At 41.4% G+C, this 231817-nt stretch overlaps 2 protein-coding genes and 1 long non-coding RNA gene across 16 annotated transcripts; 1 reads left to right on the forward strand and 2 right to left on the reverse strand.

The window, feature by feature from the left end:
- Positions 1-18298: 18298 nt before the first annotated feature.
- Positions 18299-72879, reverse strand: rabgef1 (RAB guanine nucleotide exchange factor (GEF) 1). 5 transcript variants are annotated; one of them, XM_068010350.1, is made up of 10 exons: positions 72743-72879; positions 62797-62924; positions 57214-57396; positions 56310-56467; positions 42610-42779; positions 39526-39613; positions 34182-34314; positions 28872-28963; positions 24203-24459; positions 18299-21216 (listed from the first exon to the last, which is right to left on the reverse strand). In XM_068010350.1, exons 2-10 carry the CDS (start codon positions 62913-62915, stop codon positions 20818-20820), a joined length of 1599 nt encoding a protein of 532 aa, XP_067866451.1. In that variant the 5' UTR covers positions 62916-62924; positions 72743-72879; the 3' UTR covers positions 18299-20817. The 5 variants fall into 5 exon arrangements, with proteins under 5 accessions (XP_067866451.1, XP_067866453.1, XP_067866454.1 ...); XM_068010352.1 differs by lacking the exon at positions 62797-62924; XM_068010353.1 differs by lacking the exons at positions 62797-62924; positions 72743-72879 and adding an exon at positions 72572-72716.
- A 4921-nt stretch (positions 72880-77800) lies between these two features.
- On the reverse strand, positions 77801-205930 carry LOC137346674 (protein-tyrosine sulfotransferase 1-like). Of its 10 annotated transcripts, XM_068010340.1 has the most exons (8): positions 205768-205930; positions 201924-202013; positions 179945-180399; positions 176651-177597; positions 164019-164217; positions 92321-92490; positions 87662-87840; positions 77819-79347 (listed from the first exon to the last, which is right to left on the reverse strand). In XM_068010340.1, the coding sequence occupies exons 4-8, from the start codon at positions 177505-177507 to the stop codon at positions 78971-78973; spliced, it is 1782 nt and encodes a 593-aa protein (XP_067866441.1). In that variant the 5' UTR covers positions 177508-177597; positions 179945-180399; positions 201924-202013; positions 205768-205930; the 3' UTR covers positions 77819-78970. The 10 variants fall into 10 exon arrangements, with proteins under 10 accessions (XP_067866450.1, XP_067866441.1, XP_067866442.1 ...); XM_068010341.1 differs by lacking the exon at positions 201924-202013; XM_068010343.1 differs by lacking the exon at positions 179945-180399.
- Positions 147978-174242, forward strand: LOC137346676 (uncharacterized). The gene is made up of 3 exons (XR_010968748.1): positions 147978-148050; positions 167303-167439; positions 172455-174242. It is a non-coding gene; the product is annotated as an uncharacterized lncRNA (long non-coding RNA).
- Positions 205931-231817: the final 25887 nt, after the last annotated feature.

Here is a 231817-nt window from a genome sequence, read left to right on the forward strand (position 1 = left end):
CTGGGAGTAAGAAATCAAGCAGACTTTTCTCATGCAAGACGTAATTAAGTTGCAGAATAAATTAACAGGCAGTATCGATGGGGTCAAGAGACAAATTGGTGCATTTTTGGGGAAGGGAAGGACACACACACACAAGATTGGGATATGTTGAGGAGACTAAATGCCATGGATCTACGTTTAAAAAAATCTTCTATTCCCAACAAGTCTTTCACTCTTGAATTCAAACAACTCTCAGATTCTAGATATAAAAATAGAAAATGCTGGGAATACTCAGTGGGTCAGGCTCCATCTATGGAGAGAGAAAAAGAATTAATGTTTTAGGTCAATGACCCTTTGTCAGATGAGTTATTGTAATTTTCTTTATGAATGTAAACTTAAAATTTTAGGTCAATTTAATTAGGCAACCAGTAATACTTATGTAAACTGATTAATACAAGAGCATTTATTGTAAATAGATACTAGGAATAAGGTTAATTGTTAAAACAATCACAACATAGAAGAAATTACATATATTATGTAGGGGAAATATACTTTAGAAGACTTAGATCATGACATAGACAAGTAATTGTTAAAAAAAAGAGCACTGGAACTTTAAGTATCATAATGATAATTAATTTTCTGTATAAATAACAACCTCATGACATTGCTAGAAAAAGAATATGTGGATAAACCGTTTTCAGCCAAGTTTTAGCTGTCAGAGTAAATAATGCATACATAAGGATGAAGCCACATTTTTGTGATACAAAGCCAGCTTTAACAAACATAAATAGTTTAAGAAAATAAAGAACAAACATGTATTTAGATAGTGCCTTATTATATCTTTCGAATGTCCAAAGAGCGACAGCTTGATCAACAAACAGCAAATGAGTAAATAACTAAATAATCTGATTTTGTGATGTTGCTTGAGGGCAGAATGTTGGCCAAGACTACAGAAGAACTTAATCAAATAGTGCATTAAAATGAATAAAAACAGAAAATACTGGAAATACTCAGCAGGTCTGGCAGCACCTATATAGAGAGACGCAGAGTTAATGGTTCAGGTCTGTAACCTTTCATCAAGAGTTCTAAAGAAAGGTCACAGACCTGAAACGTTAACTCTGCGTCTCTCTCCATAGATACTGCCTGACCTGCTGAGTATTTACAGTGCTTTGTTTTTATTTCCGATTTCCAGCATCTGCAGAATTTTGCTTTTATTTTAGTGCATTAAAATTAGTTGGCAAACAGCCTTAGCTTAACGTCTCATTTGAAAGACAAGACCTCCAACAATGCAATTCTGTTTTAGAATGACACTGAAGTGTCAGCCTAAATTATGGTGTTCAAGTTTTTAATGAGGGGTTTGAACCCACAACCTTTTGATTCGGAGGCAGGAATACTACCACCTGAAGCAAGGTAACATTCAAATAACAATTAAATAAAATCTACATAGCTTGGCATTTATTCAATATTTATAGACTTAAAGTGAAGTAAATGGAAACTTCTTAAAGATTAATCAGTATAATTTTATTATATCCATGGGAAAAATATTGTATTTAATATAGTGTTTGTGCAAAAAAAAAAAAGTAGACTTGCTCACTAACACCATTTAAAAAATGTAAAACAATAAGGGGACCTCATATGGAAATATATTTTTCACATGATAGAGAGAATGGTTAGCAAAGCATATGGGATCTTGGGCTTTATAAATAGAGGTAAAGTACAAAAGCTGGGAAGTTATGCTGAACCTTTATAAAGCTCTGGTTGGGCCACAACTAGAGTATTGCGTCCAGTTCTGGTCACCACACTTTAAGAGGAATGTGAGGGTCCTTGATAGGGTGCAGAGGAGATTTACCAGAATGGTTCCAAGGATATAGGATTTCAGCTACAAGGTTAGGTTGGAGAAGCTGGAGTTGTTCTCCTTGGAGCGAAAGGAGAACGAGAGGAGATTTGATAGAGGTGTACAAGATTATGACAGGTTTGGACAGAGTAGACAAAGCAAAGCTGTTCCCATTAGCTGATAAATCTGTGTCCCCTAGTCCATGTACTAAGATTTTAGGCAAGAAATGCATGATGTGAGGAAGAACTTGTTAACACAGCAAGTGGTAATGACCTGGAACTTCTTGCCTATGAGGGTGGTGGAAGTAGAGATGATGAATGATTTCAAAAGGAAATTCATTGGGCACTTGAGGGAAATAAACTTGCAGGGCTACTTGGATAGTGACGGGGAATGGGACTGACTAGATTGTTCTACAGAGAGTCAGCATGGACTCAATGGGCCAAAGAGCCTCCTTATACGAACATACGAATTAGGAGCAGAAGTAGACCACTTGACCCCTCGAGCCTGCTCTGCCATTAAAGATGATCATGGCTGATCTGATTGTAGCCGCAACTCCATATTCCCGCCTACCCCCGATAACCTTTCACCCCTTGCTCATCAAGAATCTAGCTCTGCTTTAAAAATATTCAAAGACTCTGCTTCCACCGTCTTTTGAGGAAGAGAGTTCCAAAGGCTCATGACCATCTGAGAGAAAAAATGTATCCCCATCTCTGTCATAAATGGGTGATCCCTTACTTTTAAACAGTGACCCCTCTTTCTAGATTCTCCCACAAGAGGAAACATCCTTTCCACATCCACCCTGTCATGACCCCTCATGACAAAGCCTGGCTACCCAACCCGAACCCAACTAGACTCTACTACATGTGTCGGGTTCGAGTCGGGTCGAAATTCCGAGTCCAGCATTCGGGCTCAGATCGGGTTGGGCTGGACAGTGCTGCTTCCGGGAAGTCACGGGATCAGGTTTACCCATGATACCCCACAAGTCCAGCTGCAGGAATAGCCTGCTACCGGACCGGATGAAGGATATTCATGTTGGGTCGGGCATGAAATAAAATTAAGAGGACTTGGGCCTGGGTAAGGTTCAGGCTGGCTGTGGTCAGTTTGGGCCTGGGTTGGGTTTTAATTATATACCCGAGCCAGGCTTTACCTCAGTATCTTATATGTTTCAATCAAGTCGCCTCTTACTCTTTTGAATTCCAACGGATACAAGCCTAGCCTGCCCAATCTTTCCTCATAAGACAGCCCGTCCATTCCAGGTATTAGTCTAGTAAACCTTCTCTGTACTGCCTTCAACACATTTACATCCTTCTTTAAATAAGGAGACCAATACTGTACACAGTACTCCAGATGTGGTCTCACCAATGCCTTGTATAGCTGAAGCATAACCTCCCTACTTTTGTATTCAATTCCCCTCGCAATAAATAATAACATTGTATTAGCTTTCCGAATTACGTGCTGTACCTGCATACTAACCTTTTGCGATTCATGCACTAGGATACCCTGATCGCTCTGCATCTCAGAGCTCTGCAATCTTTCTCCATTTAGATAATGTTTTTTTTTTATTCTTCCTGCCAAAGTGGACAATTTCCCACTTTCCCACATTATACTCCATTTGCCAGGTCTTTGCCCACTCACTTAACCTATCTATATCCCTTTGTAGCCTTATGTCCTCTTCACAACTTACTTTCCTTTTAGCAACCATACCTTCGGTCCCTTCATCCAAATCATTTATATAAACTGTAAAAGGTTGAGGCCCCAGCACTGATCCCTATGGCACATCACTCGTTATATCTTGCCAGTCAGAAAATGACCCATTTATGCCTACTTTCTGTTTCTGGTTAGCTAGCTAATCTTCTATGCATGCCAAAATATTACCCCCTACATCATGAGCTTTTATTTTACGCAATAACCTTTGATGTGGCACCTTATCAAATGCTTTCTGGAAATCCAAGTATGGTACATCCACTGGCTCCCCTTTATCCACAGCACACATTACTTCTTCAAAGAACTCCAGTAAATTGGCTAAACAGGATTTCCCTTTCACAAAACCATGTTGACTCTCCCTGATTACCTTGAATTTTTCTAAGCGCCCTTCTATAACATCTTTAATAATAGTTTCTAACATTTTCCCTATGACAGACATTAAGCTATCTGTCCAAAGTTTCCTGCTTTCTGTCTCTCTTTCTTTTTGAATAAAGGAGTTACATTCGCTATTTTCCAATCTAATGGAACCTTCCCAGAATCTAGGGAATTTTAGAAAATTAAATCCAATGCATCAACTATCTCACAAGCCACTTCTTTTAACACCCTACGATGAAGTCCATCAGGACCTGGGGACTTGTCAGTCTGCAGCTCCAACAATTTGTTCAGTACCACTTCCCTGGTGATTATAATTTTCTTGAGTTCCTCCCTCCCTTCCATTTCCTGATTTACATCTATTGCTGGGATGTTACTTGTATCCTCTATGGTGGAGGCTGATGCAAAATACCTGTTCAATTCATCTGCCATCTCCTTATGTTCCATTATTAATTCCTCAGACTCACTTTCTGTAGGACTAACGCTCACTTTTTAAAATATCTGTAAAAACTTGTTATCTGTTTTTATATTTCTAGCCAGCTTTCTCTCACTCTAATTTTCCCTCCTTAATCTTTTAGTCGTTCTTCACTGCTTTTTATATTCTGTCCAATCTTCTGACCTGCCAACCACCTTTGCATAAATATATGCTTTTTCTTTAAGTTTGATACGATCTTTAATTTTTTTTTAGTTAACCATGGATGGTGGGTCCCACCCTTCGAATTTTTCTTTCTCGTTGGAATGTATCTATTCTGTGTATTCTGAAATATCCCCTTAAATGTCAGTGCATCTCTATTGACCTATCCCTTAACCTAATTTGCCAGTTCACTTTTGCTAGCTCAGCTTTCATGCCCTCATAATTGCCTTTATTTAAGTTTAAAATACTACTCTTGGACTTATTCTTCTCTCCCTCAAACTGAATGTAAAATTCAATCATATTATGATTGCTGCTGCCTAGGAGCGCCTTCACTATGAAGTCTTTAATTAATCCTAACTCATTGCATAATACCAGGTCAAGTATAGCCTGTTCTCTGGTTGGCTCCAAAATGTGCTGTTCTAAGAAACTATCCCGAAAACATTCTATGAACTCCTCATCTAGGCTACCTTTGCCCATCTGATTTTTCCAGACTATATGTAGATTAAAATCCCCCATAATTATTGCTGTACCTTTCTGACAAGCACCCATTATTTTTCCCTTTATACTGCATTCTACCATGTGGTTACTGTTAGGGGGCCCACACACCACTCACACAAGTGACTTCTTGCCTTTATCATTTCTCATCTTGACCCAAACCACTTCTACATCCTGGTTTCCTGAACATAGGACATCCCTCTCTGTTGTGCTAACACCATCATTAATTAACAGAGCCACCCCTGCACCTTTTCCTCACTGTCCTTCCTAAATGTCATGTACCCTTTAATATTCAGGTCCCAATCTATGCCATCCTGCAGCCATGTCTCTATAATGGCTATCACATTGTACTTATTTATTTCTATTTGCACTATCAGTTCATCTGTTTGTTTCAAATGCTACTGGCATTCAGATAGAGACTTTAGTTTGTCCTTTTATTATTTCTGTAACCTCTAGCCTGGTCTGCTGATTTATTCTTAGATTTGTAATCACTGTCCCTTCCTGTCACAGTCTGTTTATCTATTGCCACATTAATACCTTTCTCTCTCACCTTGTCTCTACTCTTTGATTTGCCACATCTTCCCAAATTTGATCCCTTGCCCCCACTATTTAGTTTAAAACCCTCTCTACTTCCCTAGTTATGCAGCTTGCTAGAACACTGGTCCCAGCACAGTTCAGGTGTGTGCTGTCCCATTGGTACAGCCACCACTTTCCCCAATGCTGTTGCCCATGCCCCACGAACCAGAACCCACTTCTACCACACAAGTCTTCGAGCCATGCATCCATTTCTCTAATCTGCCCTACTCCAATTTGCACATGGCTCAGGTAATAATCCAGAGATTACCACCTTTGAGGTTCTGCTTCTTAATTTGGCTCCTAACTCCTCATCCTGACTACGCAGAACCTCTTTCCTTGTACTACCTATGTTGGTACCTACATGGACTATGATGATGAAATCCTCTCCCTCCCACTGCAAGTTCCTCTCCAGCCCTGAGCAGAAGTCCCAAACCCTGGCACCGGGCAGGGAACACAGCCTTCTGGATTCTCGCTCTTTGCTGCAGAGAACAGTGTCAATCCCTCTCACTATACTGTCCCCTACTACCACTACCTTCATTTTTGCTCCCCCCGCTTGAACGGCTTCCTGTACCTATGCCATGGTCAGTCTGTTCTTCCACACTACAGCCCTCGCTCTTGTCCATACAAGCTGCAAGAACCTCAAATTTGTTGCTCAATTGCAAGAGCTGAGGCTTCTCCACTCCCACCTGCTCGATCCCCTTACCTGTCTGACTTGCAGTCACACCTTCCTGTCCATAACCACTGACCAAAACGGATGACCCTATCCCAAGGGGTGTGACTGCCTTCTGCATTAAAGTGTCCGGGTAACCTTCCCACCTCCGTGATGCATCACAATGTTTGCAGCTCAGCCTCTCGCTCAATGACTCTGAGCCGAAGGTCCTCAAGCCACAGACGTGGTTGCATGGATTGCTGTGACATCCAAGAGTTCCCACATACTGCAGCTGCGACACATCACCTGTCCTGCCATCTTTATTGTGTTAATTTAATTTAATCATTTCTTGTTTTTGTTTCCCACCTTACCAAACTCCCTTCTTTGAACTCTATGCCCTCCAACAGCACTCAATGTCAACAAACAGCACTCAGCATCCCCAGAATTTATACTCTCTGAAAACAAATGTAGTGGCTTTGCTAGAGCTCAGAAACCAGTTTAAGCTAGTGTTACCAGAGGTTTTATTTTTGTACTAAAATCTTAGAATTCTGCATGTTTTTTTAAAAAACTGAGGAAAGGATTTTTGCTCAGTGGACATTGACCTGCAAATAGCTGAAATTTTTGGATGTCGACTCTGTACAAAAGAAACGGGCAATTTCAAAGAAACAAAAAGGAGTTTTGACCTCCTAAGAACAACACTTTTGAATGACGGCGGAGACTCTGTCTGGCCATGTGATCTGCTCAGCAAGGCTTTTGCTTTCATTTTGGACTTTTAAAAACCAGAGTTGGACAAAAACTTAGACCTGACCTGCCTGGAGTCTAGAGCAGAAAACCTCTCTCTGTAAAGGAAACCTGACTCTCTTGCAAAGAGATCCTGTATTTGAAAGGTGGCAGATTCCTATTGCCTCCTGTCTCTGAAGAATTTTTACATCCAGTGTGGTTCCTGTTGCCTCCTGGAGCCTGAAGAAAGCTTTTACTGCTATACAGCTACTGTGAGTCCTAAGCAGACCTGTTACTACACCCCTGCTGAAAGGGCTATGTGCCACCTCCCGTAGCCAAATTGAACACCTACCCATCATAGATTGTTCATCAACCTCGCCTGGGGAGACTTGGAGTGGCATCTGCCTATTCGACTCTGGGACATCTTAATGACCTGAAAACAACCTACCAAAATGTGACACACTCAATTATTTTATTTTTCCTTTTTATTCCTAAGAAACAGCTGTAAACCGAAAAATCCTTTTCCCTTGGTTAACCGGTTTTTGAATGTAGGGTTTAAAAAATCTTTTTGTATCTAGATTCATCTCATTATAGTTTAAGACTTAGTTTATTAATAAATAGTTAATTTGTTGATTAAAAAAACTGGTTGGTGTGCTTTATTCTGGGGACAAATAGTATGTGTAAGTGGCTATTCTTTGGTAGGTGGGAAAAAGTTAGATATCATGTGACCCATGGAGAAGTGGGACTGAAGTAACGGTGCATTTCTCACACCTTGGTCGTAACACTAGCTACCTAATTAACTAGCTACAACTACTCTCAGAGCTTGTATACCCCTGTTTAAAACTAAGAAAAATAATTGCCTCTTAAACAGTAATTTCAGTTAATTGCAAAATATAAACAAAAAAAAAAACTAGACTCAAGTGAGATTAACCCTTAAAATCCTCTCACTTACCAAACTCCCTTCTTCACACTCTGTTCCCTCCAGCAGCACTCAGTGCAGACAAGCAGCACGGAGAGTCTCCTTCTGTGTCGTTATGACTCTGTATTCAAGTACGTATGATAATAAAATCTTTGGAAGGTTTGGTTGCACCAAAACAGGGAAAACAGAGTGGCATTTGAAGAGAGACAAAAATGGTTGCAGCGAAAGCACATTCTAATAAATTACTACACTAGAACCAATATATGACAAATGCAATATACTACATACTATGAGAGGAGGAGAAAAAAAAATTACCTTCCAAATTTCCTTTTATTAGAACATTAGGAATTGGCATAGTTTGATAATTGGCTGGCTAGCAGAACAAATGATTTTTACTCACCCATCTACAATATATAATGATCCTTAGATATAGTTGACTTCATTCTTGGAATGAAGGTACCATCTACTTGGGTAGGTAGTTTATTCAACCAAACAAACCACAAGAACATCTGCCACTCTACAAGGATTTATGAAACACCACATGACATCAGTTCCTACATAATGCTGTTGTCTATTCTCTGGTGGGCAATTCATTTCTTTTTGACTGCAAAACAAATCAAGTTTTTGTGTGATTGCCATCAAGAAAGCAGATGAGATATTAGGCTTTTTAGAATGGAACAACATATACATTGAAATGGATAATCTTGCCTTTATAAAAAAAAGTGTGGCATATAATTCTGAACTCTCATTACAGTAAGGGATCTAGCCAAGCTGGAAAAGGTGCAGGCAGTGCTACTAGGATGATTAGGGAACTAGAGAATACAACATTTGAGGATAGATGTACAGAACTGGGACTGTTGTTTAAGGTGGAAAATGAGATATTCAAATTATTACAACTTAAGGATGTAGAAGATGAGCCACAGGGGCAGTGGCACCTGAAACCCAGCATCAGAATGATCCTCTGTTGGTGGAAATTACTATCCCAATTGCTAAGGAAATAGGTGGTCTGGTTACTAAGATATTGTCATAGAAATTACAGTACTACCCAGACAACACATCAAACATCTAGCCAAATAGTTCCATCCTTTCACATGAACATCAGATTTTGGATATCTTATACAAATTGGGCCAATTCATTCCTACCAAAATGTAAACATCAACATCGATGAGTAGAGTTCATTTTCAATTCAAAGTTTTATTCAGGACAGTCTTTGTGATAGAAATTGTAGGAGTAACACGTCTAGTGTGTGGAGAATGAGGAGTGGAATTTCTCCCATGACGGTTTGGAGGTGGAGAGAGCATAAAATGGGGTGGGTGGTTCCTGCCACGATCCCGCCTCCGCTGAAATTTAGCCCGAGGTGGGAAGGCCTGTGAATGGCCTTCCCACTCCACCAATTGAAGCCCTTAACTGGGTAATTAACCCCCAATAAAGGGCTTCTTCCAGCCGCAGTCACAATTACTTGTGCCGCGGGGGTCCCTGTTGCCGCATAGGAAGCGCGGCAAGAAAAAACATGTCAGCTGCTTTCCAGCTCAGGGCGGGGCCTGGGGGTACCTTGTTCAAAGACACAGTGCCTGAACAAGAGACATGGCCTCGGGAGGGGGTAGGGGCGGCCCGCTGAGGGCCACCACACTGCCCTTGCTGCCAACCCACTCCCCACCCCGCGAGACTCCTCCCGCCCGGCTCTACCTGAGGTCTGAGTCCAGAGACAATCCTTGGCCTCCTGGATGGTCATCTGCAGCAGCCACCACTTCCATGCTGGCACTGAGCTGAAGGCCAATCAGGGCATAAAATCAGATGGGATGGGATGGGATGGTATGGTCTGATTGGCCAGCAGCTCTCCAAGGGCAAGACTCCTGATGGAAGGCCTGTCCCTGAAAAACTTGTGCCTGATTGGCACTAATTTGGGCAGGTCTTCTGGAAAAAGAGGCAACGCAGAGATTGCGGCATTGGTTTCCCCCCCCACCCGGCATCAATACACCCGCCGCCAGCATAAAATTCTCCCCCACCCTGTCTCTGTAAAATCAGTATGTACATCTCTAACAGAATGTGCCATAAGTTAAAATTGCATGTCTATACCAGCCAGAAATAGGCAGATATAAATGAGCCACTTGGATTTTCCCTGAGAACAAAGTAGATGAGCATTTAGGCTTAAGCCAGCTAGTCCTAGGATGTAGTTCTAAACAGCAAAAACCAGAATTTGAAATTGGGTCTATAAATGGACAAACAGGTTGCCTGCCTGCACGAAACAAGATGCTACTTAAATATGCAAATCAGGGTCCTGTGCCAATTGTAGGATGCCAACTGCAAAATTCAAGCAAAAATAAGTTGAGCAGGCATCGAGTAAGCTCCACCCAGTTACACCAGGCATTGACTGGCCTAACTATTGGTCCCTAAGCCACTCAGAAAAGGACCCAGGAAATTGAGCTTTTATTTTTGTTGGCCGCAAGCAACAGCAACACTCCTCCTTGTTCAATCTCTCTATACCTACATCCAACACCAGGACAATCTGAGGGCTTTCCATTTCTTCCTTGAACAGAAGCCCAAACAAACAGTCCCAATCCACCCACACCCTCTTCCACCTGACTGAACTTGCTCTCACATTGAACAAATTCTCCTTTAACTCCACTCACTTACTCCAAATAAAAGGTGTTCCTATAGGAATCCATATCTTCTTTGGCCTCCTCGTCTCGGGAGACAATGGGTAAGCGCATGCAGGTGGTCAGTGGTTTGTGAAGCAGCGCCTGGAGTGGCTATAAAGGCCAATACTAGAGTACAAAGAAGAAAGAAAATTACAGCACAGGAACAGGCCCTTCGGCCCTCCAAGCCTGCACCGATCCAGATCCTCTATCTAAACATGACGCCCATTTTCTAAGGGTCTGTATCTCTTTCCTTCCTGCCCATTCATGTATCTGTCTAGATACATCTTAAAAGACGCTATCGTGCCCGCGTCTACCACCTCCGCTGGCAACGCGTTCCAGGCACCCACCACCCTCTGCGTAAAGAACTTTCCACGCATATCCCCCCCTAAACCTTTCCCCTTTCACTTTGAACTCGTGACCCCTAGTAATTGAATCCCCCACTCTGGGAAAAAGCTTCTTGCTATCCAACCTGTCTATACCTCATGATTTTGTACACCTCAATCAGGTCCCCCCTCAACCTCCGTCTTTCTAATGAAAATAATCCTAATCTACTCAACCTCTCTTCATAGCTAGCGCCCTCCATACCAGGCAACATCCTGGTGAACCTCCTCTGCACCCTCTCCAAAGCATCTACATCCTTTTGGTAATGTGGCAACCAGAACTGCACGCAGTATTCCAAATGTGGCCGAACCAAAGTCCTATACAACTGTAACATGACCTGCCAACTCTTGTACTCAATACCCCGTCCGATGAAGGAAAGCATGCCATATGCCTTCTTGACCACTCTATTGACCTGCGTTGCCACCTTCAGGGAACAATGGACCTGAACACCCAAATCTCTCTGTACATCAATTTTCCCCAGGACTTTTCCATTTACTGTATAGTTCACTCTTGAATTGGATCTTCCAAAATGCATCACCTCGCATTTGCCCTGATTGAACTCCATCTGCCATTTCTCTGCCCAACTCTCCAATCTATCTATATTCTGCTGTATTCTCTGACAGTCCCCTTCACTATCTGCTACTCCACCAATCTTCGTGTCGTCTGCAAACTTGCTAATCAGACCACCTATACTTTCCTCCAAATCATTTATGTATATCACAAACAACAGTGGTCCCAGCACGGATCCCTGTGGAACACCACTGGTCACACGTCTCCATTTTGAGAAACTCCCTTCCACTGCTACTCTCTGTCTCCTGTTGCCCAGCCAGTTCTTTATCCATCTAGCTAGTACACCCTGGACCCCATGCGACTTCACTTTCTCCATCAGCCTACCAGGGGATATGGGGAACCTTATCAAACACCTTACTGAAGTCCATGTATATGACATCTACAGCCCTTCCCTCATCAATCAACTTTGTCACTTCCTCAAAGAATTCTATTGTTGGTAAGACATGACCTTCCCTGCACAAAACCATGTTGCCTATCACTGATAAGCCCATTTTCTTCCAAATGGGAATAGATCCTATCCCTCAGTAACTTCTCCAGCAGCTTCCCTACCACTGTCAGGCTCACTGGTCTATAATTACTTGGATTTTCCCTGCTACCCTTCTTAAACAAGGGGACAACATTAGCAATTCTCCAGTCCTCCGGGACCTCACCCGTGTTTAAGGATGCTGCAAAGATATCGGTTAAGGCCCCAGCTATTTCCTCTCTCGCTTCCCACAGTAACCTGGGATAGATCCCATCCGGACCTGGGGACTTGTCCACCTTAATGCCCTTTAGAATACCCAACACTTCCTCCCTCCTTATGCCGACTTGACCTAGAGTAATCAAACATCTGTTCCTAACCTCAACATCCTTCATGTCCCTCTCCTCGGTGAATACCGATGCAAAGTACTCGTTTAGAATCTCACCCATTTTCTCTGACTCCACACATAACTTTCCTCCTTTGTCCTAGAGTGGGCCAATCCTTTCTCTAGTTACCCTCTTGCTCCTTCTATATGAATAAAAGGCTTTGGGATTTTCCTTAACCTTGTTTGCTAAAGATATTTCATGACCCCTTTTAGCCCTCTTAATTCCTCGTTTCAGATTGGTCCTACATTCCCGATATTCTTTCAAAGCTTCGTCTTTCTTCAGCCACCGAGACCTTATGTATGCTTCCTTGTTCCTCTTAGCTAGTCTCACAATTTCACCTGTCATCCATGGTTCCCTAATCTTGCCATTTCTATCCCTCATTTTCACAAGAACATGTCGTCTCTCCTGCACGCTAATCAACCTCTCTTTAAAAGCCTCCCACATATCACATGTGGATTTACCTTCAAACAGCTGCTTCCAATCTACATTCCCCAGCTCCTGCCGAATTTTGGTATAGTTGGCCTTCCCCCAATTTAGCACTCTTCCTTTAGGACCACTCTCGTCTTTGTCCATGAGTATTTTAACAGACTCTTCCACAGGTGCTGCAGATAAAATTGGTTGTCAGGGCTGTTACACAGTTGGATCACCCCTTGCGCTTGTCTTTTTTCCTGCCAACTGCTAAGTCTCTTCGACTCGCCACACTTTAGCCCCGCCTTTATGGCTGCCCGCCAGCTCTGGCGAACGCTGGCAACTGACTCCCACGACTTGCGATCAATGTCACAGGACTTCATGTCGTGTTTGCAGACGTCTTTAAAGCGGAGACATGGACGGCTGGTGGGTCGGATACCAGTGACGAGCTCGCTGTACAATGTGTCCTTGGGGATCCTGCCATCTTCCATGCGGCTCACATGGCCAAGCCATCTCAAGTGCCGCTGGCTCAGTAGGGTGTATAAGCTAGGGCTGTTGGCTGCCTCGAGGACTTCTGCGTTGGAGATGCGGTCCTACCACCTGATGCCAAGGATTCTCCGGAGGCAGCGAAGATGGAATGAATTGAGACGTTGCTCTTGGCCGACATACGTTGTCCAGGCCTCGCTGCCGTAGAGCAAGGTACTGAGGACACAGGCTTGATACACTCGGACTTTTGTGTTCCGTGTCAATGCGCCATTTTCCCCACACTCTCTTGGCCAGTCTGGACATAGCAGTGGAAGCCTTTCCCATGCGCTTGTTGATTTCTGCATCGAGAGACAGGTTACTGGTGATAGTTGAGCCTAGGTAGGTGAACTCTTGAACCACTTCCAGAGCATGTCTGCCGATATTGATGGATGGAGCATTACTGACGTCCTATCCCATGATGTTAGTTTTCTTGAGGCTGATGGTTAGGCCAAATTCGTTGCAGGCAGCCACAAACCTGTCGATGAGATTCTGCAAACACTCTTCAGTGTGAGATGTTATTGCAGCATAGTCAGCAAAGAGGAGTTCCCTGATGAGGACTTTCCGTACTTTGGTCTTCGCTCTTAGACGGGCAAGGTTGAACAACCTGCCACCTGATCTTGTGTGGAGGAAAATTCCTTCTGAAGACTTGAACGCATGAGAGAGCAGCAGGGAGAAGAAAAGCCCAAACAGTGTAGGTGCAAGAACACAGCCCTGTTTCACGCCACTCAGGATAGGAAAGGGGTCTGATGAGGCGCCGCTAGGCTGAATTGTGCCTTTCATATCGTCATGGAATGAGGTGATGATACTTAGTAGCTTTGGTGGATATCCGATCTTTTCTAGTCGTCTGAAGAGACCACGTCTGCTGACGAGGTCAAAGGCTTTGTTGAGATCAATGAAAGCAACGTAGAGGGGCATCTGTTGTTTGCGGCATTTCTCCTGTAGCTGAAGGGAGAACAGCATGTCAATGGTTGATCTCTCTGCTCTAAAGCCACACTGTGCCTCAGGGTAGACACACTCGGCCAGCTTCTGGAGCCTGTTTAAAGCGACTCGAGCGAAGACTTTCCTAGCTGTGCCTGCCTTTTTCTGGGATACGTGAAACATTCTTTGTTCCATTTCTACTCAGGACCTCTCCTTCACCTCTTTTTCCAATACATTGATGACTGTATTGGTGCCTTTTCCAGCTCCTGTCCTAAACTAGAAAATTATATCAACAATGATTCCAATTTTCACCCTTCCTTCGCCTTCACATGATCCATTGCTGACTCTTCCCATCCCTTCCTCGACTTCTCTACCTGCACTTCTGGGGATAGGCTTTCCACCAATATCCAATATAAACTCTAACTCCCACAGCTACCTTGACTACACTTCATGCCCTGTAAAGACTCTATTCCATTCTTCGTTTCTCCACCTCTGTTGCATCTGTTCTGACGATGCAACCTTCCATACCAGCACTTCCGATGTCTTCCTTTCTCCCCAACCAAGGATTGACAGGGTCCTCAACCATGTCCATTCCCCACACTTCTGCTCTCACCCCTTGCCCCAAATCGCAAAACCGATAGGATTCCCCTTGTCCTTACTTTTTACCCCACCAGCTTCCATATTCAAAGCATCATCCTCCGCCATCTCCAGAGCAATGCCACCACCAAACACATCTTCCCCTCCCCTGTTCTTCCAGTATTCCAGAGAGAATTCCTTCCTTGACACCCTAGACTACTCCTCAATTACACCTAATACCCATGGCACGTTCCTATGCTAGCGCAGATGTTGCACCCACCTTTTTCCTTCCCCATTTCTCACTGTCCAAGGCCCTAAGACTACTTCCAGGTGAAATAGCAATTTACTTGTACTTCTATTTAGTATATTGTATTCACTGCTCATGACGCGGTCTCATCGGGGAGACTAAATACGGATTAGGCAATCACTTTGCGGAGCACCTCTGTTCAGTTCGCAAGTGTGACCCCAAGTGTCCAGTTGACTCATTTTAATTCTCCACTCCGACCTCAGCCTCCAACATTGTTGCAATGAAGCTCAATGTAAACTGAGGAAAAGCATTTCATCTTTTCATTTGGCAATTTACAGCCTTCTGCACTCGCTGAATTCGACAATTTCAGATTATAACCTCTGCTCCCATTTTTTTTTTGTTTTTGGATAGCAGCTGTTGGTAATGATTCCACACTTTCCCATTAACTCCTCTAGACAACTTTTACTTCTTTAGTTGTCCCATTACCATCCCCTTTTACCTTGCACCATTTCTTGTCATTTAATCTCTCCTGTCTTCCTTCTCATCACAGACCTTCTCTTATGTTCATTTCCTCCCCTCCCCTTTTTCTCCACCTCTACACTTACTTTAAACATGTTACATCTCCCACTTTTTCCAGTTCTGATGAAAGGTTATCGACCTGAAATGTTAACGGTTTCTCTCTCCACTGATACTGCAGACCTGCTGAGTACTTGCATTGTGTTTTTATTTCAGAGCTCCTTCCAGGCACACAAAAACACTCCAGTCCATTGAAATCCTGATGAAAAAAAAATTCACTTACCTGATGGCATTCCAAGAAGCTGCTGTCACAGTACGTTGCTGCAGACTTTTATATCCTTCAGTGGCACATTTCTCCCTGCCATCCAGCCCCTCCTGAGGCATTGTGCTGCTGGCCTGCCATGCAATATGCAAAAGAGCTGACCCACACATTCCTACAGGGCAGCTGTACACATCACAGATGAGTGGAAGTGCCATCACACCAGTATTTCAACCTCCCCCAATAGGCCCCAAGGAAATTCAGGTCCCTTGGTTTTAAACATAGTAAGTGCCCAAGAACATAATTATCCAGAACCAATTTGGATAGGCTGCACTTTGTGTGTGTGGAGGATATCATTTTTCAAATACTTTATCACAAAATAGAACAGCACTAACAGTTCAAAGATTTTTTTTGTAAAGCAAATAACCCAGTATCTGATGTGAGGATAATTCCGAAGTTTTCTGTAATGGCGAGTTGATGTTATTGAGCTGGAAAGCAAGCATTGACTAGATGTAAATCACCCATGACAGATCCTACCATATGCTTCTTCCAGTATGTTTAGGGCAGGCAGCGCGTGGAAAGAGAAGTTTCGTAAAATGTTTGAGGAAAGAAAATGGGGAATATTGAACTCCATTTCAGAAAACATTCCACTTTGTTAAAGAATGGAAAAACATAGCTATGAATCATTACCTTTCCATTCCAATAAAATAGGTTAATAATTAGCTGTTGCTTCAAAGATACAATGATGTGATGGTAATGTGTAATGATGCACTGTTCTGTAGGAGCTTTTAAAAGGGGTATGCCAAATTAATCAAACAGAAACCCTAATCAAAATTGTTAATTCAATTATCAAATGGACGCTTTCCAAAAGTCATTTGCATTTGTCAAACACCATTTAATTTTTGTTATGGCAATATTGAACCATATTCTTCAAATAGAATTTCAAAGATTACACGTGGTTCAAACATTTCCAACTATTTTCACAGACATTAAACCAAAGTTATTATACACTTTAAATATTGAAATAGGTGAAGTCTAAATACTATAGACTGCAATTCATCCTCTAAGAAACTGTCATTGCTTAATCATTTAAAAATCAGGTACACTCAAAATGTGTTCTGCTTGGAGTCATACAGATTATTGTAGTAACACTTCATGTTAATTACTAAAATGGAACAGGCATATTTAATATAGATGACATTTTTAATCACAACATTGATTTTAACTACAGAAAAAAGTTCAGTAGAAAAGAAATAAACTCCAGTTGTACCAATTCACCAGATTTTTAGGATTCTCATTTGAGCTTTGAGGAGCTGACCTGCTTTTGAATTACCAAACTCAATAGATGGATAGGAAACCAACAACTGTTAATAATCATCTTGATGTATCAGTGCTAGATAAGACTGTGGTACCCAAACTGTGACTCAGCCAAAATTCAGCCCACTTAGAGATTTTATTCAGCATATTGCTACCTGAACCTGGTTCAATTTGTTCTACCCCTTCCCTGCTCAAAATGGTTACAGCAGGGTGCACAACTCATTCCATGGAGAGGAAAAGCAAAGCAATCTCACCAACTCATACACAGACCTGCCAGCAAGTTCAAAAAAATTAAACCATTGCTTGATCAGCTGGCACACAAGTTAGTAAGTGCAGGTGGCAGAACACTCCCTCACTGCCACTTTATCAGCTGGCATGTAAGCAAATATGACTTACAAGTACTTCTAATTTTATATTTTTCCAGCATTTGTGAATGTGGTCATGAGCTGGTGTTCACTGTATTGTTCTGCTTATTCTTCCCAACATTTTCCACAAAATTTGAGAATTGTACATGCCTGCTTTTCTTGCCCTAGACTCCAAATCTTGGGGTATTATCCGAGAGTTTGAGAAACTGCTCTTCTACAAATGAAATGCAGTACAAGAAATGATGAAAAATTAGTTTTAATATTTACTTGTTAATTTTGAAAGATGTAGAGCAAGTGGTATGATTGATCAGAATTTAAAATAGTCAAGGGAGAACAGCACACAGGGCATTGCCAAAACTAACAATTCACTTAGGTGGAGAGTAATTTTTGGAAGGACTTTTAAAACTTTAATGTACATATTTCATTCTAGAAATCTAATCATGTAGCTTTCTCCATACTTTTATCAGTTGTGTGAGTAAGCACAGTGAAAATAAAAGAAACTGTCGAGTAATTTGGGAGAATTGGAAAAGGTAAAAGGAAGAACAGTCCTTGTAATGATTTTGCATTCCAAAGTAGCAAGTGATATAAACAGAATATTTCTGACATGCATGCTGAAGAAGAGTTCAGAGTGAAGAAAAAAAAAAATACACCTGCTAGGGCAAGAAATGCGTCTCCAATAAATATGGAACATTGTTCTAAACATGTTGCTGGACTTGTTGTTTAAACCCAATTTTCCGTTCCAAAAGCAATTGTGATCCTTTTCTGCCCATTCCCTAGACGGGACTATAGATGCAGCCCTTTGCTCCAAGAAGTTAGACATGCAAAACAGAAAGACTGGCTTTCACAAATTAATAGCAATATCCTTTAATTGCAAGAGCTCAAAATAAGCTTAAAATTTTAAACAATCACAGAAGCCATCAAGCTGTGCATGAAGTGCAGTTATTTTATGTAGAGATTAAAACCTATGCTATAGCACTAGACCAGTTTAATTCCTTTAATAATGTGTGGCAAATATGCCAAGTCTATTGCACTTCACTGATTAAGTTACTGAATTATTAGCTATCACAAAATATTATGAATGTATTTAGATCAAGTTCAAAGTTATTTCAAGTTGCAAATATTAGGGTTCCACGTGTTACTCCTAAACTATATTAAATTCTCTGCAACTCACAAATGATAATTTGGTTTCAAAGCAGTGCCAGTTCCCTGCATCATAAATGAGAATATATTTAACTGCCTCTATGGGAAGAGTGGATGAATTCTGGAAAGGTATTTTGTGCACCCACTGGTATAATGTGATTCATTAATTAGCAACATTTCATCTCAGTGCTCACTGTTTACAATTATATGCAAAAGACATCAACCATAAATGAAAATGTATCCTTTCCCAAAAATTAAAATCTGTACATTTTTTTTCCTCTTTTAGGAAGAGGAAAGTGGACAGTTCTCCTTTGGTTATTGCTAGTATTTTCAGCTTAAAGTGGATTGAAAAGCTCAGGAAGCAGTTTTAATAAAATTTACAAATATCCTGTACATGAAAGCTATATGGAGCATTGGAACAGGTATAACTGTTAGATGTCAGTAATACTAATGTTCAACCCTCCAGTACCTCACCACAGTGGTAAATTTTTATGCAAGTCTAGGTGTCAAGAATCAGCACACTATTTGACAGTGGGCACATCATAGCAAAGGTTAACCCTGCTCTCATCAGCCAACCACATAGCACACATTCCAGCAGGGCTAATGGACAACAAACAGGATTGTAAATATCAGCTTATGCCAGGATACTGAAGTCAACTGTCAAGTTTTGTTGCTTCAGTAGAGCAGCTAATTCAGCTTAGACTAGAAAGTGGAAAAACTTGCATTTATATAGCACCTTTCACAACCTCAGGACTGCCCAAAAGTACTTTACGGCCACAGAAGTACAGGGAACTGATCATATAACCTGGAGGGTTCCATAATGTATATCTACCCATACTGAGTAGAGAAGCAATCAAATCAATAGTTCTGAAGTAAAAAAAAGTTAATTGTGGAGTCATGGAGCTTTGATTTAATGTGAAGCAGTGCAACAACTGCCGACTATATTTTACTCTTTGAACATAAGGCTATACAATGCCAAAGTTTAGATAGCTAAGTACTGTTGCCATTAATATATTGTTAGAATATGCTTCCAAGTATGTAAATTGTTCTGGAGACTAAAAAAATAACAGGCATTCAGATGATTTAAGTCAGCAATCAAGGTGATAAATGGGGAGGAGACAATTGGGAAAATTTAACAGCTAAAACTATTGAAAGATAGCTAAAGTGTATTCTGTACCGCTATAATAGTTTCTATCAAAGTAATGTATGACCTCTGCTTGAATTTCAACATCCAACCACCACATTCAGGTTAAATTATGTAACAGAATAATGCAATAAGACCTTAAGATTCATAGCTGGGCCACACCAGGACAACCTCCGACTAGGTCATTTTTATTACAGATTTGTTTTCAAAACGAAATAAAAGGAGTCGGTCAATGTGACAAATTTAAATAGCCTATTTCTTTATGCATTATATACTGGAGATAAAAGTGAAAAATGGAATTCTTTGTCCTTTACTCTAAGGGATCCCCGACACTATGTGCCAAATTATCAATCTGTAGTGCAATGAGGAAAAAAATTATCTTTACAATGAATGAAACATTGTGTTCAGGTAAGATTACTAAAGAAATATTAACAATACTCCTGTTTTAAGTTTATCCCTAATTCTAAAAGACCAAATCATGAACTGGATCCCTAAAACACTGGTGAAAATCCTGGAATTGCATATATTAAACAAAATTTCACTTACTCAATAACTTAAAACTAGAAATCCTGAATATGATCGGTTTTCATTGATGGCATCAAGAACAAAAAACTGTTGCAGAGAACTTAGCAGGTACAAATCATACCTTGAAATTTGAGAGCTAGATTTAAAAAGAGAAGAAGAGCAAAGCACACACCGGATTCTGGAAATCTAAAATGAAAACAGAAGATGCCAGAAACACTCAGCTGGTTAGGCTACATCTGACTGACTGAAGACTCTGCAGGTGCTGTCCGAAACCCTGAGGATTTCAATCATTTTCACATTAAAAAGTATCATAACTTTACAATGTTGATCTTAAAAAAAATTCAGAGGTCAAGCATTAACTTTTGAAGTAGCCTTTGTTATGAATCTCAGATTTACACCTTAGACCTGAACTACAAAGATTACTTCAAGTATTTCACAACATCATTTGCTTGAATACAGTTGCACTTCCATTGTGCATTTGTGCCAGAACCATAGTTGCCAGTCAACATATTAAACTCAGAGCAGAGTATGCTCAGGTTTAACATTGTTTAAATTCTTTCAGCCAACAAACATTTGTGGCTGGATTGGTGGTGGAAGCTTGTCATTTTCTACATTGTCAGAATCAATTGAAGCCACTGGCTGACCTCTAGGTTTGATATCTAGTGGATATTTCTCGATAATGTCTTCAACCTCTTTGGTGACACCTTCGCTCCAATCAATTAGATCTTTTTCAAGCTGCTTTGCATCTGACAGAATTTTTTGCTGTCTGTCATTCAGCTGTGAAATAAGATTTAAGTTTTTGTACATTTGTTTCAGTCCTGGGCATGTGTCAGAAGACCACTCCTCAGAGTCCTGTTTCTTAGGTGATGCTTGACCAGACATGTAGCGATCAAAATCTTCCTGAGTCAGGTTCAAAGACTGGGCATCCAATTTTTCAATAAAGGCAACTGCACAACACTGCAAATAAAATAGGCACCATACATTTAAAAATAAGCTAAAATATAATTTAAACATTAATATTTTAACTTTTTTGTAAATCATGTTAACCTTTTTTGGGAAGCACCATACAGTCACTCACTCACTTATTAAAAGGTTCTTGCCCAAGATTTAATAACACTGTTCAATATAGTGTCATTATTTAGATATACCAAAGTTTGGGGTTTAATCTCAAATCTGCAATTTGTCACAAGTTCACCATCTTAATTGCATACTTATCTAATGGGAAGTACACAAGCATTGAACAGATGATATTCATTCGTACACAATTTTATTTTAAAGGTTGTTAACCCATACTGATCTTGCACCCTTCAGCAGACAATTATGGATATTGCTGGAAGGGACTTGGGACTAGATCATTTACTTCCCCCCGCCCAGTATTCAAGGAACTAGTTCATGAAATGGCAGAAACCCATCACAGGACATCATTGCTGAAAATGAGGTTTGAATCCAAAGGAACGGATTTCCCTTCACAACCAACCCTTTCTCTTGAAAATTCACATATAATGTTGGATAGCTAATATTACCCAGAAGATATCTCTTATTGCATTAGGATCCCAGGTCACATATTTAGGATATGGTAATTGCTTTTCTTCCAGGGACAAAAGAAGCTGATCACTGCTGAATTACAACTCCCCTACTGATTTGCATGATTTGTGTATGAAGATGCCTTTGTGGCCATCCCACATTCCACTGCTAGACTACATTTCCATACCGTGGTGCAGCAATTAGATAGCAATAATTCAACTCAATTTTACAAGTTGGAGTTGTTAAAAGATTTTGCTCAAGTTGTAAAAGTCAAAGAGCTAACGATTGCGACAACCCAAATTCTCCACAGAAAATACTTTGTTTTAAATTAAAACTAGGGATAATTGAAATCATCAATGGGTTCATAACACTGATACATAATTTATTGAAACAATTCACATGCAGTTGCATCAGCCAAATACCTTTTAAAAAAAAAAATTGTTCTTGGGATGAGCATGTCACTGGCAAGGTCAGCACTTATTTCCCATTCCAATTGCCCTTGAGAAGGTGGTGGTGAGCCACCTTCTTGAACCATTGCAGTCCATGTGGTGCAAGTACACCCACAGGGCTGTTAATGAGGGAATTCCAGGTTTTTGACCAAACAATAGTGAAGGAACAGCAATATAGCTCCAAGTCAAGATGAATGACTTGGAGGGGAAACTTACAGTTGGTGGTATTCCCACGCATTTGCTGCCCTTGTCCTTCTAGGTGGTAAAGGCCACGGGTTTGGAATGTGCTGTCGAAAGAGCCTTGGCGAGTTGCTGCAGTGCATTTTAAATCGAGGGTACACACTGCTGCCACTGTGTGCCTGTGGCGGATGGAGTGCTGATCAAATGGGCTGCTTTGGCCTGGATGGTGTCAAGCTTAGTTTGGAGCTGCACACATCCAGGTAAGTGGAGAATATGCCCCGACACTCCTAACTTGCGCCTAGTAGATGATGGCCAGGCTTTGGAGAGTCAGGACGTGAGACATTCACCGCAGAATTCCCAGCCTCTGACCTGCTTTTGTAGCCACAGTATTTATATAGCTGGTCCAGTTAAGTTTCTGGTCAATGGTAACCTCCAGAATGTTGACGGAGGAGTATTCAGAGATGGTAATGCCATTGAATATCAAGGGGCAATGGTTAGATTCTCTCTTGTTGGAGATGGTCATTGCCCGGCACTTCTTTAGCACAAATGTTAGTTGACATTTATCAGCCCAAGCCAGAATGTTGTCAAGGTCTTGCTTGTAGGCATGGACTGCTTCAGCATCTAAAAGGGGTTGCAAACGGTACTGTACAGTGTGCGATCAGCAAACATTTCCACTTCTAACCTCGTGATGGAGGGAAGACCGTTGATGAAGCAGTTGAAGATGGTTGGGCCTAGGACACTACCCTGAGGAATTCCTGCAGCAATATCCTGGGGCTAAGATGTTCAGCCTTGAACAACCACAACCATCTTCCTTTGTGCTCTGTATTCCCCCAACTAGTGGGAAGATTTCCCTCGATTTCCATTGACAATTTTGCTAGGGCTCCTTGATGCCATACTTGGTCAAATGCTGCCTTGATGTCAAGGGCAGTCACTCACACCTCTCTTCTGAAATTCAGCTCTTTGGCCATTTTTGGACCAAGGCTGTAATGAGGTCTGGCCCTGGCAGATCCCAAACTGTACAACTTGTTGCTGAGTGCTGTTTGATAGCACTGTTAATAACATTTTCCATTACTTTGCTGATGGAGAGTAGACGGATGGGGTGTAACTGAGGAATTGGATTTGTCCTGCTTTTTGTGGACAGGATATACCTGGGCAACTTTCCGCATTGTCAGGTAATGCCAATGTCTTAAGCTCTACTGGAACAGCTTGACTAAGGGAGGCTAGTTCTGGAGTACAATTCTTCAGTACTACAGCCAGATGTTATCAAGCCCCATAGCCTTTGCTGTATCCAGTGTCTTCAGCCATATCTTGATATCACGTGGAGTGAATCAAATTGTCTGAAGACTGGCATTTATGATGGCGGAGACTTCAGGAGGTGCCGAAATGGATCATCCACTTGACACTTCTGGCTGAAGGTAGCTGCAAATGATTCAGCCTCATCTTTTGCACAAACATGCTGGGCTCCCCAATCATCGATGGGGATTTTTTGGAGCCTCCTCCTCCAGTTAGTTGTTTAGTTATCCACCACCATTCACGACTGGATGGGGCAGGACTGCAGAGCTTTGATCTGACCTGCTGGTTCTGGGATTGCCCAGCTTGGTCTATAGCATGCTGTTTGTCCTGTGTTGTAGCTTCACCAGGTTGGCACCTCTTTTTTTTTTAAGGTATGCCTGGTGAGGCTCTTGGCTTGCTCTCCTACACTGCTCATTGAACGTGGCTTTATCAAACAGTAAAGCATCACTGGCCATTTTAAGAGGATTATAAATGCAATTTTTTGTCAGAACACTTACTAAATTTGTGAAGTAATATCCATCTTCACCAGTCATCAGCCTGCTTGGATTGCAGAATCGTGTAATATACTGGATGTTTGACTGTAAGCGAGGTGGATTAGCCTTCAAAACAATGTAGATAAGTGTGGGTAAGAAGTCATCAGCAGAAGCAGGTTCATTTTTGGTGATCTTTATGGCATTGAATATTTGCTTGCTGCATTTTGTGATACAGGTCAACTTTTCACGTGGAACACGTCTTGAATCCATTTCGATAACAGCTGTATAAAAATTCACAAAATTACTTACATTATTAAATCAGATTTACCTTAGTCTCCTTAAGTTTCATTTTGTTCCTTTAAAAAAAAGCTATATAATCAATGCATGTTTTGAACATTGGGTGGCGCCAAATCTCAACTCATGAGGACATGGCAGGCATTGGATTGGCCACCCAATATACACAACGCCTGACAAACAATTCCACTGACTGCAGTGGATCTGATACCACTGTTTTTTGCACCACCACCAGCGATGAAGTCCTACCCCCAAAATTCTCCTTAGTAATAAAAAATTAAACGTGAATTTCTATTTAACAGCAATATATGAAGATTGTTCTGTCAATCAAGAATAGAAATCGATATTTTCAGATCTGGTTATTTGGTTGGCTTCATGAGTTGTCTCTAGTCTATTTATATGAATGCGATTATTTTACATTAATTTGTGGACAAATCTGCAGCCTTGGGGGGGCAGTGACTACATTCATGCCATGACAGCTGCCAACCGATCGCCTAATGCGGTCAATCATCATCTCCATCAATCTGGCTCCTAAGCAGTGATGGTAACAGATACACTGCTGCAAAAAAATCAACATCGAAAGTCTCAAGGATCCCACAAAGGTAGCTCTGCTCAGCCAGCCAGGCAACCTCTCGCCTCATGACCAACAGGAGCTGCAGTGTCCACAGTGCTTGGTCCACGCTAAAGTCCACCATAATCAACACTTGTGAAGAGGTTCTTGACTTCTCTACCAGGAAACAGACTGGTTCGATGAGAATGACAGAGCTAATCAAGCATAAGCGCAAAGCTTTCATAGACTGGAAACATCACTACACTTCAAGAGAATAGCAATAGACTTAAGGAAGTGCTTGAAGGCGGCGGTACAACAAAAAAAACCCCGAGATAAAAAGAGCAAATAGTGGGTTAAAAAAAAAGTACAGGACATCCAACAGCTTGCTGACAACTACGACACATAGCTCGTCAGCATTGCCAAGACTGTCTGTGGCCCAAATACTTTTGGGTTTATCCTGCTGAGAGCCAAGATAGCCATCAAAGACAAAGAGGCAGTCAGTGCCCACTGGAGGGAACATTTCGGACAGCTCCTCAATTGAGTCTCTGTCTTTGACCAGTGTCCAGAATTCCATCCCTCAGTATGGCTCAGTCTCGGCACTACCCCAGCCTGGAATGAAGTCGAAAAAGCCATTCATCAGCTGAAAAACAACAAAGCCTTGGGAGATGGAATCCTTGCTGAAATCCTAAAATGTGGGAGATACACACTCTTGGAACAATTGCACAACCCAATACCCTGTATCTGGGAGGAGGAGCACATGCCAGGGGATCTCAGGGACACTGTAATTGTAACCATCTTCAAGAAAGGAGATAAGTCAGATTCTGATAATTACTGGGGAATCTCCCCGCTATCTGCCACAGGGTAGATCACTGCAAGGATCCTCCTCAACCACCTCCTCCCAGTGGCCGAAGAGCTCCTCCCAGAGTTGTAATGCAGATTTTGCCCACTGAGAGGCACTACAGACAATCATTGCGTGGCGAGTCCAGAGAAAATAAAGGAGCAGCACCAACCGCTGTACGTGGCATTTTCCAAACTCACAAAAGCCTTTGACTCAATCATGAGGATTTATGGAGAACTCAACACAAACTTGGCTGCCCTCAAATACATCAGGATCCTTTGCCTCCTACATGATGGCACGCAAGCCGTGATTCTTACTTATTTCTTACAGACCCCGTCTCAGTGAAGACTGGGGTCAAACAAGGCTGTATCATCACATCCACCCTCTTTGCAATTCTGCACCTCACTTCCAGCAAGCACCCAACAGGAGTGGAAATGACAAGATGGATGGAAAATGATTCAACCTTCGTCGCCTCCACTCCAAAAGCAAGGTCATTCCAACCTTGTGCTTCAACATTCTGATGACGTTAGTGTATGGGCTCCCTTGGAGACAGAGCTCCAAGTTATCATTGACTCCTTTGCCAAAGCATACGAGAGCATGGACTTTACTTTAAATCACCCGTAAAGCCAAGATCCTAATCAAGATCCATGATGAGATCCTCGAAAATGCGGGCCACTTTCCATATCTCAGGAGCCTCCTCTCAATGAAAGCAGACATAGATGACAGTGGTCCACATTTTGGGGAGAGATCTTTGGTTCATTTACAATTATTTTTGCTTTAAAAAAAAAGATAGCTTTTACAACTCGTGGGGAGCTTGCTGGAAGTGATGATATTGTAAACAATGAGATCAAAGCTTCAAATGTCAGTTATATAATTAAAAATTAGATTAATTCCAATTTTAACTATATAGAATATATACATAATAGCTTTTGTAAAAAACAGACCAATTTTCTCCAACTCCCCCATTTCTCCTCTAATCAAGGTATGTTTATCTTGAGGACGCGGGAGGGAGGAGCTTCTGTTGCAAGAGACATTGATTGCCCTCTGCTATCTCTCCCCATCACTCATTATTCATTTAGCGATCTTGATGGTGGATGCTGAAGCCTGTCTGACTGCAGTGAGCGTACAGCTGAAACCAGCCCTGATTCAATATCCACACATACAACCTTCCAGTAGGGGTACCTAGATAGTGATGAGGAGCAGGAACTGATTTTACCCTCACAGGCTCTGAAGCCAATGAATGCATCCTCACAGTTGCCTCAGCTGACATCAGCATTGGTCAGAGCTCAACTCAGAACTTCCTGGTCTATATGGCCCAGCAACTCTGAGCTATTAGGAAATCCTCACCGTTTGTACAGTTATCCAAGTGTTGAGTGTGCAAGAGCAGCAACATGACGTATAAGCATAGGTTTGCTCATGTGATATTCTGATCACATGGCCAGACAGCATGTTAGTCCAATCACATGAATGGCCTACTCCTGCTCATATTTCCTACCTGATTAGGACTTCTACAAACGTTATTGCATTTACCTTATAAAAAAGGTTGGGCGCCCTGTAGTTGAATGGTTTTGCCCCAGAGGCCATTGTGTGGCAAGTTCCAAGAGACACGTGATTTACCCCGAAACCATAGCCCAAATCACTCTGCACAGCACAAGATGCAGTGAATCTCCCCCAGTTGGCCAATTTTAACAGGCCCAATCTCTCTCCCCATCACCTTGGTTCTGTGTGAAGCAACAACTCTGAACTAGGAACCTCAGTTGAAGCTGATCTGTACTCTGATTTCACATGTCAAAAATGGGGGCGAGGGCAAGACAGAGGCCAATCTGAGAGATAACAGTGGGCTCAGTGTTTGGGAGCCATCTCAAGATGCACTGCCCTAAACTCAGCTCAACGCCAATATTTCTAAATGATTCCCTGAGCTTGAACTTGATAAGGGAATGTTTTCATAGAAATATAGAAGTTACAGTGCAAGAGAATGCCATTTGGTCCCCACCAGTGCTAGCACTCCTGTAACCCCATTCTCCACCTCCCAAGATCGTTTTACATTCTTCCTTTGCAAATATATATCCCATTCAAATTAAATTTTAGTCTTTAATTGCCATGTGGTGCAGCCATGGTCTAATATTCCTCAGTTCAAGAACTATCCTCCTCCCTTCCACCAGTTCATTCCAGTGAGAATCCATATTTTCCATTCGCAAGTTCCCGTTTGCCCACCAATGGAAATAATCTTTCACTATTTACCTGCACCAAGGACTCTGGGTTTCATTTACCCCTTTACTGGCTGCTCCTTTCTCAGTGCCGCTCCCACTCGCCACCTTTCAGCTGCCGCTCCTGGCTCTGTGGGTAACGCTGGTCCCTATGCCCACCCCCAACCCATTCCCCCCAGCCTCAATTCCTGGTCACAAGTTCCCTTCTCTGCCACAACCTCCCATCCCCCAATTCCCCCTCTCCTTCTGAGCCCCCATTCCCTTGACTCCATCTTTCCCTACGATTCCCCCATTTCTCTAGCTCTCTCCTTGAGCCCCCATTCCCTAGTCTGCATATTTTCCCAATCCCCATCTTCTCTACTCCAAGCCCAATTCTTTTTGATTCACTTTCTCTTATGCCTCATTCTCAAGCCCCCCCCACCTACCCGATTGCAGACCTCCCTCAAGCCTGGTGAGCTCAGCGACACCTAGAGTTTCTGAACCTCCAGCTTCCTGCCAACTGCACGCCACACGGTCATGGCTCTCTGTGGTGGTGGTCGGGTGACATTACCAAGCCTGAGGCTTCAATAGCAGCCCATGATAAAAGGTCATCAATCTGAAATGTTAACTCTGTTTCTGTCTCCACAGACGCTGCCAGACATGCTGAGTATTTTCAGCATTTTCTTTTCTTATTTCACATTTCCAGCATGAGTATTTTGCTTCTGCAGAAAACACAACTTTATTTTGTAATAGTAAATTCAAATTGTTTTGGTGACAAGAAAAATTTATTTTTTCCATATTAATCATAATTAGAAAAACACAAACCTGTAATTGCTTTCACAACTAATTCATAAACTTCAGGGATTTCTTCATTCACTGGAACACACAGCATTTCAAGAGTCACCCAGTGCAATGCCCTGGAGGTCAGAAGATAACATGGGGGCAAAAAATAGTCAGCTTAGAATTGCAGAACCTCACATTTGTTAGGGCAGAATTGGCTAGAAGAACTTTTAAATCGGAACTTACTAAAACATGCTTTTATTTAATCGTGAAAGATACTTAATCCTGTCCATTTGCCTCCAACTGGGCCACCTCTACAAGATTGTAGTTCTTGCTGGCAAACATTTTAACACATTTTAATGGTGCTGTCAAAGATGGAGCCAAGTAGCCTCAAATTCTGGTGAACCACTAGACGAGGGTTGTCCAGCCCACAGTTGTACACAGTAGTCGGGGCCGATCCTCACCCTCACCAGGCACCCGTGACTAAAGATGAGAAATTTCCCACTGTTAGACCAGCTTTTAAAAGAGATCACAAGTCAGTTGCACAGCTGCTTCTGAACTTTGGAAAGATTCTGGGTTTTCTGGTCAGTTCGGACTGCTGTTTTTAAAAAAGCCTGCAGCTCAGAAACCACTGTTGCCGATGTCAATAGCCGTCAGCTGTGAAACTGACTAACCACCTGCTGAGTGTTCCCCCTCACTGTCAGGGGGTGACCGACCTACAGCGAGACAATTCTGCATTGCTACATCAAGTGTGCAGGCTAACACTGACTGCTTGTGCAAGCACAAAAATGCCAGTTATCTCACTAAATCGGTGTCCAAAATAATGACAAAGTCAGTAAATTAATCTTCTCCTTTAAAGCTCCTTCACAAAAATGTTTGTTGTTTTGATTTACAGCAAGATACATTTTTAACGCCTTTATTTTTCCGAAATTGTCTCACCAACCCCCCATTTCAGACAAAATGTGTTATGTGGCCCCCTGTCCCCATGCAAAGAGGTTGGACAATCCTGCTCAGCACCAAAAAAAAAATTTTTTCTCCAAAAATATCAGGAGGAAACTATACAATGTCTACAATAGAAGGACAGCAAGGTTTTGAGGTTCTAAAACAGCAGTGGGAATAATTAACTTTTAAGATGCAATTTATTACAGGTTTCCTGAAATGTCTATATTTAAATTGAAAGACTATGGCTGAGTATTTTCTACTTTTAGCACCAAGTACTGGCTGGCGTTAAACACTTCCAAATTGGGTACAACAGAGGCCAACAATAGGCCTCAACTCCAACACCAGAAACAGTTCATACACCATTTGACCCGCTTTCCCACACCAGCTGTTCTTATAATATCAGAGAAGATTGCTAACTTTATTGCAATTTATGTTCATTGAGGGCAGCTCAATGCACTGAATTTAGACCAGATTAGCTTGGAACTTCCCAACCTTTTGCCTTTAGGATATTAAAACATGATAAGCATCAGGCAAAAGACACTTTTGTCCCTTCAGTCTGCAATGGAAGAATGGACATCCAGTGCCTCCTGCCAAAGGAACAAGTAGATTTGTATAATTTCAAAAAATCATTGGGGATATGTGGAGGAGTATTGCTTTTTACTGAGAAAAAGTTTTTGTTTTGAACACAAGACCTTCACTAAATCCTATTTAGCCATCACCTCTGCACTCGCTGACCTACACTGGCTCCTGGTCCGACCAGCGCCTCAAATTTAAAGTTCTCATTGACATGTTTAAATCCCTTCATTTCCTCACTCTTCCTTAACTCTAACCTTTAGTCTTTCAGTCTGCTAAACTATGGCATCTGGTGAATATCTTCCTTACCTTCACCTCACCATTGGTGGCCGCAATATCAACTAACTTGGTCCCATGCTCGAGAATTTCCACCTCCAGTTCTGCTACTTCCCTCTCCTTCTTTAAGACTCCCCTTAAAACCCACTTCTTTGAACAAGGTTCTGGTCACCCCTAATAGCTCCTTCACTGGCTCATCGTCCTTTTTTTCCCCCCTAGTTAAATGCCTTCAAATTTTTTCCTATGGCTGGTAAGATGGGCAGAGCAGTGGCAAATGGAATTTAACCCTGAGAAAAGTGTGAAGTGTTGCATTTTGGGAGGACAAGGGAATATACAATAGGTGATAGGACCCTTGGGATAAAGAGGGTCAGAGGGACCTTGGTGTACTTGTCCACAGATCACTGAAGGCAACAGTACAGGTAGATAAGGTGGTTAGGAAGGCATATGGGATACCTGTCTTTAGCCGAGGCATAGAATATAAGAGCAGAGAGGTTATGATGGAACTGTATAAAACACTAGTCAGGCCACAGCTGGAGTATGATGTACAGTTCTGGGCACCACACTTTAGGAAGGATGTGATTGCACTGGAGAGGGTGCAGAGGAGATTCACTAGGATGTTGGCTGGGCTGGAGCATTTCAGCTATGAAAAGAGACCAAGAAGGCTAGGGTTGTTTTCCTTAGACCAGAGAAGGCGGAGAGGTTGGGGGGGGGGGGGGGGGGGTGGGTACCTGATTGAGGTATACAAAATTATGAGGGGCATAGATAGGAAGAAACTTTTCCCCTTAGTGGAGGGGTCAATAACCAGGGGGCACAGATTTAAGGTAAGGTGGAGGTTTAGAGGGGATTTGAGGAAAAAAAAAAAAAACTTTCCACCCAGAGGGTGGTGGGAATCTGGAACGCACTGCCTGAAGAGGTGGTCGAGGCAGGAACCCTCACAACATTTAAGAAGTATTTAGATGAGCACTTGAAACTTCATAGCATACAAGGCTACGGGCCAAGTGCTGGAAAATGGGATTAGAATAGTTAGGTGCTTGATGGCCGGCACAGATACGGTGGACAAAAGGGTCGGTTTCTGTGCTGTATAACTATGACTAAGACAAAGCCTAAATGCATATTCCTCTCCTTTTAAATACTTTAAGTATAAACATTGGAAGTTGGATTATCAAATTTCACGATGAAAAATATTGCAGCTCCCAATTAAACATGAATTGGACAAGATTACAATTAGAATAAAATTAATCTGAATGATATACAGATGCTGGCCTTCTATTGTTTGAAACACAAAAAGTTCCTCACAGAAAACAAAAACTGCTGTCTTAGTCAAAAAGTGCTGTTATCTATGCTATGTTATGGAACAGTTCACCTAATTACACCTTGTGAAATGTTTGAGTGTACATTGCTTGGATAACAAAATCAGTCTCACGGACCACAAACATTTTGCAAAGTACGAAGTCAGTTTCACACTTGGTATTACAATCTGAAGCAAAGAATATAGCATATATTTTGGATTAGTGTCTCTGAATCAATCTGGAGAATTCCAATTTTAGTTGCCCTTTTGGCACAATCAAACCTGAATGGGAAAAAAATCTGATTAAGGGTAGTAAACAATAGGCATTTGTTAAAGGATGGTCAAGCTGGGGCTCCAGAGCTTGGTATGGAAACCATTACTATTGCGAAGTTAGATCAATAACTTGGATTCAAGAATTCAATGCAATTTGTTCAATTTGCATACAATACCAAACTCGGAAAGACAGCAGAATTGAAGGAGGCAGCTCAGAAATACAGAATGAGAGAAACGAGATATATAAGTGGGATGAACAATGGCTGGAGGCAGTGCAAAGACGCAAGGCTGATTCCTAGGGATGACTATTCCTGACCCCACGGAGATGGGGTTACAAGTAAAGGAGTGTCCCATTGGGGCAGCTCCCTGACGCATTCCGCCTTGAGGGGAACCTCCCAGGGACAGGCAGGGAAGAAAGGTCGGCAGTCTGCTCCAACAAGGCAGGCAGCCAATTACGGCACTTAAGGACCTGATCAGGGGCCATTTTTCGATGAAGACCAAATCTTCCCGCTATCAGAGAGGACCCCACCAGCTCTCAAGTGGCCGCCCAGTAGCAGACCGCAGCAGCCCATCGATGCCTCCTTGAAATGCTCCCCCTCCCGGAGCCACGGTGATCCTCGGGCGCAGCTCACCCGGCGTTCTAAATTGGACCAGGCTCCCGGAGGCAGCGTGTTAATTGGCCTTCTCTGGGACGATCGCGCAGGTGGGCGAGACTTGGACACCATCTGCTGGAAAATTCTGCCCCTTGTGTCAAGAATCAGAATAGTTACAGCACAGGAGCCCGCCATTCAGCCAGACGAGTTCGTGCTGGCTCTCTGCAACAGCAACTCAGCTAATCCCATTCCCACACCCTTTTCCCCCTAGCCCTGCAATTTTTTTCTATTCAAGTACTTATCCAGTTGCCTTTTGAAAGCCACAACTGAATCTACCTCCACCACACTCTCTGGCAATGCATTCCAAATCCTAACCGCTCGCTGCATAAACAAAGTGTTTCCTCATGTCATCATTGGTTCTTTTGCCATTCACCTTTAATCTGTCCCCTCCGGCTCTCGACCCTTCCGCCAATGGGAATAGTTTCTCTCTATCCGCTCTGTCTAAACCCTTCATGGTTTTGAGCATCTCTAGCAAATCTCCTCTCAATCTTTTATCTAGGGAGAAGAACCCCAGCTTCTCCAACCGATCCTGGTAACTGAAGTCACTCAAATCTTTTCTGCACCCTCTCTAAAAGGAGTTGGAGTTACAGAAACACTGGAAATCTTGAGTTTCTCAGCTTGGAAAGGAAGCATTCAACAGCTGATTTTATAGAGGTATACAAGATAGTAAAGGTTAATCTGGAATTTTACTTTAATTTATACTGTGAGGGTAGGACAAAGAATCACAGGTTCACACACTAAAAGATAATCTTTTTATTTATTTAGAGATACAGCACTGAGACAGGCCCTTCGGCCCACTGAGTCTGTGCCGACCAACAACCACCCATTTATACTAACCCTACAGCAATCCCATATTCCCTACCACCTACCTACACTAAGGTAAATTGGCCATTGTAAATTGCCCCATCACCTGCAAGTCTTTGACGGTGGGAGGAAACCGGAGTACCCGGCGAAAACCCACGCAGACACAGGGAGAACTTGCAAACTCCGCACAGGCAGCACCCAGAATTGAACCCGGGTCCCTGAAGCTGTGAGGCTGCGGTGCTAACCACTGCGCCACCCTTAGTAGCGATATCAATATGTTCTTCAGAGAGAGTGTGATTAGAACAGAGTGAAGATACCAAAAATCCTAGATTTGTGAAATGATTAAATGCAGCAATGGAGGAAACATGGTGTAATTCCAGATGGACAAATTAGTATGGGAAAATGGCCTTCCTCAACTAGAATTATTTGAGATATTGTGAACAGGTTTAGAATTGATTTTACATTCTTTGAAGTACCTGGAAAAATCTTTTACCTGATGTCTAGCCTCACTTGAAATTTAAGTCCAACAAATGCAAGTATCTTCACCTGATTCTTTTCTGAATTGCAAGGTCTTTCTTCTCATCATCAGTTGTCTCTGGACAAAACACATTTTTGTACAGTCGTGTCATGATGTAGTTTTCAATCTGGTCCATTACCTTCTCTATCCGTTCAGAGGAACCTGAAACAGCCATTGTTAGATATATAAAAACTTGTCTAAGGAACAAAGAAGATTTTATCAACAGAAAATGCATTTGTACAACCTAAATTGAGACCATTGTCTCTAAAGCTACATTTTTATAATGTGACTATTTTACAAATGAACAGTAAAGCACTTGTGATTTTGTTGCAAATCGTGACAAAGTAACTGAACAAACTTAAAATAAAACTTTGCTTCTGAAGGTCAACCACTTATGAGCAAAACATTAACATACAGCCCTGTGATTCAACCTCTCCACCTAGTTGAAAATCAAGCACCCAACCATTTAGTTATGAAGCATTCACAAGCATTACTACTTACTTTCAAATCCTGGCAGACAGGGTTGAGGAATATAATTTGATCTTCCAAGAGGGCAGAACAGAGAGAAGGATTGCCTAAGACAAAGCCATGATGGCATTTTGCTTACTTCATGTTGATTTTGTTTGCCAGCAGACATATTTGCAACTTTTCTTGATAATTTATAACTTTTCCTCATTTTCTCTGCAAGGCATACTCCTGGCTATCCCAAGTAGCTATTATTCACAAGGTGAGACTTAACAGTAAACATTAGCAGGCAACTTGGACTGTGGTGGATGGAGATCACAATAAAGGCCTGCTACCCAACCTGAACCCGCGACATGCGGCTCTGACATCACCACGCTCATGCTGTAGCTTCCTGAAGATTGGGAGTCGCAAGGTAAGTAAAGGGAACATTCCAGTGGTTGGGGTCGGGTTTTTCCCCCTGACCTGAGCAGGCCTTTAGATCACAGCTACACCCAATCTTGTCCTCAGCCTGTATCACATGCATGCCTTTCCAGCTAGGGTCACTGGAGAATGATTAGGAATGGGAGCACTGGTCATTTACTCTCTTTAAAGCAGAAACAGAGACCCACTCATCATGTTCTTATTCTTACACCTGCTACAATCAATTAACTTGAGACAAGGCATTGAAGTTGGAACATTCCTGGTCACTGTAATGCAACCTTTCACTGAATAAACACATCATTGAGGATTGTTATTTTTCTCCCTTTGAATGGAACCATAACAAGTTTAACAAATTCCATTTAATTCCTTAAAAAGGAAAAAGGAAATTTTAAAGGGAGTGCAGGAACAGACACCTGGGATGGATGCACATAAATCTTCGAAGATGGTAGGGCAAGTTTAGAAGGCTATTTAAAAAAAGCATATGGGATCCTTATTAATATTGAATACAAAAGCAAAGAAGAAATTCTAAACCTTCATAAAACACTGGTTCGGCTACAACTGGAGTATTGTGCCCAATTCTGGACACTGCATCTTAGGAAAGATGTAAAGGCTTCAAAGAGGGTGCAGAAAAGATTCAAAAGAATGGTTCCAGGAATGAGGAACTTCCAATTATGTGGAGGCGCTGGAGAAGTTGGTGGTGTTCTTAGAAAAGAGGAGATCTGATAGAGATGTTCAAAATCATGAAAGACTAAATAAAGAGAACCTGGTTCCAGTAGCAGTAGGGCTGGTAACTATGGACACATTTTTACAAATTGGTAAAAAAAAACCCAGCAGCAATTTTAAAAAAAAATACACGAGTTGTTGTGAGCTGGAATGCACTGCCTGAAAGGATAATGCTAGCAGATTCAATAGCAACATTCAAAAAAAGAGAATTGGATAAATACTTTAAAAGGAAATAAAATTACAGGGCTTTGGGGAAAAAAGTCAGGAGTGTGGGACTAATTGGATAACTGCACCAAAGCATTGACACAGGCACCAGGGCTGAATGATACAGCAGAGAAGGTGGCCATTCTAGGAGTCAGAATCAATGGTTTTAACTTTGTTCACTTAATAAGATAATAGCTGAACAAGTTTTGAAGAATTATAATAAATGCATGATGCAAAGATTATGACCTTATACAAGAACAAGAGCAACCACAGCAACTGCAACAACCATCAAGGATGAACATTGTGGGACAAGTATTTGTCCTTGTTGCCCTGGTCAGGCTGCAGATCCTATCCCAAATCCCAATGTGGTTTCAGAACAGAAAGATCCACAATCAATGTGACCTTCTCAGTGCAGCAGCTGCTAACAGAAATGTCGGGAACAACGGAGGATACTATATATTGCCTTCATCAACCTAATCAAGGCATTCAATAAGGCAAGAAGTGATCTATTTAAACTGAATGTCATGACCTGGTGAGAAAGGGGGTCTAGGGGTTCCCTCTCAGCCTTTTCCTGGTTTGAACGCAACAGGGTTTAATTTTTTTAAAACACCATGTTTTTAGCTTGTTCATTGCTCGCGAATTGCATTGCAGACAGGTTTTCTTAGATTTAAACAAGAAAGGTGTAAGTTTGGTAACCTTAAAACTCTAATTCGGTTAAAATGACTAAATATGTGATGCGACCACGCTAGCATGCATACGCGATAAACACAGACGCAGATAGCGACAGAAAAGGAGAAAAAAAATCAAGGGGAAAGGTTTGAAGCAATAGCTGGAGTTCATTTACTGTTTTTCTGAGTTTGATGTAAAGTCTTTGATTGCAGTTCAATCTTGTTATCTCGTTAAGGCCCAGTACACTCTTTCAAACTTGTTTCGATGGTTTTCTGTATTCTTGAAATCCAATTACAGTTTCTTCTTTTCGTGAAAGAGTGCGTGAGACAGGGAGATCCTGTCTTCCTTCAAGTTCAGCTGCAGTCTGACCCAAACTGTTCTGTGAACACAATTCAAAACAAACCTGGGCCAGCAGGTTCATGTGACTAGCTTTTTGAAAAAAAAAAAACCACCTGCCCGGCAGTTTTGTGGGATTCTTTCATTCTTAGTAGACATCCTCAGTAGGGGGCTGGAATGCTGCCTTTCACACAGTCAATGTTTTCTGATCAAAATCCATATGGTTAATTGAACCAGGGAGCAGTTCCATTGTCTTTGCCAGGCAACTGTCTTCTAGAATGCAAATAAGCAGTATGTTTTCAGCCACTGCTGTGATCTCTTTAAACAAGTCACCTTTTCAGTCCAGCAACAGTTTAAAATTAATGTTCCATATGACAAAAATAATATGACTCATTCTTGGCAGGTGCGGTTTTTATCACAAAGAAAAATGACGGGCAACATCAGAACCCTTTGAGATTCGCAGTGGGGTCAAACAGGGTTGTGTGCTGGTGGCGACACCCTTTGGCATATTCTTCTCTTTGCTGCTGTCATATGCCTTCAGTTTCTCCATAGGAGGTGTCTACTTACATACCAGAACTGATGGAAATCTGTTCAGCCTTGTCCACCTGAGATCCAAGACAAAAGTGTATCAAGTCCTCAAGAAGATTTACTCTATACCGATGATGCCGCACTCACAATCCACACTGAGCAACACTTTCTCTGGCAAGTGGACAGACTCTCACCAGTGAAGAGTTTGGTTTGACCATCATCAGTATGATGAATGTCATGGTCCAGGATTTGGCCATACCATCATCAATCAGCATTGATAATGTGAAGCTGGAAGGCGCTGACTGTGAAGCCTCAATATGGGAATCTTTCACTTGATGGTGAAATCAACATATGCATTGCAAAAGCTGCAGCTGTTATGTTCAAGCTGAGAAACAAAGTGGTACAGCAGCAACCTGACAGAGAATGCCAAACTGCAAGGCTACTAGACCTGTGTCCTTAGTGCACTCTGCTCCATTAGTGAGACCTGGAGAACATACACTAGGCAGGAAAAAAGGCTGAACTGTTTCCACCTTCGCTGTCTCAAGACGTGTCCTCTAGATCTCTTGGCGAGACTAGATCACCAACTCAGAGATCCTGGAGGGTGCTAATTCCATCAGCATACATTACTAAGCCAATGATGTCTGCGATGGCTCAGCTATGTTCATTGGATTGATGACTGACATATACCCAAGACCTTGGTCACAACCTGCTGGACGTCCATACCTCCACTACAAAGACACCTGCAAGCAAGATATGAAGCTGGCAGACATCAACACAGACAGCTGGGAGACTGTTGCTAGGACTTCTGGAGGCCGACTATTCAGAATGGCATAGGAAGAGGCAAGGGAAAATGGAAGCTCAGTTGGCTGGCAATTCGGCCCAGGCAAGACAGAGGCCAGGAAATCCTGCACCTTCTCAGTCCACTGCCTTCATCTGCAGTAAGTGTGACAGAGACTGCCATGCCAGAGTGGGGCCCCAGAGCAACACCAGGTGATGTTTAATGGAGTTGACCAGCAAGGTGCAAACCATCATGTCATGAGACAGAAGGCTGCTAAGAACTCAGATTCTAAGTAATTTATTTATAGAAATCAATTGGGTAGAGTAGAAAGTAAAAGTATTTGAAAACTGAAATTTACAAAATCGGTTTTGGTTTTTGGAACAATAGTAGCAGATGATCACATTAGAAACTTCACAAAGCATAGACAGAATAGCCATCAGGGCAGTCAACAGAATGAGTCTATGTGAACAATTGCAAATCATAAATTCAGTCCACAATTAAGATACTTGAATTTAACTTCCATCTTACATGAGGAAAGGTACCAAGTAGTTCTACAAATAATCAAACTGTAAAAAACCCATCTGGTTGTGTTGTGTGCATCTAAAAAATTGTATAAATTAGTTACACTTCATTGCTGCTTTTTAAAAAAAAGCTTGCATGTTCCAGCACAACATAAAAGTGAAGAGAAAATAAATTTATTTTTTGGACTAATTTAACATAAATGCTCAACCTGCTTTCACAATACTCTATAGTGAAGGTATGTGTATTGTATTAGTGTAAAACTTTGGGCAGTTAAAACAAATATGGTCCAATACAAAAATACATTCAAAAATAAGCTATATCCCAGAAGGTGAAATATTACAGTAATTACTGATGCATAGAATTTTGGATTTTTGAACATTGTACTTGCGAGGACCAAGCAAAGTCAAGTCCTCTATGATGATATATGTTCTTATATACTGCAGACACCATTTCCATTTTCAGGACACAAGCATACTTAAAAATGAAATCTGTCCAAAAACAAAACCCTTACAAACCAATGAGCAGCCCAATCCCCTAAGTAGGTGTTGGTAGTGACAGGCAATGTAAACTCAGAATACAACCACTCAGAGCTGAAGTGAAAAGAAAAGAAATGAATTATGGCAACAAGTATCGACACTATAAAAGTACTGGAGTACCAAAATCTATTGGTCAATTTCATGTCATAGGCTTGGTTTAAAAAAAAAAAGAGGTTGCCCAGAGCAAGGTACCTTTAAAACTGGAGTGAGTCTGCAGTCGGTCAACCATGTTTTGATAGAAGTCCTGGACACACTCAGACTGCTCCTCAATGCTTAATTCCTAAGAATGAAGAAGTTGGAATATAACAATTTTAGTTAAGTTTTTCACTGCAAGTGAAATCCATTTGATATAATCATTGCAAAAATATAACCATAAATATGCAGTTACAAATGGAACAACTTGCATTTCTATAGTGCCTTAAATGTAATAACACAACCCAAAATACTTCACAGTGGCATTACGGTCAAGTGAGGGGCTGAAGGGCTTCCCTCTTTTTCCTCTCCTTGTTAGACCACAACAGGTTTAATTCTTTCTTAAAGTGGATGTACTGGACATTTCAGTAGGTGTTTGATTACTTACTTGCTATGATCATAAGAACCAATTGGACAGGTTTTCTTGTGTTAACAAAGAAAGAGGTTAACTTTATTGTACCTAAACCAAATAAAATAATGCACTAACTTTCACACACGCACACAAATAAGTTACAGAGTGCAGAAAAGTAGAGATTGGCTGAGTTAGAATCCATTATAAAAAGGTATACATTCTGTGAAGTTTGGTGATTTGACTGGCTTCTAACTGAATTCAGTGGTCCTGAGGCTTTTAGTTTGAAGAGGTAGATGACTGGTTTGGTGAGTCTCTTGGAGATAGTGATGTGGATGATTTCCTCCAACAGGGTTTCTGATTGTAGCTGGAGTATGCAAAGGTGGTCAACCAGCAGGACTTGAAAGCTTTCAAGCTGGAATGGGTGGGGGAAAGAGGGGAGGGAGGTAGGGTGACCCCCACTTAGGGTCTGCTCATGTCAGAGTCCAGTTGCTTCTCCTCCAGAGAAAACACCAGTTTAAAACCACAGATGGGGAGGGGCTTGTCACATGACACTGATTCAAATATAGCACTTAGCAGTATTTCTTAAAAAAAAAGTTCCTATAAATTTCCTGGGTCTTGGTTATTGCTGGGAAACAGACATTTCATCTCCCTCAACACAGTCCTTTGCAATGTAGGATACAGTGTTGCAAACTAGGTGATCTTAAACTGAAAGGATGACTTTAATCTGTAGTTAGTGGACCAAAGATAAATTTCAACACAACACATTGGCGTAACAGTGGCAATAATACACAGCAACGTGTATAGAGCGAGAGCGAGGAAGGTGACCAAAGGCATGTTCAGAAGTAGGTTCTGCTGAGCATCGTATAGTAGGGCGTTACCAAAATCATGAGCTAATGAAAGTGTTCCAGAAAGTGTGCAATCAAGATGGCTAGAAGGTGACAAGGCATGCATGAAAGTTTCAGCAGCAGCTGGAGTGAGATGGGGACAGGGGCAGTCACTGACAGCGTCATATCACTGCCAATAAGAACAATGGCATAATTGCACCTTTGAGACTTGGAAACTTCACAGGATTCAACAAATTTTAAAAGTATAGATTTCTTATCCAAGTACTACGGAGCCTTTCTTAACCTTAATATTGGAGAGCCACTCTTGACTAGCTAGCTGGTTAAGACATGGGTGTCTTGTATAGACATAACCTTGGACGAAACAAAACCTTCAACACCAGTTTTAGTTGCCTTACAGTAGGAAGGATAGCAAGGCCATGGAGACAGTATAGAAAAGATTTACAAACAATACTAGGGATGTTAAGAGGAGAGCCTACAGGCTAGAGAAATTAGAACTTTTTTTTCATTAGAACAAAGAGATATGGTCAGCAAAGTTATAATTAGAGGGCATAAATTTAAGATCACCAAAAAGCAAAAGGGGAATATTGGGGAAAATGTATTTTACGCAGAGCGTTCTTAGGACTTAGAATGTCCTGCCAAAGACAGTGATGGAAGCAGAATTTATAACAGCTTTAAAAAAAAAAAGGGGGTGGATAAATATTTGACAAAGGAAAAACAAACATTTTCACTAAAAATTGATAATCTGGTCATATATCTCAGTGCTGTTTGGTGGACCTTGCTGTGGGCAAATTGGCTATGTTTCCCTACATTCCAACAGTGACCAACTCTTCAAAAATACTTCACTGGCTGTAAAGTGCTTTCGGACACCCTAAAAGGCACTAAAAAATACCAAGCCCTTCCCTTTTCTTTAAGCCCTATTCCTTTTTAATGTTTAGATGTCTAATATTTTAGAATTGTGATCACCAAGTATAATATTAGAAAGACTATTAATCATGGAGCTTTTATTGATCTCAATTACACAATCATTGAAGGTAGCAATTCTATGGAGACTAAACTGACCTCCATATCTTCTCAAATCCAAAACTGTATATATTTATAGTCAATTTTGAATATACCTACATACAACTTTAATAAGACCTCAATTAGAGTTGAGTGTATAGTACTGGACTCCACACTATAGGAAGGAACTTGAGTGAGGGAAAGATTTAGTTAGTGTAGTCTAATATGAGGAAATTCAAATATCAAATCTGGGTCTTTGTTCATTAGAACAACATTGATAACAGAGCAATATGAAAGAAGTGTTTAAGTATGAAAGGATGGGACAGGGTAGACAAAAGCAGATGGTTTCCAGTAGTGCACGGGTCAAGAACAATGGGTTATGGAAATACAATTAAATGCAAGATTTAGGAGAAAAGAAAAACTGCAGAGTTATGAGACTGTGGAATTCACTTCAAGGTTAGTGGTTGAGACAGCAGGTATGTTTATATTCTAGATTAAATTAGAAAGAGGAATAAAAGGAAAAAATAGTTGAAGGCATATGGGAACAGAGTGGGTAAATATGGTTTTGACTATTTACTTGTTTGGAGGATATATGCCAGATTGGCTGAGCCAAATCACCTGTTTCCTGGCTGTAACTTACTTGTGTTTGTATGAACACAATTTTTAAAAAATGTTAGAAAGTTTGCTTTGTACAATCTTAAACAAACCTTATGGGCCCTATTACAGTTAAAAATCTGAGCATTTTAAAAATGCTAATAATTATAATATTTCAGTTAACTCAAGATTAGATTACATGCAATTCTAATATCTGTAGCCATTAGATATGATTTTTCATTTTTATTTCCAACGACAAAGGACACGCTGAAACAAACTCCTTTCAAATCTTACCTTTTTATGTTGCATAGACTCAATAAATCCTCTGCATTGTTTTAGGATATCTTGACCAGGCTTGCGAAAGCTCTTGATGAAATCCATAAAATCCTTAGATGCTCGTTCTGTTTCTAGGCTGGCTTGCCTATTTATGGATGGACTTGAGGCTCTGACTTCCTGGCTGTCTGCTATTTTTAATAAAATTGCAGAAATGAGAAACTCAGTGATCAAATATCATTAGTTTGTTTTACTTAGCATTTAGTTTGTCTCAAGGCATAATGTAACCTTTTTACAACATACTGCGCTCAAGTATAAAATATGCAACAACATCGGATATGTTACTTCAGGAATCCAGTACTGAGGAATGGATTTAAAACTTTGCAACTTTAAGAGTAGGCCATTCAGCCCATTGAGACTGCTCCACCATTCAATTAGACCGTGGCTGATCATTTCCCTCTACGCCACTTTCCCGCACTATCCCCATATCCCTTGATGCCATTAATATCCAGATAGCCATCGATTTGTTTTGAACATGTTCAGTGATTGAGCTTCCACAGCCCCTTGGAGTAGAGAATTCTAAAGCTTCACCACCCTCTGAATAAAGAAATTCCTCCTCATCTCAGTCTTAAATGGCCTGAGACTATGTCCCTTGGTTCTAGACTCACCAGCCAGGGGAAGCATCCTATCGAAATCCAGCCTGTCACGCCCTGTAAGAATTTTGTAAGTTTCAAATGAGATCACCTCTCATTCTTCAAAACTCGAGAGAATACAGGCCCAGTTTCCTCAACATCTCAAGACAATCACGCCAGGGATTAGTCTGGTGAACCTCTGTTGCACTCCCTCTATGGCAAGTATATCCTTCCTTAGATGAAGGGCTGAATTTTACTACCCTTCTGACATCAGGGGTTGTGGCGGAGGGCCTGGAAAACTCCTCCAAGAGAGAGGCCTGTCTCGACCCAAGGCCGAGAAGGCCCTACTGCATTTCACTGGCAACAGCGAGGCTGCAGTGTGCACCCCCACCCCACCACCGCATGGCGGCGGAGCCTTCATTTGCATATTAAAATTAATTCAAATGAATGTTAATGAACTTACCTGGACCAGGCAGCCATTCCACGCCGATATTCTAGCTGGTGGCCGGAAGTTCCGCACCTTCGAATCCCTGTTTGACGAACCGAAAAGACACACTGGTGGGGCGGGGCAAGGAGTGTAATTTTCAGGCTGGGCGGGGGTGGGGGGAGCGGAGCGGAGAAAACTGATTCCATTGGTTGAGCAGATGGTGAGAAGGGGTTGAAGGGCAAAGATCATAAAGCTTGGGGAAAATGGTTTTTCGGCAGGGGTGGGTGGGAAGGAGAGAAAGCAGGAAATAAATTTATCCTTTAATGATGGGGGGGGTGGGTGGGGGGCGGGGTGAGTGGAACAGGGTCTTTAATGTGAACTTTACGGTTTTTATTTAAATTAAAAGGTAATGTTCTCTTTAAACATTCAAACGATCGGTCAGGGCTTGAAGCCCTTTAAAAATGGCGCCGGCGCCTGTGCAGTGGCACCAGATGCTGTTGCCAGAGCGGCCACCCGCTTTTAGTCATTGGGGGCAGCCGCTCCGCCCCCTCCATTTAAATGAGCCCCCGCGCGAACTATCGTGGGGGTTAAGTGGCGCACAAGTCGTGCCTGCTTTCTTTCAAGCTCGCCGCTGAGAACACCGGCAAGCTTATAATATTCAGCCAGAGGAGACCAAAACTGTACACAATGCTCCAGGTGTGGTCTCACCAAGGCTCTATACAACTGCAAGACTTCTTTACTCCTGCATTCAAAACCATTATAGCACAGGAGGCCGCCATTTAGCCCATCGTGTCTGCACCGGCTCTCTGAAACAGCAACTCCCTCAGTTCCATTCCCCTGCCTTCTTCCCATAACACTGCACATTCTTCCTTTTCATTTAACTGTCCAATTCCCTTTTGAATACTTCAATTGAACCCGTCTCCACCACATTCTCGGGCAGCGTATTCCAGAGTTTAACCACTTGCTGCGTGAAAAAGTTTTTCCTCATGTCACATTTGCTTCTCTTACCAAAAACTTTAAATCTGTGCCCTCTCGTTCTTTTCACAAATGGCAACAGTTTGTCTGTTTACTCTGTCCAGACCCCTCATGATTTTGAATACCTCTATCAAATCACCTCTCAGCCTTCTCTTCTCCAAGGAAAACAGTCCGAACTTCTCCAATCTATCTTCATAACTGAAATTCCTCATCCCTAGAACCATTCCCATGAATCATTTCTGCACTCTCTCCAATGCCCTTGCGTCTTTCCTCAAGCGCGGCACCCAGATTTGGACGCAATACTCCAGCTGAGGATGAACTAGTGTCTTATACAAGTTCAACATTACCTCCTTCCTCATGTACTCTATGCCCCTATTAATAAAGCCCAGGATAATATATGCTTTATTAACCGCTCTCAACCTGTCCTGCCACCTTTAATTAATTATGCAAATATACACCTAGGTCCCTCTGCTCCTACACCCCCTTTAGAATTGCACCCTTTATTGCCTTAATTGCTTGCTGCACCTGCATGCTAGCTTTCAGAGTCAGAGATACAGCACAGAAACCGGCCCTTTGCCTTTTAGTGACTCATGAATAAGGATACCCAGGTCCCTTTGGACATCAACACTTCCCAACCTCTCACCATTTAAGAAATACTCTGTTTTTCTACCAAAGTGGATAACTTCAGACTTATTCACATTATATCCCATCTCCCAAGTTTTGCCTATTTAGGTCCCCTTGAAGCCACCTTGCATCCTCTTCACAATTAACATTCCCACCTAGTTTTGCATCATCAGCAAATTTGTAAATATTACATTTGGTCCCCACATCCAAATCATTTACATAGATAGTGAACAGCTGTGGCCCCAGCACTGATATTTGCAGTACCCCACTAGTAACAGCCTGCCATCTTGAGAACGACCCATTTATTCCTACTTTGTTTTCTCTGTTAACCAATTCTCAGTCCATGCCAGTATATTACCCCCAATCCCATGTGCTCTAATTTTGTTTACTAACAAACTCCTTCAAAAGCCTTCTGCAAATCCAAATACATCACATCCACTGGTTCTCCTTTATCTATGTTACAAGTAACAGCCCAAAAAACTCCAACAGGTTTGTCAAACATAATTTCCCTTTCACAAATCCATATTGACTCTGTCCAATCACATTTTCTAAGTGTCTAGTTATCATATCCTTTATAATAGATTCTAACATATTCCCTACTATTGATGTCAAACTAATGGGTCTGTAGTTCCCCGTTTTCTCTCTCATTCCTTTAAGTAGTGGGGTTACATTTGTTACTTTCCAGAATCTATAGAATTTTGAAAACACCAATGCATCCATTATCTCTACAGCCACCTCCTTCAACATTCTGGGATGTAGCTCATCTGGCCAAGGGTATTTATCAACTTTCAATCCAATTAATTTTGAGTACTACCTCTTTATTAATACTCATTTCTTTCAGTTCCTTATTTTCACAAGTCCCTTGGTTCCCTAGTATTTCTGGGAGCTTTTCTATATCTTACTCCACGAAAACAGATATAAAGCAATTGTTCAGTTTCTCCACCATTTCCCTATTCTTAATTATAAATTTTCCTGTCTCCGCCTGTAATGGACCTACATCTGTCCTTGCTAATCTTTTCCTTTTTACCTACCTAAAGAAGCTTTTACAGTCCACCTTTATATTTCTTGCTAGCTTACATTCATATTCTCTTTTCCCTTTATCAGCTTCTTGGTCATCCTTTGCTGGATTCCAAATTGCTCCCAATCCTTGGGCTTACCACTTTTTCTGGCAATCTCATAAGCCACTTTCTCTGATCTAATGCAATTGTTAACTTCTTTTGTTAGCCACAGTTGTTTCATAGAAACAAAAAGGAGCAAGAATAGGCCATTCAGCCCATTGAGCCTGCTCCGCCATTCAATACAATCATGGCTGATCATCCACTTCAATGCCTTTTTCCTACACTATCCCCATATCCCTTGGACATTGGCATTTAGAAATCTGTCAATCTCTGCTTTAAACATACTCAGTGACCGAGCTTCCACAGCCCTCTGGGGTAGAGAATTCCAAAGATTCACAACCCTTGGAGTAAAGAAATTTCTCCTCATCTCTGCCCTAAGTGGCTTCCCCCTTATTTTGAAATTGTGCCCCCTGATTCTAGACTCCCCAAACACAGGAAACATCTTACTTGCATCTACCCTGTTGATCCCTTTAAGCATTTTGTAAGTTTCAATGAGATCACCCCTCATTCTTTGAATCTCGACAGAATATAGGCCCAGTTTCCCCAATCGCTCTTCATTGGGCAGTCCTGCCATCTCAGGAACAAGGCTTTCATCTTTCCTGTTGGGTTTTTGAGTCTCAAAGGAATTTATATTTGTTGTAGACCATGTAATACTTCTTTAAATACTAGCCATTGCCTGTCTACTGTCCAAATTTTTCTAGTGCATTTTCCCAATCCGCCATAGCCAACTTGCTCCTCAGACCTTCATAGCTTCCTTTGTTCAGATTGAAGACCCTAGTTTCAGAATGAACGATATCACTTTCAAACTTAATGTAAAATTTTATCATATGGTCACTATTTCCCAAAGGTACCTTTACAGCAAAGTTATTAATTAGCCCCTTCGCATTACATAATACTAAATCTAAAACAGCCCAATCCCTAGTTGGTTCTTCAACGTACTGTTCCAGAAACCCATCTTGCACACAGTACAGGAATTCATCCTCCACAGCATTACTGCTGATTAGGCTTGCCCAGTCTGTGTGTAAATTGAAGCCACCCATTATTACTGTATTGCCCATGTTACATGCACCTCTAACTTCCTGATTTATACTATGTCCAACATCACCACTACTATTTAGTGACTATGAACAACTCCAAACGTTTGCTGCCCCTTGAGGTTTCTCAGTTCCACCCCAAATTGATTCTACATCTTGATCCTTCAATCGAAGATCCTTTCTCACTAATGTACTGATCTCGTCCCTTAACAGCACTACCCATCTCCTTTTTCTTTTTGCCTATCCTTCCTAAATGACGAACATTTTTGAATAGTGTGACCCTGTACCCACATCTCCAAGGGCAATTAAAATCATACCCATTTACCTCTATTTGTGCCTTCAAATCATCTACCTTGTTGCGAATGCTGCATGCATTCAGATAAAGTGCCCTTAACTTTGTCTTTTTAACATTATTCTGCATTCTGATCCTATTTGATACTTGCCTTTGCTTTGTCTTCTAATTTCGCTTAGTACTTTTCTACTTCCTGTTACCAGTTTTGCTTCCCTCCAATCTTCCCTTCCGGTCACACTCAGATTATCAATTCCTTTATTGCTACTTTGCTCTCTTGCCTTCTCCTCTCTTTAAATTATCGCATCATTCCTCACTTGATCCCTTGCCACACTAGTTAGTTTAAAGCCCTCTCTACCACCCTAATTATATGACTCGCCCAGAACACTGGTCAGGTGAAGACCGTCCCAATGGTACAGCTCCCACTTTCCCCAGTACCGGTACCAGTGCCCCATGAATTGAAACCCATTTCACAGCCACACATTTAACTCCAATCTATTTACCCTACGTCAATTTGCTCATGGCTCAGGTAATAATCCAGAGACCATTACCTTTGAGGTTCCACTTTTTAAATTTAGCCCCAGCTGCTTATACTCCCAATGCAGAACATCTTCCCTAGGCCTGTGTAGGTACCTACGTGGACCATGACAACTGGATCCTCCCCCTCCCACTGCAAGTTCCTCTTCATCCCTGAGCAGAGGTCCCCAACCCTGGCACTGGGCTGGCAACACAGCCTTCCAGACTCTCTCTTGGCCGCGGAGAATGGTGTCTAAACTTTGTTTCTGGATACTTACTGTACTTTTCCTAATTGTTGTCAAAAGGTCTGTACAACAAGAGCAAAACCAAAACACCAGCCATCACAAGTGACTGAGCATCTCTGCCTCCAACAATTATTACCGGCGCACTAAATAATAACACTTACGTTGATCTCAGATACTCCAGAAACCTTACCACCTCTTTCTTGCTCTGTGCTGACAGAAATCTCAGTAAAACACCTGAAGCAATGTAGTTTCCAGTACCCAACAGCCACTTTTTTTTTTTAAATTTGAAAAATGTAATTTGTCAAATCAATAATCAAGCAGTATTAGCAGACTAACATGTTCATAGGACATTCCCAGCTATTTTTAAAACTTGGTTTAAAACAAACAGATTAATGTTGACATATAATAGCAGACATAGGAATGCATGGTATTCATCCATCACCAACTGCAAATTCTACCCTTATTTTTGCAGCTGAAAATTATAATTCAATACCAATAACATTTTGAAGCAATTAAAAGGCTATACAAATATTTAAAGAACTGAATATTTCACATGTTTAATACAACATTTCAAAGTTGAGCTTCTGGCACAGAATTATATCAAGCATGAAATAAGGAATAAACCCCTACTAAATGGCCTCTAGACTATAGAAAGAAATACTACAATAATGGAAATTACTACTAAAACTAGAGACAAAGAGCTCAAAACTGTTACTGATTTTGATTTCAGATTAAACGAAAATAGCCAGAGTTAACTCCAAGGAAGAAACCAGAGATAGAACTTTTTTTTTCCTTTTTTTTTAAAAAAGGAACAAATTTCAAATTGTATCAGAGTTCGAAAGCCTTATTTGAGGTATATCGTAAGAGTAAAAACATACAGAAGTAATTTTTATTGAAGACTGAAATGTGAGAAACCAAAGTGTCATTTTAAACCCCCACTTTATTAACATGGCCATTTAAAAAAAAAGCTTTTCAATTGCTAAGTATACTATATAATCTCAACATTCAGAAAAACCTCAGCTACAATTAGAGTTCTGCAGCAGTAGCAAATTTCTCTTAAAATTACATTATTTTTATGCTATTTTAAAAGATTTACTCATGGTCCTTGTAGAAAAACAAACAATGAAATAAAATTTTATTTTCCTTATTTTGAAGCAGAAATTAGTGTTTACAAACCTGATAAAAGTAAATTAAAACAAAATTAAGTTATTTAGTATTACCAGATTAACTGATGCATTTATTTTGTAATTAAAGGCTGATCACAAACTTGTGCTGTGCACAAGAGTTGGGAACATTTTACTCAGCCATGCAATTATAGCACAACTTTTGTACTTTTGCACAGATATTAGATATTCATTGTTTTGTTTTGCAGGATGATACTGGCTGGATAATGAAATAATGCACATGTCTCATCAACACCCTTTCCTCTCACTGAAAATTGCAGGACAGTGTATAAAGACGTCCTACCCTACTTAAGATGCTTCTTTCACACGAAGTCAAACTTATCCTGGGAGGTATTACAATTGTTCTAGTTAATGAAAGACTATAACCTTGTATTATAGACTGAAGGTTTATATCTAGTGTTTACTTTTTACTGAATGCAACACAAAAACTCAGATTGTTATGCAAGTTCTGTAACAATTTTGAGCCCAATGATAAATTGGCTAGTACCCACCTCGCAATTTGCCAGCAAATACTGTAGTGAAATGAGGGGCAAAAGTTTACAAAATGAACACAAAGCACAATGAAAACAGGTAAAGAGGCACACATTTCCCAAACACATGCATATGTAAAATGATAGAGAAATGGAAGTGATTTTATATATAATTTTTTTTTTTTTTTAAAGTGTCACTTTTGCTTTCCACCAAGATGAAAGTAGTTTTGCAGAAATGCAGTGTTTAAAAATCAGAGTTTGTGTTATAGTAATAATTAGACAATATTACAATTTCTAATTTAAGTGGCATTTGTAGGCCTCAAAATGAAGTTTCCTCTATTTATCACTTACATGTACTATCAACCAATTCAATAGGGTATAATCACTCTGTTGCATTACTGATATTTTTCCCCAAACATGGCATCCTCTAGCCTCCCTGAGGTACAGTTTAGTACTGTGATCCATGCTCACTAAGAACTGGACTAATTCTGCCCAAACTCACTTCACACTTAACTCTTATGGTGCATCTCTGAATGGCTGATTCAGATCCCCAAGGCGAAGGCCAATCTCGAATCAACTTCAGCAGTCAATTACTGGAGATTAGAATTAGATTTTACTTAATTGGCAAAATGTATATTAGATATATGTTAGATAACCTTCAGGTCATATTTTCATAAGGACTTCTCCTGAAATGTTAATTGTCATGCAGGCCCCCACCTGCTAAGAATGAGACATTAATTTTGCCACATGAAGATTGATTTTTAAACTGTTACTGGAGTAAAGAAAGAATTTGTTCAAAACAAAAACACCAGATCCTGGACTGGAAAGATATTTGCATAGTAAAAGACAGTACTTGGAAAGGACAAAAGGGGCCACTCCCTGCTCCAATTTAATCCACAATGGACTTTAGACTACCAGACACGAGGATGGAGAGGCTAGCATTCCAGGTTAACTGCTAAGATGGCCGAATAGAAAAACAGACAGACATTGTCAGATCAGTTTAGTCACATGACTAACTGGCTGTTGGAGTTTTTGAATTTGAACTTGCCAGAGTTTTAAAACTCAAAACTGAAAGTTCCTAACGCCTGGATTGAGAACATCTCTGCCTGCTCTCATCTTTCTCTCACGGAACTGAAGACCCATGAACCCCAAGAGAGAAAAGTCTCCTGCAGCAAACAAGGTTTAAGAAGAATACTGAGCCCCAATGAAAAGCAGGACCATATCTTCAAATCGAGGACTCTACAGCGAGCACAGTATCAAAGCCCCGTCAGAGATTGCCTCAAACCTTTTCACTTTACATCTCTGTCCCCATTTGCATGTGTGTATCGCACGTGCATGCTAGTGTGGGGTGCAGCCTGTATCCAGAAGCATTAACCGAATTAGAGTTTAAGTTTTAATAAATTTCACTTTTCTTCTTGTAAACCCAAAAGAGCCTGTTTGTGCTCATTTCTTTGCCTTGTAATTGAAAAGCGGTAAAACAAGGATTCACCATGGGGCAGCTCAAACACACCGTTTAAACAAAACCCTATTACAAGACGACCAGGTGAAGGCTGAAAGAGACCCCTAAATACCTTTCTCACCTGGCCATAACAATGAATAACCTTCTTTACCTAGAGGGTTTGTAGAATGGATGTATAGAGCACCAGGGAAACCAGTGAATATAAAACAACCCAAATTATTCAACTCAAATTGTAACTTCAATAATTCTCAACATGTTTTACATGCATATCACATTGAAAATAAAGCTCACCAGAGTAGAGGCTAAAAGCCCTGTCCTAGTGTATTAATAAATAGTTGGCAGAAGTGGATCTGTGACCAACTTGGGGTGTTAAGTGCACTCTAAACTTTCTGCCTTGAATAAAAAGTTCTAAAATTAAAAATGTAATAAGTTTCTTTTCGGTCAGACACTGGGGGAAGTGAATGGATCCTTATATTTATATTTAAAAAAAAGTGTTGGATTGCTGTATACCAGGGTGCTTGTAATGCATTTGCAAGCATATAGCATCGTTGGTTATATCATAGTTAGCATGGACCAAATATGCACAAACTGCACCATTTATTTCCTTACCCTTTTTTAAAAAAAATTCCCTCACACCCCCAAATTCTGATTTTGTAGGGCAGAGTGCAAGCAGCACTGACTTGCATTGCATCAAACCTCAGAATGCATGATACTGATGCAGTTTCCAGAAGTGGAAGTATTCCATTCACAGCACTAGCATGCCTCACCTCGATATAGTTAGCTTTCTATATCTCTGTTCTACCTTCTTTCCTCTATTAGTGCTGCCATGAGAGATGAGCTAGCTAAAATTAGTTTGCTGTAATGAATAAATGGAACAGCACAACTCATCTTCAAGTCCATATTGTGTATCAATACCCCATAAAGCTTATAGTCCCTGAATGTGAAACAGCACCACTTCTAAGATTTCCTGAAGCTTTTGTGTGCTCAAGGTGAGCCTTCAAATTTCACCAGTCTGCATTGAATTTTTGAATATAAACTGCAAATCAAAGTTAGGAACAGGAAGAATTCTAGCAGTGAATCTTGCACTTGCTTTCACTCAACACTGTCCCTCACCCAAATATAATTTATTTAACATACATTATTGTTTCCAACTATCCTCTACCCAATTTGTCAGTTCACACGTCTTATCCTGAATCCCCAACTCTATGGGCTTGTCTTTCCCATTTAACAGAAAACATTAACAGTTACAGGGAACTTTAATCTCCCAGCTTTACGAGAGGTAACAGCTCATTCACCTCTACAGCAGTTGAGACATTTATTTTCCTATTCCCCCCCAACTACACTGCATTAAATATCAGCAGTAAATCACTGTTGCTACTGACATTTCAGTTTATATAACTATTGTAGCTGTGGACAGAGAAGGGAAGATTAAAATCAGCTTGGGAAAGTAAAAATTTAATTAGCCCCTCCAAAAAAACCACAGTGCCTCAATGAACTGGAAAAATATTCTGATTTTAAATGTAATTGAGCGGATACTTATTTTTGCTGTACTTTCTGCCAAACAACAGTTTAAAATTTTATTTAAAATCATAGACGGCTTATAGGTCAAATTTGAATTTGTATTTATTGGTGGATTGAAAAAAGTTGCAAGAAGGTTTTTTACTTCAATTACTTGCTCCTAAAAATGGAAAAAGGTATGGCAACTTGAGAATACTTATGGTATAAAAAGTGCTTACTTTTTTTTTAAAAAACAGATTGGATTATACATTTTTCTAAATTCAGAATATATGTTAAAGGACTTGATAACACTACATTATAATGCAATAATTTTAGTCATCTTGGTATCATTCAGAAAGAGCTCCTCTGAATAAGCTGTATATTCCAAATAAGCAATGAAGAGAAATTTAGGGTGGTGGAATATACACACATAAATATGTGTTTCAAAATAAAGGAGAGCAGGGGTTACATTTTTTAGCAGCCATAGTTGTTCAAAATTAAAAGCACACAAATTAACTCACTTACAGTAATTTGTATGATTTCCTTCTTTTCTTGGTTAAAAAATACTTTTCTCCATGGGCATAAGCATAAAAGGGGAAAAAGCTGTAGAAAATTTTCAATTTATTCCAATCCAAAAATTCAATGATACTTCATGTTTCTGACTCACTACCCTGGAACAGGCTTAAAGGCAATTTCATTAACACCTTCAGCAAGTGAAGATACTGTGCCAACCTAATTAGTAGGCAGATCTGGCACTATTAAGCACATAACACATTTGTGCACTAAATGGCAGGATTTCAAAACACAAGCTCCTGATTATGGAGGGGAGGCATTTCTCTAAAGGGAGGAGGAGCAACCCATTGTACTCTCACACATCTCATAGCACTGGTTACAAAACTCAAATAGTGCTTGCTGGAGAAGAACAGAAGCTTGGGGGCAGGGAGGGCGAGAACACGTTGCTTATATAGTAAAAACAGACAGCAGACTTAGTCCCAGGTAACTTTATAACATTTGGATGTAGAGATTTATAGAAACCATAGTATACTTGGTACAATGTGGAAGGTATTTTAACTTGTATATCATAGTGTAAGAAATAAAAATGAAACCAGACTTCTGAAACATTGTTTTTTTTTTACATACCAGAATGCGAACAAAAATGGAAAGTTAATTATAAAATAAAAGTGTTTTGATTTGAATGAATTACCTAAATTAGTTGCTCAACAACTATGGGCAGTAAAAGTAACCCCAGTTACCCAAGCAGAGGTAACTCACGATACCAGTCAGCACAAGCAGACAGCTTAGTGGCTGTGCTGCATTACCTTCAGTAGGAGAAGCCAGTTCCCATGGTGGAGTAAAAATCTCCTTCAAATCCCTAAGAATGTTATCCACATTGCACTCCCTCCCACCTATTCCATGCTTAAGAACTTCATCTTGATTCACTAAATGCAGATGCAAAAAAGAGGAGGCAAGAGACAAGTAGGAGAACAGCATGAATGGAAAAAAAGGAAAATCACAAAACGCATATTATTCAGACCATGTTCATACAGTACAAGACACAATGAAAATTAGATAACAGCTGTTAGATATCCTCATGCTGTGTCAAGTGACAAGAAAACACTGAAAAGCAAGAAATGAAATAATGTTTTTTTTTCTCTGTTTATGCTTTAGTCTATTATTCCATGAACAACTTCCATAGGACAGCTATGATTAGTTTAGGGAAAATGTAACATTGCAATTTGAAGGTCAAGGTGCATGTAACCTTAATATAAAAACATTAGACTCCTAAGCTGCTCCCACCCCAACCTGTGTTACTTGGCCAAAGGTGCAACAAAAAGTCTGTTTATGCACGTAGGTGGGGTTTCTGCCACATTTCCAGCTAAGTAGCACCAGCCAATAAGTTTGCATTTTATTTTTAAGTTTTTTTCAAATTGTATTTAGGCACAAGAAAATAGGAGATCCCCCGAAAGAAAATGCAACACTTCTTTTTAATTAGAATTGTTCGTATTTTCGTACCAATATGAACTGTATACTTCGAGTCCAAATGCAAATTGAGCCCAAAGATGGAAAATGTCTTATGATATGCAGTTATAAAGTAAATGCACTGTTACCAAACCATCTGATGCAAAGTCATTGCTTCAGATGAAATAGTATCAAATTAAACCATTTATGTATTTTCAATGCAACTTTTAGCAAATGGAGTCAATTAGCCTTGAACTAACACATTAAGCAGTGTTTTGTCCTATCGCATAATTAAATTCAAAGTTTAGCGTGGGGCATGAGAAGGCTTCTACCAAGCTGCATTTTCATACAAAGCAGCATACTTCCATGTCTGAAGTAGTTGTCCAAAGATTTTTTCTGGGTTGCGTGCAATTCAACAGCTAGTTTATGTAGCAATCTTATTGGTGACCACAGATAAAGGACATAAAGCAAAAAACTTCAGATGCTGAAAATCTGAAGTGAAAAAATGCTGGATACACTCAGCAAATAAAAGTTAAGGAAATGCTTGGTATTACTATCAGAATGTTTTTCAAAGCAGGCATGTGTAAAATTGAAGTATGATCAATTGATACCTTTTAATGCTTATTGTATTTTGAGGTTAAAATATTTGTTGTAGATGACGTAAAGTAAGAACTAGCTTTTAAAATCACAGAATCCAGAAGATGACATAATTTTATTAGAACTATGTCATTTAGGTCTGAAATCAGAAGCACATTTTCACAAAGGATAGTGGAAATCTGGAACTCACTCCCCCAAAGCACTGTGGATGCTGACTCAAAGAAAAGTTTAAGATTGAGATGCATGAAATTTTGTTGGACAAGGGTATTGAGGGATATAAAACAAAGATGAATAAATGGAGTTGAGGTACAGATCAACCATTATTGAACTGAATGGCTCGAGGGGCTGAATTGCCTACATTCCCATTTCTATGGGATTAAACATCAAAAAAGAGCTTGATAGAAAAGAGATCTTACAAATCAATGGTCAATATTCATTCTCACAAAAAACTCTGAATAGTTTCTCTTCCTGATTCTCATTCACGTGATGACCCCATGTTTTTCCACATGGAATTCTGCATACCACACTAACACAATAATTACTTTTGTTTTAAAATCTGTACGACACAAGCTTTATACCAGTGCTTGAAATCAGGAATACTTTGCAAACACAAGGGTGAAATGTTGAACACATCTGTTCTCTGAAAAATATAGAAAAATCCTTATGTTCAGCCACAACATTTCCAAGGTATTTACCTTTCTTTGGTGCAGCCCGAGATGATGGGCTGAAGAACTTTTTGACAGTCTGGACTTTTCTTTTTGTCTCATTTGTTTTTTTCTCCTCAAATTTAGAAAAAGTGAGTGATGGAGCCCCTTGACTGCTAGCATAAGCAGCTTCCTCTTCACGCTGTAAACTTTGGATCAAAAATATACTGTTTTAGATTAGTATGCAATATAGAAGCAAATATTCAGTTCATTCTGCAGAGGGCCTGAAAACTTGTATGGTAAACTAACCTGCTTTAGTAGATTTTATCTGTATGAAATCTTTTGAACCTATTGGTGACAGTTAGTCAGAAAGTTCCACTTCAATTCAAAAAAAGGAGTTTCAATTACAGACATTAGAAAAAAAAGTGTATCTAAGAATTGCATGAGAAGGAAAAGGAGAGACACAGATTGAAAAAAAAAAAAAACTGAAAAGGACAGATGAGAGAAAGCAATATCAAAGAAACAGCTGGATGGATGTAATGGGAACATTAGTACAAACTTCACCAATATGCACAAGAATTTATTTTGGTGCCCAAAATGTTATCATATTGCACTTCACATAATGTGGAATGTATTTCATCCACTTAATTCCTCCTTTTATTGCATCGGTAGTATGGCAGCATAAACCAGGCTCTTGACCCAGAACACTTGTTCTGTATGGCCAAGAACCACATTGCATTTAGCATATACAGATGGAGACTTTTATTTGGAGGGGGTGGTGGGTTGTGTTGTTCAAGGGATAATTTTCTTTTTAAATACATTATGGACAAGAAAAAAAAGTTGGTTGGGCAGAATGGATGCCTTGCTTGACTAAAAAGGTTTATATATTGACAGTCTGAGAATGTGTAATGGATATTCCCAGTAAAGTACGATATAATCAAATTGGAAGCATTACCGTTCTGCAAGCTCCCAGTCTTCCTGAATCTGTCGCTGTCTCGCTTTGCTGTACTCTTCTCTCCAGCACTTGGAACAAAATCCTTGCCAAGCAGGATTTCCATAGTAACCACAGCCCTTCTTACACAAAAGCTCCGACTGGTCCACATGGATTCCTCTACGCTCCGATTTCAAGCTCATCTTTCTATTAGGAGACAAAGCAAAATTATAGTAAAGACAAAATTGCTCCCTAAAGCCGGAAAGCTCCAGTCATGCATAAAACAGCTACATAAATCTGACCGAGGCCATTAAATGTATTCAATATTACCCCTTTTGACTTTTCAAAAAAATAATTTTAATATGGCTCATTAGATAGGATATGCTCATTCTTCCTAAAAAAATAGTTTAATTTGTTCAGATAACACTAGTCATCGTTGACTATTTTTTCCTCTTCCTTGTAGCTCTGTTAGAAATATATACACATTCCGTATACTTTCAAAATGAACATCTTAATGCTTTAATTGTTTTTACTAAAATGGATAGCATTTTAATCTTACCATGCTAGCGCTTCACATACACAATTACTTGCAGAGGTTGTAAAAGAGCATCAAAAGTTGAAACCTTTACAATGCTAAGATTGTTATGCTGCTTTAGAACATTATAAGCTGACAATATCAAATTATTTTGCCAGCACCTCGCTGCCATTTCTCAGGCAGTGCTAATTTTAATAACCAGGTCTTTATCAACATTAATAATGTAAAGTTGGACCAGCAAACCAACTGGATTATTTTTAAATTTTAAAAAAAGATTTCAGAAAGTTCACTCTGCAGCAGATGCAGTTATATTGGTGGGGCAGTCGAAGTATTGAGATGACCTGAAGGCATTCTTCACACTATTTACCAATGTTCAAGTTATCCTCACATCAGCAACATGAAACCAATTATACCACTTTACATTGATACAGAAACTGCAGGGTATCTGGCCCTTTAAAGATAATTACAGATAAGATTACTTAAGGTTGAGGAAGCAAGGATCAGACAGGGCTCTAGAGGGTTACAAGGTAGCCAGGAAGGAACTGAAGAATGGACTTAGGAGAGCTAGAAGGGGACATGAAAAAGTCTTGGCGGGTAGGATTAAGGAAAATCCCAAGGCGTTCTACGCTTATGTGAGAAACAAGAGGATGGCCAGAGTGAGGGTAGGGCTGATCAGGGATAGTGGAGGGAACTTGTGCCTTGAGTCGGAGGAGATAGGGGAGGTCCTAAATGAATACTTCGCTTCAGTATTCACCCAGTGAGAGGGACCTGGTCGTTTGTGAGGACAGCGTGGAACAGGCTGATATGCTCGAACAGGTTGAGGTTAAGAGGGAGGATGTGCTGGAAATTTTGAATGATATGAGGACAGATAAGTCCCCGGGGCCAGACGGGATATACCCAAGGATATTACAGGAAGCGAGGGAAGAGATTGCTGCGCCTTTGGCGATGATCTTTGCGTCTTCACTGTCCACTGGAGTTGTGCCGGATGATTGGAGGGTGGCAAATGTTGTTCCCTTGTTCAAGAAAGGGAATAGGGATAACCCTGGGAATTATAGACCAGTCAGTCTTACGTCGGTAGTGGGTAAATTATTGGAGAGGATTCTGAGACAGAGGATTTATGATTATTTGGAAAAGCATATTTTGATTAGAGACAGTCATCATGGCTTTGTGAGGGGCAGGTCATGCCTCACAAGCCTTATTGAATTCTTTGAAGATGTGACAAAACACATTGATGAAGGAAGAGCAGTGGATGTGGTGTATGTGGATTTTAGCAAGGCGTTTGATAAGGTTCCCCATGGTAGGCTCATTCAGAAAGTAAGGAGGCATGGGATACAGGGAAGTTGGCTGTCTGGATACAGAATTGGCTGGCCCATAGAAGACAGAGGGTGATAGTAGATGGAAAGTATTCAGCCTGGAGCTCGGTGACCAGTGGTGTTCCACAAGGATCTGTTCTGGGACCTCTGCTCTTTGTGATTTTTATAAATGACTTGGATGAGGAAGTGGAAGGCTGGGTTAGCAAGTTTGCCAATGACACGAAGGTTGCTGGAGTTGTGGATAGTGTGGAAGGCTGTTGTAGGTTGCAACGGGACATTGACAGGATGCAGAGCTGAGCTGAGAAGTGGCAGATGGAGTTCAACCTGGAAAAGTGTGAAGTGATTCATTTTGGAAGGTCGAATTTGAATGCGGAATACAGGCTTAAAGACAGGATTCTTGGTAGTGTGGAGGAGCAGAGGGATCTTGGGGTCCATGTCCATAGATCACTAAAAGTTGCCACCCAAGTTGATAGGGTTAAGAAGGCGTATGGCGTGTTGGCTTTCATTAACAGGGGGATTGAGTTTAAGAGCCGCGAGGTTATGCTGCAGCTCTATAAGGCCCTGGTTCGACCACACTTGGAATATTGTGTTCAGTTCTGGTCACCTCATTATAGGAAGGATGTGGAAGCTTTAGAGAGGGTGCAGAGGAGATTTACCAGGATGCTGCCTGGACTGGAGGGCATGTCCTATGAAGAAAGATTGAGGGAGCTGGGGCTTTTCTCATTGGAGCAAAGAAGGATGAGAGGTGACTTGATAGAGGGGTACAAGATGATGAGAGGCATAGATAGAGTGGATGGCCAGAGACTTTTTCCCAGGGTGGAAAGGGCCATCACCAGGGGGCATAATTTTAAGGTGACTGGAGGAAGGTTTCGGGGAGATGTCAGAGGTAGGTTCTTTACAGAGTGGTGGGTGCGTGGAATGCACTGCCAGTGGTAGGAGTAGCAGATACATTAGGGGCATTTAAGCGACTCCTGGATAGGAACATGGATGATAGTAGAATGAAGGGTAAGTAGTTAGTTTGATCTTAGAGTAGGTTAAAGGTTCGGCACAACATCGTGGGCCGAAGGGCCTGTACTGTGCTGTACTGTTCTATGTTCTATTATTTGGCTGATCTAAATTCATCCACCCAGAGAGATCATTATTCCCTCCCTCCCCCTTTTAAACATTTCCAGGGTGAAGAACAAGAGCGGTCAAAGACAAATAGAATAAAGTTCATGGTAGTAGATAAATCCAATTGGCTCAGGGCTGAAACATGATCAGAAACTGTTAACTACTATTCAGGGGACAGAAGACTGCCAGCGGCAATGAGGCTAAATTCAATGGCTCCTGAAACCAGGTATGAGGATTGCAATGTACAATTAACCCCTGATGTTGACTGTAATACAGACAGCATGCCAACTTCATGTGGTTTTAAATCATTTCAGCGTGTAGCCACCAGTGGAGGCCAGTATTGAGTGGCGAGCAGTAGTTAAAGTTAGCCTGATCCTCAAAGTGGAGGTGCAGCATGGCTGGAGCAGGTACTAGCAGTTGCGCAGGAACTGAATCTGGCCTGTGAAAACACTGAATAATGGCATAACATGGGAGAGTGAGCTACAAGTTTTTCAGATTCTGCCTTGGTGGTGGAAGTTGAGGGGGGGGGGGGGGCGGGCGGGAAGATATCCTGAATCCGCTTCAGTCAGAGTGGGAGCAGATAGTCATGAAAGACAATGCTTTGGAGTCAAGCACCGCCCCCTCCCCCCACCCAGAGGGCCCGAATGCAGTGCCACACGAAGTTCAATGACATCACACTAACAGTCAAGGTCAGTGAATGCCTCTTCGAATGCTATACTGTACCAAATGCACCATCAGCCTCAGCCACTGCTCAATTCACAACATCACCGTCACTCACCCATTTACCATCTCTATCAATCACGACTCAGACTTGACATTCCTATACTCCACAGGACCCTCACACACTTAGCACTGCTGCAAGCCTCACACCCACACCTCAGTTGCACATACTGCCATCTTTTCAACCACGGCCATGTTAGTCAAACAGATTACATGACACTCTTCCCCCTCTCTAATGGGCAGAGTTGACATGCAGAGCCCACAAAATGATGTGCATGCAGTCAATGACACCTTGCAAAATGGGGAAGTCTGCAATCCTAGCGAAGTTGCACGCTCACTCTGCCTGCTTCCCTGTGGCAAGAGAGAATAAAATGTAGTTAGTACTCTGTGAATACAGTGCATCAGTTTCCCCTCTCATGCAACAGATGTGAAACTGTGGACGTTGCAAATATCTCCAGCTCCAGTCCAGAAGGAACGAGATGCATAAAAGTTCATTGCCACAGTCATCTTCATAGCCATTGGAATGCAATCCTTCCCCTACTCTAAAGTTGCAGTCGTGGCTGCAACAGGCAGCAGATTTTTAGTGAAGACATCCTTACCGAAGGACAGACATCAAACGCATTGCCCTTCAGTGAGGTTCAGAATTGCTCCCCAAATAGCAGGAAGCGATATTCACCCAGGATGAGTATCCTTCTCCCCTGCTTCCTCTTTCAACAGCTTGTCCTGCTCTGCATGGCATCTGTTCATTCGCCAAGTCATACTGTACTCCAAGGGGAATGGCATGCCGTGGACACCATTTTGGATACCATACAACATCCACAGTAACCAAACAGGTGTTACTGATCCAAATTTTGCACCGAAAATATCCTAATCTGTCCTGTTCTGAATCACAGTATCTCAAAGAATTTACTGAATCAGGAAGATTCTCAGGACCTGCAACTATGCCCATCAAAACATACTGAAACAGAATGCTTGCAGTACTGATCATGGTTCCAGTTCAGCATTAGCATATTAGTTCAAATGCTCCTTTCAAAACTGAAGCAGAAACCAGACTTAGATGTCAACACAACCACTAACACACACACAAAAAAGGTGAAAAGAGACCATCAGGCCCATTGATGCTTTCACCCTATCCATTGGATGATGCAACCTATACATTGCTCTCCTGAACTGTTAAGGTCTAGATAGAGGGTGGGAGGGAGAAACTAGTTAATTTCAGACAAGTGCTGGGAAATCTTTCCCCAATTAAATAACACAAACAGGAGATGTTATTCACTCATGACACAAAACTAAGCAAATGTTAGTATTCCATAAACTTCAAGTACATGCTGATGTCTTCTTCCTTCAGGAACTGATCAAATGCCTTGCTAAAGAACTGTAATATTTGTATTTACCGTTCCCATCAATAACATTTTCCAGAAGGCAACAACTTTATCAAAAAGAATTCCCAGCATTTAACCTGACCTGACGCTTTCCAATTCTACCATCACCTTCCATTTCAAATTCTTAGCTCATTCTGTCATAAAAATCTTAATTATATCCCAAGTATTCACTTCAGCAACTAACTAGTTAACACTCCAAGTCCAATTCATAATTCAGGAATCCAAGTGCAAGTATCCTCTGTTTTTCTCCTCTGCACTTTTCTAGAGGTTCAATATTCATAATTAGATGTAAGGACCAATACTTCTGGTCCACCAGTAACAGATGGTAGCATACGGATAATGTTGCTGGACTAGTGATCCAGAGGCCCAGACTAATGCTCCAAAGAAATGAGCTCAAATTCCACCACGGCAGCTAGGGGAAGGTAAATTCAATGAATCTGGAGTAAAATACCAGCCTCATGAATAACAATCATGAAACTACCGGATTATTTCATAAACCCATCTGGTTCACTGAAGTCCTTCAGGGGAGGAAATCTGCTGTCCTTACCCAGTCTGGCTGACATGCGACTCCAGAACCACAGCAACGTGTTTGACTTTGGAATGGCCTAGCAAGCCCTTACAGAAAAGTTGAAGGTGAATAAAACCAGATGGACCAACCAGCAACATCTCAGGCACCTGAAAAACAAAGGCACACCCTGCCCAATCGACCCTGCAAAGTCCTCCTCAGTAACATCTGGGGATATGTGCCAAAATTGGGACAGCTGCCCACAGAACAGATCCAAGCAACAGCCTGACAATTATACTCACCAAATCATACTGGCAATGTTCCAGACTCCAACACCACCCCTAGATATATATCCCCGGCAGGAATCATGGGTGACTTTCAGCTACATATAAACTGGAAAAATCAGATTGGCAATAGTAGCCTGGATGAGGAGTTCATAGAATGCTTTCGAGATAGCTTCTTAGAGCAGCACATTCTGGAACCAGAGAGCAGTTTATCTTAGACTTGGCATTGTGTAACATGACAGGATTAATTAATGACCTCAGAGTAAAGGCACCTCTAGGTAGCAGTGACCACAATATGATAGAATTTTACATCCAGTTTGAAAGAGAGAAGAGTGGGTCTAAGACTAGTAATTTAAACTTGAAAATGGGCAACTATGTGGGCATGAAAGCTTAGCTAATTGAAGTGAACTGGGTTACTAGGCTAGGAGATAGATCAATAGAAAAGCAGTGTCAGACATTCAAAGGGATATTTCAGAATATTTAGAAGAATATTCTGACTATAAAAGAAAAATCCGTGGTTAACTAAAGTTAAGGAAAAAGCACATAATTGTGCAAAGTGGCAGGTCAGAATACCAACAGCAGAGCATGCCTAAAAGGTTAATCAGGAGAAAGAAATTAGAGTATGAGAGGAAGCTAGCCAGAAATGTAAAAACAGATAGCAAGAGTTTCTACAGGTATTTTTAAAAAAAAAAGAGTAAGCAAAGTGAGCCCTCTAGAGAGTGAAAATGGGGAGCTAAATAGTAGATAATAAGGAAATGGCGGATGAAATGAACAAATATTTTGCTTCTGTCTTCGCTATAGAAGATACAAAATATATTCCAATAATAGCTGTAAATCAGGAGGTGAAAGGAGGGGAGAGGAACTTGATGAAATTACAATCACCAGGGAAGCGGTATTGACCAAACTGATGGAGCTGCAGGCTGACAAGTCCCTGGGTCCTGATGGGCTTCATCCTAGGGTCTTAAAAGAGGTGGCTAGTGAGGCAGTAGATGCATTGGTGTTAATTTTTCAAAATTTGCTCGATTCTGGAAAGGTTCCATCAGACTGGAAAGTAACAAATATAACCCCTCTATTCAAGAAGGGGGGTTGGAGAGGCAGAAAACGGCCAGTTAGCTTGACATCTGGCATGGGGAAGGTGTTAGAATCCGTTAAAGAGGCTACAGCTGGGCACTTAGAAAAACTCAAGGTAATTGGGAATAGTCAGCATGGTTTTGTGAAAGGGAAATCATGTTGAACCAATTTATTGGCGTTCTCTGAAGGAGTAACATGCGCTGTCAATAAAGGGGATTTCCAGAAGGCATTTGACAAGGTGCCACATAAAAAGTTATTGCGCAAGAGTAGGAGCTCATGGTGTAGGGGGTAACATATTAGGATGGATAGAAGATTGGCTGGCTGGCAGAAAACAGTATGCATAAATGGGTCCTTTCCTGATCTGTGCTGGGGTCTCAACTTTTACAATTTATATCAATGATGTAGATGAGGGGAGCGATGGCATGGTCACTAAATTTGCAGATGACACAAAATGTAGGGAGGAAAATATGTTGTGAAGAGGACATAAGGAGGTTGCAGACTGATCTTGGTTGGTTGAGTGAGTGGGCAAAAATCTGGCAGATGGAGTATAATCTGGGAAAATGTGAAGTTGTTCACTTTGGCAGGAAGAATTTTTTAAAAAAAAAAAGAGTATTTCTTAAACGGGGAACAACTGCAGAATTCTAAGGTGCAGAGAGATCTAGGTGTTCTAGTGCATGAGTCACAAAAGGTTAGTATGCAGGGTACAGCAAGTAATAAAGAAGGCTAATGAAATGCAATCCTTTATTACAAGAGGAATTGAAAATAAAAGTAAAGATGTTATGCTTCAGTTATACAGGGCACTGGCGAGGTCACATCCAGAGTACTGTGTGCAGTTTTGGTCTCCTTATTTAAGGAAGGATGTGAACGCGTTGGAGGCAGTTCAGAGGAGGTTTACTAGATTGATACCTGGAATGAGCGGGTTATCTTATAAGGAAAGGTTAGATAGACTGGGCTTGTTTTCACTGGAGTTTACAAGAGTGAGGGGAGACTTGATTGAAGTATATATGATCCTGAATGGTCTTGATAGGGTGAATATGGAGGGGATGTTTCCTATTGTGGATGAGTCCAGAACTATGGGACACTGTTTGAAAATTAGGGTCATCCTTTTAGGACAGAGAGGAGAAATTTTTTTTTGAGGGTTGTGCAACTTTGGAATTATCTGCCTGAGAAGGTGATAGAGGCAGGGTTGTTGAATATTTTTAAGGCCGAGGTAGATTGATTCTCTTGCCTAACAAGAATCTAAGATTAGCTGGGGTAGATGGGAGTTTGGAACTCTTGACAGAAACAGATCAGCCATGATCTTATTAAATGGCGGAGCAGGCTCAACTGGCTGAATGGCCTACTTCTGCTCCTAATTCGTATGGTCATATGGTATACCTTGTCCCACTGGCAGGACAGACCCACAGAAATGGCAGCACAGTGGTACAGAGTCAGGAGGAAGGGGCAGAAAGAAAGCCAAAAAGATCTAAGCAGTTTATTTGTAAGATGAGTGTTCACCCAAGTGTCTGCACAAAATTAGCTCAAAAGGGGTATTTTAAAAAAAAAAAATACCCTGATTATCATACTATTAGACAGTAGGCAGTATGGGCCCATTCCTGAACACGGGACACTGACTGCTGATGGGAGCAATTAGTACCACTGAACCAGACAGAATGTGTAATATAAACCTGAAATTTGTAACACTGATCGTAAAAATGTGCTGAAGGGGCAGCCACCACCTCAGAGTTAAAGGTTTATATTGTAGTTGTCACTTAAATCAAGATGCTTGTTAGAACTATGAAAGCAGAAACCAGCCTTTGCCCTCAGAATACATACTGCGGAAAATACATGGTAACAGAGGCATCTCAGCATTTGCCAACACTAAAGCATTAGAGGACAAGCAACAAGTTCATGTTTAAAAAAAAAAGTTTCCAATTTTCTGGAGGAGGCCTGCAGCCAAACATTGTAAACTAGAATGCAGTCACCTTAAAATACTTTGATACATGCGCAGATAGAACTTAAATAACAAGATAAAAAATAGCCTGCTAATTTTCCACATGATCCAATCTGCCTTTTAGGGCCAACATAAACACTAGAAATTTCCATGGCTCCTATATTATAATGTAGACGCTGCCCAATGCCAAGCGCACTTCTGAATAAAAGGTACTGTGACATACAAGAGACAGATCTTGAACCAGTGAATCTTGACCAGGACAGTGATTTAGAGTCAACAATTGGGAAAGAGAAGTGAATTTATTTGCGGAAATCAGTTGAGGACAGGATGCGGCTCAAATGTTCCCCATGCCAGTGCTCATTATCTCTGGCCACACGAGGACTGTGGCTGTGTATTTCTGAATTCCAGCATTTACAATTTTTCACATCAGTTAATTTCACGGCTGGATTTTGCAGTCAGCGGCAAATAGAACATAAAAAAAAAAAGGAGGCGGCCATTCAGCACCTTGAGCCTGCTCCACCATTCAGTAAGATCATAGCTGATCTGATCATGGCCTCAACTCCACTTTCCTGCCTGCCCCCCATAATCCTGGATTCCCTTGTAGATCAATAATCTAACTCAGCCTTGAATATATTCAATGAATGACTCAGCCTCCATTGTTCTGTGGTAAAGAATTCCAAAGATTAACCACCCTCAAAGAAACTCCTCATCTCAGTCTTAAGTGGGAGAGGCCTAATTCTGAACCTGTGCCTCCTAGTTCTAGATTCCCCCACAAGGGGCAACACCCTCACAGCATTTACCTTGTCAAACCCCTCAGAATGTAACGAGTGTAAATCAACGTAATGAACCTTCTCTGAACTGCCTCCAATGCAGTAACATTCCTCCTTAAATAAGGAGACCAAAACAGTTCACAGTACTCTAGGTGTGGTCTCACCAACACCCTGTACAGTTGTAGCAGGACTTCCCCTACTTTTATACTTCATTCCCTCGGCAATAAAAGGCCAACATTCAATTTGCCTTCCTAATTATTTGTTGTACCCGCAAGCCAATTTTTTTTTTTTAATGACTCATTACAAGGACACCCAGATCCCCCTGTACCGCAGAATTCTGTAGTCTCTCCATTTAAATAAAATTCCATATTTCTATTCTTCCTACTTAAGTGGATAACCTCACATTTTCCTACATTATACTCCACCTGCCAAATTTTTGACCACTGACAACATATCTATATTCCTTTGCAGCTGTTTATTACACTTGCCCACAGACTTTCTATGGTTTTTTCACAGGAACTTGGTGATTATAAATCTATTTCAGCATGGCACCCTTTACAGGGGTTCTGGGACCTACGTGAACAGAGCAAGCAATCACATATCGCCTTAACCAATCAGGATGAAGAATGATTAATGAGTCACGCAGAGTCTGAACCAGAAGGTCAGTCAGAATTGTTAATTAAATGCCAAATCATGTACAGAAAGCAAAATAGAGAAAAAGACAGATGTAAAAAAAAGAGATAAAAGACAAAAAGTTAAAAAAGTTATTGAAATTTTATTAAATCTTCAAAAATAATTAAAATCGGAGGGGATGAGACTCCACACTTGTAAAAATTAACTTTCAGTGCCAGAGAGGTTGTTTGACAATTAAGACTTATCATGCCATATAAATTTACTTACACTAGTAGACAAACCCTAAACTTTTCTGGTGGTTTAGTGGGTATCTTTTATGCAAGTAATGAAACTTCATGCCCTTCTATGCCAGATTTCTCAAGTCATACCAGCATGGCGAAGCTGCTGGAGGAGCATGTCAACACTGACAGCAACTACCCGTTTTCAGTGTTAAACTGTGCATGTACGGTTGGCGGAAATTGTTGTACGAATTACTTTTTAAATGAGTGCGTGCTGACATCCTCACCATTACTTTTACTCTAAACTCTGGGCCAGTCTTTTCATTGCCTTGTTGATGATTTGTAAACATCCTTCAGTTTTCATCTCTTTCTACCTTTTCAATAAAACTTGTTTGCATACTCAAGCCAATCTGACATCAGAACAGTGACTATACGACAAAAGTACTATGTTGGTGGTGAAGCACTTTGGGACGCTCTAAAAGTACTACATAAAATGTACACTTTCTTCTCAAAATCTTTCAACCCCATTATGTTATTTTGTTCAGTTAAATACAATGTTTATCTTCAGTTCCGGTTCTGGTGTGGGATTCGCACTTGAAATGTTAACATGCTTTTTCTCATTACATTTTGAGCCTTACAGTATTTTGTGCCTTGTCTTCAGAACTAAACAGTTACATGCTCTTTGAACATGGTTCACAAAGTACATACCATAGTGCATATTTCAAGGTATTGCAAGTAAATGCAATGAGGATCATACGTAGTTATACAATCCTGAATATTAAGGCGGGGTGGGGGGGATGAAGAGCTGTAATAGGTTACATCAACAGATCCTCGTTGCTATTGTTGCACCTGTCTCCTTAGCTGGCAATTCTAATGCTGATCCGGTTGTGGAAGATGGGCCCACATATCTTATGGTATTTCCGCTGTTCCTTGCGGAATGCCATACATTACTCACACCGACTGGCAGATTCAAAATTGCAACATATGAGCTTGAAGACAACCTGAAAGGCTTAAAGCAAATAAATCCCCAGGGTGCGATGATATCAATTCCAGAGTGCAAGGACAAGAGACTAGCGAGGAGACATGCAAGGCACTGATGATTGTTACGCTGGTGTCAGTGCACCAATGAAGTAACAAAAGATTGGAAATCGGTTAATGTGATGCCCATATTCAAAAAATGTGACAAAACAGACAAGTAATTATAGATTCATTTGTCTAACTTCCATAGAAAATAGTGGAATCAGTTATTAAGGCTAAGTGTTCAGATGACCGAGTGAATAGCAGTCAAAATGACTTTAGACAATGAAGATCCTGCCTGACCCAAGGTTATGGGGAATTGGGGAAAAACTAATGGTATAGATAAGAAACTTGTTAAAGGGTAGAAAAGCAACAGATACTGGTGAAAGGGCTGATGTTAGGGTGAGGATGTGGAGAAAGCACTGAGTGGGGTGCCTTAGGACTAGGAGGAATGCACTTTCTAATTTAGATCTGTAACTTGGAATCAGAAACTCATTGCAAATTGGTTACATTTGCAGATAAAAATCAAATTAGCAAGGGCAATGGAATCAGAAGAACTTCATTCCTTTATCTTAAACTTAATACTCTCTAGTTCACTAACTCCAAATTACCTACTCAAAAACCCTCAATTTTGACCACTTCTATCAGATCTCCTTTAACCTTCTTTGTTCTCATAAAAAAGAGCCCCAAATTCTCTGCACTCACCGCATAACTAGCGCCTCATTTATTTTTGAATCTTAATTATATTTGAGATATGGTACCATCTTTGCTGTCCTACTTTGATCCATCACCAAGGCATCAACATCTTTCCTATAGAAAGATAAATCAATATTCCACGTAGTAATCCAGATGGAATCTAGCCAATACCTTCTCTTCTGGCTCATGTATTGGAATCTATGCTAGAAAATATTAATGTTTTGTTAATTAGAAATAGGAATGCCAATAAGCCGACTGACACTTGAAATAAGTGAAACATTTTCAGTACAACTCGCTTCGAATATAATCTATTGCATTCATATTTATTATTTTATTTATTTAGAGATACAGCACTGAAACAGGGCCTTCGGCCCACTGAGTCTGTGCCGACCAAGAACCACCTATTTATACTAACCCGACAGTATATTTATACTAACCCATGACAATATGAAAAGGCACAATCCAACATGGTGGCTCATCAGACCCCTTTCCTATCCCGAGTGGTGTGAAACGGCTGTGTTCTCGCACCCACACTTTCCGGGATTTTCTTCTCCCTGCTGCTTTCACATGCGTTCAAGTCTTCAGAAGAAGAAATTTTCCTCCACACAAGATCAGGGGGCAGGTTGTTCAACCTTGCCCGTCTAAGAGCGAAGTCCAAAGTACGGAAAGTCCTCATCAGGGAACTCCTCTTTGCTGACGATGCTGCTTTAACATCTCACACTGAAGAGTGCCTGCAGAGTCTCATCGACAGGTTTGCGGCTGCCTGCAATGAATTTGGCCTAACCATCAGCCTCAAGAAAACGATCATGGGGCAGGACGTCAGAAATGCTCCATCCATCAATATTGGTGACCACGCTCTGGAAGTGGTTCAAGAGTTCACCTACCTAGGCTCAACTATCACCAGTAACCTGTCTCTAGATGCAGAAATCAACAAGCGCATGGGAAAGGCTTCCACTGCTACGTCCAGACTGGCCAAGAGAGTGTGGGAAAATGGCGCACTGACACGGAACACAAAAGTCCGAGTGTATCAGGCCTGTGTCCTCAGTACCTTGCTCTATGGCAGCGAGGCCTGGACAACATATGTCAGCCAAGAGCGACGTCTCAATTCATTCCATCTTCGCTGCCTCCGGAGAATACTTGGCATCAGGTGGCAGGACCGTATCTCCAACACAGAAGTCCTTGAGGCGGCCAACATCCCCAGCTTATACACACTACTGAGTCAGCGGCGCTTGAGATGGCTTGGCCATGTGAGCCGCATGGAAGATGGCAGGATCCCCAAAGACACATTGTACAGCGAGCTCGCCACTGGTATCAGACCCACCGGCCGTCCATGTCTCTGCTTTAAAGACTTCTGCAAACGCAACATGAAGTCCTGTGACATTGATCACAAGTCGTGGGAGTCAGTTGCCAGCTTTCGCCAGAGCTGGCGGGCAGCCATAAAGGCAGGGCTAAAGTGTGGCGAGTCGAAGAGACTTAGCAGTTGGCAGGAAAAAAGACAGAGGCGCAAGGGGAGAGCCAACTGTGTAACAGCCCCGACAAACAAATTACATAAAAATCAAAAACAAAGATAAAAAAGGAAGACAAGAAAATGAAATAAAGGGAATAAAAGGTCAGCAACTTAAGTAAAAATGTGAGAGAAAGGAAGAAGTGGAACTGAAACCAAGCGAAGAAGGGTCACTGACCCGAAAGGTTAACTCTGCTTCTCTTTTCACGGATGCTGTCAGACCTGCTGAGTGGTTCCAGCATTTCTTGTTTTTATTTCAGATTTCCAGCATCGCAGTATTTTGCTTTTATATTATTGAATATTTGCCTTGTTGGCCTCCCATTCTCCAGATTATGAAAAGCTCCGCTGCTTGCTTCATTTTCCCCACTATCCATATTGCTGCTGAACCACAATAGCTTTGCAGATCCTGTGAAATCTCGATTTAAAATTCTTGTTCTTTAAACCCATCCACAGCCTCAGCTCTATATTTCCAGCCTTCTGGCCTCTTGTGCATTATTCCCTACTCACCCATCATTTAGCCACCCAGGCCTCACTGAAATTATCTCCCTAAACCCTTCCACTTCTCCCTCCTTAAAACCCACATCTTTATTATAGATGTATATAACCTTGCGCAAAAAAGGTGGAATTTCTGAATAAAAAAAAGTGTACTTCCACACACTTTGCCGCTGCTTTAAGATGAGAACAGATACTGAAGTAGAAATCAGTAACGGTTTATGATTATATGCTTCCTGTCAGCTGACACCTTATCATGTGTCTTTAACCTAAAAAAAGATCCGTTATGGTAGCAATTAACTTGGCAGCAACAGTACAAACTCCAAACAGAAAAACTTAAAAATGGGTGCATCCGCTTTATTATGTCTCTTGATTAGGAACTTCTCAAGAGAAACAGACAGCAAAACAAAGTCACGGACTGACTAGCTGGCACGTTACAACGTTTTGCAGAAGCATCTCAAAAGTACTCGAGAAAAGAATAAATGTATCCCAGCCCGACTTTTTCAGTTGGCTAGAGAGAAAACTGAGCGATGAATTCTATCTGTAATTTTCATCTTGAGGAAAAAAACAAGCACATGCATTTATAAAGCGCCTTTCGCGACCTCAAGATATTCCAAAGTACTTCACAGCCTACTTTGCAAGTACCTACTGTTGAAATTGAAAGCAATGCACCAGCCAATTTGAGATGATTTGTTTTAAGTGATGTTGGTTAAATGTTGGCAAGAACACGAGAACAGAGAACAACTCCTCTGATTTTCAAATAGTGCCACGGGATCCTGATATCCAGAGAAGGTGGGGCAGGGTTTCAGTTTAAATGTCTCATCCAACAATATGGCACCTCCTCAGTACTGCACTGGATTATCAGCCTCCATTTATTTATGTGCTCATGTCTCTGGAATGCAACTTGAACCCACCTCCTGACTAAGAAGTGGCGTATTATCCAGCTGAACCACGGGACAAAGCTTGGCACTTGGGATATGAGGATATTTAAACACCAGCCACATTAAAGGGGTCTTGGCTTTTCTCAAACATGTTCTGGGGCAGACGGTGGTCCTTCATTCCAGCTCAGTGAGTATGCACCAGCCCAAGACGACGCACGGCACTGTATCCAAAACCGCGCCCTCCCTTTCCCGACAGCCACTGATGAAAAACATAAACAGTAACAGTCGCAAGGCCCTCAGTCCGTCCTTCCTTCCTACCTCCCGGCCGGCGGTGCAGGCAGCTGTCAGTGCCCGACCACCAACCGCCACTCCCCAGCTTCGCACCGGCACTACCGCATTCCAGACTCGAGCTCTGAAGATCGAACTGACAATCAGTCTAACACCGCCGCCTTTTGTGTTAAATAATCACAGGCCAAGTCCAGGCCTTACCTGGCTTGGTCGCCGAATCTCTCTCCTGCTATCTGCCTCCAACTCCTCCTCCGTCGCCCACCGGGATTTTATTTTCTCTCTTCACCAACTGCTGACCCGCGCGCCGCTGGAGGACCCCGGCGTCATTGCGTCACCACGCACAGAGCGATGCAGTGACGTAACCGGGGCGCAACGGTTATTTGGTGACGTCACGCCGCCGGGTAAACTTTTCACCGCAGGGTTGGCAACTTTTGCAACTCTGAGCAAGTCGGCGTGAACATGCGGAGCTTCAAGGATTTTCCGTCCCCTAATTTAAAATGAAATAGTCCGAGAGTTCCTGACCAGTGCTACTTGTGATCCGGGAATTTAGCCTTAAATTATGGAGGGCACTGTGAATTGGAGGATTTCTGTCCGTCGTTCTCCGCCTACGATCAGTAAACTTAAAAATGCATATCTCTATTCCTTCATCTACATCATTTATAAATATAGTGAAAAGCTAAAGCCCAGTACAGATCCCTGAGAGACACCACTGCCAATTTGCATACATACTCATTATCCTTACTCTCTGCCTCCTACCTCCTAACCAATTCTCTATCCAAGCCAATAGGCTATCTCCAGTTCCATGTGCTCTGAGTTTTGGTAACAGTCCCTTTAAGGAATCTTATTGAATGCCTTCTGGAAGTCCATATAAATAACATCCATAGATACAAACTCCCCCATTCAAAAAAGTTTTCCATTTCAAGATATGAAAAAAGTAAATCTGGAATATTACTTCAAATTAAATTTTCCATGTAGGACATAGTTCAAACTAGTAAAAGGTAACTTCAGGACTGATGTCAGGAAGTTTGTCTTCTTCCAGAGAGTGATAAACACTTGGAATACACTTCATGATAGAATGGTGGAGGTAAAACCCCTGGTCAGAGTTAAGAAACAAGTTAATACTGCAATGGAGGGACTGTTCAGGATGGATGAACTAATATGTGCCAAATGGTCCTGCTGAAATGTAGTATGCATAAGAATACATAAGAAATTACCCTTATTGCTTCTGTAAGGGTGTTGACTCAGGCTGGGCTGCAGCTTCTCTCCTATCGTGTACACAGAAAATCTGGCCATTCTAAACTATACTACAGGAGTCTTGGGAAAATAAAAACAAATTCTGAGTGAGCTGAGACACAAACAGAAGACTCAGACATCTTATTGTTGTCAGGTCTCTCAAATTAATGCTGGTTTCAGCTTCAACTAAAGTTTTAACTAATTTATATGTTGTGGTTCTTGCTCAGATAAGAGTCATGCACTAGGAAGAATGTTTGGTATCCCCATATGAGAAGAAGCATTTCTCAATTTTATTTATGGCCTTGGGAAAGGAAAGGAGTGCTGCATCTAAATGAAGTCCTGTTCTTCAAATTAGTTAAAATCTGCTAATTATGGTATCTGATAGGTGCTATTCATCTAGAAGTACACTTTTCAAAGGATTCACGTGACAGTACCATGATGATAAGTTCTGTCATTTAAGGGGAATTAAAAAGTTAAATTAGAAAGTTACAGAAAATTCAAGAAGGTTTTCAGGAAGGATAGCAAGTTAAAGGGATTTGTGAAGGACTCGGATCATGTTTTCAAGAAGAGAGAAAGTGTTGAGAGTGAAAGTATCCAATCAAACAAACAAAATTGTAAAGTGCATCACCATTATTTAATAGCTTAAGTCTCTGAATCGGAGAGTAAAATAACATACCAATACAAAGAAATACATGTGAAAAGTTTAGTTAAACTAAACTAGGACAAGAAGATGACTGAAGAAAGAAGACAAAACCATGGAAAGAGACTCATAGCTAGTGTCTCCAAGGTGAAGGCAAGCATCTCTGAGGAAGGCAGAATCATTCAATTCTACAATAGTCAACCGACTGAAAGGATAAGGTTGTACAATTTATCGTCATATCACAAAGGAATAATCAAATACTGGAAATGTAACCATGATGCACTGTATATAAACTGTAAAGTTAGCCTTGCTAAGTATACTGTAATCTTGAATGTAACTGTTAAGTGTCGCTAAGCAAAACCCAGGCAAAAATTAGATGTGATTCTCTTTAAACTACTGTTGTGTATATAATTTGAATGTCATCAATTGATAGTAAGTATCCAATTATACATCATCTTCAACACTACACCTTGTGTTGGCATCTTGTTATCATTGATATTATTCAATAAGATACTGTTAGTTAAAGCACCTGTGTCATAACTTCATCCTTAATTAAACATCACTCCACATTGTACTGTGCTCTGTTGTGACTGAATAACTATCGAGAGAATTTGTACTGCATTATCTGGAATGGTCTAAATGCAAACTAATTGAGGCATCTTATAAGTCTTAATTGATGTTTCTTGTAAACTGCATGCGTGTGGCCACGCTGCAACCTGGAAGGTACTGATTAGGCCACTCACAAGCTTTCCTCTTGAAGATACTGCACAGGAAATTTTAAAGAAACCGCGCACTGAACTGAACAGGCCCCACCCAATGAAAATAATTAAGAGGGGACAGTGGACGTGATGGGTAGATTCCAATCCAATTTTCCAATGTGTACGCATTAGCAAAGGGAAGAATAGATCGGTCTAACACACTTCGCCTAATATCAATTACCTATTGGCATTTTAGATGTAAATGGGGTAGATTTTCAGATTGAGTCCGTCACCTGTCTAATGGAAGTGGTGGGAGGCCTGAACCACTTTCATAGTTCGGCCTCATTTAGTTGAGCTGCCTGTATTAAAAGGTGTGCTGATTGTTAGCTCACCATTTGGAGAGGGTGAAAAAAACTGGCAGTACTCAATTCAGCCAACAGCTTGCGGTAAGTAAAATTGAAAGGAGGGAAATCATCCCTGGGGAGAAAGCGATCCTCGGAGAGGGCCATAGAGAGCCGAGCATCAGAGGGCGTGGAGCCAAGAGAAGCATTAATAGTCCTCCTCGTGCCACAAAAATAATTTTAAAAACTTACCTCTGTGGTTTTTGGAGTGGCCTCCAGCAGTCCTTTTAAATGTGGTCTGTGCATGTTCTGCCCTTAGTACTTCAAAATTGGATCAGAAACCTACTGATGGCATTCGACTCTAATCTTCGCAGGCTAATTAGGCATTTGACTATTTCTGCTCGCCGCCTGGGCCACCTATCTTAAGGGCACCCACTAAAATGGCTGTCCAGAGCAGCAGAAGGATCAAGGTGATATGTGTTGTGTTGTGCTTTCAATCACGCTACCACCAAGTGGTGGATACAAAGTTCAGCTACAATATTTCCGACATATTTTATGGTATTTATCAGCCATGTATCATGCACTTGCATCACACACTGTTTATACTTTTGGCTATATACTAATGTGAGCTCAGTATCCATTTCAATACTGGTATAAAGCTAAAAATCTGAAAAAAGGTTACAGGCTGGATCTCTCATGAAAAATGTAGCTTTTGCTCTAGAAAATGTATGTGCTGTGACAATCCTAATCATTCTTTATGCCAAACCAGTTTAGTTAAAAGTTTACCCTTCTGTCTTCTAGATCACCTTTGTATTACAGCTCGATGGAATTATGGATGAATCGCTGTTACAACCCTATGAGAAAGAGGTCTAGGGTTCCCTTTCAGCCTTCACCTGGTCTTACCGTAACAGGGTTTAATTTTAAACACACCATGTTTTTAGCTCCTCCTTGGTGAATCCTTGTTCACCGCTTTCCAATTATAAGGCAAAAAAACCAGCACAAACAGGTTTTCTTAGGATTAAAGAAAAGAAGGTTGAAATTTATTAAACTTAAACTCTAATTCAGTTGATGCCTACGGATACATGATGCGCCCACGCTAGCATGCATACGCGATACACACATGCAAATAGAGACAGAAAAGAGAAGAAAAATAAAGTGGAAAAATTTGAGGCAATATCTGAAGAGTTTTTGTTATGGTTCTTCGAGCTCACTGTAGAGTCCTTGTTGTAGGTAGATCTTGCTTTTCGTTGGGGCCCAGTATTCTTCTTAAACCTTGTTCGCTGTAGGAGACTTCTCTCTTTTGGGGTTCATGTGTCTTCAGTGGATTCAGAGGCTTGTGAGAAAGAGATGGGAGCAGACAGGAAAGATCTACTTAGTCCAGGAGCAAACGGTCTTACTCTCTGTGGCCAGTTCAAAAGAAAACCCTAGAATAGCCAGTTAGTCATGCGACCAGCTGGTCTAACCAGTACTGGCCCTTGTGGATTGTAACCTCCTTAGCAGGCCCTGGAGTTCGCTTCCTCACCTTTGATGTCTGTTAGTATGTAAATGTTTTTTTCCAGCCACGGCTGATCTGTTTAACAAGTCACTTCCTCGCTCCAATAACAGTTAAAAATCAATGTTCATGACAAAATGAATGTGCCTCATTCTTGGCAGGTGGGGGCCTAGCATGACAATTGCACAGTCTGTAATGTTGGGATGGTCCAGTAACCTTAGGCATAAGTATAACAGCATGTTGTACAATAGAACTTCAGGACATGCGCAGGTTTGTGATCTCGGATTCAAGGAGCATACACATGACGGTGGGAGAAGGAACAGCATGAACCTATCAATGTACAACACTTACAAAACAACAACATTGACAAGGTCTTGAGAGCATATCAGCAGCCATTCTCACTATCATAAAAGGGTGTACTGGGGAAAAAAATCAATTTCAAAAATCCGGTTGATACTACCTACACTGTAGATCACTCTTGTAAATAGAGGGTCAAAATACAGTTTTTGTCACTATTTGAAGATTTTTTAAATGCTTCAGTCAACTGCTCAGCCTAGTCTGCCTCCAGGTTATTTCAAAGCATGTTAACAATATAATAAATACCTTTTAAGTTTATGCTTGCTAAATTTTAGCTCTTTTAACATGAATAAAAATGGAATTATTCCTAAATGTCGTTAAAATACTAGGGCCCTGAAATTCTATGAAGATTCTACCAGACTCCTGCCATAATTGATGGAGATACACAGAACCTCCAGAGAAACAGTGAAAATGACTGAACGCTGCCATTGCTCCGGGGATTCCATTTGTATCAACGAGAGAATGGGAGAACCCCCGCACCCCCCGACCCCCCCCACCACTCCACAGAATTTCAGGGCCAGAAATTATATTGTATCAAATTTTGGTTATTGGTCTATATGAGAACACAAAACACAAATTGAAACTGATATTCTCATTTAACGGTTTACAAAATTTTGTGTGAATTCATCTTTTCTATGAATAAATAATTTCCAGCAAAACTGACAGACTCTGGTTTTAGGCATCTTTGTGTCTGCAGCCAAATGACATTTGTAATAGGGAGGTGGGAGGAACTAGCTGAATCAAAATCATTAACTGCTACATTTTTCTCCATTTGTTGAAATTAGCAAACAGCATAGAGCAGGGAACACTGCTTTATCCTTTTCCAAATATTAAAAAACAAAAGAAACTATATTCGTAAACTATTGCAGTATTTGCATCCTACAAGTAAGGCTGTGGGTTTGAGGACAACTTCTGGCTGTCACTCACATTCTGTCTAAGCTTGTAAGGAATTTTTATTTTTACACGATGAAGTGCACACAGAGTCAGAAAATTCCAGCTTCAAACCAGAAAACTTCACACCATTACTGTGGTTTCCGATCACTTAACCTGATTGAGGTCAATGGTAGAAAAAATTTTGACCCCAGACTATTCCACCACCTAATTTGAAAAGGTTTCATAGTGGAGAGTAGCCTGTGCAGGGAAAAAAATGAAAAATCTATGATTATAATTATACACGATAGTATATATACACATACACTCTAATTATGTGGAGAAATATGACCAAAATGTTTAAATTGATCAAGATAAATAAATGCATTAAATAGTGGAAAGTGACTGTTAAGTGCGTCTGCATCATGAAGTAATGCACCAAGGACTTGTTCATGCCAACAAGTCAGATTTTGTATTAATAAATCTGACTTGTCAGCATCAAAAATGCCACAATATTCCAAAATTCCAGGTTACAAATGTACCTATCAATCCCTGACTCGCTATAAGACACTGTGGACTTTTAGCTGCTAAACACATCTACTGATGAAAGGTCACAGACCTGAAACATTAACTCTGTTTCTCTCTCCACAGATCCTGGCAGACCTGCTGATTGTTTCCAGCATTTTCTGTCTTTCTTACAGTTTTGCTGGTGTCATTAATGAGTTAAATTGCAGAAATATTCCCATCATCATGTTTTGTCAAATAAATAAGGAAGCTCAAAATAATTATAAAAGTTAGTTACCACCAGGTAATCTTGAATTCATAAATTGGGCGTTTGCAGTAGTAATAGTTTATGAGATGCTTATCACAAACACCTATGCACTGGTGATCCACTGTAATTCCTCTGTCTGCTAAGTCTGTCACAATGCAATGAAGAAGGTCATATACATCAGCAATGGCTTCCCAGGGGCCAAAGGACACATCGACTTCACAGTGATGTTCAAAGAGTTTTGTCTCATTCTCACTTCTATCAAAACGTAGTGAGTTGTACAGAGGGCGTTCATATGGTGTGACCGGCATTTCCTCCTTATAAACGCAAATTTTCAACTTTGCAAATCTTGCCTTTCTTTGAATTGCTCTTTGTTTTGCAATTTCAATTATCCTTTCCAAATTCTCTGTTGATGAAAGGAAACATAAATGAAAAAAACTGAAAGTATATGACTCAATCTTAGTCATAGTTCTTTTAGAGTTTAAAAAAAGGTATTACCATCACCACTATATTCTAGGAGACAGAGAAAGAACTTGCATTTATAATTTTCATAAGCAGTGATTAAAGCCAGTTGTTAAGAGAGGGCACTCATTCCCAAACTTGTGTGACCTTTCACCCATCCCACAACCTTTATCCACATTACTTATATGATAAATCAAAGAGCAATTTATTGACCATCTGGGAAATATAATCAACTTTTCTTCTGTTACAATGTATATTTTTCAGAAATACTTGTACAAATCTAAAATTCCTAATAATGTTTGTTTCACATGTTCAAAATTTTAAACTCAAGTTTCTTTGTCCCTTTCACTGCACCTCTGCCCCTCCTAACCACAAAGAAATCTTAGGAAAATTCTAAAATTTGAAGTTACTTGGGTCTGTTCTGGCCTGATACCAGCTTTCTCTGGTGGCTCCTGGAATGTGCGTGATTGTGCGCATTTTACATCATCGGACCTTAACATTTAATCATTTATGAGACCCCCTTGTGTTGCAACAGGCAGCCTCAGTGCCCCGAAAGCAGTAGGGTAGACCTGGCTACAATTTTAAATCCCCAACAGGTAGCTAAGGTTAAAATGGGCCTTTGGAGTCTCCTACATTCTCTGACAGGAACTGGGACAGGGTCTTTCTTACAAAGTCTTTCTTGGTGTCCTTCTCCCAGGGTCTCTAAGGTACTCACTCTTGGATTAATGGATTCACGAACTGAACCAGGAGCAGCTTTATCACTACCAGGGTTTAATCTCACAAAACCAAACATCAGCCTTTCTTCTTAATATTGCAACTTTACATTAATTTATTCATAATTGAACCAGAAATAGATGGTTTTATGCATTCATACAGGCATGCTTGCTGCACTAAGATTCATAGATTTATATATTTAGGGAAGGGGTATCAATTTTAGTTCAAATATACTGAAATGAACCACATTTGCGGGGTGTATTCTGTATGGGAATTAATTGGATATTAGTTCTGTACACAAAAGATAATGAATATTCCTCTCTCTGTTGGGTAATTAATGAGGCCAGCATCATGGAGAGCAACGGTAGAGCTCAGCGGTGCTAAGTGGAGTGCCGTGACATTCAGATCGATAACTGGGGAAAGTAGTAGCAATGAAACTGGTGCCAAGGGAGAATGATAGTAGTGAGATCCGAACTCAAAGAGAGCAATAAGGCTGGTGGCAAGGCTGAATAGTGATAGCAAAAGCTGCAATGAGAAGAGTGCCCAGGTGGAATGGCAACGAGTAGGCAGTGGTAGATCTCGAGTAATATCAGTGAAACCAGTGCCCAGGAAAAATGCCAAAATAAAAAAAAAAATGACCTCAATTCCTAAATAGGGGAATGTGGTCTGGGAGCACACTGCAATCAGTCACACTCTCTGAACATAAAAGAAATGCAAGAGTGAAGCAGGTGCAGAGAAGACTGGAGGGCATGCTCAGAAGACATATTCAGTCATTTGTTAATCATGCAAGATTTTGAAACAACAAAGACCAATTTATAAATGTAGTGAGAAGATTAAATGCTGGTCTAAAAGTAGCAGTGATACTGCATTACCATTCCCAAAATAGCAGTTAGGCCAGAGAAGGATAAGGAGGAAAGCAATTGACATTCCTTCTATCATGACTTTCTACTTTAATGCTTAAACTGGCCTAGATAAACTCATTTTATGTAAATGAAGAATTGAATGCAATACATGAGTCTGCTCAACTGAGTTCATTCTAGTCTACATTAAATACTCCTTTTGATGTGATCAGCATACCACTAGCATAAATCAAAAAAAGTTAAACCTAAAATAGAGCAGTAATAGCCTACATCAATAACCTAATACTCTGCAGCATAAACAAATAGATCTGGCTTCCTGTCCAGGATCCTCGATTGATTGTGTGGAACAAGGTGCTTTCCCAAAGGGAGCAGTAAAAATAAACAAAAGGAGGCATAGCCTCACATACACACTAACAGCTAATTTCAAAGATAATGTGAGCAGAGGTCTGGAAGCAATCTGTTTTTAAATCAGTTGGAGATAATGTGCAGAAACCTCAAAAAGGGAAAGGAAAGAAAATACCTATTAAAACAATTACACCCTTTAAAAGGGATTTAAAAATATTTAACACCTGGGCCTGGATTTTGCAGCCTCAATGATGGTGAAACTGTCAGTTTTCACCATCATTACTCCACTGAAACTGACAGCAACCTGAGGAGTTCACACATGTGCAGAATAATGTGGAAATGCAGAAGCTGTGGTCAGTGATTCTACACTCTTCCATAGGGTGTGGTCTACAATTGCCATGCAATAATGATTTGACAAAAACTTCCACTTCTATGCTGTTAAATCTCACTGTAAAAACCCTTGAAAAAGTTACATCTTGTTGAATGTGGTGTAGCCCATTTCTAACAGCATACCAACTTCATAATTACTGTTAAACACCCTTACTGGCCCTGAAAAGCTAATTTTATATTTGTGGAATGTCGAATTTCTCCATTATTATAAAAGAATTCCACATTTTAACTTTATAAATAGAGGCATAAAGTACAAAAGCAAGAAAGTTATGATAAACATTTATAGAACAAAGAACAAAGAAGAAAATTACAGCACAGGAACAGGCCCTTCGGCCCTCCAAGCCTGCGCCGATCCAGATCCTCTATCTAAACATGTCGCCTATTTTCTAAGGGTCTGTATCTCTTTTCTTCCTGCCCATTCATGTATCTGTCTAGATACATCTTAAAAGACGTCATCGTGCCTGCATCTACCACCTCCGCTGGCAACGCGTTCCAGGCACACACCACCCTCTGCGTAAAGAACTTTCCACGCATATCCCCCCTAAACTTTTCCCCTTTCACTTTGAACTCGTGTCCTCTAGTAATTGAATCCCGCACTCTGGGAAAAAGCCTCTTGCTATCCACCCTGTCTATACCTCTCATGATTTTGTACACCTCAATCAGGTCCCCCCTCAACCTCCGTCTTTCTAATGAAAATAATCCTAATCTACTCAACCTCTCTTCATAGCTAGCGCCCTCCATACCAGGCAATATCCTGGTGAACCTCCTCTGCACCCTCTCCAAAGCATCCACATCCTTTTGGTAATGTGGCGACCAGAACTGCACGCAGTATTCCAAATGTGGCCGAACCAAAGTCCTATACAACTGTAACATGACCTGCCAACTCTTGTACTCAATACCCCGTCCGATGAAGGAAAGCATGCCGTATGCCTTCTTGACCACTCTATTTACCTGCGTTGCCACCTTCAGGGAACAGTGGACCTGAACACCCAAATCTCTCTGTACATCAATTTTCCCCAGGACTTTTAGTGTATAGTTCACTCTTGAATTGGATCTTCCAAAATGCATCACCTCGCATTTGCCCTGATTGAATTCCATCTGCCATTTCTCTGCCCAACTCTCCAATCTATCTATATTCTGCTGTATTCTCTGACAGTCCCCTTCACTATCTGCTACTCCACCAATCTTAGTGTCGTCTGCAAACTTGCTAATCAGTCCACCTATACTTTCCTCCAAATTATTAATATATATCACAAACAACAGTGGTCCCAGCACGGATCCCTGTGGAACACCACTGGTCACACGTCTCCATTTTGAGAAACTCCCCTCTACTGCTACTCTCTGTCTCCTGTTTATAAAACACTGGTTCAGCCTAAACTGGAGTATTATTCCCAATTCTGGGCATGCAGGATGTGAAGGCTTTAGAGAGGGTTCAGAGAAGATTTTCGAGAGTGGTTCTAAGAATGAGGGACTTCAGTTACCTGGATAGATTGGAGAAGCTGATGTTGTTCTCGCTAGAGCAGAGAAGGTGTTAAGAGGAAATTTGATAGAGCTGTTCAAAATTGTGACAGTCTTGATAGAGTAAATAAGGAGAAACTGTTTCTAGTGGCAGCAGAGCTGGTAACCAGAGGACTCAGATTTTAAAAAGGTGATTGCTAAAAGAACGAGCGGTAACATTTTTAAGAATACACAATTGTTGTGATCTGGAAGATACTGCCTGAAAGGATAGTGGCAGCAGATTCAATATTCAATGGCAACATTCAAAAGAGAATTGGATAATTACCTTAAAGGGAAGAACAATTACAGAGCTTTGGGGGGAAAAGCAGGGAGTACAACTCATTGGATAGCTCTACCAAAGAGCTGGCACATGCACGATGAACTGAGTGGCCCTGTTCTTTGCTGTATCATTCTATGATTCTAAATCAATGATTTGAACTCTGTTTATTTCATAAGATAATGGATGAACAATTTTTGCAAAATTATTAAAAAGTGGAGGTTGTTCCCTTTAAAGAGAAGGTTGAGAGGAGATTTGATAGAGGTGTTCAGAATCATGAGGGTTTTAGAAAGAGTAGATAGAGAGAGAAACTGTTCTCATTGGCAGAAGGGTTGAGAATCAGAGGGCATAGATTTAAAGTGATTGGCAAAAGGACCAAAGGCAAAATGAGTGGTTACAATCTAGCACGAACTGCCTGAAAGGGCGGTGGAGACAGATTCAATCGTGGCCTTCAAAAGGGAGTTGGATAAGCACCTGGGAAGGGAAAAAAATTGCAGGGAAAAGGCAGGAGAGTGGGACTAGCTAAACTGCTCTTGCAGAGAGCTGGTATTGGCTTGTTAGGCCTAATGGCCTCCTTCTCTGCTGTAATCATTCTATGATTCTATTTGTAGAATTTTTCTAAAATTTGTTTATATTGATATTTTAGCTACTATCTAAATCCAATCATAATCATTTATTTTACTTTCTGAAAATTTAAATTAAAAGTGAAGGGATTTTGTGATTTTAACTTCCTGGTTGCTGTGTGTGAATACTTCAATGTGATTGGCTGCTTACTTGTTTGCTGACACGACTGTTGCTGTATGTCTGGTGATCCCCTTGACTTGGCGCCAGATTTAAACTGCTGTCGGAAAAGAGGAAAACCACGCCAGAGATCACTAGATCTTTGTAGGCATCTTTCTTCAAGGTCAATGGCAAAATCCAGCCCAAGATTTTGATACCAATTAAATTATTTAAGTCTTAACAACCATTTCAAAGTTTCTTTAGCCAAGCTTGAGATTAAAACTGCAAGACTATTAGACAGCTGGTTCTGTGGCCAATAAAGCTGATTAATGTACAAAAATCCCACTGGTCTTACAGAAACTTTAAATGTACACAATGGACCAATCAAACTATGATGGGGTTAATTCCATCAATGCACTTGTTTTACCATATCAATTAACATGTTAGCGTTAAATCTGCTTGGGTTATTGTCCGTGTTAAAGTTGTGTGGACAAAATATGGGTTAAAAGTATGTTAAAAATAGACACATAAGGCAATAGAATCATTGAATCATTAAACAGGAAATTAGAGAAGCATGTGACAAAGGAACATCTGTAATTATGGGTGACTTTAATCTGCATATAGATTGGGCAAATCAAATTAGTCACAATACTATAGAGGAGGAATTCATGGCTTGTATACGGGATTGTTTTCTGGACCAACTAGAGAACAGGCCATGCCAGACTGGGTATCGTATAATGAGAGAGGAATAATTGACAATCTAGTTGTGCGAGACCCCTTGGGGATGAGCGACCATAATATGATAGAATTCTTCTTCAAGATAGAGAGTGACATAGTTGATTCTGAGACTAGGGTCCTGAATCTTAATAAAGAAAACTACAAAGGTATGAGGCGCGAGTTGGCTACGATGGATTGGGAAACGTTACTTAAAGGGATGACGGTGGATAGGCAATGGCAAACATTCAAAGAGTGCATGGATGAACTGCAACAATTGTTTATTCCTGTCTGGCGCAAAAGTAAAATGGGAAAGGTAGCCAAACCATGGCTTACAAGGGAAATTAGAGACAGCATTAGATCCAAGGAAGAGGCATACAAATTTGCCAGAAAAAACAACAGACCTGAGGATTGGGAGCCGTTTATAATTCAGCAAAGGAAGACCAAGGGATTAATTAAGAAGAGAAAAATAGAGTACGAGAGTAAGCTTGCAGGGAACATAAAAATTGACAGTAAAAGTTTCTATAGGTATGTGAAGAGAAAAAGATTGGTGAAGACAAATGTAGGTCCCTTACAGTCAGAAACAGGGGAATTTAATGGAGAATAAAGAAATGGCTGACCAATTAAATGCATACTTTGGTTCTGTCTTCACAAAGGAGGACACAAATATCATAACAGAAATGTTGGGGAACACAAGGTTTAGTGAGAGGGAGGAACTGAAGGAAATCAGTATTAGTAGAGAAATGGTGTTGGGGAAATTGATGGGATTGAAGGCTGATAAATCACCAGCCCTGATAATCTACAACCCAGAGTACTTAAGGAAGTGGCCCTAGAAATAGTGGATGCATTGGTGGCCATCTTCCAAGATCCTATAGACTCTGGAACAGTTCCTACAGATTGGAGGGTAGCTAATGTAACCCCACCATTTAAAAAGGGAGGTAGAGAGAAAACAGGAAATTATAGACCAGTCAGCCTGACGTCAGTAGTGGGGAAAATTCTAGAGTCCATTATCAAAGATTTTATAGCAGAGCACTTGGAGAACAGTGGTAGAATTGGACAGAGTCAGCATGGATTTATGAAGGGGAAATCATACTTGACAAATCTACTAGAATTCTTCGAGGATGTAACTAGTAGAGTTGATGAGGGACAGCCAGTGGATGTGGTTTATTTGGACTTTCATAAGGCTTTCGACAAAGTCCCACTTAAGAGATTAACGTGTAAAATTAAAGTGCATGGGATTGGGGGTAGTGTATTGCGATGGACAGAAAATTGGTTGGCAGACAGGAAACAAAGAGTAGGACTAAACGGGTCTTTTTCTGAATGGCAGGCAGTGACTAGTGGGGTACCGCAGGGATTGGTGCTAGGACCCCAGCTATTCACAATATATATTAATGATTTAGATGAGGGAATTAAATGTAATATCTCCAAATCTGCAGATGACACAATACTGGGTGGGAGGGCGAGTTGTGAGGAGGATGCAGAGAGGCTTCAGGGTGATTTGGACAAGTTGAGTGACAGGGCAAATGCATGGCAGATGCAGTATAATGTGGATAAATGTGAGGTTATCCACTTTGGTAGAAAAAACAGGAAGGCAGATTATTATCTGAACAGCTATAAACTGAGAGAGTGGAATATGCAATGAGACCTGGGTGTTCTCGTACACCAGTCGCTGAAGGTAAGCATGCAGGTGCAACAGGCAGTTAAAAATGGTATATTGGCCTTCATAGCGAGAGGATTCGAGTACAGGAGCAGGGATGTCTTGCTGCAATTATACAGGGCCTTGGTGAGGCCACACTTGGAATATTGTGTGCAGTTTTGGTCTCCTTATCTAAGGAAGGATATTCTTGCTATGGAGGGAGTGCAGCGAAGGTTTACCAGACTGATTCCTGGGATGGCGGGACTGACGTATGAGGAGAGATTGAGTTGGATAGGATTATATTCGCTGGAGTTCAGAAGAGTGAGGGGGGGATCTCATAGAAACCTATAGAATTCTAACAGGACTTGACAGGGTAGATGCAGGAAGGATGTTCCCGATGGTGGAGGAGTCCAGAACCAGGACTTCGTCTAAGGTTACGGGATAAACCTTTCAGGACTGAGATGAGGAGAAATTTCTTCACCCAGAAAGTGGTGAGCCTGTGGAATTCGCTACCACAGAAAGCAGTTGAGGCCAAAACATTGCATGTTTTCAACAAGGAGTTTGATATAGTTCTTGGGGTAAAAGGGATCAAATGATATGGGGGGAAAGTAGGAACAGGTTACTGACTTGAATGATCAGCCATGATCATAATGAATGGCAGAGCAGGCTCGAAGGGCCGAATGGCCTACTCCTGTCCCTATCTTTTATGTTTCTACTGTTCAAAATTAAAATTACTGGGGGCGGGGGAGGGGGGGTGAATTTCCACAGGGATCTCCTGCTTGTCCACTGTAACTGGCAGAATCTATGCTATTTCTTCTGTGACTCATCTGTCAAAGTTACAACAGACAATTGGGAGAACCCTGTGTATATTCATCCCCCTGGTCTCAGTATTTAAACCAAACCTTATTTTGAGCCCAAAAAAATCATGCTCACGTTTATATATTTCGGAATACAGGAACAGGAGTTGGTCATATAGCCCCTTGAGCCTTTTCTGCCATGCAATGAGATCATGGATGATCTGCAACCTAACTCCATTTACTGGGGTGTTTGTCATTAACTGTTTTTGCAAGAAAAGTGGATAAATGGTTTCAGTAGGCAGCATTACCCTTGTAATATGGCAGCAAGTCCAAAAATGCCTTCCTGACTTTTTCACTGGCCAAAGGCTGTAGCTCATCCAGACACTCGAGAAGTGGTCCAATAGAATAATACTGTGCTTCTTTGTAAACCGTTCTCACTCGCTCACGAGGTGGTAGGTCATCACTCCGTAAAAAATTGAGAATGTCTCTGAAAAGAGAAGGAAGGTAATATATTAGTTCAGTGTATGATTATATCTATAATAGTATAATGGTGGACCTTAATGTACATCATCTTCACATAACATCTATTGCACCTAATTTTGTCATTGTTCAAATATCACTGTCGGTGTTAACTGTGCTTAAAAGTGCATAAGTGCAATGTGCTTCTACAAAGACCTTTCCTGAATCTTCCCTCATCTTCACCTAAGGCTGGCAACGCATTCCAGTTTATAGTTCCATGGACACCAACAGCCTTCCATTGCCTATTCCAAGTGGCCAGTTCTTCAAGCTTGAGGTGTGTTTATCAGCAAAAGCTAATAGACGTGTTGTTGAAATGTGACATTGACAGTAAAGATGTGAGATTTATCCACAGCCTATATTGGGACTGTTATGAACAGGTGAGAAAGGTGTCTCAGGGTCCCTTTTAGCCTTCACCTGGTCTTATTGTAACAGGGTTTTGTTTTTAAACACATTGGTGTTTTGACCTTCCCCTTGGTAAATCCTTGTTCACTGCTTTCCAATTATAAGGCAAATAAATGAGCACAAACAGGCTTTCTTAGGTTTAAAGAAGAAAATGGAAATTTATTAAAACTTAATAAATTTGCTGTACAGAACCTTAGTTAGGCCACACTTAGAATATTGCGTGCAATTCTGGTCGCCACACTACCAGAAGGACGTGGAGGCTTTGGAGAGGGTACAGAGGAGGTTTACCAGGATAAAAACAAGAAATGCTGGAACCACTCAGCAGGTCTGGCAGCATCTGTGAAAAGAGAAGCAGAGTTAACGTTTCGGGTCAGTGACCCTTCTTCGGAACTGACAAATATTAGAAAAGTCACAGGTTATAAGCAAGTGAGGCGGGGGTGGGGCAAGAGATAACAAAGGAGGTGTAGATCGGACCAGGCCACATAGCTGACCAAAAGTTCATGGAGCAAAGACAAACAATATGTTAATGGTGTGTTGAATGGTGTCTTTCAACACACCATTAACATATTGTTTGCCTTTGCTCCATGACCTTTTGGTCAGCTATGTGGCCTGGTCCAATCTACACCTCCTTTGTTATCTCTTGCCCCACCCCCGTCTCACTTGCTTATAACCTGTGACTTTTCTAATATTTGTCAGTTCCGAAGAAGGGTCACTGACCCGAAACGTTAACTCTGCTTCTCTTTTCACAGATGCTGCCAGACCTGCTGAGTCGTTCCAGCATTTCTTGTTTTTATTTCAGATTTCCAGCATCTGCAAATTTTGCTTTTATTTTAGGTTTACCAGGATGTTGCCTGGTCTGGAGGGCATTAGCTATGAGGAGAGGTTGGAAAAACTGGGATTATTTTCACTGGAACGACGGAGGTGGAGGGGCGACATGATAGAGGTTTACAAAGTTATGAGCGGCATGGACAGAGTGGATAGTCAGAAGCTTTTTCCCAGGGTGGAAGAGTCAGTTACTAGGGGACATAGGTTTAAGGTGCGAGGGGCAAAGTTTAGAGGTGATGTGTGAGGCAAGTTTTTTTTACACAGAGGGTGGTGAGTGCCTGGAACTTGCTGCCAGGGGAGGTGGTGGAAGCAGATACATTAGCGACGTTTAAGAGACATCTTGACAAATACATGAATAGGAAGGGAATAGAGGGATATGGGCCCCGGAAGCGCAGAAAGTGTTAGTTTAGGCAGGCATCAAGATCGGCGTAGGCTTGGAGGGCCGAATGGCCTGTTCCTGTGCTGTACTGTTCTTTGTTCTTTGTTCAACTTAATCTCTAATTCGGATAACGCCTAGGGATACACGCCGCGCCCCACGCTAGCATGCACATGCGATACGCACATGCAAATAGAGACAGAAAAGAGAAGAAAAATAAAGTAGAGAGGTTTGAGGCAATCTCTGATGAGGGATTTTTGTTGCTGTGCTTCAAGCTCGCAGTAGTCCTTGCTTGTAGGTAGATTGTGTTTTTTGTTGGGGCCCAGTATTCTTCTTAAACCTTGTTCACTGTAGGAGACGTTTCTCACTTGGGGTTCATAGGTCTTCAATGGTTTCCAAAGCTGGTGAGAGTGAGATGAGAGCAAACAGGAGAAAGGTCTTTTCAGTCCAGGAACAAACAACTTTCTCAGTTTTAAAAACTCTGTGGCAAGTTCAAATTCAAAAAATTCCAACAGCCAGTTAGTCATGTGACTAAACTGGTCTGACCATGTTGGTTTGTATATTCGGACATCTTAGCAGCTAACCTGGAATGCTAGCTTCTTCACCTTCAACGTCTGGTAATCAAAAGTCCATTGTCGGTTTAATTGGAGCAGGGAGTGGCCCCTTTGTCCTTTCCAAGCACTGTCTGTTACTATGCAAATGTCTTTCTAGTAAAGGGTCTGGTGTTTTTTTTTAAACAAGTTCTTTCTTTACTCCAGTAACAGTTTAAAAATCAATGTTCATGTGGCAAAATTAATGTGTCTCATTCTTGGCAGGTGGGGGCCTGCATGACAGGGACCAAATAGCAAGCATCAGGTTAGAAGATGGACAATCAGATATGTTTCAAATGAAGAAATGAGTATGACAAGGCTGTTTACTATTACCAAAATTATTCAATCTGTACACAGAACAAATATTGAGAATTAGATGTACTTCCAAGTGTAAAGATTGGAGGTAAGAATATATACGTTCGGTACATTGACGACACAGCGTTACTTGCAGAATCAGAAGAAACCCTACAAAATATCGTAGATCAAGTAAAATCTAGAAGTTTAGAATATGGATTGAGTATGAACACCAAAAAGACAAAAACAATGGTGGTTAGAAGGAATACATTATAAGAAACCAGAGTGAAGATCGAGTGAATGGTGTCACAATGGAACAAGTACATAAGTTTGTCTATTTAGGATAAATGATAACAGAAGATGGTAGGTGCGATGTCAAAGTCAGAAGAAGGACAGAGATAGCCAGAAGTAATTTTTTGAAGATGGAGGATGTGTTAACAACAAGAAAGCTCAAGCTTTTAACAAGGAAAAAACTCAAAGATGCTACATTCTATCCACTTTCCTATATGCCTCAGAACCCTGGGCAATAAGTAACAATCTGTGGAAGAAAACAGAGGCCTTTGAAATGTGAACATATGCTTAAAATTCCTATACAGACCATAAGACAAATGAAGAGGTGCTTGAAATTGCAAGAGCAAAAAGAACTCTAAAACGTGAAGTCCAAAAAAGAAAATGTCAGCATTTTGGCCATTGCTGAAAAGCTACAGAGATCTCTTCTAGAGGGAAAAGTGGAAGGCAGCAGAAACAGGCGTCAACCTAGGTGTAGTTGGATGATGGACATCACAGAGCGGTTGCAGATGTGCCACAGCGGATGTGTGAGGATAGCGCAAGATAGACGAACGTGACATACCATGACAGCAGATCTCCTGGTAGGAGTAACTACAAGCAGCAGCAGAAGCTGAGGCGAGATAGTGTGTCACAGGAACAGAAGTATCCATTCAATGTCTCGAACCAGTTCTGCATTCAATTTGGCCGTTTTGCACATTAATTCCATTTATCCGCCTTGATACTCTTCCAACAAAAATCTATCAATCTTGGTTTAGAAAATTTCAATTGGCCCAGCATATTTTGGAGAGCGAGTGAGAGGGAATTCCAGATTATACTTACATATTCATGAAAAAAATGTTTCCTGATTTCACTCCCAAATGGCCTAGCTCTAACTTTAAGATTATGCCCTTGTTCTGGATTCCCCCATCATGTATCTACCCAAGGTATTGTTTTATCATTTTAAACACTTCAATTAGATCACATATAACTTCAAGGGAATACAAGCCAATTTTATGCAATCTGGCCCCATAATTCAATCCTGTAAGTCCTGGTAAACCATTTTGGTAAATCTGGGCTGTACCCCTTCCAAGGCTGAGATGCAGTGCCCAAAACTGAAAGCAATTTTCCAGATGGAATCTGACCAAGGATCTGTACAACTGAAGCATAATTTCTTCATATTTCAGCATGCAACTTGATCACATGGGCATCACAACAAAGCCTGATTCCGTCCTCATTGAGCATTCATATGCATGCATTTTTCAGCAAGTGTCAGTGGCTAGTGAAGATGAGAAAGATCTCTGCCTGATTTACCTTTCCCCCTTATCCTCAACTTATTAATTGTAATAATTCTGCTGCCATCCCAGCTAGGATTAGCTAGCTCAGTAACAACCATAGATATTGGTACCTTCTCAGTTTGTGTGGCACAGCAACACACCATGGAGTGTATTTACCAAAAGAACTACAGACCTACATTTCCAGTTATCATCCTTACATCTAATGTTACTGGCAAACCCTTTAAATATATTTCTTTCTCTTTACAATATATTGCTACAGCATTCTATACATTGTCCTATTCAACTTATTTAACTATTTGTATCTAGCACTTTTAGATTGAATATATCAAGCAATATTACAGTAGTTAGCAGTTTTTTTTAATAAGGTATTTCAAAAACAATCATGATATCATTACCTACCCAAAGTAGGTCCCATCTCTGTCAATAAAGAAACGCCCCTCTGAATCTGTAGGAATATGATGCCGGCCACTGAACATTGCTGCTAGCATAGTGTCTTCATAGCGCCTCAAAGTGGATAGTCTTGTAGTAAAATACATGCCTCCTACATTCAGCGGAACAACCTCTGGGAACTACAGAGGCAAAGAGTAATATTGTTGGAAAACACTTTAACTATCAAGAGTTTTTTTTGAACCGCCATGATTATTTTACTTGTTGTTTGATTATTGTAATTATTTCTATCAAATAAATACAACCTGATAAATACAACCTGCTTATTAGGTGGGAAACGAAAAAATACATTTTCTTCTGTGCCAAATATATTGTAGATTCACACTATCAACTCATCTGCTGCACTTTGTAATATATCTGGCTCATATACGGTACACTTCATCTGACAATATCAATTTACTTATGATCGAGACAATACAGTAATAGTGTCACTTTCAACAGAATAAGCTTAGTACAACTCAAATTATGTTCACCAGCACATTTCTCATAGAAAAGCAAATAAAATGTGAAGATGTAAGCTGGCCCATTGCCTCAGTTTCCACTGGATTCTCTAGCAAGACTGGGCAAGGAAAATATCTAGAAATTACATTTGGTTAAAAAAAAAGTGTAAATATGTTCAAATTTACTGAAAAAAAACTTTCAGAAATGCTTACAACCACCACCATAGCAACTCTACCTAGATCACAGTATGTTTGCTTAGATTTATCCAGAAGAAAATATTTGCAATTTTTCTTACATAAAAAGAGACAAAGAATGATTTTTAAAAGTCCGACAGACGCAGAGATGATGAAAGTCATGCGAAAGCCAAACAGAGCAATGGAAAGATTGGTGGAAAGAAAGGAAAATGAGCATAAAAGGCAGAGAAGGGGATAGAAAGAATTGAAAAGTGAGACCAAGCAGAACAGAGAGACAAACGGTTGCTTATTTTTCTCTATGGGCAACACCGCAAAAGGTCAACTTGTGTTTTACAATTGCATGAAGACATTTTTCACTTTAAATGGATTTTAATAATTCATAAGTTGTTATAGTCATAAGTTGTTATGGGCTGGAGAGGTCTCCATGAAGCGTGTCAATGTTTGTCTATGATCCACTGTTAGGATATTTCACTAACAGCAGGTTTTCCTCTCCCTTTGAGAGTGCAGGCAGATCCGGTTGTCCAATCTAGAAAGTTTTTGAAACAAAAAACAAAATGCTGCAGGTTCTGGAAATCTGAAATAAAAATAGAAAATGCTGGAAACACTCAGCAAGTCAGGCACACCATCTGTGGAGAGAAGTGAGGGTTCTGATGAAGGATTATGCATTTGCTTGTCACTCCTCTCCACAGATGCTCTGACTTTTAAAATTTTATGTTTTTGTTTCTAAAACATTTTTGGTCTGGAGCAAACTCCCTACCACAGAATCATAAAACATTTCATCACAAGGGTAGGCCATTCAGTCCATCAAGTCTGCACCAGGTTGCCAAACAGGAACCAACGCCAGCCTTAGCACCCTTTTTATCAGGAGTATAACCCATAGTGACTGCTACTCTTTGCAAGATGGCTTGCAGAGACTGGAAGCCATTCCTGATATAAGAGAAAATATCTACAGCACAATTCTTGTGCATTCAGGATAGGCTATCTGCTTCCACATGTGCTCGATACTCAGCGAGTGTCCTCTTAAAGCAGAGTGAATTAAATCAGGGTGCATTGATTCCTTAGCAATTTCTCAACTTGCCATCTAGATGGGGCTTATTCAGGATAAAGAGGGTGATATAGGCGTAGAGGTGCAGGGCAAAGCTAGACTACTTAATGAGTACTTTGTATCGGTGTTTACTAAGGAAGAGGATGCTGATAAAATAATATTGGTAGAAATAATGGACACAGGTTTAAGGTTTTGGGCAAGAGATGCTGGGGGAATGTGAGGAAGAACTTTTTTTACGCAGCAAGTGTCTGTTTATGCTGTCTACTAGGGTGGTGGAAGTGGGGACAATTAATAAATTCAAAAGGAAACTGGATGGGCACTTGAGCGAAATAAACTTGCATGGCTACGGGGATAGAGCCGGGCAATGGAATTGACTGGATTACTTTAGAGAGAGCCGACATGGACTCGATGGGCCAAGTGGCCTGCTTCTGAAATCTTTATGAAATCCCTTCGCTAAAGATATCTCTAGGCCTCTCTGCACTTTGATCTGTGCTAGAGCCTGCTAGATTAGATGAGTCAGACAAGGATGTCAATGATTAGATGGACGTTTGTTAGCTTGAGGGATCAGCTTGTTTTACACCTTCATCCACTTTTTCTGCCTCAATGCTGCATTTTCCAAGAAGATCAAGAAACCTATAGCATTATAACACAAGACTGACATTAATGTACTGAAAGGACACAGGCAACATAAGAACTCAGTTGTTGATGATTAAATCTCAGGGTTCCAATGAAGGCATTTTAGGTTTTGGATTTTCTCATGACCAGGCCTGTTGATTTGGAATAGAGTAACAAACCCTCAGTTGCCACGGAGCCTTCCTTTTTTTAATTAAACCGAGGCTTCATCTGCCCTTTCGGGTCGACATAAAAGGTTCTTATTCAAAGAAGAGCAGGAGAGTTGTCCCAGTTAATATTTATCCCTCACATATCACTAAAACAGATTATCTGGTCATTATGAGTCTGTGAGCTCGTTGTGCACAAATTGGCTGCCGTGTTTCCAACATTACAACAGTGACTATAGTTTAAAACGTACTTCAATGGCTTTAAAGTACTTTGGAACATTCTGAGGTTTTGCAAGGCACTATATAGAATCATAGAATGGTTACAGCATAGAAGTAGGCCATTTGGCCCATCAAGTTCATGCTGGCTCTCTGCAAGACCAATTTAGCTAGTCCCGCAATCCTGCCCTTTCCTCATAGCCCTGCAATTTTTTTCTTTTCAGGCGTTTATCCAATTCCCTTTTGAAAGCCACGATTGAAACTGCCTCCACCACACTCTCAGGCAGTGCTTTCCAGATCCTAATCACTCGCTGCGTAAAAAAGTTTTTCCTCACGTCGCCTTTGGGTCTTTTGGCAATCACTTTAAATCTGTGTCCTATTGTTCTTGACCCTTCTGCCAATCGGAACAGTTTTTCTTTTATTTACTCTGTTTAAACCAGGGCTGTCCAACATATGGCCCGTGGGCCAGAATCCGGCCCGCCAAAGGTTTCCATCCGGCCCGCGGATGTAAACTGTACCCAGCCATTCCTCCTCCTCACTGAGTAGTTTCTGCCCTTGGCTGTTTGCTTTCAGATTCAGGGATGAGAAATTTCTTCCGGTCCACCTAAGATTTCCTTGACTGACAACTGGCCAGCCTGCTGTTTTCAGTGAGTGAGCGCCTGCTGGGAAATGTAGTCCCCCTGCTCCCCGGTCCCTATGGTAGGAACTGTAATCAGGGACAAAAACTCCCTGAGAGCACTACTTGCCTGCGTGGTGACTGGCTGCAGCCCAGCATCATGACCCCAGAGGTTAGTGAGCGGAGTATGTCACAACAGAGATCGTAGTCGCAGTCAGCCTGGGGAACCAACAGAAGCTGATTAAAGTGAAGGTGAGCCCGAGACTTGCGGACTAGGCCCAGTGGGAGGGAAGGAGAGAGACACAGACAGAGAGAGAGGAAGAGATCAAGAGAGAGGGCGAGAGAGGGAGGAGGGAGTGAGAGACAGACAGACAGACACAGAGGGGGAGAGAGAGCAACAGGCACAGAAAGGTGGAGGAGGGGGAGAGACAGACAGACACAGAGGGAGAGGAGAGAGAGAAAGAAAGAGAGTGATCAAGATCAAGACAGATGGACATCTATCTGGAATACTCTGCATTGCTACATCAAGTGTGTGGGCAGACACTGACTACTTGTGCAAGTAAAAACAATGCCAGGTATCTCACTAAATCAGTGATCAACATAGTGATGAGAAAATAAATGAATAAATTAGTCTTTCCATTTAAAACTTGTTCACAAAAATGCACATTTTTTGTTGTTTTGATTAATAGTAACATAAATTTCTAATGCCTTTATCCTTCTGAAATTTGCTCACTGGCTCCCTATGTAGGACAAAATTTGTCATGTGGTCCCTCAGACGAAAAGGTTGGACACCCCCGGTCCAGACCCTTCATGATTTTGAACACTTCTATCAGATATCCTCTCAACCTTCTCTTTCCCAAAAGGAGAACCACACCAGCTTCTCCAATCTATTCTTGTAACTGAAGTCTCTCATCCCTGCCACCATTTACGTAAATCTTTTCTGCACCCTCTCTAAAGCCTTCATATCCTTCCTAAAGTGCAATGCCCAGTAACGACTGTAGGTGCTGGATACAGCAAAAGCTATGGGCCCTGACAACATCCCGGCAGTAGTACTGAAGACTTGTGCTCCACAACTGGCCACACCCTAGCCAAACTGTTCCAGTACAGCTACAACACTGGCATCTATCCGACATTGTGAAAAATTGCTCAGGTGTGTCCTGTCTACAAACAGCAGGACAAATCCAATCCAGCCAATTACTGCCCATCAATCTACTTTTGATCACCAACAAAGTGATGGAAGGTGTCATCAACAGTGCTATTAAGTGGAACTTACACAGCAACAACCTCCTCACTGATGCTCAGTTTGGGTTCCGCCAAGGCCACTTGGCTCCAGCCTTCATTACAGCCTTAGACAAAATATGGACAAAAGAGATGAATTCAAGAGGTGAGGTGAGTATGACTGTCCTTGGCATCAAAGCAGCATTTGACAGAATGTGGCATCAAAGAGCTCCAGCAAAACTGAAGGATGGAAACTCTCCACTGGTTGGAATCATACCTAGCAGAAAGAAAGGTGGTTGTGGTTCTTGGAGACTAAGCCCCAGGACATCGCTGCAGGAGTTCCTCAGAGTAGTGTCCTAGGCCCAACCATCTTCAGCTGCTTCATCAATGACCTTCCCTCCATCATAAAGTCAGACGTGGGGATTTTCGCAGATGATTGCAGAGTGTTCAGTACCATTTGTGATTCCTCAGATACTAAAGCAGTCTGTGCCCACATGCAGCATTCAGGCTTGGGTTGATTATGTGGCAAGTAACATTCGCACCACACAAGTGCCAGGCAATAACCATCTCCAACAAGAGAAAATCTAACCATCTCCCTGTGACATTCAACGGCATTACCATCACTGAATTCCCCACCATCAACATCCTGGGGGTTGACCAGAAACCTAGCTGGACTAGCTGCATAAATACTGTGGCTACAAATACTGTGGCTACCAGAGCAGGTCAGAGGCTAGGAATTCTGCAGCAAGTAACTCACTTCCTGTCTTCCCAAGGCCTGTCTACCATCTACAAGGCACAAGTCAGGAGTGTGATGGAATACTCTCCACTTGCTTGGATGGGTGCAGCTCCAACGACACTCAAAAAGCTCAATACCATCCAGGACAAAACAGCCCACTTGATCAACATCCCACCCACCACCGGCAGCCAGTGGCAGTAGTGTGTACCATATACAAGATGCACTGCAGCAACTTGCCAAGCCTCCTTTGACAACACCTTCCAAACCCGCAACCTCCACCACCTAGAAGGACAAGGGCAGCTGACGCACCATCTGCGCGTTCCCCTCCAAGTCACACACCATCCTGACTTGGACCTATATCGTCATTCCTTCACTGTCACTGGGTAATAAACCTGGAACTCTCTTCCTAACAGCATAGTGGGTGTATCTACACCAGACGGACGGCAGCAGTTCAAGAAGGCAGCTTACCACAACCTTCTCAAGGGTAATTAGAGATGGGCAATAAATGCTGGACTTGTCAGTCATGCTCAGATCACATGAAAGAATACATTCAAAATTGGACACACTACTTCAGTAGAGGCCAAACCAGTGATTTATAAAGATTCATTATAACTTCCCTGCTTTTGTACTCTAGGCCTCTATTCATAAAGCCCAGGATCCCATTTGCCTTTTTAACCAGTTTCTCAACCTGCCATGACAACTTCAAAGATTTGTGCGCGCATATCCCAAGTCTCTCTGTTCCTGCACCCCCTTTACAATTGTAACATTTGCCTCTCTTCATTCTTCCTACCAAAATGCATCACTTAACACTTCTCTGCATTAAACTTCATTTCCCACATGTCTGCCCATTCCACATGCCTGTCTATTTCCTCTTGAAGTTTATCATTATCCTCTTCACCGTTCACAATACTCCCAAGTTTTGTATCATCTGCAGATTTTGAAATTGTGCCCTGTACACCCAAGTCCAACTTATTAATATATATTGTTACGACCGAGGCAGGAGGAGTGCACTGTTAATTTAGTCCCACTTCTCCACAGGTCACAACATATTATTAAAAATTTCCCCACTTACTGAAACAGTCAATCAGATACACTATTTTCCCTGGAATAGAACCCACAAACCAGGTTTCTTTACTGAACAAGAAAATTAACAGTTTATTATAAAACAAGTCTTAACTAGTTATAAAGGTAAAACATAAACACGCAGATTGAATTTTTCAAGTTCCAACATTAAATTTTTTTAAATCCTCTTTCTACCTTAACCAAATTCTATCCTTTTTACCTTAGTCCCTTCATACTCACACACATACTGAAAAATAATTTTTAGATCAGAGCTCTATAACAGGCAAGAAAAAACACACCGGGGTAGATAACTTGCCCACCCTTGAAAAAAATAGCAGATGAGACACACTGCGCTAAATGGGCACACAGTCCAACCTCCGAGCACACACAGATAGGTCACTAGAATCTTCCAGAATAATTCTCTTCAGGCGGCGTTGAAAAGTAATTTAGCAGGCCTTTCTCAAATGCAGGAAACAAGATGAATCAACACAGTGGACTTCACAGAATCTTTTAGGGAATTGCGGGAAAGTGAGCTGTGCTGTAGTCTTCTGTTCTTCCTTGTAATTCTCTCCTTCTTGTGTCCTTTTTTGACACATCAGCAGCACTTGACTTATATCTCCTTCCAGAAGGTAAAACCACACAGGCACTGACTCACAACCAGAAAGCTTGACTGATTTTTTCTTCCCGTCCAGTTGCTCTCTGTTACTACTGAGCTTCTGCAATCAAAGGAGCGCTTGTCACTTTTCTGCCTGTTATCAGGGCTTCTGCTCTAAGCCTAAACCGAGCCATGTGACAAACTGCAAACCTGTTGCCAATCCGGCTCTCAGTCCTCTTAATGGCTTTCTTTTTTTTAAAAAATTGATCCAACATTTATTCAGCTTAACCATAAATTCCTTTAAAAATATTTTTTAACAAATGAGAATCACTTTCATAACACCTCCACCCTCAGAGGAATGAAACACCATTTCTAAATACATTTCATTATAACCATATGGGAAAAACAGAAAACACATTTTCACACTCATTCATTCTTTTCATTTAAAACTTGAACAAAGTTAGATTCTTGATAAAGCATCTGCTATAACATTATTTTTACCCGCAATGTGGATAATCTTTGAGTGATAAGGTTGTAACAGCAACTCCATCGGAATAGTCTGGCATTCTGATTTTTAAATTTTTCTACAAAGGTTAGTGGATTATGATCAGTATATACCACTGTCTCTCTGTAATCATGACAGACATAGACTTCAAAATATTCAGAGCCAATAATAGACCTAAGGCTCTTTTTCCACTGTGGAATATCTTTTTTGATGTCGATTTAGCTTTTTTGAAAAGTATCCCACTAGCCTTTCTATGCCCTTTTCATCATCTTGTAACAGGACCCCGCTGACCCCCAGGTCACCAGCATCAATTGTTACCTTTAAGGACTTAGTGAAATTTGGAGCAGCCAACACTGGTTCATTAATCAAAATGGTTTTCAGCCTTTCAAAGGATGTTTGGCACTCCTCTGACCACACTACCTTGATTTTCTTTTTCTGTGGTAAATTTGTCAGTGGAGCAGCCATGGTACTGAAATTTGGTACAAATTTTCATTAGAAACCACACATCCTCAAAAATCATATGATTTCTTGCTTAGTCTCAGGGATTGGGAACTCCACCAATGCTTGTACTTTCATGGATCTTGGTAACACTTGTCCTTGTCTTACTACATGCCTGAGGTAGGTCACTCTCGTTTTTGCAAATTCACTTTTGGCAAGCTTTATTACTAAATTAGCCGATTGTAAATTTTTGAACAGAATTTCTAGTTGTTCCAAGTGGTCCTTCCAAGTGTCACCATAGACCAGCACATCATCAAGGTAAACTACACAATTAGGAACACTGGCTACCACTTGGTTCATTAGTCTCTGAAAGGTTGCTGTGACATTTTTTAGCCCAAATGGCATCACTTGGCATTGGAAAAGACCATCCAGTGTGACAAAAGCCGATATTTCTTTAGCTAAGGGTGTTAAAGGAACTTGCCAGTATCCCTTTAACAAATCTATTTTTGTAAGAAATATGGTACTACCCTCTCTGTCAATACAGCCTTCCAAACAAGGGATTGAGTAGGAGTCTGCCTTTGTTACTGCATTAACTTTTCTGTAGTCTATGCAAAGTCTGGTTGAACCATCAGGTTTAGGCATTAATAATACTGGTGAACTCCAGCTGCTTTGACTGGGTTCTATTAGGTGGTTCTCCAGCATGTATTGGATTTCTGCTTTTACCTGAGTCTGTTTCTCTGGACTTAAGCGGTAAGGATGTTGTTTTACAGGAACGGATTCCCCTATAGCGACATCATGTGTGGTTAAGGTTGTATATCCTGGCTTATCCCTACAGGCTCTTTTAAATGCCGTGAGTAGCCTTCTCATTGGTTTGCATCTAAATATGAAAGCATTGTGTCCAATCTCCCTGACAATTCAGTATTGGCTACCAGATAGTAGGATGTTCAATTTGAGAATTGTCTGCCTCATCCTCACTATCCCTTTCATCTTTCACTGTCCCTACTAGCTGACATACCTGTGCTTGCTTATTCTCCTGCCGGCAATTATATTGTTTTAACATATTGATATGACACAGCTGATTCTTTTCCTGATGATCTGCGGTGTCAATCAAATAATTTACTTCACCAGTGGCGCAGTGGTTAGCACCGCAGCCTCACAGCTCCAGCGACCCGGGTTCAATTCTGGGTACTGCCTGTGTGGAGTTTGCAAGTCCCTGTGTCTGCGTGGGTTTCCTCCGGAAACTCCGGTTTCCTCCCACACGCCAAAGACTTGCAGGTTGATAGGTAAATTGGCCATTAGAAATTGCCCCTAGTATAGGTAGGTGGTAGGGAAATATAGGGACAGGTGGGGATGTGGTAGGAATATGGAATTCGTGTAGGATTAGTATAAATGGGTGGTTGATGGTCGGCACAGACTCGGTGGGCCGAAGGGCCTGTTTCAGTGCTGTATCTCTAAACTAAACTAAACAATTCTCTTGACCACTTTATTTAACTCTGGATCAGCTTGTTGAGCCATGGTCAGAGAAAACTTATTAAACTTTTCCTTTGAATTATCCAAGACCCCAAAGAAAATTTCAGATATTTGGCTATCTGACAGTGGTGCCAATTTTATCTCCGACAATGGAACTTGTTTAGCCATTGCTCAGATTAATACACATGAAGGAAACATTCCTGGAACCTTTTCCTGTAACTGTTCTGTCTCTTTAACTTCACTTGGTTTTTCTGTGACGGTTGTCGAAGCTACTACTTTCACTCCGGCCAAATCATTCCCCAGGAGTAGGTCAACTCCATCTATAGGCAAGCTATGGACAACTCCTACAGTTACCGTTCCAGACATTAGGTCATACTGTAGGTGCACCCATTACAAAAGGTACAGGTATATACACCCCACCAGCACAATTCACTAAAACTACAGTGTTCAGTGCGCTCTCTGGTGTTATGACCGATCGCTCAAGACAAAGCCCCCAAAATATATGGTTCTGATTGTGGTGGAAGAAACACACTGTTGATTCAGTCCTGCCCCTCCATAGATCGTCTAACATATCATTTTAAACTTTCCAAATTAAAGAAAGACCCAGCCAAATTGTACCATCTATTAACCTCTGAATGAGGCTAACCAAACAAGGTGTCTTTAGATAAACAAATTAACTGTTTAATAAGAAACACTAAATTCTTAAACACTACTAAGATATAAACAACATTTAAAATAGAAAAATTAGTGTCCTTGCAGATTTACCCTCCTGCCAAACTGAAATCTTCCAATGTGGAACAGTCCAAGGTTGCTTGAAGTCCTCACAGCCGTCCGATGGGGAAAAAAGGTTCTTCAACAGTAACAGTCTGTACTCTAATTCAACAGTTGAATTGATGCTCTTCATTTTCAGCGACGAATTTCAGCAATTACAGTTCAGTAGTTAAAGCAATTGGTTATTTCCTTTTAAGAAATTAATCTGGATTGACATCAGAATTCTGAGAATATAATAAATAGGGTTTAAATAAACTGAAAGAGAGCGCTCTTTCCTTCAATACCTGCTGACAGAACAGACTGTGTCTGTCAACTGTGTCTCAAGAGCCATGTCAATCGACAACATTGTATCTCGTGCCCTTGGTCCGAAGTGGCTGTATCCTACGGCAAAGAGAATGCATATTTGAAGCTGGCTATATCCTAGGGCAATGAGAATGCATCCTTTGACTCAGTCCCTGGAGCCTGTTGCCTTAAAGCAGTACTGATCCTGTTACAGCCTTAAAGGCACACCGCATACTTCCTGGAAAAGAAATAAACTATAGGATCATAACACCAGCAAGAGCTAGGGTTGCTCCTGTATCTCTAAGTATAACTATAGGTTTACCTTCCTCATTTGAGGGATAAGGAGTTACTTTTCCTTTCAACAAAAATTCCCTATAAATCTCAGGTATTCTATTCACAACCCCTACGCTCACAGTGGTTTTTGTATTTGGCCTTACAGCTGCAGTCAGAGCTAAAGCCTGATCTGCTGTACTCTCGGACAGGGGCCCTTTCTCTGCATTGGCTTTGTGCACCCCAATAAGTCCCATAGGTTTACCCCACAACTTCCAGCATTCTGCTCGAAGGTGTCCCACCTTGTGACAATGGTAACATTTAGGCTTGCTTACCTCATTTCCACCCTCAGCACCTTCCTTTCTGGCCTAAGGAGGGGATCCTGGGGTATTCCCTGCTGCCCCTTCTTGTCCCTGGCTACTTGCCTTCCTTTCACTCTCCCACCTTCTATCCTTCTCAGGTTTGTGGGGGTGATGGACAAAGGGCTTATACACAAGCTCAAAAATCATCAGCAATTCCACTGCCTGTCTGGCCACTGAAACCTTCTGGTTCTCTACATGAGTTCTTACGAATAGAGGAAGTGACTTTTTCAATTCTTCCAGAAGAATTAATTCCCTAAGGTTCTCATATGTGGCTTCCATCTTTAGTGCCCGTATCCAACAATCAAAATTAATTTGTTTCACCCTCTCAAATTTTATATAAGTCTGCCCAGATAATCTCCAGAGGTTCCGAAATTTCAGTCGGTAAGCTTCAGGGACTAACTCATATGCAGTGAGAATAGCCGTTTTTGCCATCTCATAATCTGCAGAATCCTCCTCAGAAAGTATCATGAAAACCTCATGAGCTCTGCCCATCAACCCTCTTTGCATAAGCAGTGTCCAGCTTTCCTTTGGCCATTTCATTTGTTTGGCTATCTTTTCAAAAGAAATGAAAAATGCCTCTACATCCCTTTCCTCAATTTAGGGAGAGCGTGTACAAATTTAAATAGCTCTTCACTAGGTCCTGGGCTGGACTCAGATTCGTCCTCACCAGAATCTCCACTAGCCTCAAGACTAAAAGCCGGCTTGGGTCTGCAACGAAACCCGACCCGAGCCCGACAGAACTACATCCAACCCCAAGCCCAACCCGGCCCAAGTCCTTTCATTTTTTCCCACACCCGATCCGACCCAACCATCAGTTAACCTACCTTCCATTTTTCACTTCCTTGCTTACCTGCACAAGCTTAAATTAACTGTAACAAAACCACCTTTCAACTCCAAAAAGTATATTAACATTGGAGCCACTTACCAGAGGTGGTGATAGAGCGTGTCCGACCTGGCCCGACCCGACCCCAGCCCGAATGCCAGTCCCAGTAGTGCAACCCGTCACGACCTGAACTCAACACATCATTGGGCCCCGTCCGGTTCGGGTCAGGTAGCCAACCTTTAGTCTAGACCACTTTTTTGACTTAGCTCCAGCTTTCTAATCTCAACTGACCTTTCTTCTCTCTCTCCGTTTCTCTTTGCAATTCTAGTTCAAGTTTTTTGTTATTTCTATTTCTTTTTCAAGTTCAAGCTGCCTCACCTGTAACTGAATATCAGCCTGGTTTGCTTTCATCTTCTTCTTCCAATTTCAAATCTTGTCTACTTCAATTATGTCTGCTTTCTTAGCCCCTGGTTGTAACGCTAATGCCAACAGGTCTATCAAATCCTTTCGTTTAACCTTGGTTAAATATCTCAAATCACTGAGGGTTACATTCTCTTTTCCCAGAAAAGTCGCAGCAAATGTTAAAGACATTCCGGTGATGTAAACTTTACCCTATTACACAAGAAACCTGGTCCTTTTATTTTTTTCTTCTTTTTCATTTATTATTACCCCAATTACAATTGTACATCGTCAGCATTGGGTTTAATCCCAGAAAGAGAGAGCCCCCAATTAATTACATTAATACTGAGGCGGGAGGAGTGCACTGTTAATTCAGTTCCACTTCTCCACAGGTCACAACATATTATTTAAAATTTCCCCACTTACTGAAAGAGTCAGATACACTATTTTCCCCGGAATAGAACCCACAAACCAGGTTTCTTTACTGAACAAGAAAATTAACAGTTCATTATAAAACAAGTCTTAACTAGTAATAATGTAAAATACAAACACACAGATCGAATTTTTAAAGTTCCAACATTAAAAGTCCCCTTTCTACCTTAACCAAATTTTAAAGTCCTTTTTACCTTAGTCCCTTCACAGTCACACATACATATACACCGGTTAATGGGAACAAAAATTAAAATGCATTTTTAGATCAGAGCTCTATTACAGATAACACACCCAGGCAGATCACTTGCCCACCCTGAAAAAAAATAGATGAGACACACTGCGCTAAACTGGCACACAGTCCAACCTCTGAGCACATGCAGATAGGTCACTAGAATCTTCCAGAATAGTTCTCTTCAGGCGGTGTTGAAAAGTAGTTTAGCAGGCCTTTCTCAAAACCAGGAAAGATGATGAATTGACACAGTGGACTTCACAGAATCTTTTAGGGAATTGTGGAAAAGTGAGCTGTGTTGTAGTCATCTGTTCTACCTTGGAATTCTCTCCTTCTTGTGTCCTTTTTTGATACTTCAGCAGCACTTGCCTTTTTTCTCCTTCCAGAAGGTAAAACCACATACACAATGACTCACATCAGAAAGCTTGACAGATTTTTCCTTCCCGTCCAGGTGCTCTCTGTTACTACTGGGCTTGTCCAATCAAAGGAGCGCTTGTCACCTTTCTGCCTCTGTTATCAGGGCTTCTGCTCTGAGCCTAAACCGAGCCTTGTGACAAACAGCAACACTGTTGCCAATCCAGCTCCCTCAGTCCTCTTGATGGCGTCCTGTTTTTTAAAAAAAACTGATCCAACATTTACTCAGCTTAACCATAAATTCCTTTAAAAATATTTTTTAATAAAAAAGAATCACTTTCATAACAATATCAAGAAAAGCAGGGGTCCTAGTCCAGACCCCTGGGGAATCCCACTGTTTACCTTCCTCCATTCCAAAAAAACGTTCACCATTACTCTCCGTTTCCTGTCACTCAACCAACTTCGTATCCATGTTGTCAATGTCCTTTTACTCCATAGGCTTCAACTTTGCTGGCAAGCCTACTATGTGGCACTATATCAAACGCCTTTTGGAAGTCCATATACAGCATATCAACTACAGTTTCCCCATCAATTCTCTCTGTTACCTCATCAAAATACACAATCAAGTTGGTTTAACAAGATTTGCCTTTAACAAATCTGTGTTGCTTTTCCTTAATTAATCCACACTTGTCCAAGTGGCTGTTAATTTTGTCCTGGATTATTATTTCTCTATCTTGCCCACCACCAAGGTTCAGCTTGTAGTTGCTGGGTTTATTCCTACACTCTTTTTTGAGCAAGGGTGTAACATTTGCAATTCTCCAGTGCTCTGGCACTACCCCATATCTAAGGAGGATTGGAAGATTATGGCCAGTACATCCACAATTTCTACCCTTACTTCCCTCAGCATCCTCGGATGCATCCCATCCAGTCCTGGCAACATCAACTGTAAGTAACTTTACTTTATAATACCACATCTTTATCAATTTTTAGTCCATCCAGTATCTCAACTGCCTCCTCATTCACTATGACTCAGGCAGCATCTATTTCCTTGGTAAACCTGGATGCAAAGTACTCAGTTAGCACTTCTCTAGAACTCTCTCCCTAAACCCTTCCACCATGCTACGTTCCTGCCTACCTTTAAAAGCCTCCTTGAAGCCTATTAGTTTAACCATACTTTCGGTCATCCTAACTCTCCCACTATCATTTCATTTCTATTTAAAGTGCTTATTGTTGTCATCATGTCTTGCCCAACATTTATCTCTCAACCACCATTTAAAAACAGAAGAAATGAGAACAGAAAGTGTCAGAAATACTCAGCAGGTCTGGCAGCATCTATGTAGAGAGAAACAGAGTGAATGTTCAGGTCTGTGACCCTTCATCAGACCCTTGATTAGACAGGGAACCTGTCTCTATGCCAATTCAGGGGGCGCCTCCGTGACAATCTCACGTCAGTGACTGTTTCCCCCCAGGAGCTGGTTCAGGACCCGGAAACAAACAGTCATGACTCCCGTTTCCTACCCACAATGCAAAATTTCAGCCAAACAAGTTTACACAGGCAGTTTAAACGATAAATGCAGCCACAGAAAGTTATGAAGGAAAAAGTTGATAGGAAGTGCACACGAGTTTTTAAATGTATTATATAGAATTGTATAATAATTTCAAAATATTTCAACAAATCCCTTTTTGGTTGATCTCAGCTTAATTTTCTGCCTTCTCACTCATTTTCTCTAGTTTTTCATGCAATCCATTTATACTCTTCCTTATTTTTCTTCACTCAGAGGGTGGTGAACCTGTGGTATTCTCTACTGCAGAAAGCAGTGGAGGCCAAGTCATTAAATATATTCAAGAAGGAGATAGATATATTTCTTAATGCCAAAGGGATCAAGGGATATGGGGAGAAAGTGGGAACAGGGTACTGAATTAGACGATCAGCCATGATCTTTTTTGAATGGTGGAGCAAACCCGAAGGGCCGAATGGCCTACTCCTGCTCCTATTTTCTATGTTTTTATGTTTATTTTACTGTGCTTTATGTAAAACAGTCTGTGTGAATTCCCCCATTTCTAATTTTCAAATCATATCCTAGTTCCGGAACAATTTACGTTGATTGGCTTTATTGATTCCCATCATAGTCTTAACAACCTCGAACTCCTTTTCCAATAAGAATAAGTCCAACTTCCTTGTCCTTTTCACATAACATTGGATACAGTTAGTGTTGTGTTAAATGTTGGAGGCCCTAACTCAAGATTTAGACTGTATACACAACATAACATTGGCATCAGTGGAAAACAAAACTGGCACTGTTTTTGTAATATAAATGCACAACCTGGCATCAACTCTGTTACCAGAGTTGCAAATTCTAAAAGGCAAATACCTCTGTATATTGTGGTAAGTGATATCAGATGTAGGTGCTCCAGAAGAGGTCTTTTATAAGTAGGAACATTGGACTAGGAGTAGGCCATTCAGCCTCTCAAACGCATTCCACTATTCAATTAGATTATGGCTGATTTGTAACTTAAGTCCATCTACCCAACTTGGTTCTGTAACTGTTAATATCCTTGCCTAACAAAAATCAACCTCAGTTTTGAAATTTTAAATTGTCCTAGCCTCAACAGCTTTTTGGGGGAAGACAGTTCCATATTCCCACTACTCTTTGTGTGAAGAAGTGCTTCATGACATTGTTCCTGATAGGCCTAGCTCTAACATTAAGGTTACGCCCCTTTATTCTGGACTTTCCCACTAGAGGAAATAGTTTCTCTCTATCTACCTTATCAAATCCTTTAATTATCTTAAACTCCTCAAATAGATCGCCCCATAATCTTCTATATTCAAGGGAATGCAAGCCTAGTCAATGCAACCCATCTTCATAATTTTACCCTTTTAGTCCTGTGTTACTCTGGTGAATCTGCATTGCAAGACTTCCAAGGCCTGAGGTGGGGAGCTCAGAACTGAATACAGTACAACAGATGGGGTCTCAATAGAGATCTGTACAGCTGAAACCTAACTTTCATCTTTTGTATTCCAGCTCCCTTGAGATAAAGGCCAACATTCCATTCATAATTTAATTATTGCTTATACGTGTCCACTTGCTTTCAGTGATTTCTGTGCTTGGACCCCTAAACCTCTCTGCTCTTCACAGTTCCTAGCTTCCCACCATTTAGAAAATACTCTGATTTATCTTTCTTACGTCCATGACCTTACACTTCGCAACACTGCATGCCATCTGCCACAGTTTTACCCACTCACTTAATCTATCAACGTCCCTTTACAATTTTCTCTCCCATCTATATATTTATTGTGCCATCGAACTTAGTGTTGTCAGCAAATTTGGATATATGGCTCTCCATTCCTTCATCTAAGTCATTTATAAATATAGCGAAAAGCTGAGTCCTTAGTACAGATCCCTGTGGAACACTCAATAGTCACATTCTGCCAATTTGAGTACTACCCATTATTCCTAATTTCTATCTCCTATCTCATAACCAATTCCCCACCCATGAAAAGAGGTTGCTTCCAATTCCAGGCACTTTCATTTTTATTCATAGATTCTTATGTGGAACCTTGTCAAATGCCTTCTGGAAGTCCATATAAATAATAGCCATAAACACTCCCTTACCATGTTAATTACCTCCACACCACCCCCTCCCCACCCCCAAAAAAACCATTAGATTTGTTAGAAATGACTTACGATTTACAAATCTATGCTGGCACTCTCTGATCAGTTGACGTTTATCTCTACATTCAATCACTCTTTCCCAGTACCAGGTTCTAGTAACAGACTTTAGACTTATGGGTCTATAATTTCCTCGTTTGTCTCTCCTGCCCTTCTAAAATAATGGAGTCACATTGACACTATTTCAAACCACGCAGATAATTCCTGAATCAAGAGAGTTTTGAAAGATCACAATGATAGCATCTACAATTTCCTCACTTCTTAGCATCAAATATTTTGGATATAGATTATATTGTGCCAGCATATGTTTTCTATAAACTTCATCAATTCTAAGCACAAACTCTTAGAAAAAAATCGGTTGTAACTAAAACAGTTTTGTTCAAAATGCATGAAATCGAACAAACTAGCATGAAGGAACGTCTGTCATTGTATTAATACACTAGTTTCCTTATATAAAAGTTAACAGCTGATGATCCTCATTAACACGGCAGAGTGAACATCTCAGCATCTCTGCATTTGCGTTGGTGCTTCCCCTGGTATTCTCATTGGAAACGGTGGACTGCCCTGCCCAGAAATCGATCTAATTTAACACTCACAACATGTTCAAAAGAGACGACGTTCAGGGTAATTTAACTAAATTAAAAATATTAAAGTTTTTAACTTTCACAGTCACCACGACATAATAATTGCAGAAAGATTACAGATGTTTAGCAATCCAATTTCAGGCCAACCTGAGCTGATGTAGACAATAAGGACCTAGATTGACAGTGGGCACATCCAATGGTGAGGCAGCATCGCCCAACTGCTTTTATACAGGAGAACGAAGAGGACCAATAAGAAACGGGCTTTATGGTAACAACAGCAGGGAAGTAATTGCTGGTTATATGAAACGTCTTCTACCTATGGAGCCTGATCCATCCTGGACGAAAACGGAATATTGCAGAGGGAAACCCCTCAGCACTAAAAGAATGCGAATTAGTGGAGTCAGCGCAAGCAGCACCAGATCAGTAGCTTTTACAATGCAGCATCGTCCTCACCTCTTGTACAGTCAGTTTATTTGTAGGTCGGTTGGCAGCTGGCTTCCTAACCTCATCTTCTGAATCGGAGACTGACATTGTATCATCCGACTGTTCGCTTCCCTTCTGTCCTGAAATAACCACCATCACTCTCGCCTTGTGCAATGTAAAAAGCTACTGTTGCAAAAATGAGGGGAATGTAACTTCCTAATGGCTGCAGCTCATCTTGCAATGCCCCACCTCCTCTATGCCTACATCGACGGTGGTACCAGATTCCAACTGTATTGGCGGTTTGTTTGCTGCACCATTAATCTGCTGTGGGATTCCTATAATACTGTGCTAACCTGCCGAATGTGTAACGCGCAGTCGCAGTCTCGCCCTCCCAGCCCCTCTGTTTTCAACGTGCTGCGTTTCATGAACTGCTCGGGGAAGAATCTTAAAGCTGCATTGCATCGTAGGAAACAACCACTGCAATATTATCAACAGCATACAGCATTTCCATTGACTGTCTTTTCCCCAACACATTCTATTCAAAACCTCATGGGTTGCCTGGATGATAGATCTTTGTTTGATAGCAGTGTCAAGGGATATGGAAGGGAGGCAGGTAAATGGTACAGATCAGGCTTTAGGGACTAAATGGCTTACTCCTGTTCCTATGTTGTTACATATTTTAACATTGCTTTCGCCAGACCCTATATTTGCCACTTTCTTCACCATTATGTCACACTCTTCAATCTTCCTGAGGAGGAAGACTTCCTCTGAGTGACCTCCTGTGTATTTTCTCTAGTAGTGGCAGAGTGTTCAGCTGTCTCAGCCCTACTAATGTCAGCTGTTGCTAAGTGGTAGCATGCTTGTCTCTGAGTCAGAAAGTTGTGGGTTCAAACCGCACTCTCGAGACTTGCATCGATAATCTAGGCTGGTAGTTCTGTGCAGTAGTGAGGGAGTGACGCACTGTCCAGAGGTGTGGCTTTTTGTATGAGAGGTTAAACTGAGGCACTATCTGCCCTCTCAGATGATTGTAAAAGATGCCACAGCACTATTTGAAGAAGAATTCTTCTCCTATCCTGGCCAATATTCATCCCTCAGCCAACTCTAAAACAAACTGTCTGGCCATTTATTTCATTGCTGTTTGTGGGAGTTTACTGTGCGCAAATTGGCTTCCATGTTTCCTGCATAACAAAAGTGACTAAACTTCAAAGAGTACTTCCTTGGCTGCAAAGCTCTGTGGGATGTCCTGAAGTTGTGAAAGGTGCTATATAAATACTCTCTAGAACTCTGTAAACCCTTCCACCATGCTACCTTCCTGCCTACCTTTAAAAGTCTCCTTCAAGTCTATTAATTTGACTATACTTTATCATTCTAACTCTTCTACAACCATTGCGGTTCTATTTAAAGTGGTTTGGAACATTTTATACATTGAAGGCATTGTACAAATGCAAGTTGTTCTCTCAGTCCACGGCGACCACAACATATACGCTCCGGGCTAGGATTGGATCCAACCCTAGCCAGTCTGGTCAATCATAGCCTACTTCCCAGCCTCTGTGGCTCACCACCTACTGAAACTAGTTTTGAATACAAAAGGCACTTTATACTGTATTTATCAACTATATCTGCAGCTACAGTTGGTAAATACAGTATAAATGCATATAGTGACAACAGCCAACTTTAGGCTAGCAATGGATGGGAAAAGCCAGAAATCATTTTAGGTGGGTTCCACCAGTTGGGAACAGGTGTCTTACATTGGGGACCTTTAAATAAATTTCTCCTAGCAAATTGGGACACATCTTGCCCTCATAAAAGAGTGATAGCATATGAACAATAAGGTAAATCTACTGTTTTTAAAAAAAAGCATATTTTTATACTCAATATCCTTTCAGCTGTTTTTTTAATCTCATTAAGTGAATTACAATGTTGAAAATAGCATTTGTAATATTGTAAAGATATTAAGTATGTATTTTACAATAACATTGACACACTTGAAGGGTCAATTGAATTGTTTCTATCTTGTGATTCCATGTGCACATTTTACTTCTCCTACAGCAACAGAATTGCTCTCTCTCTATGCTCCACTATCTTTAAATGGGAATCTCTCATCCCCTTTTCTCCACAGCCTGGTTGTAATTGGGTATTTGTCTCTCTTGTCCTCCCCAGAACGGAGTGTTCCAATGACAAGAGTTATAAAAAAAAATGTAGGATAAAAAGGAAAGATTAGAAAAAAATCTTTCCACAAAGGAGGTTTAGATTTTGGACATTTCATTTACAAACCATTGTTAAAACAGATTTGATAAATTTTGGGAGAGAATTAGATAGTGGCATAAAAAAAATATGGAGAATGAACCGTAGAGTGGTGTTCGACTAGAGGATTATTTCCACATTCTGTGCTTCCAAATCAAAGAGGGCTACAACATTCTAGTCCCAATCCTCTAACCCAATCTTCTCATGAGCACACCTCCTTGCTGGGAAGCACAGAAGTGACCCTTAAACGGCTTGAATGGAGACAAATAACAGATGCAGACTAAATTGGCCAGTTTCTGTGCTTACTATTATTTAAAGTTAAGTACGACCCTTAGCAGTGAGTGTTGGCAAGCAATTTAATTTCTGAAGCAGCAAAACCATACCCATTTGTGCCTTCACTTCATGTCTGCAGATGTCCATTTTCTAGGCAGAGGTTAGATAATGTTCACAAGCAAAGACCGATAGCAGATTATTTCCATTCCCTAACTGAGGCATTTTGAAGTTAATTGTCGTGACTCCAGTGATTTTAATTACTGTGGGTAGATTCACATTAGGAGTTTTATCTGTTCAATGATATTCGAAGACTTTAGGAATTATATAACATAGCTTCCTCTATCGTAATGCACAATAAACATTTAAAACAAAGGAATAGGCTTAAGTACATAAGATATATTGGACACATGCAGTAAGTTTGAATCAACACAAAAATGTTTTTGCCTGTTTTAACCTTCACAAAAGCCTGTTTTATAGCCTTTATCTTGCTAAACAAGCAAGAATTCCTTATAGTTACAATGATCAGCAATTTAAGTGCTTACTCATGAAGCACGAGCCTCTGCATTTGTTACATATGTGTGGGATGATCAGTTCCCAACTCAATCTGTTCTTTTCATTTTCAGTAGGTTTCAAGTTGGCATGTACTACTGTAGTGGCTATTTCTGTTTCATTTTGCAAATCAAAATGTTTTTGCAAAATGCTGTTGGGCAACCTTTTCACATGACAATGATTCCTTTGTTCTGCATATGTAACTATACTTTCTGCTAAAGGGCTCCAGTTTATGCAAATATTCCACAACATACAAATGCCTTGTTATACTATTGATTTAACTATAAAACCTATGCCTATAAATAAGCCACAACTTTTATTGATGGTGCTGCAATATTTTTAATAAACTATTCACTAATGAAAAGACCTAAATTTGGAATATAAATACTTTTCAGTAAAGGTCTTTAGTAGAACAAAATGTCAAGGCTATGCAGAAGTTTATACTTCAGTGTTTTCATTTTTCTGGTATTAGTATTGAAAGAATTAAACACACATTTTAAAAATAGCACCTGTACAGTTGGCAACTACTCCTTGCTGGGATTATGAAATGAGGTCCATAATTGCTAGGTTCAATGTTGGACTCTAATTCTGTGTTCAGCTGCTAGCTATACCTACAAAAGGTTATCCTCATACAATGGCAGAAGAGGACCCTGATCCTGCAATACCAATCATTAACTCAGGAAGAGTCTTAAAGCCTGAATCATTGATACATTTAGTTACGTGTCTTTACCATTCAATGCACTAGAGTCAGCTGCACATGTGCCCAATACATTGCAAAAAAAACATAATTTCTGTTATTGCCCCCAACTCACAGCATTTCTCCACAGCTAATTTATTCTGCTTCATCCTAAGTTGTCGCAATGCATTAAAGTACCAGCTAACCCAAATTTTAATAACCTTAGCATTGTCTGGTGCAGGTATGTTCAGTATTTACCTCACTGTTTGCCCTTTGTGAAAATGTATGGCATATGCTCCTTCGAGGCATTTTCTTGATGGGACAAAGACATGAGGTGTTTGGCTGCTGGGTTGCAACATTTATCTCAAGGTTGGAAAATGGTCCATACCTCCCTGAGCTGACTTTTTTTTTAGAGATACAGCACTGAAACAGGCCCTTCGGCCCACCGAGTCTGTGCCGACCATCAACCACCCATTTATACTAATCCTACACTCATTCCATATTCCTACCACATCCCCACCTGTCCCTATATTTCCCTACCATCTACCTACACTAGGGGAAATTTATAATGGCCAATTTACCTATCAACCTGCAAGTCTTTGGCGTGTGGGAGGAAACCAGAGCACCCAGAGAAAACCCACACAGACACAGGGAGAACTTGCAAACTCCTCACAGGCAGTACCCAGAATTGAACCTGGGTCACTGGAGCTGTGAGGCTGCGGTGCTAACCACTGCGCCACTGGCAGCCAATGATTAGGATCTGGAATGTATTGCCTGAGTGTCTGGTGGAGGCAGATTCAATGAGAGCATTCCAGAGGGAATTAGTGTTTTCTAAAAAGGAAGACTGTGCAGTATCCCCGGGAGAAGGCCAGGGAAATGGCACTCAGTGCAGGGCCAGCAGAGACACGACGGGCTGCATGGCCTCCTTCTGTGATTCGCACTACCCGCCAAGACTGTCTCCCTCTGCCTCCCTGACAGACCCACTCTCTCTCTGTACTTAATGGATAGCTCTGCAACTATAGGTGCGACTGACATTGCTGCAGTGGCTGCATGGACCTGTGTGTTATCTAAAACATTTGGAATCATTTGAGGTGGCTGGTTGAACAATACATATATCAGATTGCTCTGAGCATTATTTCCATCATCTGTGCCAACTCTTGGTATTGCTTTACTCCCTCAGCATATCCAGAAATGTATGTGGCATTAATAAGTTTGCTGAAGGCCTGTGTTATAGCTGTCTCTCTGATTTCCCAGCGTGGCTAATTCAGACAAGACTATTGCAGATTGCAACCCAAGGTCTTTAGAGGCTCAGTTAGAGTACTTGTTCTAGAATCTATGAGTTAAGGATCTCACCCAAGGAGGATATCATCTGCAGAGTGTGCTAGAGTAGCCACATGGTGGGGAGCAGCTCAATTAAGAGCTTATGCAAGACTTTTTAAAAATAGGTTTGTACCCCTTCCTGGATGCCCCAAATTTTTCAGACTGCTTGGCACACATAAATTACTGCAAGAATTGCTGATCCTGACCTAGCAGACTGCAAACCCTATGAAGTCCAAAGCAGAAGGAGCCCTCAAATTGGTTCAGTCACCAACAGGTGAGACTTCTTCATTGCCAGCTCAAATGAGCTCCTAATCATTAGTAATGAGTAATTCACTAAGTGCTCCTTATTGCAACTTGGTAACTCCCACATAATGGATGGATTTGTGTTACTGCTTGCTAACTGTCTGATTGCTGTGATGTGTTCAGTTCAAGTCAGATATTGGGCTATCTAACCCCTCTTCCTGGGCATCAATAGGTTCAGAAGAACACTCTGAAACAGCTTACGTGGCAAGGTAATCTAGTATATTATGTTGCACAATTTGGTTGGGTATGAGGGATTGAATGGGAAGGGGGAATAAATATTAAAAAGAAAAGGATGGTACTAATGGCAATTTTGAGGAAGACCTGCCCTCCTCATAACTAGTTTGGCTGTTTCTAGCCCCAGAAGAGGGATGCCCTCTTCGAAGGGCATTAAGGTGCTGAATAACTTCTGTTCTGCAAACACATGACTGAATTTTTGTTTTGGGGTCAGGATCCTGACATTAGGTGAATTTCCAGGTCGCAAACCCAGTGTCATGTTGGTATCAGACCCAAAGCATTTTTTGTAGGAATGGCCAATTAGCCATCAGGGAGTGCGTTCGTCATCCAATTAAGGACAGCGGGTGGGTTCCCAAGGCTGGTGGGCCAATAGGAGGCCCACCAGCAAAGACACAATTGCAACTGCACAGTTCGAGGTGGGAGTTGCCGATCCATGTAAGAGACAGAGAGAATTCCTCATGATAGAGACGTCCTCTGCGAGAATAAAAAATGTTCAACTTAAAAAGGCTACAACTGCCAGGCAACCCCTCCACTGGACGGCCAGTGGCTGCAGCTGTCCCAACGGCCATGGCGGGTGTGCGGTTGGGGGGGGGTCCCTAGAGGGATGCAGCACTTCACCCCCCCACCACCCCCCAGTCTGCTGCCAGGAGGCCGCGCCTTTGTAATGGCCATGTTTTGGGCTGTTTCAGTGCTGTATCACTCTATGACTCGATGATTGGCCGTACTTGGCCATTTAATTGGCCCAATAGACTACCGCTGCTTATGAGTGGGTAGCTGTCACCCCCACTCCTCCCAGAACAAAAATGGCCTGGAGACGGGAACATGCCAGTAACTCGGCATGTTTCTCTGACGCCAATTATTGGACCTTTCCGCCTCCGACGGGAATCAAAAATTCTGCCCACTGTTGTTGATGTGTGGCTTTCTCATGTAAATGCATAAAAAAGACATTCAGAAATGAAAAAGCGGATATGTGTCACCCAAGAGTCCAACCGCCCAGTGTGAATGTTGTCCATGCAGAGAGCCTGTTGAACTGCATGTTCAGTGTTCATTGTTTATTAAATGCATAAGCAAAAAATTTGGGTTGTAATAGATTGCCTTATATTTGGAATTTGGATGAACATTTGTTGAAATGTTACATACAATTTCTTGGCGTTGCTGCACCAAGTCTGCATTGAAGCACTATTGTCATACATTGTGAGGCAATATTGTATAAGTGAACACATTAACTTTCCACTTTTCAAATTTCTTCCTCATTTGCTCCTACAACTCAATCTTATTCAAATTCATTTTATTGAAAATTTTACTCCAAAATACCAAAAACAAATTTTTGTATGCAAATATACAAATAAATCAAGAATTACATACATGAACAACACTGTGCAGTTGTTCATGCTCCAGTACTAATTATATATTTTACACAGAAATTCAAAGGCAAAAATACTATAATTTTATCAAATTCCATGAACCCAATTATGGTTACAAAACATTTAGGAAAACAGGGTTCATGTTTTATTCAAACTCTCTCCAGGAGATTAGTTACACATTCTCAGTCATAAAAATGTAACCACAAAAATCATTTGTCCCTGGTGATCTCGTTGTCATGAATAAAACTCAAGGCGACAATAGGCACATTTACTCTTCATTTGTTGATACTTTTGTAATTGCTACTTTTGGCAATTTTCTAACATTGCTGCCATAAACAATGTTACATGCACTCCTCACATACAGTATATTTGTATTTAAACATTAAAAGATGTTTGACCCATAGCAGGAGGTGGTGAATACAAAAATAAAAAGTGCTTTATTCCACATTAACGTAACCATGACATTGGCCAAGTGCAGGAGCTGTAGAAAAAAGCTGATCTGGATATATCTTCTGAGGAATCAATCTGCTTTTCCGTGAATCAGAAAGGAAGACATCTTGCTCGTCCTCAAGTTATGATCTCTTCTGCAGCAAAACACAATACAACAACAGAAAATTGTGTTTTGCAGTTCCTTTGCAAAATGATAATGTGCAAGTTACAGAGTCCTCAAAAATAGAAATCCAATATCATACATTTGTTTCTGACCACTCTCATGTGAACTATCAGCCACTTTGTAATGAGCTGAGATAGATTCAATTATTGTGCAGTGAAATTTGATATTGTAATATGAACTAAAACCACAGTTCAAATGTGGAAGACGTCAGAAGAGAAGACTTTGTGTTATGAGAAGAGTTTTGAAATTGATTAAGTACACTAAGAAAATACATGAAAAATGGAAACTTTTAACCCATGAATTAGTAGCAGATCCAGGTTGTTTAATTTAGCATGAGGGGAAACCCAAAATAATGGTTCAGAATTTTTTTTTATTCTTTCATGGGATGTGGGCATTGTTGGCAAGGCCAACATTAATTACCCATCCCCAATTGCCCTTGAAGGTGGTGGTTAGCCATCTTGATTCTTTATTAGAATAAATGTACATATAGAAATTTCCCATCCTCATGCTTCTTTAAGCTGTCTAACTACTTCAGATAATTCATATCAAGCTAGCAAAGTATGACAGATATTCTAAAAACTGCAAATGGAAAAATGCAATCTAGATTCACATGACTGACATTGCGAAAACCTGTTTTCTTAAACAGTGATGGAATAATTATCAAGAAAAAATTTTTTGGAAAGGGGACAAGGAAAAGAAAGAGGAGACACAATTTAAAACATTAAATGGAAACAGACCTGAAGTATTTTTTAAAGCTTGAACAGAAAGAAAACATCTAGGGAGTAGTGATCACAAAGATTAAGGTAATGATTGACAGATTTACACAAGTACAAACACCAAAGTAATATTTTGGAAAAAAAACTATGAGAATAAGGATGGAGCTAAGGGCATAAACTGGAGAAAAATATTAACAGACAATGAAGTTGAACAGAAATGGGGACTATTTAAAGGGGAGATCAATACAGTTAAGGAGAAACATATTCCTCTAAAAATAAGACCGCACTAACCAAAAATGATTTGCCATGGATAAGTAAAGGAGTGACTTTAAAATTGAATCTAAAGAAAAAGAGCATCATGACTAGACTCTTCCCAATCATCCACAGATATGTAATCTTCTGGCGGCAAATAAAACCAGAAAAACCCAGAGCCAATAAGGGAGAATGCATGCACAAACTACATAAACAATAAAAAAAATGACTAAAAGGAAGATAACAAGAAAAGAGGTTAAAAAGACAATTAAGACACATGAAATAAACATATCAAAGAATATAAAGTATTATATAGGTGCATAAGTAACACAAGGATAATTAAGATAGGATTGGGACACTAAGATATACAAACATATGAAAATGGCAGGCAGGAAAAGACAATCTGGCCCATCAAGCCTGCCCCACCCATGATGCCTATGCATTATGACTAGACCCTTCACAACCTCCTGTGGGTATGTAATCGCCTGAGAGCCAAAATAAAAAACCCAGAAAAGCCCAGGGCAAGTAAAGGGGAAAAAATCTGGATAATTTCTCTCCAGCCCTCTCAGGTGATCAAAACCAGTTCAGGAAATCACATTGACCATGCACATATTAACTGTAATTCCACTTACCTTCTATGAGGAAGTTAAACTCACAGGACATGATACTGAAATGGCAGGAATACTGATAGATACTTTTCCTCAGTTTTCACTGAAGAGGCTACCAAAGAAGAAATTACAACAGTTGAAGTAGTCAAAGGGGAATATTACAACAGTTAAGTTAGAAAGAAGTACCAGACAAACCAGACAAACTTGAGGACAAAACCCTGTGCCCAAATGGACTTCATCAGAGGATACTCAAAAAAACTGAAGAGAAGATAGCAGAGGCATTAGTAGATATATAAAAATCCAATAGAGAAAGGAACAGTGCCGGAGGATTTGCAAATGACAAATGTAACGCTTCAATAAGGGAGGCAGAACTAACCTAGGGAACTATGAATGAATTAGGTTAACAGGACTGGTAGGTGAGATACTAGAATCACTTCTAAAAGATCAAATAACAAAACATCTAGAGACAGAGAATAGAATAAACAAAAGCATGGATTTCTAAAATGAAGGTCTTGTTTAACAAACCTTATTAAATGAAGAAATAGCAGCAAGCATAGAGTAAGGCACTGCAGTCCATATGGTATACACGGATTTTCATAAGATATTTAAATAAGGCGCCACATCAGAGGCTCATGAAAAAGGTCGGGGTATGTGAAGTCAGTGCCAGCTAGGAAAATGGATTGAAAGATGGCAGCAAAACAGAAAGCAGGGTTAAGGGAACTTTCTCAGACTGGCAGAAAGTAGAAAGTGGTATCCCACATGAATCCATGTTGCTCATAATATACATGAATGATTTGGACTCAGAAATTGGTAGTATGGTATTGCAGTTCATAGATGATACCAAATTGGGGGTATAGCTAATAATGTGGACGACAGCGCCAAAATTCAGGAAAACCAACAAGCTTGCAGAGTAGGCAGATAAATAGCAAATGAATAGCAAAGTGTGAGCAACTTCATTTTTGTAGGAGACCATTTATTCCTTGGAAGGTAAGAAACTAAATACATACAAACATACGAATCAGGAGCAGGAGTAGGCCACTCAGCCCCTCGAGCCTGCTCCACCATTCAATAAGTTCATGGCTGAACTGATTACTCCACATTTCCACCTATCCCCGATAACCTTTCATCCCCTTGCTTATCAAGAATCTATCTACCTCTGCCTTAAAAATATTCAAAGTCTCCACTTCCACTGCCTTTTGAGGAAGAGAATTCCAAAGACTCACAACCCTCAGAGAAAATATTTCTCCCTATCTCTGTCTTAAATGGGCAACCCCTTATTTTTAAACAGTGACCCCTAGTTCTAGATTCTCCCACAAGGGGAAAACATCCTTTCCACATCCCTGTCAAGACCCCTCAGGATCTTATATGTTTCAATCAAGTCACCTCTTACTCTTCAAAATTCCAGCGGATACAAGCCTAATGTGTCCAATCTTTCCTCGTAAGACAGCCCACCCATTCCAGGTATTAGTCAAGCAAACCTTCTCTGTACTGCCTCCAACACATTTACATCCTTCCTTAAATAAGGAAACCAGTACTGTACACAGTACTCCAGATTTGGTTTTACCAATGCCCTGTATAGCTGAAGCATAACCGCCCTACTTTTGTATTCAATTCCCTTCGCGATAAACGATAACATTCTATTAGCTTTCCTAATTACGTGCTGTACCTGCATACTAACCTTTTGCGATTCATGCACTAGGACACCCAGATCCCTCTGCATCTCAGACCTCTGCAATTTCTGACCATTTAGATAATATGCTTCCTTTTTATTCTTCTTGCCAAAGTGGACAATTTCATACTTTCCCACATTATACTCCATCTGCCAGGTCTTTGCCCACTCACACCCTATCTATATCCCTTTGTAGCCCCCTTCTGTCCTCTTCACAAGTTACTTTCCTACCTATCTTTGTGTCATCAGCACATTTAGCAACCATACCTTTGGTCACTTCATCTAAGTCATTTATATAAATTGTAAAAAGTTGAGGCCCCAGCACAGATCCTTGTGGCACACCACTTGTTACATCTTGCCAACCAGAAAATGACTCATATATGCCTACTTTGTTTCCTGTTAGCTAGCCAATTTTCTATCCTGCCAATATGTTACCCCTTACACCATGAGCTTTTATTTTCTGCAATAACCTTTGATGTGCCACCTTATCAAATGCCTTCTGGAAATCTAAGTACAATACATCCACCAGTTCCCCTTTATGCACAGCACATGTAACTCCTTCAAAGAACTCCAATAAATAGGTTAAACATGAATACCCTTTCACAAAACCATGTTGACTCTGCCGGGTTACCTTGAATTTTTCTAAATGCCCTGCTATAACATCTTTAATAATAGCTTCTAACATTTTCCCTAAGACAGATGTTAAGCTAACTGGCCTGTTGTTTCCTGCTTTCTGTCTCCCTCCCTTTTTGAATAAAGGAGTTACAGTTGCTATTTTCCAATCTAACGGAACCTTCCCAGAATCTAAGGAATTTTGGAAAACTAAAACTAACGCATCAACTATCTCACAAGCCACTTCTTTTAACACCCTAGGATGAAGTCCATCAGGACCTTGGGACTTGTCAGCCCGCAGCTCCAACAATTTGTTCAGTACCACTTCCTTGGTGATTGTAATTTTCTTGAGTTCCTCCGTCCCTTCCACTTCCTGACTTGCAGCTAATACTGGGATGTTACTTGTATCCTCACTAGTGAAGACCGATGCAAAATAGCTGTTCAATTCATCTGCCATCTCCTTATTATCCATTATTAATTCCCCAGACTCACTTTCTATAGGACCAATGCTCACTTTAACTCTTTTCGTTTTTAAATATCTATAGAAACTCTTACCATCTGTCACTATATTTCTCGCTAGCTTTCTCTTGTACTCTAATTTTACCTTCCTTATCAATCTTTTAGTCATTCTTTGCTGTTTTTTATATTCTGTCCAATCTTCTGACCTGCCTCCCATTTTTGGGCAATTATATGCTTTTTCTTTAAGTTTGATACTATCTTTAACTGTTTTAGTTAATCACCGATGGCGAGTCTCACCCTTGGAATTTTTCTTTCTTGTTGAAATGTACCTATTCTGTGTATTCTGAAATATCCCCTTAAATGTCTGCCACTGCATCTCCATTGACCTATCCCTTAACCTAATTTTCCAGTTCACTTTAGCTCTGCTTTCATGCCATCATAATTGCCCTTATTTAAGTTTAGAATACTAGTCTTGGACCCACTCTTCTCTCCCTCAAACAGAATGTAAAATTCAATCATATTATGATCGCTGCTACGGAGGGGCACTTTATATATGAGATCATTAATTAATCCTATCTCGTTGCACAATACCAGGTCTAGTTTAGCCTGCTCTCTGGTTGGCTCCAGAATGTACTGTTCCAAGAAATTATCCCAGAAACATTCTATATACTCCTCATCTAGGCTACCTCTGCCCATCTGATTTTTCAAGTCTATATGTAGGTTAAAATCCCCATAATTATCGCTGTACCTTTCTGACAAGTTGCCATTATTTTTTCCTTTATACTCTGTCCTACAGTGTGGGTAACGTTAGGTGGCCTGTACACCACTCCCACAAGTGACTTCTTGCCTTTATGATTTTGCATCTCTACCCTCGTGAAATTAAGTCATCCCTCTCTATTGCACTAATACCATCATTAATTAACAGAGCTACCCCTCCATCTTTTCCTAGCTTCCTGTCCTTCCTAAACGCCATGTACCCTTCAATATTCAGATCCCAATCGATGTTGTCCTGCAGTCGTGTCTCAGTAATGGCTATCAGATCGTACTTATTTATTTCTATTTGCACTCTCAGTTCATCTGTTTTGTTTCGAATGCTATGGGCATTCAGATACAGAGCCTTTAGTTTTGTCCTTTTATTATTTTTGTAACCTCTAGCCTTATCTGTTGATTTACTCTTAGATTTGTACCCTCTGTCCCTTCCTGTCACAGTCTGTTTATCATTTCCCATATTAATACCTTCCTCTCTTGCCTTGTCTCTACTCCTTGAATTACCACATCTTCCCAAATTTGATCCCTAGCCCCCACTATTCAGTTTAAAACCCTCTCTACTTCCCTAGTTATGTGGCTCGCTAGAACACCGGCTCCAGCATGGTTTAGGTGTAGACTGACCCAACGGTACAGCCCCCACTTTCCCCAGTACTGGTGCCAGTGCCCCATGAACCGGAACTCATTTCTACCACACCAGTCTTTGAGCCATGCATTAATTTCTCTAATCTTATTTGCCCTATGCCAATTTGCACGTGGCTCAGGTAATAATCCAAAGATTATTATCTTTGAGGTTCTGCTCCTTAATTTGGTGCCTAGCTCCTCATACTGACTATGCAGAACCACTATTCTTGTCCTACCTATGTCGTTGGTAACTACATGGACCACAATGACTGGATCCTCCCCCTCCAACTGTAAGTTCCTCTCCAGCCCTGAGCAGATGTCCCGAACCACGGCACCGGGCAAGCAACACAGCCGTCTGGACTCTCGCTCTTTGCTGCAGAGAATGGCGTCAATCCCCCTAACTATACTGTCCTCTATTACCTTTACACTCCTTTTTTCTCCCTCCACTTGAATGGCTTCCTATACAATGGTGCCATGTTGCTCATCCACCCTGCAGCCCCCACCCGCATCCAAACAAGCTGAAAGAACCTCAAACCTGTTGGACAATTGCAAAGGGTGAAGCTCCTGCACTCCTGCCCTCTAGGTCTCCTTAGCTGCCTCAGCTGCAGCCACACTCTCCTATCCCTGACCACTGATCAAATCAGAAGATCCTATCCTAAGGGGTATGACCGCCTCCTGGTACAAAATGTCCAGGTAACTTTCCCCCTGCCTGATGTGTCGCAGTGTCTGCAGCGCAGTCTCCAGTTCAATGACTCTGAGCCAAAGCTCTTCGAGCCGCAAACACTTACTGCAGACATGTTTGCCCTGGATCACACTGGCATCCAGGAGCTCCCACATGCTGCAGCCATGACACAGCACCTGTCCTGCCATCCTTAATGTGTTTTAATTAACTTCTTAATTATTTTATTCAATTATTTATTTTATTTTCCTTTTTTGTATATTTTATTAAGCTTACCACTAGTTCCTTTACTATTTTAATTGACTGCCACAAGGAGTAGAAGCAGCAGATATCGTTGATGCATTTAAAGGTAGGCTTGATACATACATGAAGAAGGAAATCGAGGGATAGTGGGGCAGGCTGAGAAGAGGTAATTAAAATGGGAGGAGACTCTTGTGGAGAAATAAATGCCAGCATAGACAACTTGGGCTAGAGGGCCTTTGCTGTAGTCTCAATGTAAAAATGTTAAAGCCCTCGTAAGCATTCCCTTAGATTTTATACATACAGTTGTGCAATCTATGTACTTTAAAACATAATAACGTTCAAGGTATCATCTTCCCTGTGCAAAAATGACTGAAATCAATTGAATCTCCCTAAAATATGAGTAACAAAATAAATAGCATTTTTTTTTAGAAATACATCCTGTAGTCAGGCCAAAATAATTCCATTGGGCTAAGACAGGCAAGGAGATGGGTGATTTTACAGAGGTGAAAGTGATCAGTCTTTGTGATAGAGGATATGGGGTCAGAAGCTCAGTTCAAGGATAAATAGGATGCCAAGGTTGGGAACTCATGCATATTCAAACATAATATTTCAGATTTTCATCTCTACAGTATTTAAATATCAATCACATAACACTTAACATTTGAGTCATTTACAAACTGTGCTTATAACAAGTTAATCACAATTAAGATTTTAAGTGACATGTTCCAAACAGTTTCAGCAATTGACTTTTTTTTGTCTGATTATGAAGAACATAACTTAAGTTTCTTACTCTAACTTCCTACTTAAAAATAATGTTTCCGTATGTATGCTTGAGGCAGAGACCTGCATCGTCTAAGAATAAACAAATATTTGAAGCAGAGGAAGATACAGGTCTATGGAATGGAGCAGGGCGATGGGACTAGTTCTGGATTGTTCTTGTAAAAAGCTGGCATAGACACGATGAGTCAAACAATGTCCTATGCGGTAAACTTCCATAGTGTTAATAAAGACCCTCAAATACAAGGCTGGGATGCCCACCAATTTCTGAAATGAACCAGAATTTTAAAAATGTTGTTAATGCAGAGGAATGTCCTAAGGTGCTGCAAAGCGATGTATATAAGAAAACAGATGTCAAGTAAAAGGAGGAGCTATTAGGAACGGTGACCAAAAGCTTACATACAATTTAGGAGCAGGAGTAGGCCACTCGGCTTGGTCAAAGAGATTGGTTTTATAGGTAGTCCTAAAGGAGAGTGGGGTGGAAAAGCAGAAAAGGTTTCGGGAAGAAAATCTGAAGTATGGGGCCTAAATAGCTCAAAGACATAGCTACCAATGGTGGGGTGAAGGGAGGTGAGATGTCCAAGAGATAAGTGCCCAAAGTCAGAAAAACAGCAAGTTCATGGGCTGGGGGAACAAGTGGCAGGGTTTGTAGATTACAGAAATAAGGAGGGGTGAGTCATGAAGGGTTTTAAGCATGAGGATGGGAAACATGAACCATGTTACGAAGAAAGGCTCTCCCCCATTGTGTGTTATCCCTAGTTTCAGGCTTAGTCTCAATCGCACTGGATCTGTGAATCAAACTTGAGCTGAAACCATATGGGTGGACATACCTCTATGTTAGTAGAGCAGGAAGCACCCCTGGTCTGTTCCCACGTGGCGTCAGGTGACTGGAACAGCAGATGCAGGACCGGCCCTTGAACGCGCCGCCCAGCATGCGCCAAAAGAGGTTGGAAGGGCAAGATCATGACGTCACAGACGTCAATGGGCTGATGCAAGACACAAATAATAAAAGTGGCCAATGAATGTGCAGGAAGCGCCTTCCTTATTTGCTCCTGAAATAAACGTTAGCAAGCAAGATGGGTTTTGTTCTGGGGCTATTTAAAGAGCCAAACAGTGCCAGCAGAGGTGCTTTTGATTTACCTGTGCTCAGGAAAAGTTGGTGGTCAGTTGCTGGAGGAGTTTGAAAGTTTCTGCTGACCTCCAAACAGCTGAATTACGTAGCGTTGCATAAGTACAGGGGAAGTAGTTGCAGCGTGACTTGCTCTGCAGCATTAATAGGACCAGCAGAAGAGAAGACAGTGAGGGGAACCTCTGTAAGGAGAGAGGAGAAGGACGGCTCTCCTCAGAAGGCCTTACCCCAAGAGGGTCTTCTGGGAGCACCAGTCCTACATTGGGATGAACCAGTAGCACTGCCTTAGGAGGCTTTATTGAGGGAGTGGTGTCACATCCTTCACCAAGACCTGGAGCTTCAAAGCAGTGCAAGAACGGCCCTCTCAGTGTCAGTAAAGATCACTGTTGCCCTTTTGTTCTTTGCAACTGGTTCTTTTAGGCACCAGCTGGCAACATCTGCAACGTATCACAGTTCACCGTCAACAGAGATATCTGGGAGGTGAAGTGGCACTCGACAGGAGAGAGGACTTCATCCGCTTCTCCCTGAGGAGGGAAGACCAGGATACAAGGGCAGGTGGGTTCATCAGGATCATTGGCTTCCCAATGGTGCAGGACGCCATCGACTGCACACACATGGCTCAGTGGGCCTCCCACATCAATGAGGAGCGATCGCGCAATGCAAGGGCTACCACTCAATGTGCAGTTGGTGCGACCACACCAAAAAATTCTTATTGGTGAATGCCCACTGTCCTGGAAGCACCCACAATACTATTGTCCTTCGACAGTCTGCACCACCTACTGTCTTCAGGCCACCAAAACATGCAACAGGATGGCTACTCAGATACAAGAAATAACCCTCCACACATGGCTCATGACCCCTCCCACCTTCCCACCACACAAGGTCAGAGGGTTTTCAACAAGAGCCATGGATCCACACACAAAACTGAGGAGCAAGCCATTGGTCTGCTAAAGGAGAGATTTCATTTCGTACATTGCTCAGGGGGATCTCTGCAATACCTGCCCATGTTTGTGGTAGTCTGCTGCGTCCTCAACAATCTTGCTATTATGAGGGCCCAGCCGCTACCTCCTGGGATCTGGAGGCAACCTCAGGAAGTGGAGGAGACCACCACACGTACCAGCTACAACTGGACAGAATGAGAGTGAGACTTCACTTCAGTTAAATGGAACTTACCCACCCCCAATATGGACCCAGCATTCCCTTACAATAAATCCATTTCAGGCTTGCTATTGGCCTGCATCACACAATAAAGGCCAACAGCAATAACCTTCATACAACAACTTTATCCAACAGTGCATCAATAATGCAAAATAAAACCCAGAACTAATCACCCTTGAGCATTCCCCTGGTGCCTGCCTTGTGGATGCCCTTGCCGGATCTAGTGGAGTAACTCTGGACCTTGAGGGCCTGGCTTCAGACTGTGCCACCTTGGCATGGGAGCAGCAGTCTGTGCTGGCTGGCTGAGACACATCAGCAAGGGCACTGGCAGAGTCACAGTGGTGGGATCATGAATGCTGTCATCCTGAGAGGTAACAACAGGTTCGGGCTCCATGGTGCCACATCCACTCCCATGGGATGGAGCCTCAGGAATCCTAGTGATCTGCTGGAGCACAGTTTGCTGGACTGCTGTGGGAGCCTGAATGCCCCGTTGAGTACAGAGACCTGCATCCATGATGACAGCTGTTTGTGTCCAGATGGCAGCAGATATAGACTGGATGGCAGTGACCTGAGCCTACATGCTAGCAGCCAGGGATCTCATGATATCTGTCTGAGCTTCCACTGCAGCACTGAAAGCTAAGACAGTGGCTATCAGACACTCCAGCAGGGTCGGTCTGGCAGTGCTGCCAGGGAGGTGCCCACCAATTCCAAGGTGGAAAGGATGGGCTCCAGACTCTGCTCGATGCCCTACGCCACGGTGGAACTGGACTCCTCAGTGTTCCGAGCAAGTGACTGGAGGCTATCTGGCAAGACTGTCAATACATTAAGCATCACGGTGTGCATGTTCTGCAGCGGTTTCCTGTAGTCTGCCCCGAGGTCTTCATCTGAGCCCCCACAACAGAACTGGTGTGAGACCTCGTCCTCCGGGGAGTTCAGCTGATCTATCCCCCTGACCTGGCTGCAGCCCGCTCATGCCCATTGACTCAGCACGTGCAGATCCCAACTCTAAACTAGCCCTTACTGCGCCTGTATCTGAGTTGGTGGTTGCGTTGTTGGGTTGAATGATGGTGCCTCCTCATCCAGGCTCTCTTCCTCCTCTTGTTTCTCGACTTGCTTGTGGAGGGGCTGAGCAGCTGGCAGTTCCCACTATCTGAAAGCACAAGAGAATGAGAGAGGGAGAAGGGGAGGAAATGAGGTGTACAGTCACTCCATTTGCAGTTTCCATTTCATGGCACCTTTCAGGATGAGGGTTAGGAGTTAGTTCAGAAGGTGCATAAGGCATCAAAATACCGTCACCCAGGATGGCCTCCATTGCACCAGATGCCACTGGCTCTGTAACACTACTGCCCATGATTCGAAGGACCATCTCCTCCAGGTCGCTGAAGGGATATATATGTCCTGGTCCTCCCCAGATCCTCTGGCCTTCCATCCTGTTGAGTACCATCTTCTCCTGCAAGAGAGAAGGCAGAATGTCACTGACCGTGAGTAAGTGTGTTTGGATGATGCCTGCAATAGCTGAATAGCTGGAGGTACATGGAGGCAGTGAGGTGTATTCGCGGCTGGTATGTTTCATGTGGATGAGGTATACTGTCTGAATATTACTGGTGAGTCCTGAACGTGGGTTGGTGCTTGGTGAGTGATGGGGGTATGGCACATTGAACAGTGGGAGAGGTGTGTGCTGTGGTGGCTGCGAGATATGATGTGCTGATGCATTCACTCCCTTGGATTATTTGAGTGAAGTCATTAAACTTCTTTTTTCACTGCTGCCAGGTTCCTGGTGCTACATTTTGGGTATTGACTACCCTCATGATATGCTCCCACTCCCTTCTCACTGTCAGTCTAGACGGTTTCTTGCGTGCCGCTGGAAACATGGCCTCTCTCCTGGCTTCAACCTCCTGGTAAAGTATGTCAAGGGTGGTGTCACTGAATCTGGTTGTCCTCTCCTTCCCTTGCTGTGACATAGCTTCTCTGAGAGTCATTAAAAACAATTATCCAGCAGCCTGTAGTGCGTTGCTGCAATTTCCCTTTCATAGAGACTGCATCTTTAAATAGGGGAGGCTGTCTGGAACACGTGCTTTCTAACAAACACTACTCTGCCCCCGGAATGTGCAGATAATACCTGCGCCAAAACAGACACTGGGGTTGTGTGGGAGCTGCACCTTTCCACACCACAATCATGGAAATGAGGTGGGTAGACCCATTTCCTGTCCTGCCAGTGGGTGTAGGCACTTTGCAAATCAATGGCGCTACACCTGAAAATTGGGGTGATTGAATTGGGTTGACCTCTTCCTCCAGGACCGTGTTGCTTTCAGAATGATACATGTTTAAAAGAAAAGTGAAAGTGGTGCTGACATAGCTCTGATGTTCCTCCCTCCTTGAAGGTAGGAATTTTTCTGCCATTCAGTGGCTCCTGCAGAATTTCCCAGAGATTGTAAACTCAACTTTTTTCAACATTTGCCCTACTCAGATGGATGTTTTCACCATCCTTTTCTATTTTCCCCTTTCTGACTCTGAGGGTCGGCCCTTAGTTTCTTGTCCACAATGAATGAGGCTCTACATTGAGTAATCTGATATATTTCCCTATCTCTAAACTTCTTAATCTTCTTGGACATCTACTTCTGCCCTGATCTTTTCAGTGAGAACTGCCATCCCAATATCAGCCATCTAATCTTTGCTATTCCCCTTTTTCATTTTGAACTACGAACATACATACGAACATACGAATTAGGAGCAGGAGTAGGCCACTCGCCCCTCGAGCCTGCTCCACCATTCAACAAGACCATGGCTGATCTGATTGCAACCTCAACTCCACATTTCCGCCTATACCCAATAACCTTCCACCCCCTTGCTTATCAAGAATCTGTCTAGGTCTGCATTAAAAATATTCAAAGACTCTGCTTACACCGCCTTTTGAGGAAGAGAGTGGCAAAGACTCAGGACCCTCAGAGAAAAAAATTCTCCTCATCTCTGTCTTAAATGAGCAACCCCTTATTTTTAAACAATGAACCCTAGTTCTAGATTCTCCAACAAGGGGAAATCACCTTGTCACATTCACCCTACCAAGACCCCTCAGGATCTTAGATGTTTCAATTAAGTCACCTCTTACTCGTCTCAACTCCAGCAGATACAAGCCTAGCCTGTCCAACCTTTCCTCACAAGACAACCCGCCCATTTCAGGTATTAATCTAGTAAATCTCTGTGCTGCTTCCAACGCATTTACGTCCTTCCTTAAATAAGGAGACCAACACTGTACACTGTATTCCAGATGTGGTTTTACCAATGCCCTATATAACCGAAGCATAACCTCCCTACGTTTGTATTCAATTCCCCTCGCAATAAACGATAACATTCTATTAGCTTTCCTAATTACGTGCTGTAGCTGCATACTAACTTTTTGCAATTCATGCACTAGGACACCCAGATTCCCTCTGTACCTCAGAGCTCTGCAATCTCTCACCATTTAGATAATGTGCTTCTTTTTTATTCTAGCTAACTCTGAACTTGTGGTTCTTCATTCCGATTTCGTTATCATCTAATTTGCTGACAAGGGACCTGTGCTGTATGGTGGAAAAAGTCCTACTGGCCAAGGACTGATGTCAAAATTATGGTCCCTCCTCTTCCCATCTCCCCCTGAGCCATGACCCCACTACTGAACACCAAACTATCATTTTCCAGACTATCATTCATCTCATCTATTCTTCAGAACTCACCTCCCCCCTCCCATGCCTTCAATCTAAATTTTTAACTCCATATAGCCAGTTTTTAATCTATTCCAAAATCCAGAAGCAGAATTGTGCCAGCAGATCCATTGTTTCAGCTTGCTGTGTCCTGTTAAACTAGTTGCCACTTATCTTAATCCTTATCCAGTCTTTCCCCACCTCCATCCATTTATTTTAATGTTCTCCATCTTGGATGATTTAGATTTTTTAGCCATAACCATTATTTTATTTTACCATGGTAGTACATTCCTGTATAACTTTATTCCATAGTATTATCATCGGGAGGCCCTCTACTTCTGCCGTAACCATTTACTGCCACCATCCTCCTTCACCTAGCTGAACTTATTCATGTCCTGAACGTTTTCTCTCTACTCCACTCACTTCCTTCAGATAACCAGCATCATTATGAGAACATGCAGTCTCAGTTGTGCCTATCTTTTTGTAGGATAGCGCTTTCTTTCAAACCAAATCAGGCTTCCATTGTCACACTGATGACTGTGTTGGGGCTGCTTTGTGCTTTCATTTTCATTTGAAGAATTTCAAAAAGTTTCAAATTTCCATCCCGTACCTTTTTGTGGAACATCTTTGACTCTTCCTTTCCTTTCCTGGACTTCTCTTTCTCAATCTAAAATGACAAAGATTAGAGTTCAGAACGACAACTTATATTTATTACAATGTAAAGAAATGTTTCAAATGCTGAGCCTGAAAGAGAGGTGACTGAAAGCTTGGCCCAAGATAGTTTGTGGAGGTTATGAAAAGGACACAGCAAATTTTAAGTAGGGGGCTCCAGCAAGAGGTTGAAATCTCTGCACATAATGATAGGCAAAGGGATCTACAGAATCTGAGAGTCAGAGTGCTGGAACCTTTTAGAGGGGAGGTAGAGTAGGACAAAGCCATGAACTAATCGTAGAAGAAGGTAACAATTTCTGGCAGTTGGAGATCCAATGTAGGTCAAGATGGGGTGATGGGTGGGTGAGACAGACACATGCTGTAGGGTTTTGAACAAATTGAGATTATGAATAGTGGAGAATCGGAGGCCAGCAAGACGAGCTCTAAACTAGTTGACAAAATCAACTGTGAATGGCTGCGATATGGGCAAAAGTAGGAAATGTTGAACACGTAGAAGTAAGTAGTCCTGATGATAGGTAGGATGCAGGGTTTAAAGCTCAGATTAGGGTAGAATAGGATGCTGAGATTGTGAATGGTTTGTGTCAATTTGAGTATATGACCAAGAAGGGGGTTGGAGTCAGTGGTGAGCAAGTACAGTTTGGCAGGACTCAAGGACAAAGGATTCAGTCTTCTCCTTGTTGAGTAACTTCTGACTCATCAAAGACATAATTGCAGACAGGTGTTCTACAACCAGGAGTCAAGGGGTTGACAGAAATGGTGGAGAGATGGCGCTAGTTATCATCAATATACATGTGAAAGTTGACCCCATGTCTGAAGGTTATATTGCTCAGGGGCAGCATATTAATAAGAAAGAGGAAGGGCCATAAATAGATACTTTGGAAAATCCAGAGTTGACAAAACAAAGGAAGGAAGAGAACCCATTGCTCAAGACACATTGGCTGCATTTGGAAAAGTAGAGACACGCAAAGAGTAGCCTCACGCAGCTGAATGAGGGAAGCGAAAGAAAGACTTGCATTTGTACAGCTCATTTCACAATATCAGGATGTCCCGAAGTGTTTTACAGCTAATTAAGACCTGTCTGAAATATATGCATTGTTGCAAAGTAGGAAAATAATGTAGAGAAGGGGATCGGATGGTCAACTGTATGGAATGCTCCAGAAAAGAAGAAAATGTGGAAGGATAATCTACCACAGTTAAAAATGATTTGTGTCGTCATTTTAACCAGGCTGTTTTGGTGCTGTGGGAAAATGCAAGCTGGACTAGAGGGGTGTGAACAAGGAGTTTTCAGAGATGTTGGGAGACAACACTTCCAAGAACTTTAGAGAGAGGAAAAGGAGGTTGGAGATGTAGCTGTAGTCACATGGGTGCATGGTAGCATGGGGGTACAGTAGCATTGTGGTTATGTTACTGGGCTAGTAATCCATAGGCCTGGACTAATATTCAGAAGACACAAGTTCAAATCCCGTCATGGCAGCTAGGAAACTTAAATTCAGTTAATTAAATAAATCTGGAATAAGAAGTTATCAGTAATACTGACCATGAAACTACCGAATTGTTGTGAAAACCCATCTGGTTCACTAATGTCCTTAAGGGAAGGAAATCTGCTGTCCTTACTAGTATGGCCTATAAGCGACTTCAGACCCACAGCAATGTGGTTGACTCTTAACTGCTGTCTGAACTGGCCTAGCAAGCCACTCAGTTGTATTCAAGAAAGCAACTCACCACTTTCTTGAGGGAAATTAAGGATGGGCAATAAATTTATCCTGTGAATGAATAAAAAAAAGATATGGAGGAGCTGGGTCAAGGGTGAGCTTTTTTGATGGCGGGGGTATGGTGGACACCATACAGCTAAGCATGTCTATTACTGTACTAACTTTTCAATTGGAACTCTGTTCTAATTGCACTTTCCTGTTCTTTCCCCACATGGTTAGAAAATTCTTCCTTTTCAAATACTTTTTCAATTCCATTCTAATTGATAAAAGGCTGGATTTTACCAGCTCCCCCCAACATTGGGGTTTGTGGAAGGGGGTCCCAGAAAATACCTCCGGGACAGGCCCGCCACGGGTTTCAACGCTGGGAAGGCACCGCCCCATTTTACTGGCAGTGGTGGGGCCTCAGAGCAGCACCACCCCCCCACCGCTCGGCGACGGCAACTTAAGTTAAATAAATTTTAATTAATGCCTATTTACTTACCTTGTCGCGATGGCCGTCCCACGCCGATATTCCGGCCGGTTGCTGGAACACCTGCGCCTTCGGATCTCCATTTGGAGATCGAGGCATCAGACTGATGGGGAGGCTGGAGGAGTGAAGTTTTCAGGGCGGCGGGGGGGGGGGGTGGGTTGGGGGAAAGTGGGGAAAACTCTTGCTATTGGTTGAGGGGATGGTGGGAAGGGGTTGAAGGTCAAAGTTACTAAAGTTCGTGGGGGACATTTGGGATCGGAAGAAAGGTTTTTTTGGGGGAAGAGGTCAGTTAATAAACTGATTAGTCATTGGGGGAGTGGAAGAGGGGATTGGAACTTGGAAAAAAATTTTAATATTAATTTTTGAGAAACTCTGCTTTTAAAAATTTAAATGCCTCGGAAGGGCCTGAAGTCCTTTAAAAATGGTGCCGGACGCTGTTACCGGGGGCAGAGTGCCCACCCCCTCTACATCATCGGGGCGGGCATCCGCCCCCTCCATGTAGATGAGCAGCGGCGCACATCTCGCATGTCTCGGTGGTGAGCTGTAAAAATCCAGCCCATAGTCTCTGCCTCAAAAGCTATGTGATAAAACATTCCCATATATTACAAGTGAAAGAAATGCTTTCATTCTTCTAGTGATAATTGTGTTTTTATGTCCCATTACTAATTAGTCAACTAGTGGAAACAATTTTTTACTCGTGTCAGTTTAGCTCAGTTTAGCACATAAACTCAGCTGATACACCCATGCAATACTGAGGGAATGCTGCAAAGTCTGCTTGTTCAGACACTACTCAAAAGGAGGACAGTGATCCCTGCTGGTGTCCTGGCCAATATTCATTCCTTAAGCATCATCATCAAAGCAGGTTTAAGTTATCTTATATTCTCCTAACTGTGAGGCCATGCTATGTACGAAATGGCTCCCAGGTTAACTATATGATAATGTCACTTCAAAAGTAATCCATTGATTATAGGGCACATTGAAGTGTCCTAAGAATGTGAAATGACTCTATAAATGCAAGCCTTTCTTCTACTACAATAACCCTCAAAACCTTTCATAATTTTGAAAACCTCAATTGGATGATTGGATCATCAGAGAACCTTCTCTATTCCAGCAAAGAAGACCTTGATTATTTTTTATTTGCTTCATAAACATAAACTTTCAATCTGGTATCATTCTAGTTTATCCACACTGTATCATTACATGGCTGTAATATTCTTCCTATAAGGGGTGCCCCTAATTGCATCCAATACTCCAACTATGCCCTAAACAATATCTTGTATAAATTCAAAATCACTTCCTTGCTTTTATATTTAATACTGGTCACATGGAGATCCACACTAGGAGTAGTCTGATTAATCTTCTCTCTCATGCAGGTCAAAGACAAAAGCAGACAGCTCCAAAGACAGGGGACAGCCGTCCACCTCTGAAGCAGAGGAGGGAGTCTCAGAGAGTGTACCATCACATCATCCCCCGCACCCTCCACCTGTGCAGATGCTCTCATATCAGTGGGTATATGCTCGTGAGTAGATTTAGGATCATAACCTGATGTGCACAGCACAGATGCGACTGAGCAGCTGAGAGAGACTGACAGCTGAGGCCACTGACACTCGGAGGACTGTGGGAGGTCAGGGTGATACTGAGCCTCAGTCGACAGCAAAGCAGTAGATGCTGGGGCTATAGCATGAGGTGCGGAAACATCTGGCAGAGCTTGCAGAGGCTATGCGCATCCTGGCATGGACGATGGAGGAGTCCATGCAGGTTGAGTGCCAACATGTCTCTGACGTGCACGCGCTTCACTTTCTCCATTAAGAGATTGGCGACCCTCATGGGGAGCCATATCCAACAGACCACTCAGAGGATGCTGGAGATACATGCAGGCCTGCATGGCATCGTCAACTGCATAAGCTTTGTGCAGCAATGGCTGTCACACTGCCAGGTTCTTGGACTCCTCAGGCGAGCAGGGAGGTACAAGTGTGCATTGAAAGGAAGAAGGAACTTCCTGATGCAACTGGGAGCTCCTCTCCAGGTGCTCCTGGTGTGGACAGCATCTTCTCAGCCCCTCTGTCAGTGACACCAGTGCCGCACTTAGCCATGATGACAGAGGATGCTCCTGCACTTGTGCAGGAGGCCCTCAATGTGCCGGGTCCCTCCAGGCCTCAGGCAGCCAAAGGACAACCATCAAGGCCATCCAAAGCCATGGTGCAGCAAGGTGAGCAGCCTGCCTCCACCTCAGCCAACAGCACAGGGGGAGCACAACGTAGAAGTACATGTAAGAGGTTTAAGAAGAGCACCTAGCTGCACGTGGGATTCACGGGTTAATATTTTGTTAAAACATGCTGTTTGCAGTTTTTTTCCTCTCCAATAATTGTGGAAATTGACAAGGCAAGAGTTATCCTTCCATTTCTTGCAGGCGCCAGGACTTGAGGAGTACCCTGGCTCCATCAAAGAGTGTGATGGGTGGGACCATACTGCATGAGGTTGATGTATTCCCCATGCTGCAGTCTAAAGTCTTGCTGGTTGTAGATAAATGTTAAGGTCAATAAAGGAAGCAGCAACAGAGCAGCAGAATGCTAAAGCTTTATTGCATTGCATGGTTTTGTCCGTAAGGATCATCTGAAACGTTCCTGTATTAGCACGTCCCGAGCCTCCCTTATGCACGTCTCATGGTACCTTGCCTGTAGTGCCTGGGGTTCTACAGCATCCAGCCCCTGGTCATCATTTTCCTCCACTTCCTCATCATCGGAGGAGGCACCATGCTCCACGATACCCTCATTGTTTTAGGGTGGCACAGTGGTTAGCACCGCAGCCTCACAGCTCCAGGGTCCCGGGTTCAATTCTGGGTACTGCCTGTGCGGAGTTTGCAAGTTCTCCCTGTGAACGTGTGGGTTTTCGCCGGGTGCTCCGGGTTTCCTCCCACAGCCAAAGACTTGCAGGTGATAGGTAAATTGGCCATTGTAAAATTGCCCCGAGTGTAGGTTGGTGGTAGGGAATATGGGATTACTGTAGGGTTAGTATAAATGGGTGGTTCTTGGTCGGCACAGACTCGGTGGGCCAAAGGGCCTGTTTCAGTGCTGTATCTCTAAATAAAAATATCCTTTCTCCTCTGTAGCGCCAGGTTGAGCTGAGCACATCACACTATGGTGATATGCGATTGCTGGGCATACTGAAGGACTCCACTGCATCTATCTAGGCATCTGAACTGCATTTTCAGAAGGCCTATGGCCTACTAGATGGTCACTCGAGTTGCCCCATGGCAGGTGTTGTACCTCTTTCTCTGAATCAGTGCTTCGGTTCCTCACAGGTGTCAGTAGTTAAGTCTTCATTGGGTAGCCCTTTTCGCCTAATATCCATTCTTGAAGGAGCATGGGGAGAGTAAAAAGCTCTGGGACCTGGGACTGCCTAAGTATGTATGTGTCATGGCTGTTTCCTGGGAACTGTGCACACACTAGCAGGAATTACTTGCGGTGGTCGCAGACCAGTTGTACATTCAGCAAGTGGAAGCCCTTCCTGTTGATGAAGGCTGCAGCCTGATCAGCGGGAGCCTTGATGGCCACATGCATGCAGTCAATGACACCCTGCACCTCAGGGAATCCAGCAATGGCTCCAAACCCTGTGGCCCTCCCAACCTGACTGACCGGATCAGTACAAAAGCGCAAGTATTGGCTGACTCTCTTGAAGCTGGCACTGGCGACCATCTTGAGGCAGTGATGAGCCGCAGATTGGGAGATCCCACACATATCTCCATTGGATCCCTGGAATTATCCTGAGGCATAGAAATTTAGCGCCACGGTGTCCTTCTGCACCACTGATATTGGGTGGCCATCACTTCCCATGGGGCTCCGCTCGTCCTCCATCATGGCACACAGCTCTGTGATTGCGTCCCTGGAGAGGTGCAGTCTTTGGCAACACTGCTGCTCCAAAATTGAAGGTAGCTGAGCCTCGGAAAGCAGACCCTTTATGGACCCTTTCTGCACAGGAGGTTGGTTTCATGCCCCTCTGAGCCCTCCTCCTGCATGTTCCCACCCGCCTCCCCACCACACCGAGGCTCTGCTCCTGTTGTACTTTAGGTCGCTGATGTCCCACTGCCTATGCCTGCAGCTCTCTCCCTCTCTGATGCTCCTCCACACTGGAGGTCCCAAATGAGGCCCATGACAGGCAGATGCACAGTTTCCTGGCCTCTTAACTCACCACCCCCCTCTGGCCACTTTAACCACACAAGTGCCAGCTCCGAGATGGAACTCTGGCGGTATACTCCGCAGCACTGGCAACCTTTTCCCTGCTCCCGACTGACAGTGCCAATGCCCATACTATTCCAGTCTCCCTGCCAAGCTAGCATTCACAATGGCTGCCGTCTGCAGCCAGCACTAATTTCCCAACAGCTCACCACCTCGTTATATCTGACAAGGCTCTGAAGCACCATGGTTCCCATCCACACTTTGAAAAATTAGTAAACCCCAGTAAAAATGAAGTTAATTTGCCTGCTTAACAGACTTAATTACCTTCCCTCGGCATGCGAGGTCCTCCCACTATGCCAGCCGCCCTTCAGAATATCCAGATTCAACGTAAAGACATTGGACTACCGTCCCAACACCTTTCATTCCAATATTCCGAACCCTTCCCCTCCCATCCCATCCTCAAAGGGCTGTAAAATTCACCCATAGTCATGTAGGGAAACAACCAGATTTATTTTTACTGATGTTCGTAGAATCATAGAAAGTTTAAGGCACAGAAAGAGGCCACTTGGTCCATCATGTCTGTGCCGGCTGAAAAACAATCCACCTATTCGAATCCCACCTTCCAGCATATGCCCTACAGCTTACGGCACTGGAGGTGCATATCCAGACTCCTTTTGAATGAGTTGAGGGTTTCTGCCTCAACTACCCTTTCAGGCAGTGACTTCCAGACAATCACCACCCTCTTAGCAAAAAGGTTTTTCCTCATCTCCCCTCCAATTTTTCTACCAATCACTTTAAACCTATGCCCCCACGTCACTGACCTCTCTGCTAAGGCGAATAGACCCCTTCACCTCCACTCTATCCAGGCCCCTCAAAATTTTGTATATTTCAATCAGATCTCCCCTCAACCTTCTCTGTTGCAAGGAGAACAACCCCAACCTATCCAATCTCTCCTCATAGCTGCATTTTTCCAGTCCTGGCAACATCCTCGTAAATCTCCTCTGTACCCTCTCTACTGCAATTACATCCTTTCTGTAATGAGGTGACCAGAACTGCACACAGTACTCAAGTTGTGGCCTAATCAATGAGTTATACAGTTCCAGCATAACCTCCCTGCTCTTATATTCTGTACCTTGGCTAATAAAGGAAATGATTCCATATGCCTTCTTAACCACCTGTCCTGCTACCTTCACTCCAAGGTCCCTTACTTCTTCTACACTTCTCTGTATTTTCCCATTAATCGTGTATGCCTTGTTTAACCTCCCCAAATGCATCACCTCACATTTCTCCCAGTTGGTTGACAGATCAATGTTGGATGAAAGATAAATGTCAGTGGTGAGTCAGAAGTTGGTGGGTTCAATTTCCACTCCAGAGGGCTGGGGGACCCCGGCATTGGCACCAAATGGGGGTCCTGAACCCACACTTGCTGGGAGTCAGACTGGGGGAGCTGTAAGCTACCTATGAACTTGCCTCCAATTAACAACAGCGGGCCGGCTCCTGATTCTGCCTGCCCAAGCACAGGGCTGGCAGCTCTAGGGCCTTGGCTGCCTCACCAAGGGAGCTGGGTGCTGCTGAGGCAGCCAGGAGAATGAGAGGGGCCATCAAAATGGAGGGACCCTTGGAAGCATAAAAATAGTTAAATATTTCAGAGGGGCCTTGCAGGCAGGCTCCTCCAATTGGAGGGGCAACCCCTCCAGTGGCAGCGTTTGGGCCATGGGTGTGACCATTGTCTCTGGCGGCCCATTCTTTGGGGATTGGAGCCTCTGGCTCCAATGGCTCCCCTGACTGCCGTAGGGAGGCCACCTCCATTGAGGTGCCAGTCTCTGCACGCGGTGGGGGTCTGCTCCATTGCCTGCAAAATGCTGGCGTACTCCAAATGGCCTATAATTGGAGCCTTAAATATGCAGATTAGAATCTCCATCCCAGCCCGCCCCCGGATAACTTCTACAGCAGCAGGAATGCATTGGGGAGACTTCCTGATGTGGCATCCCACTATTTTCCCAGCGCTTGACACCCCCTCCACCCCAGGGCTGGGAAAATCCTGCCCTTTAGCACAGCAAGTTCTGCACTGTCAGAGGTACCATTTTTTGGATGAGATATTAAACTGAGGCCCTATCTGCCCTCTCAGGAGGAGGTAAAAATTCCCATGACACTATTCAAAGAACAGGGGAGTTCTCCCTGGTGTACCGGACAATATTTGTCCCTCTGCCAGCAATGAAATAAATGACCAGATTATTTGTTTTAGGTGGTGGTTGGGAAATAAATGTTGGCCAAGACACAACAACAACAACGTGTAATTATGTAGTACAAACCTCAATCTCTACACCACCATACAAGGCCAAATTTTATTCAGATATGCGGAAAACCTGAATGCAATTACAGGAGGTAACCATACTCCCCAGCAAATATACAAAAGACCTTTAACTAACGCTCCGTTAAATATATTGGAATAAATATTCAGAAATAAATCATTTCAAACAGAGCTCTGGCAGTAAACACCTTTATTTCTGCCACTTAATAATTTAGTGCATCTCAACCTACACGAGTGGTAAAACAGTCAACAGGACAGTGATGAGCAGTTAAGTACTTAAACAAGCCAGAAATGAGGCCCATGACCTTTTATAAATCACTGCTCAGTAATAAAAGTTGCAGAACTGACAAAAATAGAATCAATGTATAAAAATAGGAAGAAACCCAGATTTTCATAGAAAGAGATGAATATGGCTGTGGAAGAGCTAAGATGAAGGAGTCTGCAAAGTGGTATTAATAGACTAAATTGATGCACCAGAAGAGAGGCCCAAGGGGTTTCTTAGCAGTTGAACAAAATCTCAAGAACAGAAGACCTGGCTCAAGGACAAAAACAGACATAAGAAAGCTGAAGAGAAATCTGCATTCAATCCCCAAACTATAACAGCAACTAGTAGAGAGTATCAGTGGCTGAATGAGCTTTCCGACGTTAACAGGAGAGAAGCGCAGCTCTTCAGTTTAGAATGATTGGAAGTGTTTCAATAAGTAGTTTAGAAGCTTACAAATACCAACTTTGGTAAGCATCTTCTCAATGTTTGGAGAATATATACTGTACAAACGTATTGCTGAGATCTGTTACCGAAAAGTAACAGTTTAAATGTAGATGTCATCTGAGGCAGAAACTGGCAATAAAACACAATTACATTTATTACTGCTGCTTTTGTGGAAGTGATGATACATTCCTAAAGTTATAGTTATTCTCCAGAAGTGAGAATACGATGCCTAAGTAGAAATACCACAGCAGTATCTTGGCAAGCACTGGTACATGTCACTGTGTCACCACTACATGAGAACTGGCAGAGGGAGTTTACTATCATATGAAAAAGGGCAGGAAAAGACATCTGGTCAATCAAGCCTGTGCTATCCTAATATGGCACCATCTACACACACTGATAACCCCCAACAGTTATGCAATGTCCTGGAGAGTGAAAAAAAACTGGTGCCAATTTAGAAAAATAAAAATTATTCTCCGATCCACAAAGTCAATCGAGCAACTGCCAGGTGACCTTGTCGACTGGTATAATTTTTCCTAGCTAACCTATCTACTTTGTATAACACAACTAGCACTGAAAGGCAAATTTAGGGGAAGCATTTTAGGGTTGCAGCTCAGAAAAATAAATTATCCCCTGACATGATATTGGATACGTGGAATAAATTCTTAAGATAGTTGATTCAGGGTCAATTTTCAGGGAGGTCATGATAGAAAAAAAATGTTCCTAAAGTAGAGGGAAAAAGGTGGAATAGGAGGAAAGTTCAGATAGAATAATCACACATGAACTTTTGATTGAGCAAGTTTGAATGGGCTTTTCCTCACTCTGGCTTTTATGATGTTCTTATATCATATCTGAGAAGCATGTGGTCCAGAGCTCATAAACCAGGTATCTTCAAAAGGTGTGAAGCAGCACTAGCTGGATATGCACTTCACTATTCACTTTCATAATGTAGTGAATCACTCAGGCTCTAAACCACAACAACTTATCTCTATATAATGCTCCTTCGGGACAAGAAGTGGTCTTAAAGTGATCCTAGTTTTAAGGAGTCTGTCAATGCTGGTATTTGGCTAGTTATAAAAGGAATCATTTGCTGAAAATTATATCCGAAGGCAGCATTTCATAAACCTGCGATTACCACACTGGTCAGTTTAAATCCAATATACCACTTTTTACATGATGTGTGCATGACTACCTCCTTTCTGTCATTCTCTTGTTTCAGCAACCCCTGGCCTTCCCACTCCTCCCCAGACAACATGATAAATTCTGCACTTAGTGCAAGAAACAATTTTCCATAGTTAAGTTTGGCAGGAACATTAAAACTTTATGTAATTCACTTCCAGCCCTGATGTCACCTGTCTGGTTTTGGGCTGCATTGTCTGGAAATGTTCAAGATATATATATATATGACACATACCTAAAGTCTGGTTTTCAATGTCAATTTTCTCCTTTTGCTTCTGTATCTCATGAAATGTAGACATTATGGTTTTCATAATAGTTAAGTAAAGTTCAGAACCTAAGCAACAATGGCACCATTATGCTGCCTCCTGTTTGTTTTAGATTAGCAATGTTGATTTTTTTTTTTAAAGACTGCAACCTGCACAGTTCTGTTAATTTGTTGCTTCCTAATAACTGCCTATTTTTTTTTCACTTTACTTCTGTGCTAAACGTATACTGAAATGGAGTGGCTTCCACACCAGTAAAAGTAGCTTTGTAAGCAAGACAACACTTGTTAAGATTGTAGCATAAATGCATCTTTAAATATTTGATGGTAAATCAGGGCTATTCCACCAAACTATTTTTTTTAAAATTATGTTAGGGCAAATTGGTGGCAGCAACAATGCTGAATTTTAAATGTAAATACAGCAGTGTAACTACAATAATTTAAGTCTCACTTTTCTCTTTATGGAGTAAACCAGCATTTCTGCTCCAAAACCAGGAATTGCTTTCTCTATATCAACAAAGTCTAGTTAGCTCAGCAGAAGCTGCACCCATAGGCAGACATCATGGTCACTTTGCTGTGCAAAGTCTCAGAAGCAGAGTAAAAAGCTCCTTATTTTACCTGCTCCCCAAACCCTTCACTATTCAGCTTTGAATTGTGACCCTTCATAGTCACAGTATCAATGCTGCCACCTAGGTACATTATGCTAGAACAGCATACTTTGTGCTCAAAGCAAAAAAGCAGGAAGCTACATTAAAGCCTGGCTATCCAACCCGAACCCAACTAGGCCCGACTCCGTGTCGGGTTTGGGTTGGGTCGAAATTCCAAGTCCAGCATTTGGGCTCGGGTCAGGTCGGGCTAGACACTGCTTCTGGGAAGTCACAGGCTTACCCATGATTCCCCACAACTCCAGCTGCAGGTATAGCCTGCAGCTGGAACGGATGAAGGACAGATTCATGTTGACTTGGGTCGGGTCGGGCGCAAAAAAAAATTAAAGGGCTTGGGCTCGGGTCGGGTTCAGGTTGGCAGGGGTCAGATCGGGCCTGGGTTGGGTTTTCATTTTCACCCGAGCCAGGCTTTAAGCTGCATACTCTGATTAGTGGATCACCTCTTGACTTCCTCAAGGCCTTTCCACCATCTACAAAGCATTAGTCAGGAGTGTGATGGAATACCCATCATTCACCGGGATGGGCGTAAATGCAACAACGCTCAAGAAACTCAACATCAATGGGCAAAACCATTTTCCTGATCAGCACTCCTGCCACTAGGCTAAATATCCACCTCTGGCTCACTGTAGCTGCCCATACCTTTGACCACCCTCTTGACTTTGCCATCTCTCACAGTACATTGGCTCTCCATCGCGCAATGCTTCAAATGTAAATTCCTCATCCTTGTCTTTAAATCCCACCTTTTCCCATCCTATTTCTGCAATCTCCTCCAGTCCTATATTCTTCTCCATTTCTCAGACTCCAGTTTCTTGCACAACCCCCCATTTCTCGGACTCGAGCCTCTTCTCACTTTGTCCCACCATTGGTAGCAGAGCCTTGGCACAGTTGTCTTATTGTCTGGAGTTCCTTCCTTGAACTCCTCTGCCTCATCACCTTTCCCCTCCCTTAAAAACCTCAAAACCCATTTCTTCCACCAAATCTTTGATCACCTCTCCTAATTTTTCCTTCCAGGTTCAGCATCTGTTATTGATATTTAGACCGATGAAACACTTTGGGACATTAACATTAAAGCTACGTTGTAAATGGAAGTTGTTGTTAATCTGAGATGAGACTTCATCATAAAAGCCATGTTGCCATGGTGGTTTGGGTAAAGAACGTAATGAAACATAGAGCCAGGTTATTTCAACAACACCTTCCAGTCCTGCCACTTCTACCACCAAGGTGGACAACAGCAGCTGTATCAAGGGAATACCATCATCCCCAAGTTTTCCTCCAAGTCACACTCATCATCATGATTTGGGCATATATCCCTATTCCTTCATCGGCAAAAGCTTGGAATAGACCAACCCAATACCATCACGGGACCACCTGCACAAGGACTGCAACAGTTCAAGGCAGCTCATTATCATTTCTCGTTGCAACTGGGATAAAGGTTTCCTTCTAGATTAAAAAAAGGATTGATTTAATTGAGGGTGAAGGGAATCACTGCACATGAACAAAGTTGGCATAAGGCCAAGGATGCCAACAGATTCACCCAAGATGTAGTGCTGGCTGGAAAAAGCCTCACTCACAAAGAAGCAAACATTCCAAAGGATGCTCCAAAGTTGGCTTGTGGTGAATGACATAGCTAGCAAAGGGGAAAGAGGAGAAAAAGAGTAGTGAGAGAGGAAAATGGATAGGGAGGAGGTTAGACAGATGCTCATCTTCTGGGTTACTGCCACGGAAAGGATAGCTATGGTGGAAAAGAGGGAAACAAGCTTAGGTTGACAGTTGATATACTTTCTGGGGAAAAGCATTCAGTGGGATGACAGACATTTTGCTGAAAAATGGGATGCAGTGGAAAATGAAAGGGACTGAGAGTAGTAGAAGCTGGAGGAGAAGTGAAGGAAGAAAAAGCATACTAAGGACAGAAGGTGACCTCAGGTCTGAAGTGGCCGCCAATAAGTAAGCACTAAGGGAAACTCTTAAATTACATAAACAAGCAGCAGAAAAATTACACTAAATAATAGAACTTTAAAAATTTAGTAAACAACTTTATTCTTTCCATCTGACCATGTTACATTACATTGTCATGGAATCTTTCCCATTTTATTTAATCTCATGAGGGAGACAAAGCATTAAAGAACAGAATAGTCTGGTGAAATTTCGCTGCAAGCTTGAAGAAGTCATTGTGCAAAAACTCCAAGATATCAATCTAACATCATAAATCTGTATTATTCAATCTGACTAGTTGCATTCCTAGATACCATTCCCCATGATCTCAACAGAACCAGACCTGCAGCATTCCTATAACATTCAGTCTGGTTCCTATCCAAATATTTGTTTTGCTGCTTAAATATCTTAGCAGTGGATAAAATTGGGATTTTATTACACACATTTATCATTTTGTCAAAGGAGGGGGAAACATTTTCTAGTCTCATTTGAGACACCAACACTATTCGCTTTCTAATCTCAGCTGATGTTTAATACCATTACTAATGCTGTACTATACATTGCCTTTACTGTTTTAAAGGCCCAGAATATAACCCTCTCCAACCATTTCTAATGCATCAAAAGTCTTTCCAAGGGTTGGGCACTTGAAATTCTACAATAATATGGCCAATTTTCAAAGTTGGAAATGTTACTTTACCGGCAATATGTAGAAAACAACCAGACGAAGAAAAGTAGTTAAGAAGCTATTTATTGAACCTCCTATCCATTAGTTTAACATACAACAATACACAACTTTCTTGGGGCATTTAATAGTACACTGCACCATTCATGGCAAATTCATAATCTGGGCTAGGCTTTTGATGGAAGTGCTGGATAGAAGTTCTTACAAGTGAAAGGGATGGAACTATCAGAGGCTATCAATGCAGGCTGCTGTGAAGCGGATAGCATTGATAGAGGTCTAAGAACATGTCACTTCATCATGGACATGGGTAGTGCAGGCACATATCATGAGTTAAGATTCTAAATAATGTGATTAGAGAGCATTGATGATTCCTGAAATTAAGCTACCTGGCATTTCTCAGCCCCAGATTGTTATTTTGTGCTAAGGATCCAAAGAAAGCAACAGAGCTCAGTGAAATTGATAGAAAAGATGTAATGCCAAATCAGTTTGCGCGAACAAGCAGTTAGAAATTTACTTTCACTGATGGAACAAAAAAGCTACAGCAAACGGATAAGAAAAAAGACTAATGTAATGCAAGCAGTGACTTCAGTACTTGGGTATAATCTGGTTTCTTTTATTAAACCGGAATGCAAATTTCACAATTCGCACATTCTGAATTATAAATAAGCAGTTACTTGATTAAAAGAAATTTACTAATTTCTAAATTGAAATATTTGCATAGCTAGGTAGTAAAGTACATCTTCTAGTAGATGCAATTGAAATTTAATGTATAGAGTAAATTTGCCTAAAGAACAGCACAAGCATACTGTCCTCACATCTCAGAATACGCAAAAACATAATTTAAATAATATAGCAAAAACAAGAGGACTGCAGAAGGTGAGGGTTAAGTCTGATGGCTTTAGTAAAATATTTTGGGACCAGTTCTAGGACACAAGTGGCCCCTACAGGATGGGCAGGCTTGATACAAAAACCCTCTGGGACAGTAACTACGTGATGCGGAAGACAATTTATTAAAAAGATGAAAATTTATTAATAAGACAAGGAAACAAAGAAAAGTAAAATGGGAAAAGGGATGCGGGAAAGATTTTAAAACATTCAAGAAAGCAATAAAGAACAGATCAAAAAGTGAAAAGATTAAAAACAGTAAGATTGTCAAACAGAAAGTGTACTTAAAACAAAGTATACATTGTATATAATTAGTGAGCTAGAGATACATATTCCTATGGATCTGTAATATTAACATTATCAGAGGTTTTTCATTCACAAGGAAGCTGTGCTGGAACTGATAACAGGAAATGATCAAAGACAGGGGCACTTGATTGGAAAAAAATGCAAAAATATAAAAGGGGAACAAATCTACATAAATTTGAAACAAATATTTGGCAAACAGACCGTGGACAAACAATGGGAAAACTTTCAAGCAGGAGAGAATTAAAGTAAACTAGACATACGTCCACAAAAAGTAAACAGGGTGCAGCAAAAGGTGGAGGTCCTTGGCTGAGTACAGAAATCAAAATGAGATTTATGATAAATCTAGGACAAATACTATAAAGGAAAATTGCACGGAATATAGAAAATCTAAAAAAGCAAAATAGAGTAGTTGTCGGGTATTAAGAAAGATTGGAATAATAAGGAAACAGCAAAAGATTTATGAAAAAACTAAAATTAAGAATAGTTAAAGAAAGGATAAGATCAAGAAAAAATAAAGGTCGGACGATGAAGGAACGGGCTAGATACTACGGGTTGAATCTTCCGGACTGTGAAAATTTTCGGCTATTTTGAGTCCTGACCACGTTCACAGCAGCAACACGCCTCCTGGTAATTTTATGGGAGGCGTCCAATTAAAAGGCCATCTCCAGGATTGCCGTCTAATTAGAGACGCAAGCAGGTTGTGGTGATGGGAGAACGAATCAGCACGTCAGAGTGCAAGGCTGGCCAGCAGCCTTCATTTTGTATACAGTGAGAGTGTTGCTGGCGTGCACGAGATACGAGAGGGCTGGACAAAACGGAGGAGTGAAACGGCTGGAGGCAACAACCGCTACTTTCTCACCACTGGTATTTTCCTTACTGCAGTCTCCAGAAGATTAGAAGGAAATTGCAAGCCTCTGCTTGGGGAGGACCTCAGGCTTGCCTATTTGCTTCTTAAGGCGATAGTTTTATTCATTTGTCATGGCATTCCGACCTCCCGCTCTGCATGCGCCTCCTGTTAGCTGATGAGCTGCTGACAAAGCGGGGGTCCCTTTTTCTGCAATTTTCACAAAATTCCTCCTCGCCCCAGCACTGACCTCCAAAAGTGCCTCTGGGCCCCTGGGAAGATTCCCCCCTGTATGAGCACTTTGCCATGGTTTTCACAGAAGACTGACAGTGGGAATTATAAAGGGAACATGAGGAAGAGGTACAGAATTAGATAGGATATTCATATAAATAGAGGAAATTTGGTAGAACCCAAAGTGGAAAAGGCAGCAGTTCCTGTTAACATGCATCAGGGTACAGTAGTGTAGTGCTATGACACTGAAATAGCAAATGACACAGTTAATCTTAATTCAATAATTTGCGACTAGCACCAGATAAAAAGATTGTCCTAAAAAAACCTTTAGGGAACTTGCCACTCCTATCTGTTCTGGCCTACAGGTGACCCTTGTACATATTATGTGGTTGCCTCTTAATGCTTGTGAAGGGATTAAGGATAGGCATTAAATGCAACCTTGCCAGTGTCCCCCTCATTCTGAGAACAAATTTAAAAAAAATATTGTGGAACATTAAGGGATGTAGAAAGGAAATAGCAGAGACTCTGACAATAAGCTTTCAAACATCTTTGTATATGTAAGTTTTGCCAGAGGACTGGAAGACTGCCAAAGTCAGAGTTTTACAGCACAGAAACAGGCCCTTCCGCCCAACACGTCTGTGTGCCGACCATCAAGCACCTGTCCAAACGAATCCCATTTCCCCGCACCTGGCCCGTAGCTTTGTATGTTATGGCGTTTCAAGAGTTCATCTAAATACTTCTTAAATGTCGTGAGTGTTCCTGCCTCTACCACCCCTTCAGGCAGTGTGTTCCAGATTCCAACCACCCTCTGGGTGAAAAAATTCTTCCTCAACTCCCCTCTAAACCAAAATAAAAGCAAAATACTGCAGATGCTGGAAATCTGAAATAAAAACAAGAAATGCTAGAACCACTCAGCAGGTCTGGCAGCATCTGTGGAAAGAGAAGCAGAGTTAACGTTTCGGGTCAGTGACCCTTCTTTGGAACCGCCCCTCTAAACCTCCTGCCCCTTACCTTAAATTTATGCCCCCTAGTTATAGACCTCTCTGCTAGGGGAAAACGTTTTTCCTATCTATCCTTTCAATGCCCCTCATAATTTTGTATACCTCAATCAGGTAATATTTTTTCAGGTAAACACTCTGCTTCAAGAAGGGAGACAGTGAAAAGAAACGGAACTATAGACCAGTCAACCTAATACTTGTCGTAAATAAGTTTCTGGAGGCCATATCATCAGATAAATTAATACTTACAAAGACACAAGTTAATTTTAGGACATCCAGTGCAGATTTTTAAAAAGGCAAATCACGAGGCCAATTTAGTATTTCCTCAAAGAATTCTCTTAGTGAATATCCGGTGCACCTTTTCCATTTCTGTTATATTCTTTGTGTACTTGGATGCCCAGAATTACACATGATGCTAGACCTGGGGCCTAAGGTCTTGAATAAGTTCATTATGCCTGAAGGGGTGATAGAGGCAGGAACCCTCACAACATTTAAGAAGTATTTAGATGAGCATTTGAATCGCCATAGCATACAAGGCTACAGGCCAATTGCTGGAAAATGGGATTAGAATAGATAGGTGCCTGATAGCTGGCACAGACACAATGGGCTGAAGGGCCTGTTTCTGTGCTGTATAACTCTATGATTCTATTATCAACCCCTTACTTTAGTATTTCAAGCCTCTAGATACAAAACCAAGTTCCATTCACTGATCACCCGTGCTTGCTGACCTACAGTAGCTCTTGGTCCGACAAGCCTCAAATTTAAAATTCTCATCCTAAGTGTTCAATTGTCTCCATGGCCTCCCCCTTCCCTCTGCAACCTCCTCCAGCCCTACAACCCTCTGAGTTCTCAGCATTCCTCCAATTCTGGCCTCTTGCGCATCCTGATTTCCAAAACCTGACCAGTGGCAACTGTACCTTCAGCTGCCTGGGCCCTAAACTCTGGAATAACCTCTGTAAAGCTCTGCCCCTCTACTTCACATAAGATGCTCCTTAAAACCTACCTCTTCGACAAAGTTTTTCGTCATTTATCCGAATTTCCCTCATGTGTCTTGGTTCAAATTTTGTTTGATATTCACCTCTTCGATGAAATTTGAGGAAAAGTATTTTTAGTCAATCTGTCACTATCCCTATGTTGACTATCCTCTTACTGAGATGCTTTTTTATTGACCATTATGGGGTTTTTATGCTCACCACACCACCACCTGCATACACATTCTTAGCCTTTCTCATCGCCCATATTGTAATTGTTCCATATTCTTTACATTTGTCCTGCATTTTGTTTTAATTGTCCGCTCCCTAAGTGCTAAATTTATTAAAATTTCAAATTTTATATAATCTTCCCTGAAACATCCATGGAGCCTCAGCTTTCAATATTCTGCCTCATTTCCTCACTAAATTTAACTCATTTGTACCGTTTCTACCCTCTTGTTTAAATATGTTCCATTGTGGTCTATGGTTCTATTTGTCAACTTTTCCTTCTATTTAATCTGGACAAGGCCCCTTTTTAATTTCACTATGAATTGCTTTTCTCCCCAGTCAAGTGCCTTTGTTCTCAACTTTTATTTCAGCTCTTATAATAAATTTAATTATCTGCAGTCAGTACTTTGAGTGTTCCCCTAACTTTAGGTTGCTTACTTGCTCTGCTTCATTTTCAGTCTTAGTTATCTATTCAGCTGTCTCAACTAAATCCTGTCACCATCACTCTTTGTAAACAAATGAACAAGAATGACACCATTTTACATTCTATGTACAAAATGAAATGGGGCTAAACTGAACACTTCTTTCTGATCATTACTTTCCCAGACATTATGCTACAGGCTCCTGTTGGGCTAAATTATAACTTTTAAACATAGTCTCTGTGGTATAAATGTTGTAAAGGGTTAATACTGAAGACAGTGAGAGAGACCCCTCCCACAGTACGAGCAATGATGTAACAGTCACATGAGATAGGCTTGAGAAGATGGTATAGCAGCACGAAGGATGCTAGCTGAGGTGGCTTGCGGAGTGTGTATATAGTAACTGTAAATAATAGAGTGGTTAGTTAACCTTCACCAGAGTCTAAGACTTTCTCTAGAACGCCCCACAATGCTACTAATACAAATACAACTAAACCCAACAGCCTCAGAAGCAGCAACAAATTTAAACACCTCAACACGTCACTATAACCGCAGATGACATTATGGTGCCTATTACTGTACCTGCGGCTGATCTTTAAGAAATTCAGGGAGCTGAAAGTCACCTTTGATTACCTGGGAAAAGAAATGAGTTTCTTTTAGCATACACCAGGTTTCCTTGAATAAAGCCATCCTAAACAATACATGCCTGCTCAGCTTTACCTAATAAATGCTGTCAACTTCTTTTCCTGGGGGGAGCAGAGAGCAAAAATGAGAATGGTGGGCCTGTGGCAGAAAACCAAGTGAGAAATAAAACCAGAAAGATGCTTAAATACAATAGAGCTGAAAAAATGAAGTGAAAAGGAGAGTATTTTTCCAAAACAAAATTAAATAGACTTCAGGAAAAAAATACATCCCTTTCAATGAAACAATGGCCAAGTGGCCTCTTTCTGTGCCTTAAGCTTTCTGTGATTCTATAAGGCCTTGCAATTTTTTCATCTAACTCGATACCAAATTCAAACTTAGATTTTAGTACAACAGATTTGGATTAAAGCAGTTGCTACACATCATAATGCAATATATAACTTGATTAATATTTAAAAGGTTAAAATGTTTTCATTCTTACTTTCAGAACTACAATGACTTACAGATAAACAATCACCCAGTAATTCTATCATTTCATGGCTGATCTGTATTTCAACTCCATTTAAGCACCTTCGATCCATATCCCTTGGTACTCTATATTTGGGAAATAATGCAAGTAAAGCAACTGTGTTAAATGTTCTGATGAAAGGTCATTAACCTGAAACTCTCTTTTTCTTTCAGCAGCTGTTAAAATACCTAAATGATACTAAAGGAGAACAAAAGGTTTAATCACTTTACCAGCATAGAAAATAACTGTAAGGAGACTCTTACTTCTACTAGCAGAAAGACCTTACACACACCCTTCTTAATGTAGCCCCAAAATCCTGACCAAGAATAAAATGGCAAATTACCCAATTTCAATGCACAAAATACAGTCAATCTATTGTCGAAATTGTCAAAACATGTAGCACCCCAGTGCAGATTTTAAAAAAAAAAGTAATAAATTATGCTTTGTCAGATCATCGGTGGAGGGAGGGACAGAACTTCACCCTCATGTTCACGAAAATAATTACATTTCAAGGAAGTGGCAGGCACTCCACCAACAGCATGGAGGAATCCTCATGTATACAGTGCAATAACTGCCATAATTGGTAGTCACTAGGCTTATGCACTGTATCAATTTTAAGGTGGTAAATTGCACTTAAACCAGTACACTGTAATGTTATCCCAATATTACATATAATGTCCAGCACAGAAACAGGCCATTCAGCCCAAGAGGTACGTGCCAGTGTTTATGCTCAAGAGCCTCCTCCCACCCCCCTTCCTATCAGCATAATCTTGACAGAAGGTTGCTGTACATTATTCAAATAATATGTCAGTAATGAACTTTTTTGATAGACACAGACATATGCATACAAGGTTGGAGCCCTTTTTGAGATTTTTAAAAATTTGTTCATAGGCTGTGGGTGTCGCTGGCAATGCCAGCATTTGTTGCTCATCCCCTCATTGCCCTCGACAAGATGGTGGTGAGCTGCCTTCTTGAACTGCTGCAGTCTATGTGGTGTAGGTACACCCACAGTGCTGTTAGGGAGGAAGTTCCAGGATTTTGACCCAGCAACAGTGAAGGAATGGCAATCTATTTCCAAGTCAGGATGGTGTGTGGCTTGGAGGGGAACATGTGGATGGAGGTGTTCCCATGCATCTGCTGCCCTTGTTCTTCTAGGTGGTAGAGGTCGCAGGTTTGGAAGGTGCTGTCAAAGGAGGTTCGGCGAGCTGCTGCAGTGCATCTTGTAGGTGGTACACATTGCTGTCACTGTGCACCGGTGTGGAGGCAGTGAATGTTTAAGGTGGTGGATGGGGTACCAATCAAGTGGGCAGCTTTGTCCTGGATGGTTTTGAGCTTGTTTGTTTTTGGAGCTGCACTCATTCAGGCATATGGTGAGTATTCTATCTCACTCCTGACTTGTGCCTGTCCAATATTTACAAGGCATTGATTGGGGAGTCAGGAGGTTAGTTACTCACCACTGTATTCCCAGCCTCTGACCTGCTCTTGTAACCACAATATTTATATGGCTCTCCAGTTAAGTTTAGGGTCAATGGTAACCCCAGGAAGATATTGATGATGGGGGAATGCAGTGATGGTAATGCTGTTGAATGGCAAGGGGAGACAGCCATTGCCTAGTACTTTTGTGGCACAAATGGTACTTGCCACTTTTTAGCCCACGTCTGAAAGCTGTGCAGGCCTTGCTGCATGCAGGCATGGACTGCTTCTGTATCTGAGGAGTCAAGAATGGTACTGAACACTGTGCAATCATCAGCGAACATCCCCACTTCTGACCTAATGATGGAGGGAAGGTCATTGATTAAACAGCTGAAGGTGGTTGGGCCTAGGACACTACCCTGAGCAACTCCTGCAGTGATGTCCTGGAGTTGAGATGATTGTAATTGTTGGAGGGCAACCATCTTCCTTTGTGACTCCAGTGGAAAGTTTTCCCTCTGATTCCCATCAACTTCAGCTTTGCTAGGGCTCCTTAATGCCAAACTCAAATCAAACGCTGCTTTGATGTCAAGGACAGTCACTCTCACCTCACCTCTGGAATTCAGTTCTTTCGTCCATGTTTGGTACAAGGCTGTAATGAGGTCAGGAGCTGAGTGGCCCTGGCAGAACCCAAACTAAGCATCAATGAACAGGTTATTGCTGAGCAAGTGCTGCTTGATAGCACTATCGACAACACCTTCCAACACTTTGCTGATGATTGAGAGTAGATTGAAGCGGCGGTATTTGGTCTGCTTGGATTTGTCCTGCTTTTTGTGGACAGGACATACGTGGACAATTTCCCATATTGTTGGGTAATGCCAGTGTTGTAGCTGTACTGGAAGAATTTGGCTAGGGGCATGGCTAGTTCTGGAGCACAAGCCTTCAATACTAAAGCCAGGGTGTTGTTAGGGCCCATAGCCTTTGCTGTATTCAGTGCCTTCAGCCTTTTGACATTATGTGGAGTGAATCGAATTGACAGAAGATTGGCATCTGTGAAGCTAGGGACCTCAGGAGGAGGCCTAGATGGATCATCCACTCAGCCCTTCTGGCTGAAGATGGTTGCAAACACTTCAGACTTGTCTTTTCCGCTGACGTGCTGGGCTCCCCTATCATTGAGGATCAGGATGTTTGTTGAGCCGCCTCCTCCAGTTAGTTGTTTTCACAGTGTCGCAACAAACCATGAAAATGATCTATTTAAAACAAAAAAAACAAGGGAAGTGTCTGGTTTCAAATGGCATTTATTGTATACTCAAAAACTATTGTAAACAGTTGACTATAAACAGGTCACATTCTTTAATCACTGAAGTCAGTGGTTGAATGTGAGCATGGAGCATCCTGCAACTGTCTCTTTCGTCATTCCCTGTCTCCGCACTGTGAACACCTGTCCATGGTTAATCACAGCTCTCTCCGCATCCAGACTTTGTTGGAATTGTCAGACAGTGCCATGCTAGCCTTGCAAGGTGGGGGATTCTGCATTCCAGAGTTCCAAAACTGCAGCACAAAGTACAATCTGCTTCTTTTGCAATGATTTTATAAGCAGGAATCTCCAGCCTACAGTTCTTATCAAAGCCAGTAATTGCATCAAACGAGTTGAAATCCACCATCAACAGGTACATTTGTGCAGGGTCAAAGATATACACAGCTTTCCGGAACACTGCAGAAGGTTGTTGAAACCTCTGAGCCACTTTTTCTTCACTGCTTGACTTCCCCATAGCAGTAATATTGTTTGAGCTTCTTTGCCATTCAAGAAAACATCTATTGAGCACAGGCATTTAATTTAGTATCAGCACAATGTTGTTTATTTGACTGTGCTTCTGCTCAGAACAACACATCCATTACTTTATTGTAAGCTTTGTGGATTGCGACGCGTTGAGATTCAAACCAAGTGATTAAATCCATCGGTCATGTAGCATTCTTGGCAACAAACTGAACCTCCTCATTAAGCTGAGCATTGTTTAGAAGGGTTTTTTCGGTGTCAGTGTGAGCTCTTCTGAAATGAAGTCTGAGTAGTATTTCAGGTGAGCTGCATGATAGAGTGATACTGTACTGCTTGAAATCAAGAATTCTAACATGTAATTACTGGTTGTGGAAGAAGGGTGATGTTCTGTTCCCCAATTTCAGCCATTATAACTGCATTTGTAATGTGTTGCCTGTATCGAAGCTTGCATCTATGGGAGCGTTTGAAGAGCTTTTTAATGTAGCTGACTAGTTTGTGAACTTTACCAAACTCACCTTTCCACAGCTCAATGACAACAGAAATTGTATGTACATTACATGTAATATGGACAGCATTAGGCATTGCACCTTGGAGCAAAGATTAGAAAGATTTTTTCATGTAAGTTGCATTGTTACTAATGAAAGCAGATACTTAGTTGAAATCTGCACTGTATTTTGAAAGTTTTAATTATCACTTGGCAAAGTGTGGTGTAATTAACAGCTTCGAAGTGGATACAGTCTAAGAGCACTGTTGATAGCTTTCCTGACTGCTTTTATGTCTGGTAAGGCTGAAGCCATACAAACAAAACATGCAGCGCTTAGTTGTCTTGTTGATTGGTGAACTCATCACAAATAATTACAAAAAGACTCACATGCATTAATCTGAGATGTCATCTCCTCACAATACATAACAAAAACCTTCAGAAGATAGTCCAGTCACCATTTATTTGCACTTGGCAAGCAACCACCATTTTGCACATTACATTGAATGAATGCATTGGGTGATCAAGCTTTTCCAATGGTATGTTGGCACTTGCAAAAGTTCCATTGTAACCAACTGATGATTTTCTGAGCTCTCAGTCAACTTCTTAAAAAGAGATGAAATCATTGCTTGTTTCTGCGTGTTCATTTTCCAACAGTGTGGTGTCAGATGCTCTCTTTTTGCTGCGATGGCTTCCGAACACTAAGTGGTGCTAAACCGTTGCCCACCATGTATGATCCAATAAAATTCTTTCGCTTGATGTACTGCAGTAATGGTTGTGGCCATTTTTAATTTGCTCATTCTGGCATTCTCATTTGTCTGCTAATACTTGAGAATGTTTCTCAAAACTGCCCTGGAAGCTCCCTCTCATCTACCAGAGAGTTGAACCTTGTGTCAATCACTAAAACATGTGAAGTTCACAACATGCCCAGCAATCAGCGAGTTGAGCCTTGCATCAATCACTAAAATGTGCGAAGTTCACAAAATGGCCGATTTCACGGAGGACCAAGATTTCACGATCTGTGACGCATTTTTCACAGCAGTGAATTTGGTAAGGCTCTATCATTCACAACTGGCTGTGACAGGACTGCAGTTCTGTAATCTGATCCATTATTTGTGGGATTGCTTCTTTCTGTTTTTCGCATACTGCTTCCGCTGTTCAGCATGCAAATAGTCCCACGTTGCAGCTTCACCAGGTTGGCACCTCATTTTTAGGTATGCCTGGTGCTGTTCGTGGCATGCTCTCCTGCACCCCTTATCGAATGAGGGTTGATCTCCTGGCTTGATAGTAATAATAGAGTGAGGGATATGCTGGACCATGAGGTTACTGGTTGTAGTTGAATACAAATTTGCTGCTACGTTATGGATGCCCAGTTTTGAGCTGCCAGATCTATTCTGAATCTTTCCTATTTAGCACAGTGGTAGTGCCACACAACACGATGGAGGGTATCCTCGGTGTGAAGATGAGACTTTGTCTCCTCAAGGACTCCTACCAATAATGTCATGGACAGATGCATCTACGACAGGTAAATTGGCAAGGACGAGGCCAAGTCGGTTTCTCCCTCTTGTTGGTTCTCCTACCAGCTGCCGCAGGCCCATGCTGGTAGCTATGTCCTTCAGGACTCCGCTAACCCGGTCGGTAATAGTGCTGCCAAGGTATACTTGGTGATGGACATTGAAGTCCATCGTTCCCTTAGACATGCTGCACAGTACACTCTGTGTCCTTGCTACCTTCAGTGCTTCTTCCAAGTGGTGTTCAACATGGAGAAGTACTGATTTATCAGCTTAGGCAGAGCGATAGGTGGTAATCAGCAAAAGGTTTCCTTATGCAAGTTTGACCTGGTGCCATGAGACTTACTGGAATGGGATCAGGAGTCAATGTTGAGGACTCCCAGGGCTACTTCCTCCTGACTGTATACTATTGTGCCAGCACCTCTGTTGGGTCTGTCCTGCTGGTGGGACAGAACATATACAAGGCTGGTGATGGAGGAGTCTGGGACATTGTAAGGTATGATTCAGTGAGTATGACTATATCAGACTGTTGCATGACTAGTCTGTGAGCAGCTCTCCCAATTTTGGCCCAGGTCCCCAGCTGTTGGTAAGAAGGACTTTGCAGGATTGACTGGGCAGGGTGCGCCTTTGTCGTTGCCGGTGGTCTATCTGGTTTTATTCTTAGTTGACTTTTCTGTTGTGATTTGTTACAATTGAGTGGCCTGCTAGGCCATTTCAGAGGGCAGTTAGGAGTCAACCACATTGCTGTGGGTCTGGAGTTACATGTAGACTGGACCAGGTCAGGCCAGCAGATTTTCTTCCCTGAAGGTGGGTTTCTAACGATGATACGGTAGTTTCATAATCATCATCTAGCTTCTTAATTCCAGATTTATTAGTTAATTTTAAATTCCACCAGCTACCGTGGTGGATTCTGAACTCATGCCTCCAGAGCATTAGTCCAGGCCTCTAAATTACTAGCCCAGTAACATTACCACTATACTACTGTTCCATTAGACATGAAGCAGATTTGGAAATTCTCAGCAATGTTTTCCCCCTACAGTAAATTTATTAAATGCCATTCAAAATAACCATTAATTAAGACATACAGTGACTAACTTGGTATTTGCTTTATTGCTATTAAAACAAAAAAAACTTGTACTTCTATAGTACCTTTAAAGTTGTAAAATGTCCCATGGTTCTCCATAGGAGTGTCAAACAAAATGTGACAGCGAGCCACAAAAGGAGATAATAGGGCAGATGACCAAAAGAGTGGTCAAAGATGTAGGTTTTAAGGAGCATCTTAAAAGGAGGAAATAGAGAAAAAGAAGCAGAGAAGTTTAGGGATGGAATTCCAGAACTAAAGGCAGAAGGCATGGCCACCAATGGTGAAGTGATTAAAATCAGGAATGCTCAAGAGGCTAGAATTGGAGGAATGCAAATATCCAGGCGGCTTGTGAGGCTGGAAGAGATGAGAGAGATAGGGAAGGCTGAGGCCATGGAGGGATTTGAAAACAAGTATAAGAATTTTAAAAATCAAAGTGCTGCTTAATTAGGAGCTGACTTAGGTCAACGAGAAGAGGGCTAAAGGGTGAAAAGGACTTGGTGTGAATTAAGTCATGTTCAGCAGAGTTTTGGATGACCAAGTTTGCAAAGGGTAGAACATGGGAGGCCAGGCAGGAGCCTATTATAGTCAAGTATGGAAAAGTCAATGAAGGTACGGATGAGGGTTTCAGCACCAGATGAGCTGAGGCAGGGGTGGTGCTGAAAACAGGAGGCTAGTGATGGCACGGATACATTGTCAGAAGCAAATCTCAGAGTCAAATATGACACCAAGGTTGCAAACAGTCTGGCTCAGCCTCAGATCACTGCCGGGGGAAGCATGGAATCGGTACCTAGGGAATGGAGTTTGTGGCAGGGACTGAAAACAATGGCTTCAGTCTTCCCAACATTTGGTTGGTAGAAATTTCTGCTCATCCAGTACTGGCTGTCTGAAAATCAGTATGACAATTTACAGACAGCAGAGGAGGTCAAGAGAGGTGATGGTGAGGTAGAGATGGTTGTCGCCGCTGTACATGTGGAAACCGACGCAGCGTTTTCGGATGATGTCACTAAGGGGCAGCATGTAGATAAGAAACAGGAGAGGGCAAAGGATAAATTTTGGGGGACATCAGAGGAAACGACGCAGGTGCTGGAAGAGAACCCACTGCAGTGAACAATAGAATATTTGGAGTCCTTTTTAAATACCAGTTTACTTTTCAGCTCCTCATGGTGCACGGATTGAATCCCAGGAAATGATCCTTTTGGAGAAAATAAATCACAAAACGTTAAAGGCCAGAGGAACTCAGCACTTAAAACACTGGCCTTAAAACTGTTAGGTGCTGTTTTAATATTAAAATAAATCTGAACGAAATCAAAATTGACATCTGCAATAGTGAAACATTTCAACTAAAGAGCATCAAGGACTTGGAGATATACTTTCACTTCCAAAAGTCTATTAATACCATTAGCTTTAAAATTTTAACTGGAATGTCAGAGCATATGGCTTTTTAGTCATTTGATTTTTCAAAGGGGAGTAAGGGAGAGCAGTGTTGTAAAATAATGGCTAGAATTTGCTAGGAATAAGACTATGTGGGAAAATAAAAAGTGACCAGTACTTTATATCAAGAGCTAAATTAAACCACCAGTAGAACACTGCCCACGCAACTTGAAATAGTTTACAAACCTGTATAAAACAAAATGCACAGAGCATACTGTGTTTGTTCCAGTCCAACAAAAATCACTGTGGGTGAGCAAAACAAAGAGAGTAACAGTCTGTGAAATGTCTCAAGATAGTAAGTGTATCAAGTGGTTCGAAACACAATTGTAACCAACAAGTTTCAGATATTGTTCCTGGTCTGAACTTAGGGCCAGAATCCAACCTTTGTTTGGAGTGCATAAAGAACTGTATTATTTCATTCCTTTTCCTCCCCTGCACCACCCTCCCAGCCACCCATGCACTCCTGAAGCAGGTGTCACTCCAAACAAGCAATAGCCAACAAGCTTAAGTAAAATTAAACTTTTCCTTCCAATGTGTCAGTCTCAAGTCCAAAGAAGTATCAGAGGGTGAAAGTCCAGAAGGGACTCCATCTTCAGTAGAATAACGAATCTTTCCTGTTGAGAATGATTTACCTAGCAACCATTAGTACCTCAGTGGTTCACAACTGCATTTTCAGATTGAAATAGCATTCCGTGGCAGCATATAGGAACATAGGATCAGTAGTGAAAAGCTGAAGCACCAGTAGAGATTTGGAAAATGCCACTTGTCACATCCAGCCACAGAATCTTCCCTTTATCCCTACTCTGTCTCCTACCACGCAATCAATTACTAACCCATGTTGACACGTTACCTTCAATTCTGCACAATTTCATTTTTGATCATCTCAAGCAGCAGGAGGCATACCAGTAGGCTGCGCAGATAAGCTGCAGTTTCAGCGACTTCAACTCTAGCAGTACCCCTGCAAACTTCGGATGGCCCCAAAATTGGATGGGTACTAACCTTTTCCTAAGCTCTCTTGACTTAGGTATGTGGGGTGCATCCCTACGGGAAAGCATATAAAATCCATGTCAGGCAACAATAAAGCACTTATACATTGAGTGATTCTGTATAAATGGAGAGCATTATGTTACCAGCTCACTTTTCTAAAATGAATTCCCTTAACTAGACGTTACTGTAGACTCCCAAAAGCATATCCACCCTGTCAAGACCCCTCAGGATCTTATATGTTTCAATCAACCTACTTACCTCTTAGCTCCGTCCCAACTCTCTCTTTCCTCTACTGAAGGTGCACACTCTTGTTGGGGGAAGCTGCATGCTGACAGCCCCTAAGTGCCGCACTGGCAAGGACATTCTTCACAAGTAATGACAATGGTTTCTACCCATTCTGCCATAAGGGACGTCACAGCCCTGTCTGATCTTTTCCTCACTAACAAATGGGGAACTGGGCTATGGTAGCAACAGAGTCGCTTCCAATGCTTTTTGGGCTCTGTTACAATTGCTGGTGTAAACACAGTGTTATGCAATATATACAAAGGTCCTCAAGGGCAATAAAATCTACTGTCTCTGCAAAAGTGGGAAGGCAGTCAAAGCAAAATCCACTGCAAATGCTTACAAAAGGTTTTCCCTGATCAGAAGCACCCCAAAACAGATGCCTGATCAGCTATTTTGTACTAGAACAGTAACATCTATTAGATTTTTTGTACCACAGTGTACAATTCTTTAGTCAATATGCTCTCAACTAATTTCAATTTTTTTTTTTAAGTTGGTCCTTTTCATTTAAAATTGAATAACCAAGGTCAGAGATGCTCAGTTATTGAATTATTGCAGAATTAACCCTAACTGATTTTACTAACAAAATTCAGATGGTAATTATGAAATGAGTAATTTAAATGATTTGGTTAGAGCAGATGAAAAAAGCTCTTTAAAAAATGAAACAGTTGAGCATTTTTCTATTGCTTTATTTTTTGAAAAATTGCACAATACAAAGAAAAAGACAGAACAGTGTGATTTCATACAATGAACCAAAATTATCATGGTTATACTTTCTGTGAAAGTTAATTAGCAATCTTCCCCCAGACTCCCACAAGTACTTTTATCACATAGAATAGTCTACACATTTAAGTGGTCAATACAAAATATGTTTAAACATTTATCAGACAACTATAAAAAATTAACAACCTAGAATCATTTTCTTACTACCTCACTAAGGCAAATAAGCTAGCATTGTAACACCATTTGATCCAGTAGAAAGCTTCATCAATGCTGAATGGTCTTCAATTGGTCCTCCGGAGATTTTTCTTAAAATGCTCAATGTTGGAGAAGTAATTCATAATAATACTGCAGAATATAATTTTTTGCTTTCTGATGTATTTGCCATCCTTGTTAATAGTTTAAAAAATTACAGTTTGATCATTTCAGATGACAGTCACTTTAGTAAAGATAAACAAGTAAAATTCATGTTTTCCTGGTTATTAGAAAGGATTTATGACAACTTTAAAATTCAGAATCCAGGTTTGACATTAATGATTAGTTAAATGGAATTATTTATAGGGGTAATACAGGCAATAAAACAAACCAGTGGTTAATGTTGCCACATAAGTAGCAAACAATCCTTTAAATAATTGCACATACTCCAGATGCATTTTACTGCATTGCTACAAAAGATCTCTAGTGCAATGCTGCATTTCCTGTGAAGTCCATAAGTCACCATTAAATGGCTACAATTTCAATAAAATTAAAATCTGTAAGCCACTGCTTTATCTTAGAGGACATTTAACATATGAAGGCATTGCTTATACACCAGATTATTCAGAGGGAAAGTTCTGATTCACCTACCTGATAAATAGTTGAAAATGTATAATTCCTAACACTAACATGTGATAACAGTATAAACTACATGTTGCGCAAGTGATTTAACATTACTGCCAATGTTTCATCACTCTTGGAGTGAATGACACGGTTGCTTAAAATATTTTGTGGGACATAACTATTTTGAATAGAATTCTCATTTCATACTCTGACGAAGACAATGGAGGAAAAAATAAACGATTTCTTGCAGACTATAAGAAAATGCCAGCTTTCCAATAAGAAAAACAAACCATACTTTTATAACTTGTACACAAAGAAGCAGCTCCATATAATAAGCATTTCTCAGTTTCAACAGTATCACTTTGTAAGTTTTAATTATAAGTAGCTACGTTTTAGTCCTCAATTCAGATACAGTTTTACAATTTAAAAAAAATTCATACATATATACAACAGTTTAGGGACACAGATAGAGTTGTCCTTCCTATCATTTGTAGAGTATAATTTTTTTCAGTAATTTTTTTTCCAGGAAGAGGTGTGCAATCTTCATGAGAAGTTTTTCTGATAAAGTATAAACTCCAGATTTATAGTTTAAGAACAAATTTAAAATAATTTTCTTACATTATCAGAGACTTCAAAAATCATGGTAATAAAGTAAACTGCAGTTTCGAAATAAGAATCCTAAATTTCTACATATTTCATAGATTTTTAAGGTTCACTTTTTTTGTGAGAATCCCATCAACACATTTAAAATACTAACAGACATAAAAATGAGAATACTAAAAAGATTGCGGCCACATTCCTGGAGAACAAACCTCACGTCCACAGTGGAATGAAGCTTGTTACCTATTGCTGTACACGGTTCCCCCAATATTATATTCAACTAATGGAAGTCACATTCTTTCTAGAAGGTGGACAGTTTGCATCACTTGATGCTTTAGAACTGGAATATTTCAAGAATATTGTAATTGTGGGGTAACAGTTAGTTTAGAATGCACTGGAGAACAGGAAACATTCATCAGAATATTAATCTGTACAGCTCAATTGTAACAATTTTCTGCACATATAAAATACATTTACGTATGTGCTAAGGTAATTTCTTTCTCAAATTGAACAGAAATTGCTATAAAAAGGAACCAAATTTTCCTTCAATACAAAATTCAGTTTCTCTGTACAGAACAACTAGGACTTAAAATCATTTGCCTGCAATTCTTTGGTTTTATATACACGCACAAATTAAAAACATTGCATCTACTCCCGTAAGCCAACCTTTCTCATTTTAAATAGTTTCAATTCATAAAATAGCAAATTACTGTAAACACTGGTTGCTAGGGATACAACAGAAGCAAAAAACAAGCAGAAATGACTGAACTCATCTGTCTCCAGTAGGCCAGGCAATAACTGAACATTTTCTTTAACTACTTTCTGCAGAGGCAATCGCAACTCAGGTGTTTGAGAAGGATGTTCCAGATACTTAAACTCTTACACCTACCCTTTTAGTGTTTTCAATAACCTCTGGATCTGGTTTTCCATAATTGGGTGGATTTGCATATGGATCATATCCAAGCTTTGCTAACATAGGAGCAATCACTGGCATTTCACGAACTACCTCATGTGGAATTTTTCCCACCCATTTTGACAAGGCTTCAACATTGACTGGTTTGATGACTTGATCAGTAGACCGTTCAACCCTGTAAAATTAAAAATATTCAAGTTTAGTTGTCGAACGTGGCTTTTAAGTGCAGTATATGAAAATTCTAATTTTCTCCCTTCTAGTGATAATCCCAAGTCGATGCTCACTGTTATGAATCATATTTGCCCTCAGAGCTTTATATACATTTGCAAACCTCTCTAAACCCCTCCTAACCTCTAAAATACCCCAAATTTTCAAGCTTTAATAACTTCAAGCTCTCGTTCCTATACTGTAATTCTGCTAAATCTTCAATGTATTGTAATGTCTTCAATATATTTCTTGTAATGGGATGCCCAGAACTGTACACAATACTCCAACAGCAGTATAACCAATGTTTTGTAAAAATTCATCACCCCTTTAACTTCAGATTCATTGCCCTTGTACAGATAACTCATTTGCCTACATTCTCAATATATAGGAAACGTTAAGCTCCGCAGCCACTTCAGTTGGATAACATTAGTTTACTGCACAAACAATGAGTGAATACAGCAAACTTAACAAGCTAACTCGGAGGACAAAAGTCCTACAGCTATTTGTCAGGCAGTTAGTGGGCACAACTTGCTCAAATTCAGATCCTCTAAACTGCTTCTATTGCTCGACTGCCAATAGTTAAATGCTTTACACCAACAATTTAGGCTTTAGTGAGGCTACTTCCCCACGACTATTTAATCAAAGCTTCCAGAATTTTGTATTTGCTAGATTAATCGCAGAAGATTTTTTTGGAGGTATCACTGCTGGAGAATTGAACATTTTTCACTATTTAGTGTCAGCATCAGGGACTACTTGTTAAAGTATAGTATCTCTCTACCTTGATCCAAGATCAGAAAAGCATCACTAATACATAGAAGAAATATTTAGTAAATGAGTTCATATATTCTTATAATTTAGTTTAAAAATGTACAACTTTTACATTTATTTTCCTTTTGTACGAGAGCTGGCATGACTTCACCTGTGCATTTTCTCATTTGGGGTGCTACCAAACACTATAATTGCAGAATAAATTTTCAACGTATCCAGGGGTAATGAAAAAAATGATTTCATATTACCATATCATTTATATACCCAATATCTATGCTATCTACAAAACTGTGATAACTTGACATTTAAATTAAGTTACAGATTAGTTGATTGCCATTTTTGAATCTTAAGAACTTTACCTTCGTGAAATAAAAAAAGTCAGACATACCCTGTAGTAACACTTAGTTTTTATTGTAAAATCACTGAAAAGGTTAGCCTACATTGTGCATTTTTGTAAGCTTTGGCCAACACAGAGAACTTGTTTAAGATGTAATGAAGTCAACTAGTTGTCATCTATCCATAATCAAGTCTTGCATATCGCATATACTTCATGTGCATAAAGTTTATTTCCAGAGTCAAGATTTGAGTTTTTGTGTCAAAATATGCCTGTCACATTGTAGTTGCAGGCCTCCGACTACCAGGTGGGACTGTTGCTCCTCCATAGTCCATTGCCTGCTTTCTGTTCCACCTCGAGTTGCTTCCTCCTTCCTGCTCAGACTACTAATCTGCTATTTCTGTGCTCCAAAGCCTTGCTCCTCATCCATGCTTTTCTTGCAGCCTTGACACTCGTATCTCCTAAAACATTCTGTTATGTTCAGAGGTTAGTATTACTATGGTAAGGAAGGTTTTTAAAAAAAAAGTATATATTTAATTCTATTAAATAGCTTAAGCGACACTACTACCACAGAACCAAGAGCAGAATGAAGGGCATTGGCAGCATCACATCAATGTTGAGCACACAGCCAATGTGCTTGTGACACTGGAAGTTTGGCCTTCTGCTAATTATAGCTGTAGCTAATCATCCTGCACAGCTATCAAGAAGTGCTTTTGAAGACATTTCCTCCCCTCCCTACAACAGTTTAATGCCGGTTCCTAACTCTAACCCCTGACCTGGCTCCTGGTGCTACGCACAGCTCTTCTGACTCCCCTCTCTTCCACTCCATTCCTAGTGTGACTTTGTTGCTCCTCTCCATCTGCAACCTCCAAAAGCATTCCACTGCCCAGACGCACAATATTTCAGGTCGTTCCTCAGTTTTGGCAGCAGTGCCTGCTTTTGTGTCTTGTTCATTTTCTGTACTAGATTTGACATTGAAGTGCATATTAGTGTTTTGACACGAAGGCTGAAATAGTCACACAACAGACAATACATGGTTTCAGGTCAGATTTTAATTATATCATATTCAATTTAATTACACTTCACAATTTTCTCTTCAGCCTCCCCAAAAGTATATTTTTCTTCCTTAAAGTGATGACCATGTTTAGATACATCACATAGTGTTTTGTGCATGACCCTAGATAGCAAACATAAAGTTAGCTATTTAACCATGAGAAATAAAGACCAAGGCCAATCCTCATCTATTCAAATAAGCATACTTTCCAGCACTGGTTTGTGATTAGGAATGCAACTTTGGATGACTTTTCCCCTCTCTTGCTAGGGCTACAATTCTCTGGTAAAGTATGTTTGGAGACCTAATTGTGAGAGGATACATCACATTGCTTGCTTTCTCAAAATATGTAAAGAGTGTATGCCAATAATGCCATAATATGTTCTTTAGGTTTGCTTCAATAATTTGTTCCCAATCGCAGTGGCACTCAGAAACAGTGAGTTCTTCCAAAATGAGGGTATAATCAGTCATGCAGTGCTTAACAGCTCAAGAAAAGCACAAGCAGAGGTCGAGGAGCAAGGGCTGGCTGCCCTCTTGGGAGGTCTGTGACACAGGAAGATGAAGATGTTAAAGTTATGCCTCCCTTTTCTGCTGCATTAAGCATCTGCACTATACATGATACATGGGAGCTGGAAACCATTTCATTTTTACCACATGCCAAAAATCAGCAGTGAAGAAACAAAAAACCCCAAATACTTTCTATATTTAGAGTTATATCAATTCCGATAAAAGGTTAACCTAACTTTTTTTTAAACAGATGTATTGCAATTTGTTGTGTATTGTCAACATTTTCTGTTTGTTTTAATCTCATATTTGCAGCTTCTCCCCTTTTTTCTTTAGTTTCAATTCAATTGTGATGTCACTATCAGTTAAACTCTAAGTTAAGATTTATGCTTTAAGAACGCAGGTGCTAGGAGGTAAAGGCCGGCGACCCGAACCCAACGGGACCCGACGACACGCATCAGGTTCGAGTCAGGTTGCACTTCTGGGTCCCGTTCGGACACACTTCAGGCTGGGTCAGACACGCTCTATCACAGGTAAGTGGCTCCAATGTTAATTTAACCTTTGGACTAGAAAGGTGATTTTGTTAGTTATTTTAAGCTTGTACAGATCAGCAACAAAATGAAAAAGGTAAGTTAACTGATGGTCAGGTCAGGTCGAATGTAGTTCTGTAAGGTTCAGGTCGGGTTTTATTTTTGCAGACCTGAGCAGGCCTTTATGGAGGAGGAATCCTTTCATCTGACCAAGATGGGGCACTGCATTTGGTTAATCTAGTCTATTTTGGCACAGGCTAACACCAATTAGTCAGGTGAGATTTTTTATTATGCTAGTGTTGGCTTTCACAGCATATGAACTGTGCATACTGTAGTAAGACCAAAATTCAAATATACCATAGGTTTTCAAACTTGAGTCCTCATACCATGTGACAGCTGGAAAGGGATCCCATAGAAACTAGGTGGTCATCAGTTTCTGTCTGATGCCTTACAAATATTATTTTTGTATGCTAAAACGTTTCGGCATTGATAGCAGTTTCTCTTTGGATAGCTGACACTTTCAGGCGTTAGTATAAGAGATTGCCAAGAGTGTATGAACATTAGCGGGGACTCAATGAGGGGAGTTGAGAATGGCAATTCTTAAGTTATGCTTTGGTTGGAGAAGCTGGGGTGGTTCTTCTCCGTGGCACAAAGGAGATTGAGGGAGATTTGATAGACGAGTGTACGATTATAGGCTGAATTTTGAGTGCGCTGCAGTTCATGGCGGCGCACGTGATGGTGGTATGCATCCTGCGCGGATGTGCCATCCCCGAACCCCCGCAATATTACGCATGGGAGCTCACTTAAATAAAAGGAACTGAGAAGCTGCCCTCGATGACGCAGAGGGGGCGGCCGCCCCGTCCCCGCCAACAGCACGGCATCGAAGAACTGGTATAATTCAGCCCCATGACAGGTTTAGATAAGGTAGACAAAGAAAAGCTGTTCCCATTAGCTGATGGTATAAAGACTAAGGGCCACAGATTTAAGATTCTGGGCAAGAGATACAAGAAGATGTAAGGAAGAACTTTTTTTAAAAAATACAGCAAGTGGTAATGACCTGGTACTCTCTCTTTAAGAGGATGGTGGAAATGGAGACAATGATTTTTTTAAAAATGGGATGGGCACTTGAGGGAATTAAACTTGCAAGGCTATGAGGATAGAGTGGGGGAAAGGGGACTGATTAGATTGTTCTACAGAGAACCGGCATGGACTCGATGGGCCAAGTGGCCTCCTTCTGTACCATAACGACTATGACAAGTTTCCCCCCCAAAAAACCTCCAGAACTGCTATTTTCTTTCCACACGCAGAGGCCTCTCATTGAGCCTCCTAGCCAGTAACAATTAGCCTAGTGGCATTTTTTTTTATTGCCGATAGCTGAGAAAACAGCTTGCTGTTAAAACAATGTTCAGTACCTCCAACCTGGCAGCTCATCCCATCAACATATTGTATGTGTACGAATGAGGAATGGGAGGCTATTTCCTAACCAATCTCAAAGGAGATCAGCAACTGGATGTGGAAAGGATGAATGAAGATTTTACAGACATCTGTGGCAGCTCATCTACATCACAGGTATCCTAGAATAATGGATGTGTGTTGATCAGGCTGCAACAAGGTTGACACTCTCTTCCATACTTCATGGTCATATCCTTTGGTTGAGGAAAAGAGGACACTGAGATCAGGGCAATTTGTTCCATTGTGTTCAGCTGCATCTGTGGCTCTCCTACAGGTTCTCATCTTTATTAACCTCACTGCTGCTTTCCAGTTGTGTGATGTTATGGAGCATTGTCTTTGCCATCTACCTGGATAGTCAGCTGTGAATTAAAGCCCGGTCAGAAGATTATGGTGGACCCTGCTTTTAAAATCACACATTTTAATATCGCATTTATATAATGCCCTTCAGAAAATCCCAAAGAGCTTTACAGCCAATGTAGTACTTCAAACTGTAGTCACTATTATAATGTAGGTAATGCAGTGGTGATAGTGCAGATACAGTACTCAAATCAATTTCCAAAATGCAGCTGGAAACCCCTTTTCTAACTTTTGTACTCAGTTTGCATTGAATTTTCTGTAAAAAAAAATCACCAATCTTATTTTTTCATTACCTGACCTGACATTAAATCACAGCAAGGACAATAAAATGAATTTTGTTGTTGCTTGGTCACAGGTTAGTTGTTAAAACCAAGAGAGAAAAATGAAGTGCCGTGAAAAATAGCTGATGTTTTGCCAATATGCTCTGATAGCATCGGTCTACAGTCTTCCAGATCACTTCCTCCAGTTGACCACTCCTTAAAAAAAATGCATTCAAACACTAACATGACAGATGTTCCAAATTACTTCACACAAATTAGTCTGAAGTACATTAGGTAAACATGACTGTAGGATCTTGTGCACAAAATCACCAACAAGCAATCAGATGAATAAGATGGTGGCACTGGAATGAGAAGAATACCAGCTAGGATACTTGAACTCTCACCGAGGCTGCAAACAGGATAGTCACTTTCTAAAATTTGACAACTTTGCCATGGGAAGATCTGGGTATGTTTTACATAAAAATATTACTTTTAAGTTAAAATTTTGCTCCCAAGGCCTCTGAACAGGGAGGACTGGAAGATATGGATGTAAAGCTAAACAAATCTGGGGAGTCGTGCTCTAGCCAGAGACAACTGTTTTTTTTTTTAAAAAACAATGGATTGGGCAATTATGCTGATATGGCTTCTTTCCTATGCATCACTCAGGCTCATTATCCTTAGATAGTCTTATTTGTTTGAGAAACAGGAGATAGTTTGTAAGGGCCATCACATAGGAAGGTGGTAGGCAGTTAATTAGAAGCCCTTTTAGACAGCCATTGGACAAGCAACCAGAGGTTAAGAGACGACATAAGAGACTGAGAAACAAAGCAACACTAGCTCAGCATAAGTAATATACAGAATTCGGTACTGTGCATCTGGACATCTAATTGAGCATTTTCTTTTTAAATGAACGATGTAGAATTTAAACTGAAACGAAAAATGAGGTAGCTGGCATGGGGCTCCAATTGGATACTAAGCCATAGACATACAATGGGACCAAAACAGTGTTCTTAGAAGTGCAGGCAAAATTCTCCTGGCAATTATATACATTTTTCATTCAAAAGCCACAGAACAGTGGCTTTGGGGCAGCACAGTGGCGCAGTGGTTAGCACCGCAGCCTCACAGCTCCAGTGACCCGGGTTCGATTCTGGGTACTGCCTGTACGGAGTTTGCAAGTTCTCCGTGACCGCGTGGGTTTTCGCCGGGTGCTGCAGTTTCCTCCCACAGCCAAAGACTTGCAGCTTGATAGGTAGGTGGTAGGGGAATTGAGGGAAGGTGGGGATGCGAGAGGGTGATGGGATTAAGGTAGGGTTAGTATAAATGGATGGTCGATGGTTGGCACAGACTGGGTGGGCCGAAGGGCCTGTTTCAGTGCTGTATCTCTAAATAAAAAGAGCATTACAGAAGTGAAGTACGTTGAGGTATTTAGTGTATAAGTGTGGAAATGGAAAAAGATCGACCTGCTCACAATTTTAAAGCCTATTAGAGTGTATTACATATCTTTTCAAAAATTACATGGAAAGGCAAGGAAGTGCTGGGCTTGGACTACTCTAACCGACATTTTAGATCAGATAGTCCTCTTACACTTTGAGGCATTGCTGGGTCTGGTTCTGACAAATGAGATGGGTAAAATGGATCAAATGTCAAGTGTCAGCAGAAGAACATTTAGGTGACAGTGATCATAGTTTTATAAGGTTTAGGTAGGCTATGGAAAAGGACAAGGAGCAATCCAGAGTAAAAAAAAAAGCAATTGGGGCGAGGCTAATTTCAATGGGACGAAAATGGATCTGGCCCAGACAAATTGGAAATCGAAGATTGGCAGGCAAAACTATCACGGAACAATGGGCTGCCTTTGAAGGGGAGACAGTTCAGGTACAGTCAAGGTACATTCCCACAAGGTGGAAAGGTAGGGCAAACAAATCCAGAGCTCCCTGGGTGAAGAGATAGATAGAGAGTAAGATGAAAACAGAAAAAGGGTCAGATGTCAGGTAGGTAGCACAATTGAGAAGGAGACTGAATATAGAAGGCTCAGAAGGAATGTGAAAAAATAAAAGCAGAGTACAAGACTGGTAGCTAATATTAAAGGGAATCCAAAAGTCTTCTATAGATATACAAATAGTAAAAGGGTGATTAAAAGGGAGGAATGAAGCAATTGAGGACCTAAAAGGGGACTTATGCATGATGGCAGGGGGCACGGCTGAAGTACTAAATGAGTCTACCGAGGAAAAAGATGAGGAAATTGCAGAGGCACTGGCCATAATCTTCCAATCCTCCTTCGATGCAGAGGTGGTGCCAGAGGGCTGTAGAATTGCAAATGTTACACCCTTGTTCAAAAAAGGGTGCCATGACAAGCCTAGCAAGAGCAGGCCAACCAGTTTAATCGCAGTGAACACAAGAAATAGCAGTAGACCATATGGCCTGTCGAGCCTGCTCCTCCATTCAATATGATCGCAGCTGATAGTCAGAGTTGTACAGCATAGAAACAGGCCCTTCGGCCCACCGCATCCATGCCGACCATAATGCCTCTCTATACGAATCCCACCTGCCAGTTTTTCTGAGCATTTAAATGCTTTGCATGCAGGGAGGCAAGCTTTTATCATAGCTGAGGTATCAGAGACAATTTGCACAGCACTGAGGCATTATATTGTACCATCTGAGACTGAGTTCAATTCAGGAGATTTGGTATACTACAAAAAAGAGCATAATAGGGAATGGAATGGTCCTGGTAAGTTAATAGGTTGTGATGGTAAGACTGCTCGTCAAACATGCCAATCAAACTAGTAGTTCATTCAGCAGATCTGGCAGTATCTGTAGAGAGAGAAATGGACTTAATGTTTCAGATCTGTGATTTTTCATCAGGACCTGGCCTGGAACATTAACTTTAATTTGCTCTGCACAGATGCTGCCTGACCTGCTGAGTATTTTCAGCATTTTGTGTTTCTATTTCAGATTTCCAGCATCTGTGGATCTTGGGCTTCTACTCCATTTTGCCGCCCGCTCGCCATCTCTCTCGATTCAGAGACCCCAAAAATCTGTCCACCCCAGCCTTAAATGTATTCAACGATGGAACATCCACAATCCTCTGGGGCAGAGATTCATAATCCTTTAAGTAATTTCTCATCAGTGCTAAATGATTAGCCCCTCATCCTGAGACTGTATCCGTGTTTTAGATTCCCCAACCAGTGGAAACCATCCAAGTCTACCCTATCCAGCCCCTTCAGAATCTTGTATGTTTCAATGAAATTGCCTCTCATTCTTCCAAGTTCCAGAGAATATAGGCCCAATTTACTCAGCCTCATCACAGGACAATCCCCTCATCCCAAGGACCAATTTAGCAACTTTCGCTGTGCTGCCTCCAATGCAAGTATCTCCTTTCTTAAATGTAGAGACAAAAACTGCACACAGTACTCCAGATATGGAGTCACCAAAACCCTGTACAATTGTAGCAAGACTTTATTGCAAGGCATTTGGAGTACAGGAATTAAGGCCAACATGTCATTTGCCTTCCTAATTGCTTGCTGTACCTGCGTGCTAACTTTTTGCGTTCCTCGTACAAGCACACCCAAGTCTCTTTCAACAGCAACACTTACAAGTTTCACACCTATTAAAATATATTCTGATGACCAAAAAATAATTTCACACTTCCCTACATTATACTCCATCTGTCATCTTGTTACCCACTCAACCTGTCTATATCTCTTTGCAGCCTGTGTTCTCCCTGCAACTTACCTTTCCATCTAGTTTTGTATCAGCAAACTTACATCACTCTGTCTCTTCATCCAAGTAATTGATAAGAATTGTAGATAGCCATGGCCCTAGCACTGATCCTTGCAGTACTCCACTATTCACAGCCTGCCAACTTGAAAATGCCCCATTTATGCCCACTCTTTGCTTCCTGTCCATTAGCTAATCCCCTATCCATGCTAATATAATTACCCCAACTTCATGATCCCTTTATCTTGCCTATTAACCTTGTGTGGCACCTTATCAAATGCCTTTTGGAAATACAGCTATACTACATCTACTGAATTCCCTTTATCTACCCTACTAGTTACATCCCAAAAAGCACTAATAAATTTGTCAAACAGGATTTCCCATTAGTTCTAATCATACTATGCTTTCTAAGTGCATTGTTAAAACTTCAATAGTTTCCCAATGACAGATGTTAGGCCAACTGGCCTGTAGTTCATGGTTTTGTCGTTCCCTCCTTTCTTGAAAAAGGTGATGTAACATTTGCCAACTTCCACTGTGATGGGACCGTTCCTGAACCCAAGGAAATTTTGGAAAGTCATAGCTAGCGCATCCATCTCTGCCGTTATCTTTTTTAGAACCCTAGATTATAGGCTATCTGGTCCTGGAGATGTCACATTTTAGTCCCTTATGTTTCTCCAATACTTGCTCTCTGGATACTAATTTCCTTACTTTTTTGTTTAGTCCCCCACAATTATTACATTGCCTTTGTTACAAGTTCCAATAATTTCTTGTTTAATGCTTTAACAGTATAACAACTGTTAGGTGACCTATAAACTATTCCCACCAGTGTTTCCTGATTCTTGCCATTCCTAATTTCCACCCATACTGATTCTACTTGACTGAGGTCAGATCCTCTCACTAATGTCTTCAACTCTGGCACCAGATAGGCAACACAACCTTCAGAGCTCCCAGTTGGAGCTGCAGAGAACAGCATCTTTCCCATCAACTATACTGGCTCCTAACACTACCACATTCCTCTTGGCTTCCCCTACTTGAATGGCATCCTTCACCATGGTGCCATGGTCAATCATCCACATAGGTAGCAAGCACCTCTTACCTGTTGGACCAAGTTGGGGGTTGAGGCTCCTCCATTACTACATGCCAATTCCCTATACCTGCCTGACTCGCAGTTACCCCCTCTTGTCCCTGACTATTGACCAACTCGGTTCTGCCTAATTTAAGGGGCGTGACTGCCTCCTAGAACAAAGCATTGCAGTGTCTGCAGCTCAGCCTCCAGCTCAATGACTCAGAGCCAAAGTTCCTCAAACTGCAGACAGGTTTGCTCTGGTTTAGACTGGTGTCCAGAAGCTCCCACATTCTGCACCTGCAACACATCACCTTCCCAGCCATCTTTATTTTTATTCATGGGGTTTAATTAATAAACCCATCTAAAAGAAGCTTAACTACTGCTGGTAAACCTTGCTACCAATAAAACCTTAAATTATGAGTTTAAGATTTTTATTCTTTCAATTAATGTTATTGAAACTAGGGAATTTAAATTGGGATTAGTATAAGAGAATGAGAGAACTTACTTTGTTGTTAAATCACAATTTTCTTTGGAATGCTCCAAACCCACAGACTCACTCCACACCCCCACCCCCTTTCCACCACCGCCAGCTCTTCAAACTCTTGGCACAGTCTCTAGAGTACCCTCTGTTTCTGGGAAGCAACTGGGGTCTACTGCAGCTATTGGAAGCTGGAAAAAAAGAACACCCCTTTTCCCTCTGCACCAAATTACCACCTTCACAAGGTCTACGTCTCACTCAGGCAAGGTCTCCTCTTTGTGCATCCAAGTCCTGCACTGTGGTGGGAAAGCTTTTAGAAATGATAATCAGACAAAAATCAATCATTTGGACAAATATGGATTAATCAAGGAAAGCCAACAGGGATTCGTTAAACTAGAGAGTTTTTTGATGAGGTAACAGAGTTGATGAAGGTAATGCGGTTGATGTGGTGTACATGGCCTTCCAAAAGGCATTTGATAAAGTGCCACATAACAGGACAGTAGCAGCATGGATATGAAATTGGCTGAGTGACAGGAAACAGAGGAGTAGTGAAAAGTTTTTTTTGGGACTAGAGGAAGATAGAGTGAGGTTCCCCAAGGGTCAGTGTTAGGACCGCTGCTTTTCTTGATAGATATTAAGCACTAAGACATTTGTGTACGTGGCACAATTTCAAAATTTGCAGATGACAAAACTTGGAAGTATTATGCAATGCGAGGAGAATAGGGTTACATCTTGAAAAGGACATAGAAAGGTTGGTGGAATGGGCAGCCAAGTGACAGATGAAATTTAATGTAGGAAAGTGTGAAGTAATTCATCTTGGTAGGAAGAATGTGGAGACAATACAAAATAAAAAAGGGTCCAATTCTAAAGGGGGTGCAGGAGCAGAGGGACTTGGGAGTATATGTGTACAAATCATTGAAGGTGGCAGGGCAGGCGGAGAAAACAAAATATCTGGGATCCTGGACTTGCAGAAAAGATTCACGAGAATGGTTCCAGGGATGAGGAACTTCAATTACAGGCATAGATTGGAGAAGCTGGGACTGTTTTATTTGAAGAGAAGATCTGATAAAAGGAGTTGAAAATCATGAGGGGTCTGGACAGAGTAGATAGGGAGAAAATGTTCCCAATGACAGAAGGATTAAAAACCAGGGGACATCGACTTATGGGCGATTGGCAGAAGAAATAATGTAACATGACCTAGCAAATCAAATGGCTTAGCAAGCCACTCAGTTGTCAAAGGCAATTAAGGATGTGCAACAAATGCTGGCCTTGCCAGCGATGCCGACATCCTAAAGAAAGAATTTTTTTTTTTAAAAAAGAGAAACTTTTCTTTAAAAACACAAGTGGTTAGGATCTGTAATGCACTGCCTGAGATTGTGGTGGAGGTAGATTCAATTGAGACCTACAGGAGAGAACTGAATAATAAGAGGAAAAATATGCTGGGCTATTGGGGGGAGGGCGGGTTGGGAGGGAAATGGGGACTAGGTGAGTTGCTCTTGCAGAGAGCTGGCATGGACACGATGGGCCAAATGGCTACCTAGTGTGCTGTAACCATTCTATGATTCTACATCTCATGTCTATTGGAGAGTGCTTGTTTCCGTGCCTTTAAAAGCAAACACCTACAGATGTATTGGAAAATTGAAGTAACAGGGCAAGGTTTACAATAGGATTTTTGATCCTCTCGAGTATTCCTCAATAGTACCCTAGGAATGCCAAGAACTGTCGGCTGGGGGCCTATAAAAAAAAAAAAAAAAAAAACTTTTGTACAGGACGAAAGGGTATGTATTGCTTTGTGTTTCATTAGTTGTAAAATGAGATTAAAATGTCATGTAGTTCTGTGAATTGCTTTATACCACAATGAAAAAAAAGATGTAAACTTATACTTACTTAGAAAGAGAAACACCTCCTGCTTTCCCTATCATTTCTTCATGATGCAATACTGCTGTATTCCAAGGAACACCTAGGAATTTCAGAACATTCTTCATCCAAGTTTCAGGATGCAAAACAAGTTGTTCATAATGTACTGGTAAACACTTATTAAATCCAGTTTCCAAACACTGGTTATACATGGTCTCAATGGCACGGTTCCATTTGGTCAGGCAGTCTCTATAACTGCTGAGGTCAAATCCTGCTATAGTAACTTTCCGAGTGATCATGGAATGTACTGAAGCACGCCCATCCCGTATCATTAGAATGAATTTGGCATTGGGAAAAATTTTACTTAAGTAAGTCAATGATTTAAGGGCAAATGGATCTTTATTGCACAAGTATGTAGCAGGCTCCCCATGTTTAACAATAATTTCTAATAAAAAGGCTTGCATGGCTGAGTCCAACACCGCATCAGTAACACCAGCTTCATCCAATCGTTGTTTCTCTCGGCCAGATCTGCTCCACATTTGTTTCATTGCAAGGATTCTAGGAATAACCCGGGTTTCTTCCCCACAACGAACATCAGGATGGGCATCAAGCATTGCTCTCATGAGTGTGGTGCCACTTCGTGGTACTCCTCCAATAAATATTAATGGCATGTCTTTGTTGTAAACAAATCTATTTGAATTATTTTTCAATCCAGTTCTTGAAATGTGACTTATTGACCTGCCACTATCTAGAGCGTTTGGATGCTGCTGGGTATGCTCTTCTACCCTATGGTGGCATTCTATGGCATAACGGCCAAGATAAAACACAGTTAGTGAGCTGATCACTAAACATGCTAATAGTAAGTTCTGTTTTAATTTGCCTATCATTTTGAAATATCACTGTTAGATATTGATCCAGATTTTCAAAAGTCTCTTATAATTTCACTTTTAAATCAATTCCAAGGCACCAAAACACATCTGTAAGAAAAAACAAAAAAAGTCAATGAAAACTGTATGATTATACCTCAAACAAATACAAAAACTTTAGAAGTTTAAAACATTTTTGTATTACTTTGTCCTGCATCAAGCAGCTGAAAACTTTCCACCTTAGACAAACAAGCTACATATGTCTTCAAATTACTTTCCACTGCAAACCACAAAATATTTGCCAAGAATGAAGCTGAATTTTTTAAAGCCACTTTAAAAAAAAACTGTATTTAGGCATGCTACCAGACAAACATAAATCCAAAGACTCAAAGATAAGCTAACTAGCCAGATCGTAACTATATTACAAAACATCTACAAAGAAGCTTAAGGAAATCCTATTTCTTGTTACCGAGGGACAGCATATAGACATCATCTGAAAGCATGGTATTAGTTTTCACATGTATGCTGATGACATTCAGCTCTACCTCACTACTACTTCTCTCAACTCCTCGACTGTTGCTAAATTAATCAGACTGAGTTTATCTGACATCCAGTACTGGATGAGCAGAAATTTCCTCCAATTAAATATTGAAAAGACTGAAGCTATTGTTTTCAGTCCCCGTTCCAAATTCCGTTTCCTAGCTACTGACTATTCCTCTCCCTGACAACCGTTAGAGATTAAACCAGTCTGTTCGCAATCTTGGTGTCACATTGGACCAGAGATAAGCTTCCAACCTCATATTCATGCCATCACTAAGATTGCCTATTTCCACCTCTCTAGCATTGCATGACTTCACCCCTGTCTCAGCTCATCTGCTGAAGCAGAACCTCAATTCCCAATGCCTTCCATAACTATCGACTTGACTATTCCAATGCACTCCTGGCTGGCCTTCCACATTCTACTCTCCGTAAACTGGAGGTCATCCAAATCTCTGCTGCCAGTCCTAACTTGCACCATCCCATTCATATATCACCCCTGTGCTTGCTGACCTACACTGGCTCCTGGTCAAGCAAAGTCATGACCTTAAAATTCTCATCCTTATTTTCAAATCCCTCCATGACCTCACTCCACTCTACCTTCTCCAAACCTACAACCCTCGAAGATATACGTGTTCCTCCAATTCTGGTGGCTTAAGCATCTTTGCTCTGGTGGCTGTGCCCTCAGTCACCTAGGCCCCAAGCTTTGGAATACCCTCCCAATGCCTCTCCATCTCATTTTCCTCCTTTAAGACACTCATTAAAGCCTACCTCTTTGACCAAGTTTTTGGTCATCTGACCCAACATCTCCTTTTGTGGTTGTCATATTTGTTTTATAATGCTCCTGTAAAGCACTTTGGGACATTTTATTACATTAAAAAGGCACTATACAAATGTAAGTAATTGTTAAAATAACCAAAATCAGAGTCAAAATGCTCATAAATCATTGTGTTCTTGGAGTTTAGGTCATTATCCAAAAGGGTTAACCATATCTTTATAAGAACAATGAAGTCATACTCTCCCTGTATATATTACAAAGGAACCCTATGAAACTCCAGACATTACCATTTTAATATAGTGGGAAAAAGTCACATTCTATTCTGAATGTAAATAACGTTCATAATATTTGCTTCAACTTTCTCCTAAATATCGTTGTAGAGAATTGGTTACATGACAGATACTCAGTTGCATACAAACCAATTCCTGTGAAGTGCATAATTCTCTCACCTCCAATCAAATTAGCTGTTAAAAGTACTCTCCAGTTTTGTTTCATATTAACTTCATCCTCTTTCAGACAATTAATCTGCAGAATATTTTCAGCATTCATAACACAAGCTGTTATTTTAGGATTTTATTGGCCTAGCGTTTGCTGTAATGACAGTGAAACTGTCAGCGTTCACCATCATTCCTCAAAGTGACAGCAACCTATGAAGTCCACACGTGCACAGGTTAAACATGGAAATCCAGAGGTTGCTCTCAGTGATTCTACACTTCTCCATAGGGTTTGCTGTCACAAGTCCCCACAGACTGCAATCAATTGGAAGTCACTGAACTGACCAGAACTTCCACTTCTACACTATTAATCTTAAAACCTTGGAAAAAATTACACCTTGTTGAATAAAATGTGTAAATGGATTTTTAAAATCACTAAGTTGATTGTTAGTGAACAACTTCTCTGGCCCCGTAAAGCTAATTTTTATTTGTGGAATGTCAAATTTCTTTGACTAAAAAAAGTGCACAATTTTAACTACAACTTCTTAAAAATGTGTAATACATTTCAGCTTCTACTTTACACCTGTGTGTATGTTTCAATCTTTATTCTGCACTCTGTAAAACGATATGAAAAAGTGAAGGATAATCAGTGCTTTTAACTTCCCAGCTTCTTGTCTGAGAGAATACTTCAATGTGATTGGCTGTTTACCTTGCTTGATGACATCTCCAGGTGTCCAACAGTGATCACTTCATCTTGGCACCAGATTCAAACTGACATTGGGAAGTGTGAAATCCACGCCACAGTGATCTCTTTGTGGGCAGCTTTCTTCAAGGTCAGTGGTTAGCACCATTGCTTTGCCACTGACTGCAAAATCCAGACCATTAAAACAGCAAGTTTTCACAAGGTGGAAGAGTACAAAAATGACATCTAATATACATGTTATGTAAGCAAAAAGGAGAGGGGAGAAACAAAGACTCCAAAAGAGAGAATGTTCAAGAATTGTGCGAAATAACCCATCTCCTAAAACTTCGGAAGGGGCATCTGTGAGGGCAAAAAAAAAGGTAGAATCCTGTATGTATTGTGTTCCCAACTTCAATTATGCAATTGCTGGGAGACGTTGAATGGAAATTACATGCTTCCTCACTCAGGGCAGGAGGGAAATCCTAGAGGAAAAAAAAAAAAGTTACCTTGCACAGCATCTAGTCATCAATTTTAGACGCAGAGCTGTATTCCGCAGGAGGATACACTCCCAATTGGCCAGAGATCGCTCAGGGAGACCCAAACAAAACCTGTATTTATATAGCGCCTAATGCAGTAAAACATCAAGGTACCTCACAGGAGTATTATAAAAAAAAAAATTGACAAAAGGAGATATTTGGACAGATCAAAAACTTGGTCAAAAAGGTGGTTTTAAAAAAAAGGAGCTTAATAGGACAGGAGAGGTTTAGGGAGGGAATTCCAGAGCTTAGGGCCAGGTCACCAAATCGGGGATGCTCAAGAGGCCAGAATTAGAGGAGCGCAAATATGAGGGTTGTGAGGCTGCAGGCAGTTACAGAAATAGGGAAAGATGAGACCATGAGGGGATTTGAAAACAATGAAAATTTTAAAAAATTGAGGCACTGCTTAACAGAGTCAGAGTAGGTCAGGGATTGTAGGGGTAATGGGTGAATGGGACTTGGTGTGAATAAGGACATAGCACCAGTTTTGGATTTCCTCCAGTTTATGGAGGTTAGAATGTGGGAGGCCAAAGAGTGTAACAAAGGCATGGATGAGGATTTAATCAAATGAGCTAAGGCCGGGGCACAGTTGAGCAATATTACAGTATTGTAATTAGGTGGTCGTAATAATGGCACAGATATGTAGTCAGAAACTCACCTAGGGTGAAATATGATACCAAGGTTGTGAACAGTCTGGTTCAATTTCAGATGGCCAGGTAGAGGGATGGAGTTGGTAGAGCAGACTGAAACAATGGCTTTGATCTTCGCAATATTTAATTAGAGGAAACTTCTGCTCACCCAGAACTGGATGCTGGACAAGCAGTCTGATAATTTAGAGACAGTGGAGGAGTCAAGAGAGGTGGTGGTGACGTAGAATTGAGAATTAAAAGAAAATCCCCCCCCCCCCCCCCCCCCACCCCAAAAATTGACTCATGCAGTTTTTGATATTCTGTTAGTTACTGTTCACTTCCATCTCCTAGATTCTGGCAGGTTTTCTACACAGAGATACTCAAATATTATTGATGAAAAAAGGACATGCCAGTAGTGTTAATGATCGTTTCCTGCTCTTAAAAATATTTATGTCCTTAGCCAACATGCATACTCAAGTGCACAGCTTCCCTACTTTAAAATGGAATATTTCCAAATTACAATCCGGCCATTTCTGGAAGCTAATCATTTTGCAAGTTTTCCTAAATATCTACAGGTCTAAAAGTATAATGTGGATCCGAACCATACAAATCAGGAAGGTTCTAGCGGAGTCCTCAGAATGGACTAAGATCGTGGCTATCAACAGTAGATGTTCTGACGAGGGTAAAGCGAGTGAGTTCCAGCCTTAGACAGGGATTAACGAGCTCTACTGCAGAGTAGCTCATTAGTTAAGTAACTAACCAGTCTAATCTGTTTGCTGCAGTTTCAGCTTCAGGAGATAAAATAAAGAGAGAGGTCTGGGTGCAGCTTGTAAGCAAAGTGTGGACAGAGTTTGTTGAGTGGAGGGGGGGGGGGGGGGCAGCAGAAGTAAAAAGATGCTCCTTTTTTACCCTTCAGAATTTAGTTCTTACTTCAGTATGATGGAAGGAGCTGGTTGGGGAGTAACTGGTAAGCTATTCTACTTGTAATAAATAGTCTGTAAAGTTAAAAAAGGTAATAAATCAAGAGTGCCAAGCCTTCTATACTCTCAGCACTACATGAACTGCTATGCCTGTGCTGGGACGAGGGAGCAGTACCTCAGGACATGCGCGATGCCAATATCATCACGCTCTATAAAAGCAAAGGTGACCACGGTGACTGCAACAACTACCGTGGAATCTTCCTGCTCAGCATAGTGGGGAAAGTCTCTGCTCTAGTCGCTCTAAACAGGCTCCAGAAGCTGGCCGAGCACGTCTACCCTGAGGCACAGTGTGGCTTTCGCGCAGAGAGATCGACCGTTGACATGCTGTTCTCCCTTCGTCAGATACAGGAGAAATGCTGCGAACAGATGCCCCTCTACATTGCTTTCATTGATCTCACCAAAGCCTTTGACCTCGTCAGCAGACATGGTCTCTTCAGACTGCTAGAAAAGATTGGATGTCCACCAAAGCTACTAAGTATCATCACCTCATTCCATGACAATATGAAAGGCACAATTCAACATGGCGGCTCCTCATCAGACCCCTTTCCTATCCTGAGTGGCGTGAAACAGGGCTGTGTTCTCACACCCACACTTTGGGATTTTCTTCTCCCTGCTGCTTTCACATGCGTTCAAGTCTTCTGAAGAAGGAATTTTCCTCCACACAAGATCGGGGGCAGGTTGTTCAACCTTGCCCGTCTAAGAGCGAAGTCCAAAGTACGGAAAGTCCTCATCAGGGAACTCCTCTTTGCTGACGATGCTGCTTTAACATCTCACACTGAAGAGTGCCTGCAGAGTCTCAGACAGGTTTGCGGCTGCCTGCAATGAATTTGGCCTAACCATCAGCCTCAAGAAAACGATCATAGGGCAGGACGTCAGAAATGCTTCATCCATCAATATTGGCGACCACGCTCTGGAAGTGGTTCAAGAGTTCACCTACCTAGGCTCAACTATCACCAGTAACCTGTCTCTCGATGCAGAAATCAACAAGCGCATGGGAAAGGCTTCCACTGCTATGTCCAGACTGGCCAAGAGAGTGTGGAAAAATGGCGCACTGACACGGAACACAAAAGTCCGAGTGTATCAAGTCTGTGTCCTCAGTACCTTGCTCTATGGCAGCGAGGCCTGGACAACGTACGTCAGCCAAGAGCGACGTCTCAATTCGTTTCATCTTCGCTGCCTCCGGAGAACACTTGGCATCGGGTGGCAGGACCGTATCTCCAACACAGAAGTCCTCGAGGTGGCCAACATCCCCAGCTTATACACACTACTGAGTCAGCAGCGCTTGAGATGGCTTGGCCATGTGAGCCGCATGGAAGATGGCAGGATCCCCAAAGACACATTGTACAGAGAGCTCGCCACTGGTATCAGACCCACCGGCCATCCATGTCTCCGCTTTAAAGACATCTGCAAACACATGAAATCCTGTGACATTGATCACAAGTCGTGGGAGTCAGTTGCCAGCATTCGCCAGAGCTGGCGGGCAGCCATAAAGGCGGGCTAAAGTGTGGCGAGTCAAAGAGACTTAGCAGTTGGCAGGAAAAAAGACAGAAGCGCAAGGAGAGAGCCAACTGTGTAACAGCCCCGACAAACAAATTTTTCTGCAGCACCTGTGGAAGAGCCTGTCACTCTAGAATTGGCCTTTATAGCCACTCCAGGCGCTGCTCCACACACCACTGACCACCTCCAGGCTCTTACCCATTGTCTCTCGAGATAAGGAGGCCGAAGAAGAAGAAAGTTAAAAGGTATGGCAGGGCAGCTCAGCCAAGTAGAATGTACAAACCTATGGCAATGGAAAGTCATGGACACACCATGTGTCCTAGACAAACACATCTGCAGGAAGTGTCACCAGTTGCATAAGCTTGAGCTTTGGGTTTTGGAACTCTAGCGGCGACAAACAGGGAATGGATGACCGCTAGACAGTTTAACAGAACCAGGCAGGTAGTGCAGGAGGCTCAAGATCATCTTGCTGGCTAATCAGTCTTCCATTTTGGATACTGGTGAGGGTGATCGTTCCTTGGAGTGTAGTCAGAACCAGGTTTGTGATATCACAGGTGGCTCAACTGCATAGGAGGGGAGGTAGAAGAGTGGAAGAGCAGTGGAGATAGGGGATGTGTTAGTTAGGGGAACAGACAGGGATGTGTTGCCGCCCTGGTGTCAGGGTCAAGGATGTCACTGATCAGCTACAGGACATTCTTCTGCTGGAGGGTGAACAGTCATAGGTCATGATCCATGTTGGCACCAATGACATAGGTAGGAAGGGGGAAATGGAGGTCCTAAAGCATATTTTAGGAAGCTCGGAAGATTCAAAAGCAACAATCTCAGGAGTACTCCCAGTCCCATGTGCAGTAAGCATAGGAATATATGAGAATTGAGCGATTGAACACGTGGCTGGAGAACTGGTGCAGGAGAGGGCAACAGATTTCTGAGGCATTGCGACCTGTTCTAGGACCTGTACAAGATGGATGGGTTGCATCTTAGCAGGATTGGGACGGATATCCTCGCAGGGAGATTTGCTATTGCTACAGGAGAGGGTTTAAACTAGATTGGCAAGGGGATGGGAACCAGAGAGGGAGCTCAAATTGGAGGGAACCAAACTGGTATCTTGTCAGGAGTGTGGGAACCAGGAGGAAATATCAGAGGAATACCAAAGTGCATTGAATAGAGATAGATAGATAGCACTTGAATAGGGAATAAGTTATTAGGTGGGGTCAAAGTAAGGGAAAAAGTAATAGTGTCTAAATCAGGGTTAATGTGCATGTATGTGAATGCACGTAGTGTGGTTAATAAGATTAGTGAGTTACAGGCACAGATATCCATGTGGAAATTTGTGGCTATAACAGAGACCTGGCTGTTAAATATTCTTGAATACAAGATGTTCAGGAAAGTTAGGAAAAGGGAAAATAAAATGGAGGGGTGGCAGTATTGATTAAAGGAGAGCATTGCAATGTTGGAGAAAAATGATATCCCCGAGGGGTTGAGCTAAGGAACAAAAAATGGTGTTGTCTATAGGCCACCAAATAGTGGCAAGGACATGGAGAAACAAATTTGCAAGGAAATTACAGAGAGGTGCAAAAATTATAGCGTAGTTATGATGGGGTGGCCTTTAAAATGATCCAAACAGACTGGGATAGCAGTAGTGTAAAGGGCAGTGAGGGGCAATAGTTCAGGAAAACTTTCCAGAGCAGTAGGTTGTTTCCAGTCCAATGACAAAGGAGACACTGCTAGACTTGGTTTGTGGGAAGGAGGTGGGCCAAGTGCATCAAGTATCAGTAGGAAGAGCATTTAGGGGACAGTGATCATTGTTTCAGAAGGTTTAGGCTATAGAAAAGGATAAAAGAACAATCCAGCCTAAGATTAATTAACTGGAGGAAAGCCAACTTCAACAGGAGTATGAATGGAGCTGGGCAAAAAAAAAAAAAAAAAAAAAGAGTCAAAAGCTGGCAGGAAAAATAGTACTGAACAATGGGCTACCTTCAAAAGAGGAGGTAGTTCAGGCACAGTCAAGGTATGTTCCCTCGAAGGTAGGGCAAACAAATCAAGAGCTCCTTAGATGACAAAAGAAAAAGGAGATTAAGAAAAAAAAAAGTGTGCTTATAACAGATGCCAGGTAGAAAATACTATTGAGAACCAGGCTGAATATAGAAGGTCCAGAGGAGGAGAAGTAAAAAAGCAAATAAGAAAAGCAGAGGAGAGTATGAACAGAGACTGGCAGCTAGCATTAAAGAGGGAATCTCAAAGTTTTCTATAGACATAAGGAGGAAACAAAGGGTGATTAAAAAAGACGGGGGCCAATTAGGGACCATAAAGGGGATTTACATTAAGGAGGCAGAGGGCATAGCTGAGGTTTGAAATGAATCCTTTGCCTAGGTTGCACTTCTTCCTTGGTAATGGTGGAACAGGAAGTAATTCAGAGTGCATTTCTGGAGCTCGATCAAGGGCAGATTCAGTTTTGGCTGAGAGCACCTTCCCTCTTCAATTAACTGACATTTATGTCTGTGCCCACCCAGAAAGATTGACCAATTGGATAAAGGTACCAAAAAGGTACTGCACGTCAACCTTCAGGAGACTAAGTGGGGGGGGGAAAAAAAAAGAGAAAAAATCCCTTAGCTTTAGGTTGGGACACATTAATTTACAAGTGTTACTTCGTTCATGCACACTCAATTGGCAATGTCTAACAAACAAGTGTATTTGCCATGGATGTTAAATACAATTCAAGTAAATCAACATATTCATTAAATATTAAATTAGGTGCCATAACATTTATTTTTCCCTTTATTACATGTAATTTCACCTTTAAAATATATTATATTTTAAAATATAACTCTGAAAAACACCCTCTCAAATACCACAAGCTCCAGAATTAACCTGGATGAACTAGTTTTCATAACTTGGGCATCTAGTGCACAACTTAAGCACCAAAAAAGCTGTGGGTCTGATTTCTTACATTGCGATAATTACATCAGAAGTTATACTAAAATTTGTGTAAATCCAAACCCTTACACTTTGTGCAATTATTTGTACCTTGCAGCAACTATATCAAAAGCAGTTACCAAAAGAAAAAATCCTGACTAGTAGAAATTCTTGGGCAAGCCTAATCTCAATTGTAATGATAAATAAATTCAGATATTCTACAAATAAAGCAAACATCCAGAGATGGAATATGATTACCTTATTGAAGAGAATTCAGAAAAAAATTTATATATTTTTTCCCCATTTATATTTAGAGATACAGCACTGAAACAGGCCCTTCGACCCACCGAGTCTGTGCCGACCAACAACCACCCATTTATACTAACCCTATAGTAATCCCATATTCCCTACTACCTACCTACACTATGGGCAATTTACAATGGCCAATTTACCTATCACCTGCAAGTCTTTGGCGGTGGGAGGAAACCAGAGCACCCGGCGGAAACCCACGCAGACACGGAGAACTTGCAAACTCCGCACAGGCAGAACCCAGAATTGAACCCAGGTCACTGGAGCTGTGAGGCTGCGGTGCTAACCACTGTGCCACACTCTGGGTCCAATGCTAGACAAAAGCAGGCAGATAAATGAACTAGATGAAAGAGCATACTCAGACAGACAATCTTCAACAAAAATGTAGCCAAATCATATCTATACAGCACCATGCACACAACAGAACCAAAAAAAAAAGAGATGCTTGTGCTTAATATCAGGTATCCATACTTGCCCAGCAACATGCACTGCTGCCTCAGTTGCACCTCAATGTTAGTCAGCAGAGAAGACAGAAGAGCTTCAATACAGAATTAGCCATCATTTGTTGAACCAAAGCTTGAGGGATGCTGCTTTATAATTTGCGGAAAAACTGGATTCTCGAATTCACACAAGAAATCAATCTTACCATACTTAAAAGTTTGTTCTGTTTCTCTGGTTAAAGATATTATGGAAACCCACATAGGTGTAGCTATGCCTGTTCTTTTGTATAGCATGTTAAACACTCTTTGCAAATCACACACCATCTCCTTCCCTGGTCACCTCTTCCATTATGTGAAGACTTTGTTGGGACCCTGATTGAGAACTTCAACTACACATTTCCAATTTTCACACTCCATCTAAATCTTCCTTCCTGGACTTCTCTATATGAAATGGGCTGAACAAAGACAATTATAACCAAATGACTCCCACAACTGCCTCAGAATATGCTGCTTGAGGTGCTATCAATTGAAAAATTCAAACAGTCATCGCACTGGTATTCAGCAAATGCCAGCTGCAATTACAGCATTGCCACTGAGCTTTGTGCCATCATGACCACACACAAAGCACTCTCACTGCATAACAGACAATGTAACAATCAAGCACCCTTATGTTAGTTCTTTACATCTGAGCATCACCATAGCAACATGGAATTACTTCAGAACTCTATGGGGGAAAACCCCATATACAAGATCAAAAATATTTAAAAAAAAAAGAGTACAATCAAGATATAATTGCATTTCACAAGTACGTGATACTTTGGTTCCATGTTAGAGTCTCAAAATGAAAAGGGCTGAATGAGTATATTGCTGCACCAACTTCAGGCAGGCAATCAGTAACTGTTCTTGGTGAAACATTGCAAGTTTGATCTGAATATTTGCCCACTAGAAAACCAAAAACTTATAGCTTCATACAAGATTAGTGTAGAATAGTGTGAAGTGATTCATTTTGGAAGGTCGAATTTGAATGTGGAATACAGGCTTAAAGACTGGATTCTTGGTAGTGTGGAGGAACAGAGGGATCTTGGGGTCATATAGGACAGATGTCAGAGGTAGTTTCTTTACTCAGAGAGTAGTAGGGGCATGGAACGCCCTGCCTGCAACAGTAGTAGACTCGCCAACTTTAAGGGCATTTAAGTGGTCATTGGATAGACATATGGATGAAAATGGAATAGTGTAGGTCAGATGGTTTCACAGGTCGGCGCAACATCGAGGTCCTAAGGGCCTGTACTGCGCTGTAATGTTCTATGTTCTATGTCCATAGATCGCTCAAAAGTTGCCACCCAAGTTGATAGGGTTGTTAAGGCGGCGTATGGTGTGTTGGCTTTCATTAACAGGGGGATTGAGTTTAAGAGCCGCAAGGTTATGCTGCAGCTCTATAAGGCCCTGGTTCGACCACACTTGGAATACTGTGTTCAGTTCTGGTCGCCTCATTATAGGAAGGATGTGGAAGCTTTAGAGAGGGTGCAGAGGAGATTTACCAGGATGCTGCCTGGACTGGAGGGCATGTCCTACGAAGAAAGATTGAGGGAGTTAGGGCTTTTCTCATTGGAGCGAAGAAGGATGAGAGGTGACTTGATAGAGGGGTACAAGATGATGAGAGGCATAGATAGAGTGGATAGTCAGACTTTTTCCCAGGGTGGAAAGGGCCATCACCAGGGGGCATAGTTTTAAGGAGATTGGAGGAAGGTTTCGGGGAGATGTCAGAGGTAGGTTCTTTACACAGAGTGGTGGGTGCATGGAATGCGCTGCCAGCGGTGGTAGAAGCAGATACATTAGGGGCATTTAAGTGACTCTTGGATAGGTACATGGATGATAGTAGAATGAAGGGTATGTAGTTAGTTTGATCTTAAAGTAGGTTAAAGGTTCGGCACAACATCGTGGGCCGAAGGGCCTGTACTGTTCTATGTTCTATCTATGTTCTAATACGCAATTGTGAACAAGTCTCAATGTTTACCTTAGACCGGAAAAACACTACCTAAAAATGAAATGAAAACAAAGAGTTATTGATAATACATTTCTAAGGTCTGACAAAATCAATATTGTTTGATTATATTTATATTAATTCCCATAAGGCTAGCTGGTATGCAATAGGTTGCCAAAATGAACTTTAAACTGAATTTACGAATAGCAAGCTGTAGATAGCAAAACAATTTGAAAAGAAATTTGTGCACCAAAATTCAACCTTGTGCATTTTGAATTCTAGTCAAAAATGCATATTAAAAAAGGGAGAAGTTGTCAGCTTGAAGTATTCCATCACGCTAGAAAAAGATTTAAAAAGGTTGCGTCTAAATGTACAGTTGAAGTGTTAGATCGGTGGTGGGTAGGGATGGGGCGGTGTAATCTGATCTCTATCAATGTTACCATAGTATAGTTCCTTGAAGTACAACTACTGCAATATAAAGTGAAAATTTTGAATTTGATTTAGCTTTGATTGTCAGAAATCATATTTACAGAACTTCAATACCATTTTAGATGCAGTATTTGTGGAGATTGAGATGACCTAAATTCAACTTTAAAAAAACTGCAATTAAATGTATTTGACTTCTATTCTTAATAGATGAAGGAACTATACACTTTATTTTGAACAGTATTTAAACAACCAATCGTAAAGATACAATGAGTAGCAATACAGACACACGTGATGAAGTTGGCAGATGAATGAATGAATGAAGGTATTTAATCACAAATTTAAAGAGTTAAAACTCAAATACTTTAGGCGGTGATCCTTGTATTTATATGCTCAATGGCATCTCAATATCAGATTTTATTCCACTATCAACCAGGATTGGATGATTATCTATACAAATGTACTTGTACAATAACATGTGCATTGTTTAAAGCACTCTACAATAACGAGCTATGTACTAGGACTGGGTAGGGAAAAAATATAAATAAACAGATCCTCCACAAAAAAGCAAATATGCTTAAACTTCAAAACCTACAACAAATCCATCACATCCGTGCAATTAAAAGAGCTTTGAACATTGTAACTTGAAAGCTTCAACTAATAAAAAGATATTAAATGGCATTAAAGATAGCATGAATGCTTGTTTAGGTTACTGGAAACACTGGTGGCAGCAAAGCATATGAATTGGGGTTCCATTTAGTGATTGTCATAGAAATGTACTCCCCATAGTGAGTATGGTTCACTTAATGTAGGCAATTTATTTTGAAGAGTCATTTATGTACAACTGGCTACCTCTTAGAAGCACTCAGTTTGATTCCAATTTTAGCTAAAGATACTGTGCACTTCAAGCAGATGTTTCTCTTCATATAAAACAATTAACTCAATTCAATGGCAATAATGAACTGTGAATTGTGTTCAAATCTAGGACCAAGATTCTTCTGCAAAGGAAGAATTTTTCAGAGTTCCACAGAATAGATTAATAATGATAAATTACGAAGAAAGGTGACAGAAGAAATCTAGGGAATTATAGACAGGTTAGCCCAACATCTGTTGTCGGAAAATTGCTAGTCTATAATTAAGGATAAGGTGACTGAACATGTTGAAAATTTTTAGCTAATCAGAGAGTCAGCATGGATTTATAAAGGGTAGGTCATGCCTGGTGAATGTGACTGAATTTTTTAAAGAGGTGACTAAAGTTGTCGACAGAGGAATCTCTATGCATGTTATTTATATGAACTTCCAGAAGGCATTGCTAAAATCCCTCAAAAAGAGGCTGATAATTTTATGACCTTCAGCTTTAGCTAAGATAAAGTATTGACCTGGTTAGGAAACTGACAGTGAAAAGGAGACAGTAGGGATAATGGGCAGGTGCTCTAATTGGCATGCTATGACTAGCAGTGCCCCCAAAGATCTATGCTGGGGCATCAACTATTCACTGTATTCATTAATGACTTAGATGATGGAACAGAAAGCCATATATTCAAATTTGCTGATGACAGATAGGCAGCATTGTAAGCAGTTTAGATGGAAACAAAACTACAAAGAAATATTGATAGATTAAGTGAATGGGCAAAACTATAGCAAATGGATTTCAATGCAGATAAATTTTAGGTCCAAAGTTGATGATCTCAAAAGGATAGATCACGGTACTTTCTAAAATGGTGAAAAGTTAGAAACGGTGGGAGGTCCAAAGAGGCTTGGCGCCCCAGGTACACACTTCAAAATCTTATGAACAGAAAATAATCAAAGACTAATGGAATGCTGGCATTTATATCTTGAGGAACAGAATACAAGGAGGTAGAAGTCATGCTTCAGCTGTACAAAGCCTGTTCAGATCACACTTCAAGTACTGTGAGCAGTTCTGGGCACGACACCTTAGGAAGGATATATTGACCTTGGAGAGTGCAGTGTAGATACATGGACTCCAAGGGTTAAATTACGAGGAGAGATTGCACAACAAGGGTTTTGTTCCGTGGAATTTAGGAAAAAGGGGTGATTTGATCAAAGTTTATGATATCAAGGGGAACAGACATGGTCAATAGAGCAAACCTATTTCTGCTAGTTGGAGAGTCTAGGACTATGGCGCATAGTCTCAAAATTAGAGCCAGACTGTTCAGACTAGAAATTAGAACACACCTCTTCACAGAGGGTAGAAGTAGTTTGGAACACTTCTGCAAATGCAATTGATGCTAGATCAATTGTTAATTTTAAAACCGAGATTGATAGATTTTTGTTTCCCAAAAGGTATTAAGGGATATGGGGCAAAGGCAGGTATATGGAGTTTGTGGCTGACCTATCACATTGAATGGGGATGGGAGGAAGAAAAAAAAAAAAAAAAGAGGCTCAAGGAGCTAAATGGCCACCTCCTGTTTTATGTAGAATTGATAATCATCATAGACTGCAGACAGAAGCTGATAGCAAAATGCAGGCCAATGTAAATCAAATTTCATTCTATAAAGATAATGGAAGATGCTGGTTTAAATAATCTTTTTAAACATGGATCTGTAATATAAAGGTCAATAAGTGTAATACTTAACTTGTACTCTTTAAGAAGAGTATGAAGGAACTAGATTGCACACACTTTGTGTGGGAGACTTGTTTATGTTACCAATTGATCCATCGTGTCAGTTAGCATGGCACTATTCGGAGGAAGCTCATAAGCACATTAAGAAATGGGAGGGGTAGGCCATATGGCCCCTCAAGCCTGCTCAGCCATTTAATGAGATCACAGCTGATCTTTTCTACCTGATCCTCATATCCCTCGATTTTCCTAGAGTCCAAAAAGCTATCTTAGCCTTGAATATACTCAATGGCTGAATGCCCACAGCCCTCTAGTGTAGAAATTCTTCCTCATCTCAGTCTTAATTGGTTAACCCCTATTCCCAAGACTATGCCATCTTGTTCTGGACTCTCCAGCCAGGGGAAACAACCTCTGTATCCTGTCAAGCCCCTTCAGAATCTATGATTCAATGAAATCACTTTCCATTCTTCTGAACTCCAATGAGTACAGGCTCATTCTACTCAACCTATCAGAGCAACCCTGTCAGCCCATGAATCAATCTAGTGAACCTTCACTACACCACCTCCAAGTCAAATTTTTTTTTCTTCTATGAGGCCAAAATTCTGCACAGTACTTCAGGTGAGATCTCACCAAAGCCCTAGAGCAATTGTAGGAAGGCTTCCTTAGTCTTATACTTCAAACCCCTTGTAATAAAGCTCAACATGCCATTTGCCATCCTAATTGTTAGTGTAGTGTATTTACCCCAATTAATATTTGAAGGACTTTGCTAGGCGCAAAATTACTGTAATGGTCTCAAGTATTTAATTGGTTGTGAAATGCTCAATTACATGATGCAGTTAGGTACTAATCCAAATTGTCTCTTTACTGGGACAAGTACACAACATTAAAGACAAATCAGATCCCCACAAGAATGCCTAGGCAGCATTTTAGTTAGCCACTTGAACAACTTTTCTTCACCCACATAACCAGCACCTGACGTATTCAGCTTTTCTGCTTTGATCAACTTAAATCTCCTAGCCCTTGAATATAGGCACACGTAGAAGTCCCAGCCCACCCTATTCATCATAACATTGGTCTTGCTCTGCCTCACTGCCCAATTCAATAAGTAGTTTCGAACACCCAACTCACAATGACATGCATTGTAGTGGACAGCATGCAGAGATAACAATTCCCAGGTCCAAATACTAGAATGGTGAGCAATGATGCAGGAGATATTAAATTTGAATGAAATTTAAGATATTTGAAATGACAATTATTGCTTGGAATTTCTTGAAGATCTCTAGAACTAAGAAAAAAAATGTACTTGTATACAGATGTCTTGTTTAAAAAAAAACTTCCTGATTTCTATTCTAATCTTTTTTCTATTCTATTTGTCTATTTTCTAAATGCTCAGGTGAGGCATACTGGAATCTCAACTTTATCAGTATCACATTCTTGAAATTAAATGTCTAACATTTTCTTTATATAAATTTTAGCAATTAAATATCAAAGCTTTAAAATTACAAATCAAATTCTATAGCTTTCAGAATTAATTCAAATTTTATTGGTATACTTTTTCAGGTACTTCTGATTAGGTCTCAACTTGCTAGGTTTGTCTTCTTAGCAGAGACTTGGTATAGAATGCCATTTAAACTACAAGTACCCAAGCTTTTTAGCTCTGGGATGCTTCAATACAGATCTTGGAGCCTCTTTGGCCACACAGAATTTAAAAGTCAATATTTACATTAAATTTGCATAGATGGAGCTATTAATGTTAACAGAACTTGATGCTCGGATTTGATATTTATCCACCATTGAGGCAGCAGTCCTAAGTAGTGTTTTCCAAACTGCCAGGCCAAGAAATTCAAAGATGATAAACATGCAAAGTAAAAAAAACAAATAGAACAGAGTTGCCAGAGGTTCATGGGTCACATCGCCAGTGTTGTTGAGGTTAAATATGATCCATGGGTATAGTTTGTACACCAAGATACAAAATGCAACAGCTGGAGACCAAAGTATTGTTGGGCAGTGCATCAAAAAAGCAAAAATATATACAAATGCAGTTTACAATAAGTGCTCATCAAGTGGGGATCAGACTACAGCGATTTCAGTGTATGATTGGAGCCACTTGACTGCCACAGCATGCCAGTGATAGAAGAACGGGTGCCTGACCTACCAAGTATTTCCAGCATTTTCTCTATTTCAGCTTTCCAGCATGTGCTGTATTTTGCTTTTGTACTGGTGTTTCATTCACTGTCACTTCTCTTCCAGGAATGCCTGCCTTGAAGACTTTCTGCTCTTTTCTCCGATAGAATTTCCATTCGTCTTGTTCACCCTCATGGATTTCCATTTCCCCTTCTCATACTTGGTCAGGTTTCCACCCAAATTCACTTTCACAGCCACATCTCCTTCCTCAGCAACCGCCTCTGGCTCAGACTTATTCCACGTGGATTCCAATTAAAATTCCACCCACTACTACAGATATTTCCGGGACATTCAGCATTCCTCAAACAGCTGCTGTAACCGCATTCAGAGATGTGCCCTCAATGCAATGCGCTGCCACATGCACACTCAACCCCTCTCGTCAGCAGCACCGGCTCATTCTTCTCAAAGCTGTCCTGGTCTGCAGTTCCATTTCATCCTTCGTCTTGTCCAACACCTTAAAGTTTTTTTTTTCCTCCCGTCAGGTGTGAAGGATCACAAGTTCCAACAACTCATGGGTACCAATGCCCCCATTCCTTCTCATCTCACTCCTTGCCATGTATTTACAATACCCTCTGACCCTGAATGATCCATCCTTAGCAAAGGCACCAGCTTCATCCCTTTACACCCCAATCTCAATGAATTTCAAGCTTGGCACGATGTGCTCTTCAGTCATCTTCACTTCTGCACCCACTTTGGCCAGAAATCCTCCCCCTTGCACAGTGGACCCTTTTACTAGTCAGTATTCTTCCTCCACCTGGACCCTCCCTTTGGCCCCTCACCCTCTTGATCTTTTCGTTGATAACTGCCAGCGTGACATCAGCCGTCTCAATTTCTCTGCTCCCTCACTCACTGTAACCTGTCTCCCTCTAAAACGTGCTGCACTCGGTTCTTAGGTCCACCCCAACATTGTCAAACTTGCTGACAAAAGGTGATGCTGTTGTTATCTGGCGACCTCACTTCTACCCAGCAGAGGCCGGACATCAACTCCCAACAGTTCCTCCTAACTCCATCACTGAACATCAAGTCATTGCTTCACTGTCACTGACCTCATTTCCTCTGGAAATCTTCCAACCTCAGTCCCACACCCGAACAGCCACTTCTACCTCCTTCCCAAGATCCACAAACAGAACTGCCCTGGACGACCTATCGTTTCAGCCTGTTCCTGCCCCACTGAACTGATTTCTTCCTACCTTGACTTTTTGCTCTCCCCTTGTATAGCATTTTCCCACTTACATCCATGACTCTGATGCCCTCTGTGACTAACAGTTTCCAAATTCCTGGCCCTAACCATCTCTTCACCATGGACATCCAACATCTCCATCCCCCACCTGGATGGGCTTAGGGCTCTTAGCTTCTTCCTTGAAGAGGCCCAACCAGTCACCATCCACTTCCACCTGGTAAAATTTGTTCTCACATTGAACTTCTCCTTTAAGTCAATTAATTTCCTCCAAAAAGGTGTTGCTACGGGTACCAGCATGGGTCCTAGCTATGCCTGCCTTTCGTGGAATATGTGGATCATTCCTGGTTTCAGTCTTACTTGGGCCCCCTCCCTATTTTCTAGTACATTGATGACTGTGCCACTTCCTGCTCTCACTTTGAACTGGAAAACTTCAACTTTGCTTCCAACTTCTATCCTTCTCATCTTCATATGGTCCATCTGACTTTTCTCTTCCTCATCTTCAGTGTCTCCATTGCTGAGGATAGGCCATCTACAAATGTTCACTGAAAGCCCACTGACTTCCACAGCAACCTTGACTACACTTTCTCACACCCCATTTCCTGTAAGGACTCCATTCCATTCTCCCAGTTTCTCCATCGCATCTGTTCAGATAACGCAATGTTCCATACCAGCACTTCAGAAATGTCTTCCTTTTTCCTCAACCAAGGTTTCCCCGCCCACTGTGGTTGACAAGGCCATTGACAGTGTCTATTCCATTTGCTGCACTTCTGCTCTCACCCCTTCCTCCCTCCCTCCCACAGCCACAATAGGGCTTCCCCTTGTCCTCACCTTCCACCCCACTAGTCTCTATTCAACAGATCATCCAACACCATTTCCACCACCTCTAGTGTGATGTCACCAAACACATCTTAGCCTCCCCATTCAGAAACCACCATTTCCTCTGTGGCACCCTGGTCCACTCCTCAAATCAGCCCCAACACCCTGTTCCCTTCCCATGGTATCTTTCTATGCAAAGTCAGGAGATGCAACTTTTACCTTCTCTCTCCTCACATCCAAGGCCACCTTGCAGATGAAATAACAATGTATGTTTACTTCTTTCAGTTTAGTATACTGTACTCCCTGCTCACAATGCAGTCTGCTCTAGTGGGGAAGCTAAATGCAGACTGGGTGACCACTTTGCAGAACATGACTGTTCAGTCTGCAAGTATGACCCGGAGCTTCTGGTCGCTTGTCATTTTAATTCACCACCTTGCTCACACTGACCTTAGCTTCCTCCAGCATTCCAATGAAACTTAACATAAGCTCGAGGAATAGCACCTGATCTTTTGATTAGGTACTTTACAGCCTTCTGGACTCATTGGGCTGAATTTTACCAGACCCTCGACACCGTGAGTTGTGGTGGGGAGGCCCGTAAATGCTAGCCGGAGTGGCCCACCACAACGTCAAGGCTGCCCTGCCAGATATCAGTGGCGGCGGTGAGGTGTTGGTGGGGTCCCTCACCGCTTGGCGGCAGGACCTTCATTTAAGTCTTGAAATTAGATAAATTAAAATGCAAATTAACTTACCTGCCACCACTGGCTGCGCCACGCCGATTTTACGGCCAACTAACCACAACTCGCGTGCCTTTGGAACGCCATTGGAGTTCCGAGACAAGACACTGGTAGGGAGGGGGAGAAATAAAATCATCAGGGTGGGGAAAGCTATTTCTATTGGGGATGGTGGGAAGTGGTTAAAGGGCAAAAGTGAAAAGTTTGTGGGGGGTGGGGTGGAAAAAGGGAGGGCGGAAGTTGGGGTTGGGAATAACGTTAATCATTTTGTTCCTATTTGCCTGAAAACAAACACGGGGGGCCAGCATTTATTTCAATTTTTTACACAATACGCAATATCACTTTAAAAAATTACTTTAAAAGGACTTGAAGCCCTTTATAAAAAAAAGTCACTGGCACCCATGTGGTGGCACTGACAGTTGTCGGGGATGCGGCAGCCGCTCCGCCCCCTCCATTTAAATGATCCCCGCACATATTACGGGGGCTCAGCGGCAGCACTTCTGCGTCGGAAGGCCATAGATTGCTCAGCGTGCTGCCGCAGAGCGCTGATAAAATTCAACCCACTGAATTCAACAATTTCAGACCATAATCTCTGCCTCCACTTTGTTTCCTTCTCTTTGCATATTTCAGTCTTACTCTTTTTGCTTTCAGGCAACAGCTAATCATTCTACCTTTCACAGCTCCCCTAGACACATCTTTTGTTTCTGTATTTGTCCCATTACCACTCTCTCTGGCCCTGCTTCAGTCCCCATTTGTCATTTTTTCCTCTCTTGTCTTCCACCTCATCACCAACCTTCCTTTTTGTTCTTTTCCCACCCTCCCCTAAAATGTTAATGCTGTTTCTCTCCACAGATGCTGCCTCACCTGCTGAGTATTTCTAGCATTTTGTGATTTTAATTTCAAGCATCTACAGGATTTTGCTTTTGCATGGAGGAATGATCGTTTGAGCTCATGGGCAAAGTGTCAAACAGATTGGTTTATCCTGGATGGTGCCAAGCTGAGTGTTGGAGCCACACCCATCCAAGCAAGGAGAGATTCTTCTGTCACACTCCTCACTTGTGCTGAATAGGTAATTGAAAGCCGAGCCACAGAACACCCAGCCCTATTCGCTTTAGTAGCCATGGCATTTACACGGCTGTACCAGTTCAGTACTCCTCAATGGCGACCCCAGGAAGTGGATTGTGGGGTCTCAAAAGATAATGCCACTGAACATCAAGCGGAGGTAGCTAGATTCTCTCCTCATAAATGGAGATTGTCTGGCACTTTCGTGGTGTAAATCTTACTTTCGACATTAGCCCAAACCTGGATACTGTCTAGGTTTTGCTGCCTGCAGGCATGGATTGCATCATGAGAAATTATGACATAGTTCTTCAACCCCAGTGACTTTGAGCAAGTCTACTTGGAAACACTACTACAATCACTTGCTTTTATACGTAGAGTAAAATGTCCCAAGGTTTTTCAAAGGAGGACTGTCAAACAAAATTCAACTCAGCCTTCTGAGGATTAAGACAGGTGATCAAACATTTGGACAAAGAGGTAGGTTTTAAAGAGTGTCTTAAAAAGGAGGGGAGAGGTAGCGAGGTTTAAAGGGAGGGAATTCTGGAGGTTAGGGTCTCAGAAGCTATAGGTACCACTGCCAATAGTGTGGAGTGATGGAAATTGTGGATGCCCAAGAGGCCAGAATTGAAGGAGCGCGAGGAAGTTAAGAGTAGGAAGAAGGCAGCCATGGAAGCATTTGAAAACAAGGATGAGAATTTTGACAAAATACCAGAGGCATAGCTGGACTGGGAACTAATGTAGGTCAGTCAGCACAGGGATGAATGGAATTCGGTGCAAATTAGGATATGCACAACAGTTTTAAATGAGTTCAAGTTTCCAGAAGGAGCAAGATGGGAGGTTAGCCCAAAGGAGTGCTGGATTAGTCGAGTCTAGAGGTAACAAAGGCACGGATGAGGATTTTAGCACATGGTGAGGCAAGGTCAGAGACAGGTGATGACAGATAGTTGCACATTCACAATTTGCAATAATAAATCACCCAAAAATAACTTGCGTTTATTGACTAATTGTGGTTAACTCCATAGCCAACTCCAATTCAAACTCCCTCTATTTAGTTCTCTTGCATCCTGCTTAAATTCACAAGCAGCATAACCAGCCAATTCAAACCTGCAAATGCAGGTCTGGCAGCATCTGAGGACAGTGTTACAACTGAGGCAGGGAGGAGTGCATGTTTATTCTAGTCCACTTCTCCAGAGGTCAACATATATTTAAAATTTTCCAACTTACCAATACAGTCAGACTATTTTTCCCCCCAAAACACACCAACCAGGTTTCTTTAACAAACAAAATCAGTTTATACAACAAGCCTTAACCAGTAATGAAGTAGCACACACACAATTAACCAGAAAAATAAAAAGGGATTTTTGTTTATAGAACTGTTACAAAAAGAAGAAAAAAAAAAACACTTCAGCTGACAAGGTATAGAAAGACATCCGTCGTTTTGATTTGGGACGCCAAATACGTATAGACGGCTGAACTAGGATCTTCCTAAAACAGTTCTTTCCAGGCAATGCTGAAAATCAGGTTGGGTAGGCTTTCCAAGAAATGCAGCAGCAAGGGTTTCAGTTCCCACACATATGATACGTAGGGTTTCTTCAAATTCAGTTGAATGTAGGAAACTGAATGCAGGATTTCAAGAGAGAGAGTTGGGTCTTCTTTGGCAGGCAAAAACCAACTGTCCTTTGTAACAGTTCAAATTGAAACTAAAAACAGCCCAGATGTCAAGCCTCCTAACTTCTATAAATCGCGAGCTATCAGTTCTTTGTAAACATCTCCCAAAGTCAAGAACAACCCCTGCTGGATGGAGTGCCTTCCAGTAAGATCTTGTTTACAATGCAAAAATCAAGAAACCTTCTGCTAACTTTTAGCAAAAAACAAAGTTCAGTTTCTCGTCAAGATTCCAGATGAATCAGTGTCCTAATTCAAATACAAGTCCTTAAGACATATTTTACAAAAAAAAAAAGCAATCTTGTAACAAGAGAAACAGTTAACATTTCAGGTCTGTGACCTTTCATCAGAACTGTCAAAAAAGTTAAAAGTGTAATTGGCCCATTACATTTTGAATTTTTGCCAGTTCTGATCAAAGGTCATAGGCCTGAATTGTTAATGGTTTCTCTTTCTCCACAGATGCTGCCAGACCTGCAGAGTATTTCCAGCACTTCGTTTTTATTTCAGATTTCCAGCATCTGCAGTATTTTGCTTTTAATTCAAACATTAGGACTACCTACAAAACATCCAACCCACATGCAGCCACTAATACTTACACACATCATTAACAACTAGCTTGCTTGTCAATACTTGCAAAAACAAAATCACACCAAAATACTTGACTAGTACTTCAACAGCTAAGTAGTCAAATAGAGTTTGGTACAAAAGGCAATACACTGCAGATGCTGGAAATCTGAACAATAATGCTGGCAATACCCAGCAGGTCAGATATACATACACACACCAAACTTCCTTCCCACTCTTTTTCCTTTCACCCCTGACTATGGAGTGTATCTTTCATATACAAACTGTCACTTAAACATAAAATTCTCAATGTTAAATTACACCTTCTAGATAAAAAAGCTTCTATTGATGGATCAACACAAAAACTACTCAAATTGACAAAGCTTGCCAAAATTTTAATCCAGGTAAACACATTAACTTTTTCAACAGATGTTCTTACATACGGATCAGGATTTCAAGCAACAAACTAGCCAGTCTACAAATTTCTGTAACACAGCTGCTTGATCATTTAACAATCTAGTTCTCAAAAACACAAATTAGACAAGCAGATTGCACTTAGTCAGTCAACATTTGAAATAGGATAAACTGGGAACACTGCATTCTTTGATAGTTGGAAGTGAATTAAAAGGCTGCAACTCGAGGGTTTCAAATATCATAGAATAGTACAGCACAGGTGGATGCCATTCAGCCCATCAAGTCTGTGCCAATTCTTTCAAAAAGCAGCCCAGTTAATCCTACTCCCTGCTCTTTTCCCATTCCTGCAATTTTTTTTCACCTTCAAGTATTTATACAATTCCCTTTTGAAGACAACTATTGAATCTGTATCATACCTCATCAGGCAGCACATTCCAAATCCTAACCTCATGGACATCAGGAAATTAAAAAAAGTCACATGCCAGCACCAGGTTTTCATTCTCATATTCCACAACTACACCTGCAGCAATTATGTTCCCTCAAGGTGCACTGCCTCTTAGACATATGTTCCAAAAGGGTACAAGGCCTAAAAGAAGGTTCTCACAATGAAAAGCATTCTTAGACAACAACTGCTATATTTCTAATTACCTTCAGGCTCAGCAGTGTCAGTAAATTAGTGGATGCAACTTATTTGTTGCTACATTTGGATTTTTCTTTACAATAAGCTGTTTGTGCTTGTGCACCTTGCTTCCACTGCCATGAAGGATGGGAATCAATTGAAAATTTCAAAACAGATAAATAAGATTTTTGTTTGTCAAGGGTATTAAGGGGTGTGGAACCTAAGGTGGGCACGATTAGCCATGAATTAATGCAATGGAGAACAGGGACGAGGGACTGACTAGCCTATTCCTGTCCCTATGCACCAATCTTAGTCTCGGAGGCAGTGCAAAGAATGGCCACAAGATTAACCACTAGTACCAGAGAATCAAGTTACAAGGCAAGGCTAGATTAAACTCACTCTTCAGCCTTGAAAGGCAGCGAAGGAGAGAACACTACAGATGCATTAAAGACAGAGCAGAAAAAGTTAACCCAGGCCGTTACCTTAAATTAAAGAATGATGACAGAACGAGGTGGAAAACTGGCACAAGACAAGCACTGGACTGGACTCTTCTCACATGTACCTGGAATGGTCTACAGGTGGGACAATGGAGAAAATGAAGGATGGAATCATTAAAGAGGGAGTTTTATTTTATTTAGAGATACAGCACTGAAACAGGCCCTTTGGCCCACCGAGTCTGTGCCAACCATCAACCACCCATTTATACTAATCCTACACTAATCCCATATTCCTACCGCATCCCACGTGTCCCTATATTCCCCTACCACCTACCTATACTAGGGGTAATTTGTAATGGCCAATTTACCTATCAACCTGCAAGTCTTTGGTGGTGGGAGGAAACCAGAGCACCCAGCAAAAACCCACACAGACGCAGGGAGAACTTGCAAACTCCACACAGGCAGTACCCAGAATTGAACCCGGGTCGCTGGAGCTGTGAGGCTGCAGTGCTAACCACTGTGCCACCTGAGTTAGTATGGGTCAGGTGGAAGGGGGAGTTTGAGTGTTTGGGGAGGAAAAGGAAGAAAGTTTCTATGGCTGCCCCGACTTGTACTTATCTTAAAATTGAACCTACAGCACAAAGTACAGGCCTTTCAGCCCAACTGGACTATATGCCAGTAGTTAATACCATACGAGCCTCCATATTCCTCATATATGCATAGTGATCTTTATTTTGTCAAATGATCCACCAAAATGCGATGATTTCAGTTACTATTGTGAAAAAAAGAAATCAAAGTATTCTATATATTTCTCAAATTTTAATTTGAAATATTCTCCAAAACATTTACCAGGCAAAAGTATTTGACTAACTGCATGATTGAAAAGAACCGCTTCCTGTGCCACTTTAGCATCGCCCTCACACACCTCAATGTTACATTACCATTGCCCAACCGAACAGTTCAAGCTGCAGAAACTCATTCCCAGTTTGGTGCAAGCAGTCAAGGCCAATGTTACCATCTACTAGAAAGTGCACCAGAGTGCCGCATAAGATCAGAATCACAGAAACGTACAATACAGGAGGTCATTTGGTCCCTCGGGCCCAAGCGGATTCTTTGTAAAAGTCCCACAGCCCTGCTTCAAGTCTCCAACCCTTAAGTTCCTCATCCCCAAGTACCTGTCCAACTCCCTTGTACAATTATTTATGGAATCACTCTTTCCTTCCTTTTCAGGCAGAGGGTTCCAGATGACGACAACTTAATGAAAAAATAATTCTCATCTCCCCTCTGGATCCTTTGCCAATGACTTTAAATCAATGATCTCTATTTATTGACCTACTCGCCAGAAAGGAGAAAAAGTATTCTATCAACACCTCTCACCTTGAAGCCATTTATTAGGTCACTTATTAATCTATGTTCCAAGCAGAACAGTCCTAACTTTTCCAGCTTCTTCTCATAACTGAAGTCACTCATTCTGGTAAACCTCCTCTGTACCCTTTCTAAAGCCTTTACATCTTTCTTGAAGTGTGATGCCCAGAATTGTCCACACTTCATTGGTTGGAAATTTACATTAAACTTTCAACAGAAAATATCCTGCAGTTAACTTTTTAAAAACGAGCAGCCAAGACAGCCACCACAATTTGTATCTGAAACACCTCTACACATTCCAAAGACCCACCCAAAGAGAGGGGTCCAAACAGTACAGACCCAGAACAATGGCTTGCTCCAAGTGATTGAATTACCCAAGATTGCTTCATTAGCATGACATTCAAGGCAATCCCAACACATTGACTTTGAAACAGCAAACCTCCAAGCGTAAATATTGGCATCCTGGGGAGTCAATTCAAAACCTTGAATATTAGAAGGTGCCAGTGAATACACAGCAGCTGTCATGTAACCATCTATCCATCTCTGTGAAAGCCAAAACATTTCCTTGCAGGCAGTAACTCAGATTGTGCAGCAGCAGGAAGGCTGTGGGCTTCTCTCTCTAGATAACAAAAGGTTTGAACCTTGTCTGCAATTGTGGACACTCCAAACCTACAGATTGCTACAGACAGAGACCAGGGGAAGGACAGCCATCTCCAAGAGGGCCAGCTAAGGACTTCAAGAATACAACTTCACCTGGAAGACCACTGAATCATCCAACTTCACAGACTATTTCCATTTATTCTGGACACTAATCCAACCACAAAATCTATTTTCCCCTCTGTAATCTATTAGTGCATGTGAGAGTCTAGCATGAATGTGTAGTGTAAATTTATTTTTTTTCTAGATTGTCAAGTATAATAAACTCACCTCTTTCTTGTTTAAACTCAAGAAAATCTGTCCGTTCGGTTCTATCACAGTAAGAGGTAAAAAGGTGAAACACTCACTGAGGCGGTAAGCACAACCACCTTTTTAAAAAGGAATAAACCCTGTTGTGGTCAAAGGAGGACAAGAGGGGAGCCCGGGATCCCCTCCTCACCTGGCTGTAACAAAACAAAACAAAAGCTGCCAAAAAGAAACAAAAAGCACAAACACCTTTTTAAACTGCAAGTCATCTGAAACCATATAGCACTGTTTCCAGTTCCAAGAAACAGTCATTTTCTGTCATTTATTTCCAAGGATTTGCTTTTGAATTATGCTCAAGAATCCTCAATTTGTATGAAACATACTAGAACAATTACAGCTGGTAAATTAAACCTTGGCAGTTAAGTTTGTGCCAAAAATACAGATTTGTACTAGATCAAACTCGACTGCACTTTTAGAGTAAATACAATTATTCTTACAAATTCACAAGTGAGAATTTGTTTCAAACAGGTATACTGACATCTCAAAATGTCTCAGTCTTCCAATATAAAAACATTACAGCAGTAAAAGATTGAGACTTCTAGTGACCTTTAACTGTTAATGAATACAGTATTTGTAAAAAAAGATAAATACCACCTGACATACAAATAACCAATTTAAAATCATATAGACATACAAACTGCACTTCCAGATTAAATTGAAACTAGGCCAAATGCACGAAAAAAGCCACATTAAAAAAAGAAGAGACCAGCTGAGTCTGATCAGTATGAACAGCTCCCATCACAATCAACAGGGTTCAGGATTTGGCAGGAGCAGGCTTCAACAAAAGAAAACTCACATCTATTGCAGATATCACAACGGCGGGGCGGGATTGCATGTTAATCTTGTGATTTGGCTGGCTAAGTGAACGAATAGATGAATCTCAGACCAGAAGGGCGTCAGGTACAACCCCGAGTTGGTACTGAATTGGTTCATTTCAATGACGAAGTAGTTTGTGAAAACTGGCCCCAGTCACAGTGAGTTGACGAACCAGACTATCAATTAGGTGTTCTAATTCCTATCAGTGCAGACCCACACATACTTTTGGGGGGGGGGGGTGAGTGGACAGACGGATTCAGTCGCGATGCCCATCACAGTCGAATGGCATACTAAAATCGTACTTTACGTTCATACATGAAGACTTACAGAACCGTATTCCAGTGCGAGACAAGTACTCTCAAGCAATGTAGAAAAAAAAGTAGAAAGACAAAATGTGTCAATTTTGTTGTTTTGAAGAGGCGAAGGCAGAAGAGGGAGACATACACCGAGGAACCGGAGTCCCTTCAGAGACGGTCCGAGTCCGGGCTCCAGGACTCTGGCCAAGCCCAGAGTGACCATCGCCGAGGCCGCGACACCCAGCGAGGACGGACGGCGGTCCGATGAGAGAGGGCGGCTCCCGGCCAATCTGGCCCCGGAGAACGGCTCGAGCCCCGGGGAGGGGGAACGCCGCCTCGCTCCAGTTATTTTTAAAAACGGAGCCCAACCGCCGACAAACTCCACTTCAATGTATTTATTCGGTTAACCTTTAGACCGTCGGCCACAGATCCGCTTCCGCGTTACTCACCGGGAACCGACAAATTGATTCGCGTTATCACCCCCTGCCCCCCGGTAACTGAGTATCGATATTCAACCTCACAGCCATTTTCCGCCGGTTTGCTGCGATTTTCCTCTCAGTTTATTCAGCGCCGATTGATGGAGCGTAATGAAACGCGACCTCCTATTGGCCCAACGCCAGACCCGCGATCTAGCGGCTGCTGATTGGGCGAGAATGCGCGGGGCGGAGCCAGAGAACCTTTACTGTCATTTAACTCTTCCAGAATCACAGAACCGTTACAGCGCAGGAGGCCATTCGGTCCATCGTGTCCGCACCGGTTCTCTGAAAGAGCAATTTCCTCAGTTCCATTCCCCCGCCCTCTCCCCATAACCCTGCACATTCTTCCTTTTCAGATTACAGTCTAAGTCTCTCTTGAATGCTTCCATTGAGCCTGTCTCCACCACATTCTCAGGCCGTGCATTCCAGACCTTAAATCACTCGCTGCGGGGTGAAAAAGCTTTTCATATCACTTTTGCTTCTTTTAACAATTATGTTAAATCTGTGCACTCTCGTTCTTGATCCTTTCACGAGTGGGAACAGTTTCTCCCTATCTACTCTGTGCATAAACCTCATGATTTAGAATACCTCTATCAAATCTCCTCTCAGCCTTCTCTTCTCCAAGGAAAACAGTTCCAACTTCTGATGAAAGGTTACTGACCTGAAACATTAACTCTGTTTCTCTCTCCACTGATACTGCAAGACCTGCTGAGTATTTCCGGCATTTTTTGTTTTTATTTCAGATTTCCAGCATCTGCAGTATTTTGCTTTCATATTACCCAACTTCTCCAGTTTCATAACTGAAGTTCCTAATTCCTGGAATCATTCTTGTGAATCTTTTCTGCACACTCTAACACCTTCACATCCTTCCTAAAATGCGGCACCCAGAATTGGACGCAATACTCCAGCTGAGGCCGAACTAGTATCTTATATAAATTCAACATAACCTCCTTGCTCTTGCACTCTATGCCCTTATTAATAAAGCCCAGGATACTGTATGCTTTATTAACTACTCTCTCAACCTGTCCTGTCACATTCAATGACTTATGCACATATACACCCAGGTCCCTCTGCTCCTGCTCCCCGTTTAGAATTGTACCCTTTATTTTATATTGTCTCTCCATGTTCTTCCTACCAAAATGAATCATTTCACATTTCTCTGCTTTGAACTTCATCTGCCACCTGTCTGCCCATTCCACCAACTTTCTATGTCTTTTTGAAGTTCTACACTATCTTCCTCACAGTTCACAATGCTTCCAAGTTCCATATCATCCACAAACTTTGAAATTGTGCCCTGTACACCAAGGTCTAGGTCATGAATATATATCAGGATAAGCAAGGGACCCAACACTGACCCCTGGGAAACTCTACTACAAACCTTCCTCCAGCCCGAAAAACATCCATTAACCACTACTCTTTGTTTTCTGGCACACAACCGATTCTGTATCCATGTCGCTACTGTCCCATTTATTCCATGAGCTATAACTTTGCTCACAAGTTTGTTGTGTGGCACTGTATCAAATGCTTTTTGGGAGTCCATGTACACCACATCAATAGCATTATTCTCATCAACCCTCTCTGTTATTTGTTCAAAAAATTCCAGTAAGTTAGTTAAACATGATTCTCCCTTAAGGAATCCATGCTGGCTTTCTTTAATTAACCTACATGCATCCATGTGACAATTAATTTTGTCCCGAATTAATCTTTCTAGATGTTTCCCCACCACCGAAGTTAAACTGACTGGCCTGCAGTTGCTGGGCTTATCTTTACACCCGTTTTTGAACAAGGGTGTAACATTTGCAATTCTCCAGTCCTCTGGCACCACCCCTGAGTCTAAGGAAATTTGAAAAATTATGGCCAGTGCCTCTGCAATTTCCACTCTCACTTCCCTCAGTATCCTTGGATGCATCTCATCTGGTCCTTGTACCTTATCCACTTTAAGTACTGACAGCCTATCCAACACCACCTCCTTATCAATTTTCACCCTTTCTTGTGTCTGAATTACCTCCTCTTTCACCATTGCCCGGGTTGCATCTTCTTCCTTGGTAAAGACCAATGTCAAGTATTCATTTAATACCTCAGTTATGCCCTCTGCCTCCATGCGCAAGTCCCCTTGCTGGTCCCTAATCGGCCCCACTCCTCCTTTTACTATTAGTATGTCTATAGAAAACTTTGGGATTTATTTTAATGCTCGCTGCCAGTCTCTGTTCATACTCTCTCTTTGCTTCTGTTATTTGCTTTTCACTTCCCCTTTGAACCTTCTATATTCAGCCTGGTTCTCCATAGTATTCTCTACATGGCATCTGTCATAAGCATACTTTTTCTTCTTTATCTTAATTTCTATCTCTTTTGTCATTCAGGGAGCTCTTGATTTGTTTGGCCTACCTTTCCCCTTCGAGGGAACATACCTTGACTGTGCCCGAACTATCTATTCTTTGAAGGTAGCCCATTGTTCAGCTACTGGTTTTCCTGCCAACCTTTGACTCCAATTTATTCGTCCCATATCCGTTCTTAGCCCATTGAAGTTGGCTTTTCCCCAGTTAACTATTCTTAGTCTGGATAGTTCTTTGTCCTTTTCCATAGTCAGCCTAAACCTTATGATACAATGATCACTGTCCCCTAAATGTTCTCCTACTGACACTTGAGCCACTTGGACCACCTCATTCCCAAGAACCAGGTCTACAGTGCCTCCTTTCTTGTTGGACTAGAAACATACTGCTGTAGAAAATTTTCCTGAACAGACGCCAGGAACTCTTGCCCCTCACTGCCCTTTACATTACTACTATCCCAGTCTATGTTTGGATAATTAAAGCCCCCCCATTATAACTACCCTATATTTTTTGCATCTCTGTAATTTCCTTGAAAATTTGTTCCTCTACATCCTTCCCACTAGTTGGTGGCCTATAGACTACACCGAGCAATGTAACCACATGCTTTTTGTTCCTTAGCTCTAGCTAAATAGATTCCATCCTTGACCCCTCTGGGACATTCTTTTTCTCAGCATTCCAATGCTCTCCTTAATACCGCCACCCCTCCTCCTTTTTCCCTTTCCTATCTTTTCTGAACACCTTGTGTTCAGGGATATTTAATACCCAGTCTTGCCCTTCTTTGAGGTAGGTCTCTGTTATAGCCACAACATCATATTTCCATGTGTCTATCTGTGGCTGTGGCCCCTTGTGGGGCGATTTGCTAGTGCTTTTGGGGAGGGTTTGAACTAACTTGGGAGGGGTGTGGGAACCAGGAGGAAATGTCAGAAATACCGAGGTTCACAGAATACTGGCAGAGATAGATAGCACTAGAGTAGAGAATAGTAGGTTATTAGTGGGATCAGAGTAAAGGAGAAAGTAATAAAGTCTAAATCAGGGTTAATTTGCATTTATGTGAATGAACAATATTATTAATAATATTGTTGTAATGTCAGAAACATGGTAGCTAATTTGTATATCAAAATTACAGAAATTACAGAGCTGCGCACATTTGTAACTTCCTCAGAACATTAATTACTGAACTGATTATGGAAAATGTGCCACACGTTTTCTGTTGTAAAACATCTGCGGAAAGGCTATTCAATAACACACTAAAAGGATTTTCTGAATACTGCAATACCGTACTGGTGAAGTCATACTGCCAACTCACTGCAACTTAAAGAAAGCTTTCTCCTGGACATTTACATTTGCTTGCCTTTTCCTGTGTTGGATCAGAAATGTTGTTTAAAGCAACCACAACCATACTTTCTTTAAGTTCTACAAAGATGAGTGAAATGTTTTTACAGTTAGATGCTAGTTACATTGCAATTCACTCAGAGGCTTGAAATGGCAGATATTACAGTTTCTTTTATCTGCCAAACAAAGCACAGAACAATTCCAAAAGACGACGGCAACAGCAAAAAATATCACTTTACATTATTGTATTTAACCTTAAAGGAGAAAGTCTATTGAATTTTTGAAGATCTGTAACAATGTTATAAGAATATTCCTTATATGCCTATGGGTTCACCTCAGTCCCCACTTCACAATTTATATGCTTTAAAAGTCCAGGAAAACATCAATGATGTCCATTGCTTTTTGCACTCCTCTGATAACTTGTCCAAATGGCCTTTTTTTCATGCGTGAGCCTTGTCAATTAATGTCAGTAAGTTATTTGATGGTGGAAAGGGTCACAAAAGGTCTTCCTGTGCTAACTTTGTTTTCTTCATTTCCCTGCCATTGACTCTGGCTATTTTCTGTAGTCAGCATTATCTAAATCATTCCTGCCTGCATCATGGGACCCAGCACTGTGGGGGTTTGAAGAATTACTGCTACACACCTCAGGCGCCTGCAGTAGTGGACTTAAGCCAGTTGTTTCTGTGGCAGCTGAAAACCAAGATTTTTTCTAATTTTGAAGCAACATTACATGCCAGCAATACGGCACTAATGATGTGAAATACATCATCAATACATCATTTGAATACACTGGCCTATATTTGAGTGGACATATTCAATCCCAATATTAGCTTTCAGTGGAAAATCCCAGAAGTGGTGGTGGGCATTAGGGAACAAGCAGAACAGTTCCGATGAAGGGTCACTGACCCGAAACGTTAACTCTGCTTCTCTTTCCACAGATGCTGCCAGACCTGCTGAGTGGTTCCAGCATTTCTTGTTTTTATTTCAGATTTCCAGCATCCGCAGTATTTTGCTTTTATTATATAAGCAGAACAGTTCCCTGGCTGTATCTCAATCCCACCCCTCACTGGTTATGTTGGAAAATAGACAAAGCCCCTTGGAAAATTGTCTCTTGTTTGTTTAGGTTACACTTACTTTTATCATAAATATGTAAATTTTGGTAACGTTTTAAATATTTCCTTGAATTTGGACTTTGCTCCCCAATGCATCTCATTTTAATTAATTTTAGTTCAGTCCTCATTCATTTGAAGTTTGCTTTCTTGAAATAATATGTTGGAGCCTGCTAACCAGATAATTTCAAATTTGGTCGTCTTATAGTTATTGGTCTCAGAGATATCATTACTTTTAATTTGTTTATGCCATCCTGCAAACAGGTCTAGACATATGTTCCTTTGAGTGCGGTCCATGACAAATCAAATCAAGATGAAACTAGTTCAGATTTTTCCACCACAGTACCAGTTCAGCATTTCCAATTTATACTGTGGGATACAGATCAGATGCCATGGCTCTTCATTATCTATCAGTCACAACAAGGAGACAAGCAAGAGGAGCTGGAAATGGCTGAGACTGAAATCCTGTTGACATCTATGCAATCCATCATAAATGAGATCTTCTCCTAATGTGAAAATCTACAACTATATCTATATCTTCCCCGTGGTCCTCTAGGAATGTATGCTCACTTACAGTGTCTGGACTCTGCCATTCAACTGCCAAAACAGTCATTCCTGGCAGCTGTTGAAATATAACACAGAACCTTAGGAGGAACTCTGCACAAAATCCAATGCACACAATAATCCTACATACGAGTGTGTGCCTACTTTTGTTTTCCACTGCCTCTGCGTGCTAATAGCGTATAACCTATGCATTATATCTAAACATTGTAATCATTAAAAGCTCTCCATATCATAGAAGCAAAGAGCTAATGCTGAACTTGTACAAAATGTTAGTTACGTTGTAGCTGGATTATTAGGTTTACAGAATTAGAATTACATAGAAACAGTCCATTCATTCCAATAGACCATGCTGTTACTTATACTGCACTTGAATCTCCTCCCATCCTTCCTCATCTAACTCTACCTGCATAACCATATTCCCTTCACCTTTGTATGCTTATCTAGTTTCACCTTAAATGTATCTATACTATTCGCTTCAAGCATTCTGTGTGAAGATGTTTTTCTGAATTCCCTTTTGGATTTCTTGGTGAGTATCTTATATTGTTGGCCTCTAGTTTTTCTCTTGCCCACAAGTGGAAACAGTCTCTCTCTGTATACTCTATCAAAGCCTTCCATAATTTTAAACACATCTATTTGGTCACCACTCAGGCTTCTTTTTTCAAGAGAAATGAGACCCAGCCTGTTCACCCTTTCATGATAGATGTAATTTAGCATTTCTGGTCTCATCCTGGTAAATCATTTTTGTACCTTCTGCAATGTTTCTATATCCTTTGCATAGTATAGTGACCAGAATGGTACAAAATACCCAAGTGTGATCTAACCAAGGTTTGATACAAGTTTAACACTCTACAGTTCAAATCTACCCCTTGTGAAAAAAACCCTAATGCTTTATTTTCTTTTTTAAAATTATTTTATTCATTTTGGGGATGTATCACTGGCAAGGCCAATATTTATTGCCCATCCTTAATTACCCTTGAGAAGGTGATGGTGAGTCACCGTCTTGAACCATTGCACTCCATGTGATGTAGCTACACCTAAGGGCTGTTAAGGAGGGAGTTGCAGAATTTTGACCCAGCAACACAAAGTAACGGCAATATAGTTCCAAGTTAGGACGGTGTGTGACTTGGAGGAGAACTTGCAAGTGGTGATGTTTCCATGCTACTGCTGCCCTTGTTCTTCTAGATGGTAGAGGTCATGGGTTTGGAAGATGCTGTCAAAGGAGCCTTGGTGTGTTGCTGCAGTACATCTTGTAGGTGATACTCACTGCTGCCACTGTGCGTCAGTGATGGAGGCAGTTAATGCTTAAGATGGTTGATGGGGTGCTGATCAAGTGGGCTGTTTTGTCTTGGATGGTGTTGAGTTTTTTGAGTGTTGCTGGAGCTGCACTCATCCAGACAAGTAGAGAGTATTCCATTAAACTCTTGACTTGTGCCTTGTAGATGGTGGACAGGCTGTGGGGAGTCAGAAAGTGAGTTACTCACAACAGAATTCCCAGTGTCTGACCTACTTTTGCAGCCACTGTATTTATATGGCTGGTCCAGTTAAGTTTCTGGTCAATTGTAACCCAGGATGTTGATATTGGGGGTTTCAGCGATGGAAATGCTGTTGCATGCCAAGGGGAGATGATTAGATTCTCTCTTGTCGGAGGTGGTCATTACCTGGCACTTGTGTGGCACGAATGTTACCTGCCACTTATCAGCCCAAGCCTGAATGTTATCAAGGTCTTGCTGCATGCAGGCATAGACTGCTTCAGTATCTGAGGAGTCAGGAATGGGACTGAACATTGTGCAATCATCAGCAAGCATTCCACTTCTGACCTTATTTTGGAGGAAAGGTCATTTCTGAAGCAGCTGAAGATGGTTGGGCCTGGGACACTACCCTGAGAAAGTTCCACAGTGATGTCCAGGGGCTGAGATGATTGGCATCCAAAAACCACAACTCCAACCAGCAGAGAGTTTTCCCCCTGACTTCAATTTTGCTAGGGTTCCTTGATGCCACACTCAGTCAAATGCTGCCTTGATGTCAAGGGCAGTCACTTTCACCTCACCTCTGGAATTCAGCTTTTTTGTCCATGTTTGGACCAAGGCTGTAATTGAGGTCTGGATCTGAGTGGCTCTCATGAAACCCAAACTGAGCATCGGTGAGCAGGTTGTTGCTGAGTAAGTGCTGCTTGATATCCACTGTCAATTACACCTTCCATCACTTTGCTGATGACCGAGAGTAGACTGATGGGGTGGTAATTGGCAGGATTGGATTTGTCCTTTTTTTTTGTATATTCTTCCCCCATCCCCAGCCCCACCCCAATTTGGCATCATCCTTAAATTTAGAAATGTTTTTTTGATTCTGAAGTCTAAATCATTAATATAAATTATGAACAACAGTGGTCTCAGCACAGAACCTTGAGGGATCCCACTGTTCTCCTTCCGCCACTTTGAATAGCTACCCTTTCCCCTTTTGCCCTACTCTCTCCTTTCTGCCTTGCAGCCAGCTAGCTATCAAAAGCAAACTATTGCAGATGCTAGAAATCTGAAATAAAAACAGAAAATGCTGGAAATACTTAGTAAATACCCATTCTGCCACTTGTTCCCTGACTCTACATGCTCTAATCTTATTTATTAATCTATTATGTGGCACCTTATCAAAGGCCTTTTGGAAATGTAGTTAAATTTCATCTATTGCATTACTCTTGTCCAATCTCTCTGTTACCTCTTCAGAATTCAATAAGGTTGGTCAAGCAAGACTTTCTCATTTGAAATCCATGCTGACTATTCACTATTATATTTTTAGGTTTCCAGATGTCTTTTTATTTTCTCCTTTAGGAGGGATTCCATTAGTTTTCCTGCCAACAATGTTAAGCTGACTGCTCTATAGGCCCTGGGCAGGTTCTGTCTCCCTTCTTAAATATAGAATTAAACCTCAGTCCATTAGTCCTCTGGCACAACACTTTTTTCTAACAAATTATTAAATACGTGTAATCGTGCCTCTACTATTTCTTCACTAGATTCCTTAAAATGTGTGAATGCAATCCATCCAGAGCAGGGGTTTTTACTTTCTTATAATTTGATTAGTTTATTTAATATTTTTCCTCTTATTATTTAAAACGTGGTTACACCGGCTGGAGTCTTTTTCTGCTACCGCCGAGGTCGGTGGCGGGCGAAGGAAGCTGCACCCGGCCCGTGCCAGCCGCATGTCAGTGAGCCGCCGCAATCTTCAGTGCAGCGGCTCATTTGAATGGACGGCCGGCCCATCCCATCTGCCCCCGATCACGTGGAGGGGGCGGCCCGTCCGTCACTGGCAATAGCGTCAGCTGCCTGTGCACAGGCGCTCATGCCATTTTTAAAGGGCTTGCAGCCCTTCCAGAATTTTTAAAGAAATCACTAAACATTTTTATAAACAATTAAAACTGGTATTTTTGGACCTCTACCCCACTCTCCCCAATACCCACAATATTTGATACTTTCCCTCACCACCACAAAACACATGTTTTCCAACTGACCTATTCCCCCCTCAAAGTGCAAAGACTATCCACTTTACCCCTTTCCACCATCCTCTCCACCAATGAGAGACCTTTATCGTTGCTCCCCTACCCGCTCCTGCACAGGAAGAATGGCCTGCTCTCCTCTCCCAACCAGTGTGGCGCCTCGATTCCCCAGATGGGCATTGGAAGGCACGGGAGTGCCGGCCAGCGGCACTAAGATCGCACTGGGACCATTACCGAAACATCATGATGCCTCAGCAAAAGAAAATATGAAGCACTATACAACTTCTTGCATCTATCACACCTGCATTTTCACAATGCTTCACATTCACAATGCTTCAGCTTGAACTTTCTGACTGACATTCAAAAGTTCTTCAAATGTCATGCATAACTGTTGCAATCAAATTAGCTTCAGAAACTACTTGTATTTTGTTAAATATTATTTTCATACAATGTGCACTGTCAGTTGGGCACAAGGCAGCTTCCTTCGCCTGCCACTGACCTCAACGTTCTTTAAAATGCTAAAAGCATATACTTTGTCTGTCTTTAAAGGATAACAGAAGTGCAATACAACTGGCGTTGATCCAATAGAAGGTGTGAGTAAGAGATAGCTTGTGGCTGTTGGCAGGCCAACAAGCAAGTGCTCTCTTTATCTAGTTTCTGTTCCCCTCCAAACTTACTCACTAATACGAAGCACACTACACAGCAGAAATATGGTATTCAAGGGACTATCATGGTGCTTGACCTATTTCATACATGCATCATGACAACCTATGTTCCTTTTCTCTTAATGTAAGGATCACCCAAGATGATGCAGGAAGCTGGAGTATCTCTCAAGAATGCATCATATACTGCTGTACTCAGATACGTCTCTCTTGGAGAATTCATACAGGGTCAAGAGGGAGCAACCAGTAAAGAACAATGCATATAAGTCAGGTGATTGCAGAGCAGCAGGTACAGGAGCACCCTGAATGAAGCTGTTCCTCTGCTGCAGGGCCCACAAATTGTTACCTATTGCAGTTCAGGCAGTATTTTGACAATCTTTACAACATAACTGCGTAGTATGTCAGATACTTTTGAGAAGTACTGTTCCAAGATTTCTGCAATAATGCAAATGGGATTGGGAAATCTGCAGGCCACCACAGAGCCAGTGGTAATTTCATTTGATCGGGGAGCTCCCAAGGATAGAGGTCCAAATTAGTATCCCTCATAACTGCAACTAGTGAGACCAGGAGCTCCAATTTACGGAAGACTCTTACAGCTAGCTTCATTAGACTAAGGGATTGGCTTGACAGGACCTTGATGATGTGCAAAGTAGTGACCAAAACTTAGGTCCCACACAGATCTCTCATCATCGGCAAGGAACACTCAGGAGAGCAGGTATTGCAAGAGTGATGCCATTGGAAGCCATCTGATTGGTTCCTCAGAGGACCGAAAAAGTGGCAGGTAGCAAACAGGAGAATCAGCTAACTCGTAAAGCTGCAGCTTTGCCTGCCTGTTCAGGTGGACATAAATGGTAGCAATCAATGAGTCGTTGGATTTTCATGGTGTCCTCATTTATCCCTCAACCACCACCAAACCAGAAACCGCTTAACTAACAATTGATCTCATTTGCTGTTTATGGGACTTTTCTATGTGCAAATTTGTTGCCTACATAATTGAAGTGATTGCACGCCAAAAGTACTTAATTGGCTTTGAAGCACTTTAGGATGTCCTAAGGAGGTGAAATTCAAGTCTTTCACTGTTTGTGGTAAAACAAACTGCTAGCAATGATGCTGCTGGTGAAGCAGTCTTACGATGCCAAAATGCAACAGTACCTATTGCAGCAGACAATAAAGATAAAACTAGTTTTAAAAAAAGAAAATGAATTTTCAACACTATAATAAACTACTAATCACAAAATCAAACTTCCAAAGCTTTTAGAGGAAGTCTAGGTGGAGTTGTTTTAAATGGGTACACAGTACTGAAAAAAATGAATAAATTAAAGGGATGTCTGATTTTGGTATGAAAGCAATACAATTACTTAGAATTAAATGTTCTCACCCAATATTAAACACTCTAACATATTCAGTATTTTGAAAAGGAGATTGTGAAAAGTTTCTCTCTGCCCCACCCAAAGGTAACAAATGAATTTCAGAATATTTATCAATTTAACAATTTGCTATACTATATTATTTTTTAGCCGGTTTATTTCTATGGCATACCATTTCTAAATTGCCAGCAGTAAAAGAATCATCTTGTTCGATGACGTTTCAGGTTATTTTTGCCAGTACTTACCCATATTGGCATGGGGTTTCAACATGATTTCCAGCCAGATAGCTGCGTAATCTGGGCAGAATCAAATGAAATAGCACTAAAGGTTGAAAAATTTTAGAAGTGAGTTACATCCTTAACCACTTTACATTGGAGTATCCGTGATCTTTTACTCTGGTCCAAAATTTCATTCACCCAAAGCGTTCCCCGACCACAAAATTGGCCATGTCCCCAGTTTAGAGTGGTGAGTTCCTGCCGATTGTGCTCGTTTGACAGTTTTCGTCACATTGTGCCCAGATATTCAGGCATACAGACGCCCATGGTCACTGTTACGACCAAGGAGGGAGCAACACACTGTCAATTCAGTCCCATCACTCCACAGGTCACAGCATGTTATTGAAGTTTTCCCACCCAACTGAAAAACAGCCAAATGAAACACTCTAGTAACCCCCAGAATATAACAGTCCAAACCAGACATCTTTAGACAACAAATTCACTATCTATTAAAACTAAATCGTAAACACTATTAAGATAAAGCTAGGTCTAAAGACCTTATAGCTTCTTATTTTAACCTAACTCCCCAAGTGGCCTCTTTCTGTGCCTTAAACTTTCTATGATTCCCCCATTTACGCATATACACTCAAAAATCATGGTTAACCTGTTTCTTTTAAAAAATTATGATTTAAAAATTAGCTGTTTCTTAAGAATAAATAAATAACTGGGTTATGAGTTTTTGTGGGTTATGTTCCTGATGGGTGAGGTATCCTAGTGTAAAAATAATTGGATGCCACTCGAAGTCTCCACTTGGATTTGATGAAACAGTCTCTTAGTAGAAAGGCATTCGGCTGCAGCAGGCATCAAACAGTTCTTTAAACAAGGAGTATAGCAATGGATCCACTCGGATTTTAAAACTGACAGTCTCTCAGTCGAACCTTTACTGTGAATTCCAGAAAATACAATCAGTCAAGAGAGAGTCAATCTTGAAACAAAGACTCTTAGATTAGAAGTAAAGAAAAAGGAATTTTGCTACCTCCAGCAATACAAATGGTCTTTTCAAAAAAGGGGCTTTTTCTCCTTGACAATTAACTTGGCCTGTAGCTCCTTGTAAAATTTCTGCTGAGAAATAGACAGCTCTTTTCCTCAGTTGCATGCTTCACTGGTGTCTCTCAAAACTGGTTTCAGCTGATTTTTACACACAGTTAAATTGTTACATTACACCATGTGACCTCTCTTCTGCTGTGGCCTAGCAGCAGTTACAGCTGACACACTGTTTTTAAACAGAGTCTTAAAGGCACACTGTTTTAATCTGAGGAGAAAATAAGTGGAATTCTGTGACATCACATAAATCCAGTGTTAATCACTTGTACCTGTAGTAACTAGCAGTCAACTAAGGCCTGATGCAGGTCTGTTTCTCCTCCTTCTGCCAGAATTATTTAAATGCAGTTTAAATTCAAATTACAGCAGAGCAGGACACACCTGTGTGGCTTCAATTGCCTGCTAGTCACATGTCTTATGTACAAGGGGCAGATCAGTAGAAGTGGAATTTAGCAAGATGTACTATCAGACACGTACCAATTTGGAGGTTAAATTGTAAACCTACGTATTAATATTAAGGATTCTGGTTGAAGCCCCACTGCAGGGCCTGAGCACTTCAGTGCAGTACTGAGGGAGTGCTGCATTGTCAGAGGTGCAGTCTCTTGGATGAGACGCTATATGGAGGCCCCATCTTCTTGCTCAGGTGGATGTAAAAGATCCCTTAGCATTACTATGACTATTATTTCAAAGACGAGCAGGGGAGTTATCCCTGGTATCCTGGCCAATATTTGTCCCTCAGACCACATCACAAAAAAACAAATTACCTGGGCATTATCATATCGCTGTTTGTGAAAGTTTTCTGTGCACATGCTGGCTGCCACATTCCCTGCATTACAACAGTGCCTACATTTAAATACTTCATTGGCTGTAAAGCGCTTTGAGATGTCTGGTGGTCCTGCAATTTTTTAAAATGAGACTTGGGGTGTAGTTTGTCAAGGGGCGCAGGCTGAACTTGATGAAATAATGCCCAGAATATATGATTTTGATAGGGGCTATTGGCCTATAAACCTAGCGAGACAGGCACCTAGAAAATATGAAGCTCACAGGCAGAACACAGTTAGTGCAATATTCCTGATCCCTGTCTAAAGTAAGTTTTTAGCAACTAGCCTGGGTAACTCACATAAAGCCTATCCTCTAAAGAGTTTTGGATATCTGCAGGATTCAGTGGTTTACAAACCTCAAATTAGTATCCTGTATGTTATACTAGAAGATGGAGCCCCTCCCCAGTCTATTGCCATGAACTGCTGCTACCTGGTATCACAAGGATACATATGTGATTAAACTAATACTGTCACTGGGAATATAACCCGATATTTTGGGCTTACCCACAATTATCCTGTCCATGCAGAATGCTTTGATTGACCTCAGGCAACCTATGTTGGATTTGGAAAGATATGTATACATAATGGTAACGTATGTAATTACTAATGATAATCTATATGTGAATGTGCTATAGTTTAGAGGATCTTATTACTCTAATATTTCTTTGCTTATTAATGTAATAAATACATTATGCAATGGGTTCACCTTCCACTGTCCACATCCGGAATACAACAGCCATTTTAATTTTTCCCTTTCAAGTGCTATCCATGCTGACAACTACACTCATGGTTTTCAGCAACATAGGAAGACAGAGTTGAAAGAGGCATGAGGAACTGGAACAAGCAATGGCCAACCAAAAGGAGGCTGTTCTTGGTACAGGCCTACATGAGATAGTTATGATCCATGTTTACAAACAAATCCAAGAGGTAACACATCATATCTAATAGGAGACACTCTTTGGGTGGAGTCCCACCGTAATTAGTTAGCCCAATTTGTTCTTGCATCCTGTGCTCATTCTCACGGTGTTCTAAGTATCCTTTGTCATTTTTCTTATTATTCTCTATTGTAAAATCCACAACACTATTGATAGGGTGGATTGGGCTATGGAACGAGCTAGCTTGGCCATAACATTATTTAAGAGGGGCCAGAACCTCAGCAGTGGTTTCTTCCCCCTTAAGGCAGGGACTGTAAGAGAATAGGGCTTTAAAAGAGCTTTTAGAAAATTAGTTTGGCAGCCTTTTGGCTGTTATGGGATGGAAGGGCTTTGGACTGCTTGGGGCCAGTTTTAACTGTATGTAAGTTGATGTGTTTTGAGTATGTTAAAATCTTTATCCTTAGGTCATAAACATGTTTTACTAGACTGTTAGATTGCAGGTGCAGGGTGACCTATGTGCACAAGTATTCTGTTATTAAAAGCTAAGGAAGGGAGGTCCAATTTTTGGCATGAAGTAATCTACAGCATTATTTCTTATTCCTTCCTAGATGTTGTCATATGTACCAGAGAACTCTTGTTATTTGTTGAAATATAATCAAATATAATCCTCTTTTATTATTTTCAGTATTAAAGCTTCTCTAGATTGCAGTTTAGTATTAAGTTTGCTAGATTACAGTTTTATTTCTTCTTTATTAGAATTAATAAAGAGAATAATGTTCAGATTAAGATTTCTTTACAGCTAGAATGGTCATTAGTTTTAAAATCTACAGGATGAGCCAGCAACTGCAGAAACAAAGGAAGCTTGTATAAGGCTAAGAACAGAGATATGAGGTTACAAGACAATGTATGCCCAATCTATGATTGGCCAGAATGGGGAAGTATCGGGAAAACATGACTGGACACATTTTTCTGCAGTTCTGTTTTTTGGGTATAATCTAGAGGACTTGAGCCTCTCTCAGTGTACGGGCTTGAGCCGAGGATGTGACAACAGGGTGCGGAAGATGCATGGAGTGAAGTCATAGCTTCTAGCCAAGACACAAAAGGGAACATAATTCTCAAACTGTGCCTTGTAAACTACTGCTTAAATACTGTAATGTATTTATTTTTACTTAGGCCTGAATAAATGTCATAACCATTACCAATATGAAGTCAGTGTTAAACAATTGAACAGGCAGCTCACAAGGACTATTAAACTTATTTGATATGCAGCATTATTTAAAGCATTAATTAACAAATCATTAATTGCTTTTGGTAGTTGACTACAGCCTAATTAATATATTTACTTTTGTAGAAGCAGAATTTATCTCAGACTAAAATTTTTAAGGCCAAAAACATTATCAGAACAAACACTCCTAAAACGATCCATCAATTCTAAACACTAAATAAACAGGCTTGTAAAGGTATTATCGATAAAATAGTCTCTGTCAGTCAAGCAACAAGTATTACCAAAGCAAACACAATAGTGCTTCTAAAAGAGAATGGCACAAATTGGAGTTCTGCTATGTAATAATTGTAAAAATATCATTTTGTCCTTTGTTTCCTACATTACAACAATGCCTACACTACAAAAATACTTAACTGGCAGTGGAGCACTTTGGGACATCCTGGAGTTGTGAAGGGTACTACATAAATGAAAATTCTTTCTTTCTCCTTGATTAGTGATGACAATCACTTGTTCCAAGGTATGGCTGCAGACACGGGCTCCCCTCTAGTATTTTGCCCAAGTTGCCATTCTCATGATCCTGAACAAAGAGTACTTACTAGTGGGGCATTTGCCCATGGGAATATTATAATAAAGCTCATTCCTGTCTTCACCCAATGTTTATAGGTGTAAAAGCAATGGTGGTTACTAGTCAATGATCACAAGCCTGGCTGATTTTTTACCATCATTTCCTACATTGCCATGGAACGCCAAGGCCAATCACCTTTTACAGCTCATACCAAAGAATCAAATCTCAGAACTTGCTAGGATGTATGGTTTACTACTGTACCATTTACTGCTTGAGACATCATGCAAGCTTTAATTGTAAAAGAACACAATTTAAAACAAATAAAAACTATACTGATGAAAGGGTTTAAAGATATAAGTGGCATTCCGTTAGCTTTGGACTATTTTGTCAGCTGCCAGAACATATATGACCAAGCAGCAAAGAAAACTGAGAACTCTTATTTCCTTCTTTAAACAGGTACAGCTAATTTAAGAAAAAATGCTAATGTTAGGAATCATGTGAAGGTTCTCATTGATAATCAATTTTAGTCCTTATTTTAACCATGTTTGACCTCAGCAGTTATTTGTATCTAACTCCTAAAGCATTAAAATATTATTTAGTGCACTTGTAATAACTCAGAAGTCAGCGTCCTATGGCTCAGCACAGGATAATGATGCTGAATGCGTCCTTCACTTTTGCTGCTGCTTCAGTTTTTACCACTTACTGCCTTTGTTCTCAAGTCAGCTATTAAGATTGAGCTACCCACAAGTGACTTATTTAAGAAACAGATAAGAAAGCTTGACTAGATAGTCAGCTCTGTGAACAAAATTAATTGGAAACTTACCCTGATGGTTATCCATATTTAGAAGGCAGAGGGCTGAACTTACTTTCTTCTGTGCGTAGAGCTAATATAAACAAATTTGTTGAGCACTGGAGAATGATTGAAGCTCCTTAGGAAAGCAGACATTTCAGAAAACAGAAAGAGAAAATAATCTCAGTCTGGCAGGTTTGCCTGAAAACATTTAGGATAATTTTGTCTTTGTATTCCTGGTTACGTAAGCTTATGGCCCTAGAGGAGTTGGCTGGCTTGGAAATAGACTTTGCTTACTGTACTCTTATTTCACATTCTGGCTCAGACTGCCTTTATGTACTGATTATTCCAAAAGCAGAGCATGCAAGTAAAGAAAAATGTATTGAGGGTGATTAGGAACGCACAAATTGTTTGTTGAACTTCTCAGCAGACAGATTCTAAACAACTTGAGAAGTACTACAGAAGCTGGGCATGCACTATACCATATTAAAAGCAGACCCTAGGTTGAACATTATTTTTTCTTAACATTGTCACGAGAAGCCCACTGAAATTATTTGAGGGAGAAGGCACAAGAATTGGATTCCTCTTCGGTTCTTAGTTTGATTTCTTCCAGCCACATTGCGATATGGGCTAGTTGCCTTTGTTGCCTAAGTTAATGGTTTTAACTGGGTGTCATTAAGAACTTTCAAATGTGAAAGAAACATAAAGTCCCAGCTAATTTGATTAATTGCTCCTTGTTGATGTCAGGGTGGATGAAAGTTCTGCATTTGGAACTTCATATAGCTATACTCCATAACAAATAATAAATAATGTCTAACTAGGTTAAATTCAGTATCTGCAAGAAGGACTTAAAATACAGGGTTAACCTTAAGCTCTACAAATAGTAATAGTGGTAGGCATGGCTCATTCAAAAATGCAAGATGGTTTTGGAGAATGAGCACAGGATTATACTTTCACAGAATTTTGACACCTGTCTTTGCAGTGTTTTCCCTCATGCTTCAGCTAGAAAAATATTTGCACCACAAGTGGTTGGAAACTGGATAAGCACCTGAAGAGAAAAAAACAATTGCAATACATTCACCTGTTCCCCTTTATCTACAGCACATGTAACTCCCTCAAAGAACTCCAATAAATTGGTTAAACATGATTTCCCTTTCATCAAACCATGTTGACTCTGCCTGATTACCTTGATTTTTTCTAAATGCCCTGCTATAACGTCTTTAATAATAGCTTCTAACATTTTCCCTAAGACAGATGTTAAGCTAACTGGGCTGTAGTTTCCTGCTTTCCGTCTCCCTCCCTTTTTGAATAAAGGAGTTACATTTGGCTATTTTCCAATCTAATGGAACCTTCCCCGAATCTAGGGAATTTTGGAAAATTGAAATCAATGCATCAACTATCTCACTAACCATTTCTTTTACGACCCTAGGATGAAGTCCATCAGGACCCGGGGACTTGTCAGCTCGCAGCTCCAACAATTTGTTCAGTACCACTTCCCTGGTGATTGTAATTTTCTTGAGTTCCTCCTTCCCTTCCATTTCTTGATTTACAGCTATTTCTGGGATGTTACTTGTGTCCTCCATGGTGAAGACAGGTGCAAAATACCTTTTCAATTCATCTGCCATCTCCTTATTCTCCTTTATTAATTCCCCAGACTCACTTTCTATAGGACCAACATTTACTTTGTTATTACTGTTAGTGATATTTATGGAAATCACTCATTTCTTATATGGCTTCCCTTGTCTTCTATTTTAATAAATTCGTTAATCTATTTGTAATAGGTGATATATATTTCACCTCAGGAAGGCAGAAAATAGTGGTAAAGCACAGCAGGTTATTCAGCATTTGATCAAAAATTATAGGTTGGCATTTTGATTGGGTTCATTTTATCGGTCCAAAATTCTTCATTGAACCTGTATGTATTTGCATGAGGTATTATCCCTCAGGAATTGTTTGCACTGTGTTTGTGGTTATCAAATCCTGGTTCATATTCTGTGGGAATCTCAAGATTACTGGGTTCTGCTGCAAGGTGAGCAGAGTGCTAGAGCACAATGCTGTCATATGCATCCCTTATGTTCTCTGCTTATAATGATCAATCTGCTCTCAGTCCTTGGATATTGTTGGTTCTTACTGTTTTTTAATCAAATGAGTTTTTTGACTCAGAAAAAACACGTCCTGACAGTCACTGTTTATTTGGCAGATACAGTGAATTTCCTGCAGATTAAATATGTGCATAGAGCTGGCCAGAAATATCTAGACGCTGCTTTGAAGAATTGAAGTTACCCAGCCTTCTCCAGCTATACCTCAGTGAAGCAGCTCACTTCTTCATCCCTTATTCCTTATTTACACTGTAGCTGCAAGGGAAGAGGGAGTGTTGTGTTGTGTTCCATACAGCGGTAATGTTAAAGTAAATGCATTTCTGTGTTGTGATGGTTTATCTTTTCTATGTCATATGATGCATTTATAGTTAATAAAAAATTTGTAACTTACATTTGGAAACTAAAAGTACCAATACATTGGGCTGGATTTTGTAGTCAGTGGCAAAGCAACTCGTTGCTGAGCTCAAACAATCTGCCCACAAAGAACTAGCAATCTCTATGGTGTGGACTTCCTCTATCCCATGGCACTTTAAATCTAGGACCAAGTCAAGGGGATCTCCAGACATCCAGCAGCAGGGATGCCAACAAGCAGGGTAGCAGCCGATCCCAGAGATAACAACCCAGGAAGTTAAAAGCACTGATTCCTTTCATTTATATTTTCAGATAGTGAAATAAATGATGATTGCATTAAGATAGAAAATAAATTATGAACAAACATTAAAAAATTTAAAATGTGGAATTTCATAATGGAGACTAACAGCATAAAAGTGGAAGCCTTCATCATTTAAACCGGTTGCTTAGGGTTTGCACTCTACGAGGACCTCAAAGCGCATCCTATGGGGAAGCATAGAATCAGTCAGCAACTTCTGGATTTCCACATTATTCGCTGTATGTGCAGACTTCCCAATTTGCTGTCTATTTTAGTGGAGTAATGATGACAAATGCCAACAGTTTTGCCTTCATTACCAAGGCAATCTCTGGGCCATTATCTTTTGTTAAAGTTATATAAAATAATGGAAAACCTATAATACTCAACTAATTTGGAAGAGATAAAATCTTCATCTACATGCCTCTGCTGTGATGTATTATTTTTAATTCATTCATGGTATGTGGGCATCGCTGGCCATCCCTAATTGCCCTTGAGAAGGTGGTGGTGAGCTGCCATCTTGAACCACTGCAGTCCATGTGAGGTAGGTACACCCACACTGCTGTTGGGAAGGGATTTCCAGGATTTTGACCCAGCGACAGTGAAGGAACGGCGATATATTTCCAAGTCAGGATGGTGTGTGACTTGGAGGTGAACTTACGGTGGTGGTGTTCCCATGCATTTGCTGCTTTTGTTCTTCTAGTTGGTAGAGGTTGCGGGTTTGGAAGGTGCTGTCTAAGGAGCCTTGGTGCGTTAGTGCAGTACATCTTGTAGATGGTGCACACTGCTGCCACTATGCGCCGGCGGTGGAGGGAGTGAATGTTTGTTGATGGGGTGTCAATCAAGCGGATTGCTTTGTCCTGGTTGGTATTGAGCTTCTTGAGTGTTGTTGGAGCTGCACCTATCCAGGCAAGTGGAGAGTATTCCATCACACTCCTGACTTGTGCCTTGTAGATGGTGGACAAGCGTTGGGGAATCAGGAGATGAGTTACTCATCACAGGATTCCTAGCCTCTGACCTGCTCTTGTAGCCATGGTATTTATATGGCTACTCCAGTTCAGTTTCTGGTCAATGGTAGCCCCGAGGATGTTGATAGTGGGGGATTCAGCAATGGTAATGCCACTGAATGTCAAGGGGAGAAGATTAGATTTTCTCTTGTTGGAGATGGTCATTGCCTGGCACTTAAGTGGCATGTAATATTCGCGCCACATATCAGCCCAAGCCTGGATGTTGTCCAGGTCTTGCTGCATTTCTACACGGACTGCTTCAGTATCTGAGGAGTCGCGAATGGTGCTGAACATTGTGCAATCATCAGTGAACATCCCCACTTCTGACCTTATGATTGAAGGAAGGTCATTGATGAAGCAGCTGAAGATGGTTGGGCCTAGGACACTACCAAAGGATCAGATTTAAGTTCTGCAGTCCTGCCATACCTAGTTATGAATGGTGGTGGACAATTAAACAACTAACTGGAGGAGGTGGCTGTACAAATATCCCCAACCTCAATGATGGGGGAGCCTAGCACATCAGTGTCACAGTGAGGAACTCCTGTCGTGATGTCCCGGAGCTCAGATAATTGACCTCCGACAGCCACAACTATCTTCCTTTGCGTTAGGTATGACTCCAACCAGCGGAGAGTTTTCCCCCAATTCCCATTGACTTCAGTTTTGACAGGGCTCCTTGATGCCATACTCGGTCAAATGCTGCCTTGATGTCAAGGGCAGTTACTCTTACCTCACCTCTTGAGTTCAGCTCTTTTGTCCATGTTTGAACCAAGGCTGTAATGAGGTCAGGAGCTGAGCGGCCCTGGCGGAACCCAAACTGAGCGTCACTGTGCAGATTATTGCTAAGCAAGTGCTGCTTGATGGCACTGTTGACGACACCTTCCATCACTTTACTGATGATTAAGCGTAATCTGACAGGGCTGTAATTGGCCGGTTTCGACTTATCCTGCTTTTTGTGTACAGGACATACCTGGGCAATTTTCCACATTGCCGGGTAGACGCCAGTGTTGTAGCTGTACTGGAACAGCTTGGCTAGTGGTGTGGCAAGTCCTGGAGCATAGGTCTTCTGTAATATTGCGTAATATTGTCAGGGCCCATAGCCTTTGAAGTATCCAGTGTCTTCAGTCGTTTCTTGATATCACGCAGAGTGAATCGAATTGGCTGAAGACATCTGTGATGCTGGGACCCTCAGGAGGAGGCCGAGATGGATCAACTCGGCACTTCTGGTTGAAGATTATTGCAAATCCCTCTGCCTTATCTTTCACATTGATGTGCTGGGCTCCCCCATCATTGAGGTTGGGGATATTTGTACAGCCACCTCCTCCAGATAGTTGTTTAATTGTCCATCATCATTCATAGCTAGGTATGCAGAACTTAAATCTGATCCTTTGGTTATGGGATTGCTTAGCTCTATCGCATATTGCTTACGCAGTTTGGCATGCAAGTAGTCCTGCATTGTAGCTTCACCAGGTTGACACCTCATTTTGAGGTATGCCTGCTGCTGCTCCTGGCATGCCCTCCTGCACTCTTCATTGAACCAGGGTTAGACTCCTGGCTTGATGGTAATGGTAGAGTGGGGGATATGCCAGGCCACGAGGTCACAGATTGTGGTTGAGTACAATTCTGTTGCTGCTGTTGGCCCACAGCGCCTCATGGATGCCCAGTTTTGCATTGCTAGATCTGTTCGAAATCTATCCCATTTAGCACGGTGATAGTGCCACACAACACGATGGACGGTATCCTCAATGTGAAGGTGGGACTTCGTCTCCATAAGGACTGTGCGGTGGTCATTCCTATCAATACTGTTGTGGACAGATGCATCTGTCGCAGGCAGATTGGTGAGGATGAGGTCAAGTATGTTTTTCCCTCCTGTTGGTTCCCTCACCACCTGCTGCTGACCTAGTCTAGCAGCTATGTACTTTAGGACCCGTCCAACTCGGTCAGTAGTGGTGCTACCAAGCCACTCTTGCTGATGGACATTGAAGTCCCCCACCCAGAGTACATTCTGTGCCCTTGTCACCCTCAGTGCCTCCTCCAAGTGGTGTTCAGCATGGAGGAGTACTGATTCATCAGCTGAGGAAGGGTGGTTGGTGGTGATCGGCAGGAGGTTTCCTTGCCCACGTTCGACCCGATGCCATGAGACTTCCTGGGGTCTGGAGTCGATGTTGAGGACTTCTGGGGCAACTCCCTCCTTACTATAATAAAAGCAAAATACTGCGGATGCTGGAAATCTGAAATAAAAACAAGAAATGCTGGAATCACTCAGCAGGTCTGGCAGCATCTGTGGAAAGAGAAGCAGAGTTAACGTTTCGGGTTAGTGACCCTTCTTCGGAACTGACAAATATTAAAAATGTCACAGGTTATAAGCAAGTGAGGTGGAGGTGGGGCAAGAGATAACAAAGGAGAAGGTGCAAATTGGACAAGGCCACATAGCTGACCAAAAGGTCATGGAGCAAAGGCAAACAATATGTTAATGGTGTGTTGAAAGACAAAGCATCAGTACAGAATAGGTGTTAACGGACTGAATATTGAACAGCAGCAAGTGCAAACATGAAAAAAAAAACAGTGGGTAAGCAAACTGAACAAACTAAGATGAAATGAAATAAATGCAAAAAAAAGGTTGTAAAAAATGTAAAAAAGAAAAAACAACTAAAAATGAAAGTAAAATTGGGGGCTGTCATGCTCTGAAATTATTGAACTCGATGTTCAGTCCGGCAGGCTGTAGTGTGCCTAATCGGTAGATGAGATGCTGTTCCTCGAGCTTGCGTTGATGTTCACTGGAACACTGCAGCAATCCCAGGACAGAGATGTGAGCACGAGAGCAGGGGGGAGTGTTGAAATGGCAAGCAACCGGAAGCTCAGGATCCTGCTTGCGGACCGAGCGGAGGTGTTCCGCAAAATGGTCACCCAGTCTGCGCTTGGTCTCCCCAATGTAAAGGAGACCACATTGTGAGCAGCAAATACAGTATACTACATTGAAAGAAGTACAAGTAAATCACTACTTCGCCTGAAAGGAGTGTTTGGGGCCTGGGATAGTGAGGAGAGAGGAGGTAAATGGGCAGGTATTACACCTCCTGCGATTGCAGGGGAAGGTGCCATGGGATGGGGACGAGGTGGTGGGGGTAATGGAGGAGTGGACCAGGGTGTCGCGGAGGGAACGATCCCTTCGGAATGCTGACAGGGGAAGGGAGGGGAAGATGCGTTTGTAGTGGCATCACGCTGGAGGTGGCGGAAATGGCGGAGGATGATCCTTTGGATATGGAGGCTGATGGGGTGGAAAGTTAGGACAAGGGGAACCCTGTCACGGTTCTGGGAGGGAGGGGAAGGGTTGAGGGCAGAGGTACGGGAAATGGGCCGGACACGGTTGAGGGCCCCGTCAACAACAGTGGGGGGGAATCCTCGGTTGAGGAAAAGGTCATACCAGAAGCACCGTCATGGAAGGTAGCATCATCAGAGCAGATGTGTCGAAGACGGAGAAACTGGGAGAATGGAATGGAGACCTTACAGGAGGTAGGGTGTGAAGAAGTGTAGTCGAGGTAGCTGTGGGAGTCGGTGGGCTTATAATGGATATTGGTAGACAACCTATCCCCAGAGATGGAGACAGAGAAGTCGAGGAAGGGAAGGGAAGTGTCAGAGATGGACCATGTAAAGGTGAGAGAAGGGTGGAAATTGGAAGCAAAGTTGATAAAGTTTTCCAGTTCGGGGCGGGAGCAGGAAACAGCACCGATACAGTCATCAATGTACCGGAACAAGAGTTGGGGAGGGGACCTGAGTAGGACTGTAACAAAGAATGCTCGACATATCCCACAAAAAGACAGGCATAACTAGGACCCATGCGGGTACCCATAGCGACACCTTTTACTTGAAGGAAATGCGTGGAGTTGAAGGAGAAGTTGTTCAATGTGAGAACAAGTTCAGCCGGGCGGAGGAGGGTGGTGGTGGATGGGGACTGGTTGGGCCTCTGTTCCAGGAAGATGCGGAGAGCCCTCAAACCATCCTGGTGGGGGATGGAAGTGTAGAGTGATTGGACATCCATAGTGAAGAGGAGGCGGTTGGGACCAGGAAACGAGAAATTGTCAAAATGACGTAGGGCGTCAGAAGAGTCACGGATGTAGGTGGGAAGAGACTAGACCAGCGGAGAAAAGATAGAGTCAAGATAGGAAGAAATAAGTTCAGTGGGGCAGGAGCAGGCTGACACAATAGGTCTGCCGGGACAGTCCCGTTTGTGGATTTTGGGAAGGAGGTAGAAGCGGGCTGTCCAGGGTTGCAGGACTATGAGGTTGGAAGCTGTCGGGGGAAGATCTCCAGAGGAGATTAGGTCAGTGACAGTCCTTTGGACGGTGGCTTGATGTTCGGTGGTGGGGTCATGGTCCAGAGGGAGGTAGGAAGAAGTGTCTGTGAGTTGGCGTTGAGCTTCTGCAAGGTAGAGGTCGGTACGCCATACGACAACAGCACCACCCTTGTCTGCAGGTTTGATGACCATGTCGGGGTTAGACCTGAGAGAACAGAGTGCCTCACGTTCAGTGGGGGACAGGTTAGAGTTAGTGAGGGGGGCGGAGAAATTGAGATGACCAATGTCTCGCCGACAGTTTTCAATGAAGAGATCAAGAGCAGGTAAGTGGCCAGGGGGAGGGAAAATGCTGGAGGCGGGTGAATGGGTCTGCTGGTCGGGAGGAGGACTCCTGCTCCCTCCCTACTGTATTCTGCTGGGTCTGTCCTGCCGGTGGGACAGGACATACCTGGGGATAGTGATGACTGTGTCTGGGACATTATCTGTACGGTATGATTCCGTGAGTATGACTATATCAGGCTGTTGCTTGACTAGCCTCAAAGTTGGGACAGCTCTCCCAACTTTGGCACCAGCCTCCAAATGTTAGTGAGGAGGACTTTACAGGGTCGACAGAGCTGGGTTTGCTGTTGTCGTTTCCGGTGCCTAGGTCGATGCTGAGTGGTCCGTCGGGGTTCATTCCTTTTTATTGACTTCTAGCGGCTTGCTAAGTCATGTAAGAGTCAACCACATTGCTGTGGGTCTGGAGTTACAAGTAGGCCGCCAGGGAAGGACAGCAGATTTCCTTCCCTGAATGACATTAGTGAACTAGATATGTTTTTACAACAATCGACAATGGTTTCATGGCCATCATTGGACTTGCTTTTCAATTCGATACTTTTTTTTATTAATTGAATTCAAATCCACCTTCTGCTGTGGTGGGATTCAAACCCACACCCCCAGAGCAATACCCTGGGTCTTTGGGCTACTAGTCCAGTGACAATACCACTACGCCACCACCTCCTTCAAGTCTGTTTCCCCAAAGGGATTTAATCACATAAAGCCAGTGTTCTTGCATTATCCTTCCCAATTACATGGTCAGGGGATGTCGATTGGCTCTGATCTTAGGGCCAGTTACGAAGAGACGGTGCCCGCTGCTGACCTCAACCTAAAATGTCCAGTTGATGCGATGGTGGTGTGAGAATTTCACTTGGAAGCCAGGAGGATTCCCACAGGTCGTGGGCCCCAGCGTGGCTCTGCAGTGTTCTCTAACGCAGGTGCAAAGGCCAGATCATGGGGTGCAGTGAATAGGAGCCACATCCAGAGAATGTCAAAACTAAGCTGTTGCAGACCCAGTTATATTCATGTAAATAGGGTTTTACGGAAATATGTTAAAAAGCAGATATAACTTGGAACAAAGACAGATAAATTTGAACAGCATCATTAAAAAAAGTCAAATAAACAATATCAATCAACTAAGTCATATAAATTAAATCAGTTATAAGGTCTAATAGATATTTGGAATATCTCCCACAGCCATTTTGATAGATGAAATGCCTCCAGTCCTCAA

This window comes from Heterodontus francisci, chromosome 30, assembly GCF_036365525.1.
Source record: "Heterodontus francisci isolate sHetFra1 chromosome 30, sHetFra1.hap1, whole genome shotgun sequence".
In the NCBI taxonomy this organism is placed as follows: domain Eukaryota; kingdom Metazoa; phylum Chordata; class Chondrichthyes; order Heterodontiformes; family Heterodontidae; genus Heterodontus; species Heterodontus francisci.

Coding starts and splice junctions, on each gene's coding strand:
- LOC137346674 (XM_068010338.1), bottom strand. CDS start 177,507: ATGATAGGCAAATTAAAACAGAACTTACTATTAGCATGTTTAGTGATC. Junction 164,218..176,650: donor GGAGGTGTTTCTCTTTCTAA/GTAAGTATAAGT, acceptor TTAATTTTACAG/GGTTGAACGGTCTACTGATC. Junction 87,841..92,320: donor AGAGATGGGACCTACTTTGG/GTAGGTAATGAT, acceptor TTCTCTTTTCAG/AGACATTCTCAATTTTTTAC.
- rabgef1 (XM_068010350.1), bottom strand. CDS start 62,915: ATGTTGCTGGTTGGTCCATCTGGTTTTATTCACCTTCAACTTTTCTGT. Junction 39,614..42,609: donor AGTCTATGCAACATAAAAAG/GTAAGATTTGAA, acceptor CTTCATTCTTAG/GAATTAAGCATTGAGGAGCA. Junction 21,217..24,202: donor GATATTACTTCACAAATTTA/GTAAGTGTTCTG, acceptor TTTTATTTGCAG/TGTTGTGCAGTTGCCTTTAT.